The 288358-nt window shown below is 34.0% G+C and overlaps 1 protein-coding gene and 1 pseudogene across 7 annotated transcripts; one reads left to right on the top strand and one right to left on the bottom strand.

Moving 5' to 3' along the window:
• Positions 1-16319: 16319 nt before the first annotated feature.
• On the top strand, positions 16320-196726 carry LOC118195404 (uncharacterized). Of its 7 annotated transcripts, none has more exons than XM_085807068.1 (11): positions 16320-16474; positions 52582-52694; positions 70443-71119; positions 105840-105924; positions 106171-106300; positions 115778-115832; positions 122683-122853; positions 141728-141817; positions 167680-167765; positions 181284-181535; positions 196469-196726. In XM_085807068.1, the coding sequence occupies exons 1-11, from the start codon at positions 16452-16454 to the stop codon at positions 196497-196499; spliced, it is 1713 nt and encodes a 570-aa protein (XP_085663194.1). In that variant the 5' UTR covers positions 16320-16451; the 3' UTR covers positions 196500-196726. The 7 variants fall into 7 exon arrangements, with proteins under 7 accessions (XP_085663194.1, XP_085663197.1, XP_085663198.1 ...); XM_085807066.1 differs by lacking the exon at positions 196469-196726 and adding an exon at positions 189860-190090 and having other exon boundaries at positions 16321-16474; XM_085807067.1 differs by lacking the exon at positions 196469-196726 and adding an exon at positions 189860-190090 and having other exon boundaries at positions 16321-16474; positions 115781-115832.
• On the bottom strand, positions 92227-92304 carry LOC146993437 (small nucleolar RNA SNORD36; annotated as a pseudogene).
• Positions 196727-288358: the final 91632 nt, after the last annotated feature.

The raw sequence follows: 288358 nt of genomic DNA on the forward strand, positions 1-288358 counted from the left end.
CTGTGAAAGTACTGTGAAGAAATCTAATTATTAAATTATCTAATTTATAATGATTATAAATGTTATCTAAATATATAATAAACTTAATATTGAATTGTAAACATAAAATAAAATCCTGTTGACAAATACGTTATAAAACTATTTAAGCAAGAATTGTTCGTATTGGAAAGCAATCTGTTAAAAGGTATTGTAAAGCAAATACTATGAGATGCGCACTTAAGAACTTAATAAAGAGTTTTGGAATAGGTATTGTTGAAATGAAGAGTAAAAAAAAAAAAAAAAATATTTTATTCCCTTTCAGAAATGTTCAGAGAAAGTCAAGTACTATTTAAAGTATTTCGCAAATTCCTAATAATTCTCTAATTTAAAATGAATCGAATAGAGCATTAATTATAAATTGACTTACATTTTTCGATTTAAAAGATGCCTCAGAAGCCAAAAAATCATGTCATATTTAAGAAAGTATTTTAGGAAGAAGCTCTATAAATAGAAAAGAAATAATGCATAATTTTAATATTAATAATACAATAAACTTTGATCTTAATTTTTGTACCTTAACCGAATAAAATCGAATTACCTTAATTTTTTTTTCTAATGTAATTAACGAAAACTTGTGAAAATATTTCATTCAAATTAAACCATTCTGAGAAAACTGTCCTGTGAAAAGTATAGAATTTAATTCCGTTCAGAATGAAATGTTGTTTAAAAATATGTTGTTTTCACATACTTAGGACTCTGAAGTGTTGTAGAAAAAAAAAATATATACATTTATATGTATATTTACGACGTAATTACAAAATATTTACATCCGAACGCGTCAAATCCCATAGAACTCAATGGTAAATGACCCAATGTTTTGGTCACCACGTAGGGATCGCCGGTGCTTCAGAGCAGGGTACGGGAGAAACTTGTTTAGGGCGACTCCATCTTACTTCCTACCTCCATGGTACAGGTAGGGAAAACCATGAAAACACCCATGCAGCCAACCCAATTCTTCTGAAATCGAATAGGAACTGCCTGTATTCAGTGATTTTTTACCACTCAGCCACTGGTTACCCGTGCGTTATAAAACATGCTGTCATTTGCAAACAGTCAAACAGTAAAATAAATTCTGCTTTATCATAATTGATGACACTTTTATATGTCTTGCATTAAACTCTCATTTAGAATTATTTTACCGTAAATGCAAAATTCAAGCAGGGGAAAAATCTATCTCTTTCAAAAACATCGAGATTAATAGTTTTAGAAATTTTTATAATACCAAGAGTAATTTCTTGTAAATAGTTATTCAGAATATCAAGAGTAGTAGATTACAAATTACAATGTTATATAGAGAAGGGAATGAAATTCTAAAATAAAATGCGTTATAGATAGAACCATTGTATTATTTTGTATAAATAAAGCAACAAGAAGAAGAAAGTTCACAAGGCTTTCAACTTTACGTGTTAGTATTGAAAAACATTCTACAAAAGGATGAGAAGTTTTACACTAAATTTTGACCATGTGGTTTAATGTTTTATTAATCATAAGCATATGCATTTCAAGTGCTATCTGCCTAGAACAAGATGTTTCTTAGCACCAAAACCATGGCAGCAGTTCAATTGAAAGCATCCTTAAATCTTCCATAGATTTAAAGATGAAATAATATAACTTTTTCTAAAATTACTTACATGCACAGTATGTAAATTTTAAAACAATTTAATGCCTTACTTTCAGATTTATACGCATCTCTATCAAGAACTGCAAAAGAGGTTAATTTGATTGTCCTATCAATGCAAAACTGAAGTGTTATAGCAAATAAGAAAAATATTGTAAATAATCTTTATTACAAAAAGAAGATAGAATTTACATAGCTTTGTCTTAATAAGTCCTCCATGAAAGCATCGTTCCTCTTAAGCAGATACCCCTTGTAAACATCGCCATATTCTATTAATTTAACCTACAATTTCAGTTGCATTTCTGTAACATAAAAAACGACACACCAAAAAGGAGTTATCTGAATGAGACGAAAATCTGTAGATGGATTGAAAACGAAACTAGCATGATAGGAATTTAATTTTTTATTTAGGAAATACAGCTACAAAAGCAAAATAAATAATGCAATGGCCCACCTTTAGCCCTAATGCAAGCTTCTAATCCGGTTAGGCATTGACTCGTAGAGTTGGCGGATGTGCTCCTGGAGGATTCCTTGGCATATACTTTCAAACCGGCAAGTTAGATGAGCGCCATCCAGGGAGGATCGGACATGGCTCCTCAGAGCCCAAACGTGCTCAGTTGGAGAGAGATCTGGCGATCGCGCCGGCCAGGGAAGTGTTGGAGACGCACGAAAACAATTAGTAGAAAGGCATGCCGTGTGCGTCCGAGCATTACCCTGCTGAAATGTAAGCCCAGAGATCCGCGAAAGGAAGGGCAAAAATAAAGGGCTAGAATCTCATCGAAATGCTGCCGTGCTATAAGGGTGCCACACCAAACGAGGCCGGCTGTCATATGAAATGGCACCCCATACCATAGTTCCTGGTTGTCTCGTTGACAGTATCCAGATGAGTATGCATTGATGTTCTGAACGTCTCCAGACATGTCTTCGCTAGTCGTCGGAACTCACTTCGAAGCAGGACTCATCCCTGAAAGCAATTATATTCCAGTCTGTTAGATCCCAGGTCAAATACTTCCGGCACCGCTGCAAACATGCTTAACGGTGTGCAATGACTATGGGTAGCCGGCGCAATGCCTTCTGTGACTTCAGCGCCCGTTCCCAGAGTCTCATTATCACTTGTCATTGCACTGATGTTCCGGCTACACGTCGGATTAAAACATCAGAGGCTGAGGTTGTGAGCGTGTTCGGACGATCACTTTGTCGTTGCGTTCTGCCGTCGCATTTGCTCGACCGTTACATTCTTGACGCTCTCTACAACCATGGTTCACCCACTCCTGTCAACATCATAGAATGGTCGCATTGCTCGGATCCAAATATCTAGCTATCCTGCGGCCAGCCTCATTCCTTTGTTCTTAAATAGTGACATCTGCTCATACTTTTGACGAACCCGTCTACGAGACGTTGGTACAGTCCACCTAGATCGACGGACCCATACTCGCATGGTAGTTATGCATTATCAGTGGAATATCTTCCGTTTTATGTACCATCCGTCCATAGCTTAGTTGGCAGAGCAGTGGAGTGTAGAGGTGTTGACATAGCTATCCATTTCATCTGGATGCTCCGCTGGAGCCCCGTAGCTTGTCAATCATTCAACACTAAATGTTAATCATTTACATATTTCGTCGTAAGGTATAGCCATACGCAATTTGTACCTATTTGGATAACTTCTCAATGAGTCGGTTTCTATGTTATAGGCTGTATATATACCTGTATATACGTACGATAGATTTCAATTTATTTGCAACAGTACTTATTTGTCAGCTGATAACATTACGCTACTGCCTATTAAAATTGCAACATCATGAAGGCGACATGCAATAAATGTCAAATTTGCATGAACCCCAAGTACTGCATCCTGGATATAAGAACAATTAGCATTCCAGCGCATGCGCGCAAAGCATGTATGATTGTATATAAATGGGGGGAAAATTGAACAACGGGTTTTTCATTCAGAAATCGTATTTAAGCGTTAGTTGCTCGGATTAAGATTATATTACATCCCCTATAAAAAGAAGAAACTCTTACTAGTATGCGTTGGAATTCGACCACGGCAAGATCGTGGACTCTTTGGATTACGATTCATTCTTCCGCGACATTGCTGTCCGTGTTGGTCGAGATCCCATGACTGCAAGGCGAATATGATATCAATGGGTCCATATTGAACGCCATGCAAAATTTCCGCGGCCTTGGGGCATTAAAACCCGAGAGAAGGTTGCGGGCAGTGAGATGACGTCTGCAGCACCACGGACAGTCAGCACAGTGACCACTGTTGCTGCTTCCCATGACGCTACAACAGAAACAGGTGCACCTACAGTGGACGTCATCGACAACACTGGGAACAGGAGTGCACCATGTCGTGATTCAGACGAAACCCATTCTGTGTAGAGCATGATGCGAACGTATTCGTGTGCGGAGGCACAGAGAAGAATGACGTTTCCAACTCGCATTCGTGAAAATCACATGAGCCCAGCACCTGTCGTGCTGATATGAGGTGCCATTCCGCCTTCATCCTGGTTACGTCTTGTTCCCATAACCGGTAATGTGGGCAAACGTCTTTACCTTTGATGTGTTAATGACCGTGGCTGTGCCCTGTTTTCAAGGCCTGCGTGACGCCATCTTTTAACAAGATGATACACGACCTTATGTTGCCTGTGCTGTCCTGAAGTTCCTTGAGACAGACTGTGTTAAAGTGTTGTCCTGATCAGCACATTCTCTAAATCTCTCACTCATCTTATCATGGGCTGCCGAGAGATTGCCATGCCATCACTGGCCAGAAAATAGAATTGAAGCTGCATGGAATGAAGTACCTGTGTTTGCATTCGAGCTTAGTTCGATTAGATGCTCAGCCGGATTGCAAATGGTTCTGGCTGCCAGATGTGTCAGCTTTGTGTACTGAATTCCGCATGTTATGAACTCCATACCACTTGTTAATTTAATCATATCTTCCTCTCATTGCATTAATAAATACGACGTTTGCAGCACCACGGACAGTGACCACTGTAGCTGCTTCCCATGACGCTACAACAGAGGCAAGTGCACCTACAATGGACGTCATCGACGACACTGGGCACAGGAGGGCACCATATCGTGATTCAAACGAAACCTATTCTGCGTACAGCATGAGAACGGACGCATCCGTGTGTGGAGGCATACAGGAGAATGAACGTTGCCAGCTTGCATTCGTGAAAGTCATACGGGCTCAGCACCTGGCATGTTGGCATGAGGGGCCATTCCACCTTCATCCTGGTCATCTCTTGTTCCCATAACTGGTAATGTGGGCAAATGTCGTTACATTTGTGATGTCATAATGCCCGTGCCCTGTCTTCAAGGCCTGCTTGACGCCATCTTTCAACAAGATGATGCACGAAGTTATGTTGCCTTGAAGTTCTTTGAGACAGAATGCTTCCGAGTGTTGCCCTGATCAGCACATTCTCCAGGCCTCTCCCTCATTGAGAACATCTTATCATGGGTTGCCGGGAGATTGCCATGCCATCACTCGCCAGAAAATAGAACTAAAGCTGCATGGAATGAAGTACCTGTATCAGCTTAGTTCAATTAGATGTTTAACAGGATTACAGATGTTACTGGCTGCCAGATGTGTCAGCTTTGTATACTGAATTCCGCATGTTATGAACGCCAATTCACTTGTTAGTTTAATCATATCTTCCTCTCATTACATTAATAAATACAATACATTCGATAAATATGATTCTGTTATTTGCTTTGCTTCCTGGTATAGAAATTTTAATGACCAGCGCCGTATTTGTTATCTGCTTATGAATCTGTACTACAATCTAATTTTTTGAACCGTCGATGTTTGCATCTTTATAACAGAATCTATCTCATATTCAAGTCCAGTTCTGTTAAGTGCGCAGTGCGTGCATGCAAAAAGGCCGCCAGATCCCTAGTTCGACCTATAGTGTATTTTAAGGAGTAAAATCCTAATACTTGGTTATGTATGAATTTGGTGTTTCTATGCTGTTGGTATGTATAGGGCTGCCCAGGCGGTATGATGGTTAATGACGCTTAATGCCGTAGTAAAGGGTCTGGGTTCGAATCCCGAAGAAGGCGTAGCTATTGGTAAACTTATAATATCTTCACATTATAAGCTACCATGTGCATGGATGTTTGTCAGCTTATAATGTGAAGCTATTATAAATTTACAATCATCCATGCTTTCTTCATGCGTGAAGCAAGCGAGCACTCAAAATACAAGGCCAGCCGAAAACCTCTCGAGAAGCTGATAGTAGAGGAATAAAAGTTGGGAGACCCTCGGAACACCCGCAGAGCCATCTTCCATTAAAAACCGAGATGTAGTTTACTAGTTAACAAGACTCAGCAATACACAATGTACTTTCGGGAATGGACGAGTGCTTACCAATTAATTTAACATACAACTGCCTTTTCCAGTTGGGATGTTATGAATGAAACTTCTATATGATAGAATATGTGAAAAGATTTATTTCCATAAAATTAAAGAGTGATTTTAAACTTAATAGTCCTCAAATGATATTAAAAATGATTATTAACGGAAACATAGTGAGATTTACCTAAATTTATTTACAACCTCTCCTGTATTCCCGAAAATTCTTATAAATGCTGTTAGTACAGGAAGTTTTCAAAGCTAAAAATTAAGAGCAACATAAATAAATGTACAGTAGGGGGGATCCAAAATGATTTATATAGTTTTTTTTTTTTTTTTTTTTTTTTTTTTTTTTTTGTAGTCAGTACAAAATCTTAATTCAAAGTGAATTAGTTTCGACGTTGTTTGACTAATTGATAAATAGCGCTCTAAAATAATATTGGCTGGTTAAGTTTCGAATTACAAAACATCACCAGCATTATGTAGACAGACATTACTAGAAATGTGTATGTAGGAAGTCACTTGACATGTTTTAATAGAGGAATGACGCAGTCCAGAGAGGTTTATTATAAGCAGTTACTATTTTTAGTACAGAAACTGAAAATACCTAAATTAAAATGATGAGTTAAGGGCAAAACAAATTTAAATTAGAATCTTGATTTACATAGTTTTTATCTATCAATCTCTAGATATACACTTAACAATATACGAAAAACATTAAAAATTAATATTCTATTTTCTGAGGTATTTTTTAAATATATATGCGGAAAAAGACTTTAATATCTATAGTTCAGATTTCAGACACAAACTGTCTTCCTAAAGAGATTTGGATTTATTAAGTTATGGAAAAGTATGCTAGTGTATATTCCTTGATGGAATAATGCTGTTAAGGAGGGCTTTCTGATGGAAACTGTCTTGTACTCATGTTATGCAAGGGAGAATCTATGAAAATATGCATGCAACCAATCTGTTCCCTGGGAATTGAACTTGGACTGAACTATCAGTGCTCAGCTGTCTTACCTGCTGGGCTGTGAAGGAAAAAAGATGCCTTCATGGATAACTTTCTATGAAGAACTGCCTCTGTTCATATTATATATAGAGAAAACCACGGAATCATCCATGGAGCGAATTTTTTCACCATAATTTGGAGTTTGTCTAACTATCAATGTTCAGCAGTCTTACCCAGAAAATAATGATTTCTGTCTTGCTCATTTGCGGTTTTGCAGCTGAGGATGGTGGTTCGGTAAAACCATCGAAACTAGTACTGTGAAAATTTTGTAAATATAACGCTGATTTTTGTTGTTTGACTTCTGAATTAGTATTTATTCGGCGTGTTATTGTGTCTTAATGTGGAAGGCTATGAAATACTGCATTTTTAAAGTAAATAATAGAAGAATATTTCTATCGTAGTTATATGAGAACGGAATAATATAAGATTATAGTATAGTAAGTTATACGAGAATATCTGAAATAATATTTTCACAAGCCTACACATAATGTTTCAATACTTGGGTTTTCAAAGCAGAAAAAGTTGTAAAATAATAGACATCCAGAAATAAATGTCAAAAGTAGCTAGTTATCTGATACATATGTAGATCATATGAGCAGGAGTGTGATATAAATATTTAATACATATATAAAATCGGATCGAAAAGTAATTGCCCTGCGTTTTCACAATAGACGCACATTACTCGACTTTTAATGCTAATTTAGCAACATAACAGAACAAAATTAGCAATTAGATACCAAACAAATATAAACACATCTTAATCCCGTTTTTCCCAATGTATTTTCCTTTTCTCCTTAGCACCTATTCCCCACATGATATTTACTTCCGTTGGCATAATGAAATGTCGCCCCTATCCTTAAAGAAGCTAAGTTGGCGCAACCAAGGCTCTTCTCCGAACCTTATCCTTTTAAAACAATGGTCTCTAGTCTGGACACCGTCGAGATAGAAGAACGGGTCGCTTTTTGCGATCTACTCGACAGAGAGCGAGTGTGGCGTCATCGTCTCGATCATTACAGAGATCGACGCGTCGGAAATTTTTCCGTCAGCTGGACAGCTGCCGTTTAAGTTTCTGACTGTCGTTTTAGAGCTAAACTGAGGACGGCGGATGTCACGGATTGTTTTTGAAAGTGTACGTAATAGATATTTTAATTTCTTAAGATTTGTGAGAAACTCGAGTATTTCGCTATAGAAATAACGCATTTGATGCTGACGATTCTAAATTATTTATTTATTCTACATTACCAATGCCTTAATTAAATTTTAGTGAAAATAATATATTTGGTGTTTTCCTATTTCACATATAAAGAAGGGGTGCATACTTTTAATTTAAAATTGTAATTTTTTAAACTAATGTATATATCAATGTACTTAATTTCATGTTTTGATGAGTAATTTATAAATTTATAAATTTTATGTTTTAAATTATAATGTATTTCCCTCGACTTTTATTTGAATTTGTAGTGTATAAAAATGTAATACATTATACAGCATTAAAGAATATGCAGTATATAATTTAAACTATGCACATCCTAAATTCAACATTTACATTAAATTGCTTTGAGTTAAAAAAATTATTTAAGTAGTTTTAACTGTACCGATATCAATGTCAATTTCCAATAGTTTCTAGAATCTCCTGAATAAAACAAGTTAAATTCCTGTATAATTTTCGGTTAAATTTTTGTTAATATTATAATGCAAGATTTATAATTAGTTATCAGATTTTTAAATGTGGTCTACTTTTAGATATTACATCAGTTTTGTGTATATTTATTCAGATAAAAAAGTGCTTAGTTTTGGTTTTATGTAATTACGGCAAAACCTCGAGGGCTATCTGCCTAAAGAGAGAGTTGCCTCCGTGGAGGATATTCTAAGGAAAACTAGTTCGTATACACGTAACACATGAGGAAAACCACGAAAACGTCCATGCAACCAGCCCGTTCGCGGGATTCCAACCTTGGACCGAACTTCTAGTGTCCAGCGATTTTACCGGCCGCTGGTGGGATCGATTTAAAAAGGGTATAAATATATATGTACTGCAATTTATTTCACTGCATCTGTTAATATATTTATGCAGTTATATATAAATATATTTAAAACAGATTTTCTGTGCCTTAAACTTCTGTGCTTGTGGAAGTTACCAAGGATATATCTGTAATGACGCCCGTGCGTCCAGCCCGTTCGCGGGATTCGAACATCGGACCACACTACCAGTGTTCGGAGATTTTACCGCTCGGCCACTAGTGGGATCGACTTAAAAAGGGCTTAAATAGGAATATGTACTGCAATTTTCTTTCACTGCATATATTAAGATCGCTGCAATATTTCTACCTGTTATTTCCTATATTTTTGCAGCATTATGCGCAAAAAATTTTTAAGACGAAATAGGTCTTACGTCTTATTACTAGTTAGCTTCACAATTTCTGTTTTGATTATAATACATTTATATATACATATAGTTATTTCTTTAAACCAGGTTTTGTATGCCTTAATTTTTTATGCTTTTGGAATTACGAGAAATATGTTGGTAATGACAGATATATTGGTTATCAGAGATATGTTGGTAATGCAACAAACCCGTTCGCAGTATTTGGACCTCGGACCGAACTACCAGTGTTCAGCGATTTTACCACACGGTCACTGGTGGGATCGATTTAAAAAGGGTATAAATAGGAATATGTATTGCAATTTCCTTTCACTGCATATGTTAAAATATGTATATATGTGTGTGTGCAAGATAATATGTTTTATGACTTAACCTATAGTTATTTAATTTTTTTAAATTTTTCTTCCTATTACTTTTGTTAAAAGTTTGTTATATTTTTACTCACTGCTTATTGGTATCTACGATACATAGTATATTTGTAGCTACGTGATAGGTATAATTCCTGAATAAATAAATTATTGATATAATCATGGGTTGCTAAAAATTAAATTTTTTTTATTCAAATTCATTAGGAATATTAAACACGCGTACGCGGTGCTATATTTCAATGTCTTGACTTATGACGTTGTTGCATAACCTTTTAGACAAAATAATGTATTTTAATCATAAAATTCCTGTTAACAAATAGTTTACAAACATGTAACCTTTTAGAAAATTTCCATTTTGCAAAAGATCATACGTAAAATTATGTTTACGTTTCTTCACATACCTGAAGTTTTGAAAAGGCCATTTCTTTCTGCGTTTAAAATATCCATTAACGTTCCCCATTTCTTTTTTCCATACTCTTTACTAAATCCAGCAGCGTATTTTTCGAAAAATTTCACCATTTACTCGAACTCGATTTTTTTTCCTACCGCCATCCTCAGTAATAAGCACGTGCGAAACAGGCCCTTTGACAAAAAACTACCCCCTTCCCCTGAGCCTGGAGCAATATAGAGGTGAGATAGACTGGTTGCTATGCAATAAACGTCACTTCCGCACGAAATTTCCACTTCACTTTCCGCTGACGGAATTTGAAGGGTCCAGACTCGCTCTCCCTTCTGCTGTCGAGTGGAAAGAGAATCCCGACTGGTTTTCCGATATCGATCTCAACCGGTGTCCAGACTACACCCCAATACTTTTTTTCTTAATGTTATAAAGTATTTTCTCCCTCCTTTCTGCATGCCTTCGTGATGTAATGTAGCGCATTCGGCGTATATTCGAGAGGTTCGAGTCCCGGCTAGCTCATTTTTATGTGTCTCCTCCACAAATAACCTAATGTTCTACAGTGGTGTCCGAAATAAATAAAAGGGGAATGGATGACCACCATCACCATCAGGATTTGTCAATTGGGTCTCCTAATCTCCAGTCGTCCTTTAAAAGGCGGAGTATATAAGGTATTTTCTAACTTCTCACGGGATCCTTCGTGGTGTAATGGTAGCTAGCACCCTCAGAGCGTATTCGAGAGGTCCAGGTTCGAATCCCGGCCAGGGCATTGCTCATTTTTTACGTCCTTAGACTCAAAAAAGCCTAATCATTCTACAAATTGTCTTTCTGAAAACAATATCTGATTTCACATATAACATTTTACAAAAGGTATTTAAAGATAATTTAATCACTTATTCTTTAAATTTTGCTAAAAAAGTGTATTTAATGTTTTTCTCTTCAAGATTAGATTACTTCTTATCTTTCTTGTAAAATATTTATAAACAAATAAAGATCATATATTTGAGATCGTTTGATATTTAAACCATATATTTATTTATTTTGAAGCATCTTAAAAAATTTGATGCGGGCACCATATGATTTCCTTGTACGCCAAATAAATTAAACTCAAATTTTGCTAAACTTCATTTAAACCTATTTCGTTTGAAAATGAGATATGATCTTCCATTTCAAAATGACCCTTTGGCACTGCAGATTGCAATAAAAAAGGGAGGTGTACAATTAAATGTTATACCAATCCCATACAGAAACTTTGAACATTCTACGGTTAACCGTTTTTGAGTTATGCGATATACATGCATACATACGTACGGATATACGTCGCGCTAAAACTAGTAATAAGTCCCAAATACAAAATTTCAACATTTTATGTTGAAGTTATGCGACATACGTACGTGTAAACGTCATGATGGAACTAATCAAAATGGAAATATGCTTTGAAATATGAAAATCGAAATTTTTCGCGATTACAATACTTTATTTATTTCTCAGAAGTCAAAACGGTGTCATAAATAACTACCTACTAATAAAAATATGATGCAATCTAAAGAATTATTTAAATCCAATACTTTAAACTGGAATACAATTAAAATATTTGAAAATTAAGTATAAACATAATATTAAAAAAACGTTGCGAATAATTTGTATTCGAAGAATGGGAACAGGAGAGAAAAAAACTCTCACAAATTCCCTTCGGATATTAAAAGGTATTTTCTCAGAAAATAAAGATAAAAAAATGCAAGATTAATTTTTCACATTATCGAAACAATTTCTTAAAGAAAATGGAAATTTAAAGCATTTTACGTAGTTTCTTTTACTGATGTACATTGACTAACTTTCTGTATTCGGCACATATCTTGATTGAGGTACGATTAATATGCAGCATATGTGTTACTATGCAAACTATAACGTAGCCAAATAGGAGATAAAATAGCATTTTAGCCACCAATCCTGTGACGAAGATACCGTATGAAGAAAAACTATTTTCAGCCGCTAAATTCAACGGAGGGGAGAATTAGCTTAATTATATCCACGTGGTAAGGGGGGCCCGCTTTTGAAGTAGTTTGAGTCAAAATACTTGCCGTTTTTGCTACAGACCAGATGAGTACACACGATTATTTTTAATGCGTTTTCCTAAAATAGCCGTAACGCTCGGGGGGTTAATGTAAAAAGCAAATACAAAATAACGCTTCACGCTATCAAAATTGCTCATCTTCTTAAATATCAACTAAATAATATTTCAACTAAAACACATAATGTAAACAAGAGTTTGCCCGATGCCCCAAAAAATTCAAAATTAACAATGAAAAATATGCCGCATCATTCATAGAAACCGCATCATTCGTATTCGAATAAACCACATAGTGCGACAGATGCGAGTAACGAACAGATGCGCGTAACGAAATGAATTTGTGAGTACCGAATCGGTACTTCGAGTCAACTGATGTACCCGTTACTCAGTAAAGAATACATGCGGTTTGCTCCACCTCTATTCAATATACTCCGTGGTCAAGGTCCGTAGAAATAAAAGGTTAGCTCACTTGGGGTAAACAAACGAAAATGCGTTCTCGTTGTCTATTGGCTGTGACGTCACTGAAGTTTTCTCTCCTCAGATCAACATAGATTTTTACATTGATTTAAGCTGAATGTAAGTTTGTGCGCGACTGTAGAAACTCATTTGTTTTTTTTTCCGCTCAAATATAATTAAATTTATGTAGTATAATGGTTGGTAAACACTGCGCGATTGCATTATGCACCAATAATGCAGGCAAAATAAAAAATAATCAGCAAAATGTATTATTTCATAGGTATAGAAACTTATAGTGTTTTTTGATTTGATGCAAGTTATTTTGAATTTTCGGGTTACTTAAATTAATTTATTCATTAATATATATATAGAAACTTTTATGCATTTTATTAGGTGTATTTAAATGCCAACGGTTTTGAATATTGTTGTGAATTGTGACAGATGCATATAAATATGTTTAAATAGTTTTAAATTATGTGTATGGTAGCTCACTGCATTAATTAACTCGTTTTACACATGGAAAAATGGCTATGCAACCAGCCTTTTCTCAGGAATTGAAGTCAGACCACCAGTGTTCAGCTGATGAGCCTTCTCAATTACTTAGAATTTGAGCCTATTGTACTGTTAATATGGTACATGCCAGAAATACAATATCATTAATACACGGGGTACATGTAAGCAATAAGAAGGACTAACAACACCGCAGAGTACAGAAAGCAACATATTAGAAGTCCACAATACATTTGGCGAGCAAATTAAGTTGTATTATTATACTTAAGGCTATCAGTTCTGGATAATTTAGTTACAGTAATTTTGCAAAGATAGTAAAGCAGTTCCTTCAGCAATATTAATTTTCTAATTATTAAGGCTTTTTTCTTTCATATTATTTGAAAACAGAGTAATACACAGTATGCATTTAAATGCAATCAAAATTTAGGAAATGTATGATTTAAGAATATAGAAACGTTTAAAAAACAAATATGCTAAAATTCTTGTAAAATATAAAATTTCATTTTCTATCTGTACTTATAATTTGTTATGATTTGTATTATGAATGAATAATATAACTTAAGCAAATATTTTATTTATTATAGTTTTAAAATTTGCATTCCATTACTATACAGTGCACCATGATATATTTCATACAAAATTTCATTTATAAAATTAAGATCCATATTTACTAGGATTTTGTTGAATGTAGTGTTTAAAATTTAGTACAAATTTTGACTTTTGCATTTAATTATATAAATTTACCTGCAGAATTATATTTTGCTAGTATCTACGAATGTAATCTTTATGTCTGTGGGGATATTGTACACAGGTCATCATATTAAATAAACATCCACCCTTTTTCCACGTGTTCACAGAAAGTACGATGACAGTCAAATGACGTTAAGATAAACTGCATAACGTTTTTATGAGTGCATTTATCTGTGTATGAATAATATTTTTCCACAACTAAACTGATAACTCTAATTTTTTTAATTCATATTATTATATAAACATATTTCTTTTTTGATACCAAAACAAACACATACAGCATTCAGTCCTATTAATATCTGCCCACCAGCGGCCGAGCGGTAAAGTCGCTAAACACTGGTAGTTCGGTCCGAGGTTCGAATCCCGCGAAGGGGCTGGCTGCATGGGCGTCTTCGTGGTTTTCCCCATGTGTAACGAGTATACGAGCCAGTTTCCCTTAGAAAGTCCTCCACGAAGGCATCCCTCCCTTCAGGCGCATAGCCCTCGAGGCTTTGCCATAATCACACACACCACACCATCTATTAATATCTAGGATTTACTTCTCTGAAATAAAAAATGAGGATGACAATCCAGAAAATGACTACATGTTTCATTTCGCTATTATTTTTATAAATTAGATATGACACATAAGTGAAATAAATATAGAAACCTAAAATATAAAATTCTAAATATACAATATTAATAACAAAACATAATAGAGGATATGCAACTATTCTTTTAATATTTTTTACTCATTTTTTATATAAAAAGTTAACATCTTCTATCTGAATACTTTTGGAAATTTTTATTTTTTATTTTTGCTAAAAAGTAAAATTCAAAGAATTAAGATTTAAATTAAAATTAAGTCTCAATTTTTATATAGAATTACATAATGCAGCTGCTGATTTTAAATATTCTGCTGATTAAGTATTACACTTCTTTTCAGTTATAGCTTGAATAGTTCATTTGTTTATGTTTCTTGTTGCTGCTTTACATCAAGAAATTACAAACAAGTTTTAGAATCTAGAGACTTATAATTTTATGCAATTTTTTTTTATTCTATTAAAATTAATCATATATTACAGGAAAAGCTCATGCGAGTTCATCTGAAAAAAAAAAAAAAAAAAAAAAAAAAAGCCACAAGTAAATTAAGATTTCTAAATGAAACAAGTACTGCAGAAACGATTGGACCGAAAGTAGGCTTTAGCAAAAAATTAATTTAAATTTCAGCCAAATTAGATTCCAAACATTAGGGGGCAAGCTTGTACAGCTTTATAGAATAAATATTCTTAATTTGAATTTCTTCTATACCGCTACACTCAGGGCTTAATTTCTAAAATTAGAAGTGCCGGAACTCTATGGAAGACCATTAGTAAAGAGGAACAAGAGTAAATAAATAAATAAAAGGACTATTAAACTAAGATTTCTAAATGAAGCAAGTACTGCAGAAACAATTGGACCGAAAGTAGGCTTTAGCAAAAAATTAATTTAAATTTCAGCCAAATTAGATTCCAAACATTAGGGACAAGTTTGTACAGCTTTATAGAATAAATATTCTTAATTTAAATTTCTTCTATATCGCTACACTCAGGGCTAAATTTCTAAAATTAGAAGTGCCGGAACCCTATGGAAGACCGTTAGTAAAGAGGAACAAGAGTAAATAAATAAATAAAATGACTATTAAAATCATTTATCATTTAAAAATTAAATAGTTAATTATTATCAAATTAATAAATAATTATTTAATTAATATCAGCAATTAATATTTATTAATTATTATCTAACCATTAATTAATAATTGATTATTATTTATTAAAATAATTCAATAAAATGTAAAGAGGTAAATTAACATTTAATAAGCGATTTTTAATATAATTTTATTGCTGCTAAAAATAAAATTTTTGAGATTAAATTTCTACTGAATTTGTAGTTCCGTTAATCACATGAAAGAAGTGCCGGAGCCTTCTTATGTAGGGCTCCGATGCGCTCCGGCTAGAATTATCATTTATCCCATGAACTGAAAAGTACCGGAGCCGGCACAATTTAAGCTCTGACTACACTGCATATTTTCCAGTTCTTGTGAAATGTAGGTTTTCAATCTGTTGAAGCTAAAATGAGTAACGGTATAAACAGCTGAATCTTGAATAGCAAATTCTGTAAGGACGTTTGGAAGATTTTTGATGAAACAATAAATTACTGAGGGAACTTTTCGTAATTAAAACTTATTCTATACAGTAAACAATATTTTAAGTAGTTAAGTTTCAACTCCAAATATTAGAATTTTTACTTTTCCGATGAAAAACAGAAAATGTTTCAAAAGGAAATACGAAACTACTATTAGGAGATGCTACAGCGAACTTCAGTGACGTCACAGCCGAACGAGTCGCTGGCTTTTCGTTTGTTTACTCCAAGTGAGCTAACTTGTTCTTTCTACGGACCTTGCTCCGTGGTAGCGAAAGACAAGTTCTACTTTGACTATGCAAGTTATTTAAATGTAGGCATAAGTTTGATATGAACCGTGAAGAGTGCAGCAGGTAATAGTTTCGATATTTTCCTTCTTTATTTACATTATTTATAATTTTTGTAACAGGAAGTTGTGTTGAATTAACTGTATTCATAATATTTCGATGCGTAACCTATTGTATCTCCTGACTTAAATTCCTTCTTTTCAATTTCTTGTCTAGTTTGACAGTAAACATCGAGAGACTGCGGAATAAATGTGAATTGTATTAATGCATATCACATAACATTCAATTTAACAATAATTTCATGTATCTATTCCTTTTATTTCATATCGCTCATTTTTACATTTGTAAGATGCATTCATGATCTGTCTGAGTTGTGTTGACACTTTTGTCTTTGTGTTGACACTTTGAGTGAAGTCAAGTTTGAATCTTAAAGTAATTGTATATTGATGAGGTCTATAATTATTGAAGCAACGTTTGGGTAATTGTGAGAAGTTATTCTTTGTGCTCATCTAAAAATATACATTCTTGCAATTTTTTTAACGATTCTAATTAAATATATTTTTAGGGCATTATGAACATTATCAGTAATTATATTTATTTAGGAGCATCTTGCATAACAGAAATTAAGATTAGTAATATCATTATCTTTTACCGAACAACTTTTTAATTGAACTGCAGTAGGGTATGTAATTTGTATGCAACCGAACTCCATTACATGCACATTTTTTGGTTTCTGAATGTAGGCCATATTTTTCATTTTGCAAACTCTATGTAGAAATTAAAAGCTTCATTTGGCTGAATATTAACACAATGAATAAAAAATGATTTCACCAGCAGTGTAGATTTTATTTTTCTACACGTGTTTTGCACTAGTGCACTAAATTCAAGTAAAATTCCATTCAAAATGTTTCAAAATGTTACTGAGTTGTTTCTTCCTTATTGCTTTTTGTATTAAATATTATGATTGTGATGTATATGCAAAAGGCATATTAAAAGCAAGTTCAAGCTGTATTATTAAAGTGTGTATTTAAAAACTATGCAGTTTGTTGCACAGTTTTTATTATAGCGTATTAGCCATAAATTTTTTAGCATATTAGCCTTATCCAGAAAAGATGAGTGAGAAAGAAAGGAATGCAGTTTTTATAATATGCAGTTTGTAGTTAGTATTTCAAGGAATATTTGGAAGAAATAAATATATTACAAATATATACATATTAAATGAGCACGAAAATAAAATGATTATATTAAATGAGCACGAAAATAAAATGATTATATTAAATGAGCACGAAAATAAAATGATTATATTAAATGAGCACAAAAATGAAAAAGTTAATGTGGTCAAAGTGTTTTTATGAAAATAAAAAGAATGCTAGAAACTGTACAGATTAGAATTGAATGGGAAGGTATCAGCTTAAAAACAAAGGAGATTTTGAGCTATTGGCTGTAGGAATAGCTACTTCATGCATGTTTGACCAATCTGACTACAGTCCCTGTTTCATGTTATTATATCCATCAAGCAGAATCTGAGGAGGAAAAAAATGCTTTCAGATATGAATATTAATTCATAATCTCAAAACAAATTGAGAAGTGATTTATTATTTCAAGTGATGGCCAGTTTTGGGATGTTTAAAATTTGTTTCACCTACTGAGTTTGTGAGTCAGAAAATGTTAGTTTCTAATTAATGAGAACCATTTATTTGGAGAATTAAAATATGTTACACTTTCTTAATTTCTAAAAAAAGTTAATTATTAATTAAATGTTTTAGTTATTGTAAGCTGAAATTTTGTGTGACAGATGCGATATTTTCATAATAAAAGTATGTGGTTGGGGATACTGATCAGTTACCCAAGTATTTTCTAATGGTACAATATATTTAAGAAATTAATAAATGTGTATGATATATATTTTATGTTTCATTTGTTTAATTTAGTGTATAATTTACTGTGGCCTGTCATGTCCCTCCATTTGTTTGAGCCGGGAGTCTTTTAAGAAACATGGAGTTTTATTGAATTTAGGTGTTGATCTTTACATTATGGTAACTTGGCGTTTTTTTGGCGAAAATTTGGCGACCAACTCTCCTACAGCAACCCTCTATTTTTTTTTCCCCGCCGCCATTTTGTCTTCACGAAGTAAAGACATGTTTCTTTTCTTTTTATCTACTGAACACTTTTTCCAACAATCTACTAGCCGAATTACACTTATGCTAGAAATTTTATCTAACAAAACTGCTTAATCATGACAAATATTCACTGCAAAATTGGGAAAAAGTGCACAATACCATACTCCTTACGCGTTTTTCAAAATAACACATACACATAAACCATGTACACGCCGACTTATTTTTACTTAAAAAAACATCCCAGAATTGCACAAAAATGGCATTGCGCACACTCTTCACTATATCCATGTACACTGCTTTTATCTCATAAATTAGAAAAATTTCACGAAAATACATGACAATTTTCTCAATCTTTAAAGCCGGTAAAAAGAACATATATGAAATTACCTGATCGCGGAAAAGTATTTACCCTTTCCAAATATGAACATTTCCACATATAAAATAAATAAAATATTCAAAAACTTTTACCTCTAAATCATCTATTACATTATACACGTCACCAACAAATTCATACCGCAAGCATTACAAATACTTAGTATCAAATATTTAAATTATTTCCATGCACGTTTACTTCAACTTAAACGTATACCAAATTCCTACAAACATAAAATTCACAAAATAACTATCATTTAATTAAAATATAATTAAATTCAAAAACACTACTTAAAATATAAATGAACACATACATTAAATTAATACATACATAAATACCCATTTCGAATTCACTTTAGTTACGGACATGGGATCCAAAAATTCACGAACACTGTTTCACACAACACAGAATAAAGCCAAATACAAAATTTCCAGATTTTTTCCCGATTTCCCTCCTTTTCCAATTAAAGAACCGTAATTCGTCCATTAATATCACGTGACATATCCCATGATCTCTCATTTCCCTCACACAAATTAATGCGTAATCGGAACTGAGTACTGCTCACATTATTACCAAAGTGCCAGGTAGTAACCTTTATCGCCTCCAAAATGTCGTCAAACTACCAGTTACCATATTGTAAAGATCAAACATTTAGGTTATTGATTTTTCCCTAATTGGCTTCACAACGCGCCGTATTGTACTAAACCAATACCACTATACGATTAATAGATATGATATACGATTGTTTATTCGATTGATCTTTGATTGTTATGAATTTGATTTGTTTTGATTATTTTATTTTTTTTTTTAGTTCATTTGTCCAGCACCATAAGTTGAATCAAAGTTCAAAGTTTTAAAAAAGTATATAAAACACATAATTTTTCAGATATTCAACAATACCTACTTTTATGATATTTAACAATGGTGCCGTGAACTCGCGACTGGCACACCACTAGAATAATTTTTTTGTATATTATTTGAGTATTATTTTATATTTGATTTCTATTTTGTTTTGGAACAGCTTTAGTATTGGTTCTTTTGGCGATTTTTTTATTTGGCGACAAACTTCGGTCGCCAAGGTATACCCGGTTTTGAAGATCGGAAAAAAATGGCGGATTGTCAACAAAACCCGATCTAGACTAAATAACAATCCTAAAAAATAAGCTCTTAATCAGAATAAACAGTCTTTCTCTAATTTTCAATATTTCTAGTACTGCTATGATAAATTCTTGAAACACTACTGTAAATGAATTTATGACAATTATCATGTTATGAGTAATGAAATTTAAAAAATGTTAATATTTTTAATTACAAAATATAATGTATTAAACATTAATATTTTAAGTAGTTAGTTCATATTTATATTTTATTATATTAGTACTTAGCTAATATTTTAAATTTACAAAAGGTTAATTTTTATGTTTATGAATAATGAAATTTACAAAAGGTTAATAAATGCATTTCAAACTAGTATATGTTACTTTAGTTTCTTAGATTCTGTTATTAAAAGAAAATAAAAAAATATTTCAAAGGGAAGGAAATCAAATTCAATTATAATGGGAAAGTTTTGTACCAGTGTTAGAAATATTTTTTATGATTAAATATTGTAAATGGTAAAAATATTAAGAAATGTGTATTTTTTAATCCCTCAATTTATTACAAGTAATTTATGATTATAATTTAAAAGCTAAAATTAAATTATCATAATGAGTAAATTTTGTACCAATGGTAATAATACAACAATCATCGTAAATGATGATTTCTGTGAAAAATTCGAACAGTCATTGGAATCCACTAGTGGTGGAGTGATAGCCACTGAACAGTGGTAGTTCAGGCTGGCTATATGGGAGTTTTAGTAGTTTTCCGTAGATGTAATGTGAATCTGAGCCAGATTCTCTTAAAAAGTACTTTATGAAGGCATCCTTCTTCTGCTAGCCAGCATATGTATTTATTTTCTATTCATAATTCTCTCTTATTTTCTTATTTCTTAATTCTAAATCTTACTTCTGAAGAGAAGAAGTGTTGCATCTATAGGTAAAAAAATATGGTCAATATGTTTGCAAAATCCTGTCAGTTTTGGAAAGCATTTAAATAAACTAAATAATTTGTATGTGATGCAAACAAAAATGCATTACACTATTTCATGTACTGAATAATTAATCAGGGAACAAAGTATATTGTAACGTTCCTTTATTTTGTAACCAGAGTTATTTTATTCTTGGGATCTTTACTGTCAATTTCCTCCATCCATTTTCTCACCAGAATCCAAATGAAGTTTTTATTTTGTAAAACAAACCGTTTTTTGCCTTTTGAGGCCACATTAATAGGTTGCTAGATAAGAAAAGATTTGTAGTCTTCAGCCTTGCATTATAATTGCTGATAGTTGAATTCCATGCCAGTTAAGTTTTTAACCAACTTTGCATTAAATTGATTTGTGCAGCCTTTGGGCTACAAATTTATTTGAATAAATTTTACATTTGAACTTAATTGTTATCATAAGTTATCTTGCCACAAGTGGTTGACCGAGTCGTAAGTACAAAGTGTGCCTTCTGTTCTGTACATCTAAACATTATAATAGAATAAAAGTATATCTTAACTTAATAAGAATATATCTAAACTTTATGATAATAACATTTAAAGACATTGAAATCAGTATCTAAGTGCTTGCCATGTAGTCAAATTTTTATATATAAATTGTACTCTTACTTTTATTATAGAGTTTTTATTACAAAAAATTCAGATTTCTGTTAGATAAAATGTTTAAGTAATGTATAAAATTTGCATAAAATTTAAAATAAAAAGTCGACTGTTATGTCAACATACTATTAATGAAAGTAATAATACTCAGTGAAGGTTATTCATATACAGCTGTTAGGTTGTAAGATTTACAAAATTTGAGAACTCTAAATTATAAGCAATATATTCCATAATCTAAGCAACATTATATTTTTTTATAGTCAGACAAATTATGAAAATGTTATAAAAGCAATAATGAAACCTGATTGAACCTATGAATTCATGCAATTACACATCCATATAGTTCTAATATGAGGTATACAAGTATTTTTAGACCATGGTAATTTTGATCTCCTTAGCGAAGGAAACACCAAGAGTTTACCTCATGCTACTGAAAATTTTTTTTTTTTTTCCTTGGGGGGGGGGGTGGTGTTTATAATAATATGCAGAGTTGACATATGAAAAAATGTCAAGACTCATGTGATGTAATATTAAAAGCACTAGTTTTAACTATCAAAAATTTGGCTTTTTAAAAAATATTTTAAATGTTGTGCTTTCCTAACACAAAAGTAACTTTAAGAAAAACACACAATTTATCCCTTCTGCCATCAAAGCTCTGATACCTATCAAATTCTTTAAAGTTACGTGGACAGAAATGGCGGCATGTTTGAATCTCAGTATTTAGGGTTACCAAGGTTATCATAATTTTTCATTTATCGCTCCAAAATGTCGCCAAACAAATTTCTCGCCAAAAAGGACTAATACTAAAGCTGCGCCTTTGTTTTTTATGTGTATGAATACTACATTTTTGATTATAAATGATGAAAAAAATTTTTGGGCTAATCTTTGGAATATGGTAACAGGTAGTTTGGCGACATTTTGGTAAGGCGATAAAGGTTACTAGCTAGGACTTTAGCAGTGTACATGGATATAGTCGAGAGTGTGCGCAATGCCATTTTTGTGCAATTCTGGGATATTTTTTTTTAAGTGAAAATAGGTCGACGTGTACATGGTTACCGTGTATGTCCAATTCTTAAAAACGTGGCAAGCAGTTTGCGATTCTGCACTTTCTCACAATTTCGCACCTAATCTTCGTCAGGATTAAGCACTTTTGTTCCATAAAAGTTCTGGCATAAGCGTAATTCGGCTAGCAGATTGTTGGAAAAAAATGTTGGGGGGGGGGGAAAACATGCCTTTACTTCGTGAAAACGAAATGGCGTCCAAACAAAAGCTAGCAGGTTGCTGTAGCAGGGTTGGTCGTCAAATTTTCGCCAAAAAATCACCAAGTTACCATAATCCAAAGATTAACCTTTTTTTGTGCTCTTTGATCCATCTATCATTTAGTTTAAAGTTTCGGTGAGAATAGCATTTGTGTTAATGAGTTGATTTTGCTATTGCATTTTAAATAATTGCTTTGTAGATTTCTAATTTTAATTAATTGATTTAGTGTCAGAGCAGTATATTTTTGTGTTCTAGAAATAGTAATTTTTTTAAACTTCTTGAAGTGTGTTAATAGATTTTATGAAATTTGTGCCTAATAAATAGAATTGAGTTAAAATTTTGATTTTGAATTTTTTGGGGGGATAATTCTGAAATGCTTGTTTCTTAAAGTTAATTTTGGTTAGATTTGTAAAGTTCGCGGGACCAGTGATAGTTTACTTGGGGATTGATTGATTGATTTTTTTTTTTTTTTTTTTTTTTTTTTTTAAGTTAATTTTCAGTCAGAGTAAAGTTTCTTGTTTAGCTTTTCTGAGTTTGAGTAATTAATTTTCTACCTAGTTGTGAGTTTTGTGAACATTTATTGCTGTCTAAGAAATGTGCAAAAACAGTAGAATGCTGAGTTTTGTGTGTTACAGCAATTGTGAGTTGTGAATTTTGAAAAAAAAAAAAAAAAAAAAAAAAAAAATTTTTTTTTGGAAAGGTAGAGCTGGTTTTGTTTGGAATTTTTGAAATGTAGTTAAAAGCTATTATTCTTGCTCCTTACTCATAGTTTTGGCTTTTCAAGTAGTTTTAATGGTAATTTCATAGTGAGTTTACTAGTGAGTGGTCTAACATTTGTTTAATGGTGATATAAAATTTTATTTGGGCTTTGTCAATTTTTGAGCTTCAATATTTTTATTGCTTTGGTTTTGAATTTAAATTTTTTCTTTCTTTGGTTGAACTTGTTGCAGTGTTGTAGTAACTTTAAAAGGGGATGTGAAATGTGTTTTGGAAATTTTAAACTTTTATACTAGTGGAAGTGAAATTTGTTTTGAGAAGTTAAACTTGATTTTGTGGAATTAGCAATTACTTATGTGAGTTTAGTGTTGTGGAGATTTGAGAAGAATTTTGATTTGATTTTAAGAGTAATTAACTCCACTGAGTTTTGTATTGAGTTTCTGTTTTCAAGTTGGTTGTCTTTCAAGAATTTTTTTTTCTGGTTTTCTGGTTGACACTGTGTGGTTACTGACAAATTGTGATTGCTCTTGAGGCTTAGTGTATTTCAAGGAGTTTTATTTTGAAGTGGTTTTAGAAGAAGTATAGAATTGAGATTTGTGGAATTTGAGTTTTGTGATTTTGAGATTATTTTTAGTAAACACTTCCCTCTTGTCTGCTTTTGCATTTTTGTGCCTGCAGTTTTGTCTTCTTGTGAAGTTGTCATGTTTACGATTGCTACCTAGAGTGCAATGCTTACTCTTCATCTTCATTACTTACTTTCCAGGAGCTCTAGACTTTTGAGAACTATTTTGTGTCATTCATTGTAGTTGTGCTTGATTGCAGCCTTAAGTTCGGTACATCACCTTTAACTGGACGTGGATTCCGAGTGCATTTTTAACTGGGCTGGTGGTTTGTCTAGGGAATGCATTGAATTGCAAGTATTGTTTATTAAATTGCCTTAAGGCCCTTTTCCACTGCTGGGTATGCGTTTCTCCAATCAGCAAGTGACTTCACTTTGATTGACATCTGTAGTCTGGTCGATGTGCAGTGACGGATGACATACGGATGGAGTTAAAAAATGTTCAACTTCTATCTGTATGTCTGCGGATGCGTTGGAGTCACGTGGTAAAAAAGGAGCAATCAGGTGTAGTCACCAAAAATTAATGGCGGCAGAAGTAGTGATGAACGCTCGCTTAGGGAAAGAATTGCTAAAAAATACTTATTTCTGAATTAACATTATAGCGAGAAATCTGCGTGCTGAAAAAGGCAGCAACCAGCTGAATATAGTTAAAGAAAGATAAGAAAAATAAGATAACTGCAACTACAGTACTTGTTCGCAGATAAAATCAGGCATTCAAGAAAATCAGCAGCAAAAATTATAATTCCAAGTCCATGAAATAGCAAAATTTGTCCTGACAATTATTTCCTAGTTCTGCATACTCATTTACCTTTAATGAAAATGAATGTCTGACTATATCAAACTGCTATAGCAAATTGGATATGATTAAAAGATTTGTTATTTTTTTGGTTAATCTTTGGATTATGGTAAATTGGCGATTTTTCGGCGAAAATTTGGCGACAAACTCTGGTACAGCAACCCTCTATTTTTTTTTTTCCGCCGCCATTTTGTCTTCACGAAGTAAAGATATGTTTCTTTTCTTTTTATTTACTCAACACTTTTTCCAACAATCTGCTAGCCGAATTACACTTATGCTAGAAATTTTATGGAACAAAACTGCTTAATCATGACAAATATTAACTGCAAAATTGGGAAAAAGTGCAGAATCGCAAACTCCTTGCCGTGTTCTTCAGAATCGCACATGCACAGTAACCATGTACACGTCGACTTATTTTTACTTAAAAAAAATCCAAGAATTGCACAAAAATGGCATTGCGCACACTCTTGACTTTATCCATCTACACTGCTATTTTCTCATAAATTACAAAAATTTGCACGAAAATGCAGGAAAATTTTGTGAATCTTTAAACTCGGTAAAAAGCACATATATGAAATTACCTGATCGCGAAAAAGTATGTACCCTTTCCATGGATGAACATTTCCACGTATAATATAAATAAAATATCCAAAAACTTTTACCTCTAAATTATCTATTAACGTCACCAACGAATTTATAACGCAAACATTAAAAATGGTTACAAATACTTAGTGTCAAATATTTAAATTATTTCCATGCACGATTACTTCCACTGAAACGTATACCAAATTGCTACAAACATATAATTCACAAAATAACTATCATTTAATTAAAATATAAGGTACTTTTCCGTTTTGCCGGCGCAAACGATAAAATCGCCAATAATGGTACAACTGATGCCAAACAGAATATCTTCGCTGGTAACCTTTCACGCTTCATTTTCAAAACAAGTCGCAGCCTTTTCTTATCAGATTTATTGTTTCTTTCAATACTGGCATACAATTACATAGAATGTTTACAAGATAATTAAATATTATGCCCTAAGACCATTCGCGGTAATTAAGTCAATTAGGATGCAATAACACTGCTCACAGAAGGCGAATATATAGGAAAAGCAAAGTCAACGGTTAAATTCATCAATTCTAACGAGAATGCACTAGCGAAGTAAAGCTCTGTGGTTTTACATAATTTCTGAGTAAGCTATTCGTACGAATTAAAATAATTCCTGCATTTAAACTTGTATTCCATAAGATTTAACTTGAAATTAATGTAGATAATTACTGAGAGAATTAGATTTTTGTAGCGTTTTACACTGCGGTTTTACATAATTTTTGAGTAAGCTATTCGTACGAGTTAAAGTAATTCTCGCATTTAAACTTGTATTCCAAATTAATATTTAACTTGAAATTAATGTAGATAATTAGATTTTTGTAGCGCAGTTTACTTGAATTGGGATCACGTGATACGAACCGGCGAATCAGGATGTTGAACCATGAAAGTATAGTAAATTCTTAAATTAATGTCTTTTTACAAATTTATTGTCTTTTTTTATTGGCTTTTTACAAAATTTTAAACCATATTAAAATGTCTATGCCTTCAAAATAAAAAATTCTTAGAACTAACATTCGTTAACTTTTGTTATGTGTATACTGTTGCCAACAAAGTCTGCTTGGCGAGATTTGCGCCGGCGAAACGGAAAAGTACCAAATATAATTAAACCATGTACACATCGACTTATTTTTACTTAAAAAAACATCTCAAAATTGCACAAAAATGGCATTGCGTGCACTTTTCACTATATCCATGTACACTGCTTTTTTCTCATAAATTAGAAAAATTTCACGAAAATGCATGAAAATTTTGTGACTCTTTAAATTCGGTAAAAAGGACATATATGAAATTACCTGATCGCGAAAAAGTATATACCCTTTCCAAATATGAATATTTCCACGTATAAAATAAATAAAATATCCAAAAACTTTTACCTCTAAATTATCTATTATAAATGTCACCAACGAATTTATAACGCAAACATTAAAAATGGTTGCAAATACTTAGTGTCAAATATTTAAATTATTTCCATGCACGTTTACTTCCACTGAAACGTATACCAAATTGCTACAAACATATAATTCACAAAATAACTATAATTTAATTAAAATATAATTAAATTCAAAAACACTACTCGAAATATAAATAAGCACATACATTAAATTAATAAAAATTAGCTTACAATCCTAATTACTTTAAACTAAATCATTGCTAATAACAATTTTCCAATAATACCATATTAATTTATTTACTCCTTACATTTAGAACAATGCATAAAATAATATCCTCAAATAATTAAAAATACTAACTTGCCTAATCTTCTTCAGAATCTTTATTACGTGGCGGATAAACTTTTCTTATTTCCTCCGCTAAATAAAAAGCAAAATTCTCTTTATCATAATGCTTCGGAATGGCGCTTTTTATAGCACTCCACGTGCTCTCTATTGTATTCGTATGTGCGCCTGTTTCAGGATCTTTAAAATCATACTTATGGTTCACAGCAAGATGTTGAAAACCTTCATCCTCCAGACAGACATATGACTTCCAGCAATCAGATATTACTATTGTACCAGATAGAATATACGGCTTAATAAAACTTAATAAGCAATCTTTACTTCTATCTCGCACAACCTTAAAAAAACACTTATTACTACCCCTTTCAATCCCACTAAATACCCATTTCGAATTCACTTTAGATAGGGCCATGGGATCCAAAAATTAACCAACACTGTTTCTCACAACGCAGAATGAAGCTAAATACAAAATACTATAAAGTACTGCAGATATTTTTCCACATTTCCCCCCTTTTCCGATTAAAGAACTGTAATTCGTCCATTAATGTTGCATGACATATCTCATGATCTCTCATTTCCCTCGCACAAAATAATGCATAATCGGAACTGAGTACTTCTCACATTATTCCCAAAGTCCTAGGTAGTAACCTTTATCGGGTACCAAAATGTCGCCAAACTACCTGTTGCCATATTCCAAAGATCAGCCATTTTTTTCTTTTGAAACTGGTAAAAACTAAAAATGTTAATTATAAATTAAATTTGATAGCCTTTTAAATATTCCACTGCATTGAAGAGTATGTTAAATTTGTATTTCCCTTTATAAATACAGTCAAAAGTCGTTAATTCGGACACCCATAATCCGGAATGATCTACAATCCGGACCTCAAAGCTACAAACTTTCTGCGCATGCGTCGCGTTGATGCATGTACATTGCCGTTTACGCGTGCGCGTAAGACCTTTACGGCTGTGAATATGCATGTGCGCATGCGCATAATACATTTACGCATGCGCCTTTAATGTATAACGGATAGTATAAGCTAAGCTAAAATTATCTAATTCAGTTAATGTTGCTGCGTTGTTCCTTAATCTTCGAATTGGATCCAGCTTATTATTTTTTGCAGACTGTTAGAGCAATTTTATAAAAGTAAGCTTGAACTTTCGATTATGTCAAATAGAATTTCCGATATATATTTACTAATATGTAAAGGATCTACAAAGCGAAAGTATGTTTCGAAGTCCATTAAACAGAAAGTGGAATTTCTGCAAAAAATGGATAAAGGCATAGCCTTTGATTATCTAATCATTCCGAAATATGTTTATCAATTTCATGCTACTCTGCGGGGGGAGGGAAACGACGCGCCACACAATGAATTGGAAGTTGATCTGTCAGCACTATCCTTATCTTCAGGGCAGATGTTTTTATTTTATTTGGCTTATAATTCCTTACTAAATGTAGTATTTCATCTCGATGTACTCCGTCTTTGATATGATTTAAATCAAGTTCCTCGTCATTATAATTCGCTTCCGATAGTGAAGAAAGTGACGTAGAGGTTATTGAAAACAAAAAAATTTCGATTGACAAATTAGTCGGCAGTCTCGACACAGCAATTATAGGACTTGAACAGCGGAACATTGTAACTAAACAAGAAATTATGTCTGTTTAATTGAATTAAAGAGAAAGTATTATCACGTGAAACGAAGCAACTTAAACAACTTACATTGAAAGAAATGTTTAATAAAGTAAACAAATAAATATTAAGCTTTTTCTTTTTGTAAATTTTGATACGCTTTAGATCATAATTGTTCTTTATTTCATAAATTACGGTTTCATATTTTTAATTTTATAATTTCTGCATTCCATCTTACCAGATTTAAACTGATGATCTATAATCCGGAAAAATCGATAACCCGGAATCGCCGAAGTCCCGACGAGTCCGGATTAATGATTTTTGATTGTATATCTTTTTGGCTAACATATATTTGTAAGCACATGAAATATATTTTTAGCAGCCGGTTTAACTTCAATCGGAACACCACTTTAAAAGATAATGTTTTTTGTAAAAAATGTACTAGAAGCTGAAGAACAAACTCTGGTGAATTTTTCAGACGATAGCACACTGAAATAGGACCAAAAAATTTAGTTTTAAGATTTGATTTACTTGATGTATATAAGCCAAAATATGCATACAACTCTTGTGTGATGCTAGCTTAGTGGTAAAGCTGACGGTAATAATATTTACTTTTGGGTGTTGTGAGTTGGAATCCCATACGCTTTTTGCACCCTGTCTGCAACTTTCTCAGCTTTTTGTTCCAATTTGATCTATATTTGTGTTTTATAATTTATTTCTATTATTATATGCATTAAATATATTGTTTTATTTATGCTCTTATTTATTTAAATTTCCCCCCGCAAAAAAAGTTTGAAAATTATATAATACTAATTTAAAGCATACTCTGTACATATATTTGAATTTAACAAACATTCTCTGTTCGTAAAAAGCAAATTTAAAGTTAATTAAATTTAGATGAAATTTAATGCAATTAAATAAATGAATAATTATTGCTGCGAACTAATCTACAATATTATTTAAATTCTGAGAGCATATGTAAATCAAGTGCAAGTATCAAAATCCATGAATAAATATATGCTCTAGATTCTTTTGGCTTATTATTATTTTTTGTTTGGTCATTTCTCTTTTCCGTTCCTGGGAGTGTTCTCCGTTTGTTTCAACTTCTGGTTCAGTTCAGTGTTTAATTCATTTAGGATTTTTTTTTTGGCCACTGTTGGTTGGCTGGAAAGTTAGTGTATTTTTTCCCCCTCACTAGTGATTTAATTTTTTTTTTTTTTTTTGTTTGTGTTTTTGTGTGTATTATTAACTTGTTTTGCAAATGGATTTTATGACACTTCACTCCTGCTGCCGTTTAATTGGTTATGCGAGTTGTAATTAGATTTTGAATTTAATTTGTTAAACTTAATGCTTTGTAAGTAAATTTTAATTTTTTTTATCACTGCTCTCTGTGACAACTAGTTTTGAGTTGATTATTTGTGTGGCACTTAACTTGCTACTATTTTGAAAATGCTGTTTTGAAACATGAATTTTAATTATTAATATGTGGTTTAAGTTATTATTATTCTAATATTTTTATTTGTACTCATGTATATTTTAATCTGGGAAAAAAAGTGTTGTTAAGTTTATTTAACTCGTTATTCTTGAGTAGGAAGTGTAACAAAGGTGAGAGGCAGTTGCGAGGAAACACATCTGGTTTATTGATTTATGGCCTTTTTACTAACAATGGAGGCAGTAGGGTGTTGTGTTGTCACCTTTTACTAAGGGCGTGTGGAAAAATCCCCCAAATGATTTATGTATCGCCGTTAGAGGGCGCTTCGCTTCTGAAAAAGAATGTTAGTTTTTTAGTTTGCGACGTAGTTAGTTAGCAGTGAACCTTCGATGCAATCCAAGTTGCTTTGTAAATAAAATGATTATTTTTGTAGATTGTTGAAGTATTTCACTTCATTTAGAATTAGAATCACCTTTCGCATTATGGTGCATCGGTGCCGAGAACCTTTGGCCAATTTAGAAGTTTGTGTTTTTTAATTTTGGATATCATTTTATGCAAAGACAGCCAAGGTAAGCCTGTATTTTCTATTTTTATATAATATGGAAGATCTTATTGCTAAACTGAAATCGAAACAAAAGGTATTGAGGACCGGAGTGTCCAAGATATTAAAGAAAATTGAAACCGAACTGAATAAAGATGATAGTAATATAAATGTAAATGTATTAGAAGAAATTTTAGACCAGTTAAACAAAAAATCAAAATCCTTGAGCAATTTAGACGCTGAAATAGAACGAGAATTTAAAGTCGAAGAAGACGAATTTGAACTTGAAATCTCATCCGCTTTGGAATATGAAGAGAAAATTCAAGTGTGGCAGTTTAGAGGAAAGAAAAAATTGAAAGAGTTGAATAAGTTGGAAAATTCGGACAATGCAAATAGAGACATTTCTAATGAAACCGTTACAGAATCCCAAAACGAAAGTAACAAGTTCACTCGTCTTCCAAAATTAACGATCTCTAAATTTTATGGTGATTCTTCGGATTGGTTAAAATTCATAGGTCAGTTCGAAAATGCGATTGATAAAAATCTGAATTTATCAAAAATAGAAAAATTAATTTACTTAAAAAGCTTTCTTGGTGGCTCAGCCGCCAAAGCTATTTCTGGTTTCGCTCTCATCGAAAATAATTATGAAGCTGCTCTTGAACTGTTACGTTCCAGATTTGGTCAAAAGAACATCTTAATTAATTCACATTTAGGACAACTCTTAAGCACTTCACCTGTTAGAAATCCTAATGATATAAACGGATTAAGAAAACTTTTAGATCACGCCGAAGTACAGATAAGAAATCTTGAAGCATTAAAAATAGAGTCTGATACCTACGGAAATCTCTTAACGCCTTTAATTTTGAAATTACTTCCTAATGAGTTCGTTCTTGATTATAGCCGAAAAATTAAAGACGAAAATTGGGATTTAAAAGGTTTGTTAGCCTTTTTGAGGAACGAAGTATTCAGTAGAGAACGCGCGGCTTCTGTTAATTATAATTCTAGAGAAAAATATTCGCGATTGGAAAAGCATTTGCCCTTCAAACATAAACATTCTCCAGCCATAACAAGCATGCCGTCTACAGTTGAGTTATTAGCGGCGTCATCCGAATCGCAGTGTCTGTTCTGCGGGAACACAAATCATAAATCTGCGGATTGCGAAATTTTAAGTGTAGAAAAGAAAAAAGAGATCTTAAAATGTGAATTGCGGTGTTTTTTATGTTTGGGTCGATTTCACCGGATTCAAAATTGTAAACAAAAAGTAAACTGTGCCTTCTGCTTTAATAAACACTCGAAAGCCATTTGTTATTCATTCCATCAGAAAAAAGGTAATGAAAAACCTGAAAAGAAAACGTCGGATTCGAGCGTTATTTCCGCTGTTTCATCATATAATTCCAATGAAAATAGATCTAATAAAATATTATTACAAACGGCTTCTGCATTGATCCGAAATAATGATAAATCTGAAAATGTCAGAATTCTTTTTGATAATGGCTCAATGAGATCTTTCATAACTAAAGATGTATCTACTAAAACGGAACTTCCGATTGTTAGAAAAGAATCGCTTTCTGTTTATTCCTTTGGTGATAAAAGTGCGTTAGAAAAAACCTTTAATGTTGTTAAAGCAAAACTAGAAAATGTAAACGATCCTAATCTTAATATATATATTGAGCTTCTTGAAACCGAAAATATATCCAATACTGTTATCTCTCCTCCAGATTTGAACTTTGCTAAGAAAAATAAAATTTTACAAAATCTACAATTAGCAGATTGTTGTAGAAAAAGTGACAAAATTGATATTCTCATAGGGGTAGATTTATACTATTCTATAATTACTGGTAAAATTAAAAGAATTTCAAGAAATGTAGTAGCCACAGAATCTTTATTTGGGTGGTGTTTGCAGGGTAAAGTAAATAATGATCATAGTGAATTATTAACTATGAAAGTAATTGTAAATGAAAACTTGATATCAGATCAGTTACAACACTTTTGGAAGCTAGAAAACTTGGGTTTGGAAAGTGATACTCAAAACGACAAAACTGTTGATTTAGAAATTATGAAATCTTTTGAATCTGATATCAGATATAAAAACTGCAGATACCAAGTAAAATTACCGTGGAAACCGAATTCAAAACATTTAATGGAAGATAATAGGGATATAGCACTTGAAAGATTTAAGAAATTGAGTAACAAATTTAAAATTGATAACTCTTTGTTTGTTCAATACACAGAGGTTTTAAAGGATTACGAGTTAAAACATATTATTGAACCAGCTCAAGAAGACAATCAAAATGATAAAACCCTATTTTATTTACCTCATAGAGCAGTCATCAGAAATGATAGAGCAACAAGCAAACTAAGAATAGTTTATGATGCTTCAGCCCATAAACCAAAAACACTCTCTCTAAATGACTGTTTATATACTGGTCCGAACCTATATCCTGATATTTTTGATTTATTGATAAAATTTAGACAAAATTCGATAGCCTTTACAGCGGACATTACACAAGCATTCTTACAGATAGAGTTAAATGAAGAAGACAGGGACGTTACACGATTCTTTTGGAAAGATGATCCCGGTGATAACAATGAAAGTTTGAAAACCTTTAGATTTACAAGAGTTTTGTTTGGAGTAAAATCTAGTCCCTTTCTTCTCGCTGCTACTATTAAGCATCACCTTAAAAAATATTCAGAAATATATCCTGAAACAGTAGAACTCTTAAAGAACTGCCTGTATGTTGATGACATTATTGGTGGTCAACAAAATTTAGAACAAGCCCTGAAAACAAGTTTAGAAATCGTGAACATTTTTAATGAAGCTAGCATGTTACTACATAAGTGGCATACTAATTCCAAAGAACTCAAAGATATTTGGCATCGCAAAGAATTTTCGATGCAAGAATCTCCTGAAGTTGTCCCGATCAAAGTGTTAGGAATTAACTGGGATACGGATAATGATAATTTTTATTTTGACACTCAGCACTTGACAAATTTCATTTCCTCGTCAATCAACTCAAAATGTTTTCTATTGGAAACCGCAGGCCGTATTTTTGATCCTGTCGGATTTTATGGCCCTTTCACTATAAGAATAAAGTGTCTGATTCAGGAAATCTGGTCTGCCAAAATTGATTGGGACGATGAACTGCCACCTGATCTTAGTTATAAATGGAAAGCCTGGTACGAAGAAATTGAAGAACTGAACCACCTCAGAATTCCCCGCTACTATTTAGAAGGAATATTAGATGCAGATGTGAAACAAATAGAACTCCATAGCTTTTCTGATGCTAGTTTGAAAGCTTATGGATGCGTGGTATATCTGAGAATAGTTTTGAACAATGGAACTTTTCAAACAGTTTTTGTTGCTTCCAAGAGTAAAGTTGCACCTCTGAAATCCCTTACACTTCCTAGATTGGAGCTTTTGGGTGCGCTTTTATCCGCTAGATTGAGTGATAAAATAGCAAAATCTTTAAAATACGAAGTAATCCCCTTCCACTGGACTGATTCTCAAATAACGTATTTTTGGATTCAGGGATCTCCCGAAAGATTTAAATCTTTCATCAAAAACAAAGTTTATGAAATTCAGAAACTAACTGAAAGCAATAATTGGCATTATTGCCGTGGAAAAGATAACCCCTCCGACCTCATATCACGAGGAACTACTGTTGCTAATTTAAGAAATTGTTCACTTTGGTGGTTTGGACCAGAATGGTTGCAAAACAAACGTATAGACTGGCCAGTTCAACCGAAGTTTGACGTGGGAAATGATAAGCAACTAGAACTCCGTAGTAAGATATCTGTTTATGACGTTGTTGTGAAAAGAGATGATCAACTATTGGATATAACAAAATTCAGTAATGTGCTGAAATATCTCAGAATTATGGCATGGGTTAGACGTTTCGTTGCTAAGGCAAGAAAACTGCCTGCTAATAGTGGAACATTAAGTGTCTTTGAAATTCAGGACACTGAAATTTTTTGTGTTCGTAAATCCCAGATGGATTTCTTCACACCTGAAATTAAGGCTCTTCAATCTAACAAGTCAATTTCTCCAAGCTCTGATATATTCAGCTTGGCACCGTTTCTTGATGAAAATAAAATTCTTCGAATTAAGGGAAGATTAGAAGAAACTGAATATACAGTTGACGAGAAGCATCCAGTTCTTCTTCCTAAAGATTCCAAATTTACTGAATTAATTGTAAAAAGGGAACATAATAACGTTCTGCATGCGGGAGTTGCAGCAACTTTAGCCAAACTAAGACAGAAATTTTGGATTCCTAAAGGCCGTCAGTTGGTAAAGAAAGTTTTAGGGAACTGTTTAATTTGACGGAAATACGCAGTAAAACAAATGGCAGCTCGGTTACCTAAAGATCGAATTGTTGAAACTCCACCTTTCTATGTTACAGGCGTGGATTTCACAGGTCCAGTTTACATCAGGTCTGGAAACGAAATTCAGAAATCATACATCGTATTGTTTACGTGCGCTGTTACACGAGCATTACATCTAGAACTCATTTCCAATATGTCTGCAAACAAATTCATTTTGGCTCTCAGACGTTTCATTTCGAGAAGAGGAAACTGTCGCACCTTTTATTCAGATAACACGAAAACTTTCAAATATGCTGCCAAAGATTTACAGTATTTTTACAGCATAATTAAAGGTACAGACTTTCAAAATTTTCTAGCAAATGAAGGCTTGACTTGGAAATTTATCGTCGAGCTTGCTCCATGGTGGGGAGCTTTTTATGAACGCCTTATGAAAACCATAAAGGAACCGTTGAAAAAGATATTAGGCAGAGCTCAACTGAATTTTGAAGAATTTATGACTGTGTTGACAGAGGTCGAAAATATTGTGAATAGACGTCCTTTGACCTACGTTTACAACGATTTACATGAACCTGAACCGCTTGCACCGGCTGATTTTCTATTGATTGGACATAAGGATGAATATCCATACAACTTTGTTGAGATCCTGAATAACTCTCCAACAAGAAAGAGTCTAATAAAACGAAAAGAATATCAGACAACACTTATAAAACAGTTCTGGAAAAAATGGAAAAATCAGTATCTTCTTGAGTTGAGAAATGCTCACTTCTTCGGTACACCAGAAGCCAAGAAAAATCTTAAAATTGGTGATATAGTTTTACTTGAAGGAACAACTAAATCTAAGTTCCTCTGAGATTTAGGTCGAGTAATTCAAGTCTTTAAAGGACGTGATGGTCTTGTACGATCATGTGTGGTAAAAACTAAAAAAGGGGACTTTAAGAGACCTGTGCAATTGATATACCCCCTTGAACTATCAGACTGAAAATGAACTAAATTTGTAACCTTTTAATTTTATTTTTTATATTTTATGTTCACTAACATTAATTTTAGATAATTAGTTTAGTTATTACTAATAATTTACTGTTTGTAATTTGAATTAATATTTATGTATTGAGTAACATTTGAGTTGATGCAGTTAACTATATTTGTTTATTTTATAGAATTTCCTTTTGCAGTTTATATTTACATCAGTTGAATGTATTTGATATGTAAGTTGCTTTCTTATATTTTATTATTTGTATGCTGAAATAGTGATAATTTTTGCAAAAATTATCAGGTGGGGAATGTGGAAAAATCTCCCAAATGATTTATGTATCGCCGTTAGAGGGCGCTTCGCTTCTGAAAAAGAATGTTAGTTTTTTAGTTTGCGACGTAGTTAGTTAGCAGTGAACCTTCGATGCAATCCAATTTTCTTTGTAAATAAAATGATTATTTTTGTAGATTGTTGAAGTATTTCACTTCATTTAGAATTAGAATCACCTTTCGCATTAGGGCGTTTGAAACGAAAATAGTCTTGCTTCGCTTTGTTGTAGTTGCAATTTTGTTACTTCAAGACAGTGGGGGTGGGTGGTAATTGGATTCTCGTCAAGCTTATTTTCCGCTTGTTAGTTTGGGGTACACTTATTTCCCACATTGTGTCTACAGATGTTTTTTGGACTGCATTGTCAATTTTCTGGTGTTTGTTTCGTCATGGGTGTGTAATTTTCTCAGTCTAGATAAAGTAAAATTCTGGCATTGATGTGATCTTGATCTTAATTTTATGATTTTTGCAGGCCTATGAACTTACAAAGGCGGAGAAACCGAGATTTCCTGGGTGCTTGCACCAGGCTTGAATTCATTCTGATTCTGATTTTCAAGCTAAGAGTAAGAGGAGAAAAGAGTGGGGGCTTGGCCCTTGCGGGTCTTGCTCTCGCTAGCGGCATATACCAGCGGGCTCCCGGTTAGGGTTTTTCCTTTGGAGTCTGATATGGAATGATTTTGAGCAGCGGTGATGTAAAAGAGAAAGAAAAGAACAAGGGGTGTTTTGCCCTGCTGCATATTTCCTGAGCAAGAGTTGCTTTTTTTTTCCCTTGCTCTAGTGGATGCATTTTTTTCTACGAGATGTTTAAAAGTTTTGTGGAGAGATGCAAGGAAATCAGGGTTGTGCACTTGACGTACTAAGTAGACAATGGCTTTGTATGTGTTTTCGCCGCTGATGTTTTCATATTTAAACGGAGAATACGGTCGTAGATCTCTGAATTGGTGGCGAATTTATGGAAAATATGTTGATGCTTTCGCTCTGCCAGAAGATGTTTTGGAACTACTCTGATATGCGTCCTCAAGGCGCCAAATTTATCGCCAAATATTTTTGGCGAGAAACTCCACGCTACCATATTGCTATCTAAATTTTTTGTCTACATTTCGAACTTTAAGCCTAAAATGTCTCCAAAAACACGGTTTTCGCGAACGCGAAAACCACGTTTTGAACACACAATTTAAGCTAAAAATCCGAAACAAAAACAAAAAATTTAGATAGCAAAACCATGAAGTTTCTAACCAAAATTATTTGACAAGAGTCCATGTACACAGCGATATGTTTTAACTTAAAAAAACATCTACGTATGGCACCATCTAGGCAACGAACGAATTTACGAACTACGCACACCTCGCTTTAATAAATTAACATACTAACAATAAATTTCAAAGAATACCATGTACATAGCGTTCTGTTTCAACTTTAAAAAACATCTACGAATTGCACAATGTAGACGGTACGCACTAATCAACAAAATAACTAAAATAAATTTAAAACAATTCAAAAAAACAATAACGACAGAAATTCATACTAAAAAAAACAATGAACATAACATTCTACAAAATAAGAACAAGAATAAAATAAAATGCCCTTACCATTAATGCTTTTTCGAACAACAGAAATACCAATTTCAAACCGCCTTTAACATACCGCCACGTAATCACTATCGTATTTATATGACAGCCAGACACACTATCCAGAAAATTCATACTATGGTTCACAAATAAAATAATTAATAATCACAAATCCTTACTTCTATCACGCACAGCCACTAAAAATAATCTCCCATACCTTCTTTCCACACCTCCAAATACTCATTGCCTCTCAACGGGATGGCCACGACGATATTTCCTTATGCCGAACTTCAATTCAACAATTTTCACCATTAAATCTTTCCCCCCTAGCTTTCAGACACAAAGCATGACGGGAACCAGCGAAAGATTTTTCAACGTCAACAGGGTTGCCATACAACATGCAATCGCGCCAAAAACCAGCGCCGAACACATATCGCCACATTTGGTGAAATTAGGGCGTATATCAGAGTTGTACCGATGTTTTCATTGCGTATTTCAGATTGCCAAAATTTATAGTTATTTTAATTTGTGATGAACTGAGAGAGTATTTGGAGCCACATTCAGAAAACAAGAACGCAGTTTCTACTGAAAGAAAGGTTATACTATTCCTGAAATTATAGATATAAATTGTAATTGTATACTTTAAAAATGTAGAAGATAATAAGTTTATCAAGCACATAAACCTTCTTCATTTAATGCAAGTATAGACATCCGAAAAGCTTCTACTTGATTTATTTACAGCAAGAATTACGTTTACTTTAAAATCTAACAGTTGAATTCCTTACGAATAATACTGTGAACACAAAAAGGAATGTCATTCATTATTACGTGAAATACACACTACTGTAAAATAAAAATAAAATAAAAAAAATTATAAACTATAAAATAGCTTTATAATATTTTTTTCAGTAGCTGTACTACTACTAGTGTGATACTTTTAAAAATAAGTTTTAGCCCAGAGGGGCTATTAATTTCATTTTGCCATTTTGTGGCGTTTCACGATAAATGACGTTTCACATTTCAAATCGTTGCCACCAAGTATTATCGCACTCTATTATATTTAAAGAAATTAAATAATGAGGAATCTGCAGAATGTATGAATGTTTCTCGCACTGTGATAAAATAATGGTACCTAGAGCCATGAAATTCTGAATAACGTAATCCTCCATCCTAATATAGGCATCAGGAGGCCCAAATTTGGAACTGGGAATTTGTTTTATGATCTATTTCATATTTTGTAAAGCATTTATGGGTTTTTGATTAAGAAACCCAATGATAGCAATGGCAACATTGTACGAAAAAAAAAAACATTTTCATCTCTAGCGTGCGAGACTATGTATCGGAAATTCTAAAGATATGCTTTTTTTAAATTATATGATATTCCTGTTGAATTGATTTTTATGGTTTAAGTGCAAAAAACATGATATTTAATAAATAAAGGTAACACGCAAAACGTTAAAAAAATGGCCCTTTGGGAGTAATATAAAATCTGAAGGTTTTCAGTTTTTTTTTTTTTTATTTATTATTTGTGTGTGTGTGTGTGTGTGTGTGTGATTTTATAACGTTTAAAACTGGTTTCTAAGGGAAACTGGCTCGTATACACGTTACATATGGGGAAAGCCACGAAAACACCGGCCAGCTCGTTCGCGGGATTCGAACCTTGGACCACCAAACTACCTGCATTGAGCGCCCCTACCGCTCGGTGGCTGGTGGTATTGTTAGCAGAATTATGCTGCATTATTATTGTATTATGCTATATAACTGAGGGTTTGTTCATGGAATAGTACTTTTGTAACCTATTATAGTATTAAAAAATAATTGTTTCTTTGCAAACTAAAAAAAAAAAAAAAAAAAAAAAAAAAAAAAAAAACATTCTCATTTTTATATTGTGAAAGAGATATTGATTATTATTAGTTTTGCAGGAGACCTACACTGATTATTTTTACTTTAGTACTTACATTGCGAAAATATTACTATCTTTTAATTATTTTCACAGAATAAAATCTTTTGAGAAGGAAGAATATTTAACCTGAGCAGTTCTTATATATATAAAAAATTAAAATAACAGCAATGTAATATTTAAAAAAAAGGTATTAGTAATTGTGTGACAAAAATTGCAAAACGAATTGCTCACACATGCAGGATAGATTAGTTTAATTTTGGTTATACAGTGGTGGCCACAATTGGACACTTTTGGAAATTTTTATGTTTTTGAACTTTGCACGCTTATAGAAAATGTTACGTTTCGCAAAATGCAAACTTTTATATATCATTTTAAAGAGAATTTATTACTGAATTCAATACACACAATTCAGTTATTTGCAATACATGTACTTTAATATAAATTAAAAAAAGACAGTTACGAAGTGGTTTGTAATGTCTAGCTTTCCTGGCCAATCACTGGTTCTTGTTCTGAGAACCAATCAAATGTTAGTAACTGCCAGTAGAAGCTGACATCATGTTTACACTTGAAACAATTCATTATTTTGCTTTGTTCTATAGAAGGAGGACCTGTTTCTTATACACTGCAATTACAAGTAGGAATTTTTGTAAAAATTTTTAATATTTAGTCAAGAAGCAGTGACATCAAATAAAAGAGTAGATTGGACACCTAGAAAGAGATGTAATATTATTGTGTTACGAGAAAGTGGTCTTTCCTATGCTGAAATTGCAAGACAGGTGGGTGGTTCAGTGACTACATCTGGAGTCCGAAAGTTTTGTTTACGATATCAGGAGACAAATTCAATAAAAAACAAAGAAGGAAAACGCCGAAAAAGGTGCACCACATCTATTGAAGACGGAAGAATAAAAAGACTATATCTCCAAGATAGAAAATGTAATCAGCGGCCATCAGAAGTGATCTGAATGATGCTGGTGTTTCTGTCAGTTCAAGAAAAATTAGGAGAAGATTAACAGATGTTGGACTAAGAGGTAGAATTCCACGAAAAAAGCCTTATCTTAAATTTCAGTAACGAAAAAAAAAAAAACTACAGTGGGCAAAGGAACACATTAATTGGACACATGATCAGTGGTCACAAGTTATATGGAGTGATGAAACTAAGATATCGTTATTCGGTAGTGATAGGTGAAAATATGTAAGACGTAGAATAGGAGAAGAGCTACATCCTGACTGCATTCAAGCAACTGTGAAGAACCCAGTTAGTGTTATGATTTGGTCATGCATGTCAGCAGATGGTATTGGTCGCCTGCATGTCATCGATGGGACACTGAATGCCAGAAAATACATTGACACTATTCTAGAACCAAAACTTCTACCTTCCATCAGAGATCTCTTTCCCAACAATGCATCGTTTATTTTTCAGCAGGATTCTGCTCTTTGCCACACGGCCAAAATATCCAAAGAGTGGTTTCGTACAAAGAGCATTAAATTGTTGTCATGGCCAGGAAACAGTCCTGACCTCAATCCTATCGAAAATTTGTGGCACCATTTGAAAACTCTTGTCCAAATGAGGCGCCCATCAAATATAAGGGAACTAATTGAGGCTATAATTGTTTCCTGGCATCGTGTAATAATGAAAGAAGAGCTTAAAACTCGTGTCAGCTCAATGAAACGTCGATGTGAAGCTGTAATAAAAAATAAAGGATACCCTACTAAGTACTGATAACTCACTGCAATCATCACTATCTAATGTATATCGATAACTATTAGCGTTTAACTTTTTTTGTATTGCAAATAATTGAATTTTATGTTTTGTATTGAATTCAGTAATAAATTCTCTTTAAAATGACATATACAAGTTTGCATTTTGTGAAACGTAACGTTTTCTATAAGCATACAAAGTTCAAAAACATAAAAATTTCCAAATGTGTTCACAATTTTGGCCACCACTGTATATTTTATATTGAAAAAATATTTTCTTTCATGTTAATTATAGAATAAATTATTTAAAATAAAGCATTTTGATGCGTGTGTGATAGTTGAATGCAGCAGCAATCAGCCATACTGTAATAGCGAATGAATTTTATTTTTTTTCCTGAAAGAAATAATTTTCATAGAAAAAGAAAATAAAAAAAGGGAAGAAATATTAAGAAAGAAATATTTTCTTTCTAATTTCTTATTTAAAGAAATATTTTTTCAATAGTAACTGTAAAATAAATTGTGAGAAAACAGTTTTTAAGCATGGGGAAAAAAAAAAAAAAAAAAAAAAAAAAAAACTTAGTTTGCTATTAGATTGTAATGCAAATTAATCATATAAATTTAAATGATTAAAATTGATTATTTCTAAAAGGATTTGAAGTAAGCTTAATTCATTTACTCTTATTTATTTACCATTGCTTTCGTGGCATCCCATATCACTCTTTATTTCTTAGCTCTAAATTCCTGTGTTAACTTTCCCCTTAAAAACCGGGATTTTCCTTCACATAACACAGCAGCATATTCTGCTGCGTGTTGGTCATAATACTGTTTTGTGCAATTTTTTTCGAACTACAAATGCAGCGTGTGAGTTAGTGAAATAATGGGAGAATATTCCTAGAACTTCAGCCAGCGCACGCTATAAATTTCGTCACTCGTCTGTACTGCGATTGGTCTAAAGCTCCTTGAAGCCTTGTCCCCTTTCAGTAAAGTCAAATGGACCCACCCGCCCGCCAACTGAGGACCACAGAATGGCTTTCTCCGATAAGTTGTGATGGCTGTCCATACCGTTTTTTTTTTTAGTCAATATTGTTCGCTCAAGTTGTAGACAGATCCAGTGATCATAGAATAGGTGTCCTGAGGTTCCAGACACATAAACATTCCCAGGTAGAAGTATTTGTTACTACTATCCGGCACCTGTGGTTCCTGCCACATAGACTTTTGCCACACAGAATTATGTTCCTGAAGAACGAACTTTCCCTTTCCCTGATCTGGTGGTTAGTTTACAAAAAGGACTTCCTTCCATTTCCAGATATTCTTGTACAGAATGGACTTGAGCTCGAGAGTGTTAGTTAAACTGTAATAAAAGTGTTGGCTCAAGGAAATAGATTTCCCCCGTAACTAGGAAAACTGGACACTCCCCTCAAGGTTGTGTATTCCGAAGAATATGCGAGTGAAATTTTTAAGATTATTTTCTCTCTCTCATAGTATTCCCTAATGCCATAGTGTAACAGTTAATAATGATTTATCTACCTGTTTGTATTGTTATTACTTATATAAATTAGATATTACAGTTAGTAAAATTGAGAAGTGATTTATTATTTCAAGTGATGGCCAGTTTTGGGATGTTTAAAATTTGTTTCACCTACTGAGTTTGTGAGTCAGAAAATGTTAGTTTCTAATTAATGAGAACCATTTATTTGGAGAATTAAAATATGTTACACTTTCTTAATTTCTAAAAAAAATGTTAATTATTAAAATTTTTAATTATTGTATGCTGAAATTTTGTGTGACAGATGTGATATTTTCATAGTAAAAGTATGTGGTAGGGGGGATACTGATCAGTTACCCAAGTATTTTCTAATAATATAATATATTCAAGAAATTAATAAATGTCTATGATATATATTTTATGTTTCATTTGTTTAATTTAGTGTGGTTTGTCATGTCCCTCCATTTGTTTGAGCCGGGAGGCTTTTAAGAAACATGGAGTTTTATTGATTTTTCCCTAGTGGGCTTCACAACGCGCCCTATTGTACTAAACCAAATTTTCAAATTTTGTAAACATATTGATTGTGGATGATAATACAATATAATAAAAAAAGTTTTATAAAATTCCATTAAATTTTTTTTTTTAATTTAATGTTGACACAATTTTTGCACATATCATTTGCAAGACAAACTACAAAGGTCAAAACTTTAACCTTTGCACTGACGTAAAATATTCTTGTAATTGAAATTCTTATGATATTTTTAACACAACTTCTGATTTCTGGCTGAAAAGTCAGAAAATGTTTTCGATTATTTGAGGCATTTATTGGAAATAAAAAAAAATATATATATATTATTCATTGTTATTCATTTACTTTACTGGAAGTAAAAAAAATTATTATTCATTTTTGAAAAATGATTTTTCAATTGAAAATTATTGAAAATGTGTTATTAAGATCAAGAAGATAAAAATTTTAAAAAAAGTTTTATAACATAAGCCTTTATTCAAAACTTATAAAATTCTTAATAAGCCAAAAATAAAAAATAATTTATGTCATATTTTAATGGGAACAAGAGATTAATTAAGATTTTTTACAATATTCATGTGAAGTTTATATCAAGGATTATAAAAGTGCAGGCACTTAAATAAGGAAATCAAACAGTCGATTTCCAATGTCAAAAATATATAAAGGGCACCATATTTTTCTAGTATTCATGATATAAATTTGTAAATGAATTTTGTAAAGAATATTATTTAATCTCTTATTCCTATTAATCTATATAATAAATTACGATACTTTTCTGTTATCGGGATCGGATTTAAAAATGTATGTGTGTATATATGGATGTATGTGTTCATGTATGTGCATATATATATATATATATATATATACGAACGTATACATATGTTTACACACATATGCACATGATGTGCATACATACATTCCTGGATCCCTTCCGATAGCAGAACAATAGCTAAATTACTTTTCTTTTTTTATCATTTCTATCATTTGAGTTATAAATAAAAGCTTATTCTATAAAAATCTCTTTTTTGTAATTTTTTTATTTCTTAAACAATATCTAAAACAAAAATTCTTATTTCCTCTTCCATTAACTTTCTAAATTGGTAACAAATTTCTTATTACTTTAGAACTATTATCGGTAAGGTCGCCGTTATCGTAAAACATCCAAGAAGAGTTCTTGATCGTAAAACTTCCCATGGTCTTGAGGGTCATTCATTAACTATTGTCATCAGGGTTGGAGGGACGCTTGTCACCTTAGGTACTTGGGGATGAAAGTAAGACAAAAATCCGAGCTATCCATTCTTGACGTTTCTTTTAAGTCTAACAAAAACACGGGACAGTCTGTTTTCAAAGAGCTATTTAAAATCACAATATTACAGGAGAAACCGTTATGGAGCTTGCATAAAAGAACGAGATAATCTGGGTCAAACCGTTAAAGGGTTAAGCTATGCTAAAATTATCTTTACTGATTCTAAGGCATTTCAGTTAATGTAGCAGACTGTGCTGCTCCCTAATCTTCTAACTGGATCCAGCATATTATTTTTTGCAGACTGTTATTATTATTACAACAATTTTATAAAAATTAAGCTTGAACTTTCGATTATGTAAAAGAGTTTGCAATTCTGGGGCTGCCTAAGGATCTACAAAGCGAAACCATGTTTCGATATCCATTGAACAAAAAGTGGAATTGCTGCAAAAAATGGATAAAGGCATATCTGTCTCAAAATTATGGCAGGAATATGGTATTAGAAAGTCGTCTGTATATGACATAAGAGGAAAAAAAAAAAGAACATTTTGAATTTTTTGTGGAAGCAACTTAAACAACTTAACCCTCTAAGTGGCAAGGCTGTATATATACAGCCTAGAATATTTATTGTGATATCTGTAAGAATGTATATATATGTGTATATTAAGATATGTCAACTATTAAGAATTACAACAACGGAATTAAGGGACTATATCAAAAGAAAACAAATCCAGGTATGAAATACCAGGAGAGTTTTTGCATCAAAATCAAAAAAATAATTGGTTCTCAAAGTAGTTTTGGGAAATTTGTGCTTTCTTAGTGAAAACCCTGGCCACCCAGAGGGTTAAATTGAAAGAAATAAACAAATGTAAACAAATAAATATTAAGCTTTTCTTTTTGTAAATTTTGATACCCTTTACATCATAATTGTTCTTTATTTCATAAATTACGATTTCATAATTTTAATTGTATAATTTCTACATGGCATCTTACCAAATTTAAATTGATCTAATATCCGGAAAAATCCCAAATCCAGAATCGCCGAAGTCCGGATTTCGGAGTTTGTACTGTACACACGTGTTGCAGATGAGTGATAAAATTAATGCTTTTTGTAGAAAATTCAAATTATGGAGCAGAAATTTAAAGCAAAAAAAAAAAAAAAAAAAAAAAACAGAAATGTTTAAAAAGTGGATAAATTTACAAGGCTGAGGAACAACATGTGAAAGTTGTTTTTGAAATGACCGAAAATCATTTAGCCATGTTGGCAAGGAATTTCAAAAAGTATTTTTTTGCTAATGACAACTTGCTAGCAGGTTGCGAGTGTGTTAGGGATCCATTTCAAAATACTCTAGAAGGGCTTTCAGCTGTTGAAGAAGAAATCTTCATAGATTCAAGTGGTAAAATCAAAAGGCAATTCAGTAATAAATCACTCTTTGAATTTTGGGCAGGGGTGGATGATGAATTTTCTGCACTGAAAACAACAGCCTTTCATATACTATTACCATTTCCAACATCTTACATTTGTAAAACTGAATGTTCTGCGATAGCTGCTCTGAAAACAAATATAGATTTCAGTTAAACATAGCAAAAGAACTTAAGAGTGTCAATTTCTAATATTAAACCTTCTTTTGAATAACTTTTCTCTGCAAGATAAGCCCATGGGAGTAATTTGTAATTATTAAATTAGTTCTTCATTTAGTATTGATAAATTAATTATCAAATACATTTTGCAGTACTGGTACATTTATAAGTACATTGTATCAGTGTAAATGTGTATGTTATTTTTATTATGTCAGAATGTATTTTGTTTTGCATCTTTTCAGTAAATTAATAATTTTTTAAATCTTTTATTTTTGACTTTTTGATATGCTCATGCCCCCTCCACATAGATTATCACTGCCCCCCCTTCCTCACAGTTTGAGAATTGCTGTTCTGATGTTTTAAGGGCTACTTGATATTACTTGCCTTCATAATAATGACAACAGTTGTGCTTGGATAAATGTTAGTTTTAAATTTAGCCAAGAAAGAACTTTTTTTTTTTTTTTACTTTTTATTTTGACATTTATACTGCATATGTCAAAATACGAAAAAGCTTAAGTAACAGCGCATGTAAATAAAATTTTGAACTTAAACAGTACATTCTAAATGAGAAAAGAAAATAATACCAAAACAAAAAAAACCTTAATTGTGTGATTAAAATCTTATTTAATGCAACAATTTAAACTTCTGTGACATTTTGAATTGCACAAGAGTCCTTTGCGTTTACAACTGCATTTAGTTGTGGAACACTTCCTTTTGCAGTGCTGTGCCCTCAATATCTCAAATTAGCTGCAGCTGCTTCTCTGAGCGACATTTCTTGCAATGAATTCTCATCTATGGACATTTAAAACTAAGTGTTACTCTTGCAATCTTCCAGTATATGGCAACAATATTTAAAGTACAAATGTAATTAATTAAGAACCAGTGTACGTTTTGTGCCATGTTATGTCTCTTTATCAAAAATGTTTTGTCAAAAAAAAAGTACTCAAACTACCTCAGATGCATTTAGTTCTTCATGAAAAGGCTGTCATCTTCAATATCTAAATTGTTATATATATGCATAGACTCCAACTACTACGGATTCTCTGTAGTTTCTATGGAAATTCATGAAAAACTACGAGCTACGAAAAGTATGGAAAAAACTACGGATTTTACAGAAACAAGAGCAGGAGAACCAGTACGCAAAACGGAACCAACTAATTCATCCGATGATTGGCTGAATACTTGTGTTATCATATATCACGTGTTGAGTGCGTTCCTAGTTTTGAAGAATTAGCCAATCGTAGATCAGTAACTCCAACTGTTAACGACTTATCAATAGTTCCACCCAATTGTCTGTCTCCCAGGTTCCTCGCTGATGCATGTTTAGGCTGCATTCGGCTGCATTGTGTAGTTTACGGCGAGAGCTTAGCGTGTGTCTTGTGAACTGTGAATCAGGTGAAAGATTTTTAATCATAATGCTGCCTCGAACGAAGAAGCCAAAATTATCAAAGCAGAAGTTTAAAGATTCATATTCTTCAGAATTTCCATGCATTAAAGCATCCGAAATTTCTGTGAATGACGCACACTGCAGTGTATGCAACAAAGACTTCTCAGTTGCTCATGGCGGTAAAGATGACTGTAAACGGCATGTGTTTTCTCAAAAGCATATAGAACTTGGCACCGTAAAATCTAAAGAAATAACAAATTTCTTAATAAAAGATGATGAAACAGATCCTATAAAAGCCGAATGCTATTTTGTTCATTTTTTAATTGAACATAATCTACCGCTTTCTGTTTCGGATCATTCCAAAGAGCTTTTCAAAGCAATGTTTCCGGATTCTGCCATAGCAAAAAAATTTAGCTGCGGTCATACCAAAACTGCTGCTATTGTGAAAACGCTTGCAGAAAATACTGTTGCTGATATTATAAAATCAGTGTGCAGTACATCATTTTCTCTAAGTACTGATGGAAGTAATGATAACAATGATAACAAACTGTACCCATTGGTTATAACATACTACAGTAAAGAAAAGGGAGTGATAATTACTTCATTGATTTCTATTTTAGAATGCACGAATAATACAGAAGAAGGTATTTTTAATTGTATAAATGAAAACTTTAAAAACAAAGGTTTAGAATGGAAAAATTGCTTATCATTTTCTTCAGATAATGCTAGTAATATGATTGGAAAGTTTAAAGGTGTAGCATCATTTATCAAAATGCATCAACCAAGTATAATCACCCGAGGTTGTCCGTGCCACCTCTTGCATATAGCTGCAAAAAAAAGCTACTGAAAAATTAATTGGCTCAGAAATTGAAATGTTGATAATAGATATATATTTTTACTTGGAGAAAAGTTCGAAACGGAAGCATAGCTTCAAAGTTGCTCAACAAATTTTGGGACAGAATGCAAAATCTCATAAAATTTTGAAATATTGCAGTACGAGATGGTTGTCTCTTTTAGAATCTATAACAAGGATTTTGGAACAGTGGGATGCTGTGATAAATTTTTTTGGAGATAAACCAGATAACAGTGAGAATGAAGGAAAGAGATTGCAAAACATTAAAAAAATTTTACAGTCACCGACCACCAAATTGTACTTGTTATTTTTGAAAAATACTTTGCCTTTGTTTATAACAGTAAATATTAATTTGCAACAACAAGCTCCTTATATACATAAATTGAGAAGAGAACTTTTTGAACTTTTAATGAATTTGTTAGATTCGTAAAACCATCAGTAATTTCTAAAGGAAATGAAGATGTTACTCTAATGTCTTCCATTTCAGAAGTATAGTAAACAAAAAGAAAATGAAAATTTAGTGATTGGTGCGGAAACAAGACTATATTTAAAAGATGCCAAGTTGAATGAAAGTGAAGTGAAATCATTTTTCAATTCTGTGCGAGCTTTTTTTGTAACTGCATGTTCATATATAATTGATAAATTTCCACTGAGTGATCCATTTCTAAAACATGCTGAAGTTGCTGACATCAACTTGAGAACTGAAGTCTCATTTTCATCTGTTCTTTACTTGATGAATACTTTTCCATCCATTATTGATGAAAAATGTCTTAATCAAGTAGAAATTGAATTTTCCATGTATCAAGTAGATGATTTGAAAGAAATTGTAGATTTGCGTATTGATATAGCATGGGGAGAAATTGCCAAATTAAAAAATATGAATGGGTGTATTAAATACAAAGTATTGCCTTCTGTAATGCTTGCTGTCTTAATAATACCTCATTCAAATGCAGCTTGCGAAAGAATTTTTTCTATTGTTAAAAAAAATCAGACGGAATTTCGACCAAATTTAGGTCTTAAAACTCTTGAAGCAGTTTTGATTGAAAAAATAAATATGCAGGCAAATGAAGAACTGTGTTATAAAAAAACATTCTCAAAATCAGAACTTAAGCTTGCTAAGCATGCTACATATAAATCTTTGCATTCATAAATTATGCGTATTTTGTTTAATACTTATATGTATCATTCTTGGTTATTTAAATTTTATTTCCCTGTAGAAATCATATCCAGAATAAAGATATGATTTATAGCTTCTGATTTTTTCTATGATTAGTAGTGATTTGAAGTACTTTTTATTAGTGAATGCTTGAGGAGTTAAAAGAAAATTTCTAATTAAATGTGCATATAATTTACAAGGTATATTTTTAATTATTCAGTTTTATATGTATATGGATTTTAAATGTAATAAAATTGATTACAATTAATTATTAATTTAAAATTAATGAATGGTTAATTACAACATACGCTATGCGCACATTTTCAAAGTTGTAAAAATGTCGTTCGCGCGTTGACTACTGACAAGGTTTGCTAAAGGTTGGAGTCTATGTATATGTAAGTGTATGTTATAAGTTTTTATTTAGTTCAGTCATATTGTGTGTTGCTATGGGCAAACGTTTGTAACTTATTTTTGAACGGTTTTCCAATAAGCTAGGAAGATTTATTTTTCATACAAACTGTTTGTATGGTGTGATAAAGTCAATTTGAAAATTCAATTTAGATTTGTTTTTAATGTTGAAACAATTCTTTTTGTATGTCTTGGCATTATGAACAACCCTGAAATGTCTTAATTTTGGACTAATGAATAACCCACTCCAAATAAATGTATCTTGGGCTTAAATTACACTCATGTCCATAAATTAAGGATAATTCGGTGTTGCGGAAATCGAACTCTAAAATAAATATATCACCTGTAAAATCACCACACACATATCCAAGAATCATATGCAAATTTCAGGAAGTAACCAGATGACACCAATGGTACGTCACAATGACGAGAGTGTAACAAAGTGATATATAAGGAATACAGGCAAAGAAGTAAAACTGTTCGCAGGCGCTTTATAAGCATTTCAGTGCAATAACTGAATAGTTATGACACAACAGACGCATTTGGATGATTTTTTATGTGGTAGAATTATCGGCTGTCTGGAATGTGGGCGTACCCAACTGCAAGTATCAGACGAACTTGGAATTGCCCAGAGTGTCATCTCCAGGCTTTGGCAACGATTCCAAGATGATGGTAATGTGAGTAGACGTTACAGCACAGGTCGCCCCAGAGTTATAACGCCAAATGAGGATCGGTTGCCAAAAGAAACAGGCGGAGCACAGACTCAGACCTGTCTCGTCAGCTCTCTTCAGCCAATGGTGCGACAATTTCAAGGCAGACCGTGTACAGACGCTTAGGGCAGATTGGTCTATATGCTCATAGACTTGTCAGATGCGTTCCACTTACTGCAACTCGGTGTCGCCTGCAGTTAGCCTGGAGTTGAGAGCATGCATTGTGGACACTGCAACAGTGGGCTTGTGTGATGTTTTCCGACGAGTCCAGGTTTAGCTTGTAGTCTGATTCTCGCCGGACTTTCATATGGATAGCTCCAGGTACCCATTACCACCAAGAAAACATCATTCAATGACATCGTTACTGTTGGTGCAGGAGTGCTCGTTTGGAGTGGAGTTATTCTGGGTTCCAGAACTGACCTGCATGTTCAAATTGGAACCACGACAAGCCAAATCTATCGGGACGTCATTCTGGAACAACATGTACGTTTGTTTCGGGGCGCCATGGGCGCACAATTTGTGTTTCTGGGTGACAACGCCCGTCCTCACCATGCAAACATCGTAAGCGAATGCCTTCAATCAGAGGATATCACCCGTATGAACAGGCCAGCATTCTCACTGACTTTTAATCCAGTACAGCACGTGTGGAACATGCTTGGCCAAGTTGCAGCCCGTCAACCTCCTCCTACATGTCTAACGGAACTTCGGAGAGCGTTGCTTTTTGAGTGGTGTAATATGCCCCAAGATCAACTCGATTATTTGATACTCAGCATGCCTAGGCATTGTACGGACTGTATTGCATCGTCTGGGAGGAGACATACAATGTATTAACTATCATACCAACCATGTAATATTGTTTTTTTTTTTTTTTTTTTTGTGTAATTTGCTCCAAGGAGAAAAATTGCTAATTTTTTTAATAATATCAAACATATAGCATCTTTTTTGCTTTTAACCTTTTGTTTAATAAATATGCTTTACAAATAAGTCATATTTGTTTTGCTTCTAACTCTTCCTTTGCCTGATTTTGCATTATCCTTAATTTATGGACATGAGTGTATTTTATAGGTCATATAGAAAAATGCTAATCCCCTGATCACTGAAAGGCTGTAAATGTGGTTGTGGTTAATATCAATACAATGTCAATTAGCATATTGGTGTGATTCCCTAGCCAGCAGATGTTTGAAAGTGACGTATAGAAATCTCAGTTAGTCAGGAGAAAATAACTTTTATGGCATACCTGCTCTTTCTCGATTTCTAGGCTTTCATGAGGGAAAAAGTGTTGCTAGTGGTGTGGAGGTCTGGATATTTAGAAATTTCCATATATTATTAAATGTCCAGATTTCGGTCTTTGTAGTGTATCTTAGATATTTACAAAGCACATTCTTCTTTGTATTAAATTGTATTTTTTAAAATATGTAATTAAAGTTATTTTATTATCATAATTGGTAGTAAGAGAATTTCCATGTGGATTTTTTTTTAATAGTAACATGCTTGTATTTCTTCTAGCACTGAAGAAATGTCAGGTGCCATCTTGGAAGCTCCTTTCCATAAGTTTCGATCACCTCCACCAAAACCACCACGTCGCCGTCATTCTGATCAACTCTCACTATCACTTTCTGGTGTGTGATTTTATTTATTTATCAAAAAACTGTACTTTATATATATATAAAGGTATTGCGAATTTTTTTATTTTAAAACAAAATTACTGCATTATTATTTTTCTGTGCAGTCTGCTGCTGAAAAATTAATCAATGATAGACTGAACGTAAGAAATTTAGAACCAAATTCACAAACACATGAAAGAAATGAAATTCAAAACCAGTAAAACTCCAAATTCTGTATAAATATGTAAAAAACCGCAACCAGTTGTCATCCAAACCAGAACTATTGTAAACACTGATATGAAATACAAAATTAACATAAAAGCACATAGGAAGAGGAATGCAATTAAAATCTGATCCAACACTATCAGGAAGAGGTAGATCAGATTCAGTTAAATCTCCAAGGAAAATCACTGCATTTCTCTTTGTCTAAAATTAACTGATGAACCATTCTAAATTATTTAATTATAACAGATCACCCCAAAATTCTGAATGCCTCCTCTCTCTCGCTCTCTCTCTATATATATAGGTATCATTTTTATATATATAGGTATCATTTTTGGAATTCTGCATAGATGGGTGTTTAGAATTTTTGGGTGAATTATATAATTTAGAATTTACATTTGTATAATTTAGAATGGTATATCAACTAATTTTTGGAACATAGAGGTTTTTCTTGGGAGGGATTCAGTTGAATGTGATCTACCTTCTCTGGATAACGTTGAATCAAATATTTCAGTTGCGTTCCCCTTTGTATATATTTTTTGTATTTCATATTTGTAGTTTACAGCAAGTCTTCTGGTTTGGTGACAATTCATTGATATTTTTTACAGATTTATATTGAATGTTTGGTTTTACTGGTTTTGAATTTGATTTCTTTCATGTCTTTCTGAATTTGGTTATAAATTTCTTACTTTCTCTTTCTCTCTTTATGTATAAATGTGGGATTTTAAATCCTTAATATTTTTCCTCACGCTGTCTAAATTTTAGCTGTTAGCACGAGTGAAATTGATAGAACTCTCGCCACTTTGTTTTATGAGAGGAGCTGTAAGACGTTGTTTTATAGATGTATGATGATATAGATGCTATATTAATAGATGTAAGATGATATAGATATTGTATTAATAGATGTAAGATGATATAGATATTGTATTAATAGATGTAAGATGATATAGATATTGTATTAATAGATGTAAGATGATATAGATATTGTATTAATAGATGTAAGGTGATATAGATATTGTATTAATAGAGGAACTATATTATAGATGTATTAATGTTTTATTAAATGTGCTTTGTTTGAACATGAATTGTGATTTTGAAACTAAAGAACCCACAAAATTGGTGTTAGAAGTGGGATCAAATTACAAGCAAAAAATATAGGAATATGAAGTAATATTGGATGAAAGAAGGAATACTTCTGTTAATAGTGAAATCGATGCATCAACTGCTCGAATTTTCAAAGACTCATCTTTTGCTGCTGTTGATGAAGAGCATGAGGTAAAACAAAATATTAGTAAGTCGTCTGTTCAATTTCCGTTTTCACTGTTTTCAAATGCGTATATATATTTTAATGATATTGAAAATTTGATTTCTAAATTTGATGGTAATCCGTATAATTCGGTTGACAAATTCATTGAAAACTTTGAGGATGTATCTAATTTGTTAAACCTAAATGAATTACAGAAACTGATATTCGCGAAAAGATCTTTAACTGGTAAAGCAAAATTATTTATTGAGAGTGAAACGAAAATTAATTCGTGGAATGCAGTTAAGGCTTTATTAGTAAATGAATATGGTATTCATGGTATTCTTTTACCGAAGAGAACAATGATGTAAGATGACCAATGATTTATGATGATGCCAAGAGTAGAATAATGTTGTCGAGGTCGATGCATAGCAGGAAGGCCGAATGTGGGATTTTAAATCCTTAATATTTTTCCTTGCGCGCTGTCTAAATTTTAGCTGTTAGCACAAGTGAAATTGATAGAACTCTCGCCACTTTGTTTTATGAGAGGAGATGTAAGATGTTGTTTTATAGATGTATGATGATATAGATGCTATATTAATAGATGTAAGATGATATAGATATTGTATTAATAGATTTAAGGTGATATAGATATTGTATTAATAGATTTAAGTTGATATAGATATTGTATTAATAGAGGAACTATATTATAGATGTATTAATGTTTTATTAAATGTGCTTTGTTTGAACATGAATTGTGATTTTGAAACTAAAGAACCCATATATATGTTCTGCTGGCCATCCAGAATGCAGTGTGAAGGACGAGATTTCAAAGTCAAATTTATTTCACAAATATCATTGTTAATTGATTTGAAATACAGCATATTGTGAGGCGAGGAAGATGAGAAAATCGGTAAGAATTCTTGCTTCCACATTTGTCAGTAACTGCTGCTACACTCTGTGACATTCAAAAGAAAGAGGAAAGTAAAAAAAAAAAAAAAAAAAAAACTGTGAAACATCCAGAGGCTTCTGATGTGTTGCTGGGGAATAACATCCAATAACTCCACACATAACCAAAGATAATCTGGTGTACCTGTGTGTGTAGCATGCTAGGCTGGCATTCTCCAAACATTGACCAAACATGTTTGATGAGTAATAGATCTGAAAAATGGGCAGGGTAACAATGCAATATGGAGGGCATAGAAGAAAGCTTGAACACAATGTGTGGTAGGCTATATACAGACAGAGTTACAAACTCTCCCGATTTAGGCGGGAGACTCCCGATTTTCGACCGCTCTCCTGCCAACCTGATTTACAATATATTTCTCCCGACTTTTTCTTATTCTTAAAATTTCTCACAATTTTTATGGAACTTGGCTTAATACTTTCTTATATAAACAAAAAACAAAATAATAATAATAATAATAATAATAATAAAAGATTTTGGACGTCTGAAAGCAATTGAATTTTCTCTAGATTATATTTAAAACAAAATCTTGCAAATCAGATAACTTCTGCTTTGTGAGTGAGAGTATATACATATCCAGAAACATCGTTCTCCAATTCTCCAATGGGTATCGAGCTCCACTGCGTGTCATCTGGCATATATTAGCCAATGAGGACAAAGCAAGCTGTTATTTGGATGTTCTTTAGTTATTTCGTTCATTTTGTTCTGAGTTGTGTGAGTACACATGCCTTTGGGATATAGTTTTAGAAATTATAATCTTTTGTTATATCTGCAAGAAAGGTGAAATACTTTCAAAAATCGTACACAGTTGACTTTCCTTCCATTATTTCCTCAAGGAAATGTAATAAATTTGAGATGTGTACCGCCTGTCGTTACGATTTTTCGATTTTGCATGGTGGAAGGGCGGATGTTCTCAAACATGTGCGTACACAAAAACACAAGGACAACATGAGTTGTTTTGGGGGGGAAAAAATGGAAAATTAAATTTTTCTTTGAAAACAGAGGACCAAAAAGTTATTAATGCAGAATGTCTGTTCTCTGCCTTTTTACTTGACCACAACCTGCCACTGAATGCATAGGATCACACTGCAGCTTTATTTAGAAAAATGTTTTTCGATCGTGAAATTGCTAAGAACCAAAACAGGTGCAATTGTTAAAGAAATGAGTTTGAAAAATAAATCTTGAGTTATTGATTGCATTAAAACAACTCCGTTCTGCGTCTCTATGGATGGAAGCAATAATACTGATTCAAAACTGTATCCAATTGTTGCTTCTTTTTTCAATCCAGAGTCTTCAGAAATTGAGTGCAGTTTATTTTCTGTTCCCACTTTAGAAGGACATTTGACAGGCTTTAATATAGCACAGCTAATTATTAAAACTTGATAAAGCACCAGTATTGGTAGGCTTGCAGGCATCTTAAGAAAGGAAAATTCAGATTTGCAGATTATGAGGTGCACCTGTCACCTCTTAGATTTAGCAGCTGAAAAAGGGGTAGCTTCTTTACCAATAAATGTGGATGAACACATTGTTGATATTTATTATTATCTTGAAAGGAGTTCTAAAAGAAAGGAAAAATTGAAACAGTTCCAAAAGCTGCATAACAGCAGTTTACAATTAGAAAACTTGAATGAATTTTATAAAATCAGCTAGGATTGACACCCAGTGGAGTTTAATTTGAAAACTGAAAGGTGCTGATGGAATTTTAAAATATAGTGAACTGTCTAGAATTATGTTGGCCATCTTGACAGTTCCCCATAGTAATGCGGAGTGTGAGAGGATTTTCAGTGTTGTTGCAAAAACGAGGACTAAATTTAGATCTAATATTAACGATGACACATTAGAAAAACTTTTATTAGTGAAAGCAGGCCTACATGGCAATTGCTATGAACAAAATTAGGAAGTTTCTTAAAGAAAGCAAAATCTGCCACTGTTTATAACATTTGTACGAAAACTGATTAAAGTGTCTTTTTTTATTTTTATTTTTTTATTTTCTTAAACGATGCAAGTAATAAAAATGTTTTTTATCTGTAAGGTATTTTTGTGTTGCTTGCATTTAAGAATTAGTTACTATTTAAAGATAATTCATTATTAAAAACTATATTTTTATCATTTAAAAAGTCTTTTTAACATTGAGAAAAATCTCCTGATTTTTTAGTGTCAAAGGTTGGCAAGTATGTACAGAGAAAATTTTGAAATGATTTTCATTCTTCCATATTTCAATTTTAACAATCCCCATTTTATCCTATCCATTACCCACCTTTATTTAACAATAGAAAAATGTCCAGTAAAGGTATCTCGTATTCTGACACGTTATTCCACTGGCTGTTAACCTTGTTTTTTTTTTTTTTTTTTTTTTTTTTCCAAAGAAATGCGTGGAGTAGCATTTAGATTTACATCTTTCTTTATCCTTTTCATGAATATTGGCCTCAACAATTGGAAAAAAAAATTCCCAGCTCATTGTTTGATTCTATTTTCCAATTCGACTTTCTCTGCCTGCATTCCGTTGCAGTACACGCAAAAACTTGTTCTGCATGGATCCTTGCCCTGCAGCTGTGATGATATTTATATTATGATGTAAGAAGAGTTAATTATGTTGAAAGAGAATGTGCAAGTGCAATTGTTGCTCAAACCACATGAGTATGCTATATTAGAATTTGAAAATCATCGAAGAGTAATATTCCCAAATAAGAATTATCAAACCAACATTATTGACTTCCCCTTTTTATTACCTAGTGGAAACAGGATTTTGTCACATTAATACTTTATTGTGTAAAACAAGAAGCAGGTTGAATATTTTTCAGCAGAGTGATTTAAGTATAAAGTTAAGCAGCTTTTTTTGCAAATATTAAGAAATTTGCATAAAAGTTAAGCAGCTTTTTTTTGCAAATATTAAGAAATTTGCATAAAAAATCAAATTTTTGTAAAATTAGAGTCTGATTATGTTTCTGAAAACTGTTTTATATTTGTGAAGTTAAAAATAGTAACAATACAAAAAATAAAAGAAATCTGATAAGCCTCCTCCCCCCCGAAAAGCACAGTCTTAGTCTAATTGTTATCTTACACAGTTATTTATGTGTAAGTATGTATATTATGATTGTATTGTATGGTGTATATTATAGAGAAAAATGTAAAGGGGTCAAAGAAGAAAATTATTCTTTAAAAGAAGGGTTGGGAATCCCTGAAATGCATTTTGATTATGCAGCCAATTTGCTACATTGTATGCCTAAATGCAAAAATATGGATATCTGTAGTTGTAATATTGTCGGTGAAGTCACCTCTGTTTATGCTGCTTCCAAGCAATGAATTATTGCTTTAAGTACCTGGCTTATTGAGAGCGGGTGGCAGCTTACTTTAGTAAATTGAATTTTAGATATGCTTTTGTGTTTTGTAAATATAAAGTGATCTTTCTATAAGTAATTCCATCATCTGAAGGAATAAATCATGTGCTCCAGATATCTTTTCTCTTTTATCTCTTGTTCAAACTATTTAAATAGTTGATTGCAAAGGCTACACATTTGGGCATGTTATTCTGAGGTATTACACCACGTCAAAGCTTTTCTTCTGTGTATTCAGGCCTTTCAATTTTTCATCTATTAAGGCTTTTCACTAGCAGTATGTTCCGGTGCACCGGAACAGAACAACTCAACCTGACTCTTCGCTTCTGGAACTATGCCAAAGAACATAGAATTAAGTTGAACAGTCAGATTCAGACGAACGCATTCGCAAGGCAGCTGCAATGCTGTCTATTTTTCAGTATTTTTGTTCTGTTCTCGTACTTATAAGTGTTATATGTAATTTTCTTGTTTATACTTTTGTAATTATTTAATATAAGTTTGTGTTTAAAACGAAGACGTGTATCAAGTTCATTCGCATTACGTCGCAACACAGTGTGATCTGTTTTATGTTTCATTATGTGTATCTTTCTCCTTTTAATGACAGAATTTCCAGTTATGAAAGAAGTGTTTTGATGATTACAGTGTAAAGTCCTAAATCCGAACGTCCAGTATCTGGAATGATCTAAAATCCAGACCTTAAAGCCACCAACAAAAATTGTTTTTAGGAATTGTTTTTGATACAGCAAGCAAAGTTTAAAGTTATAAAAACATTTAGCAGAAAATAGCAATAGAAGCTCCCTAAGGTTATGTACTGTGCAGACATTGAAGACAAAAGTTTTAAATTTAACCAATTTATTAACAATATATATAAAAATAAATATACAATAAATAAATTTAATCAGTATCAGAAACTCAAGGAGTATAACATAATCATTATCAAAAATTACATTTAGTTGAGTATTCAATAACTCCAAGGGTTTTTCCTTACAAACTATTAATGATACAGTAAATATATTACCTGATCTTTAATACTGGCATTCAATAGGCGAAAAACATATCACAGAGCAAAAACTATGTGGTTAATATGAATTTCACCTCACTATCAATAAGTTCATGCTTTTTGGCTAAGAAGGCACCTGAAAAATAAAACTAAATCCTTGAGTTCACTTAAACCGGCAAAAGCCGCTCACTGTAGTTACACATGAAAGATCACAGCTTGGAAAAACATCGCCGCTAGTCCTGGAAAACCACTTGTATTGAAGATGCCGCCTTCCTGAAAAGAGGATGCCGACCACGGCAGCTGCTCACCGGAAATCACAACTTGAGATCTATTGCCACCGAACCGTAGAAACAGGATGCCGCCCACAGCAGTTGCTCACATCGTAGCCGCCTTGCAGAATCCAGGAGCCATCATCTCGGACTGGAACCACGGTACTTACGCATCGCAATATTGTCTTCCAATGAGGGCTGGAAATGGCTCACCAAGGAGCAATGAAACAGGAACTAGAAGGAATAAACCAGAGCGACGCGAAATACTTATACCTGAAGTAGACATGCTGTCATCTCACGGCAACAAATCAGCTGTCGGCATGACTCGGCTTTCCGGATGACGTAACATCAAGTTTCGTTTTTGCATCTTAATTAAGCTGGAACAATCCGTTCTTAATACAAACAGTTGCAGTGAAAAACGAAGTAGAAGTAATTGCTATATCCCTTTAAAATAAGAAGTAAACCTTATGTAAAAGTTAGAATTATTTCAAGAAGGAGACATGATGCAGAAAAAGGGTTACAATAGGTCATATTTTCCAACAGATTTAATGCTTTATGCATATGCATTTGTTTTTTTTCCCCCCGTCAGAAAACGTGGAGAATCCCGATTTTTTATTTCACTTTGGCACTAAATAAAATTAAATCGTTACTGAAGAAACAATTCATTTTAGCATAAATATGTGTCGTCAATAATTTGGCTCCCTATCTGCTTGGTATAACATCACAAACCAAAACATTTTACATAGAAATGCTTGCAACTACTAATATTTTATATCCCTGATGCCAACCTGGTAAATCATTATTTATTATATTTCGCTTTTATTACCGTATGTTTATCAACACATGACAACTTGAGTAAATAACTCATGCAGTAAGGCGTAAACAATTTTTTTATATTAGTAACTGAATAACAAGAGCATGGAAACCTTTTATGTTGTCATTACGCTTGGGAATGATTAGAGATTTAAGTTAAATGTGGTAAATTTTGTCAAGGAAAAAATTTTGAAAAATTCTTTCCATATGCTAAAAAAAGATTTTATTAATGATACTCATAGGCCAAAAGATAACATTTAGTGCTTTTCAAATAAGAATAACCGATTTTTTTTTAATTCACATAAACTCAGAACAAGCAGCAGAGCTTGTATGGCCGCACTGGGCGGCAGAATTTAGGGAAGACAACATTTTTTGGAATTCAGAGAAGCACTGAGTGACAAAATTGAAGGATGATAAAATTTTTAGAATTTAGGGAAAGCACTGGGACCCAAAGTTAAGGGGCAGCAAAAATTTAGAACTTAGGGAGGTGCGTGGTAGGAGAATTGGGGACCTACAAACATTGCATCAGGTAGCAAAATATCTAGCACCAGCCTTCAGTAAGCTTAAGTACATGTGGGAATTTATTTACTCTGGACTCATAGAAGCCTTAAGCATGTGCAAGAATTAGAGGCAAGTATAATAAATAACTAAATTAATACAATTCAGACTTAACTGTCTCAATGCACAATAGAAGCAAGACAAAATATAATGGAATATTTTGTGTTTCATTGTCAATCTCATGCTACATAGCCTATAGGGTATGTAGACTATGGCTATGTAGCATGAGATGCCTATAGCCTATGTAGCATGATATGTATAGCTTGTTAAGCTACACTAAAATTATACTTTAATGATTCCAAAGATCTCAGATTAAACAATTAAAGTGATTCTGGCTGAATGAGAATTTATTGCTTCAGCCTCTTCCCCCCCCATTCAGTGTCATATTTGAAATTTTAGTCAATATGTATTTAAAGATATTTGCTTATTTTCTCTGTTCTGTTGCATAGTTTTACAATTACAATGTTTAAACTCAGTTATTAAAGTCATTATTTGAAGTCTTTTTATACAAGTCCGTTTTCTAAGTCCTTGAGAGTGGTCTTATAACAAAATTTGTGTTGTCATACATGAACAAGTACCTATAGGTACACTTACAATAATCAATATGGTTTTGGTTAATGCAAATGTTTTTGCATTAATCTGATCTTGTGAAGAATTTTATAGAATACCTACTATGAAGAATGCCACAGAGAGCCATAATCTTAATTTTAATGAAAAATGAATGTTATGTCAAACATTTAGTCTGTTATTTAATGTTAAGTCCTGAATTATTATTTAAAGTATAAATATAAAATATAAATGTCTATTGAAGTATTTACGTTAGCTATAGCTTAAAACTATAAGCTAGAAGAGAAGTCATTTGTGAATTTCCTGAAAAAACCTTAAAGCATTAATTTTATATTCAAATAACTATCTGCAAATATATGAAAGTTATATTAAAAATCTGTACCATTGGTTCTCAGCCTTTTTTGCCCCAAGTACCACTTTTGCCATTATAAGGAGATTATTGCCCCTTCTTCCCTTTCCCAAACTAGAAAAAAGGATAAGCATTTATTTAGATTTATATTATTTTAAATTTTTTTCCATAAATTAAACCAAAAAGTTAGAGAATGTGTTGATAAATACCAAAACTTGTATAAAAGTAGTTTTTATATTCATTAACTAAACCAAAACTGACCACATTGTTTTCCTGAAACTGTGAAATTCTCCCTGCTTGAGAAGCCCTTGTCTGTACCATAGGGTAAATAAAAATTAGACAATTTCAGAATCTAAAATAGCTCTGTGTTATAAGATAGCTCTATGTCTGTAGAAAGGATTTTAATGTTTATGCATTAAACTTAATACAGGGAGCTATTACTCATTCTTTGTCTACTATTCTTAACCCTCTTGCTGCGTACTTTTCTTTTTATCAAAATAGGTTCAAAAATTGCGTATTTTTTTATTACATATTTCAAATCTACATATATTTCAGAGTTAAAATATGAGATTTTAGAGTTAAAGTATACAAAAAATTTTTGTAAAAGAGTTTTTTTTATATATAGAATTAGATCATAGAAAAGGTTGTCAGAATACTGAAATTGAAGAATTATGATATAAAAGGAAAATTTTGAAAATTAATATTGCTTAAATTATGATTTATTTTATAAAATACAAAGGTAAAACATATATACTAATGAAAATATTTGCATAATGTAATATTTTGCATATCTATTTTACACTACTGTTGAACGTTTTCAATAGAAACTGGATTTTCAGATTTATCACTATCTTCAGAGGAATCCGAGAAATTCTCATCAGTTTCGCTATAACCATCTTCAATATACTTGAAATCAGAGTCAGAACTACTATGAGTGTTGGAAATATCATCAGAAATCTAGGTTATATCACTCACAAAACGCTTCCTTCCAGACATCTCTGAGCTCTGAAAAGCGTGCGCAAAATGCTATATTACGTATTCTTGTATATTTGGCAGAAATGTGGACAACTAACGGCATCTGTTAGTCCACATCTAAATAAACAATTAAACATCACAGAAAAGCCAAAAGGAAACCTTGAACAAGGAAAGAACGGGTTGCACAGTTAAATAAAGGGCAAAAATTCATCCCCATGGAAATCACGGGTTGTGCAAATTTTGCTACTTTTACGTTGCCCGTGGAAATCGCAGGATGCACAGCGAGATGGTTAGGGAAGGCATGACAGGTTTAGGGATATCATCCCAGTCATTGCAGTACTAATCGTTTTGTCAGTTAGGCTACCATTTAACTCTTTTTTGGACTTATTATTGTCCCTTATTTATTTAGAGTTACATAATACCAGTTGTGGTTTCATTGCTAGAGATTTGTTGGTTGAAGAAACATTATTTACATATTTGCCTAATGTAGGCGTTTGATCCATGCAATCTTTGCCAGGCTTTTGCCTGCTACATTGAATCTTCCACTTCTTTGATGAAGTAATCACTATTGTTTTGATTGTCAAGATACTCTTGATACAATAGTAATATGAGAACAGATGCTTAGATGTGATGTTCTGTAAATCTAATATAGGAAGTGTGGAACTTGTTTATAAGCAGAACATGGTAGGTTATTTTGTTAAGCTAAAAAGAAATGCCTTCCAAAACACTGTTTCAGCCATTGGCCGCTTAGGCTACTTGTGCCAAATGTGGCATGTGGAATTGTTCTTCTGGGTCATGCTGAGTAAATGGAAGTACAATGATTCTTCAGTGAAAAATTGAATTTTAGAATTTCCTAAATAAAGAATTATTAGTAAGCATTTTAAGTAAGAAATTTTAGAAGTAGAATCCTGTAATTTGTTTAAAGAAAATCCAGGTTTTACTTCCCTTTGTTGGAAAAGCTGTAAAGGAGAAGTGACATGAAGGTTTTTGAGTAAAGTTTTGGATTTATATGTACAAAGTACAGAGTCTGAGATCCAGACTCCTCGGGATGTCAGCGATTCCGGATTTGAGATTTTTCCGGATATTAGATCATTACCTTAAATCTAGTAAGATGGCATGTAGAAATTATATAATTAAAAATAATAAATCATGATTTATGATATAATGAAGCATTTATGATCTAAAAGGTATCAAAATATATAAAAAAAAAGCGTGATATTTATTTGTTTACTGTATTAAACATTTTTTTGAATGCAAATTGTTTTAAGTTGCTTCATTTTCTGTGCTGATACTTTCTCTTCAATTCTATAGACAGACATAATTTCTTGTTCAGTTACAAAGTTCCACTGTTCAAGTCCTGTAGTTGCCGTGTCGAGAATTCCAACTAACTTGTCAATTGAAATTTTTTTGCTTTCAGGAACTTCTCTGTCACTTTCTTCACTATCAATAGCAGTATTTTCTGGGTATAGACCCATACTACAGATTTCGCCATTCTTTAATTGATTGATGATTGGAGCATTGTCATTGCAATGAAAAACTTCTGTTATATCATCTTCGTTTATTTGCACTTCTCCTCATTTTTTTATAAAGTGGAATGGAAAATTTCACCTATACTTTGAGATATCTGAAAGCCTTGAAATTCACAGCTATCATCTTCATCATCCTCACCATGAAATTTGGTAGCTGGCCATAAATTATGCCAAGCATTTTAAAAAATACCTGGAGACACATTCTCCCACAATTTTTATGCTAAAATATTTAAAAAATTCTTGAATGGTCTTGCAATTATTCAAGAAATTTAACATGGATTTTAAAAAATGCTACTTTAAATTTGCATTTCAGTGTGCACGCAATTTCGATGTCCCGAGGCTGAATGATAGATGCAGAGTTTGGAGGAAAGAATAACACGGATACATTATATTTAATTAAAACCTTATATGAAATATTAGCCGAACAGTTATCTACATTCAGGACAATTTTTACGTCATCAGGTTAGCCAACCGAATTCAAATTTTGCCAAGCCTCGGGTATGCAATGATTTTCAAACAAATCAGACATTAATGCTTATGTCATCTGTGCTCTTTTATTTGCATGATATGTAACAGGAACAATCTCTGCTCCTTTAAATGCTCAAAGCAGGGTTGCCACTCAAAGAGGAGAATGAAATTCCCTGACTTTTCCAGGTATGTTTCGAGAAAATTCCAGTCTATCCGCGTAATGTACAATGGCTGTGCTAAGAGGTAAATTAATTATGGTATTACTTGTACTGTGTAGCAAATTCACTTAATTATTCAATAAATCCCAGAGGACATTTATTCTTAATTATTCTTGGTACACTTTGTTTGATAATTTTGTTTACTTTTCCGCTTAAAAAACTTAATAAAATGTAAGATATATACATTGGATAACAACTGTACGTTTTATTTAATTATTACTCATGATCATCCCCAGTTCAACACGAGGCTAATCCGGTTCTTATAAATCACAACACAATGCTAAATAGTTAGGTTAGATTTTAGGTAAATTTAATTTGTGTGAGGTGTCTTTTTAAAAGGCACCTTAACACTTTGAAAACACAAATATAATAGGAGTTGTTTTCTCCACTAAAGATTGAGATTAGAATCTGCCCAATCTGGAATAAAATAAGGCTTTTTTTGCAGACATTCTGCAGCTCATCGAAAGAAAGAAATCTATTTAATGATATGTTTTTAATAAATTGAGGTATTTATATTTATTTTGCAGCATACATAAGGTAAAAATAAGTGCATTAAATTTCGTGATGGTATGTCATCATACTGCTAGAATTAATTTCAGGATTGTGCCAGAGAAAATTTCCTAAAATTTGGAAATATTATTTACTAATGATAAATAAATTTAAAGGGAAGAATCAACATTAAATGATATGAATAACATAAAAATAAAGATAATTACTTAAAAATTTAATTAGAATAATCAACGATATTTTAGCGAATATAGTTACATATGGTTATCCTAGATGATTGATTACTATTTTTTTATTTTACTGCAAAATGACAAGGTATTTATTAAAAAGAAAAGAAAAGAAAAAAAAGATTTTGCGGTAAAATCCTAGTATATACGGCCTTAGCATGATTTTGAAAATTGTCGCCAAGAAAAAAATGACCCGTTTACCGCTCATCATCATTATGTAGCCAAATCCCGCTGTACCATACATGGAGATTATTCTGACCAAAGAACGTCTATGTAAAAAGCGGAGGGAAAATTTGCCAAGGGGTTTGATGACGGAACGGCCAGAATTTCCCTCTCCGCGATGTGTACAGGAAATTGAAAAACACTTGTTAAGAAGAAACGTTCTGTGACAAAAAAGAAAAGTATGAAAATCCGTTTTTAAAATATTGCGAAAAATCCAAGAAGAAACGTTTTATCAAAGAATGTTTTTTCTTGGATTTTTCGCAATAATTTTAAAAATGGATTTTCGTAGATTCCCCCCCCCCGTCAAAATAACTAATCCATGAATTAATTTACTTGCGCCAAAAAATATTTTCTTTTCCTTTAGAGTTTAAAGACATTTTAAATGATATTCATTTTATGAACTCTTGATAACGTGACCTTCGAACTTCGACACCGGTTTCGAGCTTTGGCGACAGATACTATATCGCACATGCACAGCTGTTTCCTGCTATGATGGAACCGAGCCGCGTCTGTTGCAGAGAGGTTTTCCTTCTTTACAATACATATTTTTTTAATTCTAACCTTCATGGTACCATATACTAGGATTAAACCCATTTTGTTTTATACAAGAACAGGTACTTTCGTTAGTTCATGCACTGCACATGCGATTCTTGAGGTTACTGGAAACCAAAAGTTGCGGGAAACTTGCTTGCCTTTCTAAAAAGACAATCAAATTGGAGCTGCGAAAATTGGCTCTATGCCAGCTGCCCGAATGACACTCACGTGATACACAATTCGCCAAAAAGTGATCTCTTCCGATGTCGGCGCAAAACTCGCTTTTTTTGGCGGGATCGTTGTATGAAATTCCCTAACTTTTCCAGATTTCGACTAAAATACTTAAATTTCCTGACTTTTCCCTGAATTTTTTGGTCAATTTCCGAATTCCCTGACTTTTTCCGGTTTTCCAGGTAGCGTGGCAACCCTGTCAAAGTAGTGTATTTTTTCCAACTACGAAAACTTTACACTTGCGCATTCCTACAGCATTTGTGCATTCTAAAATTGTTATTCTAGCTTTGGAATCTTCGATGCCAGTTGGAATCTTTTCTGTAGAGGTTGCCAAAGTATTTCGCAGTACACATATCAAGAAGAGATCAGTTTCATCAGTGTTGTAAATTTGTCCTGGAAGTAAAGTTTCACTATTAATGAGTTCAATTGAATTCATCTTCAAATAGTTCAGCAGCTTATCTGCTGAAGAATATCAGCTGAAGCTTTTTCACCTAAAATTTTAATTGCATTATACCACGACGATTTTAAAATTTGGTTAACCATCCAATATGTGCACTCAGTTTTTAATTTCTTCATGAAATATTTTGGCTTCAGCCATTAGCACTGGACCTGCCAATGGCATGTCCTTGCTACGTCTCTGATCATTCATTCATCACTTTGTCCTTATCGTCACTTTTCGCTTGGTGAATAATTTTTCTGTTATGCATTACAAGTGGGATGTCAGAATCCACAAAAAATTCAAAGTTCCTTTTTCTGTTATGTCATATACAGTTGACTTTCCAATGCCTTACTCCTTGCATAATTGGAGATGGATATATACCTATATCCATTTTTTGCAGCAATTCTAGTTTTGTTTAATGGACATCAAAGCATGCTTTCGCTTTGTCGATCTTTTTGCAGTTTCAGAATTAGAAACTCTTTTTGACATAAACATAATTAAAAGTTCAAACTTGAGTTAATTGCTGTAATTACGAGGGCAATCCCCCAAAAAAAGTCTCCTATTTTTTGGGGATGTAGAGAAAGTTTTAATATGGTTGTTGGCAACACTGTTGTGAGTGGTGCCTTCTCCGCTACCACGTAAGCACGCAGGCACTTCGCTCGGATGCTCAGTCTTGGCTTGGCAGCCATTCGAAATGGAGCTCCCGATAAATGTTACCGCCGAGTGTGAAGTGCACGCAGTTATTCGATTTTTGAACGCAAAAGGCGTTACACCTGTTGAAATTCACCACCTATTGACGGAAGTGTATGGACAGTCATGCATGGATGTCAAAAACGTTCGCAAGGGGTGTAGAGAGTTTACAGCCGGTCGTACTGAAATTCATGACGAAGAAAAGAGCAGGAGGCCGTCAATTGCAGATGAGACAATCACGAAAGTTGAGGAACTCATGCATAAAGATCGGAGGATCACTCTGGATGCTCTCTGCATTTTGGTTCCTGAGGTTTCCAGATGAGGTTCAACGCTTCCTAAAGGGCATAGCGGCAAGCTGGTATGACATGGGCATTGTAAAACTGCCACAGCGTCTACAAAAATGCATTGACCGAAATGGCGATTATGTTGAAAAATAAAGCATTCTTCAATCTTTAAAGAGATGTAGTAATTATAGAAAATAAACGGTTCTTTGTATACCTAAAAATATAGGAGACCTTTTTTGGGAGATTGACCTCGTATAACAGCCTGCAAAAAATAATATGCTGGAGCAAATCATTAATTTAAGGAACAGCACAGTCTTGCTATATTTACTGTAATGCTTTGGAATCGTTAAAGAATATTTTTAGTGTAGCTTAACAGGCTATACATATCATGCTAGAGACTATGTAGCATGAGATTGACGATGAAACACAATATTCCATTAAATTTTGTCTTGCTTCTATTGTGCGCTGAGACAGTTAAGCCTGAATTGTATTAATTTACTTATTTATTATACTTGCCTCTACTTCGTGCACATGCTTATCTTGGCTTATCTGAGTCTTGAGTAAATAAATTCCCACTTATGCTTAAGCTTATTGAGGGCTGGCGCTTTTGCTAGCTGATGCAGTCTCTGCTGGTCCTAAATTCTGCTACTATGTGCCTCCCTAAGTTCTAAATTTTTGTCTTCCCTTAATTTTGGGTCCCAGTGCTTTCCCTGGATTAAAAAAATATTATCATCCCTTAATTTCGTTACATGATGCTTCTCTAAATTCCAAAAAATTTGCCTTCCCTAAATTCTGCTGCCTAGTGCGATCATGTTAGCTCTGGCACCGGTTCTGGTTTCATGTGAATAAAAAATAAGTTATTCTTAATTCAAATAGCACTAAATGTAATCTTTTTGCCTATGAGTATCACTAACAAAATCTATAATCCCCTACTCTTTGTTATTGAATTACTAATGTAAAAAAATTATTTAGGTGTTGCTGCATGAGTCATTACTCAAGTTGTCATGCAATGATAAATGCAAAATATAATAAATAATGATTCAACAGGTTGGCGTTGGGGATATAAAATATTAGGAGTTCTAAAAATCAACAATGTTTCTATGTAGAATGTTTCGGTTTGAGATAGATGCCAAGCTGATACGCAGCTATGGAGCCAAATTATTAATCACAGAAATTTATGCTAAAATGATTGTTTCTTCAATAATAAGGTATTAAATTTAGTGCTGAAATGAAATGAAGAATCGTTATTCTCCACATTTTCATATGCGGGATAAAATCAAATGTGCATTCGTAAAGCATAAAAAAATTTCCAGATGAAAAATTTTTTTTGGTGTCTTTAATTGCCAGATTTTAGATCATTCCAGATATTGGATTTTGTACTGTATATGTTTATTTAAAAAAAGACTAATTTGCATGTCAGCAAAGTTTTTCATTTCAAGAACGTTCGATTTGCTCTTCTTTTCATTGTTGGGTCACTTTATTCTTATAGCTCACTTATAGATAAATTTCCTCACATATGAAAGCTGCTTTCACACCAAAGAAAAATTACTTGAAACCCATGATCACAAGCCTGTAGTGAAAATGACCATATACATACAACACTGGAAAATCAACTAAAAAGAAGCTATAACAAGGGGCCCACTAATTTATCGAGTAATTAATGATCACTCCTAAAATTTTCATGTTTGATTTAATAACACTGAAGTTTATTAAAAGTTCAAAATCAGGTTTCAGAGCTTAAATTTTGCAAAACAGTTTCTGTGTATATTCTTATTTATAGTGAAATATTGAAAAAATCAGTAACTGCTGTTAAAAAGCCATGGTAATAAGGTCATACTGATGTGTTTCGGTGTCTGTCATATGTAAAAATATGATGGGTAACCAATAATTCTCTCGTATTTGGCATGCTGACTGATGTATTTAAAGACTAGCTACCCCTACTACATGAGTTGTGATTTTCTAAGTTAATAAAAGCTTATAAAATATTAATAAATATTTTTATCTTAAAATGGTACATCTAGTCACTTTTTGTGAATTTTTTCTTTCTCTTTTTTTTCCCATTTATAATTTTTATTTTCCTTGTCATTGATTCTTAACACTATATTTAAATTTGTAGGTACTTTCCCCTCTACAAAAAAGAATTTCATAGATGAGAATCAGACATGTAGAAAGGATGTCTCGCCTAAGATGTGCGATAAATCAGACTGTGGATCATTACCTGCTAACTGGAGTGCTGGTTGTGAACAATGTGCCTCTGAAATTCCATTAACAAAGAATTCTTTAATTTATCCGTCTCTGTTAAAAAATGTTTTTGAGGATTCTTCTTTAACAGACAAATCTTTCATCAGACATAATGCTAGTCTTGGCAAAAGTGCCGAAGAAGATTATTGTGAAAATAAAATATTGATTCCCAAAGAAGAATTGCAGCATATAAAAGGAGTAATGCAGAGAGATAGAATTTCTTCAGAGTTAAAGAATATATCATCAGATTGCCTTGATAGCAGTATATGCAATAATAATGAATTAATAGTACAAAACAGAAATAATTCCAGTTTTTTAAAATCATTTCCAAGAGACTATCATAGGCGCCATCACAGTGACCCTGTTCTCCCATATACTGAAAGGTCTTCAAAGAGCTCAATAAAATCTACACCACAAAGTTTTTCTTTCCATGGCTGTTCAACAGCAGAGAGTCAGGAGAAGCTTTGCAAGTGTCGAAGTGTATGTTGTACCTGCAGGGAGATACATAATTTATATAAAGAAGTGAGAATTTTGAAAGAAATTAATGACAAGGTTAGTAATTTTGAATTTATTATTTTTATTTCTCTAACAATCTTGTTCTTTTGCTAAATGTAAGTTTCTTGTTTTCATTAAAGTGTGATATATTTGTGTTCATTTATTACTGCAGTAATTGTTTTGGTTTTCTGCAGGTTTGCTTCATTTTTGTTATGTTTTTTTTAAGTGTGGTGAAGAGTTTTAAAAGCTTAATGCTGGTTAATTTTTTTTTTTTTTTTTCCAATTCTTGTTTTGTGTGTGTGTGTGCAAGTAAGAGAAAGAGCACACAGTCCTGTGCTTAAAAGTTAAATTTCCAAATATATATATTATATATAAAGCATTTATTTATACCTATTGATAATTTTTGTGCTGCATTTTTACTTGTAGTATTTATTCCTGTTTTAATCTGCCCATACTGTGCTGCATCGATGATGAACAATTTCAAAAGTAATTTTGATTTGCTTCCTTCCAAATTATTCAAAATAAATCAATTCAGATTTTTTTAATCCAGATAAAATTATCTATATCTATGTGTGCCTTATGAATATACTGCAGTGAAGATAAACAATTTCAAAAAAAAAAAAATCTTCTGACTTGCTTTATATAGTAAATCATTCTAAAATGGCTATCCATGAATCCAAATGATTTTGTCTTCTTTCGAAGCAGGTTGCCTCTGAGAACATGATCGGAAAGAATATTGTTACTAATTATGTTCTTACGGATCGTCTTGACATCTAATCATCTTATGAATTTAATTGCTGTGATACTAAATAATAAGTTTTCATTGTATTTCATACTGAAGTAATTCGTTGGTCATGTTATCTGAAAATAATCAAGTATCAACTTTTAAAAGTTGTGTAATAAAAGGAAAACGTGTTGAATATTATTTTTACTTGTAGCAATTAAACTGCTGATCAGAAAGAGACTGGTCTCACTGCTGCTGCAGATGTTCATATAGCTCTGCTTTCTAGATTTAAAAATTCTTTGCTAATTTACTGCTATTTTATGACTCCCTGCATTATAAGTGTTTATTTTTTTTAGAGTTTTCATTAATATATTGTGTAATTCCTTACTTTAACTAAATAAGGGTAGTGTGAATTTTCTACAAAATGGGGGGCTCATAATTATTGACCACCATTTATTTCATGCAACATGTGTTTTTGTATTTATAATATGATGCCATAAAATTACATTACATTAACTAAATCATTTTAGTACTAATGGGAATATTTTGGTTTGTACATTTAACTCTTGCATTGGTAGAGACCAAACTCCGTTTCTCTCAAATGTCTGAGATGCCCGTATAATACCAATTTTTGTTGGAATGTGTTTTTTCTTCCAAGTAGAATGCTACACTGTTAGTGATAACCTAATTAAATGAAGCAATCACCTCTCTTTTAGGAATCTTTGTGCAATTTTCCCTTCGGACACGAATCCAACTGCGAGCATCAATAGTTAAACGTTGATGCTAAACAAAGGTGAGGGATAGAGCATTCAAATAACAGAGCTATGTTTAGTCGCTTCAAAAGAACAATTTGCATGTCATTTAACAACTTCCAAAACCAATGAGCCATGCACCAACAAAATGCAGGAAAGCATCAGGTAGAAAATTTACTCGGGCATTCTACCAATATCTAAATTCTCAGCCGTTTCGGGCGACTTCACTGTGAAAAAGTTACTGTACGGTATCCGCTTGAATCATTTTTATCATAGTATTCATTTATCAGAAATAATATAATTTATATATATAGTAATTCAATTATTTACTTCAATTTAGTAATGCTTTATATTTATTTTGTGTTTAATATAGTTGTTCTGTGGTATACTACCTTTAGGTTGTCTTACATCACATAAGGAAATTTCTTTTGTATTTTTTTAAATCATAGATTTCAAATATTATTATTATTTTCCATTTTGTATAAAAGTTTTATTCAAAAATACTAAAGAGACAAAAACAAATCATTCCAGTTATTGATGATTTCATGGAGAGAGATTAAGTCCCCTTGAAAAGTCAGGATCTTTATATGGTATTAGCAGTAATTATTCATGTATTTTTATTATTTGAATTTTATTAATTTAGTGCATTTTCACATTTTGCTTTCCGGAGTTTTACTGTAGTTCTTAAGCGTTTACTAAGATTTAACTTTTAAAAAAATCTCCCATTTCATTAGTATTTATACTTTGTTTCCTAGCAGATAATCAAAATTAATATTAATAATTAAAATTTCTATTTATAATCTAACCAGTGATAGATAAGAATTAAAGTCCAATTTTACCTTATTTACTTATATATATATGCCCCCTTGAAATATATTTCCATGTCTATTTTATGTGTGCAGTCTTAGCATTTAAAAGTACAGCAAGATAATTTATCATTTATTGCTAGATCTTTTAATTTGAAAGAAAACATATATACTTAGTTTGCGCTCAAAATATGGTATTTAGACCATCAAAATACCTTTCTTGTAGAATACTTTTAATATCTGAGGTGAAATAATGTGCCTAATAGCAGTTATTTGAGGGTGATAAAACAACAAGAATAGGTGTAATATTTATAAGTTTGCAGAACAAATTTTGAAGGTGCAAATGACAAAAGAGAAGCCTGTGATTAGGGGATAATGATAAAAAGAAATACGATGGCATTAGTAGCTTGACATCCTTCCTCTTATCAGGGTTGCCACTCAAACAGGAGAATGAAATTCCCTGACATTTCGAAGTTTTCCAGGTATGTTTCGAGAAAATTCCAGTCTATCCGTGTAATGTTGGCTGTGCTAAGAGGTAAATTAATTATGGTATTACTTGTATTGTGTAGCAAATTCTCTTAATTATTCCATAAATCCCAGCGGACATTTATTCTTAATTATTCTTGGTACACTTTGATAATTTTGTTTACTTTTCCGCTTAAAAAACTTAATAAAATTTAAGATATATACATTGGATAACAAATGTACGTTTTATTTAATTATTACTCATGATCATCACCAGTTCAACACAAGGCTAATCCGGTTCTTATAAATCACAACGCAATGCTAAATAGGTTAGATTTTAGGTAAATTTAATTTGTGTGAGGTGTCTTTTTAAAAGGCACCTTAACACTTGAAAACACAAATATAATAGAAGTTGTTTTCTCCACTAAAGATTGAGATTAGAATCTGCCCAATCTGGAATAAAATAAGGCTTTTTTTTTCAGACATTCTGCAGCTAAGCGAAAGAAAGAAATCTATTTAATGATATTTTTTTAATAAATTGAGGTATTTATATTTATTTCGCAGCATACATAAGGAAAAAATAAGTGCATTAAATTTCGTGATGGTATGTCATCATACTGCTAGAATTAATTTCAAGATTGTGCCAGAGAAAATTTCCTAAAATTTGGAAATATTATTTACTAATGATAAATAAATTTAGAGGAAAGAAGCAACATTAAATGATATGACTAACATAAAAAAAATTACTTAAAAATTGAATTAAAATAGTCAACGATATTTTAGCGAATATAGTTATATTACATATAGTTATATAGCGAATATAGTTATATGACTAACATAAAAAAAATTACTTAAAAATTGAATTAAAATAGTCAACGATATTTTAGCGAATATAGTTATATTACACGGATAGCCTAGATGACTGATTACTATTTTTTTATTTTACTGCAAAATGACAAGGTAGTTATTAAAAAGAAAAGAAAAAAAAGGTTTAAAAAGATTTTGCGGTAAAATCCTAGTATACGTTATTACGGCCTTCGCACGATTTTGAAAATTGTCGCCAAGAACAAAATGAGCCATTTACTGCTCATCATCATGTTGCCAAATCCCGCTGTACCATACATGGAGATTATTCTAACCAAAGAACGTCTATGTAAAGTAGAAAAGGTTTCATACACATAAATGCTATTATGCCACTAGAAAGCGGAGGGAAATTTTGCCAAGGGATTTGGCGACGTAACCTGGCGGGCAGAATTTCCCTCTCCACGATGTGTACAGGAAATTGAGAAACACGTGTTAAGAAGAAACATTCTTTGACAAAAAAGAAAACTACGAAAATCCGTTTTTAAATTATTGCGAAAAATCCAAGAAGAAACGTTTTATCAAAGAACATTTTTTCTTGGATTTTTGGCAAAAATTTTAAAAACGGGTTTTCGTATTTTTTTTTTTAAACCTTTAAATAACTAATCCATGAATTAATTTACTTGCGCCAAAAAATATTTTCTTTTCCTTTAGAGTTTAAAGAAATTTTAAACGATATTCATTTTATGAACTCTTGATAACATGACCTTCGAACTTCGACACCGGTTTCCAGCTTTGGCAACAGATATATCGTGCATGCACAGCTGTTTCCCTCTATGATGGAACAGAGTTACGTCTTTCTTTCTTTATAATACATATTCTTTGATTCTAACCTTCATGTACCATATACTAGGATTAAACCCATTTGGTTTTATACGAGAACAGGTACTTTCTTTAGTTCATGCACTGCACATGCGATTCTCGAGGTTACTGGAAACCAAACGTTGCGGGAAACTTGCTTTGCCTTTCTAAAAGACAATCAAATTGGCTCTATGCCAGCTGCCCAAATTACACTCACGTGATACACAATTAACCAAAAAAGTTATCTCTTCCAATGTCGGCACAAAACTCACCTTTTTTGGCAGGATCGTTGTATGAAATTCCCTGACTTTTCCAGATTTTGACTAAAACACTTAAATTCCGACTTTTCCCTGAATTTTTTGGTCAATTTCCGAATTCCCTGACTTTTTCAGGTTTTCCAGGTAGCATGGCAACCCTGTCTTATCATTATCACCTGAACACAGGCATCTCTTTTATCATTTGCACTTCTGCAGCTGAAGAAGCAGGTTCTATATATATAAACCTTTAAACTAGTCCTGTAAATTTGTGAATATTCCAATGATTCCCATTGCCTTAGCACCTTCAATAACTTTTAACATATTTGGAAAGTATTACAAAATTTTGTTGTAGAACATCTTTATATGTGCAGGGTCAACTTCTATTTGAGCAATTATTGCACATTTGCAAGAAATCAAATGCCTGAAATGTAAGCATGAACAAATTATTGTGACTGAAAGAGACTATTTTTAGTATTGAGCTTATCAGATATAAAAGTTTCCTTATACAGTCAAAAGTCGTTAATTCGGACACCCGTAATCCGGAATGATCTATAATCCGGACCTCAAAGCTAAAATCTTTCTGCGCATGCGCCGCATTGACGCATGCGCATAGTCGTTTTACTCGTGCGCGCAAGACATTTACGACTGCGCATATGCACCTGCGCAAGTGCAGAATACGTTTTCGCGTGCGCGTTTAATGTATAACGGACGGTACAAGCTAAAATTATCTAATTATCTATTTCAGTTAATGTTGATAATTGCGTTGTTCCTTAATCTTCAAATTGGATCCGGCTTATTATTTTTTGCAGACTGTAAGAGCAATTTTCTAAAAGTAAGCTTACTTTCGATTATGTCAATAGAATTTCCGATGCTGGAGCTCCCAAAGGATCTGGAAAACGAAAGTATGTTTCGATGTCCATCAAACAAAAAACGAATTGCTACAAAAAATGGATAAAAGCATATCCTTTGTTTATCTAACCGTTCCGAAATCTGTTTATCAATTTCACGCTGCTCTGCGCGGGGGGGGGGGGGGCACGTCGCGGCGCGCAATGAACTGGAAGTTGATCTGTCAACACTATCGTTATCTTCAGGGCAGATATTTTTATTTTAGTCGGCTTATAATTCCTTACTAAATGTAGTATTTAATTTCGATGTACTCCGTCTTTGATATGATTTAAATCAAATTCCTCGTCATTATAAATATCACGAATACAAATCACATAGTTTTCTGGTTGCAATTTTCTAATTTCGGCTATGAGTAAGGCATGCTTTACGCATCCGCGCGTTAAAAGAAATGTTTAATAAAGTAAACAAATAAATATTAGGCTTCTTTTTTGGTAAATTTGGATACCCTTTAGATCATAATTGTTCATTATTTTATAAATTACGGTTTCATATTTTTAATTTTATAATTTCTGCATGCCATCTTACCAGATTTAAACTGATGATCTATAATCTGGAAAAATCGATAATCCGGAATCGCCGAAGTCCCGACGAGTCCGGATTAAAGACTTTTGACTGTATTGACTATAATTTAATACTTCATCAGGAAATGTGTGCTTTTCTTTACATTTTGATACATCTGGGGATCCATTCAATAAAAGATTTAATTTTTTTTTATCATGGTGCAAAATTTGGCAAAAATATATTTCAGGGTGCCCCTTGGTAAAAATTGGTGATATTTTGGCATTATTCCTGTTTATATCCAGCAGCCTCCCCAGCAAAATGTCATCCAAAACATAATTATAACAAAGGTAAAAGTTTAAAATTGGGTGCCCCTCTTTTTTTTTCTTTTCTTTCAATTCTTTTTTGATGCCAAGATTGGTGCCAGTAAGGCACAATTTCAAGATGGCCACTCGACATTGTGCACTACCTTGACTTTCTCCATGTGCCTTGACTTTACTTTAAAAAACATCAGGAGAATGAGGACATCATCACCAGAACTGAACAAAATTTGTCTCCAATCAAAGGGGCACCCACTTCTACACTAGAGCCAGACAAAAAAACTCAATAAACTGCATTGTAAATCAAACAATGAAATAACATAAAAAAGGAAATACGTGTTACTTCATATACACACTACAAAAAGGAAATATCGACTTAACCTTATTTAGAAATTTCTGTGGCACACAAAATTTATTAACAGCATCCAAAAACTTTAAAAAATTATCTGAATTATAATATGCATACTGCCATTGTCACATAAATTAGCAAAAATAAGAGTAAAAAATATCCTCCATAGTGCTGAACTGTCGGTGGCATTTCTTTCGAAAATCCCTTTTTATTACACTCCACATACCTTCGACAGTGTTGATATGAGCTCCAGTTTCTGGATCGATAAATGTCTCTGCACGATTTACTGAAAAGGGAACGAAGCTGTTATCAAAAGGATAGTTGTATGACTTTCAGCAGTTGGGTATGATCTTTGGTCCAGGTAAAATATTCCATTGAATTACATCCAACAAAGTTTCTTTACTTCTGTCCTCAACCACTTCAAAAAAAAAAAAAAAAAAAAAAAAACCCTTTTCACTCTCTTATTCTAGACCACCAAACACCCAGTTTACTGCCGGCAGCCATTTCATGATGTAAAGCACAAACTGCGCAACATACTTCCTAACCAACATCCAACGCAGAAATAAGCCCTTGCAAATATTTTCCCATCTGTCAAATACACTGCAATCGCCCAACCAGTCATGTCATAATAGGGTTTCCATAACATTCAGCTACTCGGGTTACCATAAATGAAACAGCAACTTGGCAATAAACCAAGGGGCATGCTAAAATATAGATTAACCCCAAATTTGAATAAGGCATTTCATGGGCATTAGGTATAACTTTCTTGCTTATTCCTTTTTTTATTTCAGTTTTCTTTTTGCAATGGACCACAAAATTCAACTTGAATTCATGTCCAAACTATTTTGTAGCTGAGGCAATAATTTTAGCCGAAGAATTAGGAACTGTGGTTAATTTTTAGCTGGGGGTATGAGGTTGGCTTTGTCATCTACAATGACAAAGCCAACCTCATACCCCCAGCTTATCACTCATATTAGTGATAAGTTTCCTCTTTCAATACCATATTTCATTAAGAATTGCCTTTATGATTTTCTCAAGCTACCATGTCTCGCTATAATTTTCATCCACCTCATACCCCCAGCTAAATATTAGCTGCAAAATTTTTCATTTTGAGGCTAGATGCACCATTATGCATGAAAAGGTATATATTTCTTTAGGGTATCAATTTGTTATTTGAAGCAGAAACCCATGGAAGATAACTGATTTTTAAAACATGTTGAAATTGCAGTAAAAGCTCTATCTGGAAAGCTCAAATGGCAAATACCACATATGTGAAAATTGAAGGTAATTTTTTTTTTTTTAAATTAAGAAAACAAATACAGAACTCCTTGTGTTCCATGAAGTATCCCACAAGACTTAGAGATGTAAGTGAATAACTCATAGTACAAGGAGATACAATTCAACAGTAAAAACATAATATTTAGGTCTAGAGAGAGAAAAGAAAAAATATAAAATACAAATACTATTATAATAAAAATACTAAAATATAATAACTAACCATTGAATAACTAAACTTTAATTATACTCCTAATACTAATTATTAAATTGGAAATAAACCAATTTAATAATAATACAATAATAATAGAAATGAAATAATATTTAGAACTAATACTGATACAAAGGGAAACTCATACATCAATAGTACAATATGGCATGCATAGCGTAATTTTACATAAACAATATGCAAAGTAATACAATGACACATAAAAGATAAAAATCCAATCATGTAAATAATAATGCTAAAAGTTCAAAGAATAAGTGAAGTCACGCAAGACTGCAAAGGCTTCGGAACTCCTAACAAGATCATAGAAAAAAAAAAAAAAAAGGCCAGCAAATAGAGAGCTGCCCTAAACTCACTTTAAATGCACTTCTGGCACTTGCATGCAACCTAGAATGCAATAAAATATATTCTACATATTCCACAAAATCGCTGCAAACACAGGGGTTCACTAGTAACAATATTGAAACAAAGTAAGTAAATTCCCATGACCGGTCAAAATTTGAAAAGTTTAAAATCTAGTTGAAAATGCCTGTACATAAGTCATTGAAAAACACTTCATAGAAATCTCTTGTCCACTGGGCCTTCGAAGAAGCCCGACACTCAGCATTCCAATCAACTATGGTTTTCTTCCAATAAGACTTGGGAGCAGACAACATTAAATCAATACCATGTAATTCCTAAGTTCTTGCTGTGAGATGTAATGTGTGTATTAGAATTATTTCTTTGAATCTGAATATGTATTCTTTTTTATCATCTTTGACATACTTTTCATTTGTGGCATACACAGTCAACTTGTTATATAAGAACCCTTTAAAGCAGGTACTGTATCCATTGAAACAAGTACTGTATCAAATAGTTATTATATAGTATGTTATTTGAAAGTCAGCAAAAGTTATTGATCTATATATTATACCATTAAAACTTTAAATAATCGAAAAAAATATGTTTGTAACAAATTTTCATAATTTATGGTATATTATATAATGGAGAATTTTTAAGCAAAAAATCATATAAATTTCTTTTTAATTTAATTTGCATGTAAAAATGTAAACATGAATAAAGTAATTATTTAAAATTACACAGCAGCCGAACTGCAAACCACTAAACTCGCAAGTACAATCCCGTCAGCTTAAAAAAAAAATCAAAGTCAAAAAGTAATGTTCTTTATGGAAGTTTTTTTTTTTTTTTTTTTGTTTTTGAAAGTAAGGTCTGTTTGTGAATACTGATTGAAATTTTGTGTATGCCAGAATATGTCTGTAGGCTTCCAGCATTCTCTGTATAGAATCCAGTGCCACTTGCATTCACACCATCCTTCTGTCTGCTTTGTTGTGTGAGGTTCGAATGTTTAAAAACATCAAGCATCTTGCAAACTGTGAAATGATCCATGATCCAGTTCTTGGCAGTGAAAAACATAAAAGTTATGAATGTTCATTGCTATATGTGTGGAAGTGCAGTGGCAATACAATGATGACAGTAAAATGCAAGAATGAATGAAGCTGTTGAAGAAAAGTCAAGACGCTGATAGAGAAGTAAAAACGGTTGTGAATAACTGGCTTTCATCATAGGTAGAGTTCTATGAAAAGGATATCCCCAAACTCATTCATTACAATAAATGTGCAAAATGACTTTCAAATTCTGCAGAAAAGTGGATAATTGTTTGTTAGTTAAAAAAAAGACCGTGTTTTTGAAAATCGTTTATTTGTTTTTATTTCAAAATGGACCTTGCTCTAAAAATAACCCTCATTATATATAATTAAGCATAAAGCATCTAAAATTAAATTGGTATCAAAACAAGGCAATTCCCTAATAATATTCAAAATTGCAACCAGGGAAAAAAAGGTTTAACATTGTAGGTAAACATAATCAAAGTTAATAATATAAGAATTCATCAGTCGAATAAACTCAAAAAACTGAAAGGTTTTAAATTATGCCCAAAGGGGCATTTTTTAAACATTTTGTCTGTTACCTTTATTTATTAAATATCACATTCTTTGCACTTAAACTATAAAATTCAGTTCAAGAGCAATATTGCAAAATAGTTTTAAATTGAGCATATCTTTAGAATTTCCCACACAGTCTCGTGCTCTGGAGATAAATGTTTTTTCTGTACAACGTTGCCATTCCTCGCTTTGAACTCTTTGAGTTTGTTAATCAAAAATTCATTAAAGTTTTACAAAATATGAAATCAATAATAAAACAAATTCCAAATTTCAAATTTGGGCTTCCATGTGCCCATATCCGCAGTAGGATTACGTCATTCAAAATTTGCTGGCTCTATGCACTGTTGTTTTATCAGAATGCGAGAAATATACATATATTTATGCAGATTTTTCATTATTTAATTTCTTCAAATATAATGCAGGACTCTAACATTTGGTGGCAACAGTTTGAAAAGTGAAACGGACATTTAAGTGAACCAACGCAAAATCACAAAACAAAAACAATAGTCCTTCAGGGACAAAGCCCCTTTGGACTAATAAAAATGCAACTGGTGATAGAAATAAAAACTAAAAATTAATCTCCTTTGTCTGAAGCCTTAATTCAGAACTCATCAGGGCAAAATAAAGTTTCATAAAAATCAATTAATGTGTCTCGAGTACATGTTTCATTCTTCTGCATCATTTCAGATTAAAAATCAATAAAAGATTCAATTAAATTTTCAATGAAAACATTAAAAAACAATTAAAACCGAAAGACCAAATCTCATGCGTATTCAGAATTTTCCCTACACGTATTCAATCGCTTGGAAAAAAGAGAAATTAATAAAATACTACATTATGTAAAAATGACTGCTCTAAGAAACAAACTTAAACTTGCCAAAGATCATTAAAATGCAAATCTGACTTTCAAGAGAAATTCCAAATTAATGAGTAAAAGAATTCACTTTTAACCCTCTGAGCATTACAGGTTTAGCCCTGAAATTTCAAATTTCCTGACAATGTCATGAATAAGTGATATTTTTTCAATTTTAATTAAAAAATGACTTTCATTTTGTACCTTGATTCCTTTTCTTCCAATGTACATCCAAACTGAAATCAGATACATTAAAAGCTAGCAGAAATTTTCATTTATAATAAATGTGGATCTGTGCAGAATTTTCCGGCCTTAACGCTGAGAGGGCTAAATCAAATTGTCGTTTAAAAAACACTCAATGAATGATTGGCCTCTGATTATGCAAACCTTAAACTTTTAATACTAAGAAAATGAAAACTTTTTCTAAAGAGATATCCATACATAAATTGTATATGGTGACCCTTAATCAGCTAAAAAAATTCAAAACCTATTAGAAAACGAATGTATTGAACAAAACGTAAACTTACTGAATTTCGTATTTAAAGAAAACCAACGTTTTTCAAATTTTGGACTGGTGCAAAAGAAAGTCGAATTCAAAGCTACTCTTGGAGATGTAGAAAAGTCGAACTTCTTGGAAAAAAGATGTGAGACTACGGTACAGTATTTTTATGTGTGTTCAGTATGCCCTATCCTGTGTCCCGATGGTAAACAAGGCCAAGTATTTAAGTATTTACTTGAATCAAAGACTCACGTGGTGTACACATGTCAATTACATTGCAAACAAGACCAGAGGAGTTGCTCAACAATTACAAGTAGTGCTAGGGCGCAGCTCGCAGTTAGATCTGAGAAGGAAAACGCAGATTTATGTTTCAATTTTATGACCAATTATGTGTTATGCGTCCCCTGTCTGGGCGACTGCTACGAGCCAGATATCAACATATTGCAGATGACTCGAAACACAATCTTACACACCATTACAGGAGCGCATTTTTACATGAGTAACAAACTCCTGCATGATGATTTACAAGTTGAATATATTGAGAAATATCTGCAAAAACTTTTAACAGGATGTTCTTTGACAAAGGTTTGAATTGCAGTTTAAAGGAAACCTTAATGCTGTACTGAACTATGTTTGCATTCCTGAGGACTACAGTATCAGGCCTTTTACGGCTCACAGAATGAGGGATCACAATTTTGTCACTTAGCCCACTCGTTTTTAAATATGTAAACAACACATTTTCATGCATACATTACTTCACTGTTATTTGTTTATTACATGTTTAACAGTGTATCCTATGCATATTTCATGTATTTTCCTTCTTTTGCATCTTCACAGCTCCATACATGTGATTATTACTTTTGTCTCGGTGAGAGTTAAGTTACTTTGATGATGGGACTTTTGTCACTATGGCCGATGGGCCCTCTTTTTCCTTACCTGCTCCGATTTCCCGTCTGGAAACTAGCTGATAGTTGACACTCTGATTGTCCTTAGGGGATTAGATCAATATAGCTTATTAAAGCCCAACTGAGCTAATGTAAGCATAAGCAATTAGCATTTAAACCCTATCCTGTTAAATTTTATGTGGGGGATGCAAATTGTGGGTGTGGTCTGTAAAAGTACAAACAAAGAAGGAGAGTGGCAACGTAACATGGTGGCAGATGAAACATTTCTAAAAAACAATATCTGCCATAAAATCTTAAAACAAAAACTTTGGCTTTAAAGTTGAGGAAAAAATAAAGTTATAAGAGATAAAAAGTCTTCACGTAATAGGGGTTTAAAACGTCTTTGAAACTAGGAGGTCCATTTTTTAGTAAAAGTAAACTGGCAAATTTTACTAAACTGACATATACAGAGTAGGAATTTAAAATAATTACAAGATCTTTTTGCATATTTACATTAAATTTCTTATTGTAGTCATCCAACTGTTACCTCTGGTTAAGGTTTTAAGTAATAATTATCATTTCACTTTAGATTATAGATTTAAAAATATTTTATTCTGTAAGAGAATTTTGACCAAGTTAGTGATCTCTTCTTGAAAGTTATCAACATTGTTTCAATTGATTCTAATGAGTTGAGTATGTATTGTATTTAGATTAACTCTTTTGGAAATGTTAGAGTGCCAGTGAAAGAGTTTTATAGTAGGGAAATCAAAATATCTTCTTTTGTTGTAAATTTTAATATCTTTAAAATTTATTGTTTGCAAATCTAGCTAATTAATATCTCATTAATTTAGAAATCAGACAGCAAAAAATCAGCATTATATTTGCAAATTTTTACAGGATCATCCTCAGCTGCCAAAGCACAAATGAACAAGATAAGATATAGTGATTAGATAAGATAAGAATCGCTGGACATGAATTAAGCTACTGGCGCCATCTATTGATGAAACGAGAACTAAAACATAATTTCGTTAAAGGTTGGAGGCATAGATGGATTGGAATTAGGGTTGTTAACTGGAGCAGAAAACTTTATGTGAAACGCCTCTAGAAAATCTAATTGGAATGGAAGATGTTTTTTGAATAATGTTCCTTAATGCGAAATTTTAAGGCTCTCTTAGTTTGACCAATGTAAATTACATTGTAATACTTATTTTGGAAAACACTCATTTTGTTTGCAAATTGAGGGATTAGCCATGGGAAGCTCCCTCAGCCCCATCCTTGATGATATCTACATGCATTATTATGAATTGCGTTATTATGAAAAAAATTGCATTTCAACACACCAAAGGCACACTCTTGTTTTAGGAGATTATAAGAATTCTTTTGGCATTTCGTTCTTTCCATCAGTTAGCTATAAAATTGCACGTATTTTACAGAAATTTAACTTTCGTGTCCTTTATTCTTCTATCAATAAATTCCGAGTTCCATACTCGAGGACACCATTGCAGACATGAATTCCTGGGTATTTACAGGACTCCTTGCCAGTGTGGTTTAATTTACATTGGTTAAACTAAGAGAGCCATAAAATTTGACATTAAGGAACATGAAGCATATGTTAGAAAAAAGGAAACACAGAGGTCCTCTATTGCTCAGCATTGTTGGTCCGAAAGTCACACTTTCATTTCTTTTGAGGCCAAAATTATTCAAAAAACATCTTCCGTTGGTGATGAATTATATTTTCTAGAGGCGTTTCACATTCAAAAAAGTATTTCTGTTGTAGCTAACAACCCTACTTCCGATCCATCTTTGTCTTCAGCCTTTAAGGAAATTATGTTTTAGTTCTCATTTCATAATAGTTGGCGCCAGTAGCTTGACTCCTGTCCAGCCATTCTTATCTTATCTAATCACTTTCCTTGTTCTCATTCATTTGGCCTTTTGCAGCTGAGGATGATGGCTCAGTAAAACCATCGAAGCTTGTCCTATGAAAATTTGCAAATATAATGCTGGTTTTTGTTGTTTGACATCTACATTAATAATTCTTCGGTGTGGTATTTTATCTTAATATCCCATTGTTGAAAGTTAGTTTTATTAAGTATCAAACATGAGGGATAAATGTGATCGCCTTAGATTTTATTGAAGTTGTTGATTGCTGTAATATCATCCATGTATCTGTATATGCTAAAGTAAAAGAAACGTTCCTGAAATAATTGTTTTTGGAAATGAAATTCCTTGGTGAATAGGTACAAGTTACAAATTGCAGAACTCGTGCTGGTTCCCATCGGGATGGCGTTAATTTGTTTAAAAAAGGAATTCTTAAATTCAGTGTAGTTATTAAAAAGAATACTTTTGAATATAGTTGCCATTCTTCTTTAGTAATAACAGTAATAATTTGTGGAAATAAATCTGGTAAAGTTAATAAACTGTCAAAGACTTCTTTTAAAGGTAGAAACATGTAAAAGTTCTCAGAGTTGTAACAGAAAATATTTTGTAATGTTTAAAGAGCGAAGGGCTTCTAGTATTGGTTCGTTGTTACTTATGCTCCAGTTGAAATTATGATCTTGTATCAGTAAATTTTAAATAAAGTAGAGAACTTTTTTTAAGTGTTTGAATAAAACGGTATTCTATTTCTTTCATGTAATTTCTGGTCTCATTGGCTATGAATCGAAATTGACTGGCGTTTTGTGAAATTTAGGTAATGCATAAAGGTTGGAAAATCTGTTGTAAAATTTATTCATAGTTTAAGGCTTTGATGAATTGCTGTGAAATGGTTTTGCAGTAAAAGCACCATAGTTTTTATTTTTTGGTAGGTAACTTTGCTGTGGAGTTATTTGGGAATCAGATTATTGTAGAAAGTCTTTCAAATAATACTAAAGTTGTTACTGACTTTGTCAATTTTTGTAATGGTGTAAAGATCCTTTAAAAGTTTAATTTTCTTTTTTAAACCTTGTTTATTATGAATGCTATATTTAGCATGTGTATTTTAATATGCCTTTCTAAAGTCACAGAGAATTCTGTCTTTCCATTCTAGGTAAACAGTTGTAGGTAAGTTAGTTTTGTAGCTGGAGAATACTATGAAAGCTTCTAAATCTTTTTTCAAATTGTTGGATGCAGAATTTTTTGCTGACTTTGAAAATGGGTTGAAATTTGGTACCAAGATTCACTAATTGCCTTTAATTTATATCTTCTATAATTTCCAAATTTTATGTTATAATATGTTCGTGATGTAGATCAACAAAAGGGCTGTATTCTGGGAGTATCTCAAGTATCAATCTCAAGTACCTGGAGCATCAAACTCATAGTGGTTAAATAATTAAGCTACCTAGTGTTCTTTCATATCTGTAGCTTGCGTGTGTTGCGTAGTTGCTAGTGTGCACATTGTTAGGAAACAGATGTTGGTGTAGCTTAAAAATCTTTTTAATGTTTAATCCGTCATAAACTGGATGCTTGAAATGAATAGTACAAAAATGTTTATTTTCAAAAGACTTGTTGGTATGTAGTTTGTATTTATAAAAGTCTTATTAAAAGGTCTTTTAGTAATTTAAGCCCTTCATATTTAAATTGGAAGTGGTATGGCAGTTACTTAAGGATTTTATGTTACAAGGTGTGGAGTGAATTAATGATACTTTTGATCAAAAAATGCTGTTGAAAAAGATAAAGAAATTTTGTAATCAGTTGTTCAAAATCTAAAGTCAAAAAAAGTCTTTTATCTCCTTCTCTTGTTCCTCTTATAGTTTTTGTACTGATTCTTCCAAACTGACTGTAAAGTAAAAGGTTTTCAACTTTTAAATTATTCTGTAGATAAGAATTTAGTCCATATGGGTAAAGTGATTTATTTTGTAATTTGTGAAGGGATTCTTTAAAAAGTCTTATTTTGGTGTTGGGAATAATATCCAAAATTGAAATACTAATTTGTTCAAAATCGTGCAATTGAAAATGTTCTAGAATCTCAGTATTATTATTGGCATTTTGTTGTTGCTTACAAGGCAGAAATTTAAATTTTTTAATGTGAGCTCAGTGGTTATTAATCCTACAGTTAAATTTGTTCTTGGTCTATCCAATATAAATTAAGTTACATTTATTACAGGTGATTTTGTAGATAGAGTTAAATGCTTTTCACAGTGTCTGCTGTTGTCTTTTATTGAGCGAAGAAGAAGTTTTATTTAACTTGCGTGTTTTTCAAAATGAATTTTTACATTCAACTATTTCAATTTACTTTAACTCAGCTCAGGTATAAAAGTAAAGTTCAAGCTAACCTACTTTACAGTTAGTTTTTTTGGAAGGAAAACTAAAACCTAAAAATAACTAACTTTACTAAAGGGAAAAATTCCTTGAAAAACTGCCCATCTAAAACCAACAAAAACCTTTATAAGAAACTAGAACAATAGCACAACACAATTTAGTTTTTGACATTTTAGTTTTTCTCCCCTCATTATATATATACTTATTTAAAAATTTGAGAAAAAAATTAGGATTTTTAAGCTGAAAAATCTAGTGCAACTGCAGCTGAGATTGAATAAATTTAATTTTTTAAAAAATTATCATTATTCTCTCCATGCAAATGTTAAATGCATGTGAAAAAGATTATTAAAACTATTAAAAATATTTAACAAATGAAAAAAAAATCCTAAAAAATACACAAAATAAAAATTACTAAATTTTATAATATTTTAATTTATAAGTAAAATAATTTTAAAATCCTTTTACATAAAATATTTTAGAGCACTCTTTTATTATTCATAATTTAATGTTTTAGATTGACTCATCAAGTGGTAATTATCTCAAAAATTAAATCCAGTTAATTAAGGAATTCGGAAAATGTGTATGGTCCTTTTTAAATATTTGAGAGAACCAAAGATACCATTTATAATATTAAAAAAATTATTAAAATGTATGCAAAAATTTTTACCTCATTCCCAAAGAATCAAGAATATACCTGAATGCAAATTCAGACCTCTTAAAATTAAACTGTTGAATATAAGTTTAGAAAAGCCACTAAAAATGTAAAAGCACATTTAATGCGTTAAAAGTTCAGAAAATTAAAAACATAAACTCTAATTTAAAAAAATTAATCACGTTTATTTTGATGTAGAATTTGACATGATTAATTTTTTTAATCTAGAATTTATGTTTTTAATTTTTTGAACTATGATTTAAATATGTTTTTAGTTGTTTTTTAAATTAAAATTTTTACAGTTTAATTTTTAGAGGTCTGAATTGGCATTGGGTTATATTATTGTTTCTTTGTGAATGATGTTAAAAATTTTGTATTTATTTTTCAATGGATTTTTTTAATATTATAAATGGTTTGTTTGGTTCTCTCAAATAGTCAAGAAAGACAAAATACATTTTCAAACCTCCTTAATTATTTAGATTTCTCAGATAATTACCCCCTCATGAGTCTTGTCAAACATTAAATTATGAATATGCAGTTATAAAATTAATTTGGTTTTTTAATTATTTTATTTTGCCTCTTAAAATTTAATAATTTTCATTTTGTGTGTTATTATTACTTGCTAAATATTTTTAAATTAGATTTTAAGTTCAGGAGATTTTCGCATGCATTTTATACTTTTCCCACATGGAATAATCACTAATTTTTGAAAAATTAAATATGTATATGTGTTTGTGTGCCTGACTTTGTTTTCATACAAAATTGTTTTAGTTAATATTCTGAAGTATTAATACATCTCATTTTTCAAAGTATTGGTTAATATAGCATACTGGCTTCTGTTTGTTCATTTCTGAAAGAAGATGCAACACAAAAATTTTATTGTTGCATCTTCCGTTGATAAATGTGATTTTTCATTCTCTGCATTTTCAGTGGTAAAGTCATGCATAGATATGCTTTAAATTTAGGAAATTAATTAATTAAATCATCTTTTGACAAACCCTGTACAGAATGAATAGTATTTTATCAATTTTAACATAATGCTTTAAAATAAAATTTTTCAAAATTTTCATTGTGTCTACCCCCCTTCTTTTTTTGCCTGTTGTTAAAGATTTGTATACATGATCTTCCTCGTTAGGCAAAGAACTAGCTTTTGATGTTTCATCAATGTCGAGAAATTCTCTGAAAGATTTTTTTCATTGTGATAAATTCTGCCTAATACACTATAAATAGCCAATGTGAAAACTTAAACCTAAGTGGACATTGTTAAGTATAATTGCATCAGGGGTGTTTAGTTTCAAATTCAATTAAAATTTTATTTATTTATTAGTTTTCTGTAATGCCTTTGTAAACTTTTGATCACTACTTGATCCACAGGTTGTAAAGCTGAGGTATATTTGGAGGAAAATTTCAGCATTTATGCAATTAAAATCTTTTCTAATAACTAGATGTGTGTTGTGATTGTTAAAAAATAGCAGAATGTTTCTTTCATTTGATAACCTAATTTCAGTAAATAATTAAAATTTACACGTTTCTTGAAGGCTGTGTTTTCATTTGTACCTTTGTATTTGCCGTACAGGGCATGATTGTGCATAAATTTACCTGCTTATGGCCTTCTAGAAGGAAACTTCTTAAGGAAAGCTGATATTACTTTATTCGTGCATTAAAGAACAACATTATAATGCATATTTGGATGACTGCAGTTTTTGCTGCATTGAGAGAAAAACTGAATCATGTTTATGAAAGATCAGGTGGAACTTTCTTGAAGGAAGATCCAACTTATTTAAAACTGTTAGGAAGGTTATTACTTTTGGATAAAGTGTTACATTCAGGGTTCATTCTCACATGAGCCAGCTGTTATATGTAGAAGTAATTTTAAGTCATCACTTAAGTATCCTTCTATTAATAATCTTTTTCATTCCTTTTTTATATCTCACTAAGGTTAGAACATATTTTTTCTTTTTCATTTCCTTATTCAAGATTTTCTTGTTTTCTTTTTTGCTTATCTCATTTTACTGCCCTATAAGTATTTTGTAATCACAATTATTTTCCGTTTTCTGTAAGCATTCAACTTTTATCTCTGATTTGCCTATCAAATTAAACATTTGTTTGTTCTTCATGCTTTCCAGCCAGAATTGTATGAAGCTTTTGTACTTAAGATTGGATTTTTTTTATTATGACTTTGCACACAAGAGCTGTCTGGCAGTGTTGTCGAAAATATCTTCAGTGAGGGAATTTGAAAAAGTTTGTCTTTTATTTGTATTATGCTTGTAAAAAACCTTATGTGGTCAGCCAGTTGGACCACTGGAAATAGAATGAATGTTTTGCATCACCCTAGATAACAAGGTAGTCAGCACAGGTTGATGGATTTCCTTGCTCTTGGGTTGGGGCTTTCTGATCCAGGATGATACAGAGACATTTGTGACTGTAATTTTTGTCATTTAAAATCTGTTGAAATGAATGCCTTCTCAAGTGGTTAATGGTTAGGAAAAGCCTGCTTCATCTTATGGAGGACCTTCAGCTAAAATCGGCATGGAGCTTTGGCAGATAACCTGCATGTGCTTTGCCTAAAATCAAATGGTTCGACCTAATATTTTGTGGTTTTAACTACATGGTCGCTGGTAGTTTACAGCCAGTTTCAATTTTCTAATTTTTTTCATACAGTACTTTTGGATTCCTTATTTAATTACCTAATATATTTTTGGGGATGAAACAAAAACGAATCTGTTTTAATATTTAATACCAGAATCTTTGTTTCTGCTATTATTGTAATAATTGTATAGATTAAATAATAAATTTTCTTGAAAATTACTTACCTTTTGGATTTTTTAATTTGAAGAAGTTACAGTATAATGAAAAGTTTTGTTATCACAGTATTGCTACAGAAAGTTCAGATAGCACAATGTTTGAATGTATAATAATTTAAAATAAATGCGCATAAACTAGGTAACGTAAGATTTATTTTAATTTTTAAGAAGTTCTTCATGCATTTTGAAAGAATCTGATAATAGTATCTTTTATTTTTCAAGATGAAAAATATGCTGCTTATATACTCTGAAGTGCCAGAGTACTTGGTACGCCAATGTAACATTTCATAAATCCTTCATAGAATTGCAGAAGTGCTGTGCGACTTTGACCGTCGAATAAACAAATATTTTGTAGGTAATGAGCATGTTAGATATGAGAGTGAATGTTCACCATATTGTCTATTCATAAACTCATTTCTGCCTAAATAGTCTCTGTAAAAATTTAAACTCAACCAAACAAGTTTATTCTACCAAAATATATCTTCTTACAACTGTTGCCACTCAAAGCAAAATTAAAAGGAAAATAATACTACACTGGTTGAATGTATATGAACTATGCTATATTTTACATACTCCTACCTTTTGATGACAGGATTTTTATCAAACCAAATATTTAAATTAACTAAAATTTAACCTAAAAGTCCATTTTGAAGTTCACTTAAAAGTCTATTTTAAACTTTGAATCTAGAAGTCTTTGAATCTAGAAGGCACCTTTATAGCTCGACCACTTCATAATCTAATCTATAGCAGTCATCTAACGTTTTGCCATTTGAATCAAAAACTGGTTTAGGTTTAGAAATTACTTTATGAAATAAGGATTTCTTTCTAACCTTTATCCTTCCTGTGTAAGTTGACTCATTCATTTCTTTCTCAAACTGTGATTTAGAATAACTTTTGGAATTTGTAATCTCAACACCTGATGTTTCAGAAGCACTTTCTTCAAACTGTTCTTCACTGCACTCATCACTTTTACTTGGCCAATCCAATGGTCCCAATCTGCATTATCCAGTTCCTTATCATATGGAAATTTTAGACATTCTTCTTCTTGAACAGCAAAGTAATCATCATTAAAAAGCTCTTTCATTTTCTGGTCATGTTCTTCAGGATCAAAATCACTTTCAATATCATCTTCATTAAGGTTCAATCCATCTTGGCCTGGCACTTCTTTCAACTTTTAAAAATTTTTCTTTAAAAAAGTTCTTTTGTCTTTAAAGCTTTCAATTGAAATTATACTTCAAGTTCAAACAATTCTTACCTTTTCATATCTTTTTCATCATCACTTAGCACTGCAATATCTGTTTCTTCATAATTTGGAATCTCATCATTTTTATATTTTCCTTTACACTTCTTATCTAAAATAAAATTCTCTTAAAAATTTCTTAATTCTCATTCAGGTTTGGATCATTCTTAAATTTCTTTAAAAAGGACATTCCTTTCTTAATATGTTTTGATACTTCTTTTTCTTGACCTTTCAAGCATTTTAAATAGCCAGCCTTTTCATCTTCTCTTAAATTTGCTATAAACTGATCGTTTACGACCTTATCAATTTCACTTCTAGATTTCAGTTCAAAGGGATCTGTAATGCCAGTGGCTTCTAATTCCCAGAGGTTTCTGATATCTTGATTGTGAATTAAGAGGGAGGTAACTACAGCAGCAATAGAATTTTCACCTCCAGTTGTTCATGATTTACCCATCAAAACTCATCCGACCAGTGTTTCCATGGCAAAAATGCCTCTACTTAAGGTCTGTATTTTTCCTGTATAAATATTTCCTGTAAAACCTAAGTCTGAAAAGATCAATCTGCTGGTTGATACAATCAACATCTGTGATGTGAATTCCCTTTCCAGCAAATTATGATATCCAAGGTTCTTTCTGTAGACTAAGTATAGATCCACAAATTATAGGCAGATCTGAAACAATTGCAGTTATAACCAGTATGCAGATTCTTAATATTTATGATTCATATCAGATGTCCTTCCTGCGAACACAATGCATGTTTATTTTTATGAGCTTCTGATCTTATTCCTAAGGATTCTACTGTTGATTTTAAAACATGAGAATATTCGGATCCAGTATCGATCAAAGTTCGAAGATGAAGTTTCTTTCCTTCATGCTGAATGACAACCACTAAAGTTTAAAGCAAAACACTTTCTGAAGTGCCTGTTGAAGAAAGAGCGCTAATTTCACAATTTTCTTGATTGCGCACGACAGGAACTTTTGATTTCTGCTTAAATTCTGGACAACAAACAATGTAATGCTTTCTACCACAAAACATGCATAGAACTTTGCCTTTACAATTTTTAGCTCGATGGTTTGTTTTCAAACACGTAAAGCAAAATTTTTTCTCATTCATAATTTTCAGTTTTTCATCATGACTTAAATTTTGTGCTTTGTAGCAATCTTTGCTTAGATGAGATTTTTCACAGAATATACAATTTATTACATTATTGTTACTTATTTCTTGTGCTCCCTACAAGTTGCTTGCAGTAGATATAGTATCTTCTCTATCCTTATGAACTTTTCTGTAGGAATCACTTTGCTTCATAGCTGACATTGCTAGAGTTATTCTTTCTTCCCCTTCAACCTCAGCTCTTAGAAAATTTAAAAGCTGGGTCAGTGTTGCAGTATATGAATTTTTAAATTTATTTCTCTGGGGTCATCCCAGTGGATCCTAATGATCTGACGTGGGATTCAAGTTTATTATATAATTGAGTGATACTAAGCCTTGATTTGGTAGCATTTTTAACAACTAAAATTAATAGTTTATGAAAATAGTATTCCACTAACACTTTCTCATGGCCAAATCCTGCTTTGAAGCTAACTATCCATGATCTCTATCACTCTTATACCTGGCGACATACACTGTATTAAATATTGGAATTTATCTTCCAACTTGATTTTTTCATGATCATGAATTCGTTTAAACTGACTCCAGAAACACAACCATTCTTTAACTTCACCGCTAAATTTCATTAATTCAAGTTTAGAAAGTTTTATTTTTGATTTCTCGCCTGTATGGTTGTGGTTTGCTTTCTATAAAAGAATTAATGCAAACTCTAGCTTCATCAAATTTGACTTTATATTCTTTTACCATAATTGTGAGCACTTAAGGCAAGCTCTAAAATTTCGTTGTCAATAGTCATTAAATCAGTACTAATGCGTTCTAAAGTAGCTAATTTAATCCTAATACCATTTATTTCTATATTTCCATCAGCAAACAGAAACATTAAACTTTTATATGTCTTAGTAAACAATGTTTGTAATGGAGATCGCTTCTTAACAAGATGCTGCATTGCAAAACAAAACAAAAAATTCAATTAAGAATTTATTCGATAAAGTACTCACCTCTTAGATTTTAATCACATACTGAGGGTCACCAAATGTTAAATATGACAGTAAATTTTCACCATTTTGTCCATTCATAAACTCATTTCTATCTAAATAATCTCTGTAAAAATTTAAATACAACCAAACAAGTTTATTCTACCAAACCTATATCTTCTTACAACTGTTGCCACTCAAAGCAAAATTAAAGGGAAAATAATACTACACTGGTTGAATGTATATGAACAATGCTATACTTTACAGAGCATACTTCTTGCAAAACAATTCATAATTTTGTTGCATTCAGAAGTATAAGCTTTCTGTGTTACAGCATCAGAGCCATGTTCAAAGACATAAAATTTAGTGACTTAGGCAGCTGTGGCAAAACTGTTAACTCATGAATGTTCTGCAAAGTAATGAAACTGTTGAAAGTGTTATTAGTCAGAGCAAACTACTGGTTTACTCACTGAATTTCCATAGTCCAAACTGCTGAACCCAGGTGACCTGCGTATGTCTTTGTCTTATATTCGTCAAAGGTGCTCATCTCAGTTCCTAAAACCCATATCTTTAAATGAATGCCTCCTAGTCCACATGCTGATGTTTGGTGAAATCAGCACTGGTGAATCTCGGGCACTTTTAATTTTAAACCGTGTCTGAAACAGCATTGGGCTTCTTGTGTGAAATCCATCTCACCACCTAATAATGGTCCTGTTCATCCAAAATATTTTTACAGCCACGTTGTTGCCTGCCAGTCACAAGCTGATTTAATTCGGATATTACCTGAGGCTTAAATTCTGCTGGAACCAAACTCTATATTTCTTAGATTTTAAATAAAATCGCAATTCATAGCAGTCCCTCGCAAAGTTCTAAAATTAGCTTCAGTACTTTGTTGTACAGCTGAATTATAATATAAGCAGATTATTCTCTTAAAAACTGTCATTGATGCTATCTTCTGAATGATGTTCTAGTTCATCTTGAAGAGTCAAACTAACTGGAAAAATATGAGTTCATAAGGAATGAATTTCCTATTTTGAAGACTTGGGTGCAGAGTCACTTGAAAACAGGTGCTTGGGTGAAAGCCTTATCCTGAATGTAAACAAGTAGCAAACTTTCCCTAGCATAGCATATAGGAAATCCTAAGTGAGAATTAAAAATTCTCAGTGATGCATAGTAAGCCTTCACGTTTTAGTCACTCCAGGTAGGGTTTCCGAGATGTAAAAGCAATAAGACTAGTGCTGTCCAGTAAAAAACAAAGATATAATTAGTAGAAAGTGTGGTGAGCCGAGAGCCGAATCCACGATCTAAAGATCCAAAAGTTCACTGCTTCACTCTATCCACTGAGCTGCTGGTTCATCGTGATTCGCTGCTTGAATTCACTAATCATCTGCTTTGGCGAAAGGAATAAGTAACATTGCTGCTTGAAAGCCTGTTTGTAATTTTTCTGCTGCAGTTCTCACTTTTATTTTTGCAATATAGGAAATAATTTAGGTTAAAAATGAGTTGATGTTTTCATCTTTCAGCCAGGATACAGCTTCATTTAGATCTTTTGGCAGAGGTGTAATTTTTCCTTTAACGTTCTCACTGTACATGACTTTTGGGAAATTTTTCTGAATTGGTTCAGAAGTATTTTTTGTACTGGGAAAATTTTCTTCAGTTAATTCTGGGACTTTAGGCTGGGGTTGGTGAGTTTTCTTCTTATATTCGCTGCACCCTCTGTGGCTGCTCACATGGCTTTGGCCACAAAAAATACACTTGTTTATCTTCTGGTTTCATGGGGCACTGGTTGCTGCGATACTGGTTTCTGCACTTTATACATCTCACTGGATTGGTGCAGCAGAACTGAGAATGACCGAATTGCTGACAATGATAGCACTGCAGTGGTCTTTTTTCTTTAAGATTAAATTTTTCTTTTACAACACTGGAATTGAACATGTTATTTAGTTGGTGAATTAGGTTTCCTTCAGAATTTTTCTTTAACTCCAGCAGGAATATTGGAAGTCTTGTTATTTCTCCTTTATGATTTCGGATGAACTGCTTAACTTTCAAGATTGGCTATTTCCTTCGTTCTAGATCCTAATGTATGGCTTCTTCTTTCACAGAGGCAGGGAGCTTCTTCAGTATAAAACGTATTGGCTTTTCACATTCTAATTGATAGGAATAAAATGGGATATTCTGTTCCAGTAGAAATTTGTCCATTTTGCTGTAATCATTCAAGTTTTTAATATAGACAAAGACAGATTTTTGTTTTCATCTGGCTTTCACGAGGCTCAGTACATCAAAACAATTCATCAATAAACAGTTCATCAAGTTTCATCCAATCTTTATCTTCAGGCAAGAACACAATGGGTGGGAGTGGTACTCCTGGGTTAGATCCTCCTTAAGGATTTTTTTTTTTTTAAATTTCTAAGAGCCAGGAGATTTCAATCAGTTCAGTATTTTCCACAATTTTAGCAGTTTTCTTCAGTGAGATCCATTCTCCTTCATTTTTGGGGTTATCGGCGGTTTGGTCAGTTCGTTGTTTTTTTTACGGGTTGTATAGAATCTAGTACGAATGGCTCCAAAATTTGTTCTTTCTCCTCAGGTGTTTTCGCAGCAGCCAGTTTCTTTGCGTTTGAAAGGTGTCTCATCACTGAATCAGCTCCATGTAATTGAATTCATTTATGAAGTTCATCTCAGGGATCTTCGACATATTTCTCCTTCATATGGGGAGTCGGTTGGCATTCAGTATCAGACATCACTTTGGACTTCTTTCCTTTACCTTTTTTCCAGACCTGAATATCTTTCAAAAATTTATCTCGTCATGAAGTGGCAGGTAATGAAATTCCTGATTGTTCAGAATCTTTGTAATCACTTTAATCATCATCGTTGTTTTAAATAAGGACATGATAGTTTATAAGACTTGAAGGAATCGCTATCAAAGTAAGAGAAAAATCAGAATAATCGAAGAGCTCACAGAACTATGTCCTACACGTATAAGTATCTCCGAGCGAATGCTCCTATTTTGAAATGAATTCTCTTTAAGAAGCAAAATATGGACTCATTTAAGCAAGAAGCTTTTAACTTTCACATGTTTTTTTATTATGCACCATTTTTAGGGTGCATTAGTTTAATTTATAATTTTTCTAATTATAATTAAATGATGTCAATTTATAAATATTTTTACCTACCTTTTTTATATTTTATTTTAAATTATTTAATTTTTTTATTTCTCTTTTACATTACTGACAACCTTCTGCAGGGCTCTGGAACTCCTAATTTTAGACTCTGTCTGAGGCAGCATTGGGTTCTTGTTGTGTGAAATCAGTCTCACCAGCTGATAATGGTCCTGTTTATCCAAAATCTTTTTACAGACTCATTGTTGCCTGAAATTCAGATTTTTGAGTTTCTACTGAATTTACCACTGAAAGAAAGCTATGCAATTTTTTCCCGACTACTACAAAATGTTGCAGACTGTTAATTTTTTAACTAATCAGCTGTGTCTGTACTTTTGCAATGGAGGACCTGTTTTCCATTACATTGTAAGCTTAGTTGTTGATGGTTGGCTCTTTTACACCGTGTGACAAAGTACAAAAATTGCATAAAAGAGTTGCTGTTCCCAAATACTTTTTTTGTGCAATGGCAGCTTTAAATCACTTTAAAAATTGTGTATATCATAAAAATGTGCTATTCAGAGGTGGAAGCAACTGCAGACACTTTTGCGGATATCTTTCATTTTGCGACCAATTAATTTGTACAAAAATAGAATTATTTTGCCCAAAACAGGCTTGTTTTAACCAGTTTTATTAGAACTTAAGTATATATGTTATAAGTAACATTTAAAAGAAAACTACTAACTCATAACCTGCCTAAAAACATCAAAGCTGGATACCTAAACTGTTCAGTCAGGCCGTATATACCAAATCCAATGTGTTGCTTCCAATGTCAGCGCTTTGGGACATGGAAAGACCTCTTGTGTTAGCCTCTGTGCTCGTTGTTTCATCGTAGGCCATGCCAGTGAAGGCTGCTGTGCTGCCCCCTTATGTATAAATTGTAAAGACGAGCACCCAGCTTTCTCAAGCTCATGTCCGAAATGGCAGACAGAAAAACTAATTCAGAACATTAAAGTTACACAAAAGATATCATTTGCAGAAGCCAAAAGACTTGTTCTCTCTAATCAGCCAACACCTAATAAATCTTATGCATCTGCAACAAAATCATTCAGATCAATATCAACACAAACCACAATAACCGCACAGAAAAAGAACTAGCAATGACAGAAGATCCTAGAAACCAAAAATCTGAAAAAAAACCTGATGTTGAAAGTAGTACACCGGTGAATGCGTCCAAAGGAAAACAGGATGTCCAACAGAACAAACATAGAGATGGTATGAAAGAGAAAAATAAACAAAAACCCAGGACCCCCCCCCCTCCCGGTCAAAATTCTATTGCAAGCATGAGTTCAGGACGTCTCAGACGAAATGGACTTTGAACAAGGGTTATCCCTTCCGAAACACCTTTTGCCTCGAAAGTCAAAAAAACAACACCGCCAAAACAAGCATCCATAATGGCTACATTTATTTCATGGAATTGCCGAGGTTTGTTAGACCTTGTTAAAACCAAGCAGACAGGCTAAGATACGGAGATACACCACAATAAGAAGGTACAACCCATCTGGGGATCAAGCTTGTGGTGGTGTGGGCCTTATCGCCTCCCACAATCACCCATACACTGCTTTCCCTTTGATGACCTCCCTTCAAGCTGTGGCGATTCAGATTAATTTACGTTTTTCAATTTCAGTAGGCACTATTTATTTACCCCCAGATGAGCATGTAGATCAGTGAGAGTTGAATAGAATAATAGAGCAGCTCCCAGAACCTTTTCTGCTTTTAAGTGACTTCAATACACATAGTACCTTATGGGGAAGTATGGACACTAATTCAAGGGGCCGGCAGATTGAACAATTAATGGAAGATCATTCTATTTGTCTCCTTAATAATGGAGAATACACCTACTTTCATCAGCTGACTAGAACATTTCATGCAACTGATCTGGTTCTTTGTTCCTTATCTCTACTACCTTTTTGCTCTTTCAGTGTAGGGGAGAATCTCTACGATAGTGACCATTTCCCAGTGATTGTAAAAATATTACAGAAAAGTTGGTGATCTCAAGACAACCACGCTTACTTTATGATAAACTGATTGGAATCTTTTTGCATCTTGTGCTGTGCTGGCTGAAGAAATGGTTAACGATGTGGACATTAATTACTATCTGGAGACTAATCATTGCCTATTGCCTTAACAAAGTGGTTTCCGTAAGGGAAGATCTTCATTTGACTATGCTCTGTTTTTAGAAACCACAGTATGCAATGCATTTGTGAAAAAAAATTATGTGGTTTCAGTCCTCTTTTTGACATGGAAAAGGCATATGATAGAACTTGGTGGCATGGAACTCTTCATGACCTTTACAGCACTGGGTTGCAAAGTAATTTACCCATCTTCATTCAGAACTTTCTGAAGGACCGCACTTTTCAAGTTAAAATTGGTTTGTTGCTTTCTCAAGTATTTGTACAACAAGAAGGTGTATCCCAATTTTCAGTGCTTAGTGTTACTCTTTTCAGTCTAAAAATTAATTCCATTTTAAAATAAGTTCTTCCCACAGTGCATGGTTCCTTGTATGTTGATGATTTGATGATCTATTGTCACGATCAAAATATGAGATACATTGAGAGACAACTACAAATTGCTCTAAACAGAATCATGAAGAGGTCCAACAACAATGGTTTTAAATTTTCTAGCTAGAAGACCGTCTGCATGTATTTCTGTCACAAAAGAAATCTACATCTTGATCCAGAGCTGCATCTTGACGGGCGTTAAGCCAGAAGCAAATTTCTTAGGAGTTATATTTGACAGAAAGCTCACTTCACTTCTGCATATCTTAAATCTAAAGAAAAAATGTGCTAAAGCTCTCAACATACTGAAAGTCCTGTCCAATACTTCGTGGGGAGCAGAACCCTGTTCTATGCTCCGCATTTCTAGAGCTTTAATCCGTTTCAAACTTGACTATGGCTATGTTATCTATGGATCAGCAAGACCTTCTGTGCTTCTGAAATTAAATCCAGTCCACCATCAAGTGCTACAGATTTGCTGTGGAGCTTTCAGAAGATCTCCAGTCATCAAGTTTATATGTCATCTGTTTTGAACTATTTCTGGAATTCAGATAGCAGTTGTCCATTGATCTTTATTATAAAGTAATGTCACAAACCGAACATCCTGTCCGACTCATGACATCTGATCAGTACTGGCGTATCTACCAAGAATGTCCTTCATGTATCCCACCTTTTGATCTTCACATTCACTCGCTGATTGAAGAATTCAACCTAAAATATCTGCATCCTAAAAAAGCTTTTTTCAGTATTGCTCCTTGGCAAGAAGTGAATATTCACCTAATTGACATTCTTGGAGGACATATGAAGTTCAACATCAATGATGTCCAGTATCAACAAATTTTCCTAGAGCATAGAAGTAGTCATTCTAACTATAAAGCAATTTTTACTAATGGCTCAAAGAATCATGATCATGTCGAGGCAGCTTTATTTGTGATAAAGAAATCAAGAGTAGTAAACTTCATGAGGCTGCATCTGTCTTTACTGCGGAAACGTTTGCCATTTTGAATTCCTTAATCTTTAAGCAGAATAACAGAAAGTTCATCATTTACTCTGACTCTCTGAGTTCTCTTGAATCAATAAATACAAATACTAGCCACTCTTTGGTCTTAGAAATTTTAAAGACTCACTTCCGTTTGAGAAATACAGGTTATTCTATTGCGTACTGCTGGGTGCCTGCACATGCTGGCATCAAAGGCAATGAAGTCGCACGTTGCAGCAAAATCTGCTGATATAACCTCTGAAAATGATGTCCCTTTTACAGACATACGGAATTACATCTGAGCAAAGATCTTGGCCAGGTGGCAAGAACTCTGGGAATGTCAGACACTTAACAAATTAAGGCAGGTAAAGCCCAATTTGGAGCATTGGGAGTCGAGAAGGAATCAAAAAAAGGATGTACTGCTGACTTGCCTACGAATTGGTAACTGCAGACTGACACATCAATATCTCTCGAAAGGAGATAATGAGCCCATTTGTGGCACTTGCAACATTCCCGTTTCAGTCAATCACATTTTAACCTGCTGTCCTGCTTTTAGTCAGAAACGTGAATATCATTTTTAACTCTACGAATGTTAACAGATCTCATTGGAAGGGACCCTCACATCAACTTCATAAGATTTTTAAAAGACATATCTTTTTACCATTTTTATAGATCATCAGTTTAAATCTGGTAAGATGGCATGCAGAAATTATAAAATTAAAAATATGAAACCGTAATTTATGAAATAAAGAACAATTATGATCTAAAGGGTATCAAAATTTACCAAAAAAAAGCTTAATATTTATTTGTTTAATTTATTAAACATTTTTTCAATGCAAGTTGTTTAAGTTGCTTCGTTTTTTATGTGATAATACATTCTCTTTAATTCTATAAACAGACATAATTTCTTGTTCAGTTACAAAGTTCTGCTGTTCAAGTCTTATAATTGTTGTGTCTACCGACTAATTTGTCAATCGAAATTTTTTCGTTTTCAATAACCTCTGTCACTTTAATCGCTATCGGAAGCGAATTATAATGACGAGGAATTTGATTTAAATCATATCAAAGACTGAGTACTTCGAGATGAAATACTACGTTTAGTAAGGAATTATAAGCCAAATAAAATAAAAACATCTGCCCTGAAGATAAGGATAGTGCTGACAGATCAACTTCCAATTCATTGCGTGCCACAGCGTTAAAGATAAACAAGGTTTAGATAAACAAACGTTAAAGTTTAGATAAACAAAGGATATGCCTTTATCCATTTTTTGCAGCAATTCCACTTTTTGTTTAATGGACTTTGAAACATACTTTCGCTTTGTAGATCCTTTACATATTAGTAAATATATATCGGAAATTCTATTTGACATAATCGAAAGTTCAAGCTTACTTTTAGAAAATTGCTCTAACAGTCTGCAAAAAATAATAAGCCGTATCCAATTCGAAGATTAAGGAACAACACATTCTGCAACATTAACTGAAATAGATAATTAGATAATTTTAGCTTAGCTTATACCATCCATTATACATTAAACACGCACTCGTAAATGTATTTTGAGCACGCGCACATGCATATTCGCAGCCGTAAAGGTCTTATGCGCAAAGTCAATGCGATGCATGCGCAAAAAGTTTGTAACTTTGAGGTCCGGATTATGGGTGTCCGAATTAACGACTTTTGACTGTACCAAAGTGATAATAGCAATTGTCGTTGTCTTCATTGCTGTTTCAAGAAAAGGAGTTGTCATTTCGTTGCCAACCAAGTAGGCTGCAGCAGCAGAACCCCCTTGTGGCTTGATTGGTTTTGCACGTAGCTTAAAAAGTCCATTTGATGAACATGGGGCCTCTAAAAGTATATTACCTGGGGTCTTCTTGTGAAAGAAAAGACAAATCATATCGTCTGAATCGCCAAAGTTCGAGATTCCTCGCTTCATTGCCTTTGAAGCTAATAACAAATTTTTGCTAATTTCTGGTGTGTACAGTACATCAGTGAGCTGAATAAATTTTTGTACATTTCCAACTGTCACGCACATGTCAATGTCCCCACAGCCATATGCTGGTATTGTCTGTTTGTTACCGACTGTATTTCTGCTTGTTTGTTAAAGTGACAGTATGTCTTGAAATTATTCGGCTGTATTTGTAATGTGTGCTGTAGCTTCATTGTCTTTAAGCCACACATTTGGTCCATAATCATCTTCTTGACAAGCAAACGCACTGCATTGAGTATTTGCAAAGAAGGTCTCTGTTTTGTCATTTATCGTGGTTGGCATGTTAGGTAAAACTAAGTAAAATTTACCAATGTGCCCGGGTTTATTACAACGAAAACAGATGCCATTGAAACCTTTCATACCATCACTGGTCTTACTAAGTCTGTTCATCGTTTTGGCATTATTTATTATCAAGGATTGGAATTGGCTGACCATCTGAGGTTTTTTTTACCACCTTTCTTCCATTTCTTTCCACTATGTTTTGCGCTGTAATTAGCATTTGCCACAGATGTTATCATACTTTCGTTTCTAAGCTCTTGATTTCTTCTTTGCAGCCACATGTTGATCTGTTCGATCAGTTTTTCAGGTAACTTTTCCGTCTTTGGCATTGAGTCTTGCTGTGATTTGAACTCAAGTTATTCATCATCAGGAAGAGTAGGTAAGATTCGCGGTGCTAGCAAGTTCTGCGGCAACTTTCCTTTGCCGCTCAACTCTTGCTCACGTTGAAGATCCGTCCACAGTGTTTGTAAACGTGCGAGTGATTGCATTACACTTTTGTCTTTCTCGATCTGAAAGGTGAAAAACTGTTGCAGAAGAGTTTCCAATTGGCTTGACATCTTCCCAGAATTACTTAATAACTCATTCCATGTCACTAGTGCAGAATTACCATGAGTATGGATTAAATTTAACACGTTTGGTGAGACATTTGTGCAAATGATCACAGCAGCTTTCGCATTCGCCTTTGAATACGCTTTTGCGGTTTCGTTGTACTTGCGTATCATCTTTTAATTCGTGCCTTGTGACGCCGCGTTTGGCTCAACAAGGGAATTATCGAAGATGCTCGCACAATTGTTGAGCTCAAACAAAGAGTTTATTTCAAATTTCCAATCAGTCCAGTTGGATAAACCTTCCAATTTGATACACTGAACAAAATTTTTAGTCTCTATATTACATCATCATTAACCAGGAAATATGCAGCATAATAAGCTATTGGTACACTGTAGCATCTACCTACACACTGTTCAGGTGGAAGTGTTGAATTCAGAAACGAAAGTAAAAAAAAAATACATCAAGATAGCCATTATTACTTTATTTTGCACTAAAATTAACAAAACAGAGTGATGGCTGAATGAATTTTGGACTTTAATAACAAAAAAAAAAAAAAAAGGTAAAGAGAACTTACGTACATCTTATTGTTTACATAAAAACTTTTAGAATGACAGAAATAATAGTGATTCCTGATGCATAAAACATAATAATACAACAAAACAGTGGTGCCACTGAAACTGCACATAACATCAATTAAATGCTCGATTCTCAACAGTGATGTGTAATCACCAAGCACTGACATGTAGGCATCGCACATTTTTTCCATTATTTTTCGTAAAATCCAACAAAGCGGACTTCAATTCTTGTAGGAGGGCTGATTTGACCTCTTTCAAGCCTGCAAAGAGATTGCTAACTTTCTCCAGCTCGTACTTCCGAGACATTTTGGTCAATAGAACACTCAAAATGCTGAAATGCCGCAATTATGCTGCCAGTGTGGTTGTAAAGTATCTTCAGTTTCAAAAGTATTCATGTATCATATACATTCAGATCAGGCCATATTCTCTATTAGAAACGATGTGCCTGTATTTTTTCTAAAATGGTTTGTGTATATCTTCCTAACTGATGTCTGAATCTCTTTATATAAATAAGGAGATTGGTGTGACCATTTGTTATGATTCCTTGCCAAAGAAACACTGCTGCTATTGAAACAAAGTAAAATTTAAGACTTTTGATGGAAAGTTACATGCTCCATATTACATCCGGATAAGAATAGAATACATATTATTTAAATGTCTCGTAGATACAGTTATGTGACACTGTCATCTTTGTAAAAGAGGTAGAATGCAGTGTGCATTTGCCTTCACTGCCTTTGAATGACCATAATATTCCAAAGCTTTAATTTCCAGTGCTGTCACTTCTGCATTACTGAAATGACATTTTGTTGCATATTTAAATTTCTAGAAGTGTTGTGAAACTAATTAGTAGCTTCTCATGTAGTAACAACTTGCCACTGCTGGCATTTATCTATATGATGTTGGGACATATTTAATATCTGGAAACCTACTCCTGAATGTGATACATTCATTATGTTCCTTTTAATACATACTCATATTGTAGCATACATTCTTTTTAAAAGTTTTGTGCAATAGTATAGGCTCAGAGTTATGTTTTCAGCTTTAGTAGTTTACGTTTAGCATAAGTACATACTGTCCTTAAGCTTTTAATTTAAAATTGTGTGTTAAGAGCAATTTCTGAGAGTTATCCTTTCATTTTCTGCGTCATTTTATTGATGAATTGATACTACTTGTGTTAAATTTTTGAAACCAGCATTTCTAAGAATACTTGTAACAGAAAAATATGGATTTCTTCTAGCTTGGTAATGGATTAAGTAAAGTAAAATTTGCCTTTATTGCACATATTTACATGCCTTTTTTTTTTTTTTTTTTCTTTCCTTTTTTTTTCCCCCCAGTTGTGGCAGCATCTTTGTTCTGTGCAAGCCAGTTCTGATAGCTGTAAAAAAACGTCAGCTGAAGAAATCAATATATCAGTTTCAGGTATTTAAGAAAATTTTATGATCTTAAAAATGAATTGTGCATTTTCTTTACTGTCATAATTTCCATACTTCAGTTTTTAAGCTGTTGAGTTTAAATGATAGTTTCTAAAGACTTTTTTTCATGTGTTACTTTGTTTTTTAATCTTTTGTCCAAAATGTTAAAATGCTTGTCAATTTGGTATAAATTTTAATGTAGTTTAGTGAACTATTTGTACTTAGCAAAGTTTTAACTTTCCTCTTTCCACAGAGCTATTATCAAGCTTGTATTATTCTATAAGAGCTAGGGAAAGTATTATGGAGGAAAGGCTGAAAATAGCATATGAAGAAAGAGATGCAACTGCTCTTGAAATGGAAGATCTATTTCAAGTTTTTGCTAGGTATTTATATTAATTTATAGCAACAGTTTTGAGGATTAATTTGATGTTGTCCTTGAACTTTTATGCTCTATTGCACCACAAAACGACATCTGAATTGATTTGTGTTTATACTTGTTTATAAAAGAGTGATTTAGTTTTCAGTGTTTGGTAACAATCTTGTTTGCTTCCAAAAGATTAATTGAAATTCATGTATTGGGCAGCTGTGTATCAGACTGCTGGCTGTACTAAATGCTTAATATTGAAGTTGCTTTTATATGTTCCTTTTGGAAATATAAGTGTAGAAAATATTTAGAAATAATCAATACTTGGTAGCAAAACCATGACTGTCCTGTTTAATGAATTTTTAAAAGATACAACATTCATGTCATCTATAGTAAAAGCATTGCTAATTTCTTTGAAAGGTAAATCTTATCTGAATATTAATTAAAAAGGAAAAAATATGGTGTATAATATGATAAATTTAACTCGCATAGAGAAAATAACTGATGATTTTTACCTTATATGGCAAAACAAAATTGAAATAATTTAAAAATATGAGACAATATCACAGAAAAAGATAAGCCACTGAAACCATGTAAAAGAGATATTAATTATGATAGTGAAATGAAAACTTGGGAGTTTATGGGATCATAATAATGCAGTAGCAATAAATAAAACTAAATAAAACTATGGTAGCTCCAGAAGCATTAAAAAAACATGCCAGTGAAAGGAATGTGGAGAAATTATGGGAGATATTAAGAAAATGGAATGGCTCTAAATACAGGAGATATTCAAATCAAGTGTTTTAGAATTAGCTCAATGACAATGAAGCAGAATGAATCTCAAGATAATTACTTGAATAGAACTGTAAGTTTAAAAAGTAAAAGTATTTAAGTGGAGAATGAAATAAACAATGAAGAGTTAATTTACCTCATATTAGAAAGACCTCTGAATAGCTTTGAATTTAATAGTAAAATCATTAAAACCAGTGGAGAGGAAGGTATAGCTGCAATTGGATAAGCATTAAAAGAAATTGAAGAAAAATAGAGATAAGGAGAAACAGAAGTGGCTTCTAAAGCAAAAGAAAACTGTATTATAAAGTTGAAATATAAAAGATATTCCTAGTTTTGGGGGGGGGAAACTATCATTTATTTAAAGATACCATTGTCAGTCTATCTTTACCCTCAATTTTTAAACAAATTATTTCATAGTTCTTTTCATTTTTATCATTAGATTGCGTTTCATCATTTAATGCCTTCTTTCCTGTTATTCTTATCACTCGAGCATAGGCCCCGAAGTCCTGCTATGCTGCGTTACTGAGTGGAATGGGCGAAGTACGTCGGGAGCATAGCTCCTGGTAGGGCCACCCTAGGCAAAGCCCATTCCAATATGCCCGGCTAAAACATAGCAGGTGAAGATCCTTCAGGGGATTTCCGTCTTGGTTATAGGGTGTCACAATCCCAGGGCTCCAGTGATCTACCTTTTCCATCTCCTCTTAACTGTAACTTTATTCGTTTCCTTCTTCCTTGTGGTTTTCCTCTTCCAATGTTGAGCATCGTCATAAGAAACTGGAACAGCCCTTTTCGAGTGGCGAGAAAACTGCCCACGTGTTTGCCATGCATGGAGACCTGTGTCGCTGGAAAGGAAGGTTGTGGTAGTTGAGGAATGAGGTACTGTCTCCAACACATTGCTTTGGCCTCTGCGAATGCTCTGCTACATACTCTAAACTGGGGGGGGGGCACCTTATCATCCTCACAGTTGTCAATCAGCTGTACACTAGTCCTTATGTCAGTGGCTTTGAGAGTAAGCTCTTGGGAGTACCTGCTTTTCGGAAAGCCGACTGTGGGACCTCAGTTTGCGTATAGGTCTGGCTAGCCCTGACGTAGGAATCCCCCTTGTTAGACTCCATGGGTGTGGGTGAGGCCTGTCGAACCCAAATCTTTCTCCATTTAAATATGAATGCTGTGATGCCTTTCTGTTCCAACAATGCACATGATACTGTGACTGTAATCAAAAGACTAAGAAATGACATAGAAAGCACTGTACCAAAAGAATTCTGTTCATGTTTTTTAATTATATGAAAGAAAAAAAAACTAAAGAATTGCAAAAAAATCACCCTTTATCACCCTTTCTAATAAACAACTTTTGTCTTCTGTAGGAGAACTGAAAAATATTAAGAGACTTCAGTCTGGTGACCGTTTGGTAGACACTATGTCTAGAAAACAGTCTAATAGTTTTCTAAACTTAACTAAATTAGGACAAGCAAACATTACAGTAAAGCCACATAACACCCTAAATTTGTCCCGAGGAATAATCTCTGAAATAGATTTACTGTCAGTAACTGAAGAGGAATTCGTTTAGATCAAAACGTGTGTGGTGCTTGAAGGATCAAAATACAGAAAGAAGGTCAACTGATTCCCGCTAAACACATTATACTTACCTTCAAGTCTCCTGCCTAAAAACATCAACGCTGGATACCTAACCTGCCTAAAAACATCAAAGCTGGATACCTAAACTGCTCAGTCGGGCCATATACACTAAATCCAATGAACTAGTTTCAATGTGGACATGGAAAGACCTCCTGTCATGGTAGCCTCATGCGTGCTTGATGTTCCATCATAGGCCGTGGCAATGAAGACTGATGTGCTGCCCCCTTGTGTATAAATTGTAAAGGTTAGCGCCCGGCTTTTTCAAGATTATGTCCAAAATGGCAGAGAGAAAAACAAATTCAAAACATTAAAGTTACACAAACAATATTATTTGCAGAAGACTTGTTCTCTCTAATCAGCCAAGACCTAATACATGTTATGCATCTGCAACAAAATCATTTAGATCATTATCATCTCAAACCACAATAACATCACAGAAAAAAGAACTAGCAATGACAGAAGGTCCTAGAAACCAAAATTCAGGAAAAAAAGCCTAATGTTGAAAGTAGTACTCCGGCGACTGCATCCGAAGGAAAAAAAATATTGGTCAGAATAAACATAGAGATGTTATCAAAGAGAAAAGCAGGCAAAAATCCAGGACCCCCAGTCAAATTTCTATTGCAAGCATGAGTTTGGAATGTCTAGATGACTTGGATGAAATGGACATTGACCAAGGGTTATCCCTTCCAAAACATTTCTGCCCTGACAAACAAAAAACACCACCGCCAAAACAAGCATCCATAATGGGTACACATTTTTTGGTGGAATTGCTGGGGATTCTGTCAAAATCTGGATAGTATAAAGGATTTAATCAATGTCTATCAACCTGCTTGCTTTGCACTGCAGGAAACCTTGTTAAAAACAAGCAGACATGTTAAGGTAGATACGCAGGTATATTACAGTAAGAAAGGATAACCTGTCCGAGGATCATGTCTGTAGGTGGTGTGGATCTTATTGCCTATCACAAACATCCATACACTACTCTCTTTGACAACCTCCCTTCAAGCTGTGGTGGTTCATATTAATGCACATTTTTTAGTTTCAGTGTTCTGTATTTATTTACTCTCAAATGAGCACATTTATCAGCAAAAGTTGGATGGAATAATAGAGCAGCTACCAGAACCTTTTCTGCTTATAGGTGACTTCAATGCACATACTACCTTGTGGGGAAGTAGGGACGCTAATTCAAGGGGCCAACAAAACAATTAATCGGAGATAATTTTATTTGTCTCCTTAATAATGAAGAATACACCTACTTTCATCAGCCAGCTAGAACATTTCGTGCAATTGATCTGGCTATTTGCTCTCCTTCTCTACTGCCTTTTTGCTCTTTCAGCGTAGGAGAGAATCTCTACAGTAGTGACCATTTCCCGGTGATTGTAAATATTGCAGGAGAGTTTGTGATCTCAAGACAACCATGCTTACCTTTACACTTGAGAGAGCAAAAGAAAGTTTGGCGCATCTTTCGCCAATATCCAACACTGGCAAATCTTTTGCCCTTTAAAAAAGCCAAGATGAATGCAATAAAGGTGAGATGACAAAGCAGAGAAAACCATGGGCAGCCTATGTGTCCACTATTACATCTTCAGTGTGTAGCAAACAGGTTTGGGAAAGAGTCTGCAAAGCCTCTGGACTATATAATGATTATTCCTTTTCTGCTCTAGAGAAGGATGGAAAGGTAATAAGCAGTAGAAAAGAAATAGCTGATGCTTTAGGTGAAACATTTGCTGCTGTATCTGGCAGTAGCAATTACTTGGTGGGCTTGGAAAGGACTCAAATTGACTTTTCCCATACTAATGCATAATCTTTAAATAAACATCTTACAATGTTAGAATTAAGAAGCGTAATATCTCGGACTGGTAGGACTTGCCCTGGTCCTGATGGTGTAAGTTTATTTGATAATAAAGCATCTGCCCTGTGAATCTAGTGGCTCCTTCTAGCTCTTTATAATAGTGTATGGAGGGAACAACTTTCTGTAACTGCGTGGTGCATGGCTTTTGCAATCCCTATATCAAAAATCCATCAGTGACCCAAAAAATCCTTCGAGTTATTGTCCCATCAGGTTTCCATAATCTTGCAAAGGCAAAACCATTGCCTATTGCCATGCCAAAGTGGCTTCCATAAGGGAAGATCTTCACTTTACAATAACCTGTCCTGCAGTGCTTTTGTGAAAAGAAATCATGTGCTTTCAATCTTCAACATGGAAAAGGCATATGTTAGAACTGAGCAGCATGGAACTCTTTTTGGCTTTTATATTATAGCACTAAGCTGCAGGGTAATTTACCTACCTTCATTCAAAACTTTCTGAGGGACTGCACGTTCAAAGCATCTTTGCTATCTCGTGTATTTGTACAAGAAGAAATTCTACCCCAGGGTTCGGTGCTCAGTGTAACACTTTTCATCCTGAAAATAAATTATATTTAAGAGAACTTCGCCCCCCCACACACACATACACACACAGTGCATGGGTCCCTGTATGTTGATGATTTGATGATCTACTGTGATGGTCAAGATAAGAGATATATTGGAAGACAACTGCAAATTGCTCTTAACAGAACAAAAAAAGGGTCCAACAACAATGGTTTTAAATTTTCTAGCCAGCAGACCATGTGCGTGCATTTCTCTCACAAAAGAAATCTACATCTTCAACCAAAGCTGCATCTTGATGGCTCCTTCATCCGAGTCGAGTCAGAAGCAAAATTCCTAGGAGTTATAGCAGACCAGAAAGTTTTTCTATGCTCCGCATATATAAGGCTTTAATTCTTTCTAAACTTGACTACGGTTGTATTTTCTATGAATCAGCAAGACCTTCTGTGCTACTGAAATTGTATCCGGTCTGTCATCAAGCTCTACGGATATGCTGTGGAGCTTTGTCTCCAGTCCAAAGTTTATACGTGATCTGTTTTGAAGTCTATACGTAGTCTTATACGTGATCTGTTTTGAATCTCTGGAATTCAGACGCAAGCAGTTTTTCCTTGAATTTCATTATAAAGTAATGTTATAAGCCAAACATCCTGTTCAACTCGTGATATCTGATCAGTATCGGCATTTCTACCAAGCACGTCTTTCATGTATCCCATCTTTTGATCTTCGCATTCACTCGCTGATCGAAGAATTCAACCTAAATGATGTGCATCTCAAATGCTTTAACCTTTCTGGTATTCCTCCCTGGCAAGAAGTGAATATTCAGCTACTTAACATTTTTGGAGAACTTAAAAAGAGCAGTACCAATGATGTCCATTATCAACAAATTTTCCTAAGCAGTCATTCTAACTATAACGCAATTTTTACTGATGGCTCAAAGAATCATAATCATGTTGGGGCAGCTTATGTTTGGGATAAAGAAATCAAGAGTAGGAGACTTCATAAGGTTGCATTTGTTATTACCACTGAAACTCTTGGCTTTTGAATTCTTTAACGTTTATTTCTAAGCTGAATAGCAGAAAGTTCATCATATACTCAGACTCTCTGAGTGCTCTTGAATTAATAAATACAAATACGAGATACCCCTTGGTTTTAGAAATTTTAAAGGCACACCTTCATTTGAGGAATGCAGGTTATTTTGTTGCTTACTACTGGGCGCCTGGACAAGCTGGCGTCAAAGGCAATGAACTTGCTGATGCCACTGCAAAGTGAGCTGATGTTAATTCTGAAAATGATGTTCCCTTTGCAGACATACAGAATTACATTAAAACAAAAGATCTTAACTAGGTGGCTATCAGGTGAATATCAGGCTCTGAATAAATTAAGGCAGGTAAAACCTAATTTGGAGTAGTAAGAGATGAGAGGGAATCGAAAGAAGGATGTACTGCTGACTCGCCTACGAATTGGTCACTGTGCACTGATGCATCAGTTATCTCTTGAAAGGTGATACTGAACTTATTTGTGACACTTGCAATGTTCGCATTTCGGTCAATCATATTTCAATCTGTTACGCTACTTTTAGTTAGAAATGTGTATCATTTTAACTCTATGAATACTAATTTAACAGAAATCCTTGGAAGAAATCCCCATATTAACCTCATAAGATTTTTTAAAGACATTTCATTTTACCATATGATTTATTTTTCCTTTTTTATGCTCTGCCTGGTGCTAGAGCTTTTTTCACATTCATATGTGTATACCCACATCAACATTACAGAATATGATAACAATTTATATAATAGAGTATTTTGCTCCTTATTTAGTTTAGTTTTACTATATTTTATCGATGATGTGCAAATGAATGATTTTTACTTTACTATTGAAAAATTCCTCATATGAACTTCATCTAATGTATTTCAATTTTGTGCATTTGAAATTTATTCTTCATTTGTCTGGCGCATCATAATTTTTAAGGTTTTGTGCCAATAAAAGTAAGCCAACCAACCAACCTTCTCTTCCATTGGTTGCATTTATCCAGCTGAATAAGGTTCTATGCTTGAACCTTCGAAACAAGTCCTTCAAATTTGTAAATATTACGTTGATTCTTGTCACTTTACGATCTCTAATAATCATCATAAGCAACTTCAGAGGATTAATATTTTTGTCTGTGTATTGGCAGGCCATTCCTGTTTAGACCCATAACTAATGCACATATCTACCAAGCTCTCAAGCTCTTTTATAGGTTCACAGTATTAATTAGTGAGGTATGGACAATCCTACTCCTTTTTGAGGGGGTAACCAATGAATAATGATAACTCATTGTATGCTTAATAAAAAAGTGAATAAGACATTTTGTATATGAGGACTGTTCAAAAGGAGACCAATCTTATGTTGTTTATATAACTGCTATCCAAGGCACTTCCCTCAAGTGTCAATTCACCATTCTGTCATTTCTTCCACTTTGGGAATGCCTGCTTGAAATCACTTTTTTTTAATGCCATTTAGGTTGACGTATTTTCTTGTATTTCCTCTATGGAGTAGAAACGGTGTTCTTTCAAAGTGATTTTAAGTTTGGGAAAGAGAACAATATGTACTTGGGCCAAGTCTAGAGGATGGTGCGTTACAATGGGAGAATGATGTTTCTTCAGATAATTGGTAATATGGAGCAATATACAAGCTAGGGTACTGTCATGATGCAGCTTCCAATACTGATTCTCCCACAGTTCAGGTCTATTTATGTGCACAACGTCCCTCTGTTTTGTTAAACATTCTTTGGTAGACTGTTTTGTTTCCTGTCTGACCTCATTGTACAAATTCATAGTGCACCCTGAACACATTAGTGGTCTTTTGACGTGGAATCTAGTCTGGATGTTCTGCAACTGAACGTCTGCTCTCCTTTAAACATTTAAATCAATGCATTCAGCTAATGCAGTTGTCTTGCTTAAGCATTTGAAATGTTTCCATGAATGTTTTTTCCCAGTTTTACACAAAATTTCATACAGATACCTTGTTCCTCCAGCTCCTTCTAGTTTTTCCACTAATCTGCTGAGCTGCTTATACATGATCTGACAGAACTGATAATTACTCAACAACTGATGCATAGAATTAAACCCATTAAAAAATCATAAGTTACCAATATATGCCTTTAGGGGGCAGGGTGGTAGGAGCATGCCATCTGCAGCCAAAGCAGTTTAAAAAGTTTGGTCATATTTTTAACGTTCTTTGCGTATCAGTATGTATTATCTATATAGTAGCTGCTGATGGTTGCATCTAGGAAGATTATCTCCACAGAAAAGTAAAAAGAGTTTCTTCTTTGCAATATTTGCCCGGTTTCTGATTAAAATAACAATTGTTGGTACTTTCATAATAGATCTAGTACTTTTTATAAATTTTTAGTTTTCTATTTGAACATATGAATTTGCATCGCAATGCAATAAAGAATGGTATTTAATAAGCCAAATTATTCTTAATTGTACTGCAAAACCCCTTAAATTATGGCACATTTTCTGTTAACATTCATTGTACTAAAAGGAATGAAGCAAAAGTTACTAATTTTGGTTCATTGTTGTCATCGTCATCTCATTTTCACCATTAAGAAATCAAATGAAAATTACTGTGAAATATTTCATGAAATCTTAAGTTGTTAAAAATAGCAGCAAGGGAAAAGGTTAGTTCAGTTTTTAGATGTAGAAAATGTAAATCTAGGGTTGAGAGTGTAAGCTCTTGTGAAGTGAGTTTAGATCACAGGAAAATTATGGAGATATTGGTGAAATCTGTCCATCTTTGTTGAATTCTGAATTTAGTTAGTTCATCAATACACACCAAATTTAAAGATCAAACAGAAAAAAAAGATAACTTGAAGGATCTCTCATTCTAAACAGTTTAAATTCACTCCATCAGTAAATAAATAGTTTGTATCTGTCTTTGGAATCATATATGGTGTATGTTAACTGTTTGCTAAAGGAACAGTTGTAATAAGTATTTACTGTGGTAATGTTTGCCATTCAGTGTGCATCTTAATTTGCAGCAGACAGGGTATGGTGTTCCCCCCCCAAAAAAAATGTGGTTTCTGTAGGACAATGCAGATTTCCTCATCCCCTGGGAAAAAACTGGAAGAATTTGAAATTAGGATGACGTACCATACATGAAAGCCTTTTCATCTGTTCATTGCCTTGAAGAAGCAGGTGGAAAATGCTTCGAGTCAGAAAATGTACTTAAATTATGTGCGATATTTCAGAATAATCTTTATAGTCTTTCAATTTTAATGTGTTACTGTTTCTATGGCAAAAAGTTTTAACATAAATGTTAATTATTCCAAAAAAAAATGAATGCTGTTTAAATGTATTGAATTTATCTTGTCATTTGTCAAAAAATTAAATTGAAGTTGTAATATAAATATCCCTTATACACAGCAAGTTTTAAAATTTTAATTTAATTTAATGAAGCTATGCAGTTTAATTATGAATATCAGACATCTACAATATAAATAAATAGGAATTCAAAACTATTACTCAAAATATTGGTAACTTTAATAGTTTGTTACATGCTAGATTGATTCTCAAATTTTAGGAATATTCTTTTTGAAGTGTTTATAAATGGATCATTTTCTTTTATTTGCTACTTTTCATATGAAAAAAAAAAAACTTTTATTCTTGTGATTGATAAATATTTCAATAGTAAAATTCAGTGACTTCTTTTGTAACAGCAGAAGTTTAGAAGATAATGAGCTAGTAAATGAAGAGGGGACGCATTCATACCAGGTAAGCATTTCGAAATTTCAAGACAATATGATTATTGTAAAAGGAAGTCCTAAATAAAAAAAAAAAAAAAAAGAGTTCCTTGATTTTGTTCTTCCACTGAAATTGCGATTTGTTAACAAGAATATTTTTTTATTTATGCAATTTTAAATTCCCTCAAAAAGTAATAATTTAAAGTAGTTTTTTTTTTTTTAATAATTTCTTTTATTGTCTTCTAATGTATTTCATATTCTTGTATTTTATATGTATATTTTTCTATTGTATTTTTATATATCTTCTTCTCATATCCCTTTATACTTGGTTATAGCAAATCAATCTTAACTCTTTCGCATCGAGAGAGGACAAAATCTCAATTCCCCAAACATCGAAAACGCCCGTATCTAAGAATTTCTCCTGGAATGCTTTTCCTTTCCCCATGACAAGTTGAATACTACAGTGCTAATGATAGCCTTACTTAAGTAAAGCGAGAACTTCTTTCTTCGACGCTTTGACACTGCGTAAAGTTCCCCCTTGGGACGGGATTGCAACTTCGGGCATCAAAAGCTAAACACTGACAGTAAACAAAGGAAAGGAAGGAACAAAGGAAACAAGGAAGCTACTTTTAGTAGCTTCAAAAGAATGATTGACGTGTGATTTAACAACACCTGAAAGCAATGAGTAATGCAGTAACGTGATGGGGAGAAAGCACTGGGTAGGAAATTATTCAGGCGTTTCGGGCGTCCAGCCGATGTCTGAATGCTCGGGCGCTTTGGGCGACTTCGACGCGAAAGAGTTAAATATATAATGTTCTCTTTTAATATTTGTTATTTCTTTCTATAAGAATTTCATCAAATATTTGTTACAGCTGCAAATCTTCTCACATATTGAAAATGAGATTAGTTGACCTGGGATATATAAATATTTAAAATCATCTTTTAAATCTTTCAATCATTTGGATAATCCTTTGTAAATTTCTGTTGGTTTATATTCTTAGGTGGCCAAGAAATGATGTGTGTGGGGAGAATTCATAATGTCTTGCATTTTGTGAGGAAGAACATTTCAGATATTTTTTGTGATGAAATCATGTGTCGAAGATTTGTTGAAAATGATGCTGTACTTTCACTATTTTTACCTTTCTTCTAACTCAGTGTGTTCTCAATTTTTTCATTTCTATAAATCCCTTCAGTCCTTCACTTCTTAAGAAATCCCTGCATAAAATGCATATTTATCATTATGTATGATTAGACTCTTCATCTGTTTCGTGTTGAACACTTGAATTCCCTTGAATCTCAGGAAAATAAAAATGCTATGATCTATTTTAAAAAAGTCTTGAAAAGTTTATTTATCTGTGATTGATGCTTTTCGAAAACAAAATTCTTATAATTTTTTATTCAAAAGCTTGAATAATATAACCAACTACACTGCACGTTTATGCTTTGCTTTTGTTCCGTATGAAATTTTCAAATTTTATAGTACATTGATTGATGGGTTACCAAATTTCTTACATTCTCTTTGGATTTAGTCATGTTAAATGTTTTCTGTTTAATTGTATTAAAATTATTTATGTGCTGTGTTTGGCCCTTAATGTGGGTTCCATATATTTCACCTGTACGTAACACCATAAGTAATAGGATCCTAAATGAATTAGCAGTTTCTACGGACTCAGATTTTCTGCCTTACAAAATTCTCCTTAATTATTACAAATATTTGTTATTTTATGTGTAACTAGAATCTCTATAAGTATCCCAATATTGAATACACCAAATACTAACTTCAGCAATATAACACTTTTTAAAATAAAGCTGTTGATTGTGAGAGTGTATTCAATAAAATACAGTTACAAAACTTTCGAGGACAGTTACAACTTAAGTCACACAGCACTCATTTATTGAATATTAATTAAATTGTCTTTGCAGTAACTTCTACTTGTTACATTATTTTTTGTAAAACTGATATCACAGATAGCTGAGTGGTCAGCTTGCTGAACTGCAAAGGGAACGAACGATTGCGAGTTCGAACCTCACCCATAGCGATTGTAAATTAAAGTTAGCTTTTCTCATTTTGAAACATGTTTCATATATTTAAACATGAATCATTTCATTTCTTATTTTATCTATTTATTGTTTTCACTTCTTATTTTATCTATTATTATTATTGTTTTCAATTTAGTTTTAAAATGTGCACTGTAAATAGAAACCATTAACCCAATCTGTAATGATATATATGCATCTCTTGTAAAAATTATTTCTTTATTTTTACCTCATTGCATATTTTATTATCTACGTAATTTTACATAAACTGTCCAAAATTTGAAATTTATTTCAAATTCAAAAATGAATAAAAAAAAGGAAATGTTAATAAAAAGAAAAAAAAAATCTGAAAGCTTTCATATTTTATATTACTCCCAAACAGACATTTTTTCATTTACAGGCACATACATGTTTTGAGAGCATTTGGGCTAACATCACATTATACTAAAAATGTTTAAAAACAGTGTATCCTTAGAAATTTTATTTGATGAACTTTTTTCTTCAATTTATTTGTGTAATAATATATGCAGAATAATCAAATTAAAGAACATTTTACTTATTACACAGATTACCTTACATGTGCTCCCATACCACACATAAACAATCAGGCCAAGGAAGGGGGGAAAGATTAAAAATATGAAGTTGATTTTATTATACGGTTCATGGTGTTTCAAGTCATTTTAATTCTGTTGTGTTTCATAAATTCTATAAATTAACTTTTTTACAGTTTTTATAAATTTTAACAACCAGACAATTTTATAAATCTTAATTTGCATAAAAAACTTATTTGTGCCTATAATTGTTAACCTTACTATCAGAGTTGTTAAAATTGCTTAATAAACAAAATTTCACTATAAAACGAACTGAGTGAGATATTCTGACCAGACTACGAAACAGATGAAACACTTTAAATTTGGATCCTTCTAAATGAGTGTTACATGATTTTTTCTTTTCAGAAATTCTATTGGCCAGATGCAGACTTCACTCATATCCTTGTTTGAATGACCTTTTTACCACTGATGTGCGGCTTTGTGTTATTTACATCGCTAGCGTACTTTTGTGGGTGCACCTTAAGTGGTATCTTCTCTAGTAAGCCTAAGATATTGTTCAACTAGTTATGTAGTCTTCAGATATGAATCAGTTTACTTCATGCATCAGTATGCCATATCCTAATTACATTTGGATATGTAAATTGAGATATTTAAGGAATTTTCTTGCTTATATGGATGATTCAAAAGTTCTCCGTGCGGGGAGTCATCCATAATCAAGGAAGAGGTCTTAATGACAGTTTAACCAATCCTGGAATCCTAAAGAAATTTGGAGTTTCATACAAGAATGAAGAAACTGAGTCAGCACATCATTTTGTAAAAAGTAGGCTGAGTGCTTTTAAGTCGTAGAAAATTAATAAGTGTCATTTTAAGCTTCTGAATTACAGATTGGATTGCCATTTCAGTCCAAAGTACTTATGTGGAAAGCTTGTTCTCTTTCTTTCATATGCAATGATCTTAAGAGGAGAATTGTCTTACTGTAGAATCTGTAAAAAGAATCCATAAAGAAATACAGCTTTTATCACCTTTTATCAATTCGGTCATATTCCATCCATAAATAACCTGACATTTTAAAGCAGCTCAGTAAAATAATTGTTCATTGTTTGGTTTAATTGACAGACCACATCTGACTGACATTGATTAAATATGAAGTTCATTTTCATCGTTTTCTCTATTGCTGTATGCCTTTCATGTATTACTGCACAGTATATCAAAATACTAAGCATTATAAGCAGATTTCCTTTTATTGATTTGAAATTTAGTAACTTTTGCTTATTATGTGAGATTATCTGCAAGATGTTATTTAAGGTGACATATGTGCTATCCTCATTTTTACATTTCTTGACCATACTGGTGTCCTAATTTTTGCACTTCAATTTATGTTAGCCAAACTCCGGTAGGTTCAGGCTTGGAGGTCTGGCTGGCCTATCAATCCATCAACTAAATATCTTTACTTTGATTATCTTCATTAACCAGCTCAATGTGGACAATCCCTGTTATCTACAAAAAAGAACTGAAGGCCAAGTGTGCTCCAGAAAAGTTGCATGTAAAACTGAAAGATCTTTTCTGTGTATCTTAGCAATCGGGAATCCTCAGTCAAATAAATGGCAGCCATCCAACATGATAGTGGCCTAAACCATGTTTCTGCCACCATAGTTGTCAATTTCTCTGATGTTCAAGGAATGGTATTATGTCGTAGGCTCCCTCCAGATGAAAGTGTACCAAGAACCTATATCTAAGCCAAGTGTCTGCTGAAGTTCTTTCCAAGGCTGATGTTCTCTCTTAACCTTTTTGTGACGGCACACCTTTGTTTAAGACGCTCATGCAGGACGGAAGAGAATCGAAGGCAGTCACCGTACAGAATGGAGTTTTGCATCGCTAAGCCTAATTTTATAACAAAAATCAGAAAAACAAAAGTTTCGCTTCTAGCATCGTAATTTTTGGTATCATTTTAGATTATTACTTGAGCTCTTATATTTGTTAAAATTAGCCCTTAAAACATTTTTTCTTTATTTTACATGAAAATGTACTTAAAAAATTGCTTATCTTCTAAAATAATTTTAGGAAGCGCTATTCAAATTATTCCAAAGTTTTAATTGATAAATTCCATCAATAAAGTTTCAAATTAATAAAAAGAACACAATAAAGACTATTTACAGTAAGAAGTAACAAAATTTAAAATGAAAACGAGTGTGGTGAATCTCGAAGCTCAGAGAAGTATCACTTTGTAACTCTTAGAAAAAGTATCACTTTTTAACTCTTTAGAAAATGAATCAGTATTCACATTTGCATTAGTAAATGGTTCACTAACCATACGAGGGTATTCTTCCTCTGATAACTAGTGCCTTCTCGCCATAATAGACTGGAGGTGAGGCTTTCCTAAATAAAAACAGAAGGAACTGAAATATATCTGAAGGCAATGCAAAACATAAAAAAACTCCACACAGTAACCCTAAAAGACCATACATAGTAGAGAAAAAAATAGAATAAAAAGAAGGAATTGGATATAAATCAGATACATGAATGTTTTCATTAGCACTCAGCGATTTAAAGAGCCCACCTCTGTTTACGCTTTCCCTCCGCCCCCACCCTCGAACAGCTGATGAGTAAAATACCAAAGTCAAACAGAATATATCAAACTCGTCAGGAACCTAAAATTGTGTTCATTTAAAAAGTAATGGACACAGGATGCCATCTAGTGGCCTTCAGAAAAACATTCCACCTTAAAATGCATATATGCATCACCCGTCCTCTGAATGCGATCTTTACTGATGCATGGATGGGACGCCCGGCTGTAAGAGACGTTCTTAGGGAATGCGTATGTGGGACGCCTGTCCTGAAAGGGTTAATACCAGATATTCTGTTTTATGTGACTGAGATGCAAAAAATGAATCATCTGTCTAAAAACCCTTACTCAGAGAGCTTCCATTAAAAAGTAACTTGTGAAACTAAGTTTCCATTTGCAGCTGAAAGTGCAAAATGCCAATTCTCATTGGACCTTGTGAACTCAAATGCATTGCCCAGGTCTTTTGGATAAGTGTTCAGTCTTCTGAAACATTTTGCATAGTTTTCAGATGATACTAAGCTTTACAATGAGCTCTATAACAATTATGGTCGCTTATTCTACTGCATTGCTTATGAAATTTAGTAGTAGTAGTATTTTTTCAACCAAGTACCTTAATTATATGCGGTACCTCAACCATGCACCTAGTGCAAATTTTACTATGATTAAATGCCTAGTTACTATTATAGCTGTTAATTACTATTATGTACTGCCTAATTAATAATATACCTTAATTAAATGCCTAATGCAATAATTATATGCAAAGAACTGATAACAGAACAAGCATCTACTTATACATTCTACAGCAGCATCAGTTTGTACAAATGCATGACTTTCGATAAGAGCATTATTGCATTAACTCTTTCCGGCATGCTACCTTTAAAGTAGCTGTTTTGATTTTTAAAAAAGTAGGCAGTCTAGTGAGACCTAGAGGAGTACACAAGTAAAATTTTGTGAAGATAGCACTTATCGTTTTAATTCTGTGGGTGTGCCCAAAGTGGCACACTGATTGAATAGAGCTTAAAAAAAAGTGCTGAAACAAGCATTGTTGTCAATGAACTGACCGATAAGATGCAGAGAAACAAAAAATACAGACTCTCAGTTGTCCTAGATTATTGGTGAGCCCGGTCTGGGCACACCTAGAGTTCGCTGTTTGATTTTAAGCAAGATTTCAAGGTAAAAATTTAAAACTAATATAGTATACGGAGATTAGCATACAGCCGAAAAATAACATAGAAATTTCTTTTCAAACAATTCCTTTTATACCCTAAAAAGATCTGGAAGATTTCTTTGAAAAATGAGGCTGTTTAAAAACTAAACATGGCTAAAATATATGGACTGGTTTGTGTTGAGCTTCCATCAACTATAAATAAAGAAGGTTCTGAGTAACCTATAAATCCTTTTTCATTTAGTTTTTCTGTGCATACAGAAGGAAATTTTTAGGTGTGTCCAGACCGGACACACTGTGCCGCAAAGGGTTAATATGTGAGTATATACAGTATGGAGATTAGCTTCAGTGCCCTTTTGAGAAATTTGAAAAATTTTTAATTGCTTAACTTTGAACACCAGTGTATCTGATTTTTAAAATACTGATTTGATTTCACGTGTATTATCAATATTTTTAGATCATTTTTATATTATTCCTGTGTGCTTTACTGTATGCTTTAAATTAAAATCAAGCAGTGTTAATTTTACCAAGGGTGAATGAAATTGCTCCTTTTTGTCTTATGTAGGAGGTGAAAGAATTACTTTGTAAGATGGAGCACACTGAAAACACATCAAAGCTCTTGCAGCAGCAGAGAGCTCTTTCAACTCGGATTTATCATTCCAGGGACTTTAAACAAGATTGTCTTTCTCAGGAATTAAAGTTTATTGTTTCTGAGAGGAATAGTTTAATAGAAAAGGTATTTATTTTTAAAATAAATTTAGATATAAATTAAATATTACTGACTACACTGCATTGAGAATGGTTTGATGAAATTTTTCCGTGAATATAAAAATGTCATATCAGAGTGTAAAAAGTTTGATTTGATAATGTATGGGATTTTTTTAGATAACTTTTAGGTTCCAAACCATTAGAAAGATGACTCTTTTTCACCAGTGTAATTGTTTAGTTCACATTATCAAAAAGTTTTAGTCAAGTAGGCCTTTCCGGAAGAAAGGCCGTATCAGCGTAAACACCGCACTCGAGAAAGATGGCGGGAAAAAATTACAGAAATGGCGCATCAGAGTAAATGCTGCAAAAATTGCGCGTGACATCGTCGTGAGCAATGTAGATGCAAAATCTCAACCTATGTCCTGATATATGACATATCAGTTAAGAAAAATGCATGAAATGAAACCATAATTCAAAAATAAATTAAAGGTAAGAAATGTTGAAAATATATTTATGCTCACGAATATACTTATATTTACCCACTAAAGAAGTCCATATTTGTAATACTCAGACTATATTATAAAAAATTTTGCAACAATGAAATATTAAATTTGGATGACAAAAGGAAATTTTAAATTTTAGTTACAAAAGGAATTACACCAACCTATACATCATACAAAGCCATCAAAATCTGATTCTTCACTATCTGAATTAAAAAGATTTATTAAATCCTGATCTAAGTCCAAGTCTTCCAGATCGTCACCTTCATCCTCTTGGTTTACAGTCTCTTTGTCTAAGGATATAATTTCAGCTTGTTTAAAATACCCTGCTATTATTGACAATGTTTTTACCAATTTCCACGCACTTCCTAACCACTTTGCAACTTCTTCATAAGATGCTCTATGCATTTTACCGCTTTGGGTATACGTATGCAATCCTTCACTCATCCAACTCTCCCACTGCTTTCGGACTTCAGCTTTGAAGGATTTATTACCTGACAAATCTAATGGTTCTAAGATTTTTGTCAAACCACCAGGAATTATTGCTACCATCGTAGACAATTTTTGACATCTGACTCAAGTAAATGAGCACGCATGGAATCCATTATCAATAGCCCTTTTGGTTGGAAAAGAGATCCCTTATGATGCTGCCAAATGTTTTTGTAGCCGCTCATGCATGATTGTTTCGCACATCCAGCCATTCTCATTTGCACAAATAATTACGCCATTAGGAAAATCTTTTGGAAGAGATTTTCGTTTAAAAATGATCATCGGCTTTAGCTTGCACAGTTTGCAGCACAAGCTAACCAGTTTCATCAACAGTTCTGTTTGCAGGAGAGTCGAAAGCTAACGGCGTTTCTCTACATTTATAATCTGTGAACAAAGAAGTTTTTTTTTTTTTTTGTCAATAATATGTGTCACATATTTTAGAAAAGATGTCTTTTATCCTGCCAGTCCATTGGTAAATGTTTCGCCAACTGTTGATCTAGTACACACGGAAATATTTTTTCTGTTCATAAATCTGCTACACCAGCAAAGCCCTCCTTTGAAATCATTTATGTTCATTTGTTTTGCTATAAATTTTGCTTGTAAGCGAATTTTTACAGTCGAAATTTCCATTCCCTTTCCTCATTGCTCCTTTATCCAGTTTGCAAGGTCATCCTCTAGATTCGGCCACCTTACAGTACCACTTCTTTTGGCTCGTTTCTGTTGTGGCATATTTTTAAGAAGTTCTTTTTCAGTTCTCCAACGTCCAATACATCTCTCGTCCACTTCAAATTCTCGAGCTGCTGCTCTATTTCCAATTTGTTCAGAACGGGAAATTACATTAAGCTTAACACCAGCAGTATAGCTTCTGTGCCGTTTAGGTGTCATTTTCAAAAATTTTCCGCTCCCTTCTTACTTAAAAAACTATCCAAAAAGTACTTGTACCCAAACTGATGGGATCTGTATCTGGCAGAATGCCAAGAAAAATCGATTCATGCTGGAGGGGAAATGGGTGAGAGTTCATTATTGCGAGGCAGGTGGAGTCGTGACCGCCTTTGAAAAAAATTGCAGAAAAGGCAGGGGTGGGGAGATTCAACGAATGGGTCCTGGAAGATTCATCGAATGGCAGAGAAGAGACTATTCAAAATGATGAGAGTGCTGATTTGAAAGGGGAAGAACGTTATTGTTCCGAGATCCCGTTTAGGGTGAATAAGGCATGTGGGTCCGTTTAAGGGAAAGAATTTAACAAAATAATGTTCGCAAAAAGCAACTGAGTGATCTTTTGTGTGGGAACAGCACCAGTCCACGTACAATGACAAGGCCATCCAAACTATGTACAATGACAAAGTTATTCAAACTATGTGCAATGACCATCATAGGAAATATTTTATTTTTAGTGCACCTAAATTTCGCATGGGTAGAAACACCGCACCCACTAAAAAAGTAAATTTTGAACACGTAAACAATGCGGCGTTTCTTCTGGAAATTATGGTATTTGAAAATTCATTCTTTATACATTTTTAAGTAATAGATTTATCAGTTGGGGTGGAAATGGCTTTTGCTTAACTTTCTTCAGTTTGGTGTAAATTTGTATAATTCGGAAATTTGTTTGGTTATCTGGTGTAAATTTTTTTTTATTAATATAAAAGTTCTTTTGTTAACCCAGAAGGGCTTTTAATTTAGTTTTGGCATTTTGCATTGAAAACTTTAAATGTGCGTTTCACTTTTCAAATTGTTGCCACCAAATATTATTGCCCTATGTTATTTTTATAAAGAAATTATTTAATGAAGAATCTGCATAAATGTATGAATGTTTCTCGCATTGTGATAAAACAACGGTACCTAGAGCCATCAAATTTTGAATAACGTAATCCTCCACCAAATATGGGCACCTGGAAGCCGTAGTTTGTAATTTGTTTTATTATTGATTTCATATTTTGTAGCACATTAACCCCTTCGAGGCGGGTAGCAAAAACGCGCGCTTATCGCGGAGGCCGGCAGTGTCTTCCGCGAGCGTCTCTCCAGGGCCGGGGGCTTTTTTGCTATTAAGCCTTAAATCCATGAAATTTCCGAAGTATCAACGCATTGTTTAATAATGCTCTATAGAGTATTTAAACAGCTTATGCTTTATAGATATTTATATATATATATATACTTTAATTACCTTATTTCTTGTTTAAATGCATATTTTACACATTTTATTTTAATTACTCACCATTTTATGATTTTTAACATTATACATCTGAAAACTAAATATATTACTTAAAATTCTCTTTTCGTATGAAAAGTTTGGAAACAGGGATCTACACACAGTCCTACATTACATTCCTTGAACTCGTAATAACTCATTTGCTGTTTTGGAGGATTTTTCCGGGAATGTGAACAAACGAAGCATCGTTGTCTCATTTTCTTATCAGTCTCTTCTGAACAAAGTTTTGGAAAATGTCTTTCAGTTAATCTTTCAGAATCAATATCTGAAATAGTTTGCATCATTTCTGCTATTTCATGCTCTGTTAAACATTTTCGATGCTTCGACATTGCAACGGTAAAAACAGAAAGAATTCATGTCTAACAAGATCTAATTATTTTCTAAAAACTGAACTGTAAACCGAAATACTCAACGCTTTAGCACATATAAAACTTCTACTTACAATAAACAACTACCACGTAGACATCATAAATCACGCCATTCGGAAACATTTAGTTCCCCGTTTGTTTATATAATCAAAAACACGTATATGTGAGTCATGCTTCTCTCATTTCGAGTAGAAGGTCTAATGTACGTGTATCTGAAACCATATGGACATACAGTGCCATCTTGTGGCAGAAATTATAGTTTCTAAAACGTTCCAGGGTACTGGCACAAATACGTGACAGTCGGTAGTAAACGGGAAAATGCTCTGACACGCCTGCGTGTCGGCCGGTAGGTGAGTGTGTTTGTTGCTGGCACGTAGACGTGACAGTCGGCGCGAAGGGCTTAATGAATTTTTATTATCAAACTCAAAAATTTCAAAGCAAGCAATGGCAGCACTGTATGGAGGGGGAAAAACATTTTTATCTCCAGCGTGCGAGACTGTGTATCAGAAATTCTACCTTTTAAAATTATTTTGTGATATTGCTTTTGAATTAAATTGTATGATTTAAAAGCGAAGAGCACGATATTTAATAAAGTTAACACACAAAACATTAAAAAAAAGCCTCTCTGGGCATAATATAAAATCTGAAACTTTTCAGATGTTTTTTATATATATTTTAATTACTACAACAATTTATTTTTAGCTATTCTTTATTATTCATCTGTATGTGGCAGTTGAAAAACAGTACATCATATGTGGTCAAGTGTGCATTGAAGCTCTTCTGGAAAGTTAAAAAAAAAAAAACTTTTTAATATTTTTCTAATCTTTTATATCAAAATTTTCCATTTTGTTTGATCTTCTTTTTATTTTTTAATTGGACTATTTTATTTGCAAATAAATGCTGTAAATGATATAAATTTTAAATAAAACTGTTACTATAAACATAACACTACATTGGCTTCCAGAAATTAAGTGTGCAATATATATTGGCAATTTTCAAAAGCATAGTTGAATTCAAGTGGCTGAAAATCACTGCATATGCAGATTTCAGCATACCTATACTGTATGTTACAAACAATCCTGATTGACTGCCCAAACATATTCTAACTAGGCAGTTGTTGAAGGTTCCAGCATTTTGAAAGGTTTGAGCAGCTGCACATATATGCTAATATGAAGCATTCAGAACTTTTGTAGGATAACTATTGATAATATCCATGTTTCCATGGCTGAAAGAAAGATGAGTGGAAGGTGGTGAGCAATGGGGTGTTGTCAGGCACATTGAAGCAGGATAATCAGTTGATGTCACTCTTAATTGGACTTTCTCAGATTGGTGCAACATCATGTTTCAAGATGAGTCCATATTTGCCCTAGATTAGATTAAAAGTGTCAGAACTGAGAAAATCAAGCACATGGAATCAGGCTATGAAACCTTCAGATCAGAATCACACATTCAGATGTGTCAAATTCATGGCGTGGGCTGGAATTTCATAGGATATCACATCCAGCAGCTGATCTTAACCCCTAATTGCCATACATATGCATTAAAAAATATTAGTCATGATAAATTCAAGTTCACAAATATGCATCTTGAAATGTTTCCATACAATAATAGTAGTGCATATTTTGGAAGGAATGGAATCAATGTGCGAATTGGGCGGATCAGTTTAGAACTATAATCAAGAAAAGACCACTTGCTCCTGGTTGTTTTGGTAACTTCAGGACTGAAGGCTAAACCCTTGGCCACATGGAGGATAAAAGATAGTTCTGTGATGGCTGCATGGTATTTGAATGAAGTGCTACACCCCCTTGTAAGAGACTACATTGCAGCAGTTTTTCCCCAATTTTCTTCTTATGGATTATAATGTCCATTCCTGTCAAGCCAGCATTGTTAATGAATACCAGGGAAGTGAAAGTGTTCTTTATATGGAGTGGCTACCATTTTCCCTCAAATGTAACCCCATGGAAATCTGTGGGATGACCTTAAGCTTGCTATCTCTGCACAATTATCTTTTCCAGCTGGTCTGAGGCAGTTGGAAATTACCCTAATTTAGCAAGGGCCATTGCTAGCGTCTGTGATGACTGATCACTTCATTGAAAGCATGGGCAATTGCTGTAACACTTGTGTGAAGGCCCCAGTGTGGTTATGTACCTTATGGAATCGCACTTATGGAAAGATGAACAAGTACCTGCAGTGGTTTCTTATTTATCATTTCTTCTGCTAGACTTTCAAGAATTGAGTCAAATGCCTTTAAGTGTCCCTTGTATACAAAATTAGAGCTATCAAAAATGTCCATGCAGTATCCGAATTTCAGCCCAAACCCAAGGCTAAGTAATCGGCTTCCATTAACAGTGTTACCATTAGGAGCAGTAAACAAGAGACGAAAAAATACGAGGAAATAGCATTTTTTATTCAGATCTGACACTTGAAGAACAAATTACAATAATGAGTGCAAAATCCGGACCCTGTATTTGGAGTAACCAAATTTCCAGACCTCTGAATCACCAGCCTGAAAAATAAATATTTAAAAAAAAAAAAAAAAAAAAAAAAAAAAAAGATCATGTCCAAAGGGGCCTTTTTTTAACATTTTCTCTGTTACCTTGATTTATTAAATATCACGTTCTTCGCACTTAAACCATGAAATTCAATTTAGCAATATCGAAAAATAGTTTTAAATTGAGCATATCTTTAGAATTTCTGATACAGAGTCTTGTACGCTGGAGATAAAAATGCTTTTTCTGTACAGCATTGCCATTGCTTGCTTTAAAATCCTCAAGTTGTTAATCAAAAATTTGTTAAAGTTTTGCAAAATATGAAATCAATAACAAAACAAATTACAAATTTCAAATTTAGGCTTCCACGTGCACATATTCGCAGTATGATTACGTCATTCAAAATTCGATGGCTCTATGTACCGTTGCTTTATCACAATGCGAGAAATATATATACATTTATGCAGATTTTTCATTATTTAATTTCTTAAAATATAATGCATAACTCTAACATTTGGTGGTAGCAGTTTGAAAAGTGAAACGGACATTTATAGTAAACCAACTCAAAATCGTAAAATGAAAACAATAGTCCTTCGGGGACAAACCTCCTTTGGACTAATAAACTATTCCCACCTTATATTAAACCTGGAAATGGAGAATATAGTACTCAACAAAAGGAAGCAGATGTGCTGCAAATGAGATTTTTCTCCTGAAGATTCCTGCCTATCATTTTCAAATATGCCAGCTAAGGATGGGACTGTGACCAATAACAGTATGTGAATTGGTGTAATATTGATATTGGTTAGGATCCCAGTTTCAGCCCTTTAGTTGCTGTGGGGGGCAAAATGCATAGCGACAATCACATGGTGCAATCTTTGTGGGCCCTAAATTCTAAGGTTTTGATGCCCAGTACCTCTTCTTTCATTTAAAAATTTTTCCATCCCTAATTTTTGCTGCTCAGTGCTCCTCTGAGTTCTAAAATATTTATGGTCCCTAAATTCTTCCACCTGGTTTGCAGCCTCTTGTACTGGCCCTTTGGAGGGGTTACCATTTTTTTCTATCTGACCTAAACACTAAGTAAAGCCTTAGTGTTGCCATGTCTGTGTCATTTTACTAGATATAAACTGTTTATCAGAATTTCCAAAGTCTCAACCATTCCAGATCTTGGGCTTGGTACTCCAAGATCTGGAATGTCTTGGTACTGTTTTAGAAAAACAGAGGACTATATGTATAGACTGAATAGTGAGGATTGCCTTACTTTTATTTTAATATACTTTTTCATGCTGAACATTGTTTTAGAAACTATTGTACCACATTTGGATATTTATAGTTGCGTTAGTCTTTTAGTACAGAACTTCCATTGGTCTTTGGCTGTTTCATGATCACCTGCCTATTTTCCAGATGTATGTGGTGAAGATTTTTACATTTTTACATTTTCCTTTAGTTTTGAAGGAATTAAACATTAAAATCAGATGGTTGTTAATACCAGAATTTGTTGGTAAAAAGTTCCAAGAATTAGGATTCAAAGTTATGGCCAGAAAAATGTTCTTATATACGTTTACTGTAATTAATTTATTTAATGGATCAATTTGTGTAAGCTAAGTTAATTGGCAGGCTGTATTCTGGTGTTTACACATGAGTTGATAAAGAAGTTGCTGGAAAAATAGAACTGGAGAAATATAAAATTTAGTAGCCTGTTTATTCATTGCCTTCATCTATTAAGAGGGGATTTTTTCCCCTTGATTTTAAGATTTTTGTGGCTAAAGCTTTTTTTTGCTAATATACATTTATAGGATTTATCACATGTGATATACACTCTTTTGCAAAAAAATCAAAGCACCATGAAGCAAGTGATTTTTTTTTTGACAAAAGTGAATATGTGTATAGCTCATACACAGATAATAAAATGATTAAAAAATCAAGGTCATAGTACATCTTCACGGCTCACAATCACCCATTGCATGTCCAAATTAGCAGTTGGCTGAACCACCCATGGCAGCAATGCATGCTTGAATTCGTCGAGGCAAGGAGTGGTAGAAGTTCCTAATGACATCCTGTGACACATTCTGCCAGGCGTTCATCAGTTGTTCCTCTAGATCTGCAATATTTTGTGATGCCCAAATCTGGCGGCCTACATACCCTAGACATGCTTGACTAGTGAAAGGTCTGGTAACCTTGCTGGCTAAGGAAGAGTACCAACCGCATGGAGACAGTCTAGAGACATGCAAGTGTATGTGGCCTGGCATTATCTTGTTGGAAAATGGCCCCAGAATGATGTGCCATAAAGGGTAAAGCAAACGGCCGCAGGATGGTATCAACATATCGTTGAGTTGTTAAAGATGCACGGAGGAGGACTAAAGATGACCTGCTGTCATAAGAAATAGCTCCACATACCATCACACATGGTGTTCTGGCTGTATGCCTTTGTAAAACAAAGGCTCATTTGAACCACTGGCCCTGTCGTCTCCAGACACGAACACGATGGCCATCTGCTTCAAGAGTGAAGCGGGATTCATCGCTGAATTCTATATGATGCCAGTCTGATGGCAGCCATGATGATCAGCTGCGACACCACTCCAGACGACTCCGCCGATGTTGTGGGGTCAAAGGCAAACGCCTTAAAGGCCTCTGTGAGCTTAACCCCGCCTCAGACAAATGCAAGATGGTGGGCAGTACCACAGGAGGTATAGACATGGCTGTAGTGCGTTGAATAGTCGACAATTGTACCGTTGGGGCGGTTTGGGCCTGGCAAATCGTCCCATCTTGCATTGCATTTATGCTCCTTGCCCTTCCAGAGCCTTCATTTCGTCAGCAATTTCCTTGTAGTAATTATTGCTACCAACATTTTCACACAGCAGTGTGTAGGCTGCAGGTGGCAGCCATGTTGCTCAGTATGACCACCCAGCTTCATGCAATCCTAAAATGCGACCACATTCGATGACATTTAGTTGTCTGTAAGGTCTTCCATATCGGCATAATTATCATTTCAGTTCAGTAAAAAACAGATCATTCAAAATTCTAGATAAGCAAATGAAGAAAGGTATCTCACCTTCATGATCCACGTTCTTCAATTCTGGTCCGCCGCTTTTGTAAACTCCGATTTAGTTTGAAACTCATCTAAAATTGGCACTATTTTGTATGAATCACTTTATTTGACATTTCACACAAAAGAGGAACAATTTCTAAATCATTACAACATCAAAAAACACTTCTAACTACTTAGCATAATTGTTCTACATATCTAAAAGCGTCATTATTCTACTGCGTCACTGTTCTAAAAGCATACACTAATCGTTGCCAGTTCTCAAAAAACAAATTTTCTTTTCCGATTCTCGTCGGTCTGGAGGTCCAATCCATTCCCCAAGAGCGGAGCATGCGTCGTTCGCAACACACTCTCCTCGATGAGTTTTACCAAGTTGAAACTCAGCCACAATCTGGTTGAAAGTTCATGAGGTTTAATCGTTCAGGGGTTCGAATCACTCGTCCACTTCTAGTTCTTTTGAGGGGATTCTGACTGAGTTCATCTGACTGACCTTTGTCAGTGGCACGAAAATCTGTAGATCCAATAGAAGTTGTAGGCTTATCACACATTTTTTGATCATAATGCTTCTTTCTCAAACAGTCTCCTATATTATCCGTTTGTGAATGGACTTCCAACGGATAAATTCGTTGTATGGGTCGAAGGATTTCCCCACTTTTGGTGTGTAATTTTACTAAACGAACTACACCATCATTTCCTGGGAGGAGTATTATAATTTTTCCTAGAGACCACTTAATTCTTTTCTCATGTGTTTTTATTAACACAATGTCTCTAACCGATAGTTTAACATATTTCTCTGTTTTTAAAATATGGTTTTTCAGTTGTCCTAAATATTCAGTTCTGAACCGTTTTCTTACATCTTCTCTGACCTTCATCTGATATGCATACTTTTTTGTAAGTATTTGGCATCAATAATATCTAGATCTGGAACGCCACTTTCTTTTAGATCACGAAAAAACATTGCAGGTGTCAAGGGTTCCTGTTCCAAGTCCTCGGAAATATAAGTTAATGGTCTGCAATTTAAGATATTTTCGCAATCACGGAGGATCGTAGAGAGTTCTTCATATTTCAGTGAGGGCATTACCTAAAACTTTTCTGAGAATGTTTTTCATCAGGCCAATCATTCTTTCCCAAAATCAAGCTGGTGGGATAAATTTTCACTTAATGCGGTTGACAACATGATTCTTAATAATTTTATCCGAGTCAATCATTTTTAAGAGCGAATTTGTACCAATAAAATTACTACCATTATCAGTGTAGACAATTTCAGGTCTTCCTCTGCGTGCTATACAACGTCGGAAAGCCAATAAAAAGTTACCTGTTGACAAAGATGTTAAAAGTTCAAGATGAATTGCCCTGTATACAGCACATGTAAATAAAATGATCCACGTTTTTGATCCATTTTTTAAAAACAAAGAGCCAGCTAAGTCGATACCTGTCACTTCAAAAACAGAAGAATCTTTAACACGGTCTTTTGGAAAAGATGCAGATTGTACCGTGGTGGGCCTCGAATCAAATCTTCTACATATAGTGCAGTTTTTCAACACTTTACGAATAGTTTTACGACTTTTCAAAATCCAGAAATTTTCTCGTAGCATCGCCAGTAAAGTCTGAGTTCCGCAATGCATTTGTTCATGTTTTTCCATAATCAGTTTAGAGACAACTGGATGTTCAGGAGGTAGGATTACAGGTGTTCTAAAATTTTCGAAGTCTTGTCTCATTAATATTCTTGACTTTACTCTTAAAAGACCAGATGAATTAACAAATGGTTTTAAATGTCGTAAGCATTTATCCTTTTCTGTTTTAAAGGAGACCCTTTGCACACTTTTCCAAACAATTTTCCAAACAAGGACTTCTGCTGCATTCAATTCTTCAATTTCTAAGTTCTTTGATGTTGTTCTATTTTTATCTCTGCAGTTGTCAATATACCTTTTTATCCAGGCTGTAACTCTAATTATTTTCTCAAAAGAAAAAATTCATGAGGAATGCAAAAATTCTTCAACTACATTTGTTAACGAGGATACAACTGTTTTTCTTCTTTCTCGATCAATCAAAACTTTGTCAGGAGAAATATCGCAAGTAGGCCAACAGTCTGGATTCAACTTCAACCATGCTGGACCTTCATGCCATCTTTTGGCTTTAATAGTTTCAACAGAACATTCTCTTGACGGAATATCCGCAGGATTCAAGTTGCCAGGAACATAATTCCTTGTATCAGGATTAGTAAGAGCTTGTATTTCTTTCACTCTATTCATAACAAATACACCCCAATTTTCTTCATTCTTAGTACAATGTGTTCCTTGAATCTGTGCAATAAAACGTAGGTATATTTTCTTCCTTCAAATCTTGTTTTATAGATTTCATTAATCTTGCACCAACAACACAAGCTAATAATTCTAGTCTACAAATTGATGCAAGTTTTAGAGAAGCAACTCTAAATCGTGCTTGAACTAAATGACAAGAAACTTCATTTTTATTTTCATTTCTGAAATAAACGCAGGTTGCATATGCCATTCAGGATGCATCACAAAATATATGAAAGGATAATTTCAATTCAGAATCAATATTAAGCATGATCTATCGAGGAATTTTTATTTCTGTTAAACGATTTGCATCATTTTTCCATTTCATGTATTTCCTTTGAATTTCTTCAGGAAGAGCTTCATCCCAAGTTACTATTAATTCCCAGCAGTTTTGTAACAGAATTTTAGGAATTAAAATTATAGGGCAGGTGAATTCAATAGGGTAATAAATTTTATGAATTTCAGACAAAATTGTTCTTTTAGTTACAGGTTTATTTTTCGATTCATTCAATCCCTTAATATCACAACTTAATGTATCATCATGCAAATCCCTAAGAAGTCCCAAAATGTTGACCGTTTTAGCTTCACAAGGATCATCAAAAAACTCATTCTCATTTAATTTATCAAGCTTCGACTGTTCTAAAATGGGTTCAACAACAAATGCATCCCTTTCATTTCGAGGATAGTTATATACCCACTCTTGTAATTCAAATTTAGCACTTGCCAAAATTTCAGTGGCATCATTTTTTAACTTCTTTAATTCTGATTCATCATTCACACTTTTAACTAAATTATCAATATACCAGGATTCTACTAATTTATTAGCACTCGCACGATAATTTTCTGGTACTTCATTCATTAATTTCATTAGTGTTGCGTTTAAGAGAAATGGACTGCTGGTTATTCCAAAGACCATTCTTCTATGCATGCATATTTTCAAACGCTCAGAATTTCCCTGTTCCCACCATAAAAATCTTAAATAATTTCTGTCTTTAGGACTAGGTGCTATCTGCAGAAAAGCCTTCTTAATATCAGCACTCATGCCAATTTTTTCCAGTCGAAATCTATTTATTATAGCTGGAACAGTGTCAATCAAATTTGGACCTTTTTCCAAACAGTCATTTATGGAATAAAGGTGATCCTTTAGTTATTATGGATCCATCGAAAACCGGTCTTATTTTTGTCGTGGTGGAATTCATTCGAATAACAGCACGATGGGGTAAATAATGAGAGGGGTTATTAACTTCTTCCTCAGGAACAATTTCTATTATTTTATCATCTTCCCAAGATTTAAAAATTGTGTCATAATCTTCTAAAAATCCCCATCACTTAAATTCTTTACTGTGCTCTTTCATCTCTTTTCTGCTATTTCTCGATAGTTTGGAAGTAGGGAATGATTTTCAATCCAAGGTAAACAAACTTGAAACCTTCCATCTTCATCTCTTTTCACATTGGAAAGAAAATGTGTCATTGTTTGTCTTTCTAATTCCCTTTTAGTTTGACTTTCTGAAGAATCTAATATCCCAAGAGTATCAAGTTTCCATAAATCAGAAATTTTACTATCTGATAGTAACCTAGAAAATATATAAGGACAATCATATTTATTTTCCATTTCTATGGGAATTTTCCCCATGATACTCCAGCCTAAATAAGTTTCAATGCAAACTAATCCACATTCTAACTTCTTTATTTTCCCTGTGAGCAATTTTCCCGCTATGGCCGCGCCTATGAGAATGTGAATTTCAGAAGGAGAATGCTCGAACAACATTTTTTTATGCCTACCTTCAACATCATTCAAAATTATGTTATGGGTTTTTATGTAACTCATTTAAATAAGGCTTGATGTTCAATTGTGGAATATCAGAGCAAATTTTTGCCTGATCAAAAGCTTTGAAGTTACACTGATAATCATTTTTAATACTACTTAAATGTACAACGAACTGTTTACGAGTTTCAACCACTTCGTTTCCTCCGAACAGACTATGAATCACACTGCTTTCGTTATAACATTTGTACTGCATAGCATTAGCTAAGAATTATACATAGCTTCGTTGACTCCCAGAATCAATTAAACATCGGCAGTATTTTTCTGGACCATTGCCACGCACTTTTACTACTAACGTTTGTAATAAAACTTTCTCTAAACATGATTTGTTCATCAAATTAAGATCCTTCTTATTTATTTTTTCTCATCTAAACCATTTCTGTCACAGATTAAACTATTGTGTTTCCAACCACATGAATCACACTTTATCTTCGAAAAGCAATTTTTTGCCAAATGGTTACCCCTTTTAAGGCATAAATAACATATTCCGAGTTTTCGAAGTGACGCCTTTCTGTCTGCTACAGACTTCGGGCAAGCATCAGAAGTATGTTTTTCTTTTTCTGAATCCTCGCAAAATAGGCAGCTGTTAATCGAAACCTTTAACACTGCAGCCGTTGGAATAGAAATTTTATTTATTCTTTTTTCTTTAGGAAAGTGGCTCGAATTATGGTTGTTTATTTTATCTTGAATTTGTAGCAAAAATTCACGGCATTCAATTTCCGTTTTTAAGAACTCTAATAATTAGTTTACATCGAAATTATCTTTAGATTTCCTTTTTCTTTCGAAATCAAGATTCAGTTCATTCGGAATTAATTTTAATAAAACTGGTGTCAATAACGTGCCATATGTGCCAGAAGTTACATTAAGTGATTTTAAACTTCTCATCTGTATTTTGATATCATCATACAACTTACGTAATGCAAATATGTTGTTAGCATTCCTAACAGGTTCCAAATTTAGCAGTTTTCCCATATGTGCATTTATAATTAAATCTGTTCGACCAAAGCATGTTTTAAGTAACTCGATTGCGGCAAAATAATTTTCACTTGATAATGCAAAACCACTTACAGCATTACAAGCAGCACCTGATAAAAATGAAATCAAAGAATTAAATTTGTCTGTATCTGTTAAATCACTATTCTGATGTATCGCATTGTCAAACTGGTTCCAAAATGATAACCAATTAACAGGATCGCCATTAAATTTAATGATCGATAATTTGGGAATTTAATTTTTGAATGAGATACAGAAATATTTGAAATATCATTCACAATATTACCAATTGTATTCAAAACAGGAATTTCAGGTTTCCTTTTCTCTCTTAACATAAATGTTAGTTTTGATTTCATGGAAATTATTTTCTCAGAATAAACTTCACAAGTTTCAAATTCCGATTCATATTCAGTAGCCTCAATTCTTGTATTTGTTTATCTAATTCTTTTAGGCTGTTATTATTAGAATCTAATAAATCAATATTTTCATTAAGAATACACAAATCGTGTTCTGTTTCTTGGAGGTATTCTTTACAATTATTTATCAACTTTGTTGTCAAACTCCTAATTACAGTTCGCCTTTTCTTTAACTCTTCTATTTTAGTAAACATTATTTCAAATTACAAATCAGTACTCTCAAATCATAAATAAACTTCTCAAATCAAAAGGAGCTAATTTTCAAGCATTCCTAAATCTTTCACTTCAATATAGTCTACGGCGGTCCCTGTTCGGGCGCCAAATATTTATATCATTTCAATTCAGTAAAAAACAGATCATTCAAAATTCTAGATAAGCAAATGAAGAAAGGTTGCTCACCTTTATGATCCGTGTTCTTCAAATTCTGGTCGGCCGCTTTTGTAGACTCCGATTTAGTTTCAAACTCATCTAAAATTGGCACTATTTTGTATGAATCACTTTATTTGACATTTCACGCAAAAGAGGAACAATTTCTAAATCATTACATCATGAAAAAACACTTCTAACTACTTAGCATAATTGTTCTACATATCTAAAAGCGTCATGATTCTACTGCGTCACTGTTCTAAAAGCATACACTTATCGTTGCCAGTTCTCAAAAAACAAACTTTCTTTTCCGATTCTTGTCGGTCTGGAGGCTCAATCCGTTCCCCAAGAGCGGAGCGTGCGTCGTTCACAACAATAATGCCATCATTAGTTTCTTCTTTATGAAATTACCACCATGGCAGCAACAAAAAAAGATAAATTTTCTGCCTCTGTTGCTGGTTTTATACTTTGCGAATTGTTCACTAGAAATGTGCACTATGATCACAATTCCTGTTCATTTGCCTTAAAACTTTGATCATTTGCATGTTCGATCAAGATGTTTTTGCATCCCAAATTTCGTTACAATCGCAAAAGTCCTTGTTGGTGCTTCGATTTTTTTTGCAAAACAGTGTTTATATACGTAATATATTCTGTAGTAGAACACAAGCAGTAGAATCCATAATGAACAGCGAAAATTTTCATGGCTTAAAGGTGTTGAAATTCCAATCCACAATGAATAAGAAATTTGGCTATCAAGGTATATTCAACTTTTATTTCTGCAAGCATGTTGCAGCCACAAACAAGTTGGCATCTTATTTATGCGTATTCCAAAAGTTTACATTTTTGATAAATTTGCAGTAAGAAAAGAGAAGCAGACAGACTGCAGTCCAGCCAGGCCAAAGCATAGAAAGCAAGTGTGTTATGTTTAGGGTGAAATCTTAATTCAGTCTGACTTAGTTTTGATTCTCAATGCATTTGATCGGGTAATTAATACTGCTCTAAATTTACTCTTGGCTGTTTGCGTTTTAGTTCCATTTACATCACCAGAATTATGCAAGACATATATATAAGAAAGTGATATATATATGTATCACTGAAGTCTTTTAATGATATTGTATAATATTTGTGTTTTCTAGTGCTTTTAGTTTTGTCTCAAGGTATTGAAGCATTACAGAATGTAAGTGATAATAACACTGTTCTCACAAGTGTGTTCTTCAGATTTTTAACTGGGTTGTGGCCACGTTATGGCTGTGTATGTCATTTTGATTGCCGTAATTCATGTTCTTATAGCTTTATTGTCTAATCATATAATGTGCAGTAAACTTTGTGGGAGAAATACATATTATTGTAAATTATAACTTACAATACCACTATTGTAATATTGGTGGCTGGCTTGCCATATTCATAAAAGAAAATTTTTATCAAAGTTATACCAAAATTAGAATCAAAATATTAAAGGAAATTAAAATTGATTTTGCTCTTTTGTCCCTATGCATATGCATATGTACTGCTAAAATTCAAACTTGACTTGTTTTAATTTATTAGAGAACCCCAAAGTGTATTACACCGAACTTTCAGCTTTTAGTTATTGCATTTTTAAAATATGATTTGCTTAATTTTGAGGTGATAGTTAATTTGTGAGTGTGTGTATGCATTTTCTTCTCTGTAGTAAAGAATACTGTAGCATGCTGTGTCATACAGCAAGATGATTAAGGAAATGTTACATTATTAGTCAGTTAATGTCTTGCCATATGAGGATTATATTTTGTAGAATTCTTTGCATTGAATATTGGCTTATATTCAGTTAATACATGCTTAATACCATAAAAATGCATGTGAAGCTAGTCCATTTTTCTGGAGATAAAGTCAAAACTATCAGGGTTCATTTGCTTTAACTGTCAGTGTGTAAGTTGTACTTAACTGTTAACCCTTTGCAAATGGGGAAGGTGTTCTACTTAATGTAACTATATGAATAGTCTGCCATGTAGAAGGATAAAAAAAAATTTAAATGATAATATCAAATTCTTTTAAAAATTATTAAGCTCATAATGAAGTAGTTTTGCTTCTGGATATTATTTAACAAAATACAGTTGAAATTAAATATCCAAACATATAAAATGTAATTAAATTATAAATGCATAAATAACTGCAGCTGCCGTGATTGGTATAGTGGTTAGCAATGTTGGCTGTGTTATCAAGTGGGCATGGGTTTGAATTTAAAAAAAATAAAAAAATCAGTGAGTGTTAATGTATAGGTTCTGTGCAATGGGGCCGAACCTGGAACCTGGAGGAGTGAAAATTATTTCGAATGCTTTAGTAGTAGAGGGAGAGGGGTGAGAGATCATCAAATCCATCCTTTCGTGTTTCATCACATTCTGTTGCCTCTTCTTTCCTCCCTGTCCCATGACTGCTGCTGCTAGTTAATTAATCAATTACTCATTTTCACTTTTGGCTGTAAATGCATTTAAACTCAGTGTGATGTAGTGCTTAATTCTGTTAAGTACAGTGCATTCTGAAATCCTTAATTCTTAACAAATTCATTTACATACTGCTCTCATAATTAGTGCAAACAAAAATTCTTTTACTATGCAATCAGGCGTTTTAAGGTAAATAGGTCTGTCACTTTGGCAGTAGCTATATCGGAAGATGAAAATGAAAGTCCCTTACACTTTTTCTTATTTAGCCTGCATTACAACGTCTATTGCAATTAATTCTCCGGTATTAATGCTTATTAAATTTTCTTGCCTTAAATGGACTTATAGATATTCTTTTAAATTTGCTTTATTTCGTAAGCCCAAAAAGTAATAAATAAACTTGTTTCTTAAAAATTACAGTCTGCAAAATCTCAGGCATTAACTGTACATGTTAGATCCATAAAATAGGCAGCAAGTACTTAATGCTTTAGATGCAATAACAACTGGTTGCCTGTATTAAAATATCAAAATGTGTAGTAATGTGCAAAATGAAAAAAAAAAAAAAAAAGTAAATAAATTGACTAAAAGAATAAAATGCTAGTTTCAATTTCAGAAACAAATGCTGAGTACTTAGTTTCTAATGTAATCAAGTTTCACGCACTCAAGCAAAAGAAAGGAGTAATTTAAACTAAAATATTATCTCAAGAATTTGATTTTTCCTCCATGGAAATGTTAACTCAAGTCTCTGCTCCTGTGTAAGTCAAAGAGCAACACTGCTCCAGGATCTACAATTTCACAGAACTCATCCAGGTTGGAATTTCTAGTTGTTGATTGCTGTATCTTTCAGAAAATTAAGTATTTTATAGCTCTTTTAGTGAGCTTTGTATCTATAAAAAAAAATATTTTTTAGTCACTTTATGCAGAATTGAATAGATTAAAAACATAGAAATTTCCTACTTTTGTTCTGATGTTTTCGTACCATTGTGAAGCTAAGCAAACTTCGTATTAGTTATAGTAGGAATTTATTGACTTTCTGAAAAGGAGGGGGGGGGAACAATAATTTACAAGCTGTTGTTACATAATTAATAATATTAAGTACATTTTTCACTGCAGTAGTAATTATTAGAGATAGTGAAATGAATTTAATGTATAATAGAACTTTAAATACATTGCATATATCTGTTGTATTTCTCTGCATCACTGTGCTCTTAAAAAAACTGCATGAGATTCCAATTCTTGGTAAAAGTAAGTTTTTGATTTTAGCTGGTAGTTATTTCACAGTTATTTTCCATTTTAAAAAATACAATTCATAAATGTTCTCAATCAATTTTTTCCAAAATTGAAATTGCTCGCAGTTGAAGAAAAATACATAATTTGTATAAGGACGTTTCTTGCACCATTCTTACTGGCATTCATATGCATTTTAACAAGTACAAAATTTGCTGTCTTATTAATATTTTATTTTCAGTTTATGATCTTATTTATTTAAATAGGTGAAACAATTAGAAGATGAACTGAAATGTTTAAACCTTAGCAACAGTATTTGGCATTCAGATAATAAATATTGGGAAAGGAATTTACTTGTAAGTCAAAATTTTTACTTTTGTTTATGTATTGTTTGCTTCTGTAGAATGATTATAGTGAGCATGACTGTCTGTATATTGCATAACCCAAATGTAATGTGTGCATGCACATGTAGGGGCTGGCGTGGGTTAGTTTTTGTGGTGCAGCATTTTTATGCATGTGTTTTCTGTATTATGCAAGCAATATTGAAAAGTCTTGTCATGGTTTTTCAAAATTTAATTCAGAAGGTACCTTCATTATGATGTAAATTCACATAATATAAAAAATAACATTAATTTAAACATATCTTGTAAGTAATTAGATTCCTAAATAACTGGTAAAAATCTTCTAAATAATTAGATATTGTTAAGCTGAAAGGTAAGTGATTTAAAGAAACGTTATCTCAAATATGGTACAACAATAATATTTTAGATGTTATGACAGAATTAATGCGTGAATGTCAAAAGCTGGAGAGTGTTTTGTTAATCTGTAATTTTTCTTTTAGAAATGGGTTTGCTACTTCTGTTATGCTTAAAGTGACCATTTGTTATTTCTGCCCATAAAATTAATGCATTTCAGTATTATAATATGTTAGTAACTATAATGTTCTCGAGTACAAAGGCAGCAAAAGGATTAAGACTGGGGTTTCTAGATCTCCCAATAAGGGAATTTTTTTCCATTATGAAATTGGTCAACTTTCTCTATCAAAACAAAAAATCTGAACTGATCTCAAGATTAAGGATTGTGCATGTCATTGTTTATCAGTTTGGTTTATTCATTTACGGCAAAGCATGCAATGGCTGTCTAGGTGGAGAGATGTTTTTGTGATGAACATTTTAAGGTAAAGTCACTCACATCGGCATTACAGATGGGGAAACTATGAAAATGCCCATGCAGCCAACCCATTTTGCCTGCAATCAAACCCAGACCATTGTTCATCAGAAGGCTAGTCTTTCTTCTAAAGCTTTTGATAATTTGCTTATTTTCATCATTTCATATGAAAAAGGGCTAATAATGAATAAAAATGACATGTCCTTGAAAATCTAAAAGCCCTCTGTATTTTTTCTCTTCAATTTTTCTGATATTTTATACATTTGTCAGAACTTTAAAATCACTTTTATTCAATCATTTCAATAAATGAAATTTTTAGAAAAATATTCATACTTAATCTAAATCTCATTCTTGTGATCAATAAAATGTGTTGCTTTTGACAGTTTTGAATATCTTAAAATATAATAATAAGTAAATATGCAAATACTGCTCCTATTCATTTATGCTGTTTGAATGTTAGTTCTTTTGCTAGGTTTTTCCAAAATTCATTGGATAATATATGTCTAAATTATAATTCAGTTCAACCAATTCTGATACTCTTTTATTGCTAGATTTTCTGAAAAAGAGAAGAAAGATATCAGTATCTTTTCTGAAAAATAGGTTGGCATGTAGTTGCAAATATTTTAATATTTTATTAAATTTTCACAAGTTGTGCATACCAAGGTCATATTTACATTCTTAATGCATTTGCTGCACGTTTAATATTCTATTTATTCATAGTTACACTTCCACCTCAGTGTTAATTCCTTAAAAAATGAATGTAGTCAATAGTAATCTGTGTTATGTGTGTGCGCTATGCACTTCTTCGGTTAGAATAATTTGTTTGCATATTTGGAGAATTTCATATTTTCAAGTTAACCACATTTTAAATTTGAAGCTGATATCAGGATTTGATATTTTGCTTAACAAATACTGATGTTTTCATTTATAGGTGTCATGAGTTCTTAACATATGAAGTTGTACTGTTCTAATGGAGAAATGCAAATTTTATTATCCTGAGTCATAGAAACAGCAGTTTTTTCTGTTACTTAGCATTGTAATCTTTCTCTTATTTGTTATTTACAGATTTAAAAATGAATATGTAAGATTGTGTCATAGTACTTTTTTTTAAAAGCAAAAATGATCTCATCTCCACTACTTCAGTGTAAATACTAGCCAGATTCTTTTAGAAAGGTTTCTATTAAAGATATTCAAAAATGCCTTTGGTGTAGTTTTGGTATACTGCTTCATACATAAGATCTGCAATTCCTAAAAAGGCCATTTATGAAGTCATTTTGCTGCTAGCCTAATAAAGGATGTACACATAGGCATGGGCATCCAATCTATAATAAGAGAACATAAGTACAAACATGCTTTGCACATGAAAGGCTGCAAATGTCAACACTATCAGATGTGTGCAGGAAATTGTCCTGACGTAAAATAAATTAAAACAAATGGGCAAAACTAAGAAGTGTATTGCAAATACTTTTGTATCTAAATAATTATTGGTTATTCTTGAAAATGCAACTATTGTAAGCAAACAGATTAACCACTCTGGAGTACAATGCTAGTGAAATTTACTTACATATCAGACAACAGGTCACAATAAATATTTTATTATGCATTGCAAAAAATGCAGTATGGATTATATTGTTATGATATTATGTATTACTAAATGATGCAGATAACCATATATACCCACAGATGTTGCATACTTACTCCCACATGATACATTCTATAATAAATGCTGAAATTGCTGTTTGTGGATATCACTGCAAGCATTTTTTGATTATGGATTGTCAGACAGTCAAAGATGCCCTTTATCTATCTACATGTTGTCAAAGTGTAAGTAAATACATGCAGTGGTTTTTTTTTTTTTTTTTTTTTTTTTTTTATTTTTCTGTAATGATCAAGACTCCACATGCACAGCTAATTTCACATGGGACCAGAAGAAGAAATTGGTGGGTTTCAATTCTGCCAATCTGCTGATAGAAATAGCATCATTGAGAATAAATCATGGATGTCCCTTTGTTCATCCAACCAGAAGTTATTTCAGAGGACTTTGGTATTACCTGTCTTCTGAATGCAGTATTATAGTTAAAGCCATACTAATTCCTTTTTTAACCCTTTTAGCCTGCCGAATATACCAATGCAACGTTATCACACTTTTTCTGAAATATCTCATATTTTAAAAATAATGTGTTTAAAACTTCAACAAAAACTATGCTAAAGATGGATTGCTTCAGTTAAAGTGATTGTTTTGTTTCTGCAGGGAAATAAATAATAATGATGTTTAAGGTCAGTCTATATTGAAATAGTTAGAATGTGGTACAAGATTTTCATATATGTGGATAAAGTCCATATAAGAAATCAATTCTAAATTTAAAAAAAAAAAATAAATGGGGCTTTCATTCACATAAACCAATAAAGATTTTAAAAAAATCAGCCAAAAATTACTTTTGCACAATTCAAAGTTGTCACATCTCTTTTACTGATACACTGATGAAGATTTGAGATGTCATTGCATTTTATCAGCATTAACCCTTTAACTGTCAAGTTATTTTGATGATTTGGGTACACAAATTGTCAAATTTTTTTATTTCAAAAATCAAATGTTTAGTACAAAATAAAATATACTTAGTAGTTAAAAATTGATATTTTGAAGTACATGGGTAAAATTTTTAAAGTTTTGTAGCCACTGCATATTTACTTGAGGCGGCTGCCACTCAACATGGCTGTTGTAAAGTGGAGCATTATTTTCTAAAAATGAAAAAAACTAATTATTTTCTAAAACATAAATAAATGAAAAAAATAAAAGTGAATACCTATTAGTGAATACCTATTAGTAGTTCAGTAATTCAGTCTTGTGTGGTACAACTGGAAACACTTTTCCAAGCACAAACCAACTCAACAATCACTACACCAGAATTGTGTTTCCTTCCTTATCTTTTTCTCATTTTTATCCTTTTTCGAACAACACACTTCGCACTGTCTTGTAGGCTCACTTTTCGCAGGAGTAGGAGGAACATGGGATATAAAATGTTGTTAAGACGGGCAGGGTTTATCTATTGTAGGTGGTCTGCCAACATTCTTTTGTCCAGAAGCTGCATCATCATATTTATGTAAAAGCTCTTCTACAACTTGGATTCGGAATTCTAAAAATGTAATACGTTTCCCAACTACATTTTTATATAGCAAATATGAGTTCCAGAGTACCTTGTCTAGTAAATGTAAAAATATCTTTTTATAATATTTTTTCTGACTTTTTCGGATTGTTGGATGAAAGGATATTTCCTGATCACAGCAATCTACACCACCCATAGTTAGATTGTAGTCAGAAACAATCTTCGGCTTGAGTATATCTTCATTTTTTTATTTTTGAGGCTGACCATGGAAGTATCATCAAACACACATCCTTCTTATCTTTCCACCTTATAGCCAAAACCTTTTTGAAAAAGCTATGATTTGACCTTTTTGTAATTTTCTTTTAGTGAATTCTGTAGGTAAATCTTGTCTGTTTATCCTTACTGTGACATAAATATCTGTTTATTGGGCTATAAGTAAATCTGCAAGCTCGGGTGACATGTAATAGTTATCTACAGTCACACAATAACCATTTCCAAGAAAGCGATGCAATGGGTGCATGATGTCTTTTGTAGAAAGTCCATAATTTGTATACAATTGATTGAAGACAGTATTATTTCCTGTACAGAAAATGAAGTCACAAGTATACCCTGTTTTCACCTCACAAAGCATAAAAAATTTGATTCCAAATCGTGCAATTCCAATCATTTGATAGGAATATATTGTTTCCAAGATAACCTTCCATTATAAGGCATCAAGCTTTCATCAACTGATACATCACTTTGCGGTATGTAAAAATTACAAAATTTTTCCTGTAAGTTTTGTATCACATTATACAGCTTCAAAAGTTTTGGATTTGGAAAATCATTTTCTTTTTTAGCTTCATTATTGCAAAAATGTCAATATCGAAAAAGCAAAATAAAACAATTTATGGGCATTACTTTTGAGTAAACTGGAGTATGCAAAATCCTTCGATGAGACCAGTACACAGCCTGATTTGGTTTTCCGACAATACCTTGAAAAATTATTAGCCCAAAGAAGTTATAGGGATTGTTCCATTTGTAGGGATCCATTTTTTACTTTGGGAGCACCTTGATATGTTTGCCTAATTTGCTTTTCTTTCTTGTTCTGCATAGTTGTTTGTTTCTTTGACAATTATATCCATTAGATTTGAATCCAGAAACATTTCTAAAATATCTAAAGAAGTGTAGTTTATGTTTACAGGAAAAGTTACACTGGAGTACCTGTAAAAGAGAACCGTGAGGGCCCTGATCAACCAGAAGCTATTATTTCACACCAGTTTCTCGCATTTCCTATATCATCATAATCACTATCCGTTGATTCACTGCTACTTTCAATGTCACTCTCCTCAGTTTCACCTGCATCGCTAGTATCGATGCGTTCAAAATCTTCATCTTCGGTTGAAGAATCTAAATCATCTATATAACGTTTCAAAGAACTGGATGCCATTTCTTCTAACCTCTAACCTTTGAAATCTTCAGTAAAGTGCTGCCATCAGGTAACAATAGGATGCACTCAAAAAAAATATTACCCCGAGTAATACGCGTACGTGACATTTTTGAACACCAGTGCTGTGCCCGAGATTATCTTGGGCATGACAGTTAAAAGGTTAAAACATGGAACATGGAATGTTTTCTTACTAAAGTCTGTGATCCTCAAATACATTGCATTTATAGCATTCTTATGTAATTTCAGTTTATTGGCAGTTTGAAAAACATAATACTACCATTATGTGTGCCATTATTAGAGATTTTTTCCCTTTTTCATACCAATTATAATCAGAAAGACGATGCTAAAGTTGTGAAATTTTTTCCTCCGAGTATAAAATATTGCAGTATCTTCATAATTTTTTTATCAAAACCAACTAAGAATTTATGGAGTATAGTGTCAAAGGTAGAAGAGATTTATAAACTAAAGAATTTCAACAGACAGTAATGTTATAAACGTTCAGCTTTGAGAAGTAATAGATTCAGTGACAAAAACATAGCCTGAGATTATAAAGTACTCTAAACTATTTTTTTTGGGGGGAGGGGCTCTTTTGTTTTGCTTAGGTAAAAGAGAGTTATAAACTAAAGAATTTCAACAAACAGTAATATTATAACTGTTTTGAGAATTAAGAGATTCAGTGACAAAAGTATTGTCTGAGACTAAAAAACTATGTGAAAATATTAGTTTTCTGTTAGTTTGTTTTAAACTGTCATTTTATTCTGGGTAATTCAGTGCTGACTGTGTGATACAGATTTATTTACTTTCATTTTGTATATTTTGTAATTAAAACTGTGTCATTCTTTATTCACTTATCAGAAGCTGCTGAACAGTATGTACAACATCTAACATGTCTGAATCATCATATACTTAATTTTTGAGATACGCTTTTGAAAATATATCTGGAATGTGCATCGCGCTTTATTTTGCACATTGAATTTCTAATCGATGCCTCAATAACAACATTCTCTGTAATCTTGATTGTACTGTGAAATGGACAGTGGCAGTCATGTTGCTTATGAAAACTTTGAACTATGAATTGTTTTACTATAGTTCTGGTATCTCTGAACTGCAAAATATAGATGGCAGTTTTTTCTGTCTATTGAGCATAATTTGATTTAATCTCAGTGATACTTTGAGATGCATATGACACAGGGTGACTTTCTTGAGTGAAACAAGGTCATCTTAGACTTTTAAAATATTTGATGAGCTTAGTAAGCATTTAATTTGCTCAAAATCCTTTTCGTGCTCTTCAAACTAGCTAAATTCTGATTATATATATATATATTCTGATTATATTTTTATGTAAAGAATCCTGAGGGGAGATGTAATGGTGGAAAAATTGGGCATAAATGTAGCTACATAATTCACCACAGCTAAAAATCTACTCACACCTCCTTTATCAATAAGAATTTCCATTTCAGTTGCTATGGATCTGCCTTAATACCTTTTTTGATACTTTCTTTGCCTACTTAACATACAGTGAGTATAGAAATTATTCATACAAGAGTAGTTACATGAAAGAAACTATGGTTTTTGCTCTTTAATTCTATTGAAACTTCTTCAAAATTCAGTAACTAATAAAAAAACATTAACGAAATATGAGTACAAAAAATGATACAGAAAAAGTATTAAATTAGCTTTTAAATGCACAAGAAACTAAAATTTGAGGATTTATTAGCATATAAAAAGTATTCATAAATTCAAACAAATGGCAAAATTTTAGAGCATTTTCTAATTGGTTTAGTCAATTTTTCGCTGATAACTGACATCATTTGTCTTGCAGGTTAAATGTGTAAAGAAATTAATGTTTTCAAAAGAGAAATCTAATAGCTTCATAAAGGTGATAAATCATACAATGAAGTTTCGGTTTTATTTGGTGAACCACGTTCAACTGTACAGTCAATTATTCTAAAGTTTATTAGCTGGAGAACAGTGCAAAATAGTACTCATTCTGGATAACCATACCTACTTACATCCATTGACAGACAATTTCTGGTACGTTTGATCCGAAAGTAAGTGATCCTAAGCTTACAGCATAACTGAGAAATATAGGAAGAGCAGTATTCATAAGTACAATTCAAAATGCATACAGAAAACAAGGTTGCCATGGCCATTTTGCGACACGAAAAATTCTTTGTGAGAGAGCAGTCGGAAATTAAGATTATCCTTTGCCAAAAAATACATGAAAAAAAATCCAAATCTCTGTAAGAACATTATTTTTTTCAGCTGAAAGTAAATTCGATATTTTTGGTTCAGATGGGAGGAGAATGATATGGAGGAAATGAAATACAGAAATGCATCCAAGGAAGTTAGGCGTAGAGGTTTTGGGTTGTACGAGTGCTTCTGGTGTTGATAATTTAGTCATCATTAATGGCATTATGAACCATCTGCTATACATTAATATTTTGAAAAATAATTTAGTCTAGTATTATAAAAATGGGTTTGGATAGTGAATATGTTTTTATGCATGATAATGATCCCAAGCGTACAGCCCTCAGTACACGACTCGGAATATTATATAACACCCCAAAATTTATGAAATTTCTTCCTCAATTACCTATCTGAATCTCATTAAAATTTATGAGAAACTCTCGATAAAAAATGTTAGATCCATGCACATTTTTAATAAAAATGACTTCATAACTTCTCTTAAACAAGAGTGGGAATCCATAGCTAACTCAGTAACAGCAAATTTGAATCAAGGCCAAGGAGACTCAAAGCCATTATTCACACTTATAGAATATCCTACACGGTAATAATTTAAATATATTTATGAAAATATTCAACATCATGTATAATGTACGAATACTTTGCACCACAAGATGATGAATTGTTTTTATTGTGTAAATGTCTTATTTATGCATGCATTTATTTTTATGTAAATTTCACATGGAAATATTAAAGTATGTTTCATTAATTAAGACACAATAACACACCGAACAAATACTAATTCAGAAGTCAAACAACAAAAATCAGCGTTATATTTGTTTATGTTTCATTATACATATATAATTACTTATTCTGGAATTTATAGTTTTTATTGGTGAGACATTTTTAAATTATAACACTTTCTCTACAAATGCTTTGTACACTCACTGTAGCCCTCTGAGCACCACAGGGTTTTAAAACAGCATTTATTAGCTAAATGTGTATAATTACTTATTTTAGTCTCTATTTTCATAAACTTACATTCATCAATATGATGTTTACATTATTAAAAGTAAGAAAACAAAATGTTTTAAATTATAAGCTAATATCCACCAAGTGCTAAAAAATCTCATGACCGGATTAAGCCAGTCATGCTGCTCAAAGTATTAAAGTACCTATTATTGGAACATTTTAGGATTAAACTTAATATTAGTCTCTAACTCAAGTAAATTCATCAATCTAACAAAATCATCAAAATATACCTCTTCTTCTCTGTTTTATGAAACGAATTTTTATTTTCGAATATGTCTGGAGCTGATGCGAATTGCATTCCTGATAAGGAGTGCTAAATGCACATAATAACTTCTCTGCAGTTTTTATTGTATGGTATTCACAGTTAATTACTGTTATGATTTAACTGTAACTGGACTTTTGAATTATTATTTACATCTTAATTGTTTATTTAAACTCCATTGCTTCAGGTACCTAAAACTGTACCCTTAACTATAATGGTATCTCAGTGAATGTTGTTACATGTCAGATGCAGGTGCATGCTGCTGGTAATATGTTATTGTTAACTATAAAATGTTATGTAATGAAGATGACTAGTGATTTTATTGTGTCAAGCTAAATAGTTTCTACAGCCAATTAACTCTCCCATTATAACAATAGGTTTCGGGAGTGATTACCTAGTACACTACAATGGTAACGTGCAAGTAAAAAATCGAGCACATATTGTTCATTATAAGCATCCCCGTGCATCCAGAGAATATGTCGTCAGTTTATTCCCACAAATGTAAAATTGTCAACAGTGGTACAGGAGAGACAAAAGATAGAAAATACAAAAGAGATACTTTTAAATGTATTTTTGCGATTTTGATGGCTGCTAAACCACACGTGTGTGCAAAACCCTGTTTGTGACATAGTTTATTGAATGTAACTGTGTGCAAAATTTAATTGGATTTTACGACCATCATTACCTGACCTGAGCATTTTTTCTTACTTGTTGAAAACTGTTAAGCAAATGTTTTTAACTTTCATGTACCATTTTTGAATTTTTACTAAACTGTGTTTTTAATTAATTACTTCATACCCAATGCATTACAACTCACTAGCTGTAATGTCTGTCATGGGTACTGTGGTTTCATTCACTGAAAATGCATTTTTAGAGCAGTAGTGTTCCTTATTTTTTAATAATTACATTGCATTTTCTTTTTTTATATTTATTTTTCTTGGTGTTATCTGTATTTTTTTCTATATGTGTTTCATCATGTCACTCACCAATCCCAGCACAAATAGCAGTGGTAACCAGATTGTGCATGTAGGAGTTAAATCACTGCCTTTCTGGAAAACTAGTGTGGTGCTATTGTTTCTTATATTAAAAGTGCACTTTTTCTTGTCTAAAATTACTTGTTAAGGAAGTAAATTGAATCATGTTGTGGCGGCATGCCTATATCCTTATGTCAGTGACTGATATAATTGTTATCTCCCAGATGAGAAGCCGTATGAAACTTGAAAAAATATATCAAATCTCATTCAGAAATAATGAATCAAGGATAAACACTTTGCTGCAAAACTTAAAGCTTTGTGACTCACATCCATCCAAATTACATAATCTCGGGGTGTTATTGTAGGGAAAGCACTCCTCAAATTCCTCTGACTCATGTATCTTCATACTACGACACGCAGCATTGTAGGGCACTGAGGGACGTATTGTCACAGTTGTTTATTGTGACAGCGAAATTCATAATCTGGCCATGGCTCCTCAAGTCAATGTTATATGCATTGCGTAGCCACCACAAAATTCACTGCTGAAAGCATAAATTGCACAGCTCACACAGCAGGTAATTAAACTGGCTACGATTGTGCATCATCATAACCACTTGGAAGAACAAAATTTAGAAATCATAATGGATACAATTGCAGTTGTTCCAGGAGGCATTATAAAAAGCTGGCACATAACCAGTGTTTTTATCATATGCTTTTTGGCTCTAATGCTAAAAAATATACTCCCCCATGCTCTTTTTGATACCAGAGACACTAGTTTAGTGATCCCATTTGGACCAAAATTGCAACCAGTATGTAAATCTCATACTTTCCCCCCCTTAACCACTTCATCTAAATTAAAATATCTGATTGACAGCAGAACAGAAATTTCATCCCTTGCAACTAATCACACCAAACAGCCTGTTATGAATTGAATCATGTTGTGGCAGCAGTTGATGCCTATGAATGAGGTATCAACTGCTGCCACAAGCCTATGAATGAGGGATTGGTTCCTTATGCCACAAATGGAACAAAAATTCCAACCTTTGGTAATCAACATCTCGCTCTTCATATGAATTTACAGCAAGTGTTCACTTGGTCTATCATAATTGCCAGTTAGCAAAACGATCATAGACATTCATTTTCTAAAGAAATGTAATTCATTAGTTGATGCTAAAAATAAAAGTACAATTAATGCCAAGAGCCTGCTGCCTTCACGAAAGAAGGTTGTTTCCATTCTGCTGCGTAGCAATACTCTAAACGTTCTGCCATGCATTCCCAGCATGATAGAATTTAGACTGAATATTCAGGCTTACTAATGCTTCATATATACCTAAAGTGTGATTGAACTATACTGTCTTTCTCCATAGGACCAAGGAACTTCCAGTATTTTCTAACCTTGCAGCCCTTTTACGTACTATATCTCAAATATTCCAGCATGTTCACTTCAACTTCATGGTACTGGAGCCCCCAGCTGACAGATACACATATTTTGTCGTCTTTATAGATTGTTTCTCTTGTTGGCCTAAGATGGTGCCAATGCAGGATATAGTGGCTGAAACAGTCACTTGCACATTCAATACACATTGGATTGCAAGATTCTGACTCAAATAATAATAACTACAATCCAAAGGTGACAATTCGAATCTTATTTCATTTCCTCACTTGATAATATTTTAAGAATTTCCACACTATCCATTAATCTGCTAACTTTTCAAACAATTTCTTGGAGTTCTAAATTATTTTGTGTCATGTGCAAAATTATTTTTAGTGACATTGAAATTCGTCTTGGAGGACTAATCATAGGCTTAACTTCAGGATTCATTTTATGATAAGGATCACCAGGAAATTTACTTAAACTCTGAAAAATGTCAATATATGCCTTTAGGATATCATCTTAAGTAAGTGAATGAATCTGATCAATTTTTTGTAACCAAATTTAACCCCTTGAAGACCAGGGCACTGAGAATGAAGCACAGTCATGGGACCGAAACCCCCCTTCGAAATGGAACTTCACCAATGGCCCATGCATTTTCAGTAGTTAAGCCTAATTTTACAAAAAAAAAAAATCGCATAAAATCAGCATTTTAATATAATGACCTCAGTTTCTGAAGTTACGTACTTAATATACTAATTCTTAATATGCATTAATATAAAAAATATGACATTAATAGAAATAAATTAAACATTGAAATACTATAATTATAACTACACTCATGTCCATAAATTAAGGATAATTCGGAGTCACGCGGAAATCGAACTCTAAAATAAATATATCACCTGTAAAATCGCTACACAGATCTTCAAGAATCATATGCAAATTTCAGGAAGTAACCAGATGACACCGATGGTACGTCACAATGACGAGAGTGTGAGAAAGTGATATATAAGGGATACAGGCAAAGAAGTAAAATAGTTCGCAGGCGCTTTATAAGCACTTCAGTGCAATAACCGAATAGTTATGACATAAAGGATGCATTTGGATGATTTTTTTAAGTGGTAGAATTATCGGCGGTCTGGAATGTGGGCGTACTCAACTGGAAGTATCAGACGAACTTGGAATTGCCCAGAGTGTCATCTCCAGGCTTTGGCAATGATTCCAAGATAATGGTAATGTGAGTAAATGTTACAGCACAGGTCGCCCTAGAGTTACAATGCCGAATGAGGACTGGTATTTGGCAGTTACTGCCAAAAGAAACAGGCAGAGCACAGCCTCAGACCTGTCTCGTCAGCTCTCTTCAGCCACTGGTATGACAATTTCAAGGCAGACTGTGCACAGATGCTTAGGGCAGATTGGTCTGTATGCTCATAGACCTGTCAGATGCGTTCCACTTACTGCAACTCGCTGTCGCCTGCGGTTAGCCTGGAGTAGAGAGCATGCATTGTGGACACCACAACAGTGGGCTTGTGTGATGTTTTCCGACGAGTCCAGGTTTAGCTTGCAGTCTGATTCTCGTCGGACTTTCATATGGAGAGCTCCAGGTACCCGTTATCACCAAGAAAACATCATTGAACGACACCGTTACGCTGGTGCAGGAGTGCTCGTTTAGGGTGGAATTATTCTGGGTTCCAGAACTGATCTGCATGTTCAAATTGGAACCATGACAAGCCAAATCTATCAGGACGTCATTCTGGAACATAATATGCGTTTGTTTCGGGGTGCCATGGGCGCACAATTTGTGTTTATAGATGACAACACCCATCCTCACTGTGCAAACATCGTAAGCGAATGCCTTTAATCGGAGGATATCACCCGTATGGACTGGCCAGCATTCTCACCGGACTTGAATCAAGTAGAGCACGTGTGGGACATGCTTGGCAGATAAGTTGCAGCCCGTCAACCTCCTCCTATGTCTACCGGAAGTTCGGAGAGCATTGCTTTTTGAGTGGTGTAATATCCCCCAAGATCAGATTGATAATTTGATACTCAGCATGCCTAGGCGTTGTAAGGACTGTATTGCATCGTCTGGGAGACATACAATGTATTCACAATCATACCAACCATGTGATATTGGTTTTTTGTAAATAGGTTTTTTTTTTTTTTTTTTTTTTTAATTTGCTCCGGGGAGAAAAAATCGCTAATGTTTTTAATAATATCAAACATATAGCATCTTTTTTTTTTTTTGCTCTTTACCTTTTGTTTTATAAATAAGCTTTACAAATAAGTCAAATTTGTTTTGCTTCTAACTCTTCCTTTGCCTGATTTTGCATTATCCTTAATTTATGGACATGAGTGTATATGCATGAAAACAAAATTACTAATACAAAATGTAAAAGATAATTAAGCCATAATTATCTCTAGGTAAATAAATTCCAATTTTAAAATTCTGCTGTGCATGCAATAATTCAAAACAAGGATTGACACAAAAGACGACAGCCCTCTTTGCCGAGCAAGTAAGATGCATCACACATCAGGAAAGCTGATGTCTCTCCCTGTCTGTAATAATGCTGTAAAGTTATTTTTTAATTAATCAAAAAAGCCAATGTTAAGTTTTAAAATAAATATAAAAAAGGGCAACTGGTCTGAGTTTTTTCTATTGTGGAAGTTCGGCAACGTTACACCCACTATAGTCAGCTAGATGTGTTTTCGCACATTCTTTTAAGGGAAAAAAAAAGTAAATGAAAACATTGAGCTGGATGCACCCACATTCTAATAATGAAAAACGCAAAGAATAAAAATGAAAACAACAAAAAAAGGAATTCCTGACAAAATAAACAAACACACTGTTATCCTTTTGACTTAAAGAGCTACACTAATAAATCTATTAAAACTAGAATCACAGAACAGAAATATACTCATATATGAAGGTCGAAAATCACGACTTAACCTGATGTGAAAACAGTTACCGTTTAGCACCATCTACTGGCATTTAAAAATTCAAATAAACCATTTCGTGTCCAAATTATGCATATGTGACGCTGGGCTGAAAAGACTGATCGAAGCTCTTCGAGTATAAGTGATGCTGGGCTGGTAAGAGTGGAATCGTTGTGTCGCACCTACAGGACATTGGTCTTGAACGGGTTAACTACTAGCAAGCTTTTAAACCTAAGATGTTTGAAGAAACATTTATAACAATAAAATCAGTTGATCATTACTATAATATATACTGTTAATGCTACACTTCAATAGCACTTGACCTTTTGGTTTTAACTTAAAATTACCAATCACATTAATGTTCTATCAATTTTACTTAGCTGATGATCTGAAGACGCTTCAAAATCTTTTATACATATACTGGCAACACATTAGTTTCAGCTTTTGCGTCAAGATTTTATTCAATTACATTGTTTTCAACATTAATCTTTTTTACCATACATTATCTAATGAAGTAATCTTATACTACCAGAATTCACAGTTTGACACAGTATCAATACAGAAATCAACATTTTGCTTATCAGTTTCAAAATCATTCTCTTTTCGGCAACTATTGTTTTTCACGGTTCTGCACATAGCTGCAAAATATTTTTTACTTTTGCTCTTAGGACACAATTTTTGACAAGCAATCATACTTTTATATTTGTTTCCATGCATTTTGTATTGAAACACATTATCACTCTGCTGTTCTCTTTATACTGTTTTTTTCCCCTTTTTGTGTGTGTGTTTTAACTATTTTTCATGATTTCATGGACTTATGGAGCAGTTGTTACTGTCTCAAAGAGTGAAGGCTGCTGGTCTTTGCTGCTTTCTTTAACATCAGGTCTGGTTCCCTGAAAAACTGTTCCAGCAGAGATTTTTTATAGGAACCAGAAATAATCGATCTCTAGTTAGCCAGTGTTCTTCCCAAAAGTCTAATATCTTAGACATTACTAAGTAAATGTATAACTCTCGACCCCGTTGGGAACAGAAAAACTATTTTAATCTTTCAAATACATTAAAAGACCGACTATTTGGCATTCAAGTAGCTGTAATATTTTAGAATTTTAGAAAAATTTTCCCTAAAAAAAATTTAATAAGTGAGAGATTTCTTATGCCATTATAGAGATTATAATACTATTAACACTGTAACTTCTTGTTTAGTTTGTTCCACTTAATAACTTCTATACTTTCAAAGTAGACTAAACTAATAAGTATGCCTCAAATAAATTCAAAATTGTGTTTAAAAACAGTTCACATGACATTAAGCTAGCACAACAACATGTGCATCACAACAATAGAATATCATAACCATTACAGTTATAGTTATTTTAAATATACATCACATCCCTTCCTCCAGTTTATAAACAATAATAAAAATTACAAATAACATCAATACAAGTACGTTCACAATATGCCATACAAAGTTACATAAAAATGATATATGCTATGTGTTATATTATTTTATTCCATGACAAAGTTTCTATACCTTGAAGGTTGTCTAATCAACCGTACACTTCTTGTTACTGTATTATTGGACAAATTATTTTGTTGATTTCCTATATTAATAGGCACAGAAAGATTATCAGGGCTTCCATTTGAATTTTTTTCCTTATCTACTAATATATCATCATAATCATTACTAACTTTGTAAGGTGAATTTGAAAATTTTATATGGAGTCTGTTTCTTCATAATATTTCTCCATTTGAATTTCTTACAATATAGGATCTAGGAGCTTTATGTTTTGAAATGATTTCACCTTTATCCCATTCCCCAGTTCTAAAGTTGAACAAGGTTATAATATCTCCAGGTTTTAACTCGGGCAGTTTCTGTGCAGTTCATCGTAATAATATTTTTGCCTAGCCTGAAGTGCACAAAATGTAGTAGTATTTTAAAAATTTATTACTGATAGGTAATTTTGTCCTTAATTTTCTATTAAATAAAACTTATGCAGGAGACAAATTTATTCCACTAATTGGGACCTACACTTAAATCTTATAATCTACACTTAAATCTTGCCCTTTTCTCATGATATTTTTCACTATTCCTACAGCTTTCTCAGCCAGCCCTTTACTTTGAGGATATCTGGGGCTACTAAATTTAAGTTCAAAATCCCAATCCTCAGAAAGTTTCTTAAATAAGTAGCTATTACAGGGATTATTGTCGCAAACGACTTCATTTGCAATACCATACCTGGCAAAGATGCATTTTAACTTTGTCACAATTTCATTTACTGTCTTATCTTTTATGTTAGAAACTGCAATCCATTTAGAGTAATAATCGATAACTACTAAGTAATTTTGATTACCAAATTGCAAGATATCGAGGGCAATTTTTTTGAATGGTTTAGTTGGAATTTCATGTTGCATTAGAGGTTCTTTTTGATTTATATTTCTGAATTTTTCACATTTGAAAACAAGCTGCTCAATGTCATTTGCCATACCTGGCCAGTAAAAAATTTCACGGGCTCTAATTTTACATTTCTCAATTCCAAAATGCACTTCAGGAATTAACTGCAACATATCTTTTCTCAAACCGTAAGGTACAACTAATTTTTCATTAAGTAACAAGTCATTATTAATATAAAGATCATTTTTAACTTTAAAGTAAGATTTTACACTACTATCTACTTTTTTGTAACATTTAGGTTAACCCTCTTTAATATATTTCATAACTATTTGCAAATCTGGATCTGATTCAGTTTCTTTCCTAAATTGCACCACTTTTCTTTCACTTATAGGCAAATATTTTGAAATAATGGGAACAACATTTCAGGTTCATCACTAGTAATTTCATTCACAGGATATGCACGTGACAAAGTGTCATCAAAAAAGCATTTGATTTCCTGGAACATAATTTATCTCAAAATCATACTTTAGTAATTTTAAGATCATCCTTTCCATTCTAGAAAAGATTTTATGCAATGGTTCCTTAACAATTGCCATTAAAGGCTTATCACTTTGTACTATGACTTTTCGTCCATAAACAAAATTGTGGTACTTTTCAAAAGAAAATACTATGAGCAATAGCTCTTTTTCGATCTGTGCATAGTTTTTTTCACTGTTAGTCAGGCTGCGAGACACAAATGATACAGGCTTACCCTTTTGAATTAGACACAATCCTAGGCTATCGTTTGAACTATCACACTGTATAATTATATCCTCATTACCACTGAAAACTTTAAAGTCGCTGAACAGTGGTAGTTTGGTCCGAGGTTCGAATCCTGCAAACGGGCTGGCTACATGGGCATTTTCGTGTTTTTTTCCCATGTGTAACGTGTATACAAGCCAGTTTCCCTTAGAAAGTCCTCCACGAAGGCATCCCTCCCCTTAAGCAGATAGCCCTAGTGTGCTTAGCCGTGATTAAATAAACCAAACCAAACCACTGAAAACTTTTTAAATTTGGAACTTTAGTTAGCAGTTGTTTGATGTTGTTAAATGACTCTTCCTGAGTCTCTTCCCAGTTAAATTCTACCTTTTCTTGAATAATTTCTCTTAAAGGAGCAGTAACTTTAGATACATTAGGCATGAATTTTGACAGAAAATTTAACATTCCTTACAACCTCCTTACTTCAGTTTTTAATTTTGGTGTTGGCATATCAATAATTGCTTTAATATGACTAGGATCAGCTTTTACACCTGACTCAGAAATAATTTGGCCTACATATTTGACTTCCGGTACCCTATATTGTAATCTATCATGATTAAATTTTATATTTAGAGACCTAGCTCTTTCAAGAACCATAGAGAATTATATCAGGAGTAACCTCATCAGATCCTGCAATTATGATATCAAAATAAACTTCCACACCCTTAATATCACCAAATAATTTTTGGTTTCTTTTCTGAAATATTTCTGGGGCAGAGGATATTCCAAATGGCATTTTATTAAATTTATATCTTACATAAGGGGTATTAAATGTACATAGTTCAGAACTAGTTTCATTAACTGAAAATATTTTTTTTTACCTTCTAACCTACTAATTATATCATCTGGAGAAGGAATCTAATAGTGTTCCATTTCAATTAGTTTATTTAGATCTCTAGGATCCAAGCATAATCTAAGATTGCCATTAGGTTTTTCAATTATAACCAAACTTTGAACCCACTCAGTTGGTTTATTTACTTTCAATACTATCCCTTCTCTTTCAAGTTTATTTAAAGTATCTTTTAATTTAGACTGTAAAGCCTGAGGAACATGTTTAGGGGGGTATTACTGGTATTGCATCATCTTTAAGGGTTATATGATATGGTTCATCAGGAAATTGCCCTGTACCTGTAAATACATCTTTATACTGAGCAGTGAAATCATTTTTATTAATGGTATTCCACTTAAAGGAGTCAATCCTTTCAATTAGCTTTAATGCAGAATAAGCTGTTAACCCTAATATAGGCTTAGATCTTATATCAAGAACATAAAACTGTAACATCTTTAAGACTTTCAGTTGAACAATGAATTATAAGAGTACCTTCTGGTTTTAACTTAAAATTACCATATGCAGTTAAGAACAAATCAGTTAAGTTTAGACTTAAGTTTAATATTATTTAAAACATGTAAAGGCAAAATATTTACTTCTGCACCAGTATCTAACTTAAAATCAACCATGAAAGGCTTATTATTTACATACATTGTAATACTTTTCACCCATGTTTCACTTACCTTGTGAATATCCTTATTTACATCATCAATAGAATTTTTTAGTTCTTTGATTGATTTTGCACTTATTTTAAATTCACTATACCCCTTTACTGGTGGATCTATCATTACAGAGTCAACAAATACACTATGTTCGCTATATATACCAAGTTTGTTATTTGGTATTCCAACTTCATAAATGTTCTTGGGACACCTCACAGCAAAGTGGTTCTTTACTTTGCATTTCGCTCACATCTTTTCGAAAGATGGACAGTCCCGATATTTGTGCCTTCTTCTGCACTTCTTGCAGTCATATTCTAGTGCTGATTGCTTCTGCTGCGACGACAACTTCAGTGGCACTGTTTTGATTGATGCTGCTGTTTTCTATATTTCTTCACACTGTTCACAGTAGCTGCATCATCTTTCATGTTCCGGAGTTGCTCTTTGCTTGTTTCAGTGGCACGGACTATTTCTATAGCTTTTTCTAATCCCAGGTTAGATTCTCGAAGCAAACGTTCTGTCAGACTCCTATCCCGAATGCCTAATACAATACAGTCACGAATCGATCCATTTTCTTGTTTAACAAACTTGCAAGTTGAAGCTAAAGTCTTTAAATGAGTGACATAAAATTCAGTTGTTTGTCCTTCTTGCTGGCTACACGAAAGGAATTTGTAACATTCATATACAACATTCTGCCGTGGTGAACAGTAATCTTCAAAAGACTTCAAAATCTCTTTGTACTTCTCTTTATTCTCAGGTGGCTCAAATCGAAACGTGTTATAAATTTGGAGTCCTTCAGTACCGGGTAAATTCAAAAGAATTGCAATTTTAGTCTTATCTGGCTTGGCATTTTTTTCCGTTGAGTTTTCTAGCTCTTGCTTCCAGTTTTCTTTAACGTTTCCGACGGAGAATGTCAGCGCAGCAGGTTGTCTGAAATCCATTTTGCCCCTGACATCATGTAATTTCTTGTGTAGTTTGTTCCACTTAATAACTTCTATACTTTCAAAGTAGACTCAACTAATTAGTATGGCTCACATAAATTCAGAATTTTATTTAAAAACAGTTCTCATGACATTAAGCTAGCACAACACATGCATCACAACAACGGAATAGCATAGCATGAACGCCGTTACAGTTATAGTTATTTTAAATATAAATCACAAACACACATTGTCACCAAAACAGTGTGATTTAACACCAATAATATATAAACATAATATCACAATGCAATTATAAGAAATTTGTTTTGGTTTAATGTAAACTTCTCAGTAAACCAGTTTTATTTTTGTATATAATTTCTACTTTTTCTCACATTTTGGAAAAAATTATTAATATTTGGAACAGCATGAAGCTGAGTATTTTAAAATTACAGGATTCATGCATTAAAAAAAAAAAAAAAAACCCACAATGCATGGCTTTGGAAATGGACAAACAATGGTAATGTAATGTGAAAAATTATGATAAGCAATTTAAGCTGTCTTGTATACTATATCTGTAATCTGTATCACTTTGTTATCTAAGTGAAATACAATCTGCTCATTTAAACTTCTGCTGGAATGATTGGTGACATCTTCCCCAACTTTTACAGTTATAAAGCTTTCATAATCAGATCAGATGTCTTACTTTCATGTTTAAGGCTAAATGCATGAGCATTTATGTCTGAAATACGTTTCTTTTCTCAAAATCTTATATAATTTAAATGTGAGCTTTTGATATTCAACTTTCTAACAAAGACGATGATTGTTTTTATAATTTTTTCAATTCGTTTCACTTTCTTATATTCACTTTATATATGTGATAAAACTTCTCCATTAATGAAATGAGATGACTTAGTGAGAGCTGCGTCGGATTGGTGTTGGAGAGGACTGCATCATAACTTGAAGAGTTTTCTGCATAGTTAGCGAGATAACACTCGAAGAACGCACATAATTTTATTTTTTGATAATTCACATTATCACTCTGGGTGCCTTATGCACCTCTCAATTCTGTACAGCCTACATTTTCTTAAAGAATAGACTAAATTTAGAAAAGTAACTCTACGAGGCTAGCGGTAATGCAAGGCAGCGACACGGCACAGAGAAGAGACGGAAGAGATAGAGTTGTGACGCAACTGACCTTTTTATACCAAATTCCATTTCAGATCACATGACACTTTAATGTAGAGGATTTTGGGTTCAGATTTCATCGATAAGTTCGCATCAGAACTGCCAGGAGACAAATTTATTGCTGTTTTTTTTTTTTAGAATAAAATGGAAGTTAAATTGCTATTATTAATTTATTATTTGAAAGCTAGATTTTATATTTTACATATTAGATATTTTATATTTTACATATCCCCCCTCTTTGAAGAAGAAAAGGGATAGGTGAGAGAACAAAGGTTTTTGGAAAGAAAGCATTGAAGAAAATGAAGAGAAATAATTTGAAAAGTACAATCCTGAAATTTTCAGCAAAGTAATTATTTACATAATTGCAAAATATAAACTTGGATAATATTTTAAAGTCCTATTAAAGTTTTTTCAGTCCAAAAGTCTTTTTGTTTTAGAGTCCAATTAATTAAATTTTTTTTTTCAGGGAAGGCTTTGCGCAGTTGTAAAAATTTTGCACACACATAGTACGTATTTTGAATATTTACAACAAATTTCAAAGCATGACTAATTTTCGATATTTTGACATCATAAATTTTATGATAGTATTACTAAAATTATAATTTCTACTAATATTGTTACCTATTTTAATTTTCTTATTTTACAGAAAACTAGAAGATCTCCTTCAGCTTTCTCTAATACAGACATTTCCATCTATTAGGGAAAACCACTTAAAACTGACTTGTGTATTATCCTGAGTGGTTAAGGCTTGCTTTGGCCAGTTGCTTATAAAGGCCTCCGTTCCTTGTTGAAAGGCAACTGGCCTTTTTGAACTGCACTACATTCCATTTATAAAAATTCCGTTTATATAAAAAAACTCCATGCACTCCATTTATATAAAAAATAATTATATGAAAAAATTACTAAGTGGTAACCTTAGTTTATATTTTCTGATATGAGGAGGGTAAAAGGAAGAAATAACAGAGGTAAAAAGTGGGCTTCTGTTTCGAACCAGCACTCCCTCTACATGCAATTATCCTCTTTAGTAATTTTATATTCATTTTAAGTAACATATTTTCTACATTATATTCAAAACAGAATTCTATATGCACTTTTTCTATACCAGTTTTTCAAAATTAACTCGTTCATTTTTCAGATTTAGCTCAAAAATTCAAATTTAAAATAATAATCTCATTTCTATTTATTACTACAATAATTTTAGTAAACTTAGATAAAATAATTATAAATCTTTATATTCGTTTTAACTATATAAAACATAATTACGAAAAACTACTCTTTTTTTTTAATCATAAAATTCTAATCGTTTTCATAAAAATCATACTAAATTTTTAAAATCTAATGCAAATAACATTAGATACCTAAATTTCAAAGCAGTACTTAATTAAAAATCACTTACTTCGTGATAATGAAAAACATTTGGCATGCATCATTTACACAATAACATTAAATAAACTCTCAAAATTTGTAAATTAAAAGTCGTATTGGAAATATTGAGTCATTTTTTTAAACAATATTTTTTTGCTTTTGCAAATCGATACAATTTCAGGAATGTTACATTTTACACATCCTACATTTAGATGTAAAATTTAAAATCTGTTGCATAATTTGCATTTTTGCACCGCTGAAAGGAATGTCAATTCATAATATAGTCGATAAAATAGCTAAACAATAAAGATTAATACGAAGATAGATCTCACTCACTAAAAACAGTTTTAGACAAAATAACTTTGAAATGCTTGTTAATGTATGAAGATGGATATTTTCTTTTTTTACTTCGTCTTGTTGATCACTCGTTATACAGCAGAGGTAGACTGGAAATTTAATCAGTAGACAGCCAGGGAAAATATTTTTTTCCCCTTTTTTCTTGATATTGATAGACAACTGAACACTTTTAAATTCACAATTCCATGAACCAATGTTCAATCAAGAATGGATCATTTTGCACGAGTTTGACTGCGCCATTCATTATATGTGATAAAACTGCTCCATTATTGAAATAAGATCACTTAGAGTTGCAATGGATTGGCGTCTGAGAGAACTGCATCATAACTTGAAGACTTTGCTGTGTAGTTAGCGAGATGACACTCCAAGAACTCACACAACAGTAAATTCCATGCATAATTTCATTTTTCAATATTGCACATAATGATTGTGGGTGCGCTATGCACCTATCAATTCTGTATAGCTTGCATTTTCTTTCAAAAATGGACTAAATTTAGAAAAGTAACTCTTCTAGGATAGCGGCACTACGCAAGACAAAAGACAGAAGAGAAAGAGTTGTGATGCAACTGACCTTTTTATACCAAATTCAACTTCAGATCACCTGACACTTTAATGTACAGGATTTTGGGTTCAGATTTCATCGATAAGTGCACATCAGAACTGCAGGGAGACAAATTTATTTCTGTTTTTTTTTAGAATTAAACGGAAGTTAAATTGCTATTATTAATTTATTATTTGAAAGCTAGATTTTATATTTTACGTATGTATAACAAACCGGAATTTTCAATTATCCCGAGCTTTTATTGTACCACGTTCTCATTTAGATTACAGTAGTTCTTAAACATTTCCTTAACTTCGCCAAATTTTACTTTATTTCTACTTTTTAAAAGTACTGGTTTCTTAAAGTATGGAATATCTCCATACCTTCATCACCTAGAAGATTAAGCAAAATGGCTGTCTTTATAATATTCATCTTTGTTTCTTTATCAATCAGGTAGGTTTTAAACTTCTGTGTCCATTTGTTGCATGTGTCAGCTAAGTTCCTGCAGTAACTTGGCATAGTTTAGCCAAGCTGATTTCATGTGCATGCTGAAGTGCTTCCATTTTCAGTTGCAGTCAGACTACTTTGTTTTTATAGTCTATCCGGTTGTAATAAAAGCTTTCCGCCAAAATCTAATTCTTAATAAAGTTAGAAAAAAACATGAAAGCGGTACCTTTAGTGCGGGTAGTAATCACCGCCCAAATCTATGATTTTCTGTCAACATTTTGGTAGTTTTTCAAAGCATTCAGCCCTGAAACTTAGTGGCCGCGAGTCCAGAAACAGATCAATCTCATTTCAGGCATCATGTGCAGAATGGAAGATAGAACCAGAAAGATGTAGCTTCAGGTGTGAAAAAAGGTAGAAATCCGAAGGGGCAGTGTCGGAGCTATATGGTAGGTGTGACAAAAATCCCATTCGCGTCCACACCAGAGTCCAGCCGGTGAATGCAAACACATGTGGTTTTGCATTATCTTCATAGAACATTACCTTTTTGTGCCAGAACTCAGTTCGACATTTTTCCTTGATAGCAGCATCAACAATGAACTAGCACCTCGCTGTACACCTTACTGTCAAGGGTTTTACCTTTTTCCAAATACTCTTTGTGGATAATACCATGGCAATCCCACAAGATACAAAGCATGATCTTTTTGTTAGTCAAACTGCACTTTGCCACGCTGTCAGCATGTTCACCGGGTGCAGACAACCCACTTTTCGCCAGTGTTTGAAAGTAAATTCACTTTTCATCACAAGTGATGATCCGATCCAGAATTTTGTCCTTGCTTTGATGTTCGAGTAGATTAGTGCAGGCTAAAACACGTCTGTCCTTATTTGTTTATGCATCACCCAGCAATTGAACTTGTACATCAATTTTATGAGATGCATAGTGCGACTAATTGACATGGCAGTAATATTTAACTCCTTAGTAATATCTCAATTGGTTGCATACTGATCTTCTTCCACAAGTTCTCACAGGCTGGCGTCATCAACATCAGTAGGCCGGCCAGATCACTGTGCTTCTGGAATGCCATAGTCCTTGTTTTTGAATTTTCGGCATCAAACTTTTAGTGTCATATGATAGAACATTAGTACCTAAAGCTGTACGTGTGGTTTGGTGACATTCTGTAGTTGATGTTTTGCAACAAAACTGGAATTAAATGATGGTTCGAATCTGGTATTATGATATTTCCATTTCGGACACTTTGTACTTAATAATAACAATATTTGTTTTACAAATTTCACAACACAGTCACTAAAGCAAGTCTTTTTCTTTTAAATGACGAAAATTGTTTGACAAAATATGATTAAATATGCCAATACGAACTATTTGTGCAGATGATATTTGCGGCGCAGAAAACTTTCATTAAAAACCATTATTTCACATTCCGTGAGTGATGCATAAAATTTCCAACAACAACCCAACTGCATCTTCAATTACAGAGTATTAAGGTAAAAACTATTGATACCATGTTGTGTGTGTGCTTGCTTGTTACACAGACAGCACTTAATTTCCATATTAAATGTGTTTCATGGAATGGTTGGCTACATAATGGATCTTAATGGTTTCTCCTCTGAATTCAAAGTAACCCATCTACTTGTTGTTTATCGCAATATTAAAAGATTCAGCATTTTATTTACATTAAACATCCAAAATAGTGATGATAGAAATCCATAATTATTCTTGACAGTTTTGGTGAGTAAATATTTCCTTTTGGTTTAAACTTTTTTTTTTCTAGTATATGATTTAAATTTTTAAAGTACATTATATGAAGTAATGAAATCTGATTTTTTCTGGTAGTCCTTACCATCTGCCATGTCCATATGCTTGATTCATAGATAGATACATTTTATGTTTTTAATAATTTCTAACATCTTTTGCATGATTTTAAAGAAAATGAAGCCATTTGTTTCTTAAAATACTTTTTTTTTAACTTGTGGTATCGAATAAAATTTTTTAAATCTTTAGATTTTTTGTTTTTATTAGACATGTTTGATCCATAACAAGTTTGAACATAAAATTATGTTTAAAAGTAGCTTGTGAGAAAGTGATGATTTATTATTTATTTACTGATGTGAACAAATATTTTGATTGTCAAAACTGTTTGTTCAGAAGTGATATACATAATGAATTTAATATATTTGCATATATTACTTGTTATTCTTCATTGTTTACTATGTCTATAATATTCAAAAATTGTGTTGTATTACAGAATATTTTGTGTGAAGTTATCCAACAGAGAGATATAGCTTTTTCAAAGTTCCAGAATTCTTCAAGCTTTGACCCCTTCAGTTTCAGGTGATATATGTAAATATTTTTATTCATTTGTTATTAATATGTAATTGACTCTGGTTGCTTTGGATATCTTGTCTCAGTTAATTAGCTGCTACTTAGTATAAAATTTAATATAAGTTATCAGTCAGACATTTTTATAAGTAATAAAATACCTAGGATGACTTATGTAATAAATGAGAATAAAGTAGGCATTTATAATTCTTTGAATTTAAAATATCTTTATTTTTACTTGTGAAACATTTTTAAGTTGACTATCCATTCAGACAGTTTTAATATTCTGTGAAGGTTATTGTTTTAAAAAAGATAACTTTGGTGATTATCAGTTTACATGATGCATTTATCCTACTCATGGCTTAAGTCTGTTAAAGAAAACTATTGAAGTAGTACTGTCGTGCAACATGCCAGGCTATTAATACCATTGTATTTAAAAAAAAAATATGAATTAATTGCAAAGATAGGTGTCATATAAGGTAGGAAAAACGTTCTAAGAACCCTTATAAATTTGGTGCAGTAACCACAAAAACACAAAGTTTCCATACTTGAATATATTTTTCAGTTAATCACTTCCTTTTCTAAAACAATTTGAACTTAATAAAATACAAAAATCATCTTTGTATTTTTTAGATTCTAACCTGATTGTTTCGACATGTTTGCATAATATAGATTAGATTTGATTTGAAGAAATTGCCATGATTTCATAATCTGTTCCTATGAAACATAACTCCCAACTCCTACGGTTTCCCGGTCGATCACCAAATCTGTTGGTTTTTAATTTTTAGTCTTTCCTGAGGAAAGCGTTTTTCAGCAATAAATGAAATCTAATAGTTTTAATTAAACTCAAGTTATGCAAATTAAGTTCTCTCAGCTTTTTTGATTTTCAGCGTTATTTTTCTCATTAAATTTTATTTCACCCAAATTGTCTTAATTTAGTACAGACATTTGTAGAACTTCAATGAATGAATATTCAGCCAATGTTTAATCAGTTATATTTGTATTTGTTTTGCATTAATATAGGGTACATCAAGTTTATCCATGCAGTAGTATTCAGCTCAAGATTTTAAAATTTTTTTAAGAATTCACATAATTTTCAACATATCCTTAAGTCATTCAGGAAATAAAATTCCCTGAAATTTTAAAAGGAATTTGTTCATGAAATGATTGTTTTAGTCTCAGTAATTGATACGCTCATGGATTTTGTATACATGAGCTCTGACTGCAATAATATGAAGAGGTTCAAGAAAATGGGGATATCTAATGCTTTTGATCGCATGTGATAAGATGAATGGAGATTCTAAATGTTGACAAAAACGATGACAAAAGTGATGATGGTGATGGCTTCAAACTGTGGCAAGTGATGCAGACAACCATTCAAGAGTAGTATTAAATGATTTCAAGCAGTCATTATTATTATCCTCTTATTAATAACATTGCATGACACAACTAATGAAAAAAATGTTGAAGCTCAACCACACAATGATCAGTTGTGAGATACCTTCAAGATTACATGAACAGTGATATATGAATGGAAGTTGTTTGTAATGAATTTGATATTTATCCTCATAGGTAAGAGCATTGCTAATTGGCTAGTGAAGTGGCTTATAAATATGCAAGGTCTATGCTATTTAAACTCTTCAATTAAACCCAGAGTGACTGAAGCCATGCAATAGTTTGAGGTTTCAAGGGAACATTAGGGTAAATTGGAAGAAATGGAAACAAAAGTGCTATACTTATGTGTTAGTATCTGATGGTAATGCTAAGTCGCCAGGCACTAAAGGCGTATATTATTCCATGTTATTAGTGAAAAAGCTCTAGAAAAATTTAATATATTTGATTTAAATGATGATAAAGCATACTGAAAAAGTAATTGGAGTTTTCGAAAATTATTGCATTCTGAAAGCAAATGGAAATAATATATATATATATTCCAAATGCCAACATACAGATGAATCATTCGTTCAATGATTTCTTAACAAAATTCAAGAAATTAGTAGTTACTGTAGATTTGCTGTGGTGAAGGTTACTTTTAACTAGTGAGACAGTAATAAGTGGTATTTTAAACAAAAGTCTCAAAGATTAAGGGAAGATCAGTTAACATTGGAGAAATGAATTAAAATATGTAAAGCTGTTGAATTAGCAGAAGTTCAGCTAAAAACATTAACTGAAGAAAATAAAATAGAAGTGATAAAGGGGAATGAAATTTTGCATTCAGGGGGGGACTCAAAGCATTTAATAATAAATACTGTGTTAAACAGATGCTACAAAATGTTAAATCATCTTCAAATTATAAAGAAAATTAGTTCAGTGATTTAAATCTGTGTGGAAAATGTGTAAATATTCATGAGTTATATAATTATCCAGATTAATAAGATTGTTTACCATGTAAAAAGGAAAATCACTTTTCTAAATGTGCAAAAATAAGTATGAACATTATCCAGAATAATTTAGAACATTGATCACTTCTCAATGATGAATATATTCTCAAAGTATCAAAGATAAGAATCAATTTTCTAAAGGTAGAGCTTAGGTTAAAAACTCAAACATATCTAAATACTTATATTTAAAGTTAGATACTGTTGCTCAGTGTAATGTACAGGGTTCGTAAAGTCCTTAAATTTTTCAAAAATGATTTTTGGTCCTTAAAAGTCCTTAATTTTGGTCAAAATGAATAAACGGTCCTTAATTTTGCTCATTTGACATTTCTTATCATTTCTAATGATTGCCATTCTAAGTGTGAAATGCGATTTCTCATGAATATGGAATTAAAATTACACAGCTCTTAACCAATCTGTTGGCGGATTTGCATTGCAAACGATAAAAAAAAACAATTAGCTACCCTAGGACGAAAGTATCAGGTGTCTGATTGGCTATTCACCCAATCTTTCGAAACAGGTGTTATCCATAAATTTATGCAGATTGTGATGAAAGCATGAAGCCGGAAGTTCTTTAAGAGGCGAAAGTGATGATGAAGGTGCTCAAGGGAAAAAAGGGGGGATTCTGAAAATATTTGCCAAAATTAGAACAATCCCAACCTGGAAGGCCACAACCCCTCCAACGCCAATAGGAACAAGATGCCTGGAAAGTGCGTTTTCAATAAACTGTGGCTTCATCAAGCTGACTACAAAGACTGGATGTTGATGGATGACAATCCTTATAAAGCTAAATGTGGTCTTTGTCTGAAACAAATTGAAATTTCTAGAATGGAACAGTCAGCGCTGAAAATTCACATGAAAGCTAAGTTTCGTTTTATCATTTCAATTTGTTTTTACACGGTTTTGCTTACCTTAATTTCTGTGTTTGTTTGAATTAAGCCATAAATTAATCTTTGATCACCTTCTACGGAGTTTATTCTCTTTTGCACAAATATGTATGGGATATTGGGATTATGAGTTTATTTCTGCAGAGGGTCTGTTATCGATTTTGCGGGAAATCTATTGGCTCCATTTCGATTTTAGGTCGCCAAGGGTAAATTCGGTAACGCTAGCCGAAAAAAAGTTAAGTTCGGAAATACATTTTGAAGCTTCAATAGACAATTAAGTATTTAATTTAATCCTATGCACAAGGTATCCGTTGCATAAGGGATTTGGCTACTTTTGGCAACTTTATGATGAGCAGTAAACGGGACATATATGATGAGTAGTTAAACGGGTCATTTTGGTGTTGGCGATAATTTTCAAAATTGTACCAAGGCTGCACCGTATACTAGAATTTTATTAAGTATTTTTATAAAAGGAATACTGCTTTCAGAAGAATTTTATTGAATTTTAATATCGCATCAGTTATCCAAATAGTTGGTCGATATAAAATTTCATTGTGATAATGATTGAAATTATCTTTTGTTATTAAGCTAATTTCACCTATTTATAACTAGAAATTAAAATAAAAGCTAAATCTTGAATAAAAAGTCAGTGTTGAAATGATAAGGAAGAAATAAAAGAAACGGAAGATTAATAAATTAAAAGAAAATGACCGATAAGCAGAATGGCTGCTACACGGAGAAAACGTGTTCATGGTATTGCCAATATAGCATTCTTATGGCAATTTTAGCGATGTAACGTAATCTCTGCAGGAATGCTTGCCTAGAATATTTCACGATGTCGCAATTTTTTGTCGATATAGTACATTTTTTAAGTGTTAATATATAGTGCGTAAGAAAAATTCATACATTTTTGTTTAACAATAAAACCAATTATTGCAGAATTTTTATCTTTGCTCCATCAGATAAAGAAATAATGTTTTAATTAAAATTTTCTGCTGTGAAGTTCTGCTGTTACCGATAGTTGCAAAATGTCTCAGCAGTTGAAAGAGCCATTGAAATATGGGATGACTTGCTACTATACGTTAAAAAAGTTGAAATGGGGCAGTTTAAAAAAAATTCATTGAAATCCTTCTCAAATATTTTGGAGGCAACTAAGGATAAAACATTTCTTATAAAATTAAATTTTTTTCTCTCTCTGTCGAAAATATTATTGCCTTTCCTTGAATATTATCAAAGCAATAAGCCACTTATTCCCTTTTTTGCTAAAGATATCTTAAAACTTGTAAATGATTGCTTTTAGCACTTTAAAATCAAAAAATAATTTAAAAATTAAACTAGTATTTCAATGGCGTCTTAAGAAATATAGAACTATGTAAACTTGCGCAATCTTGAAATCAGCGTGTACGCTAGATTTGGCGCACTGTTAAATGGGCGCGTTTGCTAGATTTGGCGCTTTTGCACGTACATTTTCGCTGCAATTTTTTTACGGCCCTCGAAACCGAATAGTACCGAAAATCTTTATAAATTTAATTTTAATGTTCCAAATTGTTATAATGATAAAAGTAAAGTTTATTTGGGATTCATTGCTGAGCAGCTAATGAATGATAAATGCCGCAAGAAGGACATTTCACAAGCTGCAAGTTTTGCATTGAAACAAGGTCAACAATGTGTCTTAACAATGGAACAACACTTAATGGCTAAATGTCCAATAAATTATTCTCTTATTCGAAATGCATCTTGTATAGACCCACAGTTGATGGCTAAAAGTCCAGGAAAAACCCAGAACAAAATGAAAATAGTTCTAACCGTATTAATGCGGAATAAACGTGTTTTACAAGATAATTGTGATGAAATTCTGCTGCAGTTTGGAGAGATTCTAGACAAAGTAGTTAAGACAAATTTAGATGAATTTTCTAGGATTTTCACTATTCTAAAGTATGGAAAATAGTGAAAATGATTCTTATCTTGTCACATGGACAGGCCTTTGTGGAAAGGGGCTTCTCTGTAAATAAAGAAGTTGAAATTGAAAATTTAAGTGACTCATTACACATTTCTCAACGCACAGTATTTGATTACGTAAAATATTCTGGGGGTATTCTTAATATCGAAATTAATGAAGAAATAAGATCAGCAGCTTCGATAGATGCTTTTAGCAGATGAAGCCGAGACCAGCAGGAACATTGATTTGTTTATCAAAACAAATGAACTTAGAAGAATAGTTAAAGAAAAGGAAATAGACATAAATAAATTAGATGTTAAAATATCTGAAAAAAATTTTAGATTTTAAAAAAGCATAAATGTTTTGTATCTTTTATTGCATAGTTTATTATTCTAGTATCTTTCAAAAAACCAAAGAAATAAATTGTATGTTTACAAATCTGTTATTTTAATCTGCAAAATATTCTTACATTGCAATTATAATAGTAGTTGACTGTGTTTAAATAAATATCAAATAAGTTAAATAATAATCATGTAAATCTCTAAAATATCTGTGGCTGTTATTAGTGTGAAATACACTTATACAAGATTTTCAAGAAATTATGTTCTTAATTTAATGTTATCTACTTCATAACTTATAGGGAGTTAGTTTAATTTTCAAATTTCTTTTATGTTAAGTATTAAATTGAATTTAATTAATAGTGCATAATACACACTTGTGTTAGTTTCTTAAATGGATAATTGCTTTATTCTATTCGTGTTGTTGATTTTTTTTTTTTTTTTTTTTTTTTCCCCTCTTGATAGGTTTTTAATTTTTTCTTTGATGGTCCTTAAAAGTCCTTAATTTTCATGTAAGGAAATGTATACGAACCCTGAATGTATTACCATTGCCTAAACTCGAAGGATAAATCTTTGAATCAAAAGTCTCTTTAATTAATAATAATGATTCTAGTATTGATGTAGTTGAAAATTGTAAGTTCTTATGTGAAACATCTATAGGTGGTAAAAATGAAGTAGATGTTCAAGCAGTAATATGCATTAAAACTCTTCCCACTATATTAGGTTGGCCTCCATTACAAAAATTAAATTTGATGGAAAGGACATGTACAGTAAATCTTGAATCCAATGGAAAGTAACCAGAATCTTTAAGTGACTATCAAGATTTATTTAAAGCAATAAAAATTTAAATGTTATACCTGTGACATTAAATTAAAACCAGAACCTGTTGGTAAAATAGATGCCTGTAGTAAAATTCCACTTAGCTTTATAATCCTTTAAAAAAGCAACCAACAAGAATTGGGAAAATGGTGCTATAAAAAAGTTAATCAACCTACACAACTTGTTTTCATTTCAACTGGAATACAGTGCAGTTGTAGTGAGGAAAAAAAAAGGATTAAAAAGATTGGTAGTTTAAGAGCATGCTTAGATCCTCAGTACCTAAAGTAAAACATACTGAGAGAATTTTATCACATACCAACCTTTGAAGAAATGTCATCTCGTATGTCATATTCAACAGTGTTAGCATTAGAAATGCAAATAAAGCATATTGGCTAATTAAGCTTTCAGATTCAGTTTGTGAGTTTGCTACATTTAATACTACATTGAGTAAATACTGTTTTTTAAGGTTTCCATTACCAGAAGTATTTCATAGAAGTTCTTTTTAAATCTTTAGTGGCATAGGAGTTCAAATATACATCTAGGTGGTTGATTAGTTTAGGGAAAAGATAAAGAGCATGATTTTAGATTAAAGAAGGTGCTAGAAAGAGTTAAAGAGAAGAATGCTAAATTTAATTTGAAAAATGTAAAGCTGGACTAAATGAATTCAAATTCATGGGACATATATTTAGTAAAAACAATTTAAAACCAGATAAACACAAAATTAAGGCTATTTTGGATATAAATCCACCAAAAAATGCCAGTGAAGTGAAACTTTCCTAGAAATAATTACATGTATTTCTACTTTCATATCTAATGCATCAGACTTGATATCAGGTTTAAAACATTTGTTAAAAAAAAGTTTGTTTTCAACTGGAATACAGTGCATAAAAAAAGATTTTTGGAAGATTTTTTTCCAGCAAGAAACAGAAGAAGGAAGAGAAATACAAGTCTTAAGAAAACTAATTAAAATTGGATACTCAGATATAAAATCTGTAGTTCCTAAACTATCAAAACTGTATTTGAACTTCAGAGAAGAACTGTGAGAAGCTAACAGATTTCTGCATAGTTAAAAAATTTTTTGTGTAGCTCTACATAGAAATTTACAAAAAGATATTTTAATTGGAATTCATTATGGTCATTTAAGGGTAGAAAATGCAAAAATAGAGCAATAGTATAGTAATCAGGAATGTCAAAAGAAATTCAAGATTAGGTTCTGATTTACCCAAAATTCAATTGTGAAATACAGAAGTTTATAGTATTTTAGATGCAAACAAAGCATTTGGGCAAATCAAACTGTCAGTTTCAAATTATATGCTTGCTGCATTTAATACTCCATTTGGTAGTTAATTTTTTTATGGCTGTTGTGTGGAATTTGTTTATCACCAAAAGTTTTTCTAAACGTATGGGTTATATAGATGGTCAAACATATATATATACACTGAAGAGCCAAAACATTGACCACCTACTCAATAATGCATTGCATGATCTTTGGCCTGCAAAACAGTGGCAACTTACCTTGGTATGGATATCACAAGTTCTTGGTAGGTAGATGGACACAGGTTGTGCCAAATGTCTAAGCAGCAATAACATATAGTTGAGGTATTCCAACATGGTGGTGTTTGAACTCTTTAGTTGCTGCTCCATATCCTCCCAAATATAGTGTATCAGGTTAAGATCCAGTGAATTAGGTGGCCAGGACATTAATTGGAATTCATCCTTATACTCCTTGAACCCCTTCAACACAATTCGAACCTCTTGACATAGGATGTTGCCCTGCTGGAAGATTCCATTTCCAGTTTTGAAGACATGCCATGAAAGGTAGCAGCAGATCCGCAGTTATGTTCAGAGAGTCCACAGCTTTAATGGCCTGTTTTCCCACAACTAAGGTTCCCAGAGCTGCCCATGAGAACGTTTCCTAAAGCATATACTGCCACCACCAGCCTGTGTATGACCTGTTGTATGTGGGAGAGGGGGAAACTGTTCACCTGAAATACAGGGTACCCTAACACGACCATCAATGTGATGAATGAGAAATCGTGATTCATCACACAAGGCAACTGTTTTCCACTTATCCATGATCCTATTTCGATGCTCCTAGGCACTCTGTTTGCATAGTTGACTATGATGCTTGGTCAAAAGAGTCACATGAGTGAGCAGTCCCATATCCAACAGTGTCTGCTGAACTGTAGGTTCTGAAACACTTGCACTTGGACCTGCATTATATTGGGCCATCAACTGAATAAACCTGTGGTGTTGATTTTGCTGTACCAAGTCGGACAGTCTGTGATGATGTTTTTCTTTGACGACATGTGAACGTCCAACACCATAACATCTACTCCTGGTTTTACTGTCATTTATCCACTTTGCATAAATACTAACAATGGCAGAAGTTGAACAACCTACCAGTTGTGCCCTTTCAGAGATATTTGTTCTGAGTCTTCAGGCCATTACAATCTGCCCGCTATCAAATTCTCTTAGATCAGCAGCCTTTCCTAACACTCATCAAAGTAAGTGAAAGAATGATTCCTTACCTTCTATAGCAGCATTTAAATACCATTCCCACGTAATCACACATGCTTCCCTTGTCATCTAGACGATTTCATTGAAAAATGTGTGGATGATCATAATGTTTTGGCCCATTAGTGTAGATAACTTGTTAGTTTGATAAAGAATTGAAAAAAAGGAAACATAATTTAAGATTAAAGAAGATAAAAAAAACAAAGGAACATATTTAAATAAATATAAATTTGGATTGAATAAAGTCAGTTACATGGACATACATATTTTTAAAGATTATTTCAAACCATATCCCAAAATTAAGGTTATTCCATGTCTAAAGGTACTAGAAACGTCAAGAAGTAAAAACCTTATGAATGAGTACATTGATTTATATGTAATATATCAGAATTGATAGTTTAAGATATTTATTGAAGAAACCAACTGTTTGGAATTGAAATATAATGTGTAAAGAAGTTTTTAGAAGACAAAGATGTCTTGATAAATAAGCCAATTTGCACTATTATGTTACAGATATTCCTATAGTACTGTATGTAGATGCATCACGAAAAGGAGTGGAAGCTGTCTTACTGAAGAATAATTTACTAGTGACATAGGCATTGAATGCATTAACAGATACATAGAAGGATTATGCTGAAATTGAAAAGGAAACATTTAATATTAATTATTGTTTCATGTGCAGATTTTAATAATATTATTTAATAGTAGTATTTAGCAGTCGTATTGTAAATCGATATTTTAACTATTATGTAAATAAAAGTGCACGTCTTATTAATAAAATAACAAGTTTTCATAGTTAAGAATTTGGCAGTGTCAGAAAAATGTAATTTTTATGTTTTGGATTGGGTTCTAAAGTTTGCAAAATGTTTAATGTCTGTAAGACTAAGATTGTTTTGTTTACATATATGTTGTGAATAAATACATTCTATAAGATATGCTGTTTTGTTGCTCCAGTTCTAACATAAAATAGCGGCATCCACAACGTACTTGAACCTGCTGTCTGCTGATTTGAATTTAAGGATCAAAATAGAATCATGATAAATTTAGTTGCTGATAAATCTAGAGTAGCATCTATAAAGAGACCTGCTATTCGAAGGATGGAGCTGTTGGGAGCATTTATTGCAGCCTGAAATCGATAGCAGAAGCGTTAAAGTAACCATTCATGGCATATTTCTGAAGCGATTCTATTATAGTGTTAACTTGGATAACAAACAATGAGGCCTGGAATAGCTTTGTCAGCACCAGAGTAAAAGAGATTCTTGAACTGTCGAAGATAGGTGGCATGTACCTCGTAAAATTTAAGAAACTTATTTTGTAAACTCTTAAACGCAGGAACTTGAAAATTACATTCTAAATGTAAATTAATTCTAAATTCTAAATGAATAGTTCAGAAGTTCTTATAAACTTCTCCAGCTTAAATGCCTTGTTGATTATTTCCTGAACATATATATTGTGAATAAATACATTCTTTATATAAGCTACTCTATTTTATTGATTCATTTCTAACATAAAATAGTGGTGTCCGTGACTGCGAAAGATTAATATTAAGTGTCCAAAATTATTTTAAGTAATAAATGGAAGTAAACAGAGCTTTTAATTGTAAAGATGACTAATCCAGCTAAAAAAAAAAAAACGGAAATTGGCAAGATTGTAAACGTCTTAGAGAAGTTGAAAAGAGAAAGAAGCAATCTACGCCATTCATTTCCTATGGCTTACAATCAATTTATAGGTCTGATGTCATTAAAAGAATTTGAATGTAAGAAAATTCATTCTCTTCACAATAAGATTATTGATAAATATTTATTTAATACTGATGATCAGTTAAATGAATTAATTGAATTTACCAATGAAGAATTTAATATAACAGAGTTATATAAATTCCTAAATATTGAAATTGAGTTTAAGAATTATTCTAAAGATTAGTATCAGTGATTAGCGAAGATAATTTAATACTTCTAAAATTAAACTTAGAAGAATACGATGTAATACCAAAAAATTGGGTAGCTTTTTAGGGCCATTTTTCATGCATACATGAAGCTAAATGTGTAAAAGAAAAAGGTAAGTTTCAGTACTTGTTATCTTTGTTGAAACCTAAATCAAGTGCTGAAGATGTAGTAGACAGCTATCAGCCTTCTAAAGAGAATTTTCCTAAAATGGTGGAACATTTAAAATCTCATTTTGACAGGTATGATTTGTTGATTGAAGTCTATATTTGAAATTAACCAACTTTGCTGACTAATCACTCAAGTATAAAAATTGAGCATTCTCCATGATTGATTAGAAACTTACTTATGAGCATTAGAAACATTCCGTGCAACAACTGAAAACTATTCAGTTATATTATACCCAGTAGTAGAGTCTTGTTTGCCAACTGATATTCTTAAAGAATGGGATAAGCACAGATTAAATAGAGAAGCAGATACCGATTCTTCACATTTGATTAAAGAAAAGCTGTTAGAAAAGTTGATGACATTTTTATGCAGTAAGGTAGAACGAAAAGGGCATCTCATGTTTCCAGAATGTGTGGTTATATCGCATTCAAAAGCCATAAAACTGCAGCAAGATATACAAGAAGCTGCCTGGCCTTCCACATTGACTATTGTCTCCATAATCTTCAAGTTATAAACCAATTAAATTGCTTATTTTGCAACAAAAATCATAATAGCTTTTATTGTGCAAAAACAGCCCATATGTCATTACATGAAGAGATATAGTTGTATAGAAAAGGTGTTGCCTGGTCTGTTTAGAAGCTGGTCACATGGCAAAATCATGCTGAAGTTTTTTTAAATGCATAATAGGTAATAGAAGGCAAATAATATGCAATAGAAGGCAGAATTTAGCAAAGAGGATTCGAAAAATGCTGGAGATACAAGTTCTATGAAGTTATTTTGTAAAATTATGTATATAAAAACTGTCACAGTTAGAGTTCAACAAAAGAAAAATTGAGATATATAAGAGCATTGTGAGACAACAGCTGGCATCAGTCTTGCAGAATTGAAACTGCTGCCCAGAATGCCTGTTGTTATGCATCTTAATGCTGTGAAGATCAAAATAGGATCATGATAAATTTAGCTGGTGCTAAATCCAGAGTAGCACCTGTAAAGAGACCACCATCTACCATTCCAAGAAGGGAACTGTTAAAAGCTTTGTATTGCAGCCTGATTAGTCAAATCTATGGTAGGAAGGTTTAAGTTGCCATTCAAGACATATTTATGGACTGTTTTGTAAGGTACAACTAAGGTACTCACTTTGATAACAAACAATGAACCTTGCAACACCTTGTTGGCAACAGTGTAAGAGATTCATGAACTGACTAGTGTTGAAGACTGGTGGTATGTAATCGGTGAAATGGAGCCAGTAGATTTGCCATCTTGTTCAGGTGCACAAAAGTAGTGTTAATTCATTAAGACATCTGTCTTTGCAGCTCAATTGTCAGTCAAGCGCTTCACATTTTAACTGAAAGTTTATTTCACTTTCATAGCTCTTCAAATAATTCTGACCTCATTTCATAGGTAGGATTAGCTTTATAAGAAATAGGGAAATTTTTCACATCTTAGCTTTTTGAGGTTTTCTAACAATAACCTATGAAGCTTTGTGTCATCCATGTTGACACGTACAAGAACTGTGATATGCACTTTTGGCAATTAACTGCCAGTGTGTGTTAGGTTTTTAACACTTGGTTTGGCATCAGCTTATAGAACAGGTTATCTTTGTCGGCACTGAAAGTGTTTTATTTGTGATGACAAGAGACATCATGTTAGACATTCCTCCATTTCTGAATATCAAAATTTGAAGCATTTTCTAATTCTCCAACAGTTTTTGTGGAAAAAAATATTGTTAAAATTATCTTATCAAATCAGTCATTTAAAGACAAGGCAGTCTTTCTAAAGAGTTTGGCAAATTCATTAGCTTTTTTCTGATGCATTTGTGTAAATCTTAGCATATTGTGACATTTGTAGCAAAAGAAGAGAAACATGTCTGTCAGAAATAGCCATAAGGTTTGATGCATTTGATTTTCAGACATGTGGAGGTTCTTTGCAGCCATATAAAATAACATTAAACATAGAAGTCATTGGACAGGATACAAATCTTTGCTCTTATAGCTGGTGCTTCATTATAAACTTGATTAGCTATAATAGGGTAAGTCATGGTTTGACTGTTTAAATCTCAGTTTCCATATTAAAATGTACAAATAACAGAATCCATGCGAATCATTTGAGATCGTGTTTTTCAATAATAAAACTTTTGAATGCACTCTTAGTTAAAGCATATTGTTGACCTAAAACTATCAGTAACTTTGGACTGATTTGTAAACGTTATGATGGTTAATAACTAAATATGTTAAGAAATTTTTTCATAATTTTCATTATGTAGCTTTTTAATTTTTTTTTATTATTATTCATGAATAGTGTAAAAGTTTTGATACATGTATTAAAAAGTAATTGTTTTTAATTACTTCCACATTTCAGTGCGTAGAAATCTTTATTGTTTATGAAGTGTCAATGAATATTGTTTGTACTGTTGGATTAATGAGTGTTAAATCATTTATTTCAAATTCATGAAACTAATGCTTTGTTTTTTATTTTTTATAAATATTGTGTAATACTTTTCTTTTCATGAACTTTTCTAAATATGAAACTGTTTTCTTTCAGATCAAATTTTCAAAAATTCCACTCTGCTGAAAAGTACTCAAATGTAGAATGTGAATCATACCAAAAGCAAAGAAATTTAAATTTTATAAGAAAGTCTATTGAGCAAACTTGCACAGTTGACAGTAAATCCTCAAAAGTATCTTCAGATTCTGCTAGTGACATTAGACTCCTAAAAAAAGAAATAGTTGTTTTAAGCAAAGCACTAGAAATGGAAGTAGAAAAGCGGGAAAGAATGGAAGAGAAATGCAAGAGGTAATTTCTTACAAATTTTTTATTACTCTTTTGCTTCAGGATCTGAATTTGGTTTCATATTGCTTGGTTCAAACAAGAAGTAACAAGTTTTATATAAAATATTTCTAAATTTACCAGTAGCTCTGTTACTTTTGACACACATAACTGTACTCTAGAATGATATATTAATTTTAAAAATAGTAGTTGCTTGCAGATCATAAAATTTAACATTTTTTTTAATTACTACTTGTAGAAAAATATTTTTTTTAAAACTTTAGCATTTTTCCTTTCAGAAGATTTATTCTATCTTAAGAAAACATTTCAGAGTAAAATGTTAGCTGTGCTTTGTAAGTTCTGAGTCCGTTATCTTATCTGCAGCATTTTTCTGATCTTTTACAGTGCAAATGTGCAGTTAGTCCCCAGTGTTCTTTTGTTGATAATAAAGCATTTGATTGGTTAATGGTTATCTAAATGGAATTTAAAATAATGTATTAAATGTCATTGCAAATGTACATATTTCTAGCGAAATGGATGGGAAATGGATCTTAACTACTTTGAACTGAGCCTACTAATGGCTGAGTGGGTAAAAAGATTAAAAACTGGTAGTTTTTCCATATTTGGTCTGTGGTAAACAGACTGGGCTATGTAGCATTTTTCCCATGAGGCTGTTTCTGAATCTTTTTCAAAGGCAAGTCATTTATTATTGGTAGGCATTCCTGTATTCAGCTAATCAGCATGCAACTGAAACTGATTTTTGAGGAAAACAAAGGAGACTCTTTAATGTTGTGTAATACAAGAGGCCTATATACCTATGGAAGGAAAGGTCAAGATTAAGAGTGAGATGATTTTGCAGCTTGTTAACTCTTTCGCATCAAGAGAGGACCAAATCTCTTTTCCTCAAACATCGAAAATGCCCATGTATACGAATTTCTGTTGGAATGCTTTTCCTTTCCCCATGACAAATTGAATACTACAGCACTAACAATAACCTACTTAAGTAAAGCGACAACTTCTTTCTCGGACGCTTTCACCCTGTGTGAAGTTCTCCCTTGGGACGGGATTGCAACTTCAGGCATCAATTAGCTAAACATTGACAGTAAACAAAGGAAAAAGAAGGTTCATTAAAATAGCAGAACTACTTTTAGTCACTTGAAAAGAATGATTGAGATGTCATTTAACAACTAAAAGCAATGAACAATACAGTAATGTGATGAGGCAAAACACGAAGTAGTAAATTATTCAGGCATGCGGATGACCTGTCGCTGTCTGAATGCTCAGGCGTTTGGGGCAACTTTGATGTGAAAGAATTAAAAGTGTAAACCTTGGAAGAAGGAACATATCAATGTCCTAGTATTTAAAACTATGTATACTTCCAGATTAGAGAGGTATAACAGAATGAAAACTAAAAAAATGTAACTCGGAGTAAATACAAAATTATGAAATTGAAGATAAAACTTTTAGCAATAAAAGGGTTTTAGAATAGGTATAAACACTTGGAGGATTGCACAGTTAATAATTCGTGTCATGAAAGAGATAAAAATTAGGCAGAAGATATCGAGACATGACAAGGATGTTATAATAATCAATAATCATGTTGTAGAATTAAGATTACTGATGTTAATTATTTTAAATAACAAACAGACTAAATAACATGCATATAATATGATTAGGATTATGCAATGGAAGAACACTTAAATTATTCTAGTCAAATCATTAAAAATATGAAGTAAAAGGTAGCATCTAAAAAGACATAGTAATAAATTGTGGAGTTTCTATAAGTTTAAAATGAAGAAGGTAGGGGGAGATTATTAATGAAATACTTGAATTCATGGAAAAATTGCTTTTGCAAAACAATTTAGGTAAGCATTTAAATGTATTTAACAAAGCAAGATGGAAATTTTCGCATAGCTATAATAATGTGGATTTTCAAAAAGTTGAAACATAATTAAAATCAACAACGTTTGCTTTTCTAATCATATGTTTACACCAGAAAACTGCTGTGTGTAATGGCATGAAATCATATCGTCATAGAAATTTATGAAGTACATAATGTTACTTTTTTGGTCAGCGGTAGGAATTTTGCATGAAACTATTAATGTAAAGTGTAACATAACAGTGTGTTGATGATAAGACACTTGTTCTCACTCATTTTAGTAGACTGTATTTTTTTATACACGCTTTAATATTTTCACTTAAAACACTCACAACAATTTTTGACTCTGAATTCTACAAATTTATTAAAACCAAAATTCATATGAAAGCTGCTTGCAACTTCCATAGTAACTCAACATTTTGCGATAACAGCATCGTGACTTCTCCACATTTTCCTCCTTCCTAGGTGGCACCTCTACAACAGCACTTATAGTTAGGTACGGAACATTCTGCCCAACGTGGCAATGGTTACATTCAACCATTAAATCATTCAGTTATTTCGAGTGTAAGTAGATAATAAACACAATATAATAATGACATTAAATTACACAAAAAATACTAATATAAGATTACTCATCAATAGGTAAAATACAGATTTTTAAAATGGATCATTTATAAACTCCAGATTCAGTTTTTACTTTAAATATTCTGACCCATTTGTGTTCTTCAGAATAAAACTCAGTCATTCTATCAAATGCCCATTTTTTGAGGAGGTAGATTTTCATCCTTGAGAAGCACTAACTCATTTATTTTCATATTATCTTTTTCTACCATCCACTTGGACCTCTGCTGCAAATTATTAAGATATTTTATATGCCATTTCTTTCAAAAAACGCAATTTATTTTTGTCAGTTTTTTTCCACTTAGGCAATCTATTATCCGTAACCTCAATTAAATTTGTCTCTATATCTGTATTTAAGGATCTGCCAATTAAGAAATGGGTTAATGCATCATAAACATCGTTATCCAATTACTAAGAGGTACAAGTGGTCTTGAATTAAGAATTCCTTCTTTTTTATAATGGCTGTTAGGAATTCTCAATAACTCAATCTGGAATTGCTTAAAACTCTTTTAAAATTATACTTGAATGCTTTAACTTCACTTTCCCAGAAGCCACCAAAGTTAGCTGCTTTTAGTACCGAGGCCATCATCTGATTTTACAACTAAGTTGTGTAACCTAGAAATTTCCTTATTTGCTCCTATGAAATTTGTGGCATTGCCTGAAAATATTTTCAAGCATAAACATCTACAAACCACAAATCTCTTTAAACATGCAATAAAGGCCTCAGATGTTAAATCAGTGACAATTTTGAAGTGAATAGCTTTTGTGACTAAGCATATAAAAATGCATGCATATGTTTTATGAGGAATTCCCTTCCTTTGATGTTTATCCTTGACAAGGAATGGGCCCAAAAAAATCCACACTTGAGCAGTTGAATGACAAGTCATGTATCACCCTCTCTCGCTTGGTAAATCCCCCATTCCCTGTTCAACTAACTCCTTTGGGTTTAACTCTGAAACAAAGCAATCATGCATAACTTTAACACTCATTGCCTTACTCTGAACTGGCCAAAACTTTTGTCTAACGTGATGTAACTATGCAGTAGGGCCTAGATGAAAATATTGCTTACGATAGAATTCTAAAATGAGCTAGATTAACTCATGACTTGTAGACAGGATAATTGGGAATTTACCATTAAAATTTACATCAGCATGCTTTATTCTGCCATTTGTTGCCCACCAACAGTGGAGTGGTAAAGTCGCTGAACACTGGTAGTTTGGTCTGACGTTCGAATCCCGCAAATGATCTAGATGCATGGCCATTTTTGTGGTTTTTTCCATGTGTAACATGTATATGAATCAGTTTCCCTAAGAAAGTCTTCTACAAAGACACCCCCTAGGCAGTACCCTAGTATGTTTTGCTGTAATCTCAATAAAGCAACCTGTCATTCACTCTTAGTACTCTACTTATTTAAAAAAAAGAGTTCACATATTATCGTACTCTTGTCAGGAATTTTTTTTTTTTTTTCCCCAACATAAATGTCTGATCCCCTCTGGAAACTTTTTACTTTTAAACTCCTTTATTAGAAAAATTTCCCATTGTTGATTTCTTCCATTGTCAAGGGTCTCCATCTCTTTTTAATTTGACTCTTTAGGTTGTGGATAAATTTGAAAAGAAAACTTACAACGTGCAGTATTTTTTATAATTATTACTGATAATAACCCTTGAATAAAGTGGTTAACAGTCACAGTAAGAATATATAAGTCAATATGTTCTGATTGTTTAAGTTTACTGGTAAACTTGTTTCCTTGGACACAGGTATTTTATGATTGGGATACTCTCGATCAATCAGAAAAGTAGGTCCCTTGAACCACAATTTATTTTTAACCTGTTTTTCAGGATTCATTCCTTTTAGAATAAGATCTGCAGGATTGTTCTTGGAAGATATTTGTTGCCATTGTTGAACTTTTGTTAAGTACCGTATTGTCACTATATGATTTGCAGCTAAGTTTATTAGAAGGTAAGGCTCTTTACGCATCCAGGAAAGGACAATCACCGAATCACTCTACAGGAAGATGTCAGCTGTCTAGCTATAAGGCACTCTTCACTTTTGTCGTCCAAGTTTGTTGAAAGAACTGCTGCACATAACTCAATTCTTGGTATTTGCAGTGCACTTAAGAGATGATACACGTGGTTTGCTACAAACCAGGTTCACTTCAAAGGCTCACTTTTCTGATGTGGATTTGCAGTAAATGATGCATCTATAAGCAGATTTAGAAGCATCTGCAAATCCGTCACGCTCAATATGCACTGCTTTTTATATTAGTATGCATCTCTTAACACTTGCATTGTTTGTTGCCAGCAAGGACTCAGTAAAGTTTTCCCACTGTTACACCTCCATTTCAGGAAGCAGATCTCTTCAGTCTAATTTTAGGCACTAAAGCTTTTTGTAAGAAAATTTTTGCTTTTGTTACCCCAGGACCCAAGAGTCATAGGGGGCCAAATCTATATGCAATTGTTGAAAGTGCTGATCTCTTTGTAGGCTGAACCATGCTTACCTGAATTTGGATAGCAAAATAGTTGGTGGAAAGTTTTGAAACCAAAATGGCCAATTATTATTTTTAAATATTATTAAAAAGTTCGAGAAGCACGAATGGTAAAGCAGCGCAACAAATAAGCAATACGTGAGTCGTGAAGCAATGAGACACTTGTAAGAATGCACACAGAACTTTGCAAAATAAAAGTTCCTGTGGCTGTTGAAAAAAAAAATGGTTATAAGAAAAGGCAGACAAAACTACAGAGCTCAGCCAAAAGAACATAAAATATAGTGTCTTTACACCAAGCACGCTCTAACATAGTTACATGAGTTTCATGAAAGTTCCAACTTGGTGCACTGCATTTCAGCACAACCTGAGCATTCATATCAGGCTAAAATATTGCAGCAAATTTTAGATTAACTGTTTCCCTTGCACATACAATTGAAACTAGCTAAGTTCTAAAGACATAACAAAATTCCTTCATATGCACTGCAGACCTAAATTTTCGACTCAAACACATACAAGCCATGGCTTCTCTATCCAAAGTTGTGGTAAATTAGATTTCTTTGAACCCTTTCTTATTAACAAAATTTTATCTTTTTTTACTTTGATGATGTTGATTTTTTCAATGCTTTCAATCTTCTACTCTTTCGGTGTCTTTTCCCCTCGTTTCATTGCTATTTACGTCAAGAAATAATGTAACATTTGGTTTTGCTTTGCTGCACTCATTTTCTTTGCATATAAAATCGTTCTGCTACCCTGACTGTTGAAATTTCCTTTCTCCCTTTTGAAATAATAAGGAGACCTATATCCAATTGCTCTCGAATTTGATTTTAAAATATATGCCAAAATAAGATTGCTTTTCTGTCTAATTTTAAAATCTTTATTCTCTTTCACGTATACCTTGAAGCTAATTTTAAAAATTCTTATGGCTGTAAAAAAATCAAGCTTTTTTTTTTTTTTTTTTTTTTTTTTTTTTTTTTTTTTTTTTTTTGAAATGGAACAGTTGTATGTTTTCATGAATTATAAACTGAAAATAACAACAAATAAAAACTGAGTCATTAAATGGACATTTTCTTAGCGATGAGATATACCTTGCCCGCAGCATATGTTGAAAATGAGTCCTCAAATTGAGTCCTTTTCTCTGCACATTTAAAATATTTCTAGCAGTCTTACAAAGCTTTTCTTGATCTATGTTCTTAATAGGGAGGCAGTTAGCAGCCTTACAAAGCTTTTCTTGATCTATGTTCTTAATAGGGAGGCAGTTATGTTTGTTTTTAACTTTTCTTGATGTGTGTACCTTTCATGTACAGAATTTGCTTTAAGCATCCACCCCCTACAAAAAAATTTAGTCTGTACGGTATGTATCTTAGCCATAGTCTTTAGATATAAACCTGTCCCCAAATAAACTACTCCACTGTCTTCACAAGTATTGTATATGTTACACTATCTATCGAGAGTAATGTGTGTGCTCCTGTAGTAAGGCAAAGAACTTCTAGACTGTATATTTTTAGCTGTAAATGTCCATGGTTCATGTCAGAGACACCAGGTTTCACAAGGTGAATTAAGACTGAATAAACAGATTCTTTCAGAACCCCATTCTAAGTATTTTTGGTTAGAGACTAAGATAAAACCATGCTGGTTTGTGCAGAACACCTGATGTATTACAGAAATATCACCATCAATGAAACTGTTACAAAGTAATACTCAGCGTTATAAAACACAATATTCTTCGATACCTGCTGCTTATAAATTCATTAAGCCCTTTCTAGTTCCAAAGAATATGTATTTCCTGCACCAGTCTGATTTATCTACATCTTACACACTACAGAATTAAAAATGAACTGGAGAATATAAACAAGTTATGCATGTAAATCATGTACTGTTTAATTTGTGGCCTAATAATTTTTAGACCTTCATTTTATATCCCTCTTCTCTGACTTGTTATATGTGTATCCCATCCATACATATCATTTTAACTCGGAAGCATTTTCCTTTGTACAGAACAATAAAAGAAAACATATTTGTCTACCAACTACAGGCAGTAGACTTGAATTTATGCTGAAGAGCCAAAACATTAAGATCACCTACTCACTAATGCATTGCATGACCTTTCGCCTGCAAAACAGCTGCAATTCACCTTGGCATGATTGCCACAAGTACTTGGTAGATGACTGGAGACAGATTCTACCAAATATCTAAGCAGTGGTCACGCAAAATCAATGTTTGAGTTCAAAGCTGCTGCTACACGACATCCCAAATGTGCTCTATCGAGTTAAGATCCAGTGAGTTAGGTGGACATCACATTAATTGCAATTCATCCTTATACCCCTCGGACCACTCCAACACAATACCAGCCTTGTGACATGGGGCGTTGTCCTGCTGGAAGATTCCATTTCTAATTGGGAAGACAGACATGTAAGGGTGCAGCTGATCTGGAATTATGATCAGATAGTCTGCACCTTTCATGATCTGTTATACCACAACTAAGGCTCCCAGAGCTGCCCATGATGATGTCCCCCAAAGCATAATACTGCTATCAGCAGACTGTATGATCTGCTGTACTCTGGGACGCAACCATTCACCTGCAAGATGGGGTATCCTGACACAACCATCAACATGATCAATGAGAAATTGTAATTCATCCAACAAGGCAAAAGTCTTCCATTTATCCATGATCCAATCTCAATGTTCCTGGGCCCACTTGAGGGCGTAGTTGACCAGGATGCTTGGTCAACAGAGGCAGTGAGCAGTCCCATATACAACAGTGTCTGCTGAACTGTTTGTTCCAAAACACCTGCACTTTGACCTGCATTATATTGGACCATCCACTGAGCCACTGCCTGGTGCCGATTTTGCTGTACCAAGTGAGACAGTTCATGCAGTTTTGAAGATACTCGTTCCAAATCTTTGGGCTATTACAGTCTGCCCACTATCAAATTAAATAAAAATAAATGCTAGAATGATTTCTTACCTTCTCCAGCAGCAGTTAAATACCATTCCCACTTAATCACATGCCCTTCATATAATTTAGATGAATTTGTTGAAAATGTGGGGATGGTCAGTATGTTTTACCTCATCAGTGTATATTTATTTATATTGCTCATCAGGTCAATTTTTCAATTACTATGATATATATATAGATAGATAGATAGATTATACTTTTTATGTTATTCAATCTGCTCATAGTTAAACAATTCAGTTTCAAGTGTCACTTATTTTATCATTATTGTTATAATTCATTTAAAAATAATAATGGTAAAATAAGAGATGATTTAAAATATTTTTTTAATATAATCATTCATTATATAGTTATATATTATGCTTTTTCCCCTTATAAGCACTTTAACAGTTTTTCCTTCTACCAATTACAGGTTGGAAAGGCTTGTAAATGTTCTTCGAAAGAAAATTAATGGACAGAATGTGGGCATTCCTGTATAAATACTTAATAGTCCTTTTTTTTTAAATGCCTAGTCATCAGCTTTTATCGTAACTAGTCATAGAAAGCAGTGGATTACTTCAAATCATCTTCAAATCTTCAATCTTCAAATATGTTATGTATATTTTCAACAGCTGAAATTAAAACTTATTTTCTTGCAGTTTCATTCCTAAATTGTTTATTAATTATTCAAGAAAGATCAATTGTTTATTAATTATTCAAGACAATTTATTAATTATTCATGAAAGAGGATGCGGTTCTGGTGTAGCAAAGGTCAAATGCCGCTTGCTAAAAATGTCCCATATTCACTGTTAAAACTGGCCATAAGTTGACAGAGTGTTAGAAAGATGGCCTTTTTAACATTACTTCCAATGATTTTTCCCTAAAATTTATGCATGGAGACATTTACTGATTGCATTAACTGAAATATATTACATTTGTTTGTAACACAAACTAACATATGAGAATTCAGACGCTCATATGCTATAGTGTGCTAAGGCATACAGAATTTAGGTAAAAATGAACAAATATTGCTTGTTTCAAAGCACTGTTATGGGCTTTTTTAATGAACTCTTTTCGTTTGTAATGTGAGGCAGCATCTCTGAAAACCTTGGGGATCTAAGCAAATATAGCTGGGCTAAACAGTTTCATTATTCTAAGTCATAATCCCAAATAATAATTTAAGAAATTCCAATGTGAATGAATGCATTATTGTCCAAAAACAATAATACTCATTATCAATTTTTCCCATTTTCCCCTTGCTGCATTGAAATAAAATGCACAAACATTACTATATTTTGAAAATTTACCTGAATCTATTTCATGAAACCAAGATTTGAATACTTCCCAGAAGTCTCTCACTTGGAGCATATCTGGCATGATTCAGCCTGAAAGACCTACGTAGATTCATTATCTTATGCTATAAAATGAGATGAAAGCAACAGGTCTAAAAATGAAAGACCCGGATATAATCGGCCTCGAAAGGGCTCATGATGCAATGAAGAACAGTGTTGATATTTTCAATGTGAGAAAAAGATTCTGACGCTGCGATTGATTCTTTGATGTCAGAAATCATTGAAGTGTTTTATTATGGTGTTTAAAGCCATTTGAAATAGGTTATTAATTGTGAATATTTCACAAGTGTTAGTTCACAAATTTCATAGGATGTGGTTACTGCAGTCTGTAGATATACTAAACTACAAGACCCCAAGTAAGCAAAAATCAGTGGTACTTCTATCCCTTTATTCTCCATTTTTTTAACCCTAATATATTAGAGTCAATAAACTCTGGACAAAACAATTGGTAAAATTTAATCTAGGCTAGTTTTCGAGATTAGTTGGCCTTGTGCAATTTCTCTTTAGTCATTACTGCCAAATCTGTGAAGGAGCATGGCATAGATAGCATTCACAGAGTTTTAGAAAAACTTGTTCCAAATAAAATTTGAATAAGCCACCCTTTATTCAATTTGTCTGATCCCAGTATTTTGAGTTCTATATACATAAATATTCAAAATTCAAAAATTATATCTATCCTGTTTAAAAAAGTTTGTCATTAGACAGTAATCCAGTGATCTTTGTGCGTGATTTACCCACAATATTCTTAAACGATTGCATGAGGCCTGATATATAGATTTGATGTAAGTGCTGCTTATGGAGAAAATAAAAATTAAAAAGTAGAAAGATGTCAGTTGAGTGTTCATTGTAAGTAGAGTAAGTAGTCAATAATAATAAGTAGAGTTCTGACAGCATATGCTAATGATTTTCAAGGGGCTAGCAGCAGCATCAGCAAGAAGGGTTGGTGATGAAATCAGCACGAGAGAAAATGTCATTGTAAAAGAAAAAGTAAAAAGAAAACATCATGAAAGAAAATATAGCGATGCAGAAACTTCATAGTTTTAAAACGTTATCGTACAAATTAGCGTGGTAAAAAAAGAGCATCTACTAGTCATCACACTGCAGGCATGCTTTTTCTAACTGTAAAAGTTTTAAATGAATTTTCATGTAATGATTTTAGAGCATGAAAACAAAAGAGGAGTACTTTTATTTCCACATATCTTATTTTTGAATTAACTAATAAATATATTCTGAAAATACAAAATAGAAATTTTAGCATTCACATATTTGCTCTTAAATGGATTGATGAAAACCTGACTGTAAAAATATATATTAATATATACTCGTATACAGACTCTGGAAGCATTAGCAGATGCTAATAACACTAGTATTTTGGTCTTGTATATAAAAGATCTCCTTGTAAAAAATTAAAAAGGATACATGATGTGAAAATGAACTCTGTGGAAGCCCATATTAGTGTTATAGGCAATGAGAGGGCTGACATGTTGGTCAATGAGGCTGCTGTGGGTAATGCGGGGATGCTTTGGATATTCAAGCATCAAAAAGAATTGTTATTGGTAAAGTAGGATTTCTGTTATGATGTCTGGAAAGTGAAATAGAACATTTCGGGGGAAAAGGGATTATTTGTTGAACTTTGAAGTTCCTAAAAATATGTGAATGATATGTGATTTTGATTACAATCAAATCATTACTGGACACAGGTGCTTGCTGGCCTGCCTAAAAATATTTAATTTCAAAAATAATGGTCTGTAATTTTTGTAGTGCTGAAACAGGGTTGCCACTCAAACAGGAGAATGAAATTCCCTGACTTTTCCAGGTATGTTTCGAGAAAATTCCAGTCTATCCGCATAATGTACGTTGGCTGTGCTAAGAGGTAAATTAATTATGGTATTACTTGTACTATGTAGCAAATTCACTTAATTATTCAATAAATCCCAGAGGACATTTATTCTTAATTATTCTTGGTACACTTTGTTTGATAATTTTGTTTACTTTTCCACTTAAGGAACTTAATAAAATTTAAGATATATACATTGGATAACAAATGTACGTTTTATTTAATTATTACTCATGATCATCACCAGTTCAACACGAGGCTAATCCGGTTCTTATAAATCACAACGCAATGTTAAATAGTTAGGTTAGATTTTAGGTGAATTTAATTTGTGTGAGGTGTCTTCTTAAAAGGCACCTTAACACTTGAAAACACAAATATAATTATAATAGGAGTTGTTTTCTCCACTGAAGATTGAGATTGAGATTAGAATCTGCCCAATCTGGAATAAAATAAGGTTTTTTTTTTTTTTTTTTTTTTTTTTTTGCAGCTAAATGAAAGAAAGAAATCTATTTAATGATATTTTTTTTACTAAATTGAGGTATCTTATATTTATTTCCCAGCATACATATGGAAAATATATGTGCATTAAATTTCGTGATGTCATCATACTGCTACAATTTCAGGATTATGCCAGAGAAAATTTCCTGAAATTTGGAAATATTATTTACTAATGATAAATAAATTTAGAGGAAGAAGCAACATTAAATGATATGAATAACATAAAAATAAAGATAATTACTTAAAAATTGAATTAGAATAATCAACAATATTTTAGCAAATATAGTTAGCCTAGATGACTGATTACTATTTTTTTATTTTCCTGCAAAATGACAAAGTATTTATTAAAAAGAAAAGAAACAAAAATAGATTTTGCGGTAAAATCCTAGTATGCAGTAAGGCTTTCGCATGATTTTGAAAATTGTCGCCAAAAACAAAATGCCCCATTTACTGCTCATCACCATGTCGCCAAATCCCACTGTACCACACAAGGAGATTATTCTAACCAAAGAACGTCTATGTAAAGAAGAAAAGGTGCCATACACGTAAATGCTATTACGCCGCTAGAAAGCGGAGAGAAAATTTGCCAAGGGATTTGGCGACGGAACCTGGCGGCCAGAATTTCCCTCTCTGCGATGTGTACAGGAAATTGAGAAACACGTGTTAAAAAGAAACGTTCTTTGACAAAAAAGAAAACTACGAAAATCCGTTTTTAAATTATTGCAAAAAATCCAAGAAGAAACGTTTTTTCTTGGATTTTTCGCAATAATTTTAAAAACGGATTTTCATAGTGTCCCCCCCCCCTCAAAATAACTAATCTATGAATTATACTTGCGCCAAAAAATATTTTCTTTTCCTTTAGAGTTTAAAGAAATTTTAAACGATATTCATTTTATGAACTCTTGATAACGTGACCTTCGAGCTTTGGCGACAGATATATCGCGCATGGACAGCTGTTTCCCTCTGTGATGGAACGGAGCCACGTCTGTTGCAGAGAGGTTTTCCTTCTTTACAATACATATTTTTGGGTTCTAACCTTCATGGTACCGTATACTAGGATTAAACCCATTTTGTTTTATACGAGGACAGGTACTTTCTTTAGTTCATGCACTGCACATGCGACTCTCGAGGTTACTGTAAACCAAAAGTTGCGGGAAACTTGCTTTGCCTTTCTAAAAGACAATCAAATTGGAGCTACAAAAATTGGCTCTATTCCAGCTGCCCGAATGACGCTCACGTGATACACAATTCGCCAAAAAAGTAATCTCTTCCAACGTCGGCGCAAAACTCGCCTTTTTTGGCGGGATCATTGTATGAAATTCCCTGACTTTCCCAGATTTTGACTTAAACACTTAAATTCCCTGAATTTTCTGGTCAATTTCCGAATTCCCTGACTTTTTCCGGTTTTCCAGGTAGCGTGGCAACCCTGTGAAAGCAAGGCACAACATTTCGTCAAATACTGCATATTATTGCAACAAAAACAGAGTAGCATAAAGGAATTCTATTGCCGCAAGAAAGAGTTTAGATTTGCAAAGGATGTGATGAACTTTATAAATGGCAAGAGAACAATACTGGGAATTTTGATTTGATGTTTTTCACTCTATTTTACTTTTAATCTGTGTTGGGTGTGCTGCATTAACCGTGAAGCCTATTGGCCAGGAGGGTTGCAGCACCCTCATGTTTTATATTACCTGGTATTTGTCGTGTCATATGAGGTATTAATCTTCTCCATTGCCAAGCTGACTCCCTTTGTGCAAAATCCTGCATCGCTTCAAACCGGGAGAATAATCTTCAATATACTCCTCAGGTGATAAAGATGCATCTAGAGGGCGACCCAATGACAGATCACAAGGCAGACGACGCTTAAAAAAAAGCATCTAGAATGGAAAATATCCGGTAGCCTCATGGACAGCACTGTGGTAGGCCGGTAAGAACAGAGGTAACTTCTAGTCTTCTTTGTTTCTGGAAACCGTCAGAGACATTAAGCCTCTCTACCATGCTGTCCGACTACAGATGTAAAGGTGTCTGGATTTTGTCCATACCGAGTAGTTTACAGAGTTCTTTAATTGCACTTGAAATAAAATTCTTTCCTTGATTGGAATGTAACTAATGAGACACTCCAAACATGAAAATCCAACATTGTATCACTACCTCTGCCACCATGACAGTCTTTCGATCAGGGATAGGATACACTTCAAGCCACTTTGTAAGTAATCAATGACAACAAGGATGTATTTGTTGCCATCAGCAGTTCACGGCAGAGGTCCTAGGATGTCAAAGGTGATACATTCAAAATGCTCATCCAAACTGTAATGTTGCAGCTTCCGTCTGCTGTGTTTCTTTGGTCCTTTCCGGGCCGCATATTTCCAAACCCTACCACACTTTTCGAATTTTTGACGTCATGGAAATATCGACTAGTTTCACTTGGCAAATAGAAGACGACGTACCCCACTTTTGACTTCTACAGCGTGCTTTTGAAAGAATTGTGGTGCTGAATAGTGTGTTTAGGTGCTAATTGAGAGATTTTCGCAATTTAAATTATTATGAGTGGAAATTTACGCAAAATCTTTAGTGAATGGTTATTGTTTATCTGCATAGTGTATTTGAGGAAAGAGGAGAATAATTCACTGCTGATGTATACATTAACAGTATGAAAAATCTGGAAGGTGATACTCAGGAATAAATGTGATGCATTCATCGCAAAATTCAGCGACGCCAGTAAAACAAACGAAAGTGTTCGAAAAACTTACCCACATCTGAAGTCACTATACAAAAATTGTATGTATGCCAACACAGATATTTTAATTAAAAATAAAACACTTGCAGAAAAGTTCAGATCAAGGAATAGGAATTGCAGTGCCTCTGTGTGCTTAAAAACTACGAAGCATTCTGCAGACTTTTGTGCCAAAGTCAAGGTTGACAAATAGATTAATACATTTTAATGTTTTAGTGCATATATTTCAAAATTATTAAAATAACTTGCACAGTTGTTTAATTGCTTAAAACAGCAATAAAGTTCATCTATAAAAATATACAAGGAACTTCATAATTATCAAAATACTTCATTGCTTTGGTGAAAAACTTGAATTTACTAAATTACCTAACTTTATAACATTAAATATCTTCGTAACTGTAGTATTATGTTCTGTTTGATAAAAGCTTAACTACTTTATTCATTTGTTGTACATTAAAGTATTTTCTGATTTATTTAACATAATTCTCAGGATTACTAAATGTGTCAAGAATTTCCATACATGCTTGTGCATTGTGATTGCATGTTTGTGTAATGAACTTTGTTTTTCATGAACAAAAAAGAAATACAATATCCAAATAAGTACTTTTTTTTGTTTTCCAGTTCCTGTGTTTGTGCACTTTTGACGATGTAAATACTGAAATGTGTGTACAGTAAAAACTCGCACTAAAAAAATATCCTGAAAGCTCTTGAAATTTTGGATAGTCAAGCATATAAAAAATGAAATATTGTGGAAAAGTATGTGAATGGAAGAATAAACTACTAGTCTAAAAGTGAGACTTTAAATATGAACAATAGTAATCTGAAAATTTGAAGTGGTAATTTTATATCCAACAATCTCTGCCAGATATCTTCCATGTTTTAAGTAATTAAAATATATATTTTTAACCACTTGTTATTAATTTTATAAAGTACATTCTATAATTTAAATTTTATTTGCTTTCATCTATTTTAATGTTTGCCATTTTAAATTTCATACTACTTTTTTAAGATTTCATAGTTGCTAATTAAGCAAACAGAACAGGATATTTTTTATCCTGACTTCCTTTACAATTTAATTAGTTATTTTATACATACATATATATTTTATGTAAGAAAGGGATTTTTGTGCAATAGATATATATACAGATGTATTAGGACTATGTATATACAAATAATTTTTTAAAAGGAAAATTTATAATCCTTCCAAGAAATTCTGGTCTGAAATAACATTACAATATTTGACTTTGTTAGAACATTGGATAACTGAGGCCATAGCCACTGCGGTTATGGCAGGTGTGCAAAATTTTGGAATTTACAGAATCATCAAGTAGTAAAATTTTGTGAATATAGGAGTGGAAAAGTTTTTTAGAATTTAGGACCCACAGAGATTGCATAGTACAACAAAATATACCTGCTGAAGCTAGGACTCCAGTGCATAGTTATATTCTTGTAAGGAGTGTATGCCTGAACGCAGAGATGCATTTTGAGTCATGATCGCTAGGTCACCAGCCTGCACAGCATTGTGTGATATGTCATTCATGTAAATAAGGAATGTGTGTGTGTGTGTGTGATTATGGCAAAGCCTCGAGGGCTATCTGCCTAAGAGGAGGGATGCCTTCGTGGAGGACTTTCTAAGGGAAACTGGCTCGTATACACGTTACACATGGGGAAAACCATGAAAACGCCCATGCAGCCAGCCCGTTCGCGGGATTCGAACCTCGGACCGAACTACCAGTGTTCAGCGACTTTACCACTCGGCCGCTGGTGGGCCATGTAAATAAGGAATAAAATTGATTGCACATTAGTTAAATAACCTAACTTATTTCTTGTAAGTATTATGCGAAATTACTGTAATTGTTGAATAAGAATAAAACGCTTTCTGTTCATCTGAAATGGGATAGATCTAGCAGTTATTTCGGCAGACGTTTGAAGGAGTAGATGATTCTGTATTTAGTTAGATAATCGAAATACACAAGCTATGAACGTAACATATTAAAACTTAATTCTCTTCTTACATTGGACAGCGAATGTTTATCCATTTTCACATAAGTCGTACGTTCCCGTAATTTTGAAAATAATCTGTTGCAGACATCTGAAATCTTTCCCCCTTCCCCCCAAAATGCAATTGATAACTTGTATTGTTTTTTTTACAAAATTTAAACCTGGGAGTCATGAACACATTTTTGCGGGGTCACCAAATTCAAAGAAATTTATTCGACAATAAAAGATATATGGAATTTGAAGAGAATTTTGGATGTTTTCTTAACATTTGCCAGGAATTTTAAACATTTTCATATTTTGATTTTATTACTTTCAATTTGTGTATTATGCTTGATAATTTCCAAACAGCTCAAATCAAATTTCAAAGGAATTGCATAGGCGCAGCTAAGATGTAGTTTTTTTTTTGGGGGGGGCTATCTTAGTAGTATGTTGCCTGCAATTCGTAATTGTAATATGCATTGTTTATAAACTGTTTCTTATTTCTAATCAAATTTGTTGTCAAGTAAGCACATAACATTTCCTATGTATTGGAAAATTCAGTAGCGTCTCAAAGGATAATAAAAACAATTTTGTTTTAGTTGCAATTTTGTTTGTGGGGGTTAAATAGCCCTAAATAGATATGCAGTATTTACAAGAGAAACAGGATGGATGGACCAACATCAAATAAACTTAGAGAAAAACTGTTAATGAAAATACAAACAAAAATGAATCCACTAGCTCTCTGTTTACTTCTAATAAAATATTCAGTAAATATCAAGTAGAGTTTATTTTGTACTGTTTTACATGTTGCATTATCAGTGGAAAATGAATATCCATTTTGTGTTAAATGAAGTGAAAACTTGGCACATGAAACCTGCGAAATAAAAAAACACATTTAGAAACTAAGCATAAAGATTTAGTAAATAAATCTGAAGAATTTTTTTAAGGAATGAGCTGAGAGCATGAAAAATTAAAATGTATTTTTGAAAAAATACAACAGTTCCTGAGAAGGCTTTACGGGCATGCTTAAAAGTTTCATATTTAATTGCAAAAAATTTAAAACCTCATACAATTGGAGAATCGCTCATTCTTCCTTCAGCAATTAAAATGACATCATTTATGCATGGAGAAAAATATAGTAATGATTTGAAAACGATAGCATTATCAAAAGATACCGTTTCTTGCCAAATTTCTGTCATATCAGACACTATATAACTTGATGAAACTACCTACATTACTAAAATGTCTCAATTCGTTGTTTATCTGAAATACGTTTTTGAAGACGATGCAGTAGAATATTTTTTATATTGTAATATTTGGGAAGGAAAGGCAATTGGAGAGAAAATATTTGAATTTATTAACAGATATTTTGAAACAAATAATCATACCTAGACACACCATGTCGTAGTTTGTACTGATGCTGCTGCAGCATTAACAGGTAATTATAAAGAACTAACAGGGTTAATAATGAAAATTGCATTATCAAAAGATACTGTAATGAGATAAGTTCTGCGTATGAGACATTATGGTACTTACGCATTAACGCCACCGTAGCTGCAGATTTGGCGGCTTTTAAGTGCCGCCAATCTACACCTGAAATTTTTGCGACAAATCATAAATTAAAACACTTTATTTAAATTCAAAGTAGTCAATCGGATTTCAGTGGAAAATGGACTGATATACAGTTTAACATAGATTCAAAACAGTCTCTATGTTCTTTGACCTGATCCTATGTCTCTTGTTCCTGTATTTAGCACTGCCCCACATTCTCTCAACTGTTGGTGTATAAACTCCTGTATCAGGATCAATAAAATTGTATTTATGATTAACTTTAGCATGTAGAAATCCTTTATCTATTCTATTTGTTTGGTAACCTTTCCAACTGTCAGAATAAATTGTGCTACCATCTGCAATGTTTTCAATAATTTTATTAAGAAGGGTGACAACAAACTAATCTTTTGTTTTTCCACATATACCACCAAACACCTACTGTTCGGGTATTACTCAACCACAATTATTTTTAGGCTTAGTAAACAAATTTCCATCAATTTCCATAATGCAATCTGGTCAACCTACCTTCTTGTTTGGTTTATTCTCCATATCCAAGACACATAATTCACGCATGTAATTGTTCCAATCTATAACGGTTTTATCTGATAAATCAAGTTGCCTTTCACAAAATTTAATCGACGTCAACTCCTCGCACAAGCAGTATATAAATCTCAAAGCTGAACAAAATGGAATTTTGCTTCCTTCAAACCAGTTGTCTTTTCTAAATCCCACTTGCTGATCACACTGTCTTAAATTACATTTCCAAAACAAAGTTTCATATCATTCAAATTGGTACATTTTCGTTTTTTTGGCAAAATATTTCGCTCCTGGAAAAATAAAATTGCATCTTCTTCTGTGTTTGGCAAATCCAAAAGATGCATTTTCATAGTGCTAGTCAAAAATCAGCAAACAACAAGTCAAAAAGAAGTCCAAAAGATAATTGCATGCGAACAGAATATCTCTTCATTGACGCATCAGGGCATCTTCTGCTGCGGTGGCGTTAATACGTAAGTACCGACATTATTACCAAAGTCAGTTGGCTTTCACACAGAAAAATACTGTGACATATTTTCGATTTGAGAATACAGTTAACATATTTTTGGAAGAAAAGAAACATACATCAGCAAGTTCATTCATTGATAATGATTGGTTAGGAAAACTCAGTTACATGGTAGACATTGTCTAAAAACCTAAGTATTTTAATACTAAGCACCAATGTTGAAGCTTTTAAAAGCACTAATACTTTGGCAAGGAGAATTGAACAAAAACAACAGAAACATGTTTTTCAGAATTTACTGAAGAAAATAATAAGAGATTTCTAGTTTAAAACAACATATGGTAAAATTGACAAAAAAATTTCCAAATAAGAAATTAGGTTGGATCCGCGACCCATTTTCCTTTGGTATTTTCAATTTCAATGTATCTCTAAATGAAGAAGAACAATTAATTGATATCTTAACACTAGAAGCGCCGTTGGGGTCATTTTGACCTTTTTTTCCAATTTTCCGCGTTTTTTTTTAACAAACAGCTTAGCTTCGAAGTTGATAATTTTTTACTTTTTCTAAAATGTTTCCAGGTATACTATGCCAATTTTTCATATTTCTACGTTAATTAATAATTAATAATCGCAAATATACCTAAAACAGCCAACTGGGGTCATTTTGACCCTCATAAGAAAAACGACATATTTTTAAGTGAATGTTCGTTTTCGAATTCCCGATGCCACGTTTTTGTTTTCTGCGCATTGGGAAACACACAGCTCTTATCGCGATGACTCAGGGGAGAAAAATAAAATCCAGAATGGAGCATATTCTCTCTCCATTGCAATGCCGAGAGGAAGAGGATTGAGTACACAAGAGTGCCTTGCCCTCCTTGAACAGATGATTTGTGGAACAAGAATTGGGGACCACATGTGTTCAAAGAAACAATGTGTGCAATCGTTTCCGTGATATAATGCGGTATCTCAGATTCGATGCCCGAAGCACCAGAGCTGATCGTCTCACCACTAACAAATTTGCTCTCACTTTTGAAACCTGGTACAAGCTAATGGAAAACTGACCAGAAATAACCATTGATGAACAATTGTTGCCTTGTAAATCAAGATGTAGATTTATCCAGTACATGGCGAATAAACTGGACAAGTTTGGCATCAAATTCTGGCTAGCAACTGATGTAAAATCCAAATATGTTTTGAATGGTTATCCTTATCTGGGCAAGGATGAAGAACGACCAACTAATTTACAACTTGGGGAAAGTGTAGTTCTCAAATTACTGCAACCACATCTAATCTCCGGACTCAATGTCACAACTGACAATTTTTTTACTTCTGTGAAACTTGAAGATGAATTTTCTGCGAAAAAAACACAATTGTCGGGATGATGCGGCTGAATAAGCGAGAATTGCCTCCCTATTGCTCGTGACACTTCTTCGGCACGATATTCATCTTTTGCACTGAAAAATGGAGACAAAACACTCACAATATATAGGTGCAAGAGAAAAAAGAATGTCGTGCTTCTGAGCACGATGCACAGTAATGTGTTTGTTGACGACAGCATAAAGAAAAAACCGAACACTGTCACTTACTACAACAGTACAAAATGTGGCGTTGATGTCGCAGATCAGATGCTGAGGAAATATAGTACAAGTAGTGGAAGTCGCAGGTGGCCTGTACATGTTTTTTACAACGTCCTTGACATTGCTGCACTCAATGCTTGGATTATATTCAAAGAATCCTTGGGCACCTCTATTTCCCGTCTTGCACTCATGGAAGAACTACGAGCTGGTGAACTACACCACAGATGCCTCCCGATTGCTCAAATACAGACACGTAAACGAAAGAAATGTGCATTTCAAAGTTGCAAGAGACAAAACAAGACTGTTGTCAGCTGTGAGGGATGCCAGAAACCAATTTGTGGTAAATGTGTTGCTGTCACTGTCAAGCGTTTATATTGTATCACCTGTGGTAATGTATAACAAACTTTGGGAAACGTGTGTTTATTCCCAATTTATGATTTTTTTTTTTTTTTTTTTTTTTAATTTTTTGCATATGTTCTATTTTCCACTTTTTGCATTTGTATCTTTTGTTTGTTTTTCATATATTTTTTGTTTTTGTAATCTTACATTGAAAGATATTGTGTGCTAATTTGCACTAATTGCACGAAAAAAAATCTTAAAGTATAAAAAATAAATAAAAACCTCTAAAAACTCTTTTATGTGGTCATTTCAGCATCATTTCAATCATTTACTGTGTTTCTACTTACATTTCTTATGAGGGTCAAATTGACCCTCAATGGCGGTTTTAGGTTAGTCTGAAATTCGGATCTGTGACTCATTTTGCCTTTGGTATTTTCAATTCCAATGTATCTCTAATTGAAAAAGAACAATTAATTGATATTTTAAGTGACGGAATACTGTGTGCTCAAGTTAAGTCTCTTACTTGCTAAAAATTTTAGTAATCTACTAGAAACGTATATGCAGATTTAAAAGAAATGAAGGTAAATTATGTTTCTTACATAAAATTATATAGTAAATCTTTAGCTTATATTTTAAAGCTTCCAAAATGCTTATGTTACATTTCTCTCTTATATAAGCTCTGAAAGTAGATTTCTCACTGAAATAGAAATAATTTTGCTATTGAATTAACATGAAGAATTTTTTTATTGAAATATTTTTTCTCTGTGCAATTTAGTTGCATCTGCTACAAACTAAAGATTAAAGAACTGTTTTTAAAACATTTTGAATTCGTTGCCATATTGTTCTATGAAGCACTAGATTAGTGACTTTTTATTACATTATTGTCAAATATAGTTTTTAAACAAACAAATTTTCAGAGGAGATAATTATTTGTCAAATATGAATGTGTTTTCGAAGCGGAAATAAATAAGTGATAAAAAGAAAATGCAGTTAGAACATTCACATCTCTAACAAAGTAATTTGCTTTGATTTAATCTTTATAATACAATATATTTTACAATGATAAGGCAAAATCCAATGTGAAAGGTAGCACATGCTCAAGAATTACCATCCAGGCGAAACTAGTCGATTTTTCCACGACTTCGAAAAGTAGGATAGGGTTTGGAAATATGAAATATGCAGTCGTACTGTTGCATAAACTCTGGCGTCAGCCTTGAGTACCTAACTCGTTTGAAATTTCCAAGCCATGGTTTGGCCTAGAGACATAATATCACAGATGAAAAAATAATCCCCAGTGTCCAAGTACTCAGAGTCTCTATATACAACATGATTTCCACCAGGCCAAGTTAGAGGCTTTATCATTCAAAATTAAGCAATGCAAAACATTAAAATAATTTCAGAAGTATCTGAGTGTTAATTTTACGTCAAAGATTACCTTAAAGCCCCTTTGAAAATGAATTGTTACTGTTCTGCACATTTGTAACTTGATATACTATTTGTTACTATCTGGAAACTTAGAATTTCAAGTAAAAAGTCATCTTCAAGAAATAAACACATCTGTAATTCAGTTGGATGTATCTACTCATACCAATAGAAAATTTCAACTTTTAGCATTCAACTAATTTATCCGTCAAGAAGAAATTATATAATATTTTTGTAAAGTACTCTAAACAGCAAAGGACCATGGTATTTTCCATTTAATTAATAGTTATTTTAATTCTAATGATTTCTTTTAGGTTTCCCATTTAAGGATTTTGTGTAGATACCTGCATTCCTAGGAGTAAAGAATTTATTACCCATGCTTTAAAATATATATATATATATATATATGCACTGTTTTCTACATAGAGAAATCCTAACATTAAAATCATTACTGTTGAATTACAAAATGTCCCATATAGTATTAAAATTATATTACAGTGCTATCAATTATATAAAAAGGAGGCCACATCACTCAATATTATTTCCAGATTATTCCTAAATTAATGCATCTCATATGCAGCTCTTACAAGGAAGTGAGATCTAAAGCAAGAGTTCTATCAATATTTTATGAACTTAAAGAGGTTCCTTCAGGTTTATCTTTATAAAAATAAAATATTTTAAATTAAGCAACTTACTTTGCTACAAATCTACTAAGAAAATAAAATTTCGTATGATTGCAGAATCTATTATTTTAATGGCATTCTGTGGAATTGTTAAAACGTTGTTTGAAGAACACAAAATGAAAACTTTACAAAGTCCTCTTTTAGATAATATAATTTCTTCAACGATCGGCTTTCGCTGCTGCTTTTGAAGTTGTTCCAGTTTTTCCATACTGGGTTCATATTTGTGGTCCTTTAGTAACTCCAGAGCTGCTAGCACTGAGTAACAAACTCCTGTGTAGTTTCCAAGCCATGACTTTACCAAGGGACATAATATTACAGAAGAAAAAATAATCCCAAGTGTTTCTAAATTCTAATTGTGTTCCTAAATTGATGCTCCTCATATGCAGCTCTTAAAAGGAAGTCAGATCTAAAGGAAATATTCTATCACGATTTTATGAATTTAAAGAGGTTCCTTAGGTTTGCCTTTATAAAGACAAAATGTTCTAAATTAAGCAGCTTACTTTGCTACAACATTTAGTATAATAAAATTGCATTTCTCATGCCTTTACTTTATTTGAATACTCTCGGCAAGCATACGCAGAGAAATCATGAAAGTTTTCTCAGATAAAATTAATGCCTTAAAATTAAAAATACTGTTCTGAATAAGAAGGATCACAAGAAAAAAATGTAGTAGAAATATTTAAACTAGTGAAAATGATAAATATCTATTGAAAAAATTTTACAAACTTATAGCAGACAAATTTTAAAAAAATATTTTCCTGCACCTAAATTTCATCTAACATCTCTTCATTTGGTGAGAATTTCCTCTGTTTGAAGTAAGCGTATATCAGCAAATTTAAATACTACAAAAATGAAAGAGTCAATGTAAAGATTCAACAACAGCTATTGCAAACACTTGATTATTTCTCAAAGATGACATTCCAAATATAAAAAAGAAACAAAAAGCTTGGATTTTATGCATTATATATATGTGTGGAATGAACCTTTTTAGTATATTGAAAACGAAAATAAATTGCGGACAAAATCCTTTGAATATTTAAGCATATGCCTGTCCAGAATTTGACCTTGGATAGCAGTTATTCTAAAATAACATCTAGCTCTGTTATCCCATTATGTCTAATTATAATAAACATAAATAATTCTTTAAGAATCTGAACTATTTTTTCAATAGTAATAGTAATAGTTCATAATTTTCATTTCAATAGTAATAGTTCATAATTTATAATATAAATATTTAAAATTATAATAAATTCTTTTTTTCCCCCCATGGAGGTAGACTTCATTTTACATTCATAAATATATCAAAAAATTTATACAGTCAAAAGTCTTTAATCCGGGCATGTCGGGACTTCGTCAGTTCCGGATTATAGATCATCAATTTAAATATAGTAAGATGGCATGCAGAAATTATAAAATTAAAAATATGAAACCGTAATTTATGAAATAAAGAGCAATTATGATCTAAAGGGTATCAAAATTTACCAAAAAAAAAAGCTTAATATTTGTTTACTTTATTAAACACGTGCATGCGTAAAGCATACATTACGCATAGTCAAAATTAGAAAGTTGCAACCAGAAAACTATTTGATGTGTATTCATGATATTTATAATGGCTAGGAATTTGATTTAAATCATATCAAAGACGGAGTACATCGAGATGAAATACTACATTTATTAAGGAATTATAAGCCGAATAAAATAAAAATGTGCCCTAAATATAAGGATAGTGCTGACAGATCAACTTCCAGTTCATTGCGCGCCGCAACCGGAAATTGATATACAGATTTCGGAATGGTTAGAGAAACAAATCACCTCTCTGTCACTTCTTCATGCCCATATCCATTTTTTGCAGCAATTCCACTTTTTGTTTAATGAACATTGAAACATGCTTTCGCTTGTAGATCCTTTGGCAGCTCCAGAATCGGAAATTCTATTTGACATAATTGAAAGTTCAAGCTTACTTTTATAAAATTGCTCTAAGAGTCTGCTAAAAATAATACGCCGGATGCAATTAGAAGATTAAGGAACAACACAATCTGCAACATTAACTGAAATAGATAATTTTAGCTTAGCTTATACCGTCCATTAAGCGCACATGCGTAAACGCATATGCGCATGTGCAGAAAGTTTGTAGCTTTGATGTCCGGATTATAAATCATTCCGGATTATGGACATCCAGATTAAAGACTTTTGACTGTACTCTTTTTTACTTTTCAGTACTTTTTGATTATCTGCACCCCAACCAAAAAGTCATGAATTGGTAAGCAACTCAGAAAATCATTTGCAAACTCGTTGGCAACTAGTTTTTCGCCAAGCTAATAATGTGCTACAGACAAAAGCCATTTTTAAATTATCACACACTACGCATTCCATACAGCAGCAGTCAGTCACTAAAATTAAAAAAGCAAGAAATGCCAGTAGCAAAACATTCACCTTTTTCATTAAACTTCTATATGCGGTGTAAGTTGGTACCAAACTCTTTTCATTTGCAATGTCAGACTTCATATCACCATTTCATTTCACAATTGCCAATTTCAAAAAGGTTAGGTTATTTAATTACGGCAAAGCCTCGAGGGCTATCTGCTTAAGGGGAGGGATGCCTTCGTGGAGGACTTTCTAAAGGAATCTGGCTCGTATACACGTTACACATGTTGAAAGCCACGAAAACACCCATGCAGCCAGCCTGTTCGTGGGATTCGGACCGAACCACCAGTGTTCAGTGACTTTACCGCTCGGCCGCTGGTGGGCCCAATTTCAAAAAGAAACGATGATGTAAAATCTAACATCACCTAAGAAAATACAACCCAAGCATAAATTACTACAAACTAATACAGAAATTCAAAATAAACTACAATAAATTCAAGTCACAAGTATGAAACTAAAAATTACAAAAATAAGACATACCAAATGTCTCTTCACTTGCATCAAAAATTTGTCAACCAAATAAATATATTCAAATTCACTAACAATGCATGCATCATAAACTCACGAAAATATACAAGTTACTATCATTGTGGAATTCAACAACACTGAACCACTTTCGCTCAATGCTTTAAACATTCCACACTCTTGGTTGCCACATGCTAGAAACAAAATTAGAAAAATAATTATCTGACCCGAAAAACATTAGGTAAATAAAATTAAATGAAAACATTCATAAATTATAAACTACATGTCATCTGAAATCCAACATTCTTCTACCACCAACAGCTTAACCTCCTGCAAATAAACACGATACTTCAAAATTAAATTCGAAAAAAAAATCTTCTGGCTACTGCTCTATGTTTGCCACAAGCAGAGCTGTAGCTAGAGCTTTCAGCTCCTGGCGACAACTGAAAATTTCGCGCCCCCTCCTGTTTACCAAGAAGGAAAATCATTCCATTTTAAAAATTCACATCAATTTGGCACCCTCTGGATGCTGCACCCAGGGACAATGTCTCCCCTTGCCCCCCTTTAGGTATGCCCCTAGCCACAAGAAAACATACAGTCGCAAACTACAACCAAATCGAAATCACAACAAATAAAAACTCTCGCCAAGTATCGTGCTCAACCCACTTATGAAAAATTAACCACCTTTTCCTGTATTAGTTCTTTCCTTGTACGTACTAAACAGTTTTTGTTTAAAAATCAGAGAATTGCACAAACTTGACATCTGTACAATTTCAGTATTCTGCACTGGTCTAAACAGACATCTGCTACACCCATACTTGGTTGATAGGTAAATACTTCTTTGGGTACTTACGTATTAATGCAGCCAGGCCAAAATTCGGATAAATCGCCAAATTTGGCGACCCTACTTACGGCAACTTATGTTAATTTATTAAAGCGAGGTGTGCGTAGTTCGTAGATTCGTTCGTTGCCTACATTGTGCCATTCGTAGATGTTTTTGTAAGTTAAAACATGTCGCTGTGTACAAATTCTGCTGAAAACCCATTGCTGGGGTAGTACACGCCCAGTGTTATTTTTTCTTTTTACAAATAAACTTTTGTCTATTTCCACAATAAGTCCTTCGCCGCCTATTTGCTTTCTTTCTTTTTCATCCATTTCAAGGGCACGTATCTCCCGCATGTAATTATTCCAATCTATAACAGTTTTGTCAGCAATTCTCATCTCTTCTGCACAAAATTTAATTGAGGTTAACTCTTTACACCAACAATAAATGAGGCGCACCGCTGTCACAAATGAAATTCGGCTACCTTCAAACCAATTTCCGGTTCTCACACCCAAATGTTGATTGCACTCTTCGACGTTACATTTCCAGAAGATTTGCTTTCCAAAATACAGTTTCATTTTATGAGAATTTTTACAAGTACGTTCGTTCGGTATAATTCCATATCCCTGCAACAATTCAACAGCATCTTTTTCACTCGCAGGCAGATCCCAAATACCCATAGTTAAAGTATTTCAAGGCATTCAATCTAACCAGTAAGAAAAATAATTTCTTTACGAAAAACTACGTATAACATGTAGGGATGTTGTAAGTAGGGTCGCCAAATTTGGCGATTTATGCCAATTTTGGCCTGGTTGCGTTAATACGTAAGTACCATGGAATTACTGGTGCACTGCTGTTCTGAAAAGACTATTTATTGCCTTTTTGTATATTAGCTAGGTAAAAATCTAGTCACCAACTCTATGACAACTTTTCTTTTTTGGAGGCGGGGTAATCAAGAAGTACACATGAATGTTTAATATTATCGTTTCAATAATGTCAGTAATTCTGAATTTTAAAATATATTCAATAATAAATCTGGAATATAAGATAATACATTTTTTAATGGATCACACACATAAATTGGAATATGAAAGTGTGACAGAAGTCAATATTTATAGTAAGACAAAACTGCATGAAGAAGAAAAGACACCACAATCTCTTTGATTAAAATGTCCACTCAGTCAAACAGAATGAAAAATTGAAGAGAAATGATAATCATGTTATAGGATATAAGACAAAAATTACCACTATGGATGCTGTAAAAAGACGATATGGCATTTGTCTGAAATAATTTATGACAAAGTTCTCCTCCCCACTTATTTAGAAAATATCTTCTCACATTCTGGCTTGAGTATACCTACAGAAGATATGGGAAGATATAAGTCACCAGCCATATCTTGAATTATCAGTTATCACAGGGCCCATTCGCAGCCAAGAAATAAAGTCACTGAAGACTGGTAGTTCAGTCTGAGAGTCGAATCAGAAAAGAGCAGGCTCATTCCATGGGCATTTTCATAATTTTCTCCATGTATATTTGAGTCAGTTTTCTTTAGGCAGATCGCCCTCCAGTGCTTTGTCATAATTAAACAAACCAAACCAATGAGATATGACTAATTATCAGCTTTATTAGAATGAGGTTTGTCTTCTAATCAACTTCAATACAACAATATGTTTAATCAGACTTCGGGATAATTAAAAAAAAAAAAAAAGCATGTAACAATACTACTAAAGCAAAATGTTAAACATTACTATCATTATTTAACAAGGTGTATAATTAAAAAATATGCTTCCATTTTCAAATTATACATACTTGTACGGAACAGCTTTAGTATTGGTCCTTTTGGCGATTTTTTTATTTGGCGACAAACTTCGGTCGCCAAGGTAGACCCGATTTTGAAGATCGGAAAAAAATGGCGGATTGTCAACAAAACCCGATCTAGACTAAATAACAATCCTAAAAAATAAGCTCTTAATCAGAATAAACAATCTTTCTCTAATTTTCAATATTTCTAGTACTGCAATGATAAATTCTTGAAACACTACTGTAAATGAATTTATGACAATTATTATGTTATGAGTAATGAAATTTACAAAATGTTAATATTTTTAATTACAAAATATAATGTATTAAACATTAATATTTTAAGTAGTTAGTTCATATTTATATTTTATTATATTAGTACTTAGCTAATATTTTAAATTTACAAAAGGTTAATTTTTATGTTTATGAATAATGAAATTTACAAAAGGTTAAGAAATGCATTTCAAACTAATACATGTTACTTTAGTTTCTTAGATTCTGTTATTAAAAGAAAATAAAAAAATATTTCAAAGTGAAGAAAATCAAATTCAATTATAATGGCAAGTTTTGTACCAGTGTTAGAAATATTTTTTATGATTAAATATTGTAAATGGTAAAAATATTAAGAAGTGTGTATTTTTTAATCTCTCAATTTATTACAAGTAATTTATGATTATAATTTAAAAGCTAAAATTAAATTATCATAATGAGTAAATTTTGTACCAATGGTAATAATACAACAATCATCGTAAATGATGATTTCTGTGAAAAATTCGAACAGTCATTGGAATCCACTAGTGGTGCAGTGATAGCCACTGAACAGTGGTAGTTCAGGCTGGCTATATGGGAGTTTTAGTAGTTTTCCGTAGATGTAATGTGAATCTGAGCCAGTTTCTCTTAAAAAGTACTTTATGAAGGCATCCTTATTCTGCTAGCCAGGATATGTATTTATTTTCTATTCATAATTCTCTCTTATTTTCTTATTTCTTAATTCTAAATCTTACTTCTGAAGAGAAGAAGTGTTGCATCTATAGGTCGAAAAATATGGTCAATATGTTTGCAAAATCCTGTCAGTTTTGGAAAGCATTTAAATAAACTAAATAATTTGTATGTGATGCAAACAAAAATGCATTACACTATTTCATGTACTGAATAATTAATCAGGGAACAAAGTATATTGTAACGTTCCTTTATTTTGTAACCAGAGTTATTTTATGCTTGGAATCTTTATTGTCAATTTCCTCCATCCGTTTTCTCACCAGAATCCAAATGAAGTTTTTATTTTGTAAAACAAACCGTGTTTTGCCTTTTGAGGCCACATTAATAGGTTGCTAGATAAGAAAAGATTTGTAGTCTTCAGCCTTGCATTATAATTGCTGATAGTTGAATTCCAGGCCAGTTAAGTTTTTAACCAACTTTGCATTAAATTGATTTGTGCAGCCTTTGGGCTACAAATTTATTTGAATTTAAATTTTACATTTAAACTTAATTGTTATCATAAGTTATCTTGCCACGAGTGGTTCACTGAGTCGTAAGCACAAAGTGTGCCTTCTGTTCTGTACATCTAAACTTTATAATAGAATAAAAGTATATCTTAACTTAATAAGAATATATCTAAACTTTATGATAATAACATTTAAAGACATTGAAATCAGTATCTAAGTGCTTGCCATGTAGTCAAATTTTTATATATAAATTGTACTCTTACTTTTATTATAGAGTTTTTATTACAAAAAATTCAGATTTCTATTAGATAAAATGTTTAAGTAATGTAGAAAATTTGCATAAAATTTAAAATAAAAAGTCGACTGTTGTGTCAACATATTATTAATAAAAGTAATAATACTCAGTGAAGGTTATTCATATACAGCTGTTAGGTTGTAAGATTTACAAAATTTGAGAACTCTAAATTATAAGCAATATATTCCATAATCTAAGCAACATTATATTTTTTATAGTCAGGCAAATTATGAAAATGTTATAAAAGCAATAATGAAACCTGATTTGAACCTATGAATTCATGCAATTACACATCCCTATAGTTCTAATATGAGGTAAATAAGTATTTTTAGACCATGGTAATTTTGATCTCCTTAGCAAAGGAAACACCAAGAGTTTACTTCATGCTACTGAAAATGTGTTTTTTCCCCCTTGGGGGGGAGTTTATAATAATATGCAGAGTTGACATATGAAAAAAATGTTGACTCATGTGATGTAATATTAAAAGCACCAGGTAGTAAACTTTATCGCCTCCAAAATGTCGCCAAACTACCAGTTACCATATTGTAAAGATCAACCATAACTTTAAGAAAAACACACAATTTATCCCTCCTACCATCAAAGCTCTGATACCTATCAAATTCGTTAAAGTTACGTGGACAGAAATGACGGCATGTTTGAAGCTCAGTATTTAGGGTTACCAAGGTTATCATAATTTTTCATTTATCGCTCCAAAATGTTGCCAAACAAATTTCTCACCAAAAAGGACTAATACTAAAGCTGTGCCACTTGTACTCTCAATAAAACACATATATGACTATTGGAAACTTTTAAGGGAACATAATCATCCTTAAAGTGTGGACAGACTACTTACCTTACAAAAACATATGATTTCAAAAACACATCTTTTTAATGCACAAATTCCATTACATATAATTTTATTCATATAAAGTTTCATATTACTATTTTCAACAATCTTAAAGCAACTCAAAGCTGTAAACAGATATAAAATTATACAAAATCAAACTTGCTTTCAGAACACTTTTAAACTCTTCGGATATCATAATTTTCTGCCTTGACATATGATGTGAAGAAACCTTCAACACAAAGAGTTTCCTTCAAATATATAAACCAGTATCTCCCAATCCTTCGGACAATTGATCTTCCAATATCATCATCCTCTAAATCTGCATTATTTTTAACGGCGTTAGTTTCTCTATTGACTGCAAAGTACACATCATAATCAACATTACGCACAGGTGCATCTGTAACTCTTCCTAGAACAATATGACATGATCTTCCTTTAAAATAAGGTAGTATGCTTTCTGTTGGAGCATGTGTAGTTTGTCCAGAATATGTTAATGTTCGATTACATTTAGAGGATGATAAATTGACTTTATCATCTTGTTTAACTTTTGATTTTTCAAGAAGTTCCGATGGATATACCAAAACATTACATGATTCTTTCAGATCATTTGGCAATTTCCACAATTCTTTCTGTTCCTGTGTCAGTTTTACCCTTGCTGCAATCATATGGGGAGATACAATAAACCCAACAATAAACAATTTTGCCATTTTCCCATAAAATTTTTCCACATTTTCTTCTTTGAAATAAGCATGAGTATCTATAATTGAACGGAACATAGTGGTCATACAATATGCCAAATCTTGTCTTTTATGATGCAAATTGTAATGAGTCCTAAAATCCTCTACAGAACATATTTTTGAAAAATAACTTCTGAAGTCAATTGAATTTTCGAAACAATCTCTTACATAAAGTTCTGCTTCATTGCGTAATTCTACAGAATCCTTTTCGTGGAGAAACCAAGCACAAAATAAATGCTGAAAATGATTTAAAGACTTCACTCTAACATTAATCTCACGAAAGCTTTTTGCCTGTCCATAATCACTCACATAACTTTCAGTAACAAGTGGAGGTACAACAAGCACAACATATTGTGTTTTCTGAGCTAAATACAGGTAATACTCATTTTGATGCATATTTGTCATCGATGGTGCAATAACTATTAGATTAGCACCGTTTTCACAACCTTCTTTACACCTTTCTTTAAAATATTTGTAATACGCATTAGTATTTTCAGGATCAAATGACGTCAGGGTGTGTTGAATAAAAGTTGAATCTGAAATTACATATGCGGTTGTTTTGAATTTTTCTGTTACATGTTTTAAAATATTTCCAGTATGCTCCTGTTTCACATATTGGAATATTACCATCACTTTCGCAAATTTTACATACATCTCTGTTTTCCGATCCTTAACCATCACTAGCGAAAAATATTTATCAGTGTCCAATGATCCAGCAGCAGTAGCTGCACTTGCTTCCGTAGATTCCTCCTCACATTCAGAATCCTCATAATCAAAAAGTGAAGCCATTTTAAATATAAACTTACTATTTCAGATGACTATGTTTAAACTTCCAACTGTTTTCCAACTAAAATCTCCTCAATTTCGAAAGCAACATTCCTCATAGTTGCCATTCGGCAGAGATATATTGAAGTTTAAGGGGCGAATTCAAGTGCAACGCTTATCATGGTAATCGCACTTGCATTGCAAAATCGGATTCAAGTGCGACGCTTTTCGGACACGCCTACTGAAAATACGTCACTACCATAGAGCACAGCCGACTGTATCATGGCCTTGAAGCGAAATCAGTTTCGGAAGGTCACGTGATCGAAGTAGTCGATTTCTTTCTCTATACCATAATCCCGGAGTTAAACTTTACCGAAAATAGTAGTTTGTATTAAAATAAATATAAGTAATATTAATAAACGTGAGTAGGTCGTATGATTAACATTAAATTTTTCATAGTGCAATATTTTTACAGGCGGTAAAAATGCATATCTTCAATAATTTTTTAAACAATTTGTACTTCGTTTATGTAACTAAAAATATCATTGAGAATCACCTCATGCGAACTTTATTTACGTAATTTTGATAAAAATGAAATTCATTTATGTAATCTGAATCAAATTTATTGCCAAAATAATATAAAATCCACATAAGGGGGGAATTCAATAGATTTATGGATGCAAATTTTAGATTTTCATACTAGTAAAATAAATATTAAGGGAAGAATTATTTTGTAAAACTCCATGCCGCTACCATCGCATCAGCTATATAAATTTTTAAAAGTCAAATACCCATAGTCATCTCTCTTCACTCCATTCACTAATAAAATCTGCATATCTCAATTTTATCAAAACAGGAAAATGAATTAAAATTCCTTAAATGCTAGAAAATTTGAATATAAAGATGAAATTACATGCACGTTATACTATAAATAAATCTTTCAAGATAATTTCAAAGAGCTAAATGCTAATTGCATTCATAAAACGGATAGCCATCTATTTGTACCAGTTCCAATTTTATGTTGAATCACTTTTTCCAAAGCATCCAAGAGATTCTGCTGTATCTACTGAATGAGTACTTTGCAACAAGTCCTGGCAAATATTGCATTTTATCACCCTTAATTTTTTCATGGCATCATAACCTGAAACATAAACTAGGCACTGCTAAAATATCAGAAAAAACATTTTCTATAAAAAAATCATTAATAAGTAAATTTTAATAATCAATTAATATTCACAAAAGTAAAGATAGAATACTTATCATAATCTGGTAAAAAAGACATTCATATTTGATGATGAAATTATAAAACGAAGCTTCTTCTCATTTTCTAATAATTGTAGGTCATTTATTTAATAATCTGAACCTGACATTTGCCGATACATTTCAAAACGTGATTCAGGAACATCAGTGTGAAATTTTCCTAACAATATGTATTCAGCTTCATACTTTTGAAACAAACATGGAATCAATTGAATGAATGCATCTATAGTTGTTATTAATGCCTGAAATGTTTGTGGCGATAAAGTTTATTTTATTGGGACAGAATGTCAAATATGCCATTAGAAAGTAATAATCAAAATAAGGAATTCCTAATGTACTATTCCAAACAAATATTCAAAACAACACTATGCGAAACGTCCAAACTAATGTATTCGATGTTATGTTAAAACGAAATTACTTGAATAGGATTGAGAACAGCTACAAATTTTCCCAAATAAATCTAAAAATTAAAAAAGTATAAAACAAAGTATAGATAAAAATATTATTTACCTTAGCGTAAAGTGATTGATATTAGTGATTTAAAATCACTTAATAGCAAAATATACATCTAAAAAATCCGCCACCACGGATTCACAACCATACACCAAAGAATCTATAGAGATTCCCCTAGAGATTCTTTGCATACACTACCACAACAACACATCGACCATCTCGATCACGTGACTTTTGCGCTTCAAGGCCATTATAGAGTTGGCTGTGCATAGAGGAATTTTGCGGCTACTCCTGACATGGCTGAAGTGATTTTGCTCAGACGTTTAAGATATCGGAGAAATGCTGATCAAATTCCTTGGCATTTAAGAAACAGTCGTAATGCTTTTGAAATGTCGGAGCGTGAATTCATCAGTTGATTCAGATTAAATCGGTTTGCTTCAATGAATTGAAACCTTTTCTGAAGGCAACTGCCAATGGATATTCTCTGCAAAAGCAGGTTTGTTTTTACTTTAGATTATGAAAACTGAAATACTTCTGGAAATGTTTCCGAATCAAAGACTATGCTTAAATGACCTATTTGAGAATATTATATATTTTTATACGTAAACACACAAATTTTTAATGTTATTGTATCAGTATTCTTTCTTTTTCATCCCGTTTTTTTTCGTAGTAATGATCGAAATCGTTAATTACTGCGAATTTTGGAATGCAGTAATAATATCACCATTAATTTATCGTTTTAATTACTCTAAAACGTAATCTCGGAGAAACTGTTTCTTTAACAGAAATTATGCATATGCCTGTCTTTGAGATATATATATATGTATATATTGGGGATTAGTTTTTTGGAATATATATTTTTTCATGGTTTTAGATACGTGCATTTAATTTACATATGCTCTCAGAATTTCAATGATATAGTAAATTAATTCGCAGCAATAATTAATCTTTGATATGTATGCAATTAAAATTGCATAATTTAAATTAACTTTATATGAAGAGAGAATATTTGTTTAATTCAAATTTAATTCTTTGCAGCAATGGCACATGAGAATTATTTAAATTTAACTTTACTTTTTATTCTTATGAAACAATATATATATATATATTCTGTAACTGTAGGGGAAAAAGCATGAATTTTTCTCAGCTGTTTAAACAGTTCCCATGTGTAAAATAGTATTTCATCCCCCAAAATATTAGTTAATTTTCTCCTAATGTATAATGTCTTGCCTGTTCGTACAGTATGATTAATGTCATGGTAATTTTGGTTACTTTCTATAGATCTTGCATAATAACTACACATGTAAGTTATATACACATTTGTAAATCTCTTATGATATGAAAAGTTATTGCAGACTTTCACATAAATATTAATAACTTGATATTCTCGCAACAGGTGACTTACCTTACTTCCGTAGACCATGAGCAGAATTAAATAAACTTATAAAGTTATACTAAATTACACAAAAAGCAGCATGACATAAATAAATGCAAAGAAATTAAATGTATTTACTGTACTAATAGATTATTATATTACACGACATTGGTTTTGCCCATGTATAATGGGAATGAAAGCCAGTTTTCCATAGAAAGTCCTCTACAGAGGCATCTGTTTTCTTAAGCAGATTGCTTTTACCACATTTCAGTGACCTTGATTTAAGTATGAAACTGGATAATATTTATTTTCTGCATGAAATGTGTTAACTGAGTTTTAAAAATATAAGCCATCTTGCAGTTACTGTGATAATACTAATTTTTGGTACCTCCATATTATACCATCAACCATGAAAGTTGTGCCAATTGCTGCTGTGAAATTCTGAGCCAGACATTTGTATACAGCAGTTACAACAAACCATACATCAGTCTCTCTGTAGAATACATGAAATAGCCCTGCTGTGAAAATATTGGACCCGCTTCGTGAAAAAACATTCGTTCATTACTACTGTTTTATTTGCGGTCAAATTTTACCAAAAGCTCATTTTAGAATGCTATGAATACAAGTTGTCTACAGATAATTGTTCCAATTTCTTACTGTTTTGTTCTCTATTTCCACATACTGTAGATGTTAATTCTCTTGACCAGCTGTAAAAGAACTGGAGTGCAATCACAAATGTGATTCTACATAGCTTACTAAGAATTATTTTGGGTTACATTCAAATGAAACCGCAGATGTTGCGAGTGTGGTGTGATATTAATTTTTGTTTTGTCTTCATTAACCGGAAAAATAAATTTTCCATTAATGGTGAAAAGGTAAGAAATATATGATAATAAGTATAATATTATAGTCATTTCAAATTACTGCAAGAATGTTTTATTATTATTATTCAAATAATAATAACAAAAAGCTATCTATACTATAATTATAGTGAAGTATTGATATTAAATAATACAAAAGCTTTTAGAATCACCTATTTACTACAATTTAATGAAAAAAAGGGTAGCTATAATTTTTTTTTTTTTTTGTTTTGTTTGTTTTAACGTTTTATTGCATATTTTTAATAATGAAAAAACAGTGACATATTTTTGTTAAAAATGGAAAGTAAACTCCTTAAAAAGACTGATTTATTAATATATCAACTATATTCAATGTTAAAAATCTGTGTATTAAAATTTCAGATGAAACTTTCTTTTGACTTAGGATTTATGTTTTTTTAGGTATGGGATGCTGGTCTGAGGGTTCTCTATGCTGTAGGACAATGGCCAGGCAATACTCATGATGCATTTATATGGAGTTTGAGTGGACTCGAACAAAATCTAGATAGTATTTTGTCACATCGTGCATATCTTTGGGAGATAGTGGATTATAATCCCATTTTATCACGGGAATATCTCTATAATGAGAAGCACAGAAAAGTTCCTGCAGCTATAGAGATCAAATCAAGATTTAGGGTACTGTACGTTACTGGTAGAACACTATTATATTCAGAAAGCAAAATATGTAAAATGGTCATATCTGGTGGCCATTTTACATTATATATGCTTAAGGTATTGTGTTGAAAATCCTGAGATTGATGTGTTTGAAGATGATGAGTTGGTACCTTCAGAAAGTTTTCAGTCAGTGCATGTTGAAATTGCATTGCACAATGAATTAATTTTAAATTTTGAAACTCGATAATAAAAACCCAAAGTGGGCAACAATGAACCTCTGGCAAAGGTGAAACCCCCTTCATGGATAATAAAGAATATATTATGAAAAAATTACTTTCATAATATATTCTTGGAGACCCACAAGCCATGGTTTATATTTGAAACTGTAACTAAATTCACAACTCTAAATGATTTTAATTGATAATAATAATCTTAAATAATTTTATTTGTCCTGGTTTCAAACGCATACTGACAACCTTTACCATTATTGTTCTTCCCTCTGAATTTCTTGTTTCCATCATTTATGTTTAAAAACTCTTGGCTACCAGAAATAACTTAATAGGCTCGATATATATATGTATTTCAGTGTTGGTATGCCAGTCATGATTTACAATAGTAAGTCACTATAAATTAGCATTGCACTTAATTTATCTCAAACTTAGCAATAAGATTTACTGCATCGAAATTCAGTTTCTTCCAAAAAGTCAAATGTTTCTCTTCCATGAGACAAGATAGAAAATTTCCATGTGACAATACACATTTAATAGCATAAGAACTTCATGCTTATTTATTATAGTACAAATTATAACTGACATATTCTGTCAAAGATATTTAAATGTATTTCCTAAAAACAATTATTTCACTCTATACTGTTTATGTATACCCAGGCTTCTTGGTGGTGGGCAAAACAAATATTGGACAGTTCAATTTTCCTCCACCGTTCCTGTGAGCGTATTCTTCGATTAAGCAGGGTTTTGCTGCAATTCCTGATTAGCATAATATGTAAAGAAAAAACAGCCTATGATTTATGCCTCCATATCCTCTTGTATTATTTAAAGAACATACATTTTCCCTTTAATTCTAGATTTTAAAACATTAAAGTAAGGATAAGATTGTTTGCTCAATTTAGATTTATATCATAAATACGCATTCACTATAATGAGAAGGGGAAAATAAATACAGTCTTATTCACTTAATTTTGTAGTAGGCGACTCAACATTGTTATTGTAAACTAGACATTAGCTATACTTTAATAGTTGTCATCTTTAAGTTACTCTGTATTTTTAGAACTTCGAAATTAGAATGCCAATTTTATCTGCCATTGTTATGGAGCTGTAGGATATCGAATGTTATTTCTTCAATGATAAAAAGAAATGAAATTTTTAATACCACATCTCATTCATATAACTTATTAACATAATTGAAAAACAATTTAATTCATTTCATGTTATATCTGAAAATTAAAATTTGTAATACATTGACTAGATTCTAACAGGTCTTATTTCCATTTCCTTCAGGAAAAAGATAATTGCTGTGTAAAATGCATAAATATTTTCACAAGACTTATAATAGTGGTATTAAAATTATTATAATGTTTATGTCATATAATGGATCTGTGAATTTCTTTTAAATAATTTTCATAATCACAAAATTTAATAAAATTAAGAAAGTAGTAAATTTTACAATTAAAATATGAATTCCACACTGCAGAAATATATACAAGAATGAAAACACTGTAATATTTGAAATGCACTATTTATTTTTTAATAAATTAATAATTATATTTTGATTTTCTATGACAGCAGTCTGATTTACAACTGATTGCTTATACAAGTCACATATTTCACACAGTACATTAATATATTCTTCTGCGTTTCAATTATTTCCTTTTTTGCAGCTGTAATATCTCTCTTCCTTTTTTCTCTTCGGTCTCCTGCTTCGAATAGTTGAGCTTCTATCTGAGGGAAAATTTTAAAATATTCATTCAAATATTCTTAATTTTTATATTTCATAATGTAAAACACTTTTTATAATTAATTAAACAATCAAACTTCTCTAAAAAGGAACAATTCATAATAGTGATTTTTTTAACTTTCAATTTTTTTCCCTTTATAATTTTTAAGACTGTTTATAGATCAAGAGGATTTAATGATTATTATTTTAAATTCTTAAAATCTTGTTCTTAATAATAGACATACTCTGTATATAATGTTCACAATAAAGAATTGAAATAACTCTTTTGTATGAGAAATATTAATTTACACCTGTTATAATTAATTTATACCAGCGGTTCTCAGCCAGTGGTACGCAAAGGAATAAAGTATTTTTAACTATTAAATTCAAAAATCTCATAAAGAAAAGAATAGTTAATAGAAATTTCATTTGATCGAAATTGACTTGAAAATTTGGAAAATGACACACTTGTTAACTTTTGGCTGAACCGAAAAAAAGAATTTAAAGGCATTTTAAATAAAGCTATCAAATTTGTATTGTCTTTTCGCACAACCTGTTTGTGTAAAAACTGATTTTTTCCATGTTAAATTTGAAATATAAATACTCACCAAAATAAAAAGTGGATCCTAATTTACCATTAAATGAAATAAGAGCAGACATAAAGAAATTAAATATTAAAGTATTATAACTGAAATTTTGATAATCAAGTGAATAATTAATTTAATTTTGATAATTAAGTAATCATCAGTTTTTAATCTAATAGTTTTTTATGTGTACATATTTAATACAAAGAGTGTGCAAATGGCAATATATATATATATATATATGTTTTTAATATTTCTATTGAGGAATTGAAAAATAATCATTGTAAAATTAGTGGTGGTATTAATGTTTTTCAGTTTTTGCTTAGATGGTACACTATAAGTCAAAAGGTTGAAAAACGCTGATTTATACCATTAAAGTTTTTCTGTTGGGAGGAAAAAGAAAAGAAGAATCCAGAAAACATTAGATTTTATGTAATAGATACAAACTTGTCATTCCTAAATGTCATCCTCGTGATAAAAGTGAGGAATTTTCTAATGTAAAAAAGAAAAAAGCATAAAATAAGCACAATTTACTCAACAATCTTGACTGAAATATACATGCTTTCAGAGATAGCATAAAGTATGAAAAGTTTACTCAACAATCTTGATTCAAATATACATGCTTTCAGAGATAGCATGAAGTCAGAAAAGTTTACTTAACAATCTTGATTGAAATATGCATGCTTTCAGAGAGAGCATAAAAGAAGCACAATTAACCTCAACAATCTTGATTGAAATATACATGCTTTCAGAAATAATATACAAAGCATACTGCATAATCAAAGTTATGAGTTTATATACTACGAGATACTATACATGTTTATAATATGCCATGTTATTGTACACCTAACACCTCGTCCACAATTTTCTATACTGTTGAAATTATTTCTTTTTCCCTCCGATGGATTCAGTTTTTCTTTTATTTTTTATCGTCTGTCGCCGACTAGGTCACGTGACTGACGGCAGAGAAGGAATGTAATACTTTTTTAGTTAGCTTGAGGGCGACGCCTTGAAATGATCTGATCTTGGCCGCATAGCGGTAATTGTTCTTGATAAACGAATATTGGCCCTATGATGGGAAAATTTATAATATATGTATGATTGTGCTTTCAATAATGTAAATAATGTACATAAGCTCTTCATTAAATGTTTTGTTTTTATATAAAAAAATAGAATCGTGAATTCGTGAGCATAAACGTGACAATTTTTATACATGTATTTTTGGTGCCGAAATTCCCGGACCTTTAGATACTTTAAAATCGAAACTGAATATAGTTGAATATAGTTCTATGCTGAAATAATGGAAGGATACCTGAAAATATCAGGTAAGCCATTTTCTTTCATTCTTGAAGTATTCAACCTTGAAAAATAATGATTGAGTTGAATAAAAGTATTGAATATTTATGTTGTTTTATTGAAATATTACTTGAAAGAATAATACTTCATTGATGCTTGAAAAAATTAATTGGTCTTAATCGAAGGAAATTTGTGGACTATAAGTATATTGTTTTTAAAGGAAGTGCTTAAAATATTGAAATACTCTACTTTAAATTTTGTTACAATTATTTGTTGAATTTTATAAGGTTATATTCCATTACTTGAAATATGGAAAATATAGACAAATTAAAGTCGAAAAGAGCTGCTATCAGATCTGCAATCACTAAACAAATAAATAAAGCAGAAGATTTGCTGGTAGCAGCGATTGAAAGAACTGACACAGATTCCTTGTTAGAGTGTCAGGATATTTTGTCAGAAAAAGAAAATTCTTTAAATGAAATTGATAAAGAGATAGATAAATTGATTGAAGATAAAGCTGAATATGAAAAAGAATTAAAATCGGTTGAAGAATACTCTCATAAAATTTTGAGTATGAAATCCAAAATTAAGAATAGGTTAAGAAAATGTAAAGCAGATACCGAAGTTAACGTAGTTCAAAATGTACCTGTAACTCTTGTAATCGAAGGTAAATTTGTTCCGGCAGTTAAGTTGCCAAAAATAAATATTGAAAGGTTCTCAGGTGATCCCAGTACTTATTTAGAATTTATTAACTGTTTCAAGAATGCTGTGGATAACAATGACTCTTTGTCAAAAATAAGTAAATTTCAATACCTTGAAATCTCTTTTGACAGGTACTGCGTATAATGTTGTATCAGGGTTTGATCTCACTGATGAAAATTATGATGAATGCCTAAAATTGTTAAACGAAAGATATGGTAGGCGTGATACTATCATAAACTGTCATATAAATAAAATTTTGAACTTAGAGCCAGTAAAATCATCAAATAATATAAGGGGACTTAGAAATCTGTATGATAAATGTGAAATACATATCAGAAATCTCAAGTCAATGGGGGTAACAACAGGTTCATACGGGCATCTACTTTTGCCTATACTGTTAAAATTGTTACCAGAAAACATGGTTCTAGAATTTCATAAGAAAAATAATACAGAAAATGAGTATAAGGTCAATGACCTATTGGAATTTATAAGAGAAGATTTACGTGCCCGTGAGGCCACAATATTAGTAAATAATTCTTCTAGTAATAAAATACATGACACTTACACTAATTTTAATTCCAAACAAAAGTATAATCAGAACTTTTCTTCTAAGAAAAGTGTTCCTTCGGCTGCTGCCTTGAACACTTCTATAAAAATATTTTGTGTATTTTGTGACTCTTCGGATCATACAAGCTTGGGTTGTAAAAGGTATACAGACCAAGAGAAACGTTTTAAATTGAAGAAGGGAGGACGCTGTGACAAGTGTTTCTTAAAATCACACTTGTCTTCTAACTGTAAAAGTAAATCAACCCCATGTTCGAAATGTGGTAATAAATTTCACAATGAGCTGTTCTGTAATAAATCAGAAAAACATGAAAGTCCTGAAAATATTAACGCAGATAAATCCACAACCTTAGTATCTTGCGTTTCTGAACAGAAAAATAAAACTATTTCTACATTACTCCAAACTTGTATTGTATGTGTCTCTGGTGGTGAAAACAAAATCCATGCAAGGGTTTTGTGTGATAGTGGTTCAGAAAAATGCTTTATAAAAGAAAATTTAGTAAGAAAACTGAATTTAAAGCCTATAAGAAAAGAAAATTTATTAGTATATTCATTTGGCGGACGAAAACCACAAGAATCATCATTTGACGTAGTTTCTCTTGAATTACAAAATGTTTCGCAAACAAACAATTCCATAAATATTGAAGCCTTGGTAGTTGAAAAAATAACTGGCGCTACAGTCAAAATTCCAGACAAAGGTTTGATTCAACGCTTGTAAATGAGAGGATTTAATCCTGCTGATACAGGGCATGAACGGGAAATAGCTATTTTACTAGGGTCAGACTTTTTATGGCAAATTCAATTAGGTATTGTAGGAAAAATTGGGAAGCATTTATACATTGCAGAAACTATTTTCGGACATACTATTCAGGGGCAGATGGAATCAAAAGATAGAAGAATAAATTGTTGTGGTGTATCAGTTGAGAGTGAAAATGATGAACTGAAGAAATTTTGGGATTTAGAAGTCATGGATATTGTTGAGCATAACGAAAAGAATTCTAGTGATTTAGAAATCATAAATGACTTTCAAAATAATTTGAAATTTAAAAATGGTCGTTATGAGGCAAGGTTACTATGGAGGAAATCTCGCGATTTATTGAGAAATAATCTTGAAGTGGCTAAAAGAAGATTTGCTAGTCTAGAAAATAAATTTAAGTGTAATGAAATGTTATTTGAAGAATACAACAATATTCTCAGGGAACAAGAACATTTAGGAATTGTAAAAGTATGCCCTGAAACAGCTCGACACTTAATTCTTATTATATGCCTCACCATCCTGTAATTAGAGACGACAAAACAACAACAAAGGTACGCATCGTTTACGATGCTTCTTCAAAATCAAATAATGCTCTTTCTCTCAATGATTGTCTTCATCCAGGGCCAAATCTAAATCCAAATGTTTTGGACGTTATTTTGAAATTCCGCGAAAATAGGATCGCCTTTTCGGCAGATATCGAAAAGGCATTCCTTCAAATATCAATCGCAGAAGAAGACAGAGATTATCTGAGATTTCTTTATTTTAAAAACCTTGATAGAAAAGAGAGTGTAATTTCTTACAAAATGACAAGAGCAGCCTTTGGTGTAACTTGTAGTCCTTTCATCCTTGCCTGCACAATAAAACATCACATTGATAAGTACAAGAATTCTAACTTTAAGACTTTTGAAATGCTTAACTCAAATCTTTACTTGGATGACCTATTTTCTGGAGCGACAACTGTTGAAGAAGCGCTTAATCTATCAAGTGAATCTGTTAAAATTCTTGCTGAAGGAGGTCTAAATCTAAGAAAATTCGAAACCAATTCCCTAGAGCTTAAGCAGAAATGGCTTGAGGAAAAGTTAATCTCTCTCAATAGTGACACTCCATGTACATCCTTAAAAGTACTAGGTTTAATATGGAACAATGATGAAGATGTCTTAGGACTAGAATTAACACCCTTACTGTCCTCTATAAACACTGAATGTACCAAACGTAATGTATTAAAAATAGCAGCTAAAATTTTTGACCCATCTGGATTTATCGCACCCTTTGTAATTCGAATTAAATGTTTATTGCAACAGCTATGGCTTCAAGGGGTACCTTGGGATGAGATCTTTTCTGGAGAACACGAAAATGACTGGAAAATATGGCTCTCTGAAATAAAAGAAATAAAAATGTTGAAAATTCCCAGATATTATTTTCATGTACCAAATTTAGACAGGGACACTGTTCAGTTACACATTTTTAGTGACGCTAAACCGAATGCGTATGGCTCAGTCGCATACTTGAGATACAGAACTGATGAAGATAAATTTGAAACTACATTTGTTTTGGCAAAATCACGTGTTGCATCATTAAAGAAATTAACGCTTCCCCGCCTTGAATTGATGGGAGCACTGGTGGGTGCTAGGGTTGCCAACTACCTGAAAAATATTCTACATATTTCAAATGTCATTTTATGGTCAGATTCGGAAATAGTTCTACATTGGATTAAAGGTACAGCTAAAAGATGGAAACCTTTCATTGCTAATAGAATTTCAGAAATACATGAAATTTCAGATCCTTGTTCATGGAGACATTGCGAAGGAAAACTCAACCCTGCAGATCTAATGACAAAGGGTTGTTCTGCAAAAGAACTGATAAATTCTTCGAAATGGTGGCATGGCCCTGCATTTCTTTCGTTACCTGAAAGTCAATGGCTAAAACCCAAACTATCGACGTCAAAATTACATGATGTATCAGAAGAATCTCGAAAATCGGAAGCTATCCTAGCGTGTTTGATCAAAGCAGACAAAACTGAAAATGTTCCACTCATGAATTTGACAAAATTTAGTTCCTTGAAAAAACTTTATCGTGTGACTGCTTGGATTTTCAGATTTATATCAAATTTAAAAGTAAAAAGGAAAAATAGAAATTTTGCGGAAATTTCAGCAGAAGAAATCAGTAAATCTGAAACCTTTTGGTTAAAACAAGCTCAAGAAGATAGTTTTCCTGAAGTTATAGAGTCTCTAAGAGAAAACAAGCATATTCCAAAAGATTCAAAATTGTTCGAATTAAATCCCATATTATCAGATGAAGGTCTACTTTTGGTACGAGGTTACTTTTGGTACGAGGTCGGTTACAAAAGTCAAACCTACTATTTAACAACAAACATCCAATAGTAATCCCTTCAAAACATAAATTAAGTGAATTAGTAGTACGAGACGCTCATGAAAAGGTTTATCATGCGGGTGTATCAGATACTCTAGTGCATATACGTGAAAAATTCTGGCTCTTAAGGGGAAAACAATACGTCAAATCAATCCTGAGTAAATGCTTAATATGCAAAAAATATAATGTACGTCCTGGACAACAAATCACTGCACCTCTTCCAGCGGATAGAGTTAATGAATCTCCACCTTTCGCAATTTGTGGACTCGATTTTGCAGGTCCTTTGTATGTAAAAGAAAATGACAACAAATACTACATTTTATTGTTTACTTGCGCTACTACAAGAGCTATTCACCTTGAGCTCGTAAAAGGCATGAGCACTGAAGAATTTTTACTTGCGTTCCGCAGGTTCGTATCCCGAAGAGGTTTGTGTTCCACTGTGTACTCGGACAATGCTAGAACATTTAAAAGAGCCGAACTTGAATTAAAGCAAATGTGGAAAGTGATTAACCACCCTGAAGTTAAAAAATTTTATGCTTCGCATGGAATCACATGGAAATACATTGTGGAACGTGCTGCCTGGTGGGGCGGTTTTTATGAACGTTTAGTTCGCAGTGTAAAAACTAGTTTAAGAAAGAACATTGGGAAATCATCTTTGACTCAAAGTGAATTAGAAACGCTTTTGCTTGAAATAGAAGCGATGATAAACTCGCGTCGATTAACATACGTCTTTTCTGATCTTGAAGAGCCCTTCGCACTTACTCCAGCCCACCTGTTGATTGGTAAACGACTCTTGAGTTTGCCAGCTGTAAGGAGGAATGACTTGAATTTACCAGGTTCCAGAGAATTTATGTTAAAACGTTTCCGTACACGAGAAAATCTAATAAATCACTTTTGGAACAGATGGAAAAAAGAATATCTCCTGTGCTTGAGATCTGCTCATTATACCGGTCAGAAGAAACCATCTACATTCAACGTGAATGATATAGTACTTGTTCATGATGAAAATTTACCTAGAAGTTGGTGGAAATTAGGAAGAATAACCAAAACCTTTATTGGTAGAGATGGAATGATCAGATCGTGTGAAGTGAAAACTGGTAATTCGGTAATCAAACGTCCAGTGCAGCTATTGTACAATTTAGAAATTGATGATATCAGTAATTGCAATAATCAGTGACTGATTTAAAAAAAAATTTGGACTGAATGACTGATAAACTGATGATTAAAAAAAAATGTTCTTTTTCATAATGTTTTCATTTATTCATTATTATTTTCCTTGGTTTAATGATTTGTGGTGATCTTGAGAAATGTTAATTTAAATGTTTTGTTTTTTCTATAGTTTCAGAAAAAATTTTCTTGATGTTAAGAAATTATTTATATAATGTGACCTGTATATGTAAGTAATTTTTATTTGTTTCTTATTGTTATAGTAATATTGTAATAGTTAAATTTATGATGAACCTATTGTTCATCGGGGGGGGGGGAGTTTGTTGAAATTATTTCTTTTTCTCTCCGATGGATTCAGTTTTTCTTTTATTTTTATCGACTGTCGCCGACTAGGTCACGTGACTGGCGGCAGAGAAGGAATGTAATACTTTTTTAGTTAGCTTGAGGGCGACGCCTTGAAATGATCTGATCTTGGCCGCATAGCGGTAATTGTTCTTGATAAACGAATATTGGCCCTATGATGGGAAAATTTATAATATATGTATGATTGTGCTTTCAATAATGTAAATAATGTACATAAGCTCTTCATTAAATGTTTTGTTTTTATATAAAAAAATAGAATCGTGAATTCGTGAGCATAAACGTGACAATTTTTATACAATACAATTCATTAAAGATAGTTCCTGAAACATACTGACTTAAGAGAGACATGCATACTTCTAATTTATGCACAATAACTTGACAAACATTGATTTCAGGTAAAGAGCTACATGTATTATATCAAAGAAAGAATGAATAAGTGTAATTTGCCTTTATCCTACAAATACTTAAAAACATTTACATTAAAAAAATGAATTATACATAATCGTAGCAAATTTTTAATGAAAAACAAAACAAGAGTTGAAAACTTAATGCAGTTTTTATCAATATTTTACTCTCTTAAACTTTATATAAATGTATAGAAACTTGAAATGCATACCACATTTGGCTGGAAAACTTGTGGTATTGTACTGCACTCTAGGGAAAGGGGAAAAGTATACAATGAAGCAATCATAATAATAAAAGATATTTGCATATTATTGAAACCACCTTAATAAAAGTTACCAAATTTTCAAAAATGTGCCAAACTCTGGCAATGATTGTGCATCAAAATTTTTCAGGTAACATGCTCATGACAATTTTTCATTCAAGCAATGTCACCATTTTTATATGTGTTCCTTATGTTGTATTTCAAGTTCTAATGGTTTTTAGATACGAATAGTTGTTTTAGATTAATTTCAGATTTAAAATACTGCTTGTGGAGCTTACCATCAAAAGAAGAAGCTGTATTAAAAGTTCTGCAGGAATATAATATTTTAGTACAAAAATTTCTAATGGAAACAACTATGAGATGAATTTGGTACATAGACAAGGCATGCAGTATCAAGTTTATGTAATTCTCTGATTTTTTTTTTAGTGAAAACTGATCACTTGGCACAAGCAGTGAAGAACAGTGCTAAAAAATTAGACAAAAAATTTGTGGAAAATGTATTTTTTTTAAGCTATCATATAATTTTTATTTAATAATTCAAATTAGTATTTTAAAATTTGTTAAATGTTTTTTCCTTTGATATGTTATAACGTTTTGCCAACTTAGATAAATATTGATAGTTTGGTTATGCTAAAAGCAAGCTGCAAAAACAACATACTTCTCCTGATAAGTATTTTTCTCTTTTCATTTATAAAGACCACCAAACTGATCCAGGTATTTGTGTTAATATGTAAGTACCAAAAAATATTGAAGAATGCACAATGAAAGATGGCAACCAGTATGGTAAAAGATATAATTAATATATGAAATGAAAGAAATCTTATTAAAAGACGACTTTAGACGATTAACAGCAGAGAAGCATGTTCATTATCAGCAGAGAAGCATGACACAGTTACAGTAAAGAAATTAAGCTTTTGTTTCTGCACTTGTAGCTTTTAATAGCAAAAAATTGTTTTTTGAAATTTTATGAAATAAATAAATCTGAACATAACTGATATCAAATGAGAATGGGTCCAAACTTTCACTTAAGAAGCAGAAGTGTACTGTAAATGCACAATATAATGAGCAGAACACAAAGCATAATTTATAAATTAAACCTTTACTCTGGATGTATATATTACATTAATATCACATTAGAATTAGCACTACAATTCAGAGTTTCATATAATTTTTATTTATTGTATTATATTGAAATACCTTTAATTTCATTTTTATATTTTCCCAACGATGTACAATATAAACCTTAAAATTGCTCTTAACCGTTGCATCACATAATGAATGTCTAAGGGAAGGAATGCCTGCATGGAAAACTAAGGAAAACTTAGTATTCATGTTATACATTGAAAAAATGAAGAGAACACTCATGCAGCTAGCTTTTTCACCTGGATTTAAATAGAGACTGGGATAGTGGTGTTCAGCAGGCTTATTAATTACTATATAATTCAAGAACTAGTTAAATTTCATATGGTAAACATGCCTACTGTCATTGAAGAATCATGCATCTGCATTGAACAATAAAAATATAACACAAATTTGAATTTTAAACTAAACTTACTATTAGAAGAATAAAAACCAAATGCTGTAATTTGAAAATGGGAAAAAATTGTGGTTTATATTTAAAAAAGCAAGTATTTTTGTCTGAAAAGTAAAATATATTTTACACACACCTGTTGCTCTAGATTACTTTGGAGGGAATCTATAAGATAAAGTAAATAAAGTTGTACACATTACATTACATGTCTGTATATTTCCTTCGTTTTCAGGACTGGAACACTTCGCATAGACTCCAACCTTCAGCAAACCTTGTCAGTAGTCAACGCGCGAACGACATTTTTACAACTTTGAAAATGTGCGCGTAGCGTATGTTGTAATTAACCATTCATTAATTTTAAATTAATAATTAATTGTAATCAATTTTATTACATTTAAAATCCATATACATATAAAACTGAATAATTAAAAATATACCTTGTAAATTATATGCACATTTAATTAGAAATTTTCTTTTAACTCCTCAAGCATTCACTAATAAAAAGTACTTCAAATCACTACTAATCATAGAAAAAATCAGAAGCTATAAATCATATCTTTATTCTGGATATGATTTCTACAGGGAAATAAAATTTAAATAACCAAGAATGATACATATAAGTATTAAACAAAATACGCATAATTTATGAATGCAAAGATTTATATGTAGCATGCTTAGCAAGCTTAAGTTCTGATTTTGAGAATGTTTTTTTATAACACAGTTCTTCATTTGCCTGCATATTTATTTTTTCAATCAAAACTGCTTCAAGAGTTTTAAGACCTAAATTTGGTCGAAATTCCGTCTGATTTTTTTTAACAATAGAAAAAATTCTTTCGCAAGCTGCATTTGAATGAGGTATTATTAAGACAGCAAGCATTACAGAAGGCAATACTTTGTATTTAATACACCCATTCATATTTTTTAATTTGGCAATTTCTCCCCATGCTATATCAATACGCAAATCTACAATTTCTTTCAAATCATCTACTTGATACATGGAAAATTCAATTTCTACTTGATTAAGACATTTTTCATCAATAATGGATGGAAAAGTATTCATCAAGTAAAGAACAGATGAAAATGAGACTTCAGTTCTCAAGTTGATGTCAGCAACTTCAGCATGTTTTAGAAATGGATCACTGCCAATGCCAATGATTTGCAAATTTCGGAGTGCCTATGGTTCAAAACCATTTACCTCCACATCAGAATTACTAAAAGTGAGCAGAAATTGGAAAAATTTGGCAGAAGTGATTTACTTGATGCTCAATAGAGGGAGCCACAGGCTCGAGAAAGTTTAGGGATAGAGATGAGAATATAAAAACTTAAGTATCATAATTTTTTTTATAAGTTTTTATAATTTTTTTGTATTTTATATTTTATATTTTTTTTTTGGTTTTTATAATTTTTATACACAGTACAAACACTAAAGCAAAAAGCGGATAGGAAAGAGTTTACGATTAATAGGCTCATTGGCATGTGGCTTGTGTTGGAGAGTGCAAATAATTATTGGGATCGCGAGGAAAATATTCTTAGGCAGATTTAAAATCTGCGGGAGATGTGATTCTTAAGTAAACAGATTGATAACTTTGCTTAAAGATCTTGATTGCTGTTGGAAAAGATGAAATAAGCAATTATATGGCAGCTCGCTGAAGAGACGTCCTTCCTTCTTGGCGCGGGGGCTGGAACTGAAGTTGAGATTCCATTCCATTTTCCGCTGTTATACTGGACTTAGCCTGCGTGGATTGCAGGCTTTTTGCCAGTTGTCGTTTAATAAGGGTTCCTGGAAGTACTAAAAACAGAACAAAGGTGTCGCAGAGACAAGATGTGAAAATAAGGGAAAGTGTAGCACTTTGCCACTAAAGAGTGTAACATCGTGGGGTGGTGTAAAATACAAATCAGATACAAATATGCAAAAAAGTTGAAATGATGAAAGTCAAAAATAAAATAAAATTATTCAGAATGAAGTTCCATAATTGAATCTTGGTTAAATATGAGTATTTACAAATATACAATGTTAGCGTAGAAAGTCAAAAGTGGAGCCATGTCATGTGATGGCTAAGAAAACTTGTTTTTTTTTTTTTTTTTTTTTTTTTTTTTTTATAAATATTAGTCATTCAAATAATGAAAACATATTTTTCTCTGAAGGGCAAGAGTTTCAGTCAATGGATTTCACAAGAGTTTTTCACTAACAGTTCGTGAAATTGCTGCAAAGTCCAGAATTTATGAGCACTGGGCGTGGCATAGCACAGAGTTCATCAGTCTCAGTAGTGCTCAGTTGACAGAAAATATGCAGTTGTAAATAGCTTATTGAGGAATATATACACATTGGATAGAATAAAAATAAGGTTATAAAGTAAAAGAATCAGTAAAATATGTACAGATATGTGCAGTCATTTCAGTAGCACTGAGTGATCCAAAGCAGAGATAGAAATTTTCTAAGTCCTAGGTTACGTGAGGGGCCACCCTCCCGAACTGTGGCTTCGAAGGATGCTGCTTGGTTTTGGGAGATTAAGTAGGATGATTATCGTCGGCATTTAATGAAAATGCAGCAAACGGACGTAGAAATTGGTCTTCTGCAAGGATTTCATAGTTTAAGGTTTGAAAAAAGTTTAACTGACTGCAGTTAAATGCTTTTTGAAAAAAGTTTTCGTTGCTCTTGTGCAGGAAGTCTTTTAAGGTGTCAATACGTAGATCACTATGCAACACAGAGTTCCTCACATAGTAAGGGGCGTTTGTAGCGATTCTCAAGAATTTATTTTGCACAATTTGCAGTTTATTAATGTCGGCAGGTTTTGCCGCAGTCCATGCAGGAGATGCATATGTGAGGATGGGTCTCACAGCAGTCAAGTAGATAAGTCGTTTCTTGCGTAGATCAAGATTGGAGTATTTTCCTAAGATGGGTAGGAGACAATTAATGACTTTCAGGGCTTGATTCCTGACATTGTTAATGTGCGGTGTCCAGGTAAGCTTATCATTAATAGTGACCCCGAGGTATTTGGCCTGGCGAACTATGGGAACAATTTCATTAAACAGGAAAAGGTTGTTATTTACAGGGCGGTTTCGTTTTCTTCTTCTGATGAGCAATAGTTGTGATTTACTTGCATTAATTTTGATCTTCCATTTGCTACACCAGTTTTCGATGGATGGGGTGAAGTTCTGTAGGACTTTGATGGCGTGGTTGAGGTTAGCTGATTTCACGGCAATAGCCGTGTCGTCGGCATAGCAGGCAAGGATGGAGTTGGTAGAGCTAATTTTGGGAAAATCAGCAGTGTAGTGTAGAAAATATACATTACAGGTCCCAAAACACTGCCTTGAGGGATGCCGCTTTTAATTTTCCTTTCAGTGGAGAGATCATCGTTGACACAGACTTTAAAGTTCCTCTCAGTGATGAACGAGTGAAGGATGCGAAGTAGTTCGGGTTCAAAGTTGTAGCTCATTAGTTTGATAATTAATCCCTCATGCCAGACGCGGTCGAAGGCTTTCGCCACGTCCAACATGAGGATAGCCACATTTTGTCTGTTATGCAGAGCCGAGCCTGCGAATTCGATAATGCGTACCAGTTGTTTAGTAGTAGAGAGATTTCTTCTAAATCCGAATTGCTCCGGAGGAAGTGCATCCAGGTGGTGTTGGATTCTGGAGAGTATGATGCGCTCGAAAATTTTACTGAGGACCGGCAGGAGGCTAATTGGCCTGTAACCATCGGTCTGGGTGTGATTTTTTCCCGGCTTTGGGATCATGACAATTTTTGCAGTTTTCCATGCGGTAGGAAAATAACAGTTAGTCAGTGCTGCATTAAAGATACTGGTGATTTTGCAGATGAAGTTAGGAGGCAGTAATTTAATAGATTGATTAGTAATTCCATCAATTCCTGGAGCTTTTCTGGGCTTGAGTTTCTTCATTATTGTAGATACTTCTGCCGGAGTAGTGAGCGGGATTAGGTTATTAACAGTAGGGGAGTTAAGCCATTCTTGAATTTTAATGAGAGTATCATGTTCAAATTTTGCATCACAAGGGGTTAAGTTAGGCGAGAATTGTTCTTCCAAATGTGTAGCGAAGGAGTTCACTTTTTCTTCATTCGTAATGGCTGGGTTTCCATTGTGCATAATGGGTCTGTTCGTTGCGTAAGTATTTTTAAAATTTTTGACAATTTTCCAAAGAGAGCCGTCCTTAGTATTGAGATTAGAGATTTTTTCTGCCCAGATTTCATTTTTGAAGTTATTAATTTTGTATTTAATTTCTTTGCCAAGTCGATTAATCGCGCTTTTGATTTGCGGTCCCATGTCAGGTGATACTCTTTACGGAGCCTATTGCGTTGCCGCATCTTTTCACGTGTGCTCCGGGGGAGGCGAAAAGCATTTTCCTTAGCGCTCAGATGTTCAGTAGCCTCCGTGATCGCCACCTGGATGGACTGCGTTACGTCACTGATTGCTTTATCGATGCCATTTGTGTCATTAAGATTACCTAGAGCCAAATTGCTTGTCACTAAAACGGTTTGGAAAAGAGTCCAATCAACTTTGGTGCGATACTTTCCATTAATTGTCTTTGTGATTCCTAAATATGCCAGTACAGGAAGATGGTCAGAGGAAAGTTCATTTTTCACGTCTAAGACCATAGGAAGTGTCGTTTTGGAAAGTGCAATATCCAGTATGTCTGAAAATTCGATGCGTTCCGGACGATAAGTGAAGTCATCCGGCACATAAATGGAAACTGGATTATTGATAATATAGTTATGTAAAACTTTGCCATTTAAGTTGGATCTTCGACAGTTCCAAGCAACATTTTTAGCGTTCAAATCTCCAGCTAGAAATCTAGGTAAGTTGGAAGGTAAGAGGTTATTTAAAATTAAATCTGTAAGTTTATTATTAGGAGGATTGTAGCACGCAGTAAAATACAATTTGTTGAAAGTAGGTAGTACTACACATACGGTGACAACTTCCATATTAAAGTTTCTTGATACACTAATTAAACATGAAGAAAAGATATTTTTAACATATATACATACACCACCACCACGATGACTAGTCCTATCACATCTGTAGTCTCTAAAGTTTGCAATTTTGAGCCGGCGACACATTTGTGCATGAGTTTCTGTAACTAATGCAATGTCCACATCATGCTCTTGAATGAAATGTTGAAATTCTAAAAATTTGGTATTAAGTCCATTTGCATTCCAGATGCAGAGTTTAATTGGGGTAACACTTGTGGGCCGATTGTCCATTATTTGGCTGCCTCTTCGGTGCTATCTTCAGTTGTGTTTTTATCATGTGCTAATTGTTTAAAAAGTAGGGGTAACCCCGAGTCCTTAATAAGTGCAACAAAAGTTTTCAGTTCATGAAGCACTTGCTTAGCTTCCGTGACACTTTCGGGAGCCAGTCCTGCAGTGAGTACACTTGAGTATGATTTGTTGGTAACAAATCTATCCGCGTAAGATTTTTGCACAGCAGCTTTAGGCTTGGGAAACTTAACGCACCCTCTGTAGTTCGCAGTGTGCCCGACTTCATTACAATTGGCACACTTAGGAGGAGTATACTTGGATTTTGTGCACATAGAGGATTGATGTTTTTCGCCGCATTTAACACAGCGAGCGTCGTGATTACAGTGACTTTGAGCATGGTGGAAGCCCTGACAGCGGAAGCACTGCAGGGGGCCTGCTCTTCCTTTATATATCTCCACTTCAACCTTCATGCCGTGCATGAATTTTTCGTGATAGATTTCTTTGCTTTTCTCTTTCTTTTCCAGCGTGACTAGAAATAACGGCAAATTAATTATTTCTCCGTCTCGTCGTCTCTTTAGCTGGTCGACTCGTTCAATTTTGTATCCACGATCTGTTAGTTGTTCCGCTATTTCGGCGCAGGTCACATATGATGGCAAATGTCGGATTACTACTTTCACTAACTTTGACTCCGGGAGTTCAAAGCAGTGGAAGGATATTTTTTCATCTTTCAAAACTTTCACTAGTTGTTTATAAATTGTCGGGTTGTACGCCTGAATTTTAAATCCTCCCTTTATTTGTTGCCCTTGATAGTCCTTACATGGGGATAGATTATAACCAGCCAAAATGCCTTGCAACTTAATAAAGTGAAAGGATAAGTCCTTCACAATGATCGGAGGGGTACGTTTCGATGCTGGAATATCCTGATTGGCCGCCGGTTGATCCTCGGCTACTTCCATGGTTTCCGTAGCTGGTTGCTCCGGTGTCTCTACTACTGACGAATCAGCGGGCTCCGTTAGAGCGGGCTTCTTCTGCTTTTTTTGTCGTTTCGTAATGTCTCCTCTTGGTCCAGAATCTGAATCCGAGGTGTCTTCATCTAGAGCTTTATACTTTTTTGAAGCTTCCTCATCAGATCTAGCCGGGCTTGAAGCTCGTCTGACGTTCTGCTTAAACCCTTGCTCAGGTTTACCTTGTGGTATAACAGGAAGGATGTTGGGTTTGGGTAACGCTGATGTTCTTTCGTTGTGGATCTCTCTTTCAACGAAGATTTTAAGTCGCCGGAAAAACTTCAGATCACTTGCATCCTTTTCAGAAAGCAAGCCATTAGCTTTTTCGATACATTCAAGGTTGGTGATTTCTGCAGCAATAAATTCTATGATGCGGTCCATGTTAAGACTTTCAAAACAGAAAATGAGGCAGCGTAGATCAGAGCAACGTTATACCGGCCTACTTTTACTGCGGTATATACTCTGACATGATACAGCAGTAACACGATCAACATAGAGTCGATGCGTCAGAAGACCGTAGTTAAGATATCAAGTATCGAATGCAATCACTGACCGCCTAAGGTACTGGGTCAGCACTTCGATCAGGAGGAAAACTGCAGTGCGTGCTACTCGCTCGCTGTCTCAGCTCCGAATGTGTTCCAGGTGAAGTTGAGAGGGCGTGTCTCGCCCTTTTAGATGGTGGATAGATGCCGAACTCTCGGCCAATCACGGCTCTCGGTCTCTTCTGTGAGCTGCGAATAGCAGGATCGTATGCTGGCATCTGTTGAAGTGCTCGGTTATCAATCTGTTCAATTTTAAGGAATAAATTTTGACTATGTTTTTTGATAAGATAATCAACAGGTTTAATGTTAAGGTCCGAATGAATCACATCTGTACGGACGTACCAGGCTGCGTTTAGGGCCATACGTAAGGTTTTACTTTGAAAAGATTGAAGTTTTATCACATGAGTTTTTGCAGCAGTACCCCAGATTGTACATGCATACATAAAGACAGGTCTTATAATTGATGTATAGAGAAGAATTTTGTTTTTAATTGACAGATGGCTCTTTTGAGCTAAAAAGGGGTAAAGTTGGGCTCTAGCACCTTTCGCTTTGTTGAGAACATTTTCAATGTGAAGGCGCCAGAGTAATTTTGAATCAAGTACAACTCCTAGGTACTTGTAAGAGTTTGACCAGGGAACATAGTCATCAAAGAATTTAATGTTAATGGAAGGGTACGGGAGGGGGCTACGTTTGAATATCATAGCAGCACATTTAGCAACATTAATTTTTATTTTCCAAGAGATGAGCCAGTGCTCAAGGCTAGAGAGGTATCTCGGAATTGTTTGGACCAAGTTTTCAAGGCGTTTGTGTTGGGCTAGGATGGCCGTATCATCTGCATAAAGTGCAAGAGTGATACTAGGTGATTTTGGTATGTCATTTATGAAAATGTTGAACAAAATTGGGCCTAAAAGTGACCCTTGGGGGACGCCGCTTAGTATAGGAAGGGGTGTCGAAATAGAAGAATTAACTCGTACAGAAAAAGATCTATTAGTAAGGTACGAATTAATTATATGAATTAAATGGGCCGAAATGTCAAGTCGTATGAGCTTGATAATAATTCCTATATGCCAAGTCCTATCAAATGCTTTGGCTATGTCAAGAAATAAAGCGCCAGTAAGCATTTTGGTTACGAAACCCTTCGTGAATGAACTCCACTGTCCTCAGCAGATGGTGCGTAGTGCAGTGTTTTGCTCGAAATCCAAATTGTTCATCAATCAGAACGTTGTGATTTCGGAGAAAATCATTCAGGCGTTTAAGTAACACAAATTCGTATATCTTTGATAACGAAGATAGGAGGCTGATAGGTCTATAATTTTGAGGATTTGAAAGGCTTTGGCCTGGTTTTGGAATAGGCACTATAAGTGCTTGTTTCCAGCTTTGAGGAAAATAGCAATGCTGTATCATAAAATTTATAAGCATTACTAGGAAAAATAGATAATTGGTGGGTAAATTTTTAATTATACGATTAGAAATAGAGTCCATACCAGGGGCTTTTTTGGGTTTGAGCTTGGTAATGTAATCACTTACCTCGCTCATGGATGTATATTGTATTTCTCTCGCGAAAGGCGAGGAGAGGAAGCGTTCAACATCTTGTGGGAAAGAATTTGCGCTGTTCGCAAAAATTCCTTCATTATGTGGTGTAAATTGAGTTTGAAGAGAATCTGCAAGTAATTCGGATTTCTCAGCGTCTGTGTGAGCCACCACTGCGTCCGTAGCTAAGGACGGCAATTCTATCATTTCGACACCCCGTCCTATACTAAGCGGCGTCCCCCAAGGGTCACTTTTAGGCCCAATTTTGTTCAACATTTTCATAAATGACATACCAAAATCACCAAGTATCACTCTTGCACTTTATGCAGATGATACGGCCATCCTAGCTCAACACAAACGCCTGGAAAACTTAGTCCAAAACATTCAGAGTTATCTCTCTAGCCTTGAGCACTGGCTCATCACTTGGAAAATAAAAATTAATGTTGCTAAATGTGCTGCTATGATATTCAAACGTAGCCCCCTCCCGTACCCATCCATTAATATTAAATTCTTTGACGACTATGTTCCCTGGTCAAACTCTTACAAGTACCTAGGAGTTGTACTTGATTCAAAATTAACCTGGCGCCTTCACATTGAAAATGTTCTCAACAAAGCAAAAGGTGCCAGAGCCCAACTTTACCCATTTTTAGCTCGAAAGAGCAATCTGTCAATTAAAAACAAAATCCTTCTCTATACATCCATTATAAGACCTGTCTTTATGTATGCATGTACAATCTGGGGTACTGCTGCAAAAACTCATGTGAAAAAACTTCAATCTTTTCAAAGTAAAACCTTACGTATGGCCCTAAACGCAGCTTGGTACGTCCGTACAGATGTGATTCATTCGGACCTTAACATTAAACCTGTTGATTACCTTATCAAAAAACATAGTCAAAATTTATCCCTCAAAATTGAACAGATTGATAACCGAGCACTTCAGCAGATGCCAGCCTACGATCCTGCTATTCGCAGCTCACAGAAGAGACCGAGAGCCGTGATTGGCCGAGAGTTGGGCATCTACCCTCCATCTAAAAGGGCAAGACACGCCCTCTCAACATCAGTTTCATTGGATTCGCGTCATGGACGCCAACAGTGATGGACGTTCGAGCTCTGAGCTCCGACATGCGAAAAAGGATACCACGAATACGGCGCCGCCAGCAGGCAATCACTCGACTTCGCAACCTTTGCAAGTTCTTACAGACATGGAAATTACTAACTCTACTCCTCCTGCTTCTCCTTCAGCCCAAGAACTCTCAAAAAGTGCACTTCAAATATACGCGCTAAAGACCCGGCACACTGATCTTCTCTTCGATATTCAGCGTCTGCAGAGATCTGAAACACCCAACAAGGACCTGATGATGAAACAACTACAGGATGAGGGTGAGAAAATTTTATTTTCCTTACACGCACTCTGTACCCGCCTCAACATTAACCTCTTCACTTTACCAGCTACTGAAGACGAATTCATAAAGGAATTCCAAAAAACCACCAAAACCTCTGAACCTGAAAATAGTAATCCAAAAACTACCTCACCCTCATCCTCAAACCCACCCAAAGAAACTTCTCAAAATGATACCAAAAAAAAGATCCAGGCCAGTCGACAGCGACGGCTTTGCAATCCCCCCTAAACATTTGATTGCAAAGAAACCACCCAACACAAAAGAAAACTCTAACAACATTACAATTACAAACTCTTACACTAACATACAAAACGTCACAGAAACCACAGAAAACGTAACGCAGCAGCCGGCTGAAACTACAACACCCAAAACTCAGACACCACCACCCATCTTCATTAAACCGCGAGCTGATTGGTTCTTTTTACTGAATCAGCTACGCAGACACGCAACGACTGTCCAATCCAAACAAGACATCGAATTTCTACGACTCACTACCACTAATGAAACAGACTATCGGACAGTCGTCAGATTTCTCACAGAAAACAACATTCAATTTAAGTCTCACACACTAAAATCTGACAGACCACTCAAAGTGGTCATTAGGGGATTACCCTCCAACACTCCGATCAACGTTGTGCAGACTGCGGTCGAAGTACTTGGTTTTAAAATCCATAAGATATCGCAGCTGAAGAAATTCAAGACAAAAATGCCAATGCCACTCTTCTACCTCCAGATACATAACAGCCTCAAAGCTTCAGAAATATATTCAGTTACTGAACTCCTTGGCACAGAAGTGGTGATGGAACACTTCAAAGGGCAGAAAGGTCCCTCGCAATGCTGGCGTTGCCAGGGATTCTTTCATTCTTCGGAGGTCTGTACGTTACCTCAACGATGTGTCAGATGCGCTGGTCCGCATCAGGCGAAGGAATGCACCAAGCCCTTCGAGGAACCCAACAAATGTGCTAACTGTTCTGGAAGCCACGCAGCAAACTGGAGATCCTGTCCAAGATTCCCTGGATCCAAAAATCGTCAACCACCAAAGCCAAGTACAAAACCCAGTCAGACCGTTGGCAACACGAACAAATTTAGTATACAACATAACTCATTTCCAACACTGCCGGCTGCACACACTCCCAGTGCAAATAATACTCGTCCTGGAGTATCCTACTCTGCTGCCCTTACGGGTATGCAACAGACTGCACCCCCACTTATTCCAAATTTATCGGTCCCCTTAGGAGCAAATCCGACTCTAAATTGTACCGAGATCCTTTTGGCTATAATCCAAATTTCTAATCAGCCTGGCATTGACCAGAGCAAATTACTTCTGGCGACTCAGGCGAACGCAGTTCGCTAAAGCGGGCTCCCGCGCGGTTGCGCTATCCCGGGATAACCAGTGTTGGCGATTTTCGAACTTGTGATTTTTACTGAGCATAGAATGTTCCTGAAATGTAGAGAAAATACAAAACATGTGGTACAGAGAACAAAAGATGGGAAGATGGGCCGAAAATAACATGCCCGAACATTACAGATGAAAGGATTGTTGTAAGAAAAGTCGCCGAAGGATCAGTTGCCCGCTACAGAGCAGGCGCTACGCTGATTGGTCGAAAGTGGAAAGTCCATGTGCGAAATCATGGCAAGCTACGGGAGAAAAGGGGTGGAGTCAGGTAGCGCGAGAGGCTGTTATTAGCAACCAATCAGATGCTAGGAAAAGCTGGTACTGAGTATTGGACTAATTACAGAAATACAACACATTAGAAATAACATATTATACATTAGGAGCAATTAGACAGTCGGATGATTGCCGTGTGAGCCAGAATTTACAAAAAATACAATACAATATAATACAAAACATTGAAATAGAGACATGAACAGTTCTAGCCCGGTCGTAATTTCGGGCTAAACCTATGTACAGTAAGTAAGCTAAAGTCACAGGTATGCAAATGATACCATATGTTACAAGCTTTTTACACATTAACAACAGCATTATATTAACTTTGAACACACATAATCACAAATATATATATAAATCCTTTTTTTTTTTTTCTTCATATACACATGTGCGTTTACTGATTATTTGATTTTCTTGGCATTTCTTTGTGCATATAAATTTTTAAACTTTTTTTTTTTCAATAAATATATAAGGATAAAGATTTCATTCGAAATACAACAGCGACAATTATCTGAGCACTGCTAGTGGTCTTCTACGATAACGAGGATGGCGAAAATTGTACGAGAGACGAGGAATTGTACAGTTGCCTGTACGTGGAATCCTTCGGATAAATCTTTTTGATAGATGCTTGATGAAATCACGTATGGTGGGAATATTTAATTCCCTGTGCAATGCCTCGTTACGTATGAACCACCGGCAGCGCGTAATTTGTCGTAGGTAGGTATTCTGGCTCACTTGCAATTTTTTCATCCGAGAGTCACATACGAAGCCCCATGCGGGACCTGCGTATGTTAGGATGGGTCGTAACATGGATTTATAAAGGAGTAACTTATTTGCTAAAGATAAACCACTGTCCCGAGCAATTAAGGGGTTGAGTACACTTTTACGAGCTCGGTACTTTGTAATAACATGGTCAATGTGGGGCTTCCATGTGAGATGGCTATCAAGAATAATACCTAGGTATCGGGCTTGCTTGGTCCAGGGAATTGTACTGTTATTCATAAAAATTTGCCAGGAGGCATCCATTTTAGTTTTATGGGTGAACAGAATGGCCTCCGATTTTTCAACATTGACCTTAACTTTCCAGTGCTGAAGCCAGGTTTCCAATGCATGAACGTGGGATTGGAGTGTTTGTACAACTGAACTAACAGATGCATTTTGGGCAAGGATTGCGGTGTCATCTGCGTACATTGCGAGTGTAGAGTCGTGCATGTGTGGAATGTCGTTCGTGTAAAGACTAAAAAGTAATGGTCCTAAAAGCGACCCTTGTGGGACGCCACTATAAATGGTACGACTTGTGGAGTATGTATTATTAACACGAACGACGAAATTTCTATCACGTAGATAGGAAGAGATGGTGTGTGTAATGTAGGCAGGGACTCCCTGCACTATGAGCTTTGTTATGAGGCCCTCCAGCCAAACCCTATCGAAAGCCTTAGCAACATCGAGAAATATGGCACCAGTAGCTAATCTGTTCTGCAATCCATAGGAGATAAGTTCGGTAACTCTGTAAAGTTGATGGGTGGTTGAATGTGATTTCCGAAATCCGTGTTGCTGGGGAATGATGATGTGTTTTTCCTCCAAGGCCCAAGGCGTTTTGCTTACGGAGTACCTTTGCAAATAAATGCAATAACCTCCACAACTTCGTTAAGAGAAATATTGAATAATTTAGATAAAGCATAGCTAAAGAGAGGAGTGAGGACCGTTAAGGGTTTAAGAACCAGTAATGAATGAGGAGTCCACTCAAGGGACGAGAAATTCCTTCAACTTTCAATTTCGCTAAGGAAGGGTCAGAGACCTGTGCGATAAGAAAGTTCGAAGAGAAAGCTGTCGATTTCAATGAAATCAAGACTGTTGGATGAGAACTGGGGTGAGAGGAACTTGCCTCTGGCCCCGGGAAAGGTTATGTCTTGGCTACTCTGAAAAGCAGCGGAATCGCTAATGCCTTGGGATGAGCATGGGAGGAGTGCCGGTCCGAAGACCAAAGATGGCTAAAGGGGGACAAAAATGGCAGAGGAGAGGGGAGAAACGAGGAGCGAGGGGTTGGGCGGGGGGGAGTTTTCACTCCGACCTCCCGTGGAGAAACCGTTAGGGGCTTAACTGCGAAAATAACTGGAGAAATTTTTTCGCAGCGGTCAGAGGACCAAAGATGGCAGAGAAGGGGCCAAAAATGGCGGAGGAGAGGAGAGAAGAGAGGAGCGAAAGGGTAGGTGGGGGGGAGTTTGCACTCCGACCGCCCGCAGGGGAACCGTTAGTCGCTTAACTGCGAAAATAACTGGAGAACTTTTTTCATGGTGCGAGGAGTGGATGGGGGGGGGAAGGGTAAGGCTATTGTGAAGGAAAGAGAAGCTAGGAGCGGAGAGGTTAAACTTTAAACTTGGAGGGGATTATTTTGGCGTTGTATTTAGAAGGTTTCTTTTCTGGCTGGAGTTGTAATTGAAGAAATGCAAGCTTGATGATTGTGCCTGGAAATTAAATACATGAATTCAATACTGAGGGATTAGTATAAGTTTTGTGTTAATTGTTAAAGCTTTAATAGAAAAATTTAAGGTATTAAGATAGAGTGTTGATCAGGTTAAAATATTGATGATGATTTTTACTAATCGAATCTGTTTTATTATGATACATTCTTTGATGAGTGGTAAAGGTCATGGCAAAGGGAGATATGATGGACGGAGCAGCACGGATTTATTTGTCACGATGAATGAGGCTGGATTAGGTCCAGGGGTAGGAGAAATAATTTAGAATTGTCGGGTTAGGCCCGTGAAGTGCTTTAGATAGAATTAAGAGATTTCCCTAGTCAAGCAAACACCTCCGTTTTGGCTTCCTAGGAAAGATGTTAAATGTTCTCGAGAGAACGCTCCTAGGTCGCTTGGCAGAACTAGGTTCTGCCGGATTGTATACAGGGAGTGAGTGCAGGACCGGGTTATCTATAAACGTTAATCTATTAAAGAATTTGGCCGAATTGTGCCGGAAATAGGCATCCAGGGGTTGAATTTGAAGATCATTATGAAGCACTTCATTTCGGACATAATAGTGAGCGTTAGTCAAGATACGAAGTGTAATACTCTGAAACACTTGAATTTTCTTGAGGTGGCTGTTAGCTGCTGTTGACCATATTGCTGCGGCGTAGGTGAGTATAGGAAAGATGGTGCTTTTGTAGAGTAGGATTTTATTTTTCAGGGAGAGATGGCTGGTTCTATTGATGAGGCTGAATAGTTGCGTTCTGGCTGTTCTGGCTTTGGCTATTGCATAGTTGATATGGGTGTTCCAGAGTAACTTCGAATCAAGATAAACTCCTAGATATTTGTATGAGTCCACCCAGGGTATATCTTCTTCGAAGAGCCTGAGTGGTTGGAGTTGATTATGGACATTCCTCTTCCTGGAGAAGAAAACGGTGGCGGCACTTTTGGCAACGTTAATTTTGATTTTCCAGGTAACGAGCCAGGACTGTAAGTCTGATAAGTACTGCTGTAGGTGCATGAGAGTAAGGTGTAGTGATGAGTGCTGTGAGATGATGGCTGTGTCGTCTGCATAAAGTGCGAGATCAACACTGGGTGTTTGTAGTATGTCATTTACATACAAGTTGAAAAGCAATGCGCTAATTATTCCTCCTTGAGGTACACCTGCCTGGATAGGTCTAGGAGAAGAAATAGAGTTTTTAACTTTGACAGAAAAGGAACGATTACTGAGATAAGAGTGCATTATGTGCACAAAGTTAGCAGGAATTTCAAGTCGCATGAGCTTGAATAAAATTCCGATATGCCAACACCTGTCGAAAGCCTTTGCAACATCTAAGTAAACAATAGCTGTAGGCTTTCCACTGCGAGATCCTGTATGAATGATTTCTACTACCCTCAGTAGCTGGGTCTGAGTGGAGTGTTTAGCACGAAAACCGAATTGTTGAGAAATAATGATATTTCGGCTTCGGCAGAAATCATTCAGGTATCTAAGCAGTATAGCTTCGTAAATCTTACTAATTGAAGACAGGAGGCTGATCGGTCTATAATTTTGAGGGACCTTTGGGTCCATTCCAGGTTTTAGAATAGGAATCACGCAGGCATTTTTCCAGCTATTTGGAAAGTATTTTAACCTGAGCATGGAATTCATCAAAACAGCTAGGTAAAATACAAATTTGACAGGTAAATTCTTAATCATGCGATTGGAAATCCTATCTAGGCCGGGTGCCTTGGTAGGTTTGAGATTTTTGATGAAGGCAGAAATCTCGGTCATGGTTGTGATAATGGGTTCCTCAGGTTGTTCTGAGGAGAGAAAAGTTTCAACTTGGTGTTGGACTTCATGCGTGTGCTGAGCACAGGAATCGAACATGAGTCCAGTATTCAGTGAGAATTGTGTTTGAAGGCTGTCCGCAATGCGTTCAGCTTTCTCGGTGTCTGTGAGTGCCATCCGGTCATTGGCCGTGCCCATTAGGGGGGGAATGTCGTGTTTTGGTTTGCGTAGCCGTGCGCTAGCGACCCATAGGCTATTGTCAGAAGTCTTTAAGGACTTAAGATAGTTTGTATATTTTTCGTCTGAAAATTTCTTAATGTCAGACTTAATCTCGTTCTGGATCCTTCGCAGTTGAGTTCGAATTGATTCTAGTCTTGTGTTCTGCCAATCTCTGCGAAGGCGGTTTTTAATTTTGATTTTTTCTTTAATATTGGCCGGTAATTTGGAATAATTTGTTTTAAATTTAGGTTTGGAAGCTGCATTAAATGCGTTAATGAGGGTTTGGTTGAGCCTTTGAATGGCAGAGTCAACATCCTGATTATTGCTAATTTGGATAGGGGGGAGAATACCAGATTCTAAAACATACCGAAAGTCATCCCAACTTGTTGAGATTTGCGCCGGTAAATTTTCATTGATTTTGTTAGAGTTAAGGGTCAGGTGTACTGGATAGTGGTCAGAGGACAATTCCTGTATCACCTCTATCGAATAAGCTAAGGGGATATTTTTGAAGAGAGCCAAATCAATAATTGAGGGAGCACCTATACCCCCAGGAAACTGATAATGGGTAGGTGCATTTGGCGCAATAATTTGGATATGGGCGTCCTGAGCCCAGTTTTTTAGTTTGTCGCCATAGTTGTTGGCAGTGACACAATCCCAAGTTCTATGACGAGCATTGAGATCTCCTGCAATAATCAGGTTATTAGAAATTCCACATAGTTTTCTGAGATCGGAGATAAAGACAGGTCCCCGTCTCGGAGGCATATAGCAGGACGCTACTGCGATGGGGGGCAGTTTGGGAGATAAATTTGTACAATTGTTGCCTCTAAAGCCTCTAATTGTGGAGTAGGAATTCTTGAGTGTTTCAAGGAGCGTTTTATATAAATGGAAGTACCGCCACTAGCACGAATAGTGTCACTGTTGCTATCCGCTCTGTCATTGCGGTAGCAGATATAATTCGCGATATTCGCGCTAAGTCCCTCAACCAGGTGTGTCTCAGAAATGAGGAAGAGGTCCATGTGGTGCTCACTAGTATAGTCCCGGACTTCATGTATTTTTTTCTTGATGCCGTTGGCATTCCAGAATGCTATTGAGATGGGGTCTTCTGCTGCTGGGCTATTGAATTTGAATATTTAATTGAGAAGGCTGCAGTACGCCTCGTAGATGCAGAAGGCTCGCTCCGGCCCAGATGAGACAAGTCTGAGCTTCGGCAGAGCCTCCCGGAATGCTTGGAGGAGTGTGGAATGTTGAATTCCGAATTCCCTTGAAATTTGGAATACGCTGCGCAGAGTATCTGTGCAGCTTCCGTCGTCAGGAGTCAGGGCTGGAACCTGGGCTGCTGGTGGTGTCGTCTGGTTGCGAGGCTGCTCTTGCATCTGGATAGGAGAAGGGCTGGTACGCTGAGGCTTTGGCTGGGGAAGTCCGGGATTATTTTTATGTCCGGAAACAATTGTGGAGAAAAGGGGATCCGTGCTGCTGAGAGGAGCAGGGGTTGGAGCGGGTACGAATTTAGTATTCCCGGCACCTTTTCCAAAAGTTGGGGTTTTTTGCTTTTTATTGCGATTATTAGGGTGTCTTGGGCAGTGAAGCCAGTTACTGGCATGGCTGCCAAGGCAATTGGCACAGGTGTTAGGTAAATCAGGGTCCTTCGTACACTGAGCTGCGTAATGCGGCCCAGCGCATTTCAGACACCTGAGAGGCAAAGTATATACTGCCGAGCTGTGGAAGAAACCCTGACAGCGCCAGCACTGGCTTGGTCCTTTCCTGCCGATGTGCTTCTCAATGCTAATATCTAAACCCATCATTGAGGTTTCTTCGAAAATATCGAATGCATTTAACGATGGGTTCAACTGGATAAGAAATAGAGGCATGGGGTGCCGGGTTTTGTGCTTTTTAAATTGTGTTACGCTTAAAACACTGTAACCAATATAGGTAAGTTCTTGTGAAATTTTTTCTGGCTTGGCAGTAATGGGGAGGCCCCTAATTACTGCTTTAATGGGTCTATCTTGCTTGAGATTAAAAGATTTGTATTGTGCACCGTGCGTGTTAAGAATAGACGCAACGGTGCGGTAGTCGTTTTCAGCTTGTACAGCAATGCGTAAATATTTCTTTCATCTGCGGCTGCAGGACTGGTTTCCGATTGGGGGGGTCGTTCTCTCGGCGCTCACTCCAAAAGGGGGGGAGGCTTTGAGAAGCGACCGGTTCAGACTTGCTTTGCGGTTGCTTTCCCACGTTTTTAGAAACTAAATGGCGGGGAGGCTCAGTAAATCCTTCATTATCGGTTATTCTAATTTTCTTTGATTTTGGATTGGTTTGGCTGTTTCTTTTATTTAAGTTGAGGTTTTGAATTTTTTCGCTAGTTGAGTTAATTATCTTTTCAGTTTGAAGTCTAGCTGGAGCTAAGATGCTCTTTTTTTCAGTGCTTTGGTTTAAATTAGTTTTTGATTTTTTAGGAGAATTAGTTTGCTTATTTTCTGAGATATTAGTTTTAGATTTCTGTCTATGATCATAGACGGGTCTATCCAAGGAATCATTGGTGCTCTTTTTAACTACAGATAAGATTTTGCTTATACATTCCTCCTCTGTAGGAGGAATGCTAAAAAGTGGCAGATTTAAGCGTTTGGCAAGATTAGTGAGGGAAGATAAAACTACCTGACTTTCTTGCTGGACTTGCTTCAGATGGAAGTTGGCTAGCGGCGTCGCCCTCTTGCTTCTCGTAAGGTCTGTTCAAGGTCCGTAAATCGCGCCTTCAGCTGGTATAGTTGCTTTAGCTCTATTAATAAGGTATCCGGGTCTGGAACAGGAGTGGAATCAGGAACTGGAGTTGAAGAAATCGTCTCCGGAACAGAGGTAGATGGTATGGAGATTGATGATAGCTGCGGTGAGGTGGTGTCCATCGCGGTAGGAGATGGGGTGCCGGCCATTGCTTCCGGCGTCGTCGGGTTTTCATCGGTGGGGACGGAGCTCATTTCTGAACGTGTTTCTCCCACGGCGGCTGCCCTGCGAATGTTTTTCCTCCACAAACTGAAGAAGTCTTCTCAGGATCACGTGCTCTGCGACTTTGCTAAGTGCCGACAGCAAGCTGATTGGCCTATAACTGATCGCTGCAGTTGGATCTTTCCCTGGTTTTAGGAGAGGTGAAATGACTGCTGTTTTCCACGCCGAGGGGAAATAGCCGTATCGTAGAATCAGATTTATGATGTGAACTAGTTTGAAGACAGTAATGATACCCATATTTTTAAGCATCTTATTAGTGATTTTGTCCCGTCCGGGACTCTTACGAGTTTTAAGTTTAACGATGTGCATAAGAACTTCCGATGGGAGAACGGGAGGAATGTTGTATGCGTTGGGATTGTAATGGAAGTTTGTGACAGTGTCAGTAACAAATTTTTCTGTGGGGGGGTGAGAAATGTTGTGTGTATGAAACTGATCGGCAAAGTGATCGGCAAGCGATTCAGCCTTTTCAGAGTCAGTGTATGCAATTCCTTGCGGGCCATTAAGGGGCGGAATGTTGTTGAAGCATCTTTTGTACTTAGCGGCCGCTTCCCAGATAGAGTTATCTTCCGGGTTAAGCGACTGTAAGTAGTTAGTCCAATCTTTATGTGCCTGTTGTCGTGTAAGGTTCCTGACTTCGTGATTTAATTTTTTGAGCAACAGCTTGTCACTCGGATGCCTGCGTCTCTGCCATTCTTTTCGTGCCGCATTCCTACGTTTGATGAGGTTTTTAACCTCCGCGTTTCTTTGCATTCGACGATCTGGAATGGCTTTGCTGTTTTGCTCGAGTGCTGCATGCATTTCGGAAGTTAGTTCACTCACCAAGTTATCAATCTGTTCCCTGCTGTGTATTTCATGTGTTGCATAGTGTGTGTTGTTTAGAGCTTTGGTGTAAGAGCACCAATTAGTGACAAAAGCTCTTTGGTCTGGTGAGTTAGGGCGAGCAATATCCAAGTTGATAATAACAGGGTTATGATCCGAGGAAAGTTCATCGACTGCTTCGGCTGTAGCATGCATAATTCCCCTGATGAGGAAAAAGTCCAAAACCGAAGCAGTAGTCTCGCCGTAACGTGTTGGGGTGGGGGGAGCTGCGATGGTAATACCGGCCGTATGGGCGAACTGGTGGATTACTCGTCCAAGGTAATTGGTGTTAACGCAGTTCCAATCGCGGTGGTGTGCATTAAAATCTCCACCTAAAATTATTCTATTGTTGAGTCTCGAAAGTAGTTGCAAATCGGCAGCTACATGCTTATGCCTGGGTTTGTTGTGTGGAATGTAAGTGGAGATAACAGTGTATGGTCGTGAGGTGCGTGGAGTGACTGTGATAGCTAATGCCTCTACGGCTAAAAGCTGTGGAAGTGTTATGCGAGTATGAGGGATAGAGCACTTAATGAGTACAAGCAAACCGCCTTCAGCATGCCGCGAGCTCCTGATCCGATCTAGGCGATACAAAACATAATTATTGATACTAAACACTACATTAGGACCAAGCATGTGTTCCTGTATGAGGATGATATCAGGGTCATACTCCTTTATAAATTCTCTAAGTTCATGGATTCGGTGAAACAATCCCTGAGCATTCCATGTTACGATACGAACACCACTGGCCATAATCAATTCATGCTAGCTATCCCGTTAACGTCTTCAACGACGCGATATAAGATATTAACTTTGTCGCCTAGCGACGTACAATTTTGAATGTTGGGCAATTCAGTTTTGAAAGCTCTGAGAATATGGTTTAGATTAGGGCCAAATGCTTTTTGAAATTCGGACATAATTTGCATCAGCTCTATAAAATCAGATATATTAGACACATTATTATTTGAGTTAAAATTAAGCAGTCCTGTACTAGCGTTATTGGTGGTAATATTATTTTGGCTAGCAGCATTGACCAATGGTGTCCGCATTGCAGCAGCAGGGCGTGCACTATGGGCGTGGCCAATGGGCCGATCTGAGTTCCGTGCATCTTGTGATCCGACCTTAGCCGCCTGTGCATAGCTATATCCAGACACAGTATTTGAAAATTTTGGAGTTTTCTTCCGTACCGAGGGGAAGCGTGGGCATCCACGATAACTTGCTGGGTGATTACCCGAGCAGTTTGAGCATTTTGGTTCCTCCAGTTGTCCTTTGGTGCAATTCCTGGTCTGGTGGTCTCCGGCGCACTTTACACACTTCGGAGCGAAGTGACAATTCTCGGAGCTATGGTGCCATTTCTGGCAGTTGAAGCACTGCGACACCAGGTTTTTGGTAATATATTTTTCCACCGTGATGGAAAACCTCAGTAGATCTTGTAGTGAATAGATGTCCTCAACTCGGTCGTTTTTAAATAACTGCACCTGGAACAGCGGCATAGGGGCTTTTGTACGGAACTTCGTAAGCTGCACAACTTTGTGCACGTGAAAGCCTCTCGTGCTAAGCGCATTATGTATTTTTGTTTTATCCATATTCGAGGGCAATCCTCGTATAACAAATTTAATTGGCCTTTCATGCCGTAAATTTACCAGAAAATGCTCAACATTATTTTTTTGAAAATAGTCGCTGATGATCCTGTGATCATCCGGCGTTTTTGGTATGATTTTTAAAAATTCACCGCTAATGCGGCCAAGAAAATCAACATTGGGTAGCTTAACAGCCAACTCGTCCAGATAGTTGTCGAATCGTGCTTCCGCTCCTGGTTTGACCATAATAGGGGGGACAGAATTTACGCTCGCCTGTTGCTGCTGCAAGTTATTGCCGTCACTTAAAGTTAAGTTGTTGAGACTAGCGGCAACGTTAGAATTGACCATATCATTGTTTACATTATCATGAGAAGCCTCGGCTAGAGCATCAAATTTATTTTTAGTAGCAATATCATTATTTGGAGAATTTTTCATGTGTACGGCTCTAGCCGTTTTAATAGGTTTCACAAAGCCGTCGCTATCCGAAGAGTCATTAATATAAGACTTTCTTTTAGCAGCACTGCGCGTAACGGCGGGAGTGTGCACATGAGAAGACTGACTGCTGTTGGAAACTGACTTAGAATTTCCTCCGGATTTACATACATCAACAGTAGCATCATTTAAATTAGAAATATTTCCATTATTATCATTTACATTATCAATACCAGCTTTGCCAAGATTAATTTTCAAATGGGGAAAATAACTTGCCATAATTTCGCACTTACCTTGCAGTATCTCGATCTCCGGGACCAGCTTGTTCAGTGCCTGGTTCATGCTCACCAATGTCTCCGAAGGGGGGTCCGATGGCTGCCGTATCCGCTCCATTTCGCAGATGGTATCACCATATAATTGCACCTTGGCACGTAATTTCCATAAGTCCGCAACACTATCAATCAGGTCGTCCTCAGTCATAGAAAAATCCACAGGAAACGGCGTAGAAGAAACAGAAGTAGCGGCGACACCACACTCCATATCCGTGTCGCCGGAGTCACGGGGTAGCGGCGGAAAGCTATCCGCGTTAGGGTTAAACTCACTCGTCGGTTTACTCATCACCACTCACACCTTTCCGGCCTTCTTTACAGCTTTCCCAGATGCTTGAGGAGGCATTTTTTAAGAGTCTGGCATTCAAAAACGCCTTACCGCAGCTCAGAGTGGCTCCATCTGGTGCTGACGCGGCCTACTATATCTTTGAGAGTTATATTACTCTCCAATTCTCTGATTCCCACATTCATTAAAATTCAATACCTTGAAAGGGTTGAAAAATCTAAAACTATGCACCTGGAATGCAAATGGCATTCTTTCCAAATTCCATGAGTTTAGAGACTATGTAGAAGAGAAGGATTTTGATATCATTTTTGTCCAAGAGACCAAACTCCAGCCAGGGAGAGCTCCCAAGCTTGTAAATTATGCACTTTATAAAAATGACAGGCAAGCTTCGAATACACGTGATGTTTATCATGGTGGCACTTGTATCTACATAAAAAATTCAATCCCGCATCGCAGAATTGACACTCCAAATATGAGCAAACTTGAAGCAACAATTATCGAAATTTTTATTCAAAATTCACCATCCCTAGTCCTGATCTCTGCCTATCTTCCACCAGGTGGAAATTTTCCTGTGGTCGATTTTAATAAACTGCTCAATTTTTCAAATAATCTTATCATAGCTGGTGATTTAAATTGTCACCACCAGCATTGGCGTTGCCATAGATCAAACCCTGCTGGTCGTGGCCTCCTAAAATGGGCTCAGTGCGCCCAAATTAAAATCATTGCGCCGGATTCCCCCACTAGATATGGTTCACGGGGTGCCCCCTCTTTTATAGATTTGGCACTCTTTAGAAACATCCCTTTTGGATATCAAGTGACTGTTGAAAATTGTTTATCATCAGATCACAACCCCGTAACCATTGACCTTAGCTGTACTATTTTTACTCAAAATTTTCCGGCACTCGTCTCTACAAATTGGGACAATTTTCGCTTTAAATTAAATTCTAAAAGCATACCCTCCCTCGAAATTAAATCCAGCCATGATATTGACAAAGCAGTAGATCAGTTAACGAACACCCTTACTGATACTTATAAGGAAGTATCAAAACCCACCCTCAGACCCAATTTTCGTAAAATACCTCAAGAAATTAAACTCAAAATTAAAGAAAAGAATAAAGTACGGAGACTTTGGCAAAGAAATAGAAATCCTGGCTTAAAAATTCAACTCCGTACTCTCCAAAATGAGATCAAGGCATCATGTGACCAGTTCTTCCAATCACAATACACGAATTACATTCAGTCCTTAACGACCAATGATAACAGTCTTTGGCGCGCATCAGCCCGCCTACGCAAACACAAATCTAACATTCCGTCCTTAGCTACGGACGCAGCGGTGGCTCACACAGACGCTGAGAAATCCGAATTAATTGCGGATTCTCTTCAAACTCAATTTACACCACATAATGAAGGAATTTTTGCGAACAACGCAAAATCTTTCCCACAAGATGTTGAACGTTTCCTCTCCTCGCCTTTTGCGAGAGAAATACAATATACATCCATGAGCGAGGTAAGTGAATACATTACCAAGCTCAAACCCAAAAAAGCCCCTGGTATGGACTCTATTTCTAATCGTATAATTAAAAATTTACCCACCAATTATCTATTTTTCCTAGTAATGCTTATAAATTTTATGATACAGCATTGCTATTTTCCTCAAAGCTGGAAACAAGCACTTATAGTGCCTATTCCAAAACCAGGCCAAAGCCTTTCAAATCCTCAAAATTATAGACCTATCAGCCTCCTATCTTCGTTATCAAAGATATACGAATTTGTGTTACTTAAACGCCTGAATGATTTTCTCCGAAATCACAACGTTCTGATTGATGAACAATTTGGATTTCGAGCAAAACACTGCACTACGCACCATCTGCTGAGGACAGTGGAGTTCATTCACGAAGGGTTTCGTAACCAAAATGCTTACTGGCGCTTTATTTCTTGACATAGCCAAAGCATTTGATAGGACTTGGCATATAGGAATTATTATCAAGCTCATACGACTTGACATTTCGGCCCATTTAATTCATATAATTAATTCGTACCTTACTAATAGATCTTTTTCTGTACGAGTTAATTCTTCTATTTCGACACCCCTTCCTATACTAAGCGGCGTCCCCCAAGGGTCACTTTTAGGCCCAATTTTGTTCAACATTTTCATAAATGACATACCAAAATCACCTAGTATCACTCTTGCACTTTATGCAGATGATACGGCCATCCTAGCCCAACACAAACGCCTTGAAAACTTGGTCCAAACAATTCCGAGATACCTCTCTAGCCTTGAGCACTGGCTCATCTCTTGGAAAATAAAAATTAATGTTGCTAAATGTGCTGCTATGATATTCAAACGTAGCCCCCTCCCGTACCCTTCCATTAATATTAAATTCTTTGACGACTATGTTCCCTGGTCAAACTCTTACAAATACCTAGGAGTTGTACTTGATTCTAAATTAACCTGGCGCCTTCACATTGAAAGTGTTCTCAATAAAGCGAAAGGTGCTAGAGCCCAACTTTACCCATTTTTAGCTCGGAAGAGCCAACTGTCAATTAAAAACAAAATTCTTCTCTATACATCAATTATAAGACCTGTCTGCATGTATGCATGTACAATCTGCGGTACTGCTGCAAAAACTCATGTGAAAAAACTTCAATCCTTTCAAAGTAAGACCCTACGTATGGCCCTGAATGCAGCCTGGTACGTCCGTACAGATGTGATTCATTCGGACCTAAATATTAAACCTGTAGATTACCATATTAAAAAGCTTAGTCAAAATTTATTCCTCAAAATTGAACAGATTGATAACCGAGCACTTCAGCGGATTCCTGCATACGATCCTGCTATTCGCAGCTCACAGAAGAGACCGAGAGCCATGATTGGCCGAGAGTTCGGCATCTACCCTCCATCCAAAAGGGCAAGACACGCCCTCTCAACATCATCAGAGAGTTCGTCGTATCCCTCGTGAGAGTAGCACGTCGCTTGCGAGTGCTCGTTCCACCAGATCCGGTTCTTCGATTTCATCATCCTGTCCTAGGCCTAATCGCCGCGCTTGCGTGGCCACGTGCCCAGAGATTTCGAGTTTTGACTATCGTACATGTAAGACGTGCATCTGCTCGCTCCTGATTTTGAGATATTAGAACTCTTCTTTTATTATACCTGATCAGAGTGCATGCCGCTGTAACAGTAGGCCGGCATTGCAATAGACTCTGATTGCTTTCCCCGTTGCTATATTCTCTGCCATCCGCTCCATCATGGATCGAATGATTGATTTTATTGCCGCTGAGATTACCAACTTAGAATGCGTTGAAGAAGCTGATGGATCTCTCTCATCTAAAGATGCACGAGACCTTAAATTCCTTCGTCGTCTCAAACTTTTCATCGACAGAGAATTGAATGCTGATCGTTCTTCTACTTCTCTTCCCAAACCAAACATAGCTCCTAAGGTTAATGACAACGATTCTTCAATAACTGGAATCAACAAAACTAATGCCAGCAGCCCTGCGCGCTCAGATGAAGAGCAATCGAAAAAATATAAAGCATTGGATGAAGACAGCTCCGATACGGACTCAGGTCCTAAAGGAGATATTACTAGAAGACCAAGAAAACCCTCTCGAAAGCCTACCCTGACGAATTCCTCTGATTCGACAGCTGAGCCGACCACGGAAACAACTTCTGATAATATGGATACAGCCCCAGAAGTACAGGTCGCAGATCCGGCTACTGAAACACCAAAAAATAACGTCATGGACACTTCTCCCAGTCCGCAACCAATGCTGACGCTACCATCGACCAATCCTAACACAAGGATCAAGGATCAAGGAAGTGCAATTTACGGAGTTCATAGGCAATTACGCCTTTACCTCCACATCTTCAAAGGAAATTTAATCATCCGAAAGAGGGTATTGTCAAATAGGGTAAAAATTTTGATAAGCCGAATGACTTGGAGTAAGTGCCTTCACACTGAGTCAAAAAAGGCAAAAAACTCAGAAGGTCTTAATTTTGCGCCGAAAAAGGGCCAGAATAATTTAGATAGGGGCAGCCATATAAATTTTGACTAGAAATATAAAAGGTGAAGTTTCCTTGAACCTTGATAATCATTTTCTTGGCATACGTCAGATGAAGGGCACGCAGGGGAATTCCGATGCGCGCTCTTCGAGGTGGGGGGGGGAGGGGGGAACCTGTTTACAGGTCGAAAAAGTGGTTCAGTCAGTGATCAGCTGGGAGGGAGAAGTTTCATTTTATTTTTGACCGCTAGTCATTGCGGTTTTTAAAAGCCAAAAAGGATGCTGTTAAGCGCCTAGGAAAGTTCCTTCTTAAAAGAAGAGAGAAGTTAAAATTTAAAGAATATTTTTCAGTTTTAGAGGGAACTTTTTCAGTTTTATTTTAGTTGAAAGATGATAGTAAGTTAAAGCAGTCCTATTTGACTGTGATGTTTCTTGTTAAAGAAACGTTAAAGAGGTTCCTCGAGTTAATGCCGTGTCCATTAAAGAACTTTAGAGGCGGGGGGGGGTTAAGGAACGAGAGGTAATTATTCACGTGGTTATCGGTGTGCTCATATCTAGCCCGTTTAAAAGGCAGAGTCGAATATTCCCTATTGAGTACCGCTCTGGGTCTCTTTCGGGAAGAAGCAACTGCAGGATCGTATACGGGTAGCATATGAAGCACAGGATTAGCGACACGTTGAATATTTTTGAAAAATTTTTCCGAAAGTCGCTGTATATAGCGATTAATGGGCATAATTTTGAGGTCGTTATGAATCTCTTCGTTCCGTACATACCACGGAGCTTTTAGAATTTGCCGAAGCATTTTAGATTGAAAAATTTGGACATGTTTTCTGTTAGTCAGTGCGCATGGGCCCCATACGGGACATGCATACGTAAGAACCGGCCTAATCATTGATTTGTAGAGCAAGATTTTGTTATCAGTTGACAGGTCGCTATGACTAGCTAAGAGGGGGCGTAGGGCGGTCTTGACAGCTGTCGCACCCGCTATGATTTTGCGGATGTGAGGCTGCCAAGTTAATTTTGAGTCTAGTAAAACACCTAGATATTTGTAAGAAGAGACCCAGGGAATAGGTTCACCGAAGAGCATTAAATTGGGTAAATTTGGGATATTTCTTCGGATGAACATGGTGGCAGCACATTTTGCGACATTAATTTTGATTTTATACAGACCGAGCCAGAGTTCTAAGGTCGAAAGGTAACTCTGCAATTGTGAGATTACCTGGAGGGTGTTGGAGTGTTGAGAAATGATGGCTGTATCGTCTGCGTATAATGCAAGATCGATATTTGGGGCCTTAGGAATATCATTTACATAAAGGTTAAAGATTGCGGGGGCGAGGAGACTTCCTTGAGCCACCCCAGCATAGATTGGGCGGGGAGAGGAGAATTCGTGGTTAACTCGCACGCGGAAACTGCGTCCGGTCAAGTACGAGTTAATAATTTTAATGAGATGAGCCGAAAAACCAAGCCGCATGAGCTTGTAAATAATCCCGTCATGCCAAGTCCTGTCAAAGGCTTTGGCAACGTCTAGATAGACAATTCCAGTTCTCTCTCGCTTACGAAAGCCTTCATGAATGAATTCCACTACACGGAGTAACTGGTGTACCGTGGAGTGTTTAGGTCGGAAGCCGAATTGTTCCGGGATTAGTAAATTTTTATCCCGACAGAATTCATTCAGGCGATTAAGTAAGACAAATTCATAGATCTTAGAGAGAGAAGATAACAGACTGATGGGTCTGTAATTGACGGGCAGGTTTAAATTTTGTCCCGGTTTTGGAATGGGAACGACTGCTGCAATTTTCCAACAGTCGGGGAAATAGCTTCTCCTGAGCATTAAATTTATGAGGACCGTGATCCATACGATAAACATAGGGGGGAAGTTTTTGATCATGCGATTTGAAATAGAATCTATGCCAGGTGCCTTGTCAGGTTTCAGTTTGTCAATGAAAACCATGACTTCAGAAGGGTCCGTCGGCCTGAGTTCTGGTGTGGTAGGTTGTGATAGAAAATCTTTAACCCGTGCTTGTATGCGCCCCTGTGTAACCGGACGGTTACAGTAGGAGTCGTGGTTTGTTGTGAATTGAGTTGCAAGGCTGTCAGCTATGACATTTGCCTTTTCTGAGTCAGTGTAGGCCATCTGTGCGCCATCGGCCGTATGAAGGGGCGGAATGTATGTTTTATGTTTGCGTAATCGGGCGGCTGCGCGCCAAATCGATTTGTCTTCAGTCGTTAGGGACTCAATGAATGTTTTCCACTCCGCTTGTTTTAATAAGCGGGTTTCGGTCCTTATCTCGTTCTGTATCTTGCGAAATTGGGCACGGATATTGGGATCTCGTGACCTTTGCCAAATTCTTCGCAAGTAATTTCGCTGCTTAATTTTGAATTTAGTCTCAGGTGGGAGCCTAGCACCTGGATGTTTACGTGGCTTTGAAGCCGCAGCTCTCGCTTCTTTCAGTAAAGACTCCAAACTTTTGATATGCCTGTCAAAGTCCGAATTGCTGGAAATTTTGATGGGAGGGAGTGAAGTTTTTTCCAAAATAAATCTAAAGTCGTCCCAATTTGTTGAGACTTGCTCCTCTAATTTTGAGTATCGATTTTGAATATCTAGGGATATCAAAACGGGGTAGTGATCAGAGTCCAATTCCTGAATCACTTTTATCTCATGCCGAAAGAATATGTTATAAAAGGCAGCCAGATCAAGAACTGCAGGGGACCCTCTATGAGGGTAAAAGGTCGGGAGGGTAGGAGCAATGATCTGTACATGGTTACTCTGGCACCATGAATTTAGACTAATACCATACCTGTTCCTGTTAGAACAAAACCATGCGGTATGGCGTGAATTTAGATCACCAGCAATTATTAGGTGATTTGAAATATTCAAAATTTTATCAAAATCACTGACAGGAAAAGCTGGCCTTCCACGCGCTGTAGACAGTGGAGGTAAATAAGCTGAGACTATTGTTAGCGGGGAGGAATTTTGAAGGAAAATTTTGATGATTGTCGCTTCCAAAAAATTTAAATCAGGGGTCGGTATCATGTGGTGCTTTAACGAACGCTTCACATAGATACAAGTGCCGCCACAGGGATTTCTGCCCTGTGACACCCTGTCAGTACAATAAATGTCATAATTCCCAATTTTGGGAGTATTCCCTGGGGTAAGGTGAGTCTCTTGGACTAAAAACACGTCAATATCGTGCTCTACAACAAAATCACGAACTTCGTGAATTTTTGAAGTTAAACCATTGGCATTCCATGTGCAAATGGTCAGTTCTCTGATGGTGTTTGAACTGTTATTTATACAATTGAATTTTATGCCGTTGTTAAAGGTTCATCACTGAAAAAACAGAAGACATGGGTCTAAAAAAGCCTAATTAGGTTGAAAGCTCAACATAGCTTTCATAAATATAAAATGCCCTCATTAAAGCATCTGCTTGCCTGAGTTTAGGCATTGCTTTTTTGAAGGCAAGGAGCAGAATATGCTTGTCTACCGCTGGGTTGCGGGAGATTTCAATTAAGCATTTTAGTGTAGATGAGAAGACGTCGTCTGAATCATTGCTACACTCTGCTGTGGCTGACACTGCTGGGGCTGCAGGGGCTTCTGCAACCGGCAGTCTTGGATTCGTGGATTTGAATCCGTGCTCGGTGGTGTTCTTCACCATCTGTGCATAAGATGGTGAACTGACGTTGCTCGGGGGAGCAGGCATGGGACGTCTTGTCTCAGCGTTTGCTGGGGGTTTAGAAGAACCCTGAGGGGGGCTGTTTGAGCAGCTGCCCTAGTCCTAGGCGCGGAATTTTTACCGCGAGCCCGTTTGTTGCCTGGGTATCGGGGACAAGATTTGTACGATGCTGGGTGATCTCCACCGCAGTTGCAGCAAGTGGCTGGTACATCTAATCCTTTGGTACACTCACGTGCCCAATGGGGTCCAGAGCATCTGACACAACGGATTGGAAGAGTGCAGAGTTCCGAAGAATGGAAAAAGCCCTGGCACCGAAAGCATTGAGTAGGGCCCTTGCGGCCGCGGTAACGCTCAATGCTGATCTCTGTGCCCCACATGTCAGTGACGGCAAACAGATGATCGAGGAAGGGGTGTGGGATAACTTGTAAATATACAAGTGGCATTGGGTGTCTGGAGCCAGGCTGAGTAAGCCGAACGATGCGATGCACTTTAAATCCCATCGCCTCAACTTCCTCTTTGATATCCCCGATTTCAGTTTCAACAGGGAGGCCTCTGATAACAATTTTAACTGGCCGGTCCTGCTTTAAGTCGAAAGTTTTGAACTGGATGCCGGCTTGCTTCATCCAGCGGGTAACCTCCCTGAACTCCAGCTCTGTCTGAACAAAAATTTTGAGATAAGGTCCAGTCAGTATGCTCCGTAAGTTTGGGGCAATTTCTCTCATGAAAGACACTTGCGTCTTCCAGTTTTTGCTGCTTTTGAGATGTATTGCCGGAATCTCAGACTGCGGTGGTGGTGGTGGGGGAACGTTCCGTGCCTGCTCGGAATTAACTCCCTCACTATTACTAGCAGTAACAATTTCTGCTTCATTAGAAGGCTCATTGATTAAAGAATTTTTGATTTTCTCATACTTGTTAGTACTCCTCTCCTTTTTAGGAGTAGCATTTTTTTCGATGGCTGTCAATTTAGAATTTGGAATAGAGCTATTTTTATCTTTAGCGTTTAAAGCCAAATCGTCTATTGTAAGATCCACAATAGGCGCCTTCCCTTGCTTTCGAGCCGCGGGGGTGATAAACCCGTCTGAGTCTATTGTCTGCGTCTTTCGCTTCCGCGATGACGTAGACTGGACTGGTTTCCCCCGCACCTCGTGCGTGGGATTAGATGCCTCGTGCTTGCAAGGATCTTCTGCGGATTGAGCGGCGGCCATCTTGGCTAAGCGCTCGCTCTCCAATATATTTAAAAATTCCTCTCTAGTTGAGGGAAGATGAAAAATTGGAACATCTAGAGCATTAGCAATGTCATTTATCTTGTGAAAAAGTGACTTACCCGCCCGGTCGAGTTGATCGTATCCATTAGTGTCCAACGGAGAAGGAGTTCGCTTCATGAAGCTCTTCTGCCTCTGGATAGCTTCAAACTGTTGCTTCAGATCGTAGAACTGTATTACGAGGTTCATGCGCTCGTCATCTGGCGACGCCGATTGCACAGAGGGAGCATGATCCCTGGTCTCACTCATTTCTTCATCAATAACCACATTGTTTTCGCATAAATTCGGAGAATTGCCCTGCGTTGGCGGGAGCTCGTTACACGAGCGACCGTCACCCTCGCTGTTCATCCTCGGAATCCCAATCCCAATCCTAACACGAGCTCAAGAAAACCACCGCCTATCATGGTTAAAGATGAAAGATTCAAATTTTCAGAAGTTAAAGCACTCCTCATCGGTTATAATCTGCAGGCTGAAAAGGATTACTTTGGTCAATTAATTCAGAGTGGATTTAAAATCCAATCCAAATCCCCTGCGCTTTATAAACAAATCGTACAGGTCTTCAAAGACAAAGGTATTCGATATCACTGCTTCGAATTGCCTGAAAACAAATATGTTAAGGCTGTTATTAGACATCTCCCCAATGACACGGACGAAAGCGAAATTGCTGAGTATTTAACTCAAAAAGGTTATAGCATCATCAGAGTGAATCAACTCAAACGAAGACGAGACGGAAAAGTCATAAATATGCCTCTCTTCTTGATCACCCTGGATCGTAAGGAAAAAAGTAAAAATATCTTCGACGAAGAATTCATCCTAGGAATGAGGATTAAAGTAGAAAGATACCGAGGTAGAGCTGGACCCCTGCAGTGTTTTCGCTGCCAGGGATTTCACCATGCTCAGACACATTGCCACCATGAACCTCGGTGCGTTAAGTGTGGAGACGCTCATCAATCGTTTTTATGTAAAAAAGACAAGAATACTCCCCGTACGTGTGCGAATTGTAAGATGACTGGACACACTGCGAACTTTCGTGGTTGTGAAAAGTTTCCAAAGCCTAAAGCTCAGGTTCAGCCATCATTTTATGCAGATCGAGTAATTAGTAACAAATCCTACTCGCAAGCCTTAGCCAGTGGACTTGCCCCTGAAGCGGTAAGCGAAGCTAAAACCATTCTACATGAACTTAAAAGCTTTGTCGCAATTATTCAAAATTCTGGACTTCCCCTGCTCTTCAAGCAACTAACCCAAGAAAAAAACGCTCTACCTCAAGAAAATGTGATCTCAGATAATGGGCCAACACACTAATAAGGCAAATTTAATCCGCTTCATGGTGTGGAATTCAAATAGTCTCCGCAATAAAATCTCAGAACTGCAAGAATTTCTGTACGAGCACGATATTGACTTCGCGCTCATTACTGAGACACATGCTCAAAGATGTTACAGTCTGAATATCTCCAACTACAGAATCTATCGCTGTGATAGAACTAGCCATCGAGGCGGAGGTGTCGCCATCTATGTGAAGAGAAATTTACCATCTTGCCTAGTTAAAGAGTGTAAAGACTTTCGTTGCGAGCTGATTACAGTGTGCATTACCCTTCCGGTGTACAAAAATATTTATTTCAGTGCTTTTTATAATCCACCGCATAATGTGTTAACTTATAACCTACTAGACTCAATCCTTCCTCCTGATACTCCTACGATCCTGGCAGGAGACCTAAATGCCAAGAGCATCGCATGGAATTGCCGTAAAGGAAATACAAACGGTAAAACTCTACAAAATTACATTTTAAGCCATCCTGTTGTTATTTACACACCGGACGAATACACTTATCGCCCGGACAGAATAGAATATTCCGACATTCTGGATATTGTTTTGTCCACCACAACTATCCCTATCACGCTTGAAGTATTGCACGAACTATCCTCGGATCACTTACCGATCATTGCTACTTTAGGAGTGAACAAAAGTAATACTGCTTCCACTAGGAAAATTACTGACTGGCAGCGCTATGAACTCTTCATGAAAGACAGTGTTCTTGATGTCAGAAATTTGATCTGTGTTGATAACATCGACTCTGCAGTATCCTCATTTACCTCAAAAATTCAAAGGGCTATTGAAAATGCTAGTGATACAGTTGTAAATACAAACACGCTCTTCCGACTGCCGCCTAAAATACGTCAAATGATGAGGCATAGAAATCGCCTCAGAAAAATTTACAACCTTACCTGGGATCCTGTCGCCAAAAGGGCGATAAATCGCCTAAACCGGGACATCAAAACTGCTGTGAAGCAACACAAGGACGAACTCTGGTGTGAAAAAATGTGCAACTTAGATTTCCGTGACGGATCTCTTTGGACTTTAATAAAAAACCTCAAAGCAAATTTTGTTACCAATCGTCCCATCTTCCATAACGGAGTTGTTGCCCTTTCAAATGAAGATAAAGCAAATGTTTTCGCCTCGCATTTGGAACTACAATTTACGCCAAATGATTGGCCTGTGGACAGAAACTTTGAACTTTTCACCCTTACTCATGTGAAAGATTGGCTAAATGCCCCCACAGCACGAAATATTCCCAAATTTGCTACCCCTGTAGAAGTGTCTCAAATTATTAAAAAACTCAAATCACGCAAAGCTCCCGGAAATGATGGCATTTCTAATACTGCAGTTAAAATGTTACCTCCCTGTGCAGTAGCGAATTTCACTAGCATTTTAAATGCGTGTTTATTTAACTCCTACTTTCCAAAGCAGTGGAAAAGTGCAAAAATTATTTTAATTCCTAAACCTGGAAAGGACCACACGAAACCAGATGGCTATCGACCTATTAGTCTCCTGCCTGTGCTCGGAAAAATTTATGAGCGCATTATTCTCTCACGTATGCAATCCTATCTAAACATGTTGCCTCCGGAACAATTTGGTTTCCGCCAGCACCTTTCTACTACGAAGCAGTTGTTACGCATTACTGACTTTTGTGGCTCTGCTTTGCATAACAAAGTGTTGCTCTCCTCATGTTGGACGTGGCGAAAGCCTTCGACCGCGTCTGGCATGAGGGGCTCATATCCAAATTAATTACTGCTAACGTGGACCGAGAAATGATCTTGACAATTCACTCCTTCATTACAAACCGGACTTTTTGTGTTTGTGTGAACGGTGCTATCTCCTCGTCTAGAAATATCCATAGCGGTATTCCGCAAGGGTCAGTTCTAGGACCTTATATGTATCTATTTTATGCTGCTGACTTTCCTCAAGCATCTCAAAATAACGCTATTCTGGCCTGTTATGCAGACGACACTGCCCTGGCAGTAAAGTCTGTTAATATGAATCACGCCATCAAAAAACTACAAGATGTCATTCCTAGCATTGAACGATGGTGCGCGCAATGGAAAGTCCAAATAAACGCAGCCAAATCTCAACTTCTCCTCATACGCAGAAATAAAAGGAACACACCTGTCAAAAGAGGACTTTATCTATTTAACGAAATTGTTCCAATTGTTCCCCATGCCAAGTACCTCGGAGTGATTATAAATGATCGCTTAACGTGGACTAACCATATAAATTACGTCAGGGATAAGGCCTTACAAATTATCAAATGTCTCTTCCCAATTATTGGTAAATACTCCACTCTCGACCTGGGAAAAAAGCGGCTCATCTACACGTCTGCGATCAGACCGATCATGACTTACGCCTCCCCAGCGTGGGCCGCCCTGACCAAAACTGACCTCAATAAATTATGTGTTGTGCAGAACCGCTATCTCAGGATTATTACGAATGCTCATTATTTCGTGACAAATAAGTGTCTACAAGATGACCTCAAGATCGACCCCTTAGATAAGTTCATCGCAAAGCAAAATCGGAATTTCTTCAGAGAAGCCCAGGACTGCAATCATATGCGTCAATTTAACTTCTTTGAATATGAAATATTGCACGAAGACAGGCACAGGCAGGAGACTAATAGGTCGATAGCCATCTGGTTTCGTGTGGTCCTTTCCAGGTTTAGGAATTAAAATAATTTTTGCACTTTTAGACCATTTACTGCATTTATCCTCAATGAAAATCAGAACTTTCCAACCTAAGTTCTTACCCTGTGTTTACTTGGAAAACTGAAATGCTTAAAGTTAAGCAGCCACTATCGGGGTCAAGGCACGGGAGGGTGATCTCCCACGGGACTACGAACTAAAGTCTTCTACTGCTTACTGTAGATCTCTCACTGCTCCTATTGGTTTCATATTTCTTTTATTTTATTTAATTTAACTTTTAGTTTACTGTAAAGTATGTTTTTATGTCTCTGCAATTGAATATTTTGTAAATAGCAAATTCTCATGATTTTCGCATACACGTCTCAACAGCCAATCAAAAGACCTCTACTAAGAGATATCTTTGACTGCTTCTGCTGGACTCCCTGCGGAATTTTACTTTTGTATATAGTCTTTCTAGTTGTGAGAAAAATGCACTTTGATGAGTTTATGCACTGAATATTTGTAAAAATGCACACTGTACCTGAAACTCGGACCAGCATCTCTCCAGCCTACCAGACACCGCTATAGCCTCACGTGACAAAGTAGTCACACCTTCTTTCATTTTGCATCCTGTCCTCCGGCCCAAGGCCCAAGGCGATATTTTCCGGAGTACCTTTGCAACTTAATGCAATTACCTCCACAACTTCGTTAAGGAAAACTGAGGTGATTAAGACAAAGCACTGGCTGAAGGGTAATGAAGGAGACCATTATGGGCTTACGGGGAAGGAAGTGAATAAGGAGTCCATTCTATGGACGATAAATTCTTTCTGCTTTCAACCTGTTTTACTAGGTTGAAAGAGAGAGAGGTGGCGGATAAGGGCGGATTCCTGAATGCATTGCATTAATGGAATCGCAAAGATTGAAAGACAATTAGCCGGGAATCATAATTTTCCAGGGCTCGGGAAAGGTGTATTAGGTAATACGGAAAACCGCAGTAGTCGCTAATGCCTTGGGGATGGGCTGGGGGGGAGAGAGTCTTACGACTAAAGCAGAGCAAGGGAAAGTGGAACGAAGAGAAGGGGGGAAAGGATTCAAGAGTAGAAAAAGTTCTCCTACCGCCCGTGGCGAGAGTACAATAGGAGCAACTTTTGGAGCGGAAAGAACCGTGAGAGAAAGTTAACTGTAGAAAAGACGGAGAAGTTTTAGGATAGTTAAAGGGAAGGGAATTAAAGAAAAACGTTAAAAGTTGGAGAGGAGAGGTGGATTAAAAAGTGGAAAGAAATAAAAAATGGGGACAGAATTGACCAAAAATACCTGATTGCTGTTGATGTTTGAAGATATGCAAGCTTGTACATGTGCAGATTGCTGGAACAAAAATTCATTAAAAAAGTGTTTTGAGTAGTATATGAGGGAGTTAGATTTAGAAGATTAGAATATTAATTTAAAATTCAAAAAATTAGGCAGTTTAAGTTGAATAATTAAGTTAGGTGATAAAATAATAGAGAAACGTTAAAACTATTGCAAGTCTGATATAAGGTTGTCTGGGCCGTGTTTTATGAAAAGATGAGGTCTTGGCAAGTGGAGGGGCATGTTACCTATAGCAGCACGGATATAAAACCGAGAAACGAGGCCGAATTAGGTCCGGCGGGCATGTGGAAGTATGGAATTAATTAAGGGTCGTCGGGTTGGGCCCGTGAAGTGCTTGTTAATTTAAAAATTTTAGAAAGAATTCCTAGTCAAGCAGACACCTCCGCTTCGGCTTCCTAGGAAAGATGTTATAAGTTCTCTCAAGAACGCTCCTAGGTCGCTTAGCTGAGCTGGGCTCGGCTGGATCATAAGCAGGAAGCGAATGCAAGACTGGGTTTTCGATCTGCGTTAATCTATTAAAGAATTTAGCCGAATTTTGCCGGAAAAAGGCATCTAGGGGTAGAATTTTGAGATCGTTATGAAGCACTTCATTACGGACGAAATAATGAGTATTTGTCAGGATACGAAGCGTGACGCTCTGGAATACTTGTATTTTCTTTAGATGGCTATTGGCAGCAGTAGACCAGACGACGGCTGCGTACGTCAGGATCGGTAGGATGGTACTCTTGTATAAAAGGATCTTATTGTTGAGGGAGAGGTTGCTGGTTCTTTTGAGGAGAGACATCAGCTGGGTTCTTGTATTCCTTGCTTTTGAGATGGCGTAATTGATGTGGGTATTCCAGAGCAGCTTCGCATCTAGATAAACTCCCAGATATTTATAGGATTCCACCCAGGGTATATTTTCTTCAAATAATCTGAGTGGAGGGAGTTGATTATGGACATTCCTCTTTCTGGAAAAGAAAACTGTGGCGGCACTTTTTGCGACATTAATTTTGATTTTCCAGGTAATGAGCCAGGACTCCAAGTCTGTTAAATACAGCTGTAGGTGATTGAGAGTGGCATGTAATGTTGAGTGCTGTGAAATGATGGCTGTGTCGTCTGCATAGAGTGCTAGATCGACACTTGGTGCTTGTGGTATGTCATTTACATACAAGTTGAAGAGCGTGGCGCTAAGAATTCCTCCCTGAGGCACCCCAGCCAGGATAGGGCGAGGAGAAGAGACAGAATATTTTACTTTGACAGAAAAGGTACGATTAGTGAGGTAAGAGTGCATTATGTGCACAAAATTAGCCGAAATTTCAAGTCGCATGAGCTTGAATAAAATTCCGATATGCCAACATCTGTCGAAAGCCTTTGCTACGTCTAAATAAACAATAGCTGTAGGCTTTCCACTGCGAGATCCTGTATGAATGATTTCAACTACCCTCAGTAGCTGGGCCTGAGTTGAGTGTTTAGCACGAAAGCCGAATTGCTGAGGAATAATAATGTTTCGGTTTCGGCAGAAATCATTCAGGTATCTAAGCAGTATAGCTTCGTAAATTTTACTAAGTGAAGACAGAAGGCTGATCGGCCTATAATTTTGAGGGACCTTTGGGTCCATTCCAGGTTTTAGAATAGGAATGACTAATGCATTCTTCCAGCTATGGGGATAATATTTTAGCCTTAGCATTGAATTTATCAAAACTGCTAGGTAAAATATGAATTTAACTGGTAGATTTTTAATCATGCGATTAGAAATCCTATCCAGGCCAGGTGCTTTTGCAGGGGTGAGATTTTTGATCAAAGCAGAAATCTCAGTCATTGTTGTGGTGATGGGATCCTCAGAATTTGTATCTGAGGAGAGAAATTCTTCAACTTGGTGTTGGACTTCATGCGTGTGCTCTGCACAGGAATCGAACATGAGTCCAGTGTTAGGTGAAAATTGTGTTTGAAGGCTGTCTGCTATGCGTTCAGCCTTTTCGGTGTCTGTTAATGCCATCCGGTCATTGACCGTGCCCATTAGGGGGGGAATGTCGTGTTTTGGTTTGCGAAGCCGTGCACTAGCAACCCAGAGGCTATTATCGGAAGTCTTTAAGGACTTAAGATAGTTTGCGTATTTTTCGTCTGTGTATTTCTTAATGTCAGACTTGATCTCATTCTGGATCCTTCGCAGTTGCACTCGAAAATTTTCCGAACGTGTATTTTGCCAGTCTCTGCGAAGGCGGTTTTTAATTTTGATTTTATCTTTAATGTGATCAGGTAATTTATAATAATTTTGCCTGAATTTGGGTTTGGAAGCAGCCGTAAATGCGCTTCCTAGGGTTTGGTTGAGCCTGTCAATGGCAAAATCAACCTCCTGATTATCGTGAATTTTGGTAGGGGGGAGAATACCATTTTCCAAGACATACCGAAAGTTGTCCCAATTTGTGGAGACTTGCGCCGGTAAATTTTGGTTAATTTTGGATGTTTTAAGGGTGAGGTGAACCGGATAATGGTCAGAGGACAATTCCGGAATCACTTCGATCGAATAATCCACTGGGATATTTTTAAATAAGGCCAGATCAATAATGGAAGGAGCACCCAACCCCCCAGGAAACTGGTAATGGGTGGGTGTGTTTGGCGCAATAATTTGGATACGGGCGTCCTGAGCCCAAATTTTGAGTTTATCGCCATAGTTGTTGGCAGTGACACAATCCCAACTTCTATGACGGGCATTTAAATCTCCTGCGATAATCAGGTTATTTGCAACACCACTTAATTTTCTGAGATCAGAGATAAATGCGGGTCCCTGTCTCGGAGGCATATAGCAGGACGCTACTGCTATTGGGGGACAATTTGGAATATGAATTTGTACTATAGTCGCTTCTAAGGCCTCCAGTGGTGGCGTGGGAATCCTAGAATGTTTTAGGGAGCGTTTTACATAAATGCTAGTACCGCCACTAGCACGAACAGTGTCACTGATGCATACCTCTCTGTCATTTCGGTAGCAGAAATAATTCGCGATGTTCGCGCTAAGTCCCTCAACCAGATGTGTCTCCTGAACGAGGAAGAGGTCCATGTGATGCTCATTAATGAAATCCCGGACTTCGTGAATCTTCTTCTTGATTCCGTTAGCGTTCCAGTAGGAGATCAGGAGAGAATCTTCACTGGTTGCACAGTTGAACTTGAGGCCGTTAGTTTAAGAGGCCACAGTATGCCTCATAAATATAAAATGCTCTCTCAGGCCCCGTGGAGACATTTCGGAGCCTGGGGAGAGCATTTCTAAAAGCCTCGAGGAGGATCTTGTGTTCGATACCGAATTCCGAGGCGATTTGGAAAACGCTCCGGAGGGTATCTGTGCAACTTCCATCATCTACGGTCGGGGCTGGAGCCTGGGCCGGTGGAGTTGGCTGGAGAGGACGCTGCTTCGGCGCTTGCTTGGGAGCTTGCTTCGTCACAGGTGCTTTGTTCTGGTCCTTAGTAGATGATGGTAGTCCGGGATTTTTCCGTCCGGAAACGACATCACTAAATGAGGGATCCGTGCTGCTAATCGGAGCTTTAGCCGGAGCCGGTACAAATTTTGCAATCCCGCTATCCGATCTAATAGGGGGGTTTTTGTTTTTGTTGGCTGGGTTTCGGGGACAGTGAAACCAGTCCTGTCCTCCGGACACACTCAAGCATTTGCTATACCTGCAATGTACTTTTTAATTCATGACAGCCGGTATACAGCTTGCTATCAGCAAGCTACACACGGCAATAGTGGGAAAAGGAAAGGAATCTCAACATCAGTTCCAGCTCCCGCGCCATGAAGGAAGGACGTCTCTTCAGCGAGCTGCCATATAATTGCTTATTACATCTTCTGCAACCACTATCAAGATCTTCAAGCAAAGTTATCAATCTGTTTACTTAAGAATCACATCTCCCGCAGATTTCAAATCTGCCTAAGAATATTTTCATCGCGATCTCTATAATTATTTGCACTCCCTAACACAAGCCACATGCCAATGAGCCTATTAATCGTAAAATCTTTCCTATCCGCTTTTTGCTTTAGTGTTTGTACTGTGTATATAAAATTATAAAAAACCAAAAAAGTATAAAATTTAAAATACAAAAAAATTTTAAAAACCAAAAAACTTATAAAAAAATTATGAAACTTAAGTTTTTATTTCTCATCTCTATCCCTAAACTCTCTCGAGCCTGTGGCTCCCTCTAGTGTGCATCAAGTAAATCACTTATGCCAAATTTTTCTTATTTCTGCTCGCTTTTATTAATTCTGATGTGGAGGTAGATGGTTTTGAACCATAGGAACTCCGAAATTTTTAAATCATTGGCATTGGCTCAACATCAGTTCCAGCTCCCGCGCCATGAAGGAAGGAAGTCTCTTCAGCGAGCTGCCATATAATTGCTTATTACCATCTCTACCTGCAACCAAGATCTTCAAGCAAAGTTATCAATCTGTTCGCATAGAATCACATCTCCCGCAGATTTTTAAAATCTGCCTATGAATATTTTCAACGCGTTCATATTTATTATTTGCACTATCCTACACAAGCCACATGCCAATGAGCCTATTAATCTTAAAATCTTTCCTCTCCGCTTTCTGCTTTAGTGTTCTATTGTGTATAAAAAATTTATAAAAACCAAAAAAAGTATAAAATATAAAATACAAAAAAAAAAATTTTAAAACCTAAAAACTTATAAAAAATATTATGATTCTTAAATTTTTATTATCTCATCTCTATCCCTAAACTTTCTTGAGCCAGTGGCTCCCTCTAGTGTGCATCAAGTAACTCACTTATGCAAAATTTTTTCTCATTTCTGCTCGCTTTTAGTAATTCTGATGAGGAGGTAAATGGTTTTGAACCATAGGAACTCCGTAATTTTCAAATCATTGGCATTGGCAGCTAAGGACGGAATGTTAGATTTGTGTTTGCGTAGGCGGGCTGATGCGCGCCAAAGACTGTTATCATTGGTCGTTAGGGACTGAATGTAATTCGTGTATTGTGATTGGAAGAACTGGTCACATGATGCCTTGATCTCATTTTGGAGAGTACGGAGTTGAATTTTTAGTCCAGGATTCCTATTTCTTTGCCAAAGTCTCCGTACTTTGTTCTTTTCTTTAATTTTGAGTTTAATTTCTTGTGGTAATTTACGAAAATTGGGTCTAAGGGTGGGTTTTGATACTTCTTTATAAGTATCTGTTAGAATGGTCGTTAAGTGATCAACTGCCGAGTCAATATCATGGCTGGATTTAATTTCGAGGGAGGGCAAATTTTTACTTTTAAGTTTAAAACAAAAATTGTCCCAGTTTGTAGAGACGAGTGCCGGAGAATTTTGATTAAAGATAGTACAGTTAAGGTTTGTGATCTGAAGATAAACAGTTTTCAACAGTCACGTGATATCCAAAAGGGATGTTTCGAAAGAGTGCTAAATCAATGAATGAAGGGGCACCCCGTGAACCACATCTGGTGGGGGAATCCGGCGCAATAATTTTAATTTGGGCGCACTGAGCCCATTTTAGAAGGCCACGACCAGCAGGGTTTGATCTATAACAACGCCAATGTTGATGGTGACAATTTAAATCACCAGCTATGATAAGATTATTTGAAAAATTGAGCAAATTATTAAAATCTACCACAGGAAAATTACCACCTGGTGGGAGATAGGCAGAGATCATAACTAGGGATGGCGAATTTTGAATAAAAATTTCGATAATCGTTGCTTCAAGTTTGCTCATATTTGGTGTGTCGATTCTGCGATGTGGGATTGAATTTTTTATGTAAATACAAGTGCCACCATGATAAACATCACGTGTATTTGAAGCTTGTCTGTCATTTTTATATAGTGCATAATTTGCAAGCTTGGGAGCTCTCCCTGGCTGGAGTTTGGTCTCTTGGACAAAAATAATATCAAAATCTTTCTCTTCTACATAGTCTCTAAACTCATGGAATTTGGATAGGAGGCCATTAGCATTCCAGGTGCATAGTTTTAGGTTTTTCAATCCCTTCAAAGTATTGAATTTTACTGACTGGGGGTATCAGAGAATTGGAGAGTAATATAACTCTCAAAGATGTGGTATGCCGCGTCAGCACCAGATGGAGCCACTCTGAGCTGCGGTAAGGCGTTTTTGAATGCCAGAAGTAATTTGCTCTGGTCAATGCCAGGCTGATTTGAAATTTGGATTATAGCCAAAAGGATTTCGGTACAATTTAGAGTCGAATTAGCTCCTAAGGGGACCGAAAAATTTGGAAGAATTTGTGGTGCAGCCTGTTGCATACCCGTAAGGGCAGCAGAGTATGAGACTCCAGGGCGAATATTATTTGCACTGGGAGTGTGTGTAGCGGGCAGAATTGGAAATGTATTATGTTGTAAGTTAAATTTGTTAGTGTTGTCAACGGTCTGACTGGGTTTGGTACTTGGCTTTGGAGGTTGTCTGTTTTTGGAGCCGGGAAACTTCGGGCAGGAACGCCAGTTTGCAGCATGGTTTCCTGAACAATTTGCACATTTGTTCGGCTCTTCGTAGGGTTTGGTGCAGTCCTTGGCTTGATGCGGCCCAGCACATCTGACGCATCGTCTTGGTAAGGTGCATACTTCAGAGGAGTGAAAAAATCCCTGGCAACGCCAGCATTGGGAGGGACCCTTCTGTCCTTTGAAGTGCTCCATGGAGACTTCAGTTCCAAGGAGTTCAGTTATGGAATAGATTTCTTCGGCTTTAAGGCTATTGTAGATTTGCAAATAAAATAGGGGCATTGGCATCTTGGTTTTCCACTTCTTTAGTTGAGAAATTTTGTGAATTTTGAAGCCAAGCACTTCAACCGCACTCTGTACAACGTTGAGAGGTGTATTTGAGGGTAATCCCCTAATGACAACTTTAAGTGGTCTATCTGCTTTGAGTGTATGGGACTTGAATTCAATATTATTGTCTGTGAGGAATCTAACAACTGTTCTATAATCATTTTCATTAGTGGTAGTGAGTTTAAGAAAGTCTATGTTTTGTTTGGAAAGAACAGTTGGTGCGTGTCGGCGTAACTGATTGAGGAGAAAGAACCAATCAGCACGCGGTTTTATGAAAATTGGAGGTGGTGCTTGAATTTTTGGTGCTTGAGTGACAGCCGGCTGCTGAGTCGAGTGTTCAGTGTTATCAGAGTTTTGTATGTTTGTGAAAGAATTAGATGTTGTAATGTTTTCATTATTATTAGTGTTGGGTAATGGTTTTTTGGCTATTAGATGTTTAGGAGGAACTGCAAATCCTTCGTTGTCTGTGGGTATAGTGCGTTTTTTAGTTTCAATTTTGGAATTTTCTTTTGGAGGATTTTGATTGGCTGAGGATGAGGGTGGATTTGAATTTTGAGTTTTAGTATCAGAATTTTGAATTTTGGGATCAGAATCTGGGGTTTTAGAAGATTTTTTACATTCTTTGAAGAATTCCTCTTCAGTGGCAGGGAGGGTAAATAAATTTATGCCTAATTTAGTGCAGAGGGTATGCAAGGAAAATAAAACTTTCTCACCCTCATCCTGCAACTGCTTGATCATCAGCTCCTTGTTCGGTGTCTCTGTTCTTTGAAGGCGCTGAATATCGAAAAGGAAGTCTGTATGCCGATTTTTTAGAGAGTAGATTTGAATAGCGCTCTAGAAATGGGTCACTCAGTGGAAATTTATCAATTATATATGAACATGCAGTTACAAAAAAAGCTCGCACAGAATTGAAAAATGATTTCACTTCACTTTCATTCAACTTGGCATTTTTTAAATATAGTCTTGTTTCCGCACCAATCACTAAATTTTCATTTTCTTTTTATTTACTATACTTCTGAAATGGAATAGACGTTAGAGTAACATCTTCATTTTCTTTAGAAATTACTGATGGTTTTACGAATCTAACAAATAAATTCATTAAAAGTTCAAAACGTTCTCTTCTCAATTTATGTATATAAGGAGCTTGTTGTTGCAAATTAATATTTACTGTTATAAACAAAGGCAAAGTATTTTTCAAAAATAACAAGTACAATTTGGTGGTCGGTGACTGTAAAATTTTTTTAATGTTTTGCAATCTCTTTCCTTCATTCTCACTGTTATCTGGTTTATCTCCAAAAAAATTTATCACAGCATCCCACTGCTCCAAAATCCTTGTTATAGATTCTAAAAGAGACAACCATCTCGTACTGCAATATTTCAAAATTTTATGAGATTTTGCATTCTGTCCCAAAATTTGTTGAGCAACTTTGAAGCTATGCTTCCGTTTCGAACATTTCTCCAAGTAAAAATATATATCTATTATTAACATTTCAATTTCTGAGCCAATTAATTTTTCAGTAGCTTTTTTTTGCAGCTATATGCAAGAGGTGGCACGGACAACCTCGGGTGATTATACTTGGTTGATGCATTTTGATAAATGATGCTACACCTTTAAACTTTCCAATCATATTACTAGCATTATCTGAAGAAAATGATAAGCAATTTTTCCATTCTAAACCTTTGTTTTTAAAGTTTTCATTTATACAATTAAAAATACCTTCTCCTGTATTATTCGTGCATTCTAAAATAGAAATCAATGAAGTAATTATCACTCCCTTTTCTTTACTGTAGTATGTTATAACCAATGGGTACAGTTTGTTATCATTGTTATCATTACTTCCATCAGTACTTAGAGAAAATGATGTACTGCACACTGATTTTATAATATCAGCAACAGTATTTTCTGCAAGCGTTTTCACAATAGCAGCAGTTTTGGTATGACCGCAGCTAAATTTTTTTGCTATGGCAGAATCCGGAAACATTGCTTTGAAAAGCTCTTTGGAATGATCCGAAACAGAAAGCGGTAGATTATGTTCAATTAAAAAACGAACAAAATAGCATTCGGCTTTTATAGGATCTGTTTCATCATCTTTTATTAAGAAATTTGTTATTTCTTTAGATTTTACGGTGCCAAGTTCTATATGCTTTTGAGAAAACACATGCCGTTTACAGTCATCTTTTCCGCCATGAGCAACTGAGAAGTCTTTGTTGCATACACTGCAGTGTGCGTCATTCACAGAAATTTCGGACGCTTTAATGCATGGAAATTCTGAAGAATATGAATCTTTAAACTTCTGCTTTGATAATTTTGGCTTCTTCGTTCGAGGCAGCATTATGATTAAAAATCTTTCACCTGATTCACAGTTCACAAGACACACGCTAAGCTCTCGCCGTAAACTACACAATGCAGCCGAATGCAGCCTAAACACGCATCAGCGAGGAACCTGGGAGACAGACAATTGGGTGGAATTATTGATAAGTCGTTAACGGTTGGAGTTACTGATCTACGATTGGCTAATTCTTCAAAACTAGGAACGCACTCAACACGTGATATATGATAACACGAGTATTCAGCCAATCATCGGATGAATTAGTTGGTTCCGTTTTGCGTACTGGTTCTCCTGCTCTTGTTTCTGTAAAATCCGTAGTTTTTTCCATACTTTTCGTAGCTCGTAGTTTTTCATGAATTTCCGTAGAAACTACGGAGAATCCGTAGTAGTTGGAGTCTATGCACTTCGTTACACCACACTACAACGCAGTAAACACTTGACCATAAGCTCAGAGGATTTATGGGAACTGATGTTTTTTGTTTACATCGACACGCAGTCTCATTGGATATTGATGAAGTTTATCGGACAAGCTCTCCTGGCACGAGAACAAACCAGCTCCCCATTGCAATTTTGACGTCATCAGTTACCAGAGCGGTAAAGCGTTGTACTTGAATTCGACTTTAGCAGCCGATAGCAGGAACGCCTCTTGCGAGCTAACATTTGCAATTTATCAGAGTGTTGCACTTGAATTCGCCCCTAAGGCTGAGTGATGTTCTACACATTGTCGGGAAATGAAAACGTGAAGCTAGACTCCGCGCCGTACCCTTCTGATGTTGGCCAATTATGTTTGACTGGAAAATGACGTCATTTATAGGCGGAGTAATCGTGAATGGCTGACGATGTAAACATGAAAGTGTTCATATAGTTTTATAGTCTAATCTTATTTTCTTTTATAATCTCAAGTTTTCCATAATATATTAGATTATTATGCCTTCTGAACGTATCTCCTGGTGCTGCTTGTTTTTGCATTTTGGCGCGTGCTGAATCATTGATTATTTAATTCGAGTTTCAAAAATAATATTTTTACATGTCAATTTTTATATTAACATACATGAGGACATCACACTGTTTAAGCATCTGTGCTATATAAAAAAAAGATATCTGTACAATTAGTTATTATTCTTTCAGCAATAGCTCTATCAGTTTATGAGTGCAATTTATACCGAATCACTATCAAACTGCAGGTAAAAAAAATATTATTGCATAATGAAATTTTATAGGCGATTAATTCATTCTGAACTGCAGTTCAGTGCCATATGAAGTTGCTGTTTTCGTTGTTGAGATAACATAAGGAATTATTTTGTATAAGGAAATAATTTAACTAATTTTAAAGCTATAGGAAAATATGCATTGTTTGTAATAAGGATGACGTTTTTGGAGCATTGTATGAATGAACAGCTTAATGAGCGTTTTCGTTAATAAAAACCAGCATTGATTACTCTGGTGGTAGAGTAAGTAGTACCGATTTTGATTCTGAATGTTCTGTTGCTGAGAAAAGAGGCTATTAAGCAAATAAAATGATCTGGAAAATTAAGAGTGATTAGTTTGTAAATGAGGCCTAGATGCCATTACCTGTCAAAAGCTTTCGCGATATCGAGAAATATAGCACAGGTCCGAAGCTTGCAGTTGTAGCCTTCAGTGATAATGTTGATAACTCTAAGAATCCGCAATTTCAGTCCATGCTTCTTTTTGTCCATTTAAATTAGCGTATGATTTTCCTAATTCTCCACTAACAAGTTCTTTGTAACTCTCAAGAGAATTTACAAGAACTTCCAATTCTCGCACAGAGAAATTACTTGATCTTTGCGTGATTTTAACCGAAAACGCTAATATTCAAGTTCCCTTCGCTTATCGAACAACGTGAGTTTGTTTACAAGGATAGACAATTTCATTGGATAACAGCTTCTGTTCATCGGTTATGCTTTCCTGGCTGGAGAGATAGCTGGTTTCCTACTGCTATTTTGACGTCATTGGTTGCGAGAGGGCAAAAGCGTCGCAGCTGAATTCGCTTTGCTAGGCTCTGTTAGGAACGCCCTACTGCGATGAAGAAACTGCGACTAGCAAAGCGTCGCACTTGAATTCGCAACTTAATCTTAATTTTAGGAAATGTAGAACTTGGATAAGGTTCGGAGAACAGCCTTTGTTGCGCCAACTTGGCTCCTGTAAGGTTTATGGGCGACATTTCATTATTCCAACGGAAGTAAATATCATGTGGGGAATAGGTGCTAGGGAGAAAAAGAAAATACATGGGGAAAAACGGGATTTAGCGTTAAGGCTGTTCTCCGAACCTTTTATCTGTAGAACTTCTTTCGTAGTTTAGTGTTATTCTTTTTAAGGAAATGTTAGCGGTGCCCGCTTTAAGCGGTATTTTTTTTAAGGTGAATGTTAAAGACAAGGAGGTTAGAATAGAAGAAGGGAGAGTTCGCAGTTTTCTCCACTATCGGGGAATGAAACTCCACGGAACAAGCTGCATCCATGTTTGTTACTTCAAAACATTGCAATACGGTAGTGAAACGTACGTGTTTGTAAGCTGTTCTATGCATGAATTTTCCAGTAAAAATATGTTAAATTTATAATGAAATGCTTCGCTATTGTTAGTTTTTGTTTCAAAGTTATAAAGATGATATCTGTAATTTACTAAGTACAGAAAATCATTAAGAAATATTTCGAAATCTAAATGCATGTGCATAACATGCATTAGCCTTTAAAAATTATTTTTCTGCATAATTTAAAGAAATTGTTTAGGTTTTATTAGCAACTTCTCGGGTATACTTTGCAATTGTTTCTTTAAGAAGTGATATTTCTGATTTATTCATAATATTATTATAATTTATTAAAGAATCAATTTTACCTGAAATTGATAGCAGATAATTATCTAAAAAAAGGTAACATGTTCCTTTTTTTTTAAATGAAAGTTTTAAATAGATTCTTTTTACAACCAACAACATTATATCAACAAGAAAATAAATATTAATAAAATAAAACAGATTTATGTGAATTCAATGATTTTAGTTTATGCGCGGTTCATATTTATGAATCTCAAAGAAACTACCTTGAATTAAGCTGAATTTTAGAAATATACCTACATAAATTTTTGGATATATCTTTTCACGTGTTCAATTTTGTAAATATTTTACTTACGTTTATCGCTATACTGCCCAGAAATTGTAAGCATATGCAAAAACGTTTTAACAACAGAACAGTTTATCTTGATCAAATGCACAAATTATATTCGTAACAGTTCACAAAACTTAAGGAAGAATAATAATTAATACATAAAGAAAAGCGTTGCTTTATTTAACACCTTTATAATTCATAAAAATAGTAACAATTGATTTCTTACTTTTCATGAAAATTATAAAACGAATTATCTAAGCGTTCAAATTATACAGTTTAAATCCTAGCATATATCGTTGTATGTTAAGAAACGAAGATACCAGCTGTAAGCAAAATCATTAAAATGTATTTAACATGTTTCGATTATTATTAAGCTTTTTCGTCACATTTGGAAAGAAAACAACATGACATTGTGATATTTTTTAACATATTTATGAAATTACATAAAAAAAAAGAAAATACTTACGTGTGAACAGTAATCCCAGGAATATTTTTCGAAAATCTATTTGTGTATCCATATGCAATATAAGCTGACATGCTTCAAAAAGGAAAGGAAAAAAAATGTTACAATTACAGACTTTCCTGCACAAGTCACAGCGATAACAGTAAGATGGCCGCCAAGCTTCACCGTTTGAGTTGAACCTTCCCTCCTTCTATTCTAATCTCCTTGGTTAAAGACTGTAATGAGCAATAAGGTGACGCTTCCACTGTTAAGAAAAATCTCTCCTTTTCCTGATTTCCCCTTTTCCTAAGGCTCCTAGGGGAGCCCTACCTTTTCATCCGTAGAACGGTGTACACACCTAGGTACGACACCTTACCCCGAATCGAATAGAGTTGTACTTACCAAATCAATACCCAAAACATAAGAGAAATCCAAATTTTTTTTTTAAGATTAAATTAGCAAAAATAATATGTGAGCTGAAACAAAACGTAAAATGAATCTGAGAGTAAGAGGTGTAATAGAGCTGTTGGAACCAGAAAGCCGTCGAACTAGTGTGATTGCGGAAAACATGTAACAATAATTAACAAGTAAGATGCTAGAACATTGTTGCTTTTTTTGTTTGCTTAATTGAACATTGTTTTCAATTAAGGTGGTACGAGACAAGACTTACAATAAATTAAGGTATAGGTGAACTTACAATACATAATCATATGAGTTGAAAGTGGATGTGCAGAGAAACTAAGGGGTCTAGTCTGACCACTGGTAGAGATCGATGTCGGAAAACCCTTCAGGAGTCCCTTTCCACTCGACAGTAGACGGGAGAGCGAGTCTGACCTCTTCAAATTCCGTCGGCTGAAAATAAAGTGGAAATTCCATGCGGAAGTCAAGTTTCTTGCATAGCAATTAGTCTGTCTAGCATAGCAATTAGTCTTAACATGGCGATAATTGCATAGCAATTAGTCTGTCTCACCTCTACATTGCCCGAAGCTCAGGGGGAGGGGTTAGTTTGATGTCAAAAGCGCTGTTTCGCACATGCTTATCATTGAGGATGACGGTAGCCAAAAAAAAATTACCAAGCAGTTCGAGTGAATGGTGAAATTTTTCGAAAAATTCCGCAGCTGTTAAGCGGTAATCTTGATAGCATATTTAGTAAAGAGCACAGAAAAAAAATGGGCAAGAAAGAAGTGAGGTAAAGGGAATTTTCCTCTTCTCCCTAGCTGCTATTCCTTGTAGGATATTTACGTCCGTTGGCATAATAAAATGTTGCCATGCCCTTTAAGCAGCCAAATCCGGAAGGGATATTCTTCGGAGAACGTAGATCCCAATTTTAAATTAAAAGTATGGACTCCTTCTTTATATGTGAAACAGGAAAGCACTTTAGAACAATGTTCACTTCATTATCTCACCACCAGATGGCTGCAATATGCAGGAAGCAGTTTATTCACAGTTTCAAAGATGGCTTTCCTGCTAGTGTGGAAATGTAGAAAAGAATAATAAATTATAAAGTAATGATTAATTGTAAAGTAAAAAATACTGTTTAATTGTTTTAAGTTCCTAATTTTTCACTCTGTTTTATTCTCTCTAATTTCACACTCTTCAACTGCAACTTTGAACTGAAGAGAGTGTCTCTGAGTTGGGAACCATGTGTTGGACTGTGCATGTGGAGTTCGTGTCAATAAAACTCTTGCATTATTTAATTTAGTTTTTTTGCTGATTTATTTTACTGTATCAATATTGGTTTAATCACTAAAAATAATTTCTCTCCAAACATGCCCATTTGATACCTGGAGGATAGCACCAAATATATTATTTTCACTAAAATTAAATTAAGGAATTGCTTATCTGATAGATCAATATCCAAAAAGTCTATATCATACAAATATGAAAACAAGCGAATTATTCCTTACCTTTAATTCAGGAGTTATTACTGTCTTTGATGTGGATGCTTCGGTAAAGTATGGCCTTAATTTATTGATAAGTGTCCATGCAATAGGTTTGGTAAGTCGAATAATCCAATAAAAGTAGAATCGTCAGCATCAAATGCGTTATTGATATCGTGAAACACTCGAGTTTTTCGCAAATCTTAAGGTACACTTCCAAAAAAAAAAAAACTATCCGTGACCTCCGCCATCTTCAAGTTAACTCAAAAACGGCAGCTACACAGCTGACGGAAAACTTTCCGACGCGACGATCTCTGTATCAAGAGGATGACAGGAGACTTGCTGTTTATCGAGTAGATCGCAAAAAACGACCCGTTATTCCTTTTCGACGATGTCCAGATTAGGAAACTATGTGAAATATGACCATACACGTTACAACAGAAATATGCATGAGAAGACAAAATTACAAACAGTAATAAATCATTTTTCGTGTTTAGAATAGATATTAGTCTGTAACAGTTCACACGGTCGTTGACATCGCAGTGACAGATTTTGATATCAGTTTTTGATTTACATAAAAGTCTTTGGCAAGCCAATAGTAACAGGTTCTTAGTACTTCGACTTTAAGTTCCTGGTGAATTCTGTTGTTAATCACGTACCATGACGAATCTGTTATCTGGCGCAGAACGCAGTTCTGTTCCGTTTGGAATTTCTTTCTATTAGAACAACAAGAGTAAGCCCAAATAATATGCATAAAATAATATTGGACGCAAGATGGATTTGTAAATGAGTAGCTTGTTGCCAATAGCTAGAACGCTATTTCGAACAATTAATGCGAAGAGTTGTGCTTTACGTCCTCGAAACTTCTTAATAATAAATGTAATGTCTGGGGTTCATGTGAGAGAATTACTGAGGATCACCCCGAGATAAGGGACATGCTTGGCCCAGGGAATAGACATACCATACAATTTCCTTGAATTTTTCTTTTTAGTGAACAGGATGGATTGGTTCTTGTCCGCATTTACTAATATCTTCCGTTTTTCTAGCTAGGGGGTCTAGTCTGGACACCGGGCGAGATCGATATCGGAAAACCAGTCGGGATTCTCTTTCCACTCGACAGCAGAAGGGAGAGCGAGTTTGGCCCCTTCAAATTCCGTCGGCGGAAAGTGAAGTGGAAATTCCGTGCGGAAGTGACGTTTATTGCATAGCAACCAGTCTACCTCACCTCTACATTGCTCCAGGCTCAGGGGAAGGGGGTAGTTTGTTGTCAGAGAGGGGCTGTTTCGCACGTGCTTATTATTAAGGATGGCGGTAGAAAAAAAAATCCAGTTCGAGTAAATGGTGAAATTTTTCGAAAAAATACGCTGCTGGATTTAGTAAAGAGTATGGAAAAAAGAAATAGGGAACGTTAATGGATATTTTAAACGCAGAAAGAAATGGCCTTTTTCAAAACTTCAGGTATGTGATGAAACGTAAACATAATTTTACGTATGATCTTTTGCAAAATGAAAATTTTCTAAAAGGTTACATGTTTGTAAACTATTTGTTAACAGGAATTTTATGATTAAAATACATTATTTTGTCTGAAAAGGTTGTGCAACAACGTCATAAGTCAAATCATTGAAATATAGCACGGCGTACGCGTGTTTAATATTCCTAATGAATTTGAATTAAAAAAATTTAATTTTTAGCAACCCATGATTATATCAATAATTTTATTTATTCAGGAATTATACCTATCACGTAGCTACAAATATACTATGTATCGTAGATACCAATAAGCAGTGAGTAAAAATATAACAAACTTTTAACAAAAGTAATAGGAAGAAAAATTTAAAAAAATTAAATAACTATAGGTTAAGTCATAAAACATATTATCTTGCACACACACATATATACATATTTTAACATATGCAGTGAAAGAAAATTGCAATACATATTCCTATTTATACCCTTTTTAAATCGATCCCACCAGTGACCGGGTGGTAAAATCGCTGAACACTGGTAGTTCGGTCCGAGGTCCAAATACTGCGAACGGGTTTGTTGCATTACCAACATATCTCTGATAACCAATATATCTGTCATTACCAACATATTTCTAGTAATTTCCAAAAGCACAAAAAATTAAGGCATACAAAACCTGATTTAAATAAATAACTGTATGTATATATAAATGTATTTTAAATATATTAATATATGCAGTGAAAGGAAATTGCAGTACATATTCCTATTTATGCCCTTTTTAAGTCGATCCCACTAGTGGCCGAGGGGTAAAATCTCCGAACACTGGTAGTGCGGTGCGAGGTTCGAATCCCGCGAACGGGCTGGACGCATGGGCGTCATTACCAATGTATCTGTCATTAGATATATCATTGGTAACTTCCAGAAGCATATAAGTTTAAGGCACAGAAAATCTGTTTTGAATATATATATAAAACTGTATAAATATATTAAAAATTGCAGTACATATATATTTATACCCTTTTTAAATCGATCCCACCAGCGGGCGGTAAAATCCCAGAACACTAGAAGTTTTCGTGGTTTTCCCCATGTGTTACGTGTATACGAGCTAGTTTTCTTTAGAATGTCCTCCACGAAGGCAACCCTCACGCTAGGCAGACAGCCCTCGAGGCTGTGCCGTAATTACATAAAATCAAAACTAAGCACTTTTTAGATCTGAATAAATATACAGAAAACTGATGTAATATCTAAAAGTAGACCACATTAAAAAATCTGATAACTAATTATAAAGCTTGCATTATAATATTGACAAGAATTTAACCGAAAATTATACAGGAATTTAACTTGTTTTATACAGGAGTTTCTAGAAACTATTGGAAATTGACATTGATATAGGTACAGTTAAAACTACTTTAATTTTTTTAACTCAAAGCAATTTAATGTAAATGTTGAATTTAGGACCAGCATAGTTTGAATTATATACTGCATAGTCTTTAATGCATGTCTAATGTATTACATTTTTATATACTACAAATTCAAATAAAAGTAGAGGGAAATACATTTTAATTTAAAACATAAAATTTCAAAATTTATAAATTACTCATCAAAACATGAAATTAAGTACACTGCTTAAAAAAAAAAAAAAAAAAAAAAAAAAAAAAAATTGGGACAGTGCTATATCTCCCGTTCTACTGGGCCGATTGACAAAATTCAAACTGCATTTCTCATGTCTCGAAAGCGCGACTTAGGATATATATTAGATTTATATATAGCACTATTCTAACATAGGTATTTTGACACAAAATCGGACTTTTTCTGAAATAACATACCAATTTTTTTACATATATCGATTCTAAGACTGAAATTATGCCAGAATACCAAGTTTTGTAAAAATCGTACGACTAGTTTTTAAAATATTAGCTCTCAAAATTTTAGCTCCTCAATGTTAATTGAATTTGGCAAATATTTATTAATATCTCTTTTTTTATTGAACTTTTTTGATTTTTTCTCTCACATTTCGAAATTTAGGTTCATTCCAAATAAAATTTACCCATTTTTTGTGTTTTACTTTTAAAATTTCTATTTTTAAATAATTTTTATAAATTTTTCGAAAAAAATTTTGAATTATAACCTATAAAATTTTTACCATCATCATAAAGTAGGTGTATTTTTAAGCATATCTGCAAAAAATTAGAATTTTTTATTCAAAATTTTCTAAGATATACACGAATTTACATATTTTCGCGTTTTGAAATTTGGCATCTTTTTTTTTTTTTGAGCGATAATAACGCCAAATGTGGTCTATGGATTTTTGTTAAACTGAATTGCCACAGCTATTTTTAACCTTAAATTTCAAGTAAAATTGTATGGAGAATTAATTATATGAAATTTTTTCCCTCAATAAGGCGTAATAAATATTTATTAATACTATATGAAAAGCTATTTTTTAAATTATAGATGATATTATTCAAATTTTTAACAATTTTTTTTTAATTTCTCTCTTTCTTCCTTTTTTTAAAAAAAATAAGAGTGCATTTTTCTAAGAGATCTTAGAAATCTTTTCTTTTTACCTTCGGCGTTTTATCGTCTGCTACTTTACTTCGTTTAAATTTAATTTTCTAAAACTGAGAATTTTCGTTTAAAGTTTATTTGAGTTTTATGAAAATATTTTATGACATTAACTGCATAATTTATTTCTAAACAAACTGTTGCTTTTGAAGTGGCTGAAAGAGCGGCAGATACTATCATCCATATTTTTAAAGCACAGTATATTTTTATAGAAACATAAGATTTAGAATAATCATTTATATAAGTCAAATTATGATATAAACATACAATCCTCTAGAGACTGAATTAGTGGAAGTTCAATGGTTATGTAGAAATAATCTGCAGCTACTTAATGGCTGGATAAGTCAGCAACTTCTGTGGACAAGTAAGAATAATTATATAAACGACACACAACATTCTGGATTCAATTAACAACGAGGATACGATGTTTATTAAATGAATTTAAGAAGTTTTAAAACATAAAAAATCAACTCATTTTTTATCCTAAAATGTATTTTTGTGCGTAGCGTATTTTTATTATATCCTTAAAATTCTAATTTAGAATGTAATTGTCAAGAACTGAATCCTAATCATCAGTAATATAATAAGTAATTATTACGGTTATTAATAAATCCTTCTTATAAAGTAATTGCAAATATTTAAAAAAAAAACTTTCTGTCTGAATGCAAATATTTTTCTATGCAAAATTTTTAATTTTATATTAATCAAGATTGCACACGATATTATTTATTTGCACTTCAATTTTTACCGTCAGCTCTAGTAGAAATTACAAATCAATTATATTTAATTAAGGATTGGATTGGATTATTCAATTATGGCAAAGCACACGAGGGCTATCTGCCTAAAAAGAGGGATGCCTTCGTGGAGGACTTTCTAAGGTAAAGTGGCTCGTATACACGTTACACATGGGGAAAACCACAAAAACGCCCATGCAGCCATGCCCGTTCGCGGGATTCGAGCCTCAGACCGAACTACCACTGCTCAGCGTCTTTACCGCTCGGCCGCTAGTGGTCTATTTAATTAAGGAATGACCATCTAAATTTAGAAACAGCGTACCGTAACAGCAATTCAATTATTGGCGCCGTATCTTTCATGTTACTCCCGATTGGCAAGCTACATGATTTTTAATGAGTATTCGGGTTTTGCTAGTAACTTCATTTGGAAATCGCCCTCAAACTAGGTTAGTTGGTTATTTGAACATAGAAAGAACATGGGAGCTATTTGGTTAAGATGCTTTCATCGAGAACCTTTGTAAAGAGAACCTAAAAAACTACGAAAACCAACCATGCAAGCCTGGGTTAAACTTCGCAACAAACAATTAGTATTTAACAATCTTCAAATGCTAGGCAACTGGTGAGGCTCCAATTAAATCTCCAATTTAATTTGTAAGTATTTAAAATATTGTTATGTACTTGGACACAAAAAGCAGAATTTAAGTTTTGTTAACTCGTTAGTAAACTACCATACCGTAGTGCAAATGAATATTCAATTTCTTTTGCAATAATTGTATTCACTTAATATTCTTGGAATATGAACTAAAGAAGGAACGTTCTCGGAAGATTAAAGAAGTGTTTAAATCCAGTGATATAAGGTTTGTGTGTATGTGGTTATGGCAAAGCCTCGAGGGCTATCTGCCTAAGAGGAGGGATGCCTTCGTGGAGGACTTTCTAAGGGAAACTGGCTCGTATATACGTTACACATGGGGAAAACCACGAAAACGCCCATGCAGCCAGCCCGTTCGCGGAACCTCGGACCGAACTACCAGTGTTCAGCGACTTTACCGCTCGGCCGCTGGTGGGCCGATATAAGGTTTGTCTTACAAGCTCAGGATCAAAACGATTCTGCAATTGTCCCAGTAGTTGACTTGTAAATGGCTGTGAACTAAGCAGATGACTTTTAATCTTACGTTTTCAGTCAGACAACGTATTCCAAATGTTTTGTATTGCATGATAATGCATCTTTTCATTATTCAATAACCAGTCAGAGAACCGCTTGTGTTCCGAAAATAAGTATGTGTACTCAATCGTCCTGCATGTTTTTCAAATTTGTCTTCTTGTGATTTTTTTTTCTTTCCCAAAAACTAAAGTTGCCTCTCAAAGGAAAGTTTTTTGATATTGAAGAGACAAAAGAAGTATGACATCTACTTTTAGAGGCATGTCAAAAACAGATCTCTACAAGCCTTCTCTTCTATTACATGTTGTGCAGTCAGACAAAACGTTGCATCAGCGTAAATTCTATAATCTATTTTTATTACACTCTGATTACTTTATTAACATACAGTGAATACATAGTAAATCTTTTACTTCAGCTTAAGTTGTAAGGATCTTAAGTTTTACTAACGTTTATTTTATTTTAAATCTTTACTATCACTTCTTATTTTCTACTTCCGGCCAGAATTATAAGCGTGAAGGAGTTTATGCAAAGTTGTCTGGCGAACGCCAAGTATTTAAGTGTGGCCTTTTTGCCAAGCAGAAGAGAGGAAGCCGTGAGTTCGAAGCAGGCCGCTTACCTTAGAAGTTACGCAGTTGCTACTTTGCCTTCCAGGCCAGAGGTTTTAATCCTCTTGATAAATTAAACGTATTGTAGTGTTCACAGTCTCTGTGCTACATACGCTTTCTGTTATTATAAGGCCAATCTTATTCTAAAGTTAAATTAGAGTTTAGTTTTATTTTGATATCTTTTAAGTTAGACCCCGAGTGGAGGGTCATTGTATTCCGAAGTACGGAAGTCATTGT

This window comes from Stegodyphus dumicola, chromosome X1 (assembly GCF_044657685.1).
Source record: "Stegodyphus dumicola isolate Sdum_Otavi_A_Nest chromosome X1, ASM4465768v1".
Classification (NCBI taxonomy): Eukaryota; Metazoa; Arthropoda; class Arachnida; order Araneae; family Eresidae; genus Stegodyphus; species Stegodyphus dumicola.

Bases quoted from the DNA above. Each gene is read 5' to 3' on its own strand.
- LOC118195404 (XM_085807066.1), top strand. From the start codon at position 16,452: ATGAACCGTGAAGAGTGCAGCAG. The intron at 52,695-70,442 runs GTGTGTGATTTT...TTAAATTTGTAG, and splicing joins ACTCTCACTATCACTTTCTG to GTACTTTCCCCTCTACAAAA. The intron at 141,818-167,679 runs GTAAGTCAAAAT...GTTGTATTACAG, and splicing joins ATTGGGAAAGGAATTTACTT to AATATTTTGTGTGAAGTTAT.